Here is a 288,358-nt window from a genome sequence, read left to right on the forward strand (position 1 = left end):
AGCTACTGATGGAGTAAAAAACTGATGGAGTAAGAAAAGTGGTGTCTTTTGCTAACGTGGTTAGCTAATAGATTTACATATTGTGTCTTCCCTGTAAAACATTTTAAAAATCGGACATGTTGGCTTGATTCACAAGATGTGTACCTTTCATATGCTGTTTTGGACTTGTTAATGTGTGAAAGTTAAATATTTAAAAAAAATATCTTTTGAATTTCGCGCCCTGCACTTTGAGCTGGCTGTTGTCATAAGTGTACCGACGTCGGGCTTGCACGCCAAACAGGTTAATCCTGCGCCTTATTTCCAGAGCGGACAGTCTGGTGCATCCTAATTGCATCGACTCCTCTGAAGAATATGAAGGAAGCCCAGAGACGAATTGAAAACCCCAACGGCGTACAGAACAAGCATATGCAGCATAAGGCAGTGTAACCAACAAAGAATCGACTCCCTCAGCAGAACCCGAAACACTGGAACCAATACGGAACTCCTCCGTCCTCTCCCGACGACGTTCCCGACACCGGTTGTCAATCCAAATGGCCAGAATGATAAATTCATCCAGAGTGTAAGGTTTGTCCCGGGAAGCCAATTCATCCTTGAGAACCTTGCTGAGTCCATTCAGAAAGGCTGAGTGAAGTGCCTCTGTATTCCAAACGCTCTCAGTGGTGAGCGTCCGAAAGTCAATGGCGTAATCAGCAATGCTCCGGTTGCTGAAGCGCAATGAGTCTTTGGGCAGCATTCCTACCACTGATGAGGTGATCAAAAACCCTGTTCATCTCCTGCCTGAAGCTTTGCCAATTGAAACAAATGTCTGATTGTTGCTCCCATATGGCCGTGTCCCAGGCCAGAGGCCGTCCTGAGAGCAAGGACTTGACGTATGCCACACTGGAACGCTCAGTGGGAAACGTTGATGCCTGCAACTTGAAGACCAGCTAACATTGGAGCAGGAACCCACGACACCTCTCAGGATGCCCCTCAAAGCGCTCTGGTGTCGGAAGATGAGGCTTCCGAGGGGAGGAAGACAATGAGCTGGTAGGAGTGGAGGGTTAGGAACCACCACAGGTGTAGCAGCCGTTACTCCTGTCTGTTCTGTCTGCAGAGCGGACACAAGAGTTCTTAATTCCTCTGACAATGTCTTCAGCTGCGCCTCATGGCGACCAATCACAGTTCCATGGTGGGTGAGAGCCGACCGTAAATGGTGGAGCTCGGAGTGTCCCTCGGATGACGGAAAAATCTCTGCTGGGTCAATTGTGGCTTAGGTCTACTGTGACAATAATGCTAGTATGAACTCGGACCCAGCACAGAGAAACACAGCAGGCAGAGGTAAGGGTAAATCCAGAACATTTACTAAGGTTTTTACAGAAAAAAACAAAGCAATAGCACACGAGCACACTATTCAAAATATGAGACCCAAGCAAAGATCCCTGCCCACAGAAGAACCTAAATAGCGAGGCAACAGGTGAACCGAGAGGGCAAACAACCATAGGTGAAACCAATAATAACAATCAGGGTAACCTGGACACTAGAAACAAAGTAAGGGTGCCCTCCAGCGGTAACCTAAGGGAGCACACTCAAAAATGAAACAGAAACTGTGACATGCGTGGGTGTCTGAGCTGTGTGCTAGTCGTTTAAACAGACAGCTCGGTGCTTTCAACATGTAAATACCTCTCACAAATACAAGTAGTGATGAAGTCAATCTCTCCTCCACTTTGAGCCAGGAGAGATTGACATGCATATTATTGTTTGCTCATCCAAGAGACAGCTGTGCTGCCCTGTTCTGAGACAATTGCAATTTTTGTAATTCCCTCTTTTTGGCACCTGACCACACGACTGAACAGTAGTCCAGGTGCAACAAAACTAGAGCCTGTACGACCTGCCTTGTTGATAGTGTTGTTAAGAAGGTAGAACAGCGCTTTATTATGGACAGACTTCTCCCCATCTTAGCTACTGTTGTACCAATATGTTTTGACCATGACAGTTTACAATTCAGGGTTACTCCAAGCAGTTTAGTCACCTCAACTTGCTCATGATTAATTACAAGATTTTGTTGAGGTTTAGGGTTTAGTGAATCATGTCCCAAATACAAAGCTTTTAGTTTTTTTTATATTTAGGACCAACTTACTCCTTGCCACCCATTCTGAAACTAACTGCAGCTCTTTGTTAAGTGTTGCAGTCATTTCAGTCGCTGTAGTAGCTGGCGTGTATAGTGTTGAGTCATCCACATACAGACACACTGGCTCAAAGCCAGTGACATCTCGTTAGTAAATAAGTGGCCTAGACAGCTGCCCTGGGGAATTCCTGATTCTACCTGGATTATGTTGGAGAGTCTTCCATTAAAGAACACCGTCTGTGTTCTGTTAGACAGCTAACTCTTTATCCACAATATAGCAGGGGGTGTAAAGCCATAACACATACTTTTTTCCAGCAGCAGACTATAAACAATAATGTCAAAAGCCGCACTGATGTCTGACAAAACAGCCCCCACAATCTTTTTATCATCAATTTCTCTCAGCCAATCATCAGTCATTTGTGTAAGTGCTGTGCTTGTTGAATGTCCTTCCCTATAAGCATGCTGAAAGTCTGTTGTCAATTTGTTCACTGTAAATTAGCATTATATCTAAAAACTTTATTAAAGGTTGGTAACAGGCTGATTTGTCAGCTATTTGAGCCAGTAAAGGGGGCTTTACTTTCGTAGCGGAATCACTTTTGCTTCCCTCCAGGGCTGAGGGCACACACTTTCCAGTAGGCAAATAGGAGTGTCAATATTTTCCGCTGTTATCCTCAGTCATTTTCGATCGAAGTTGTCAGACTCCGGTGGCTTGTCGTTGTTGATAGACAACTCATTTTTTCACCGCTTCCACGCTAACTTTACAATTTTTGTCTTTTGTAATTTGGTCAGCTATACTTGGATGTGTAGTGTCATCGTTTGTTGCTGGCATGTCATGTGTAAATTTGCTAATCTTGCCAATGAAAAAATCATTAAAGCAGTTGGCAATATCAGTTGTTTTATGATGAATGAGCCATCATATTTAATGAATGAAGGTGCAACAAAGCTTTCTACAATCATTCTTTATGTAATTTACCTTTGTTTAATAGTCTAGTTTCTTATTTTTTTCATTTTAGTCACATAATTTCTTAATTTGCAGTACATTTGCCAATCGATTGTACAACCAGACTGATTTGCCATTCCTTTTGCCTCATCCCTCTATTTTTCAATTCCTCATCAATCCACGGGGATTTAACAGTTTTTAAAGTAATTTCCTTAATGACTCCAACCTAAGTGTATGCAAACATCCGACTTCAACTGTATGTGATTTCAACAGAAATTTTTTGGGTATTTTATGGGTGATTTAAATATTGACATTCATCAAGCTGCCCACTCAAGAAAATGCTTCTAACTGGAACCAGTGCCTTTAAAACCTCTTGACACTAGGGGGGCGCCATTTCGACTTTGTAAAAATTCGTTCCCAAATTAAACTGCCTCGTACTCAATTCTTGCTTGTACAATATGCATATTATTATTACTATTGGATAGAAAACACTCTCTAGTTTCTAAAACCGTTTGAATTATTTCTCTGAGTGAAACAGAACTCATTCTGCAGCACATTTCCTGTCAGGGAGTGAGATTTCAGAAATCGAGGTCCCTGTTCTGAGGTCAGTTTATAAGTCCCCATGTAAGCCATCGGGCTACATGCACTGCATACGCCTTCCTCTAGATGTCAGTAAGCGGGGAGAATTTGAATGGAGTGGATTGCGCAATCTGGGGCCCTATATAAGACCGTGGAACGGAAGTACCGTTCTTTTCAACGGGGCGCCTGGCGCAGCAGGGACATCACAATGGCCTCCTGCAAAGCTTTCGTTTTAGCAGTTCTATATCTCCGGTCATGTTTTTATTCGTTATAGTTGTTAAAGACATCATAAGGTAGTTAATTTAAACCGACTTATAGCAGTTTATATCAGTTTATTGCGATTTTCCTGGATTTCTTTGTGATGCGCTTTCACGAGTTGGACACCTCTCCAGTGGGTGGCTATCGTTAGCTGCTATTTCCACATGAGAAGAGGACATCTTTCAACCAAAAGACGATTGTTCTGGAGAAAGGACACCTTGCCCAAGATTCTGATGGAAGCTCGGCAAATAGTAAGCAATCTTTATGTTGTTAATTCGTATTTATGTTGACAAATGTCAAATAATAATTCCGCCATGAATTTCGGTGCGGTCTCGCTTTAGCGCACGCTGTATGCTGAAGTAACGTTAATTTTAAAAATGTAACACAGTGATTGCATTAAGAACTAATTTGTCTTTCATTTGCTGTCCAACTTGTATTTTTTAGTCAAGTTTATGAATAGTTTTCGATTAGAATAGGTGCCTCTCCAAGATGGCGCCGGACAGATTGCTTGAAGTTTTGGCCACTAATCACATTGTATAACCACGATTTGTGCCGCTAAATATGCACATTTTCGAACAAACTCTATATGCATTGTGTAATATGATGTTATAGGACTGTCATCTGAAGAATTCTGAGAAGGTTAGTGAAAAAATTAATATATTTTGGTGGTTTATACGTTATCGCTATTTTTGGCTTGAATCAATGCTGTTGTGATGTTTGCTATTGTGGTAAGCTAATATAACGCTATATTGTGTTTTCGCTGTAAAACACTTAGAAAATCTGAAATATTGGCTGGATTCACAAGATCTGTGTCTTTCATTTGCTGTACGCTGTGTATTTTTAAGAAATGTTTTATGATGAGTAATTAGGTAATACACGATGGTCTCTGTAGTTATTCTAGTCGCTTTGGTGAGAGTTGTGATGGTGGCTGCAATGGTAAACTATGATTTATACCTGAAATATGCACATTTTTCTAACAAAACATATGCTATACAATAAATATGTTATCAGACTGTCATCTGATGAAGTTGTTTCTTGGTTAGTGGCTATTTATATCTTTATTTGGTCTAATTTGTGATAGCTACTGATGCAGTAAAAAAATGGTGGAGTAAGAAAAGTGGTGTCTTTTGCTAACGTGGTTAGCTAATAGATTTACATATTGTGTCTTCCCTGTAAAACATTTTAAAAATCAGAAATGATGGCTGGATTCACAAGATGTGTATCTTTCATCTGGTGTCTTGGACTTGTGATTTAATGATATTTAGATGCTAGTATTTACTTGTGACGCTATGCTAGGCTATGCTAGTCAGCTTTTTTACTGACTAGGTAGCAGGCAGTTTAATTTGGGCACTCTTTTCATCCAAAATTTGTGTGTGCAAGTGTGTGTGCATGTTTGATAAATTCACACCCGTTAATAGAAGTGCCACCTTTATTATGATAAAGTGTCTAGTTTAAAGTGTTGACTTCCCTTACTTCAATAGAAGTATAGAACCTTTTGATAGAAGCTATAATCTAATGCGTACTTTAAATGTAATGATAATTATCATAGATTGTGTGAAATGAGGAGGGAATGTGATGGAACATTTTATGTTTGTGCTTTTCTAATAACCAACTTCTGTGTTCATGCAAGTGACTGAATGAACGAATCCTCACTATCAGTATCTGCAATTTGCCAGTATGCCCAGAACCTTCTTTTGAGAATGAAAGGATATCTCAGTTTCAAGGTCTCAGCTTAGAGAGAAGAAGCTTCGTGAGGTATTGGTCTGTCACATGCATGAACCAGTATTGGTCGGTCATGCATTCCCCAAACGTAAATGATGAATTAATTATGAATCATGAATAAGGTAAATCATGTCACGTGTCTGTAAGCAGTATATAAGAGATCTAACGGGACTGCCCCGATAGAGCTCCTGACAAACGTGTACTATGGTGCATCAAGTTTGTTGGATCTGCTCCAGCATGCTGATAATTAACGATTCATTTAACCTGTCTAGGATGAGTGTGCCGCTAGCGGCACTCCCCCCCCCCCCCACTGAAAAACCAGTGCCGCGAAATTCAAAAAAAATATTTTTTTAAAATATTTAACTTTCACACATTAAAGTCCAATACAGCTAATGAAAGACACAGATCTTGTGAATCCAGTCAACATGTCCGATTTTTAAAATGTTTTACAGGGAAGACACAATATGTAAAGATGTACATCTATTACCTAAAAACACATTAGCATAATCCACCATCTTTTATTTGTCCACCAACACCAGTAGCCATCACCAATTCGGCTAAACTAAGATATTTATAGCCCCTAACCAACAAAAAAACTCATTAGATGACAGTCTGATAACATATTTATGGTATGGGATAGGTTTTGTTAGAAAAAAGTGCATATTTCAGGTAGATGGCATAGGTTACAATTGCACCCACCGTCACAAATGGAATAGAAAAACTACTTAGAGCAACGTGTTTACCTACTTACTAATCATCAAACATTTCGTAAAAATACACAGCATACACGAATCGAAAGACACAGATCCTGTGAATACAGACAATATTTCAGATTTTCTAAGTGTCTTACAGCGAAAACACAATAAATCGTTATATTAGCATAGCACATACCACATAGCAGCCCAGCATTGATTCTAGCCAAAGTGAGCGATAAAAGTCAACATCGCCAAAAGATATTAATTTTTTCACTAACCTTCTCAGAATTCTTCCGATGACACTCCTGTAACATCACATTACAACATGCATATACAGTTTGATCGCAAATGTTTATATTTAGCCACCAAAATCATGGTTAGACAATGTGAAATGTAGCTCAGCTGGTCAGAAAATGTCCTTGCGCCACTTAGACAGTGATCTACTCTTATACATAAATACTCATAAACGTGACTAAAAAATATAGGGTGGACAGGGATTGATAGACAATTTAATTCTTAATACAATTGCGTTATTACATTTTTTAATTTATCCTTACTTTTCAATACAGTTTGCGCCAAGCGAAGCTACGTCAAAAAACATGGCGTCCTAAGCCACTAAAATGTTTCGACAGAAACACGATTTATCATAATAAAAATGTCCTACCTTGAGCTGTTCTTCCATCAGTATCTTGGGCAAAGGATCCTTTCTTGGGAGAAATCGTCTTTTGGTGGAAAGCTGTCCTCTTGCCATGTGGAAATGCCAACTGCGTTCGGGATGAACTGAAAAGCGTGCCCAACTATTCACATCGTTGCAAAAATAAATGTCCCAAAATCGCACTAAACGGATATAAATTGCTATAAAACGCTTTAAATTAACTACCTTATGATGTTTTTAACTCCCATAACGAGTAGAAACATGACCCGAGTAATATTACCCCCTTCACTAATGCTTGGAAAAGGTGCGGGCCGGTGTCCTCTAGGCGCATGACGCAGCTCCAAAAGAATGACTAGCTTCAGGGTTTTTTCATTTGTAGGGCCTGTGAACGCGCAATCGACCCCATTGGAATCGTCATCACGTAAAGGCATCCAGGGGAAGACGTAAGAAGTGTCCGTATAGTCATAGCAAAATCAGTGCCCTTTTAACTGACTTCAGAACAGTGGCCAACATTTCTGAAATCTGAATCCATGTCAGGGAAATTGCTGTAGAATGGGCTCTGTTCCACTTAGAGACAAAATTTCAACTCCTATAGAAACTATAGACTGTTTTCTATCCAATAATAATATGCATATTGTACGATCAAGGATTTTGTGGGAAGCCGTTTAAAAAAAGTACCCAATTAGCATAAATAGCCTAAACAGCGCCCTCATCCCCAACAGGTTAAGATTGATTTTGAATGTCCATGTGTAGAATTTTCACAACAAAGTCTTTACTGAAGACTCATCTCTTCAATAGGTCCTATGATTGAGTGTAGTCTGGCCCAGGGGTGCAAAGGTGAACGGAAATGCACCGGAGTGACAAACCACACTTACTGTCTCTGCCTGGCCGGCTCCCCTCTCACCACTGGGATTCTCTGTCACTGACCCTATTACGGGAGCTGAGTCACTGGCTTGCTCGTGCTCTCCCATGCCCTAGAAGAGGTGCATTACATCGTGCCATGCTTTTTTCGCTATACTCGACTTGAGTGGGTTGAGTCACTGATGTAATCTTCCTTGCCGGTTTTGCTCCCCCTTGGGATAGTGCAGTAGGGGCGAACTTCGTGGGCTATACTCGGCCTTGTGTCAGGGTAGTAAGTTAGTAGTCTGTTAGTATCCCTTTGGTGGTGTGGAGTCTGTGCTTTGGAAAAGTGGGTGGGGTTATATTCTGCCTGACTGGCCCTGTCCGGGGGCAACTTTGGACGGTGTCACAGTGTCCCCTGACCCCCGTCTCAGTCTCCTGTATCTACTATGCTGCAATAGTCTATGTGCCGGGGGGATAGGGTTAGTCTCTCCTATCTGGTGTAATTCTCCTGTCTTATCTGGTGTCCTCTGTGGTCTTAGGTATGCACCCTCTAATTCTCCCATCTCTCTCTATCTTCTCCCGAAGGATGTGAGCCATAGGACCATGCCGCAGGACTTCCTGGTCTGATGACTCCTTGCTGTCTCTGTCCTCAGTCCACCTGGCCGTGCTGCTGATCCAGTTTATGCTGTTCTGTCTGCGGCTATCGAACATTGACCTGTTCCACGGTCATGCTACCTGCTGTTTCGTCTCTCTGTCTCTCGCTCTCTCTCACCTGCTCTCTAGATCTGAGTGCTCGGCTATGAAAAGCCAACTGACATTAACTCCTGAGGTGCTGACCTGTTGCACCCTCTATAACTACTTATTATTTGACCCTACTGGTCATCGACGAACGTTTGAACACCTTGAACAACGATCTGGCCTTAATGGCCATGTACTCTTAGAATCTCCACCCGGCACAGCCAGAAGAGAACTGGCCACCCCTCAGAGCCTGGTTCCTCTCTAGGTTTCTTCCCAGGTTCCTGCCTTTTTAGGGAATTTTTCAAAAAAAAATTATACATCTGCATTGCTTGCTCTTTGGGGTTTTAGGCTGGGTTTCTGTATAAGCACTTTGGGACAACTGCTGATGTAACAAGTGCTTTATAATTACGTTTGATTGATTACTTTCTTAGATGAGGTTCCCCAATGAACATATTCTTAGAACATTTGTAACAATCTTGTACAGAAACATGGATCACACTTTACAGTACAGTGCCCAAATGACTGTGTTATTATTCATGCAAGTACAGTGTATTGTAATAACATAATGTTAATATACTTACAGGCCTACTTTAGGTTAGAGCTAGACTAGGGATAGTGCTACTGCTTTTGGTACATTAAAACAATGAGTTCTTACAATGTACTTACAGGAATAATTACACAGTATAAGAACACTCATGTAAAGTGTAACCAATGTGTAACTGATCTGATGATAGACAGTGTTCCCCCTCAATCGCTACAGTGATGTAGATAGATTATTTGTTGTAAATATAGCAGTGTATATGGACTATGTCTGTACTCCACTCGAAGAAAAGTGTTTTCTTCCTGGTATGAGAAGTTGTTTCGCAATGTATGGTACTGATTTTAGACCCAGTAGCAGAAGGATGACATCATGTTGGTTGGTAAGTCCCTGAATGTTGCTGAACTGGTTTTAGCCTTGTTCACCCTGCTGTTGACTGTGTGGGTGTTATACTGTGTGACAGACAATGCCTTACATTCAGAATGTATTTGCTATATTATTGGAAGTGTGATCCCTGCAATTCTAATCAGGATATATGAATATTCTCAATGTGTGTGTTTTACAACTGTACGTTGTGGCACTTATACCAGTGTAATAACGCAGTAGTAGTAATACAGTAATATACTATACACAGTAAGTAATTTGAAATTGCAAATCATTACTATTCAATCATTGTTCTATGCAGGGGTGCAACTTTCACTGGGGAGGGGGGGATATGTCCCCCCACATTCTGAAATTGCATTTTTGTCCCCCTCAGTTTTATCATTGGAATGTGATACAAGGCAAAGGTGTGCTTAAGGACCATGCAGACGATAATATTATGCCCCCCCCCCCCCCCCCCCCCCACTTCTAAAACCTAAGTTGCCCCCTCTCCCCCACTTCTAAAACCTAAGTTGCACCCCTGGTTCTATGTATCGTATCTGCAGTTACCATAGACAGTTGATTGTCATTCTAGGTACCTCAGTAGTTACAGATTACAGAGTAATACTGAGGTACATCAAGATGTGTGAAATCATTTCGGCTTAATATGACCATACAATCAAGAGCGTGGCCATCTCTGAACTGATTTGAAATAATGAATCTTTAACAGTATCAAAAAAAATTGGTGAGCTTCCATAAGAACTGCGGCAAACAATTGTTCAGAGTATTGTTAAGAAGATTATTGACCATGTTTGTGGGGAAATTGTTTTTCTCCAACAATTTTGGAGGGATGAAAACGCACCAACCCACTAATCAAGCTGAAAGGCTTAGGCTGTCTCTCACGTGTCATCAGCTGGCACTGACAGTCTGGAAATCCCAGGCCTAAGCATGATGTCAGACCATGAGACACTGACTCAATCTCAATTAGTTTTCCTGCGATTCCTTGCATCTTATCTCCTTGCCTCCTTCTGAACTGTATTGGAGGAGACGGTCCAAGGTCCCTCCTCCTGGACCTTCTTCTTCAGTTATTTTTGAATAGGAGACAAGAAGAGAGGATGCAAGGAATCAAGGAAAGAAAGATGAATTGAGGAAGAGACTCTACCTACCAAAATGTAGCGAATGAGGGGGCTTTCGTCACTTTAGGCAAAGATCAGAACCTTCTGTGGCTAGGTGCCATCGGTCTTGCACTGTAGAGTGGTCTTACATATGTTCTTAATTAGACAAAGTGATAGGTCTATGGACCTCATATCTGGGGATTGACATAGGTGTAACACGTAGTATTTGTCAAAAATCTGAAGCAAACCAAGATCACTGCACAAATGTGGCTATATAAAACCAAAATTACCCATTCATTTTAGGGGATAGATCAAGTACAGAAGCATGAGACATGAAGTTTGATTTAAGTTTTAGAAATTCACACTCACAGTATATTTGAAAATATACATTTATTCACAAAACCTTCAGTCAAATACAGGTTTTTCACACATACCTCATAAGAGTGGAAGAAATAGTTATTACATAGTAAATATGGGCAACAATGTATTTTGCGTTTGGAAAAGCATGTCGACTAAGACTAAAGAGACTTGGGCTTTTAAGGATAGCTCAGAGCTTACAGCTGTTTTCTATCCTTCTCTTCTTGTGTGGCAGAAGCTGAGAAGGTTAAGCCAAAGTGTTTACTCTGGCCGTGTCTAGACTTGACAGTTCATGCAGCTTTTCTATTCTGATCACAGAGTTCCGATCATGGAATTCCAAACACGTTATACATCTACACCTACATTTAAATGTGTCTACCATGTCCACAGTGTGTCAGGATTCCATTTTCCCACGCTATATTCAAATGCTATTATGCATTCTACAAACGGTGGAATAGGCAAAATATGATAACACAACAACAACTGACGGCAGTAGCTAACTACTGTAGCTAACTAGCCAGCTAACCTCTGTAGTTAGCCAGAAAGCTAGCAAGCAACGCTAAAGGGATTGCAAACAGGTTAGCATAACTCTAGCCAATAAAAAATAAAAATATTAGCTGGCTGGCTAGCATTTGAGGCCAGCAAACACATTCGTAACACGCTAGGAATTATTTCCGCCAACGTTATAATGAAAGGAGTGCTGTGTGGGAGGTGTGCTGATGATGTCACCCACTGTATGCACTTTCGGTAGCCTGATTGCATCCAGACTGAGGAGAAACCTGCATACAATGCATCCCTGAACACCTCCTGAAGTGGTCAGCCAGATTTTCAATGCGATCTTCGTATTCTGATAGCGGGAAGTCACATGTACAGCGCATTCGGAAAGTATTCAGACCCCTTGACTTTTTCCACATTTTTGTTACGTTACAGCCTTATTCTAAAAAGGATTCACTTTTTCACTCATCTTTCAAGTAAACTTCCGGAAGTGAATGAAGGGATGGGAATGATCGTAGACGACACCCCCCCTTCAACATGCAAACTGCAAACAGACCAAATTCATTGTCTCCTCTTTATTATCTTTGGTTGACACAACAAAAAACATGGCGACTCGCACAAACTACCCATCGTCGGATTACTTTCGTTTTATAGAAAGTATTTTACTCAATTATTTCGATCAATGGTGACCTCACCCATGATGTGATGAATTATAAATAGTAATTGTTATTAGATACCTAATATTGTGGTTTCTGTCAGCCGAGAGTTATTTATTTAAATATGACGGCTGTGTTATGTCAATCTTTCCTCAGTTAGCTCTAGGACTAATGTAGCGTAGATTTTCCAGTTTGGATGATTGTGTATGCTGTTGCTACTTTTGTGAATGTCTGAACATTACATGCAAACATAAACTGGTCACATTCAGTACATAACTTTGTAAGGACTGTATTTCTGCAAAATGTTTCTGTGAAAAAAACTGTGTGGCTAGCTCAAATATTGACTGTTGTGTCAATCGAAACTGAACGTTCTAAATAAGTGTTCTGATCACACCGGTTTGAGCATACGCTGCAGTGACAACTGTATAATGATCACACTCGTTTGTTGGTACGTGTGAAAAGGTTAAATAAAACATTTCTCAATCTACACACAATACCCCATAACGACAAAGCAAAAACTGAAATATTGCAATTACATAAGTATTCAGAACCTTTACTAAGTACTTTGTTGAAACACCTTTGGCAGCGATTACAACCTCGATTCTTCTTGGGTATGATGCTACAAGCTTGGCACACCTGTATATGGGGAGTTTCTCCCATTCTTCTCTGCAGATCCTCTCTAGCTCTGTCAGGTTGGATGGGAAGCGTCGCTGCAAAGCTATTTTCAGGTCTCTCCAGAGATGTTGGATTGGGTTCAAGTCTGGGCTCTGGTTGGGCACTCAAGGACATTCAGAGACTTGTCCCGAAGCCACTTCTGAATTGTCTTTGCTGTGTGCTTAGGGTCGTTGTCCTGTTAGAAGGTGAACCTTCACGATCATTGCAGGTAAAACAAAACAAAAAAAGGTTTGCACTGCCCTGCAAAAAGCATATCGCTATTAAAAATCTGAAAATACAAAATACATACAACATTTCATTGCCATAAGTAATATTTCATTAGTAAGGCTAACAAAAATGCAGGTTGAGTACTCGCAACAGCCCTGTAGACACATGTGGGCCTGGGTGCACCCACTGGGAAGCCAGGCCAACCCAATCAGATGTGCTTATGCTCTCTACTTCTCACTGTTACAATTGGGGCATTATTTGTATCTTACCTTCAAACATCATCAGATAGAATAAATAGCAAGCAGTGCACTGGAATGACATTCAGATTACTTGGAATGACATTCAGTCCTACAAGATGGGTGGCCAAAAATAACAAACTGAAAGTCACACCGCCAATAAGGCATATATATGACCACATTGAGGCAAGTCACTGTGCTTCTATGGCTATACATATAATTCATTTGTTCATTTAGCAGCTCATAATCCAGTGCCTTTATCACAGTCAACACAACTACAGTTGAAGTTGGATGTTGGATGTTTACATTACACACTTAGGTTGGAGTCATTAAAACTCGTTTTTCAACCACTCCACAAATGTCTTGTTAACAAACTATAGTTTTGGCAAGTCGGTTAGGACATCTACTTTGTGCATGACACAAGTCATTTTTCCAACAATTGTTTACAGACAGATTATTTCACTGTATCACAATTTCAGTGGGTCAGAAGTTTACATACACTAAGTTGACTGTGCCTTTAAACAGCTTGGAAAAATCCTGAAAATTATGTAATGGCATTAGAAGCTTCTGATCGACTAATTGACATGATTTGAGTCAATTGGAGATGTACCTGTGGATGTATTTCAAGGTCTAACTTCAAACTTAGTGCCTCTTTGCTTGACATCATGGGAAAATCTAAAGATATCAGCCAAGACCTCAGAAAGAAATTGTAGACCTCCACAAGTCTGGTTCATCCTTGGGAGCAATTTCCAAATGCCAGAAGGTACCACGTTCATCTGTACAAACAATAGTATGCAAGTATAAACACCATGGACCACGCAGCTGTCATACCGCTCAGGAAGGAGACGCGTTCTGTCTCCAAGAGATGAACGTACTTTGGTGCGAAAAGTGTTGATCAATCCCAGAACAACAGCAAAAGACCCTGGGAAGATGCTGGAGGAAACAGGTACAAAAGCATCTACATCCACAGTAAAACGAGTCCTATATCGACAACCTGAAAGGCCGCTCAGCAAGGAAGAAGCCACTGCTCTAAAACCTCCATAAAAAAGCCAGACTACGGTTTGCAACTGCACATGGGGACAAAGATTTTACTTTTTGGAGAAATGTCCTCTGGTCTGATGAAACAAAAATAGAACTGTTTGGCCATAATGACCATCGTTATGTTTGGAAGAAAAAGGGGGACGCTTGCAAGCCGAAGAACACCATCCCAACCATTAAGCACGGTGGGTGGCAGCATCATGTTGTGGAGGTGCTTTGCTGCAGGAAGGACTGGTGCACTTCACAAAATAGATGGCATCATGAGGTTGGAAAATTATGTGGATATATTGAAGCAACATCTCAAGACATCAGTCAGGAAGTTACAGCTTGGTCGCAAATGGGTCTTCAAATTGGACAATGACCCCAAGCATACTTCCAAAGTTGTGGCAAAATGGCTTAAGGACAACAAAGTCAAGGTATTGGAGTGGCCATCACAAAGCCCTGACCTCAATCTTATAGAACATTTGTGGGTAGAATTGAAAAAGTGTGTGCGATCAAGGAGGCCTACAAACCTGACTCAGTTACACCAGCTCTGTCAGGAGGAATGGGCCAAAATTCACCCAAGGTTGTGGAAGGCTACCCAAAACGTTTGACCCAAGTTAAACAATTTAAAGGCAATGCTACCAAATACTAATTGAGTGTATGTAAACTTCTGACCCACTGGGAATGTGATGAAAGAAATCATTCTCTACTATTATTCTGACATTTCACATTCTTAAAATAAAGCGGTGATCCTAACTGACCTAAAACAGGGAATTTTACTAGGATTAAATGTCAGGAATTGTGAAAAACTGAGTTTAACATGTTTGGCGTGCAAGCCCGACGTCGGTACACTTATGACAACAGCCAGCTCAAAGTGCAGGGCGCGAAATTCAAAAGATATTTTTTTTAAATATTTAACTTTCACACATTAACAAGTCCAATACAGCATATGAAAGGTACACATCTTGTGAATCAAGCCAACATGTCCGATTTTTTAAATGTTTTACAGGGAAGACACAATATGTAAATCTATTAGCTAACCACGTTAGCAAAAGACACCACTTTTCTTACTCCATCAGTTTTTTACTCCATCAGTAGCTATCACAAATTCGACCAAATAAAGATATAAATAGCCACTAACCAAGAAACAACTTCATCAGATGACAGTCTGATAACATATTTATTGTATAGCATATGTTTTGTTAGAAAAATGTGCATATTTCAGGTATAAATCATAGTTTACATTGCAGCTACAGTCAGAAATTGCACCGAAAGCAGACAGAAAAATTACAGACACCAACGCCAAATAACTAAATACTCATCATAAAACATTTCTGAAAAATACATAGTGTACAGCAATTGAAAGACAGGCATCTTGTGATTCCAGACAATATTTCCGATTTATCAAGTGTTTTACAGCGAAAACACAATATAGCGTTATATTAGCTTAGCACAATAGCAAACATAACAACAGCATTGATTCAAGGCAAAAATAGCGATAACGTAGAAACCACCAAAATATATAAATTTTTTCACTAACCTTCTCAGAATTCTTCAGATGACAGTCCTGTAACATCATATTACACAATGCATGTAGAGTTTGTTCGAAAATGTGCATATTTAGCGGCACAAATCGTGCTTATACAATGAAAATAGTGTCCAAATACTCAAGCAATCTGTCCGGCGCCATCTTGGAAAGGCCCCTATTCTTATCGAAAACTATTCATAAACTTGACTAAAAAAATACAGGTTGGACAGCAATTGAAAGACAAATTAGTTCTTAATGCAATCGCTGAATTACATTTTTAAAATTAACGTTACTGCGCAATGCAGGGTGCGATAAAGCAAGGCTACACTGCAAGTAATGGCGTCTTATGCATTTTACTTTTTCCAACAGAACAATGAATTATCAGCATAAATAGTTCTTACTTTTGGATGAACTCCCATCAGAATCTTGGGAAAGGTGTCCTTTGTCCAAAAGAATCGTTGCTAGGTTGGAGAACGTCGTCTTCAACGTTGCAATTAGCAGTAAACAATAGCCATGTGGGCCAGAGATACCCAACTTCCTACAACGTCACGAAAATAAATACCCGAAAATCGCAATATACTGACATAAACTGATATAATTTGGTTTAAAATAACAACATTACGATGTCTTTAACACCTATATCGAATAAAAACAGACCCGGATATAACTAGGAGCTAAAACAAGAGCTTCTAACATGACATGCCAAGACCCTCCCTGCGTCAGAGCGTAGAGTGGAAAGATGGGACATTTCGGTTCCAAGCAATTTATAACCTTTGGGAACTACGTAGAAACTCCATTTCAAGTCTCCCTATTCGCTGACACCCAGGGGAAGGCGTATGCAGTGCATCTCAACCAATAGAGGACAGGCAAATTAATACACAGGTCTCAGAACAGCCAGCAAAATTCTGCATTCTGACATACACATAGGAAAATTGCTCTAAGTCAAGTTCTGTTTCACCCACAGATATAATTCAAACGGTTTTAGAAACTAGAGTGTTTTCTATCCAATAGTAATAATAATATGCATATTGTACGAGCAAGAATTGAGTACGAGGCCTTTTTGAAATGGGCACCTTTTATCTGGCTACTCAATACTGCCCCTTGAGCCCAAAGAGGTTAAATGTATTTGGCTAAGGTGTATGTAAACTTCCAACTTCAACTGTATAGTTTCGCTTTAATTAGCTTTAAAATATTTCCTCTCAGCCTCAATGCAAAATGTGTGGAATAGCATGAGGTTGGGGTCCACACACATTTCTGCAGGCCCACAATAAGATTGTTATAACAATAAAACAATTATATTACACTGGTATAGGCCTGAATAGTGTGGTCTGCCTGTGCCATCATTTGCGCTCTACTTCATTCCTTAAATGACAAAACATTACAGGTTCATGTTTTTCTTTTAATTCATGACAGTTCGTCATGCAGTGTGCAACATTGTGTGTGTGCGCGTGAGAGAAAGTAAAATAGAGCGAATGAAAAAGAATGCAAACAACCAATTCACATTTTTCTCCTTCTCTAACGCCCTCCTCTTTCTCACCTTCCCTCCCTCCCTCAACCTACTGTACCTCTCCTCCTGCTTTCTCTCTCCATTCCCCCTTTCTCTGGCTGTCTTGGAGATGTGGGCGGGTCCCTGGCCAACAACGCACCCACAGTGGCAGGCAGGCATGTAGATGAGTCGGAACAGGTCACAGGAAAAAAAAATCTACATACCATCCTGGCCACTGCCTGCCTGCCTAGGAAAGTAGCAAACACAGGAGAGCACTGTGGAGCACTCACAAAATACACTCACACTCAGTCAAAATACATGAGCAAAGATATAAACAAACAAACACATTGCATACTGATACATGTACAAATAAACACGTATGCACACGTACACATGGACACAAACAATAAAAAACAAATACATGTACAAACTAACAAGTATGTGCAAACACACACACACACACAAATGGTTGAAAAATCTGTGTTTATTTCTGTTGTTCACTACTACACAAGTACAACCTAGATTATATGAGCTGAGCTAGTTTAGGCGTAATGATGACATCTATATTGTTGCAGTATTATGCACATCCAAATGGGTTACACCAAATGTTTGTGTCACCATGTCAAATTAATAGAAAATGTAGCCTATGCTAAATCAGTGCAGTGGTGTTATTTCAATAAAAATCCTTATGGTGGGCCTCCCGAGTGGCGCCACGGTCTAAGGCACTGTATCTCAGTGCTTGAGGAGTCACTACAGACCCGGGTTCGATCCCGGGCTGTGTCGCTGCCGGCTGCAACCGGGAGACCCATGAGGCGGCACACAATTGTCCCAGCGTCGTCCGGGTTAGGGGAGGGTTTGGACAGCCGGGAGGTCCTTGTCCCATCGCGCTCTAGTGACTCCTGTGGTGGGCCGGGCACATGCACACTGACATGTTCGCCAGCTGTACGGAATTTCCTCCGACAAATTGGTGCGGCTGGCTTCCGGGTTGAGCGAGCAGTGTCAAGAAGCAGTGCGGCTTCGGCAGGGTTGTCTCGGAGGACGCATGGCTCTCGATTTTCGCCTCTCCCGAGTCCATAAGTTGCAGCGGTGGCACAAGACTAACTACCAATTGGGGAGAAAAAGTAAAAAAAATCCTTATGGTGTGTGTGTGTGTGCAAGAGATTTACAAAAACTTTACAGTGTCAAATCTGTAACGGTTGTTCTCCTCCTCTTCAACCGAAAAGGAGGAGTAGTGATGGAACCAAGGCGCAGCGGGTTGTGAACACATAATTTATTTAAAGACAAGACGAAAAAACACGAACTTCACTATAACTAACAAAACAACAAACGGAGTAGACAGACCTGGACGACGAACTTACATTAAACACGAAGAACGCACGAACAGGGAAAAATAGACTACACAAAATGACGATGTACAAAACAAACCGAACAGTCCCGTATGGTGCGACAAACACTGACACAGGAGACAACCACCCACAACGAACACAGTGAAACAACCTACCTAAATATGACTCTTAATTAGAGGAACGCCAAACACCTGCCTCTAATCAAGAGCCATACCAGGCAACCCTAAACCAACATAGAAACACACAACATAGAATGCCCACCCAAACTCACGTCCTGACCAACTAACACATACAACAAACTAACAGAAATAGGTCAGGAACGTGACAAAATCAAATGGGAATGTTTTATTCATTTTCCTTTATTATTAGAAAATTAGCGTGAAGATTTAAAAAAAAATCTATTTAGTGAAGGTTATTTCCCTCCATGTATTTCTCACAAAGGTAGGCCAAGGTGCACATGTTTTCCACATGTAATCATTCCAGTGCTTTAACCAAACAAGATTGGCTAGATTCTGCTATCTTGTTTTCTATTTCCTTCCCATATGGACAGTGTTAGGAGAACTTATTTACGACCATTGCCTAGGCACACTTTACGGGAACGGGAAAATGCTTCCAGCTATGGAAATCTATGAGTGACTTCATTCAATCTTACATTTCTTATGGGCAGATGATAAATCAATATCATGTTTGCAATTGCTTTTGCTAAATGGGTGTGCATTTTTTTGTGACAAAATTCAAAGTATCATTTTCACGATTGACTATGCATAATGCCTGCCAATTTCAAAAGAAATAGCAGTGTGTTTAATATTGCATTTCCATGGTGCTATCCAGTACAACACCGACACATTTAAAAATTAAATGTCAGTAATGAGTCAGTAATGCCCAGAGCACGCATGACCTTCTACTGGCGAACAATGAACTGAAAACTCGAGAGTCATGATTCTACAAGCCTCTCGTTAACATGTCGTTCACCATAGCGGGCTTATCACGCGAACTGCAGCCCCTCAAACAATTCGTTCTCGAGTTCAGGTGTGTTGTGCAGAGGCTATACTGTATATGTTTTGGTTCTACAAAGCTGTGTTCATCGATAACATTCAATAACCAAATATTTGCATTCACTCTTGCACCATGCGATCAATTATCAGTTGTAAACATGTTTTTTCTTCTCTATGCTCATGATCTATTTCCCTGCGTGCATATGACAGACAGTTGATGGTCGGAGCATGTCTCTGGAGCCGGAAGAGCCGGAAGAGCGTGTATTAATCCTGCTGTAGGAGGTCAAACGAACAACTAAAATGAATGAGTCACTCAGAAAAACTATTCACGACTCTCGAGTTGGTAAAAAGAGTCGTTCAAAAATAATGACGCTTTCGCAAACTGCACATCACTATCAGAGAGAAATTGATGAGGCTGTACTATATACTGAATAACTCAGATCATCTTTGCTATGCTGGCAAGGGCAGCCAGTGAGCAAGAAGTTTGCGGGGGGGAGACAGATCGGGCAAGGTGCTTGCTGCAAGCTACTAGCAATGATGGCTAGTATATGTAGCTAGCTAGCTTAGACACTTTAGCTAACTAGCTAGCTGGCTATGCTGAGAGGCAAGTCAACACATTAAGAAATGAGTAGATGGAAATAACCAACTAAAATCATTCTGGTCTAACAAATTATATATATATAAGCAGTGAAGCGGTACGTGTATTCGTATTGAACCGTTCGATACAGGGTCCACGGTGCACAGTTTTGTACGCACTGCGCACTGAACAATACATTCATCATATATTATAGCTAGGAAAATATATACACAAACTCAGCAAGAAAAAGAAACGTCCCTTTTTCAGGACCCTGTCTTTCAAAGATAATTGGTAAAAATCCAAGTAACTTCACAGATTTTCATTGTAAAGGGTTTAAACACTGTTTCCCATGCTTGTTCAATGAACCTTGAACAATCGATAAACATGCACCTGTGGTACGGTCATTAAGACACTAACAGCTTACAGACGGTAGGCAATTATGGTCACAGTTATGAAAACTTAGGACACTAAAGAGACCTTTCTACTGACTCTGAAAAACACCAAAAGAAAGATGCCCAGGGTCCTTGCTCATCTGCGTGAACATGCCTTAGGCATGCTGCAAGGAGGCATGAGGACTACAGATGTGGCAAGTGCAATAGATTGCAATGTCTGTATTGTGAGACGCCTAAGACAGCGCTACAGGTAGACAGGACGGACAGCTGATTGTCCTCCCAGTGGCAGACCACGTGTAACACCTGCACAGGATCGGTACATCCGAACATCACACCTGCGAGACAGGTACAGGATGGCAACCATAACTGCCCGAGTTACACCAGGAACGCACAATCCTTCCATCAGTGCTCAGACTGTCTGCAATAGGCTGAGAGAGGTTGGACTGAGGACTTGTAGGCCTGTTGTAAGGTAGGTCCTCACCAGACATCACCGGCAACAACAACGCCTATGGGCACAAACCCATCGTCGCTGGACCAGACAGGACTGGCAAAAAGTGCTTTTCACTGAAGAGTCGCGGTTTTGTCTCACCAGGGGTGATGGTCAGATCCGCGTTTATCGTCGAAGGAATGATCGTTACACCGAGGCCTGTGCTGGAGCGGGATCGATTTGGAGGTGGATGGTCCATCATGGTCTGGGGTGGTGTGTCACAGCATCATCGGACTGAGCTTGTTGTCATTGCAGGCAATCTCAACGCTTTGCGTTACAGGGAAGACATCCTCCTCCCTCATGTGGTATCCTTCCTGCAGGCTCATCCTAACATGACCCTCCAGCATGACAATGCCACCAGCCATACTGCTCGTTCTGTGCGTGATTTCGTGCAAGACAGAAATGTCAGTGTTCTGCATGCCCAGCGAAGAGCCCGGATCTCAATCCCATTGAGCACGTCTGGGACCTGTTGGATCGGAGGGTGAGGGCTAAGGCCATTTTCCCCAGAAATGTCCTGGAACTTGCAGGTGCCTTGGTGGAAGAGTGGGGTAACATCTCACAGCAAGAACTGGCAAATCTGGTGCAGTTCATAAAGAGGAGATGCACTGCAATACTTAATGCAGCTGGTGGCCACACCAGATACTGACTGTTACTTTTGATTTTGACCATCCCTTTGTTCAGGGTCACATTATTCCATTTCTGTTAGTCACATGTCTGTGGAACTTGTTCAGTTTGGCTCAGTTGTTGAATCTTGTTATGTTCATACAAATATTTACACATGTTAAGTTAGCTGTAAATAAACGCTGTTGACAGTGAGAGGACGTTTCTTTTTTTGCCGAGTTTATATATCTCATTGTAAAAAAATATTATTGCATAAACCAATGGCATATAAATTTAGAAACGGGGTCTGTTGCTCTAACAGACAGTTGGACGTCTAGAGCTACATAGAGCTTCCTTACTGTAACGGCTCATTTCATTACGGCAGAGTGGGAGATAAAAGGCCATGTCCTTCAAACACGTCCCCTTGAGAGTAGTCACACCATTGCAAACTTGGGGGAAGAGCTACGGGAAGTAGTTGCAGTGTGGAGGTTGGGATAATGTAACGATTCCTGTGACCACTGAAAACGCTAGAAAAATTGTAAATGCAGTTGCACTAGCTGGATTGGGGCCACAGACAGGATGCTCTGCTCACGTTATTAATCTAGCGTCTCAAAAAGCAACGTCAGTGAATCCAGTCTCTCGCCTCTTAGCGAAGATCAGGAAGGTGGTATCCTGCTTTCGTAAAAGCACAACTGCTGCACATGTTTTCAAGACAAAACAGGAGATGCTGGAGCTGCCAAACCACAAACTAATCCAAGATGTCTCTACTAGATGGAATTCACGCCATGACATGGTTGAGCGATACCCTGTGTATTCTACACTGACTGATCAAGCTGTGAGGAAGAATGTCAAAGATATTGTGACTTTGTCTGAAAATGACATAAGACTAGGAGAGGAAGTTATTAAAGTGTTCAAACCTCTCAAAACAGTCACAACACTGAAATGCACTGAGAGCATTCCATCAGTTTCCATGATCCTGCCTATGAAAACAATGATCCTGAAATCAATGGTGGCATCTGATGAAGATGAACCCGCAGTAAGGGATGTCAAGACTGCTATCAGAGTTAACCTGGAGCCTAGATATGCTGACCCTGGTGTCCAATACTTCTTACACAAGAGCACCGCTTTGGACCCCCGGTTCAAGTCCCTGTTGCACCTGGATGCTGCTGCTCATCTGAGAGTCTACAATAAACTCACAGCAGAGATTGTGACCAATATACAACAGGTATTGTATTTATTTTGTTAATGTGACATTTATTATTTTATTAATTAGTGATTTAACAATTAATTATAAAGTAATAATTGTAATTGTTCTAATAGTGTCTGATATATATTTCTAACAACAAATCATATTTTTAAAGCCACTTCAGAGATAGTAATTTTCATCTTATTTACTTCTGCAGGGTCAAGCCACAGATACCACAGGAGCCAACCCTTCTCCAGAGACGGTAGATGACACGGGTTCTCCTCCAGAAAAGAAGACTGCCATGGCTGAGCTTTTTGGGGAGATGTTCATGACCCAGGAGCAGGGAACAAAGTCAAAGGTCAAGGTCATAAAGGAGGAGGTGACCTCATACAGGGAAGTGGACTGTATTCCCCTGGATGCTGGTCCACTTACATGGTGGAAGACCAAAGAGTTAATATACCCTCATGTTGCCATGTTAGCAAGGTGCTACCTGGCTGTGCCTGGGACCTCTGTCCCTAGCGAGAGGCTATTCACCACAGCAGCTGACATTGTCACAGCTAGCCGATCTGTGCTCACTGCAGATGTGGATAGACTAATCTTCTTCAAGAAAAATTTAAATCTGATTTTTTTTTTTTTTTTTTTTTTTTAACAAGTAACCAGTCCCAAGTGGTCCTATTTTGTTGCCTTAAAACCTGGAATTAAAATGTATTTTGGGGGGGGGGTTGTATCATTTGATTTACACAGCATGCCTATCACTTTGAAGATGCAAAATATTTTTTCTTGTGAAATAAGAAATAAGACAAAACTGAAAACTTGAGCATGCATAACTATTCACCCCCCCCCCCCCCCCCCCCAAAGTCAATACTTTGTAGAGCCACCTTTTGCAGCAATTACAGCTGCAAGTCTCTTGGGGTATGTCTCTATAAGCTTGGCACATCTAGCCACTGGGAATTTTGCCCATTCTTCAAGGCAAAACTGCTCCAGCTCTTTCAAGTTGGATGGGTTCCGCTGGTATAGAGCAATCTTTAAGTCGAATTCTCAATTGGATTGAGGTCTGGGCTTTGTCTAGGCCTTTCCAAGACATTTATATGTTTCCCCTTAAACCACTCGAGTGTTGCTTTAGCAGTATGCTTAGGGTCATTGTCCTGCTGGAAGGTGAACCTCCGTCCCAGTCTCAAATCTCTGGGAGACTGAAACAGGTTTCCCTCAAGAATTCCCCTGTATTTAGCCCAATCCATCATTCCTTCCATTCTGACCAGTTTCCCAGTCCCTGCCGATGAAAAACATCCCCACAGCATGATGCTGCCACCACCATGCTTCACTGCGGGGATGGTATTCTCGGGGTGTTGAGAGGTGTTCGGTTTGCGCCAGACATAGCATTTTCCTCGATGGCCAAAAAGCTACATTTTAGTCTCATTTGACCAGAGTACCTTCTTCCATATGTTTGGGGAGTCTCCCTCATACCATTTGGGGAACACCAAATTAGTTTGCTTATTTTTTTCTTTAAGCAATGGCCTTTTCTGGCCATTCTTCCGTAAAGCCCAGCTTTTGACTTTGTGGAGTGTACGACTTAAAGTGGTCCTATGGACAGATACTCCAATCTCCGCTGTGGAGCTTTGCAGCTCCTTCAGGGTTATCTTTGGTCGCTTTGTTGCCTCTCTGATTAATGCCCTCCATGCCTGGTCCGTGAGTTTTGGTGGGCGGCCCACTCCTGGCATGTTTGTTGTGGTGCCATATTCTTAATATTGTTTTTATAATGGATTTAATGGTGCTCCGCTGGATGTTCAAAGTTTCAGATATTTTTTATAACCCAACCCTGATCTGCACTTCTCCACAACTTTGTCCCTGACCTGTTAGGAAAGCTCCTTGGTCTTCATGGTGCCGCTTGCTTGGTGGTGCTCCTTGCTTAGTGGTGTTGCAGACTCTGGAGCCTTTCAGAACAGGTGTATATATACTGAGATCATGTGACACTTAGATTGCACACAGGTGGACTTCATTTAACTAATTATGTGACTTCTGAAGGTAATTGGTTGCACCAGATCTTATTTAGGGGCTTCATAGCAAAGGGGGTGAATACATATGCACGCACCATTTGTCTGTTTTTTATTTTTATAAATTTTTTAAAACAAGTTTTTTTTTTCATTTCACTTCACCAATTTGGACTATTTTGTGTATGTCCATTAAATGAAATCCAAATTGAAATCAATTTAAATTACAGGTTGTAATGCAACAAAATAGGAAAAATGCCAAGGGGGATGAATACTTTTGCAAGGCACTATAGATATGTATACACATATATATTTGTTGATACAGTGACTGTGTGTCAGAGAGTGAAAAGGACCCCTTTGGCCATTAGCCTTTGAGTTTGTTCTTGGTGGGAGAGTATTTACAAAAACTGCTGGTTGTTACATATGTCATGGCACCATAGGTTATCCCAACAAGAGATAAGAAACCCACATGCTTGCTCTGCCTCTTCAGTACTGTGGCAACATATTTTATTGAGCAGTAAAACTATTCCTTGACTCAATACTGTTAAAGCTGTAAGCCAAAGTAAGTAAGAGGGTAGCTTTGCATGAGCCTTAGCTTGTGTGAGCCACAACGGCTCATAGGAGCAGGAGCATATCTCCTCCTGTTTCTGTAATGTGAGGCAGGTTGATGTACAAGTACACCCCCTGGATAGGACGCTAGTCTATCGCAGGGCCTTACCCCCAATCTCTCTTGAGTGCCAAGCAGAGATGCATCGGGTCCCATTTTTAGTCTTTGGTATGACTCGGCCAGGGATCGAACTGTCCGACCTTCAACTCTTAGGTAGGACACTAACAAGGGCACTGAGTTGGTTACGCAAGCCATAGGTATAACTATATTGCATATTAAGTGGAAAATGAGAGGCATGCAATTAGCCATGAAAATATATTTTATTAAGGATATGCCTTATTGTACCCTTGGTGACCTGTGATAGAGACATTGTCCTACAGGTAACAGTTATTCTTGTTCTTAGAATCACTGGCGTTCAACAAACAGGTTACTATCTACACAAAGTGTTCAACTACTGTAGGTTTCCTTTATAATGGATTCCAACATATGATTGTCATAACCTCATTGAAGAGCAAGAACATCTCTGTATTGTTATTATTTTTGCAGAACATCTTCTCAAACATGTGACTAGCGGTAACAAAGTGGCACTGTCATTTTGACTGAACACTTCAAGCAGTTCAGGGACAATGGATAAGCCTGCCCTCCGGTTCCTCATCAGTACAGCTACTAATATTAGCAGTATCATTGGGGATGATATTCCTTCCCGGTTTCTATTAGCTATGGCGACAGGTCGTCAGCCAGAACCGCCTGTGAAAAAGGAGCACATATTATGCAAAATGGACAGCATGGACGGAAACCTAAAACACAGATGATCAATGTACAACTCATGATAAGTAAACTAGTCACAATTCAATTCACGTCTGTTTTTTACTGTTCACATTAACTGTGTGCTCCGGTTTAGTGCATGTTGTCGTAACCAATCACTCAATCACTCCATTTACCCAAGTGTGGTCTTATAGAGTAGTTCAATTAGGTGTTGCAGCACAAGTAGGGATGACAATGTTCACACTGTTGTCCATTAGGCAAGAAAGAGGAACACTGAACTAGATTAACCAAACGTACAAGTCCATTGCTCTTTAGTCCATTCTATGAAGGGGAGTAGCCAGTGCAGACCACTGGAAGGGGGCGGAGGATTAGGGTATCAAGACATCTTTCAGCCATGTTGGTGCCCCTTCAGCCCTTGCTTCCTATGGGAGAGCATCCTTCCCTGTCAGATGGTGGACGACTTGGTCAGCAGCATCTGGAAGACAGGAGGAAGCAGCTTCTGCTGGAGGACCTGTTGGGGTTGCCCGTACACAGAAATGACATCACAGTTTCCTGAGGGTTGGAACACAAAATAGATTAGTTGAAAGGCACACTGTCAGGTCTGGGGAAAATTAGCTAATATAGAAAAGGCTTTTCTTCCAAAAAGACCTTTTGTAGCCTTCAAATCAGACAACAGGAACTCATAATCAATTTCTGTCATAGATTATCTGCCCTCTTACAGTCTCTGTTACTGTCCCCTGTGGGATATAATAATTAAATACTGTAACGTTGACGTTTACTGGCATGCAAACGAAAGCTTGAAATACAATACACAAAATAACTCAGTGGGGGAGGATCATGGGACTACAAGATGAATAGAATTAGATTTTTATTATACTGTGTACACTACCATGTCATAGAGTAGAGTTATATTGAGGGAGTTTAATTCAACTGGACCGGGGTGCACGAGGCTATGGCTCGTGACATGGCGGAGAGCGAGGAGGAGTGCCCTACTCAACACGAACAGTAATCTGCGTCATATCGTCAACAAGACATCATGGTTCATTGTTCAGAAACATGCAACATGTATTTTCCATAAAGTATATGATAGAATTTTACTAGTTTTACTTGGGAAGGCAAATAAGGTAAATATATATATATTTTTTTTACCAAGAGCAAACAACACTCTGAATCCTAAATCATTACTCCACATTCTTGACAAACGTCACTTTGTTTTGAGCCGACTTCGCCAGGGCACCCGGCTCACACCTGGGAGCCCGATTTTCAAAACAATCACTTTCACCTGGTGCAATCTCTGCCCGCGCAGGCCAGCTTAATCGAATCCCCTCATTGTAATATCGCTGTAACCCTCAGCTACAGGAATAGGCGTATAGGTGGTTGAGAGAGTGCATGAGGGCTACATCCCAATTCTCCACCCTTGTCTTATGGTGTGCACTTGCAAACTCCTCATCATGGAAGTTTGAAAGTGCACACTTTGGTAGAAGGGAGGACAATTAGGACAAAAGTCCAACTCATTGAGTACTGGTCTGTTCACAGTGTGACACAATGTGTCTTTGGGTTGCACAATCACTGCCAAGTAATGACTTGTAAGGACTTGCAAACGGTATTTAAAAAAATTAAAAATAAATGTACCCATATTTTACCAGGTAAGCTGACTGAGAACACATTCTCATTTACAGCAACAACTTGGGGAATAGTTACAGAGGAGAGGAGAGGGGATGAATGAGCCAATTGTAAGCTGGGGATGATTAGGTGACCGTGATGGTATGAGGGCCAGATTGAGAATTTAGCCAGGACCCCGGGGTTAACACCCCTACTGTTACGATAAGTGCCATGGGATCTTTAGTGACCACAGAGAGTCAGGACACCCGTTTAACATCCCATCCGAAAGACGGCACCCTACACAGGGCAATCACTGCCCTGGGGCATTAGGATATTTTTTTTTAGACCAGAGGAAAGGGTGCCTGCTACTGGCCCTCCAACACCACTTCTAGGAGCATCTGGAGGAGCATCCAACCCTGCTTAGCTTCAGAAGCAAGACTGCAGTGGGATGCAGGGTGGTATCTACCTCTATGCTTGCAACCTCTGCCTCTGATCTAGCCAAGTAATAGTACCTAATATGGGATACTTACTTCTACAATGTCTTGTTGTGAAGGTAACTAGCTAGCTAGCTACTGTAATGTTAGCCAGTAACATTAGCCAGTAACGCCTCTTCATAGCCAATTAGGTACTAGCAAGCTAGCCTTTGATCACGACTCTGATCTATCCAAGATGGCGTAGCAGTCAGACGTCTTTGTCTTCGTCCTGTCGTGTCCCTTATATATACCTTTTTACATCTTTTTCTCAGCATATCTTTTTAAAATATTTTCCTAAACCTCAACTTCTAAATACTCTCCTGCAACCCGCCTCACCCAATGTGGCGTGGATCTGCTTTTTTCTAAAGTATTTATATTTACTTCGGATCTGGAATCCCTCAACTGGAGCTAGCCAGCTAACTACCTACCAGCTATCAGTTAGCAAACCATTGCTAGTGGTCATCAGCTAACCTTTAGCTCGGAAAGCTCTCGCCAGTTCGAACAACGAGACTCAAACTAGAGCATAACGGACCTATTTCTCTCCATATCCCCGGATTCCTACCGCAAACTCTGAACATTTTCATCTGGATCTTCGCAACTAGCTAACCGCAATCCCGGGGGACCACTCCTGGCTAGCGTTTCCAACCCGGAGCAAGCACCAATTAGCCTGAAGCTAGCCCGGCCAGGGCTCCTGTGCTACCACCGAAGCCCACTCCTGGGCTACAATATCCGGACCCCTTCTACTGCCGGTACGGGGCACGGAACCCCGCCGATCCTCTATGACTGGAATATCGACATAATCTGCCCGAGGACTCCAACAGGCCCCTCAGGCGCGATGCCCGCTGAAGGCCCATTCTGCTATCCTGCTAGCTACCCAGATCTACCTGAAACCTTACTAATTTCACCGCACGAAGAGGCAAAAACAGACTTACCCCATCGCGATGTCCCCCAAAGGCTAACTTGCTAGCCCCGGTCTGCTAACTGCTAGCTTGCCTGCCCCGGTCTGCTAACTGCTAGCTTGCCTGCCCTGGTTTGCTAACTGCTAGCTTGCCTGCCCCGGTCTGCTAACTGCTAGCCCCTGCTAACTGCTTGCTTGCTAACCCGGTCTTCACCATCTTAAATTAGCATGCCCCATTCAAAAAAACGTAGAACTAGAAATAGATATAGTCCTTGGTTCACTCCAGACCTGTCTGCCCTTGACCAGCACAAAAACATCCTGTGGCATTCTGCATTAGCATCGAATAGCCCCCGTGATATGCAACTTTTCAGGGAAGTTAGGAACAAATATACACAGGCAGTTAGGAAAGCTAAGACTAGCTTTATCAAACAGAAATTTGCATCCTGTAGCACAAACTCCAAAAAGTTCTGGGACACTGTAAAGTCCATGGAGAATAAGAGCACCTCCTCCCAGCTGCCCACTGCTCTGAGGCTAGGAAACACTGTCACCACCGATAAATCCACTATAATTGAGAATTTCAATAAGCATTTCTCTACGGCTGGCCATGCTTTCCACCTGGCTACCCGTACCCCGGTCAACTGCCCGGCACCCTCCACAGCAACCCGCCCAAGCCCCCACCATTTCTCCTTCATCCAAATCCAGATAGCTGAGGTTCTGAAAGAGCTGCAAAATCTGGACCCCTACAAATCAGCCAGTTTCAGAGCTGGTCATGGGTGCACCTCAGCCACGCTCAAGGTCCTGAACGACATCATAATCGCCATCGATAAGAGACATTACTGCGCAGCCGTATTCATCGACCTGGCCAAGGCTTTCGACTCTGTCAATCACCACATTCATATTGGCAGACTCGACAGCCTTGGTTTCTCAAATGATTACCTCACCTGGTTTACCAACTACTTCTCTGATAGAGTTCAGTGTGTCAAATCGGAGGGCCTGTTGTCCGGACCTCTGGCAGGCTCTATGGGGGTGCCACAGGGTTCAATCCTCGGGCCGACTCTCTTCTCTGTATACATCAATGATGTCGCTCTTGCTGCTGGTGATTCTCTGATACACCTCTATGCAGACGACACCATTCTGTATACTTCTGGCCCTTCTTTGGACACTGTGTTAACTAACCTCCAGACGAGCTTCAATGCCATACGCAAGTAAAACTAAATGCATGCTATTCAACCGATCACTGCCCGCACCTGCTCGCCCGTCCAGCATCACTACTCTGGACGGCTCTGACTTAGAATATGTGGACAACTACAAATACCTAGGTGTCTGGTTAGACTGTAAACTCTCCTTCCAGACTCACATTAAGCATCTCCAATCCAAAATTTAATCTAGAATCGGCTTCCTATATCGCAACAAAGCATCCTTCACTCATGCTGACAAACATACCCTCGTAAAACTGACCATCCTACTGATCCTCGACTTCAGTGACGTCATCTATAAAATAGCCTCCAACACTCTACTCAACCAACTGGATGCAGTTTATCACAGTGCCATCCGTTTTGTCACCAAAGCCCCATACACTACCCACCATTGCGACCTGTACGCTCTCGTTGGTTGGCCCCCGCTTCATACTCGTCGCCAAACCCACTGGCTACAGGTTATCTACAAGTCTCTGCTAGGTAAAGCCCCGCCTTATCTCAGCTCACTGGTCACCATAGCAGCACCCACTCGTAGCACACGCTCCAGCAGGTATATCTCACTGGTCACCCCCAAAGCCAATTCCTCCTTTGGTCGTCTTTCCTTCCAGTTCTCTGCTGCCAATGACTGGAACGAACTGCAAAAATCTCTGAAGCTGGAAACACTTGTCTCCCTCACTAGCTTTAAGCACCAGCTGTCCGAGCAGCTCACAGATTACTGCACCTGTACATAGCCCATCTATAATTTAGCCCAAACAACTACCCCTTCCCCTACTGTATTTATTTTGCTCCTTTGCACCCCATTATTTCAATTTCTACTTTGCACATTCTTCCACTGCAAATCTACCATTCCAGTGTTTTACTTGCTATATTGTATTTACCTCGCCACCATGGCCTTTTTTTGCCTTTACCTCCCTTATCTCACCTCATTTGCTCACATTGTATATAGACAAATTTTTCTACTGTATTATTGACTGGATGTTTTGTTTATTCCATGTGTAACTCTGTGTTGTTGTATGTGTCGAATTGCTATGCTTCATCTTGGCCAGGTCGCAGTTGCAAATGAGAACTTGTTCTCAACTAGCCTACCTGGTTAAATAAAGGTGAAATAAAAATAAAACAATTAAATAAATAAAAATTCTCAGTTCCATTACATTACACATTGGACAAAGGTGCTAGGCCGCAGCGCCAGACAGATTACCAGGACGTGTACTCCATGCATGCGCTGACTAACTGGCAAGTGACTTGACTGACATTTTCAACCTCTCCCTGTCTGAATCGGTAATACCTACATGTTTCAAGCAAACCAACATAGTCCCTTTGCCCAAGAACATTAAGGTAACCTGCCTAAATGACTACGGACCAGTAGCACTCACAGCTGCAGCCATAAAGTGCTTTGAAAGGCTGGTCATGGCCCATATCAACACCATTATCCCCAAAACCCTAGACCCACTCGAATTTGCATACCGCCCTAAAATACCCATACACGATGCCATCTCTATTGCACTCCACACTGCCCTTTCCCACCTGGACAAAAGGAACACCTACGTGAGAATGCTATTCATTGACGACAGCTCAGCGTTCAACACCTTAGTGCCCTCAAAGCTCATCACTAAGCTAAGGACCCTGGGACAAAACACCTCCCTCTGCTACTGGATCCTGGACATACTGACGGGCCACCCCCAGGTAGTAAGGGTAGGTAACAACTCATCCTCTATGCTGATCCTCAACACGGGGGCCCATCAGGGGTGCATGCTCAGTCCCCTCCTGTACTCCCTGTTCACTCATTACTGCATGGCAGGCATGACTCCAACACCATCATTAAGTTTGCTGATGACACAACAGTTCACAGACAACGATGAGACAGGCTATAGGGAGGAGGTCAGAGACCTGGCCATGTGGTGCCACAAGCTCTCCCTCAATGTGATCAAGACAAAGGAGATGATTGTGGAATACAGAAAAAGGAGGACCGAGCACGCCCCCATTCTCATCGACGGGGCTGTAGTGGAGCAGGTTGAGAGCTTCATGTTCCTTGGTGTCCACATCACCAACAAACTATCACGGTCCAAGCACACCAATACAGTCGTGAAGAGGGCACGACAAAACCTATTCCCCCAACGGGAGACTGAAAGGATTTGGCATGGGCCCTCAGATCCTCAAAAAGTTCTACAGCTGCACCATCGACAGCATCCTGACTGGTTGCATCACTGCTTGGTATGGCAACTGCTCGGGCTCTGACCGCAAGGCACTACAGAGGGTTGTGCGTAACGACCCAGTACATCACTGGGGCCAAGCTTCCTGCCATCCAAGACCTCTATAACAGGTGATCAGAGAAAGGCCCTAAAAACTGTCCAACTCCAGCCACCTTAGTCATAGACTGTTCTCTCTGCTACAGCACGGCAAGCGGTACCGGAGCGCCAAGTCTAGGTCCAAAAGGCTTCTCAACAGCTTCTACCCCAAGCCATAAGACTCATGAACAGCTAATCAAATGGCTACCCAGACTATTTGCATTTACTCCCCACCCCCCTCTTTTACGCTGCTGCTATTCTCTGTTTATTATCTAACTCTACCTACCTGTACATATTACCTCCATTACCTCGACTAACCGGTGCCCCTGCACATTGATTCTGTACCGGTACCCCCTGTATATAGCCTCGCTATTGTTATTTTACTGCTGCTCTTAAATTATTTGTTACTTTTATTTCTTATTTTTTACTTATCTATTTTTTACTTAACACGTAATTTTCTTAAAACTGCATTGTTGGTTAAGGGCTTGTAAGTAAGCATTGTTTTCAGCGCATGTGACAAGTACAATTTTATTTTATTTGATATTGATTTATAATTTGCCCATGTGCCTTTCCAATTGAGTTTCGGCAGCTAAATGTTTCCATACCCAGCTAGAGACATCTCCATGGAAACGAATCCATTGGCTGAGGGTGGATGGGATGTGGAGGGATATGAAGAGGTCAAGACATGCAGTTTCCTTGGAAACTGCGCACATTGCTCTGGCCTTGTGCCCGCCCTTTCTCCGACTGGCGCTCACACGGGGGTCAGGGTTTTTTAATTTGCTGAAATTCTGTCTCTAGGCTTGACACCTCCTCCGTGACAGAGTCTCAAGCTCTTAAAGGGGAAAGGAAAGGCAATTCTATCCCGTTCATTAAATTTGGGTCAAGTCAATCGATCAATAATATAAAAATGAAATATATGGCAAATAGAAATAAAACAATGGATGGTGTGGTGTTGAGTGGAGCTGAAGGGTGGGACTAAATACAGCAAATTTACTGTGTCCATAAAATGTATATAGGTTCAGACCTTTTGTGAAACAGCACAGTTAAAAATATATGGCAAATAGAAATGTAACTGGATGTTCTTCAGACATAGATGGGAGGGATTGAATGATGGGATTGAAAACAAAACAGAAAACAACTATTGTAAAATATAAATAGTTTGTATAGGCTGGAAGTAGAAGCCTAAGTGTTATTGTTAGGGCAAAATAATAAAGAAGAAATATATAAACTCAGCAAAACAACTGTCAATTTTCAGCAAACTTAACGTGTGTAAATATTTGTATGAACATAACAAGATTCAACAACTGAGACATAAACGGAACAAGTTCCACAGACAAGTGAGTAAGAGAAATGGAATAATGTGTCCCTGAAAAAAGGGGTGGTCAAAAGTAACAGTCAGTATCTGGTGTGGCCACCAGCTGCATTAAGTACTGCAGTGCATCTCCTCCTCATGGACTGCACCAGATTTGCCAGTTCTTGCTGTGAGATGTTACCCCAATCTTCCTCCAAGGCACCTGCAGGTTCCCGGACATTTCTGGGGTGAATGGCCATCACCCTCAGATCAAACAGGTTCCAGATGTGCTCAATGGGATTGAGATCCGGGCTCTTCGCTGGCCATGGCAGAACACTGACATTCCTGTCTCACAGGAAATCACGCACAGAACGAGCAGTATAGCTGGTGGCATTGTCATGCTGGAGGGTCATGTCAGGATGAGCCTGCAGGAAGGGTACCACATGAGGGAGGAGGATGTCTTCCCTGTAACGCACAGCGTTGCGATTGCCTGCAATGACAACAAACTCAGTCTGATGATGTTGTGACACACCGCCCCAGACCATATCGGACCCTCCACCTCCAAATTGATCCCGCTCCAAAGTACAGGCCTCGGTGTAACGCTTATTCCTTTGACGATAAACGCAAATCCGACCATCACCCCTGGTGAGACAAAACCGCGACTCGTCAGTGAAGAGCACTTTTTGCCAGTCTTGTCTGGTCCAGCAACGGTGGGTTTGTGCCCATAGGCAACGTTGTTGTCTGGTGATGTCTGGTGAGGACCTGCCTTACAACAGGCCTACAAGCCCTCAGTCCAACCTCTCTCAGACTATTGTGGACAGTCTGAGCACTGATGGAGGGATTGTGCGTTCCTGGTGTAACTCAGGCAGTTGTTGTTGCCATCCTGTACCTGTCCCGCAGGTGTGATGTTCGGATGTACCGATCCTGTGCAGGTGTTACACGTGGTCTGCCACTGCGAGGACGATCAGCTGTCCGTCCTGTCTCCCTGTAGCGCTGTCTTAGGCGTCTCACAGTACGGACATTGCAATTTATTGCCCTGGCCACATCTGCAGTAGGAAAATTATATTTTATATTTGAGACCCTTCAAAGTTGGCACCCTTTGCCTTGATAACAGCTTTGCACACTCTTGGCATTCTCTCAACCAGCTTCATTAAGTAGTCACCTGGAATGCATTTCAATTAACAAGGTGTGCCTTGATAAAAGTACATTTGTGGAATCACTTTCCTTAATGTGTTTAAGACAATCAGTTGTGTTGTGACAAGGTAGGAGTGGTATACAGAAGATAAACCTATTTAGTAAAAGACCAAGTAAATATTATGGAAAGAACAAGCTCAAATAATCATAGAGAAAAGACAGTCCATCATTACTTCAAGACAAGAAGATCAGTCAATCTGGAAAATTTCCAGAACTTTAAAAATGTCTTCAAGTGCAGTCGCAAAAACCATCAAGCGCTATGAGGAAACTGGCTCCCATGAGGCCCGCCACAGGAAATGAAGACCCAGAGTTACCTCTACTGCAGGGGATACGTTCATTAGAGTTACCAGCCTCAGAAATCGGCAATTAACTGCACCTCAGAACTGCACCTCAGAAGTAACAGACACATTTCAACATCAACTTTTCAGAGGAGACTGCATGAATAAGGCCTTCATGGTCAAATTGCTGCAAAGAAACCACTACTACAGGACACCGATAAGAAGAAGAGACTTGCTTGGGCCAAGAAACACAAGCAATGGACATTAGACCGGTAGAAATCTGTCCTTTGGTCTGACGCATCCAAATTTGAGATTTTTGGTTCCAACCACCGTGTCTTTGTGAGACGCAGAATATCTCTGCATGTGTGGTTCCCTTCGTGAAGCATGGAGGAGGAGGTGTGATGGTGCTTTGCTGGTTTCACTGCCAGTGATTTATTTAGAATTCAGGGCACACTTAACCAGCATGGCTACCATAGCATTCTGCAGTGATAAGCCATCCCATCTGGTTTGCGCTTAGTGGGACTATAATTTGTTTTCAACAGGACAATGACCCAATACACCTCCAGGCTGTGTAAGGGCTATTTGACCAAGAATGTGAGTGATGGAGTGCTGCATCAGATTACCTGGCCTCCACAATCACCCGACCTCAACCTAATTGAGATGGTTGGGATGAGTTGGATCACAGAGTGAAGGAAAAGCAGCCAACAAGTGCTCAGCATATGTGGGAACTCCTTCAAGACTGTTGAAAAAGGATTCCAGGTGAAGCTGGTTGAGAGGGTGGCTACTTTGCAGAATCTAAAATATATTTTGATTTGTTTTGCACTTTTTTGGTTACTACATGATTCCATATGTGTTATTTCATCGTTTTATTATACAATGTAGAAAAAAATCCTTGAATGAGTAGGTGTGTCCAAACTTTTGACTGGTACTGTATATTTTAGAAGCTGCATTTTAACTGTATTTAAAATTGTATGACAATATTTTTGGTTGACAATATGCTATTACTCAATTTCTGATATATCACATGCCATACTTTCATTTTCCTGCATAAATAAAATCAGGATTAAGCCTCTACTGCCATTCATTCCAATAGGTCATTATCAATAAAATGTCACAATACGGTGCATAGCGTTCGATTTGGCTGCTGGGGGCCAAGGAGCCCCCTGCTAAAACCATTGGCCAACTACGTGCCTTTTTCAAGTAATTGTTAAATATTTTCAAGGGATTGTTAAATAAATGTTAACTGTTTGGTTTTAACATCATCACCTCTTGAAGAGCATAGTCACAACTACACATTTCTGATTATTCCACGTTGTGTTCTATCATCAGAGTTGCTTAGCAATTAACTGCATGCTTTTCATTATCAGTAAACATTAATTGGTCATGTAATTTCAGATACGTGATGGTAGCCTATCCATTTAGTGTTTCTCCTATCCATTTGGCAAACAACATGTATTTAGCTTGCTTCATCCGAGATTAGGCTTTTGGAACGAGCTTGACATCGGCAAGTCCTCATCCTGGTAAAGTTGTCATAAAGACTACTGTCATCACCACTACAGATGGCAAGCAAATCAAACAATATTTGGATATAGCCATCCAGTTCAGGGGTAGGCAACCCTGGTCCTGCAGTGCCGCAGGCTCTTCATGTTTTCGAAGTAACCAGGTGTTTTAAATGTAGGCAATCACTGAATTGATCAATTGGCTCAGTTGGTCAGGTGTGGCGCCTAGTTGGGACAAAATCCTCCAATACCTGCAGCACTCCAGGAACAGGGTTGCCTACCCCTTATCTAGTTTATCCCCTGAAAGTTCTCTTGTTAACTAGCCATATTGAGGTGATCTGTTATTAGCTAGCCAATTTGACGTGGTCCATCGCTCAATGTAGCCTATCATGTCTGTCAGCAGAAATCATGATTAAACACTTCAAAACAGGGTTGAGAAGAGGATAATGTTAGCTACCTTCACTAGGTAGGCCTATGATGGTTGGAGAAAAAAGTACATTAAGTCTACTTACCACTATGTTTAGCCAACTGTAGCTACAAAGCTTTTACCGGTCGCTTGCCTTGCAAAGTAAACATTAGCAGCTAACAGTACATCGGCAAATGCGCTCTTCTACTGCTTGACAGGCATTTCCCACAGTGGATGGGAAATGAACCTAAACCACTAATACTTGTCAGGTATAATTAACTTTTATTTTATATCACTCAAATATCCAATTAATGGTGGCCAATATTGAAATATATCATGAGGCTACCCTAACATATCTGAAATTACATAATCATTTGATGTTTACTGATCATGAAACTTATGCTCGCTGTATAACTGATTTATAGAGCTAAATGTGCGCAATTGTTTTGAATGGAATAATCTGAAATGTGTAGTTCTGACTATGCTCTTCAAGAGGTGATGATATTATAACCAAATTGTTATAATGTGTTGTTGTTTGTGTCGCACTGCTTTGCTTTATCTTGGCCAGGTCGCAGTTGTAAATGAGAACTTGTTCTCAACTAGCTTACCTGGTTAAATAAAGGTTCAATTTAAAATACATTTAAAAAAAACATTTATTTAACAATCCCTTGAAAACGGCATGCAGTTGTCAATGGTTTTAGCAGAGATGGGGGTCTCCTTGGCCCCCAGCAGGAAAATCGAACATTCTGCACCTTATTGTGACGTTTTATTGATAACGACCTCTTAGACAGGTTTGGATTTCTCCCTGACCAATATGGCTGCCATTTTACCCCATTCTGGAACTTTGAGGGTTTATGACAGCCCCTCTAGTAATTTAGTAGGATCTCTATGTGTGCACCACTGCTCCACACAAATATTCAAGTTGGTTTCATTCCTTTAATGGTTGCTAATGTTATATGAAGTTAGCATGGGCTAAAATAAATGGAGGCATAAACCCATTTCAACCTATATAGCCTAATAAAAAAGTATCTAGTGCCCAATAAATATTCCCTATAATGAATTATAAACGACAATAAAGTTATTGTTTCTTGATCATGTTGTCTGTATTTAATCATAGGCGTCGCGGACATCGACGTCTTGCTCCCAGACAAATTAAATAACTTCTTTGCTCACTTTGAGGACAATACAGTGCCACTGACACGGCCCGCTACCACTGACACGGCTCGCTCTCCTTCTCCGTGACCAACGTGAGTAAAACATTTGCCGGTCCAGACGGCATCCCTAGCCGGGTCCTCAGAGCATGCGCAGACCAGCTGGCTGATGTGTTTACGGACATAATCAATCCCTATCCCAGTCTGCTGTCCCCACATGCTTCAAGATGGCCACAATTGTTCCTGTTCCCAAGAAAGCTACAGTAACTGAACTAAATGACTATCGCCCTGTCATCATGAAGTGCTTTGAGAGACTAGTCAAAGATCACATCACCTCCACCCTACATGATACCCTAGACCCACTCCAATTTGCTTACCACCCCAATAGGTCCACTGACGATGTAATCGCCATCAAACTGCCCTATCCCATCTGGACAAGAGGAATACCTATGTAAGAATGATGTTCATGGACTACAGCTCAGCATTTAACACCATAGTACCCTCCAAACTTGTCATTAAGCTCGAGACCCTGGGTCTCGACTCCGCCCTGTGCAACTGGGTCCTGGACTTTCTGACACGCCGCCCCCAGGTGGTGAAGGTAGGAAACAACATCTCCACCCCACTGATCCTCAACACTGGGGCCCCACAAGGGTGCATTTTTAGCCCTCTCCTGTACTCCCTGTTCACCTATGACTGCGTGGCCATGCACGCTTCCAACTCTATCATCAGGTTTACAGTGGTACGCTTTATTACCAACAATGACGAGATGGCCTACAGGGAAGACGTGAGGGCCCTCGGAGTGTGGTGTCAGGAAAATAACCTCTCACTCAACGTCAACAAAACAAAGGAGATGATCGTGGACTTCAGGAAACAGCAGAGGGAGCACCCCCCCCCCCCCCCCCCCCAACTTCTATCTCAAGGCCATCAGACTGTTAAACAGCAATCACTAACATAGAGATGGAGACATAAATGGACTTAATAAAGGTATCACTAGTCACTTTAAATAACGCCACTTTAATAATGTTTACATATCCTACATTACTCATCTCATAGGTATACTATGTATTCTACTGCATCTTGCCGATGCCGCACAGCCATTGCTCATCCATATATTTATATGTACATATTCTTATTCATTTCTTTACATTTGTGTGTATACGGTAGTTGTTGTGAATTTGTTAGATTACTTGTTAGATATTACTGCACGGTCAAAACTAGAAGCACAAGAATTTCGCTACACTTGCATTAACATCTGCTAACCAAGTGTATGTTACCAATACGATTTGATTTGAGCTCCCACCTCTCCCACATGCGTCTGACATCCCCTACTAAGGAAATTACATTTTATTTATAAAAAGTAATCTATTCATTTGGTTTTTGAACACAATCATTTGTTTACAAGCATGATAGCTATATTTATAGTCCAACATAATTACAAACACAGCATTAGTCACAGCTGGGATGTTACAGGGCATAACCTTATAAAAGCATTATCTACCAACTAGCACAAAGCATGACATATGTATAGGCCAAAAGAGCTTGTTGAAATCTTTTTCGATTCAGACATCACAAGAGGATATACATTGCGCAATATATATTTATTTATCTAGTAGGCACTTTCAATAAAACATGAGTTGATTAATATAGAGGATAGAACTTACCATACCGTTACAACACATCATCGTCATAGGCTGCAACGCATCGGCTAAAGGCTATACATCTAGCCAAAAAAACAACCAAAGAACTGTGCTATTTTGGTCAATAACGTGACCTTTGTTTGATCTATCAAAAATCAGTCACATAGATATCAGATACGAAGCAAGTCGTGAGAAAATACGCATCTTCTCAGCAAACCCCGTGAAGCGTTTTCCGTCCAAAATTACCAGAAATAACGGAGGCGAGCGGCTCTCTGAAGCAGCAACTGGCGATTTATGTTAAGTTTATTACTTTGCCTTTAAGTTCAGAAGGCATCGATCTACCAAGCACCGAAAGCTCCGCCCCTGATATTTTACCTTCAAATCACTCCTGCCACTGGACTGCCTGCGAATGTCTCGGGTAACAAAAATCACAATTTCAATTCGCACAATGCATTCATGTGACGTCTTTTAGCCTACTTGTCTGACTTAATTTGAGGGACTTTTGATGGATGAGGCATATTATATCACAATAATATTCCATGTTGCATCACTTGCAAGAGTTTGCATTTACACGCGGTATGTTGTTTCTGAGCATGTATGTCTGGAGTTGTGGTTACAAATCAAGAATGAATATGAAGCAGGAATTCTATGAGTTAGCCTAATCAATTTAAAAGCATTGAATAATATTTAATTATGAAAGCAATGGACATTATTTAGCTTAATGTTACCTCCAAACAGTTTTAACAACTTGTTGTTATATATTCAAATATAATGTAATTGCAATGTCCTGATAGGGTATTTAATAACCATTTTACTTTTGTGCATAAAAAGCACATTTGCGCATGAAAACGTTCCGTTGTTATATTGGAGTAGGCCTAATATTATGTATCTATAAAAATGTTGAAGATTACATTTGTTGCATGAGAGATGTCATGCATGAAAGGCACACCTGAAAAAAAACATGTCTGTCATTGTTGTCAATAGTCGACTGACGTGATGTGTCAAAAGACAGGAGTGCTGTTCCCGAAAGTCCACCATTGGCGCGTGACACCCTTTACCGCTGACAGATCCTTTAATTGGACCATCTACCAAAAACTGCTGTTCTTTGCTATGCACTGGAAAACTTCACCAGTCTTTGTGGTTGAAATAAATGTATATTTGAGTTTGTATTTTATATGATTGGTTAAATCAAGCCATCTGAAACATAGACACACAAACTAGAAAGACAAGTGCACCACACATACATTAACTAAATGCTTAAAAACACATACACACACACAGACTGACACACACAGGGCCAGTTCTAGCCTTTTGGGGGCCCGGAGCAAGATTCGTTTTTTGGGGGGGGCACCTCACTGCAAAACATTTTAGTAGCCCCTCTCTTGAGGTTTATTTCCAGCAATTCTACTCATTTTGCTATGGGGCGTAGAGAAAATGTTGCAGTTTTAAAGCAAGTTTTCTGCAATTCTATATATTGTGCCATGGGGCGGAGAGACATTTTTGCAGTTTTAAAGCTAATTTCCTGCCATTCTTAAATAATATATATATTTTATTATCATAAAAAAAAATTATCATATCATATCATATTATCATAAAAATTCTATTTGCCAAATATTTTTAACTGTGCTGTTTCACAAAAGTGCTGATATAAGTTCTGACATACATTTTACAGATGCAGTATATTTTATATTTGTTATCATGTTGTTATTAGTCCCACCCTTGAGCTCCATTCAACCGCTCCCATCTATCTCTTAACACCATCCATATTGGATTTCTATTTGCCATATATTTTTCAACTGTGCTGTGATGCTTGACAAAAGTACTGATCCTTTCTATTCTCATAGTTTATACAGATTGTAAATGAAAGAAAAATATTTTGCTAAAAGTATTATTATATTTTTGAACGATTGACTATGGCTTTTCAAATCACCCAGTATTGCTATCTGCAGCATTAGTTCCAGGTATATGTTGCAATTCTTCAGCGATTCCTGGACTTGTAACCAAAAACAAGCTACATATGGACAGTACCAAAATAAATGATCTCTTCGCAGGAAATTTTGCAGAGCTGGGAAGTTTGTATCAACCATAAATATCACATTCTATTGGTGGCAAGATTTACACATTTTTATTTATTTACCCCCTTTTTTCCCCCAAATTCGATCTTGTCCCATCACTGCACCTCTCCAACGGGCTCGGGAGGCGAAGGTCGAGTCATGCGTCCTCCGAAACATGACCCGCCAAAGCGCGCTTCATAACACCCGCCGCTTAACCCAGAAGCCAGTGGCACGAATATGTCGGAGGAAACACAGTTCACCTGATGACGAGGTCAGCCTGCAGGTGCCCGGCCCGCGACAAGGAGTCCCTAGAGCGCGATGAGTCAAGTAAAGCCCCCCCGGCCAGTGGTGTAAAGTACTTAAGTAAAAATACTTTAAAGTTATTTTTTGGCTATTTGTACTTTACTTTACTATTTATATTTTAGACAACTTTTCAGTGCGTTCTTAAAGAAAATAATGTACTTTTTACTCCATACATTTTCCCTGACACCCAAAGATACACCTCCAATTGACCTAAATGATGTCAATTAGTCTATCAGAAGCTTCTAAAGCCATGACATCATTTTCTGGAATTTCCCAAGCTATTTAAAGGCACAGTCAACTTACTGTATGTAAACTTCTGACCCACTGGAATTGTAATACAGTGAATTATAAGTGATATAATCTGTCTGTAAACAATTGTTGGAAAATCTACGTGTGTCATGCACAAAGTAGATGTCCTAACCGACTTGCCACAACTATAGTTTGTTAACAAGACATTTGTGGAGTGGTTGAAAAACAAGTTTTAATGACTCCAACCTAAGTGTATGTAAACCTCCGACTTCAACTGTATCTTTACTTTCACTCAAGTATGACAATTGGTTACTTTTTCCACCACTGCCACCGCTGGGACAATTATGCTCCGCCCTATTGGACTCCCGATCATAGCTGGTTGTAATACAGCCCCGGGATCGAACCTTGGTCTGCAGTGGCGCGTCGCCTCAGACTGCTGAGCCACTCGGGGGGCCCGGTTGCAAGAATTTTATATAATAATTGAAATGAAAAAATTATACGTTTTGAATCAGGCGTCGTTTTGCATATCAGCTCATAAAAACCCAAGACCCAAAACAATTTGCATACCGCCCCAACAGATCCACAGATGATGCAATCTCTATTGCACTCCACACTGCCCTTTCCCACCTGGACAAAAGGAACACCTATGTGAGAATGCTATTCATTGACTACAGCTCAGCGTTCAACACCATAGTACCCTCAAAGCTCATCACTAAGCTAAGGATCCTGGGACTAAACACCTCCCTCTGCAACTGGATCCTGGACTTCTTGACGGGCCGCCCCCAGGTGGTGAGGGTAGGTAGCAACACATCTGCCACGCTGATCCTCAACACTGGAGCCCCCCAGGGGTGCGTGCTCAGTCCCCTCCTGTACTCCCTGTTCACCCACAACTGCATGGCCAGGCACGACTCCAACACCGTCATTAAGTTTGCAAAGATACAACAGTGGTAGGCCTGATCACCAACAACGACGAGACAGCCTATAGGGAGGAGGTCAGAGACCTGGCCGGGTGGTGCCAGAATAATAACCTATCCCTCAACGTAACCAAGATAAAGGAGATGATTGTGGACTACAGGAAAAGGAGGACCGAGCACGCCCCCATTCTCATCGACGGGGCTGTAGTGGAGCAGGTTGAGAGCTTCATGTTCCTTGGTGTCCACATCAGCAACAAACTAGAATGGTCCAAACACACCAAGACAGTCGTAAAGAGGGCACGACAAAGCCTATTCCCCCTCAGGAAACTAAAAAGATTTGGCATGGGTCCTGAGATCCTCAAAAGGTTCTACAGCTGCAACATCGAGAGCATCCTGACTGGTTGCATCACTCTGGTGCGGCACTTCCTCGGCCTCCAACCGCAAGGCACTACAGAGGGTAGTGTGTACGGCCCAGTACATCACTGGGGCTAAGCTGCCTGCCATCCAGGACCTCTACACCAGGCGGTGTCAGAGGAAGGCCCAAAAATTGTCACAGACCCCAGCCACCCCAGTCATGGACTCTTCTCTCTATTTGCACTGTGTGCCTCCCCTCCCAACCCCTCTTTTACGCTGCTGCTACTCTCTGTTTATCATATATGCATAGTCACTTTAACTATACATTCATGTACATACTACCTCAGTTGGCCCGACAAACCAGTGCTCCCGCACATTGGCTAACCGGGCAATCTGAATTGTGTCCCGCCACCCGCCACCCACCACCCGCCAACCCCTCTTTTACGCTACTGCTACTCTCTGTTCATCATATATGCATGGTCACTTTAACCATATCTACATGTACGTACTACCTCAATCAGCCCGACTAACCGGTGTCTGTATGTAGCCTCGCTACTTTTATAGCCTCGCTACTGTATATAGCCTCGCTACTGTTACTTTTCACTGTCTTTTTACTGTTGTTTTTATTTCTTTACTTAGCTATTGTTCACCTAATACCTTTTTTGCACTATTGGTTAGAGCCTGTAAGTAAGCATTTCACTGTAAGGTCTACCTACACCTGTTGTATTCGGCGCACGTGACAAATACACTTTGATTTGATAAACCATGTGCCATGGAATCAGTACATCGAAAATTTCTTCACCACTATTTTGCAATCTATATGGCACAGCAGTCAATTTTTTGGTCCTTAAATGAAACTGGTAAAAAAAAATATCACCATTTTTATTAATGCAGGGCCGACAGACAAGTTCCTTACCTTTTCCCCCTTTCTCTTGCCTCTTCCTTTTTTGCGGTAATGCTGCTATTAGTTGGTTGTAATTTTGGGTAGAGCAGACGTTTCCATATATTTTTGTTAGCTGCATGTGTGGCATAACGCCACCAGTCCGATTTATGACATAATTTACAACAATTCTACCTTTTTTTTAATGTTATTGAAAATAATGTTTTTTCATCAATTAGTATATTTGAATTTAACCACAATATTCATTGTATTATGTGTTCAGTCTTTTCTGGTCGATTAAGCTGAAATTGCAACCAACTTTCTATGGCTTGTTTTAAAAAATAATGATATTTTGGGGATAATTTCGTTTTCAAATAACCGAAAGTGAGAGGTTGTAATCTGAATAAAGGGAAAAAGGCCATTTTAAACATGTGGTGAGACATTCTTACTAATTTGCTTAAGAACCAGTTTGGATTTAAATATAACTTTTGTATGACTGACACCTTTAGTGAGAGGTCTAATGCTTTACTATTTAATCATTTCTGCCATCCGAATTCATATTCATTATATAAATAGGCCCTTTTAATTTTGTCTGGCTTGCCATTCCAGGTCAAATTGAATATTTTTTTGCCCATATAATTTAAAAAACAGGTCGGTAGGTGTAGCAAGACCATAGTCAAATTGTTAAAATGGCATATGACTAAAGAGTTAATCAGGGTGATTTTCCCACAATAGACAGGTATTGTCTTTTCCATGGTAGCAGTATCTTATATATTTTTGCTAATTTTCTTTTAAAATTTATTGGAGTGTGATCATTTCTTTCTTTTGGGATATGTATACCTAGTATGTCCACATCCCCGTCAGACAATTACACAATAATGGAAAAGTTGTGTTTTCTAGTGATCCAATACGTAATATAGTACACTTATCATAATTTGGTTTTAATCCAGAGAGGTTAGAAAAAGTAACTAGATTCTCTATGAGGCTGTGGAGGAATTCAAATTGTGGATTTATAAGGAAACATGAATCATCAGCGTACAATGACACCTGGATTTCTAACCCTTTAATATTATTGTTGGATCTGATTTTAACAGTTAACATTTCGATGGCAATAATAAATAGATATGCCGATAGTGGACAACTTTGTTTTACTCCTCTTGACAGTTTAAAACTTTCTGAGAAGTAGCCATTCTTTACTATTTTACACCTAGGGTACTATACATAACTTTAATCCATTTTATAAGAGATTCTACAAAATTGAAATAATACCAGACATTTATATATAAACTCTAGTCATACTTTATCAAAGGCCTTTTCAAAGTCAGCTATGAATACCAGGCCTGGTTTCACAGACTTTTCATAGTTTTCTATTGTTTCCAGTACTTGTCTTATATTATCTACAATGTATCGTCTATGTAAAAAACCTGTCAGATTAGGATGAATAATATCTGACAATACCTTTTGAATTCTATGCGCTAACCATTTTGCTAGAATTTTTGCATAACACCACTGAAGTGTAAGAGGCCTCCAATTTTTTTTATGGACTGGATCTTTAAATGTACAACTTGGATCCTGTTTCAGTAATAATGAAATCAGACCTTGTTGAGTGTCTGATAATCTACCATTTATGTAGGAGTGGTTAAAACATGCTAATAACGGTACTCTGAGTACCTCAAAAGAGGTTTGGTATACTTCCACTGGTATGCCATCCAGCCCTGGAGTTTTCACAGACTTAAAGGCTTTAATTGCATCAATAAGTTATTCCTCTGTAATTTAGGCTCCACATGAGTCTTCCTGTACAGATGTTAATTTTACATTATTATGAGGGAAAAAATCCGAAAAATTAGTTTCGGTTAGTGGAGATGGAGGAGACTGAAACTAAAACATATGCTTAAAGTACTTTACTGCCTTTTTCAAAATATTGTTTGGTGAATCATGGGTAACTCCATCATTTGTAACAAGTTTCAGTAAATTATTTTTGGTAGCATATTTATGTTGAAGATTAAAAAACAATTTTGGTGCATTTTTCCCCATATTCCATCCAGTTCGCTTTGTTTTTATAATATATTACACTGGATCTTTCTTGAATAAGTACCTCCATTTCTTTTTGTTTTTCCTATAACTTATTCTGAGCCTCTGTGGTACAGTTTTTATTTATATCTATCTGTACTGTTAGTCCTTCAATTTCCTTTGATAATATGGACTATTTTCACCTAAATGCTTTTGTTTTAAAGATGAGTACTGAATTGCTTGGCCGCTAAAGGCACATTCAAAAGTGTCCCATACAATAAGGGGGATCTGCTGTACCTATGTTATGTCGGGAAAACTCAGTTGTAAATTATTTGATTACATTTTCAATATCCTCGCCCATGTGGAAATTCTGTAAGAGTAATATATATGCCAATTATGTGATGGTCCGACCGCATTCTGTCCCCTATCAACACTTTTTAAAAACTTTTGGTACCAGAGAGAATGACATATGAAGGTAAAAAAGACGACAAGCTTGACTGAGCCTCCGCCATTTATATCTCACTATGTCAGGATATTTAAGCCTCCATATATGCACAAGTTCCAATATATCCATGACATTTGTGATTTCCTTAACTGCTTGAGGGTGATCATTTGTAGTGTGAGACCCATAGAGGTATTTAAAACCATTTTATAATCTCCCACCATAATAATAGAGTCTTGTATTGCTTGTAGGGTTAATCAGTTATAATACTGTATATATTTTCAATGAACCGTCGATCATCATTATTTGGGCCGTATAGGTTAATGAGCCATATGTGTTTATGGTCCAATAACATATTTAAAATCATCCATCTACCTTGAGGATCTGTTTGGACAATTTGGACATTCGGATCACCCCTTTTGAATTTCTTTGCTCATGGGAGAAACACAGTGCATTTGGAATGTATTTAGACCTCTTGACTTTTTCCACATTTTGTTACGTTACAGCCTTATTCTAAAACATATATTGAATTGTTTATTTTCCTCATCAATCTACACACAATACCCCAGAATGACAAAACAAAAATCTGATTTTAGAAATGTTTGCAAATTTATTAAAAATAAGAAAATATAATATCACATTTACATAAGTATTCAGACCCTTTACACAGTACTTTGTTGAAGCACCTTCGGCAGCGATTACATCCTTGAGTATTCTTGGGTATGATGCTACAAGCTTGGCAAACCTGTATTTGGGGAGTTTCTCCCATTCTTCTCTTCAGATCCGCTCAAGCTCTGTCAGGTTGGATGGGGAGCATCACTGTACAGCTATTTTCAGGTCTCTCCAGAGATGTTCGATCGGGTTCAAGTCCGGGCTCTGGCTGAGCCACTCAAGGACATTCAGAGACTTGTCCCGAAGCCACTCCTGCGTTGTCTTCACTGTGTGCTTAGGGTTGTTGTCCTGTTGGAAGGTGAACCTTCACCCACGTCTGAGGTCCTGAGCGCTCTGGAGCAGGTTTTCATCAATGATCCCTCTGTACTTTGCTCCGTTCATTTTTCCGTTGATCCAGACTAGTCTCCCAGTCCCGCCTCCCAGATAAGCCTCGCCTTATCTCAGCTCACTGGTCACCATAGCAACATCCACCCGTAGCACGCTCTCCAGCAGGTATATTGCACTCGTTATCCCCACTGCTAACACTTCCTTTGGCCGCCTTTCCTTCCATTTCTCGGCTGCTAATGACTGGAACGAATTGCAAAAATCTCTGAAGCTGGAGTCTTGTATCTCCCTCTCTAACTTTAAGCGTCAGCTATCAGAACATCTTACCGATCATTGTACCTGTACACAGCCAATCTGTAAGTAGCACACCCAACTACCATATCCCCATATTATTACTTACCCTCTTGCTCTTTTGCACCCCAGTATCTCTACTTGCACATCATCATCTGCACATCTATCACTCCAGTATTAATGATACATTGTAATTATTTTAGCCTCTATGGTCTTTTTATTGCCTACCTCCCTACTCTTCTACATTTGCACACACTGTACATAGATTTTTCTATTTTTATTTTATTTTGTGTTATTGACTGTACGTGTAACGATTCTCGTCTGGTGAAGGAGAAGAGGACCAAAATGCAGCGTGGTAAGTGTTCGTCATATTTTTAATAAAAACTGAACACTACACAAAATAACAACGAGGAGAAAACGAAACAGTTCTGCAAGGTGAACAGACACTAAATAGAAAATAAACACCCACAACCAAAATGGGGCAAATAAGCTACCTAAGTATGATTCTCAATCAGAGACAACGATCGACAGCTGCCTCTGATTGAGAACCATACCAGGCCAAACACAGAAATATAACAACATAGACAAGAACATAGACTACCCACCCCAACTCACGCCCTGACCAACCTAACACAAAGACATAAAAAAGGAACTAAGGTCAGAACGTGACAGTACGTTTGTTTATGTGCAACACTGTGTTGTTATTTTTGTCGCACTGCTTTGCTTTATATTGGCCAGGTCGCAGTTGTAAATGAGAACTTGTTCTGAACTGGTCTACCTGGTTAAATAAAGGTGAAATAAAATAAAAAATATCATATCGTAGTGAGAATGACTGACAAAATCAATGGGGGCCCCCTGGAAGTCAGGGCCCCTGGGCACGTGCTCTGCGTGCCCTGTCGGTATTCGGACATGTTTACTACAAGTTTAGATAGCTGAAAAAAAAGAAACTGCTGATGCACAACACAATTTCAAAATGACACTTGGTGTATTCTACTATTCTTACATTCGTGTTAAGTTGAGACCCCGACTGAGTTCCCCCAAAAATGTAAAAGTGCTTATGTCGCTTATGCCTGGAACCGGCCCTGCACACACTCTTGTTATGTCACACACTTTCTATATCCACATAAACACTCTCGCTTTCCCCCAATAAACACACACTCTCACACACACCATCCCACATGCACACACCATCTCAATGTGGTCACCATTCCAGTTTGGTAGTCTGTCTTAGTAACACATGTGGTTATTGATTTCTTCCCTCCCTCCCCTCTCTCAATCAGTGGCGGTCAATTATGATGAGGGAGGACGATTTTTTTGACTCATTCATATTCCATTCACCCAGTTCAATGTAAAATCGATAGGTTTAGGCTACTACATGATACTCAACCTAGCCTATGAATGAATGTTTACAACGTAGGTCGAGAGAAACATTTGAGATGACATACAGTGACACATGGACAGACAGTGACACATTCAATACCACCTTGCACACTCTTGCCTGCATCTAGCTTATCTAGGGTGTAATCATTAGTCCAACAGTTGCAAACGAGAGTTTCTATTGTACAAATTCAGGTATTTCTATCCCTGTTTCGTTTTCTTCCGTTTAAGAAATGTTTTTTCAACAGAATCATCCGAATGAATACACCCCTGATCACGCATAAACACAGTTCACTTTCATAGTAGCCACGTTGTATTCCTTCTCGCCTCAATGCACTCTACTCCTGTCACCTTTTCCCTTCATTTGTGGAATGCACTACACCTCAGCTGTATGGTGACCAGGCGAAAACCTTTCCAAGCCAAACCATGTCATAACCGCTACACACAGCCTACATCGTTGTCCCCATATTTGCTAAAGTAACGTCCTAGTCAACATAGCTAATAGAACTAAGGTGTTAGTAAACCTACTACAATCATGCAGTAAAGTTACAGTGTATAGTCAGCAAGCAGTTACAACAGCGGTGGCAATAAATTAATAAAACCAAAAGCTTACCTTGACTTGGAAGAGTTCCAGTGTTGTGTTCGATAGTCATAGCCAGCTACTGTTGACTAACCCCATTCTGTACAATTTGCAATACCGCGGCATTCAAACGAGGCTGCAACGAAAACTAATGGGACTGTAGCAACTGTGTTGGCATCAAAATCTGGGGTGTGAACTACGTTTCTATTCAAGCATTGATTGACATGGTAATGGCACGATAGTAAAAAAAACGGACCTCTCCGACGCTGTACGTTAAATTGTGACGTGTCATGACGTAACAAGCAGCACGCATAAAGCAACTCATTCTGTGCCGTATAGCCTCTCTCCACCAGGTGTAGCGTTTCTCTCGCCGATTAAAAACAAAAAACGGACAGGGACAGGGGGAATACCTAGTCAAATGTACAACTTGAATGCATATATTTTTTTTTGCGTCATCACTGCAAGGCATCATGACTCTCAAAAGCTGCAGCAGCCGCTGTTTACTTCTGAAGATAACTTTAGCGTCGCCCTAAAAACCTGATTCAAATTCGACACAAACTTTCAAATAGGTATGTAATGACACATTACATAAACTCTTTATAGTGTTTTATTTACATTTTAGAGGTGATAAGTTGGACGGATCGGGTGAGAAAAGTTGTTTCCCCACATGGCTCATCTCCCCCTTTCCCTATCACGCAATAGGTTTCGCTTCCCCACCCGGCATTTTTAAAAAGACCCGACGGAGCTCATTGCCTTCTTGAATCATGCAGAGACGGGCATCATCAAGGGCTCGTCATTGATTTTGCTTGAAAGGGGAGAAATTGTGCTTTACAATGGTATTCATATTACAGTTGACCTGGATTCCGTTTTTGGGGGCGCTAAAATAAGGTAAATTGTACGTTACAGTGCGATGTGCAACTGTGCGTTAGCTAACATAGCATCCCTCTGTTTGAGCCGGGTGTTTGAGTAGGTTAAACAAGCCAGCTGCATTTGCTAGCTAAGTGAAACTGAAAGTGAAAAGATTTGATGAAATCACTCTTTCTTGCTTCTCCTTCATTTTTGAAGAAATTAATTTGTTCAAAAATGTTCAACAATTGTCTTTCTCTCTCTTTGAGTCAACTACTTACCACATTGTATGCACTGCAGTGCTAGCTAGCTGTTGCTTATGCTTTCAGGACTAGATTCATTATCTGATCCTTTGAATGGGTGAACAAAATATCAGTTCATGCTGCAAGAGCTCTGATAGGTCGGAGGACGTCCTCCGGACGTTCTCATAATTACTGTGTAAGTCTATGGATCGGGGTGAGAACCAAGAAGCCTCCTAGGTTTTGTATTGAAGTCAATGTACCAAGAGGACGGAAGCTAGCTGTCCCCCGGCTACACCATGGTGCCACCCTACAGAGTGCTGTTGAGGCTACTGTCGACCTTCAGTGCAAAGCAGTGTTTTAATTTATTATTTGGTTATGTGAATATATTTAGTATAGTTTTATGTAAAAATGATAACTTTTTCAATGTTTAACTTTAAAAAAAAATGAAATTCACTGAGGAGGATGGTCCTCTCCTTCCTCCTCTCAGGAGCCTCCACTGCTCTCAATACATAGCTAAGAGAAGAGAAAAGAAGCGGCCTGGCTTCCCAGGCATTGTTAAGATGCAGCGGCGCTTCTCTCTCCTTCTGAGGAGAGCCGAGCAGGCAGAACATCTGAGACAGCGCTGCAATAGCCGTGCTGCCTTAGATCTGCTATATCTGCATGATTCTCCCATCACTCCCTTCCACACCACTTCCAAGCTGAGGTGGGGAGGGAGGGAGAGTGGAGAAGAAAGGGAGGGCGTAGAGGTAGCTTGGTGAGGTGTGTGTGTGTGTGTGTGTGAGAAAGAGAGACTGCATGCAGAATTTTGCTAAAATATCCTCCATGTACAGCATAACACACCAAATAATGCATGCAGAGCAGAATTAGGCTAATACCCGCTAATTATCCAAATCCAGAAAATAACTGTTATATTATACAACCACCTAAGAGGAAGCGATTCCCAAACCTACCATACCAAAGCCATCACCTACAGAGAGATTAACCTAGAGAAAAGTCCACTAAGCAAGCTGGTCCTGTGGCTCTGTTCATAAACACAGAGCTCACAGAGCCCCAGGACAGCAACAGCATCACAATAGATCCAACCAAATCATGAGAAAACAAAAAGAGAATTACTTGACACATTGGAAAGAATTCACAAAAAAACTGAGCAAACTACAATGCTTTTTGGCCCTTTGGTACACAGTGGCAGAATACCTCAAATTAATGAAAGCCTTGACTATGTACAGACTCAGTAAGATAGCCTTGCTATTGAGAAAGGCCGCCGTAGACAGACAGGCTCTCTCTCCCTCAAGAGAAGACAGGCTATGTGCACACTGCCCACAAAATGAGGTGGAAATTGAGCTGCACTTCCTGACCTCTTGCCAAATGTATGACCATACTAGAGACACATATTTCCCCCAGATTACACAGAACCACAAAGAATTTGAAAAACAAATCCAATTTTGAAAAGCTCATATCTATTGGGCGAAATACCACAGGGTGCAATCATTCATGTTGCCACAAAAGGGCAACCAGTGACGAACAAACACCATTGTAAATTCAACCCATATGTTTATTTATTTTCCCTTAACTATTTGCACATCGTTACAACACTGTATATAGACATAATATGACATTTTAAATGTTTTATTCTTTTGGAATTTGTGTGAGTGTAATGTTTACTGTGCATTTTTTGAATTGTTTTTTTCACTTTTGTTTATTATGTATTTCACTTGCTTTGGCAATGTAAACATATTTCTGCTATGCCAATGAAGCCCTTTAAATTGACAATTGAATTCAGAGAGAGAGAGAGTAGGGGTCTGAGGTGTGAATCAGGTGGATAATTTTGAAATGATTTACAATATTAAACAGAAATATGTTTACTATGAAAGGGATGCAATAGATAAATAGCTTTGTGGTTTGACAATCAGACATACATTGGATAGTCGTGCACTACATCGCATGCATGTTATAACACATGCACTACATACAAATAACTTGTATGTACAGTATATGTCAACTGATATGCAAGAAAACATTAAATTGATAGATGTGACTGAATGTCGGCCAATAGTATAGGTCTCTCTTTTTTCTCATTATTTTGTCTGTGCAGGAGCAGTTTTTTCTAGATTCTTATTTTAAAGATGTCCTTCAGAAATATTTTTTTTACTTTAAAAAGGGAATATCCCAAATTTAAATATATCAAAGTACACACACTAAAGCGTAAAGAAAATATTTTTTCTGCAAACTTCAAACTTCAAGGGGTTGGTCTGATGGGAATCCGTGATGTCATCGGCCACGCCCTTGCTTGAGGAACAATAGAGGAGCAACATATATCAAAAGAGCAACCCCCCGGCCCCTCCACTTGTGCGATGTCATGACATACCTGAACCACCTATAGAGATGTGCCTTTTGTTAAGCAAATCAGGTGTTAAATTAGGGGGAGACTAGAGTGTCCCTTTAAATGTATGTAGTTCTGTCCTTGAGCTGTTCTTGTCTATTAATGTCCTGTATTATGTCATTTTTTAGGTTTTGTATGGACCCCGGTAAGAGTAGTTGCTGTTTTTGCAACAGCTAATGGGGATCCTAATTCTCACATTAACCAGTGGAAATGGATTTCTACTCAACACATTGGAAGCTATTGTGAGACCAATGTGTGACTAACATAACCCAATGGATAGAATACAATACGTAAATAATGACATAGCACAACAACAAAATGATATGTTATTTGTTTGTCTATTTGTCAATGTCATTTCTTGTTTTTATAGCAAAATAGTTCAATAGCAAAATAGTTCATATTTCCACTGTTTCCTGATTGTAGTGTATAGCCCTTATATACATTATGGGGCAGTTGGCTTTTAAAATGTACACACATTTTATTTACACCTGATAAGTGTATATATATTCAAATGTAATCAGAATAGTTCAGAGGTAGTTTAAGAATCAATCCATCAATCAAATGAGAAATGAATATCATGTGCATAGACAAATATTCAATATGTTCTTATTCTAAACACTAAAACTCATTTTTAAGTGCCCTAGACTTTATTTTTGTTTGGTACAGAATTCAGATCAGAAAATAATTTGACGAAGATTAATATCCTCAATATTACAGACATTTTTAAGACAGAAATAGTTTCCCCCGTGTTGTAGGCTTTTCACAAAGACACGCATGTACTATTTGACCGGGCGCTTTAGCCCAGTGAGTCTCATGAGAGCATTCCAGTTTGGTAAAGTCAGTTTGGAATTTGAATAGCACAGAAGAACCGCCTCTGTCTGATAGGGCCTGATCATCTCATATGGGTGGAGTTTGCATGTCAATCAATGGCGAACGCGGGTCCCTATTGGCGCAAGCCGTTGTGGGCAGACTCCTCGAAATATATATACTCCGGCAATGTGTGCCTAGCAAATTATTTCTTGCTCGCTTACAGAGGGAAGCGGACAGCCGTGTTCAATGTTTCACCACAGAGCTGACTTAGCCTTCGCCCCCAATAGAAATATCGTGACTTCCACTGAGAGAAAGTCGCTTTTCTGCGTCAGAGACGAGCGGGAAACGACTAGATCACCATCATGATCAACACGATGGAGTGTGCAGTGGATGCACAAAGTCTAATATCTATTTCCTTACGGAAGATCCACAACTCCAGGACGCAGAGAGGAGGCATCAAGCTGCACAAAAACCTCCTGGTGTCCTATGTGTTGAGGAACGCCAGGCAGGTCTACATGAACGAGAAGTACGCGGAGATTTACAGGATGCAGCAGTACGAAGAGGTGATGACCGTCTGCAACGAGATCCAGGAGTTAAACCCGCTGGATTTGGCCGAGGATTGTGAGGAGCAGAGGGGGGACTGCTGCGGCAACGGCGGGGTGAGCGAGCCGGCGAGTCTGTGTTGCGCTCAGCTGCCAGTGAGCCAACTAGTAGCAGTGCAGTCAGCGCATATGCAAACCCCCTCCGCCTGCTCCGCGCCTCTCTCTCTCCAAAGAGACGAGGTCTGCAAGGAGACAGAGCCCTCGTTTTACCAGAGCTGTTGTGCGGAGGCTTACCCTGTATCGAATTGCGAGTTTTCCCCGGTGAACAACTTACACTGCAACAAAACGACGGTGCTCGATTTGGACACGCACGTAGTGACTACTGTGGAGAATGGGTACCTTCACCAGGACTGCTGCGCGTCTCTCCAACAGTGCTGCCAGGGCGCACAGTACTCAGGCAAGAAACGCAAGGTTGACTTTGAATATTATATATCCGATATTGAGGAGGTACCGGATTTTACGCCGTGTAAAAGAGCGAAATTTGAGGATTGTTCCTATGCAAATTCGGAACACTTGGACACTTCGAACATTTCCAATCTGATCTCGATCTTCGGTTCGGGGTTTTCGGGGCTGGTGAGCAGACAGGCGGACTTAGAGCAAGCCTTAGCCTTGAACGGACAGTTCTGTAGCAAACAAGCCCTATCGAGTCTTGGGGCATGGACTAGAGCTATAGTAGCTTTTTGACTCCATGGTAAACTAGAATGAAACACTTTATGAAATTGTACAAAGTATAAATCAAATCGGCTTTATTTTTTTGCAGGAAAGGGTATTTAAACATTGAACCGTTTGTTTGTTGACTTTCGTTTTCACAGGGAGGGAGAGAAAGGTTGTTGCCGCATGTGATGGGCAAGCTTTAATTTTAAACCGAAAATGTCTACATAACACATTTTACATAATAGTTGTGCATTTTATCTAACGAAGTTGATTTCGTTGCCTTAAACCCAACGCCTGGTAGCTGGTACTGGTAGCTGTTGTTGCTAACATTGAAAGTGGTTGAATGTCTAGATCGCAGATTATGTTGTTGATCACTCCAGAACAGTTTTGAACACAATGTCTCGTTTTAAAGACACTACACAAGTAGTGTGACTGAATAGCAATCATATAATGTAGCCCCAGCTCAACCTAACTGGAAAAGTGTGGCCATGGATGGCTTTGCAAAATGCTTTTGTTGTGCGTCGCGGTTTCATTCGGCAAATAACTAACAGAAAGCTGTAACAGGCTATGTATACACAAGCACGGTTGTGTTGTACTTGGTTATCATGTCGCTATCTCTGGGTTGATATTTAAACCTTGTGTATAGAAACTCTTATTCTAAGCACATCAGTGGTAGGCTATGTTACATGGGAACTATGTGGTACATTCTGACCACATATACATTGACAGGTGAAGGCTCAATGGTTCAGACTTAAATTTCCCTATCAAACTCCTGGGTGCATCAACTCTGAACCAGCTTGCTGTGTCTCCATCGATCTGGTAGTTGTACCCAACGTCCCACCTCACCTCTGATCAGAACCATTAATTAGGTCACTCCAACTCCCAGAGTGCATGTGTAATCTAATAAATCCAGGTCGTTTTTGACAGTTTTGTTTGTTGAGCGCCCCCCTCCCACTTAACCTTTAACAAAAAGTTATTGATCAAGCCTTCACAGTAATTCATGACATGGCTTGGTTTTGTGAGTTTTTGTTTTATTTTCTTAAATCTTATGACCTTTTGTTCTAAAAAGGCAAACTCCTGATTTAGCCATACATCCACACATTATAAGCACTATGTGTACTGAAAGATGTTTCCAGACGTCCTCTTCATATTTTGTTTGTATTCTTGTATTTCTGTGCATATTAAATTGTATATCACCGGGTAAAACTGTTTAAGAACATATTTGTTAAATTTATAATCTTAATAAAAAATTGAAAACAATCAACTCTCCTTGATTTATTGTTTGAATGGCACATGCTGGTCAAATGTTATTTCCTCTAAGGGAGTGAGGTTGGCCTATTTGGTAACCAGTGTTACAAAAGAACTGATATGTTGCATAGGCCTACACCACATTATCTTTTCACATCATTGTAGACCAGGAAGACCTGGTTATCAACACAAAGATATCCATGAAATATATCATGTATTTTGGGCTACTACATTTAATTCCAAGAAACTCATAGTATAGCCAACACTTTTGTATAGCTAGACCTTTTTGGACTATTATTTACAGCATTACTGTTATTGATGGGGCATCCGTGTTTAAATGTAAAAAAAAGAAAAAGAAAAGTAGCCTGCTATGAGTTGTTACAACGTTACAACTTGGTTGTTACAACGTTACAACTTGGTTGTTACAACCATGTGGGGTGCAATGCTGTAAGAACAATGAAGGATATTTAATATCTAATAGAGATCGTTTTTTAAACTGGATTACTTGAGAAAAGGCAGTGGCTAATTTCTAGTCCCAAACTCACATAGGACTGTCTGTGCTTGGTTAGTTAGTGCACGCTCTAGCTGACTGGGACTCTACTGTGCGCGTGCACATTTTTTTGTCCGACATTTCCCCCAAACTTGCAGTCGTGTTATCTCTGCTATATGCCACTTGGTGGTGTTCTTCGAAATCAATGAATGAAGGTATTAGAAAGCCTTTGTAGCGGCACCTCGGGCTGACCTCGGCTTCGCTGCTTCTCCTCCCTCGCCACCCCTCCCCCCAACAGTCATCCACCCCGCTTCCCACCCCTCCTCCTGTCTCCCTCGTTTTTATTCCAACCCGAAACCTCTCGACTCCTCTCAATTTAACATACCGCAGTACGTCCAACACGTCAACGCAGCTATGGTTTAGCCTAACCTACTCTTTCAAGTCTCCGTTGCTGGCACTGTTTGCCATTAGCCTTTGGGCATATTAATTTGGTATAGGTAGGTCGTAAATAGAAAGCTTAACTAACTCTGCGCGTCGGTTGTCTTAGATTAGACTATTATTTAGCATGATTTGTCGAAACTACGACAAATAATGGAAGATCTACAATGCTTTTTATAGACTATAGGTTACAGTTAATTTAGATATTTTTGACAAACTGTTAATGGACATTTGATTGTGCTTTTTTATTATTTGGAGCATTAGGTCGCTATAGACGGGTTTCATCTCCAGAAAGCGATGATGGAAAATAATTGTATATAATAAACCTTTAAAATGAGTGTTCTTCTCCCACTGCAACAAATGAGGATTCGTTTAGTGGTGTAGAGCGAGCTCCTCCGCGTGGATTCCAAAGGAATAGCATCTATCGCATAAATAATTCTAAAGATTGGTGCTGTCAGAGAATGTGGTTTCACGTTACAATGACACAACTGGCCTTATTATTTATTTATTTTTTATTTGGATCCTCATTAGTCCAGTTGAGAGATTAAATTATTTTCCATTTTATGGTACAAGTATCAAACTTGGTACACTACTACTAGATACATTAAGGAACATTTTAAAGATTGGAGACAGTCTGGGAAGCCTGTCAGTCAACCAGGGCGGCCATTTTAATAAAATGGCTGCCATCCGGATTCCCTTCTGGAAGAAAATAGGGTAAAATCGTTCCAAACAGTATCAAAATGACTTTGTAATGTTATCTACACACTACATGAACCCCACAGATAATATAGACAATCATTTGGATAGTAAAGTACTCTTAAGACCTTAATAGGGGGCATGTTGAGATTATTTTGACCATATTCCATCAGCTACCTGAACAAATTGTGGACTTTATGATAGAGACACCAAATTTCACACACAGCGAAGGCATATTTAAATAAGTATTTTTGGCAATAGTGCGATCACAGATTTTGTCCATTAACCCTCTGGTTGCCATTTCTATGCAAAGGATGTGGATCACAGACAGGCAGGTGAAGGTTCGTCCAGTTAACTTTGTACAAACATTTTTGTGCCAGGTGAACAATAAGACACCACAACAAAAAGATAAGGCAGCTAGCTGGTAGATACGCAAATTAAACATTTAAGATGTATGTTGCAATGGCTAGCTAACATGTACAGCTGTGCTGGGATGAAGTTGAGGTAAACAAATCTTTGTCTCTTGGCAGGCCACATGATCAGGCCATTAGATCACTTGGTCAGACCAGCTGTGTGAACTTAACGCTACCCTGACAGAAGGCCGCTTTACCCGAGTGCATGGTCTAAAACCCCTCCACCCTCCCCATCCTTATTGGTGTCATCGGCGTTGATGATCACAGCACAGCAGTCGCTCCAATAGGTAGGGGTGAATATAAGGTGATGCCGACCGCTCTGCTCAGCCTCCTCGCTTTAATTAATCAGCAGCAAGCCGCACACATTTCAGGGGCCACTCTTCTGTGCAGAACCCGACAGTGGTGAGGCAAAAATTGAGAACGAATTTGCGTGGAGAATTCAGATTAGCTGCAGAGGTTGGAAAAAGGGAAAGAGTGAATTAATGTTGAATGTTTACATTTAACTATAAATTTAGGAATAACTGGCTGGACCTATCTGTATCCCTATATATCCTTGGTGTCACATGCGCAAAATACAACAGGTGTAGACCTTACCGTGAAATGCTTACTTACAAACCAACAATGCAGTTCAAGAAATAGAGTTAAGAAAATATTACTAAATAAACTAAAGTAAAAAATAACATAACAATAATGAGGCTATATACAGGGGGTACCGGTACTGAGTCAATGTGCGGGGTACAGGTTAGTCCAGGTAAGTTGTACATGTAGGTAGGGGTGAAGTAACTATGCATAGATAATAAACAATGAGTAGCAGTAGTGTAAAAACAAATGTAAATAATCTGGGTGGCCATTTTATTAATTGTTCAGCACTCTTGGGGGTAGAAGATGTTAAGGAGAACCCCACAGATAATATGTGGAGCTTAGTGGTCAACAACAATGTGCCCAAAAAGCTCATCACTAAGCTAAGGATCCTGGGACAAAACACCTCCCTCAGCAACTGGATCCTGGATTTCGTAACGGGCCGCACCCATGTGGTAAGGGTAGTTAACAACACATCTGCCACGCTGATCCTCTACTCGGAGGGCCCCTCAGGGGTGCGTGCTCTGTCCCCTCCTGTACTCCCTGTTCACCCACGACTGCGTGGCCAAGCACGACTCCAACACCATCATTAAGTTTGCTGACGACACCAACAACAATGAGACAGGCTATTGGGAGGAGGTCAGAGACCTGGCAGTGTGGTCCATTTAGACCTAGACATTGCGCTCCTGTACCGTTTGCCGCACGGTAGCAGAGAGAACAGTCAATGACTTGGGTTACAGGAGCCTTTGACAATTTTTTGGACATTCCTCTGACACCGCCTAGCATATAGGTCCTGGATGGCAGGAAGCTTGGCCCCAGTGATGTACTGGGCTGTACGACCTACTCACTGTAACGGTTGGATGCCGAGCAGTTGCCATACAAGGCTGTGATGCAACCGGCCAGGATGCTCTTGATGGTGCAGCTATAGAACTTTTTGAGGATCTGTGTTACCCATGCCAAATCTTTCAGCCTCCTGAGGGGAAAAAGGCATTGTCTTGCCCTCTTCACAACTTTCTTGGTGTGTTTGGAACATGATAGTTTGTTGGTGATGTGGACACCAAGGAACTTGAAACTCGACCCGCTCCACTACAGACCTGTTGATGTGAATGGGGGCATGTTCGGCCATCCTTTTCCTTTAATCCACGATCATCTCCTTTGTCTTGCTCACGTTGAGGGAGAGTTTGTTGTCCTGGCACCACACTGCCAGGTCTCTGACCTCCTCCCAATAGCCTGTCTCATTGTTGTTGGTGTCGTCAGCAAACTTAATGATGGTGTTGGAGTCGTGCTTGGCCACGCAGTCGTGGGTGAACAGGGAGTACAGGAGGGGACAGAGCACGCACCCCTGAGGGGCCCTCCGAGTAGAGGATCAGCGTGGCAGATGTGTTGTTAACTACCCTTACCACATGGGTGCGGCCCGTTACGAAATCCAGGATCCAGTTGCTGAGGGAGGTGTTTTGTCCCAGGATCCTTAGCTTAGTGATGAGCTTTTTGGGCACATTGTTGTTGACCACTAAGCTGTAGTCAATGAACAGCATTATCACGTAGGTGTTCCTTTTGTCCAGGTGGGAAAGGGCAGTGTGGAGTTAGCGTCATCTGTGGATCTGTTGGGGCGGTATGCGAATTGGAGTGGGTCAATGGTTTCAGGAATGATGATGTTGATGTGAGCCATGACCAACCTTTCAAAGCACTTCATGGCTACTGGCGTAAGTGTTACGGGCGGAAGTCATTTAGGCAGGTTACCTTCACTTTCTTGGGAACAGGTGGTCTGCTTGAAACATGTAGGTGTTACAGACTCAGTCAGGGAGAGGTTGAACATTTCAGTAAAGACACTTGCCAATTGATCAGTGCATGCTCTGAGTACATGTCCTGGTAATCCGTCTGGCCCCGTGGCCTTGTGAATGTTGATCTGTTTAAAGGTCTTGCTCACATTGGCTACGTAGAGCGTGAACACAGTCGTCCGGAACAGATGGTGCTCTCATGCGTGCTTCAGTATTGCTCTAACTGGAAGCGAGCATAAAAGGCTTTTAGCCCATCTGGTAGGCTCGCGTTACTGGGCAGCTCGCGGCTGTGTTTCCCTTTGTAGTCCGTAATAGTTTGCAAGCCCTGCCACATCCAACGAGCATCAGAGCCGGTGTAGTAGGATTCAATCTTAGTCCTGTACTGACGTTTTGCCTGTTTGTTGGTTCGTCTGAGGGCATAGCGGGATTTATTTTAAGCGTCCAGATTAGTGTCCCTTTCCTTGAAAGCAGCAGCACTAGACTTTAGCTCAGTGCGGATGTTGCCTGTAATCCATGGCTTCTGGTTGGGATATAGAGTTGAAGTCGGAAGTTTACATACACTTAGGTTGGAGTCATTAAAACTCGTTTTCAACCCCTCCACAAATTCCTTGTTCACAAACTATAGTTTTGGCAAGTTAGTTAAGACATCTTCTTTGTTCATTGACACAGGTACTTTTTCCATCAATTGTTTACAGACAGAATATTTCACTTATAATTCACTGTATCACAATTCCAATGGGTCAGAAGTTTACATACACTAAGTTGACTGTGCCTTTAAACAGCTTGGAAAATTCAAAAAAAATATGTCATGGCTTTAGAAGCTTCTGGTAGGCTAATTTACATCATTTGAGTCAATTGGAGGTGTACTAGTGGATGTATTTCAAGGCCTACCTTTAAACTCAGTGCCTCTTTGCTTGACATCATGGGAAAATCAAAAGAAATCAGCCAAGACCTCAGAAAAAAAATTGTAGACCTCCACAAGTCTGGTTCATCCTTGGGAGCAAATTTCCAAACGCCTGAAGGTACCATGTTCATCTGTACAAACAATAGTACGCAAGTATAAACACCATGGGACCACGCAGCCGTCATACCGCTCAGGAAGGAGACGCGTTCTGTCTCCTAGAGATGAACGTACTTTGGTGCGAAAAGTGCAAATCAATCCCAGAACAACAGCAAACGACCTTGTGAAGATGCTGGAGGAAACAGGTACAAAAGTATCTATATCCACAGAAAAACAAGTCCTATTTCGACATAACTTGAAAGGCCGCTCAGCAAGGAAGAAGCCACTGCTCCAAAACCGCCATAAAAAAGCCAGACACGGTTTGCCGCTGCTCATGGGGATGAAGATCGTACTTTTTGGAGAAATGTCCTCTGGTCTGATGAAACAATAATAGAACTGTTTGGCCATAATGACCATCGTTATGTTTGGAGGAAAAAGGGGAAGGCTTGCAAGCTGAAGAACACCATTGCAACCGTGAAGCACGGGGGTGGCAGCATCATGTTGTGGGGGTGCTTTGCTGCAGGAAGGACTGGTGCACTTCAAAAAATAGATGGCATCATAGGGATGGAAAATTATGTGGATTTATTGAAGCAACATCTCAAGACATCAGTCAGGAAGTTAAAGCCCTGTCGCAAATGGGTCTTCCAAATGGACAATGACCCCAAGCATACCTCCATAGTTATGGCAAAATGGCTTAAGGACAACAAAGTCAAGGTATTGGAGTGGCCATCACAAAGCCCTGACCTCAATCCTATAGAAAATCTGTAGGCAGAACTGAAAAAGCGTGTGCGATCAAGGAGGCCTACAAACCTGACTCAGTTACACCAGCTCTGTCAAGAGGAATGGGCCAAAATTCACCCAACTTATTGTGGGAAGGTTGTGGAAGGCTACCTGAAACGTTTCACCCAAGTTAAACAATTTAAAGGCAATGATACCGAATACTAATTGAGTGTATGTAAACTTCTGACCCACTGGGAATGTGATGAATGAAATAAAAGCTGAAATGAATCATTCTCTCTACTATTATTCTGACATTTCACATTCTTAAAATAAAGTGGTGATCCTATCTGACCTAAGAAAGGGATTTTTGCTCGGATTAAATGTCAGGAATTGTGAAAAACTGAGTTTTAATGTATTTGGCAAAGGTGTATGTATATTTCCGACTTCAACTGTATATGTATGGTCACTATCGGGACAACGTCGTTGATGCACTTATTGATGAAGCCGGTGACTGAGGTGGTATACTCCTAAATGCCATTGGATGAATCCCGGAACATAGGAGGGGCAAAATGTTGGGTTTACAAACCAAGCTCACATGCTATAAGGGATCCACAACCATACAACTAAATGTCCACCGGCACATCCAGAAGAGGACTGGCCACCTCTCACAACCTGGTTCTTCTCTAGGTTTCTTCCTAGGTTCTGGCCTTTCTAAGGAGTTTTTCCTATCCATCGTGCTTCTACACCTGCATTGCTTGCTGTATGGGGTTTTAGGCTGGGTTTCTGTACAGCACTTTGTGACATCAGCTGATATAAGAAGGGCTTTATAATTAAATTTGATTGATTGATTTTTGTAAGGTGAACCTTTACCCCCCAGTCTGAGGTCCTGAGCACGCTGGATTAGGTTTTCATCAAGGATCTCTCTGTACTTTGCTCCATTCATCTTTCTCTCGATCCTGACTAGTCTCCCAGTCCCTGCTGTTGAAAACATCCCCACAGCATGATTCTGCCACAACCATGCTTTACCATAGGGATGGTTCCAGGTTTCCTCCAGACGTGACTCTTGGCATTCATGCCAAAGAGTTCAACCTTGGTTTCATCAGACCAGAAAATCTTGTTTCTCGTGGTCTGAAACCTTTAGGTGCCTTTTGGCATACTCCAAGTGGTCTGTCATGTGCCTTTTACTGAGGAGTGGCTTCCGTCTGGCCACTCTACCATAAAGGCCTGATTGCTGGAGTGCTGAAGAGATTGTTGTCCTTCTGGAAGGTTCTCCCATCTCCACAGAGGGACTCTGGATGTCTGTCAGAGTGAACATCCGGTTCTTGGTCACCTCTCTGACCAAGACCCTTGGTTTTTGCTCTGACATGCACTGTCAACTGTGGGATCTTATAAAGACATGTGTGTGCCTTTCCAAATCATGTCCAGTCAATTGAATTTACCACAGGTGGACTCCAATCAAGTTGTAGAAATATTTTGGGCATGATCAATTGAAACAGGATGCACCTGAGCTAAATGTAGTGTCTCATGGCATAGTCTGAATACTTATGTAAATAAGGTATTTCAGTTTTTTATTATTAATACATTGGCAAAAATGTAAAAAAAAAAATGTTTTTCCTTTGTCATTATGTGCTATTATGTGTAGATTGATGTGTATTTTTTAAATCCATTTTAGAATAAGGATGCAACGTATCAACATGTGTAAAAAGCCAAGGGGTCAGAATACTTTCGAATGCACTGTAATGTGCAAAGGGAATATTCATTTCCTTTTTAATTTGTAACCCTATTGCGGTTGAATAAGTTCGTTGAGAACCATGTTGACATTTTCAAAACCAACCACCAGCTTCTAGTTCCATGAAATAATAACCGAACACCAAAATGATTAATCCCACCACAGTGTCCGATTTCAAAAAGGCTTTACGACGAAAGCACAACATATCATTATGTTAGGTCAGCACCTATTCACAGAATAACACAGCCATTTTTCAAGCCAAAAAGAGGAGTCACTGATCTGATGATCTTCATCAGATGACACTCATAGCACTTCATATTACACAATACATGTATGTTTTGTTCGATAAAGTTCATATTTATATAAAAAAATGTCAGTTTACATTGGCGCGTTATGTTCAGTAATGTTTTGCCTCCAAAACATCTGGTGATTTTGCAGAGCCACATCAATTTACAGAAATACTCATAATAAACATTGATAAAAGATACAAGTATTATACATGGAACTTTAGATAAACCTCTCCTTAATGCAACCGCTGTGTCAGATTTCCAAAAAACGTTACGGAAAAAGCACACCATGCTATAATCTGAGTACAACGCTCAGAGCCAAAACAAGCCATGAAGATATGCGCCATGTTGTGGAGTCAACAGTTGTCAGAATAGCATCATAAATATTCACTTACCTTTGATGATCTTCATCAGAATGCACTCCCAGGAATCCCAGTTCCACAATAAATGTTTGATTTGTTCCATAAAGTCCATAATTTATGTCCAAATACCTCCTTTTTGTTCGCGCGTTCAATACACAATCCAAACTCACGACGCGCGGGCAAGTCCATGCGAAAGTTCAGACGAAAAGTCATATTACAGTTCGTAGAAACATGTCAAACGAAGTATAGAATCAATCTTTAGGATGTTTTTAACATAAATCTTCAATAATGTTCCAACCGGAGAATTCCTTTGTCTTCAGAAATGCAATGGAACGCAAGCTAACTCTCTCACGTGAACGCGCCTGGTCAGCTCATGGCACTCTGCCAGACCCATGACTCAAAGAGCCCTCATTCCCCCCTCATTCACAGTAGAAGCATCAAACAAAGTTCTAAAGACTGTTGACATCTAGTGGAAGCCTTAGGAAGTGCAAAATGACCAATATCCCACTGTATCTTCGATAGGCGATGAGTTGAAAACCTACAAACCTCAGATTTCCCACTTCCTGGTTGGATTTTTTCTCAGGTTTGTGCCTGCCATATGAGTTCTGTTATACTCAGACATAATTCAAACAGTTTTAGAAACTTCAGAGTGTTTTCTATTCAAATCTACTAATAATATGCATATATTAGCAACTGGACATGAGTAGCAGGCAGTTTACTCTGGGCACCTTATTCATCCAAGCTACTCAATACTGCCCCCAGCCATAAGAAGTTAACTTATTATGATAATATTACTTACAACTTGGATAATCATACAAGCAATAATGACATTGACACATTATGCGACAAAACTGAAAACAATTGTCCAAAACATCAGTGGACACTCAAACCAAAAACAAAACAATCTTAGAATTGCTGAAGAAATTAGTGTTTCAAATCATCCAATGCAGAGAAACACATGCAAATCACATTTATATCATACCCCATACTGGCATCTTGAGTCTTTGATACAGAGAGGAGGGGGTAAGAGCTATACATCAGGCCACTCACAGCAAAGCGCAAGTGCGTGTCTATGCATGCAATGTTTATCTAAAACAAGGCTCATCTATCCCTGTAGATCAGGGTTGTGTTCATTAGGGCATGCAATGGCAAACATAAAAAATATTACACAATGGAAAATGAAAATGAACGTTTCTTATTCTTTTAAGTCCAGGTAGTTCCTCCCTCTTTGCCTGTTTTCCTCCATCTGGAGCCTAATGAACTCGACCCGATCAGCATTTTTACATTTACAGAAATAAATAGACACACTGGTAAAGGTGCACACGCTTTCAGTATTGCATTGAGTATGACTGACAGCTTTCCGTAATGTACGCACTTGCACATACACAAACAAATAGTTTCTGGATGCTTCAAACTTCAGGGGAGAGAACAAAACCAAATCGAGTCACTGATTATTGATTTGGCATCATTAGCAATTTGGCCAGGAATTTCTTATCTAAAGGCAGCTTTGGGGTTGGTGTGTGTGCTAATATTGGGGATGAATTGGGGGGGAGGGGCTGTGTGAAACATGGTGGAACATTCCTCCACAAGGATTGTTGGGAATTTGAGACTGCCAAACTTAAAGTGCTGAATGACAGGGAACTTCTCCAAGCACTAGAATGAGATGAGGAGAAAGAAAGGAGGGGGGTTACAATAATTAATAGAGATAAAAAGAAGATAAAATAAATAAGAAAAATAAACATGGGGAGATTAAAAAGAAAGAGGGAGATGGGGCATCAAGAGAGATGAGGAGAGGGAGAAATACATGAGAAATGCCTAATGAGAACAGAGAGCAAGTGGTACAGTCTGCTCTTTACTCTAGCCCGATTTTGGTTTTCCATACCAGCCAAAGCAATAGCTATGGATTGTAGGCCATTCAGAACCATTAACCATTCGATGGTTTGGTCCAGGTAAGATAACACAAGGGGAGAGTAGTGTTAGCATGAACAAGTATGGCTTTAGCGACTGGAGATACAACAGGGTTGCTAGCATTAGCCGTTATCAGCTCACCTTTCATCGCCTCCACAGCTGCCGTCCGCAGCTCAATTACCTCTGACTGTTACAATTTGGTCGTATTTACATTTGTCTAAACATTGAGTATTGTATCTGCCTTTCGTGTAGCTAGCTAGACACTTTCACACCCAACGAGACATTTATATTTATACTCTCAATGGATTGGATGTCTCAAAGGCATTGAAGTGGGACGTTTTTCAGACTACATTTGCAGTGCGTTGGATCAATTGTTGTTTTAGTTTTGATTTTTTGCAAGACTTGAGTTTCTCTTTTTACTTGCAGATCAAGCGTTGCTTCTGCGATACTTCAGTCGATAGATGTGCAAGCGCACATATCGATCCCATTAGATTAGCAATTCTGCGTAATGCAAAGCGCTATTTTTTACTTTCATGTCTATTCCCACAACGGTGAGTGATGCATGACCAAAAGACATTCAAATAATCTGCAAATTACTCTCCATTTTATTTGCACTAGCTAAGGTGCTCTCTTTAGCAGTAAATTATAACCAAGTTGGTATAGTGTACTTGATCGGTAGGCTAACCATGTGGTAGGCAAAAAACATTCATATTTCTCCTGTCAACGCTCTACTCTTTAAATGTTGGTGTGAAATTGTGCTCTTTCATTTGAAGTCTTGTGCAGATTTATAAACCAGCCAACTTCACACTCAGATCATTGGCATATGAAACTTTGATAAATAAAATGTGAGTTTTTCGAGTGTAGTCCTTTTTATGCTCAAATGCAATCCCGTTTCTACAATCGTGTGATTGCCATTGAAAACAATTATATGGATACCCCCCAGTTCCAAATTGACCACTAGCCCCGAGTTATTTTTTCGTAAATTTTTTATTTTTTATTTTTTTTAAAATGTTATCCCATTTTCTCCCCAATTTTCGTGGTATCCAATTGCTAGTAATTACTATCTTGTCTCATCGCTACAACTCCCGTACGGGCTCGGGAGAGACGAAGGTCGAAAGCCATGCGTCCTCCGAAGCACAACCCAACCAAGCCGCACTGCTTCTTAACACAGCGCGCCTCCAACCCGGAAGCCAGCCGCACCAATGTGTCGGAGGAAACACTGTGTACCTGGCCCCCTTGGTTAGCGCGCACTGCGCCCGGCCCGCCACAGGAGTCGCTGGAGCGCGATGAGACAAGGATATCCCTACCGGCCAAACCCTCCCTAACCCGGACGACGCTATGCCAATTGTGCGTCGCCCCACGGACCTCCCGGTCGCGGCCGGCTGCGACAGAGCCTGGGCGCGAACCCAGAGACTCTGGTGGCGCAGCTAGCACTGCGATGCAGTGCCCTAGACCACTGCGCCACCCGGGAGGCCCAGCCCCGAGTTATTGTTGATCTGAAACAGTTGGGTGGGTATCAGCAATATGGTGCCCTCTAACGGATGATTTACATTGCTTCTGCTTACTACTTTGTAGTACGACATTGCCAACATCTCCCCTCATTGGCGTTACTTCCGAACAGCCTGTGAAATAGCTGTCACGCCCTGACTTTAGTTATATTTGTTTTCTTTGTTTTTTGGTTAGGTCAGGGTGTGACAAGGGTGGTTTGTTTAGTTTTTGTATTGTCTAGGGGTTTTTGTTTGTCTATGGGGATTTTGTATGGTCTAGGTGTTTTTAGGTTTATGGTGGCCTGAGTTGGTTCCCAATCAGAGACAGCTGTTTCTCGTTGTCTCTGATTGGGGACCCTATTTAGGTTGCCATTTTCCATGTTGGTTTTGTGGGTAGTTGTTTTCTGTTTAGTTTGGTAACCTGACAGAACTGTTCGTTTGTCTCGTTGTTATTTTTGATCATAGTGTTCTGAGTTCAATAAAAATCATTAACACGTACCACGCTGCGCTTTGGTCCACTCCTCATCCTTCTTCCTCAGGCGAACATCGTTACAGAACCACCCACCACCAAAGGACCAAACAGCGTGGTGTAATGGACTCCTGGACATGGGAGGAAATCCTGGACGACAAGGGACCCTTGGCACAGATGGGAGAGTATCGCCGTCCTAAAGAGGAGCTGGAGGCAGCTAAGGCGGAGCGGCGACGCTACGAGGAGTTGGCTCAAGGAGTTGTGCACGAGAGGCAGCCCCAGAATTTTTTTGGGGGGGGAGGCTCACGGGGAGATTGGCGGAGTCAGGTCATAGAGCTGAGCCAACTCCTCGTGTTTGCCGTGGGGAGAGATTGACCGGGCAGACACCGTGTTATGCGGTGACGCGCAAGGTGTCCCCAGTGCGCACTCATAGCCCGGGGCGCTACATCGCAGCTCCTCGCATCGGCCGGGCTAGAGTGGGCATCGAGCCAGGAGGGATGGTGCCGGCGCAGCGCATCTGGCCGTCTCCTCGGCCTGGGTTATCCTGCACCAGCACTACGCACAGTGTCCCCGGTCCCCAGTGTGGCCTGTTCCAGCTCCCCGCACTTGCCGGGCTACAGGGGGTATCCAGCCAGGACGAGTTGTGCTAGCTCTGTGCTTGAGACCGCCAGTGCGCCTCCACGGCCCAGTGTATCTGGTGCCTCGGCCAAGGAAGAGGCCTCCTGCATGTCTCCCCAGCCTGGTGAGTCCTGTGCCTGTGCTAAGCCCTAACCCTCCTGCATGTCTCCCCAGCCTGCTGAGTCCTGTGCCTTCTCCCAGAGCCAGACCTCCTGTGTGTCTCTCCACTCCAGTAATGATCCATGGCAGGAGGCCTCCAGTGGTGATCCATGGCACGAAGCCTCCAGTAATGATCCATGGCAAGAAGCCTCCAGTGATGATCCATGGCACGAAGCCTCCAGTGATGATCCATGGCAAGAAGCCTCCAGTGGTGATCCATGGCACGAAGCCTTCAGTGATGATCCATGGCAAGAAGCCTCCAGTGATGATCCATGGCACGAAGCCTCCAGTGATGATCCATGGCAAGAAGCCTCCAGTGGTGATCCAGGGCGCTTTGGTCCACTCCTCATCCTTCTTCCTCAGACGAACATCGTTACAATAGCAAGTTGGTTGATTGTCTATCTAGCACTGTCAAAGCTTGCTAGCGAGAGTTTTCATCAGCTAATTGCTAGCACAAAGTCACAAAATGTGACACTGGTCACAAAATTTCTAGTTAACACTTCAGAAGGCACACTGTGTGCTGAAACATTGGTTTACCCATTAGATTGTTGGGAGCATATATAGTGTGTGACTTTATTTGTATACACAACATCTGACGTCACCAAGAGTCAAATCATTCAATGTCTCCTTGTGCCTCCTTCCATTGGAAATGACTTATTTCTGAAAGAAATTAGTTAGGAAGTTAGGTGGCTCAAAGTAATAAACAATGTGAATCCACAGCAATTGGCTAGGTGGGACTTTTTCCCCAAAAATTCACAAAAGATTTAGATGTGTGGAGTCAAAATTATTGGTGCACAACCTTGGGTAACAATTTATTTTACAGTATTTACCTGGTACTTACTTCAATATTAAAAGGTATTACATAACAATACACAATAAAAAAAAAATGTTTCTTTGTGGTTCATAAAACAGTATACTGGTACCCAGTATCAGAGGTATCTAAAGTAAGTATTTGTTCAATCAGCATTTGTTCAGTCTTTGTCAATTGACTTTATAAAGTCTGTAAATTAAAACACCAAAAAAACACCCACGCCAGTGTCAGGATAAACTTTTCAACAGAACATATTTTCTGGGAGTTGCATGTTTTATTGTTGAGCCCTGGCAGAGGTGAAGAGATTGCAAAAGGACTGACGAGGGAAGCTAGCAGGAGGCTATAGGCAGGGTAGGGGTAGAGAGAAACTGAGAAAAAAATAGGGCGAGAGACTCAGAACATGGAGCAGATTCCCTATGTGGGGCCGGGGGAGGGAGAGTGGAATGCGAGCCGCTGATGGCTGCTCCAGCCTGGGACAGATAGAGAGAGAGAGGGGGAGGATGGAGGAGGGGGAGAGAGTTAGCAGACAGCTTGGCCCCTCTGCTCTGGGAGGACTTGCAGGCCCGCTCTCAAAAACACAGGATGTGGGATCAGGCAGGAGAAGGGGGTGGGGCCAGCGCTGCACACACACACACACACACACACACACACACACACACACACACACACACACACACACACACACACACACACACACACACACACACACACACACACACACACAGTTCTGCACTCTCAGAGTCTCTCTCGTTTAACCCTTGACTGCCTCTCTCTGACTTGTCAATAGAATCATTAGCCATCTCTCTTCCTCACAAATTTGTACTTATAATAGCACCACAAGATAGGACATGATTCAAATCTACAGCACCAGTCAAACGTTTGGACACACCTACTCATTCCAGGGTTTTTCTATATTTTTTACAGTTTTCTACATTGTAGAATAATAGTGAAGACATCACATGTGAAATAACATGTGAAATAACACATATGGAATCATGTATTAACCAAAAGTGTTAAACAAATCAACATATATGTTATATTTGAGATTCTTCAAAGTAGCCACCCTTTTCCTTGATGACAGCTTTGCACACTCTTGGCATTCTCTCAACCAGCGTCATAAGGTAGTCACCTGGAATGCATTTCCATTAACAGGTGTGCCTTGTTAAAAGTTAACTTGTGGAATTGTTTTCCTTCTTAGTGCATTTGAGCCTATCAGTTGTGTTTTGACAAGATAAGGGTGGTATACAGAAGATAGGCCTACTTGGTAAAAGACCCAGTCCATATTATGGCAAGAACAGCTAAAATAAGCAAAGAGAAATTACAGTCCATCATTACTTTAAGACATGAATCTCAGTCAATACGGAATCAGGCCTTCGTGGTCTAATTACTGCAAAGAAACCACTACTAAAGGATACCAATAAGAAGAAGAGACTTGCTTGGGCCAAGAAACACGATCAATGGACATTAAACCGGTGAAATCTGTCCTTTGGTCTGATGAGTCCAAATGTGAGATTTTTGGTTCCAAAGGCTGTGTCTTTGTGAGACGCAGAGTAGGTGAACATATGATCTCCACATGTGAGAAGGAGGTGTGATGGTGTGGGGGTGCTTTGCTGGTGACACTGTCAGTGATTTAATTAGAATCCAACAGGACAATGACCCAAAACACACCTCTAGGCTGTGTAAGGGCTATTTGACCAAGAAGGAGAGTGATGGAGTGCTGCGTCAGATGACCTGGCCTTCACAATCACCCGACCTCAACTCATTTGAGATGATTTAGGATGAGTTAGACCGCAGAGTGAAGGAAAAGCAGCCAACCAGTGCTCAGCATATATGGTAACTCTGCAGACTGTTGGAAAAGCATTCCAGGTGAAGCTGGTTGAGAGAATTCCAAGAGTATGCAATGCTGTCATAAAGGCAAAGGGTGGCTACTTTGGAGAATCTCAAATATGAAATAGATATTTTGATTTGTTTAAAAACTTCTTATGGCTGAGATCCCGGATCGACTTGACAACAGCCAGTGAAAGTGCAGGGCGCCAAATTCAATCAACAGAAATCTCATAATTACAATTCCTCAAACATACAAGTATTTTACACCATTTTAAAGATAAACTTGTTGTAAATCCAGCCACAGTGTCCGATTTCAAAAAAGCTTTACGATGAATGCACACCAAACGATTATGTTAGTGTCAGTACCTAGTCACAGAAAAACACAGCCATTTTCCAGCCAAAGAGAGGAGTCACAAAAAGCAAAAATAGAGATAAAATTAATCACTAACCTTTGATGATCTTCATCAGATGACACTCATAGGATTTCATGTGACACAACACATGTATGTTTTGTTCGATAAAGTTCATATTTATATAAAAAAAATCTTAGTTTACATTGGCTCATTATGTTCAGTAATGTTTTGCCTCCAAAACATCCGGTGATTTTGCAGAGAGCCACATCAATTTACAGAAATACTCATAATAAACATTGATAAAAGATACAAGTATTATACATGGAACTTTAGATAAACTTCTCCTTAATGCAACCGCTGTGTCAGATTTTAAAATAACGTTACGGAAAAAGCACACCATGCTATAATCTGAGTACAGCGCTCAGAGCCCAAACAAGCCATACAGATATCCGCCATGTTGTGGAGTCAACAGAAGTCAGAAATAGTATTATAAATATTCACTTACCTTTGATGATCTTCATCAGAATACACTCCCAGGAATCCCAGTTCCACAATAAATGTTTGTTTTGTTCGATAACGTCCATAATTTATGTCCAAATACCTCCTTTTTGTTTGCGCGTTTAGTTCCAAAATCCAAATTGATGACATGCAAGTCAGACAAAAAGTCAAAAAATTCCATTACAGTTCGTAGAAACATGTCAAACGATGTATATAATCAATCTATGTTTTTTATGTTTTGAACATAAATCTTCAATAATGTTCCAACCGGAGAATTCCTTTGTCTTCAGAAATGCGATGGAACGCAGGTTGCTCTCACGTGAGCGCGCGTGACCAGCTCATGCCAGACAGCTGACTCAAAGAGCTCTCCTTCCCTCATTCTTCACAGTAGAAGCATCAAACAAAGGTTCTAAAGATGGTTGACATCTATTGGAAGCCTTAGGAAGTGCAATATGACCCCAAAGACACTGTATATTGGATAGGCAAACCTACAAACCTCAGATTTCCCACTTCCTGGTTGGATCTTTTCTCAGGTTTTTGCCTGCCATATAAGTTCTGTTATACTCACAGACATCATTCAAACAGTTTTAGAAACTTCAGCATGTTTTCTATCCAAATCTACTAATACTATTCATATCTTAGCTTCTGGGACTGAGTAGCAGGCAGTTTACTCTGGGCACCTTATTCATCCAAGCTACTCAATACTGCCCCCAGCCATAAGACGTTAACACTTTTTTGGTTACTACATGATTCCATATGTGTTATTTCATAGTTTTGATGTCATCACTATTATTCTACAATGTAGAAAAGTGTCAAAATAAAGAAAAACCCTTGAATGCGTAGATGTGTCCAAACTGTTGACTGGTACTGTATACTGACATACACAAAGTCGTATTTGAGAGAGTATTAATAAACAACATTTTATTGATCTTTTCTCATTCCTTTCTTTTCACTCGGGAGGACTACACTTCTGTTTGAATGACCTTGTCTAAACTAGGGCTGAGATGATACCAGTATCGCAATATCTTTACCATGGCAAAACGAATAACACGATGCAGATCAAACTTTTTGGTCCTTTAAAAACCTACGGTGCAATCAGAATGTATTCAGATCCCTTTCCCTTTTCCACATTTTGTTACGTTACAGCCTTATTCTAAAATGGATTTAAAAATAAGTATTTTACTCGTCAATCTCCACGCAATACCCCATAATGACAAAGCAACATTTTTTTTTGTTGAAATAGTTTATTTAGACAAGTTTTAAGACCCTTTTCAATGAAACTCAAAAATTGAGCTCAGGTGCATCCTGTTTCCATTGATCATCCTTGAGATGTTTCTACAACTTAATTTGACTCCACCTGTGGTAAATTCAATTGATTCGACATAATTTGGAAAGGCACACACCTGTCCATATAAGGTCCCACAGTTGACAACGCATGTCAGAGCAAAAACCAAGCCATGGGGTTGAAGGAATTGTCCTTAAAGCTCCAAGACTGGATTGTTTCGAGGCACAGATCTGGGGAAGGGTACCAAAAAGGTTCTGCAGGGTCCTCAAGAACACAGTGACCTCCATCATTCTTAAATGGAAGAATTTTGGAACCACCAAGACTCTTCCTAGAGCTTGCCGCCGGGCCAAACTGAGCAATCAGGGAAGAAGGGCATTGGTCAGGGAGGCGATCAAACACCTGATGGTCACTCTGACAGAGCTCCAGAGTTCCTCTGTGGAGATGGGAGAACCTTCCAGAAGGACGACCGTGTCTGCAGCACTCCATCAATCAGGCCTTTATGGTAGAGTGGCCAGACGGAAGCCACTCCTCAGTAACAGGCACTTGACAGCCCACTTGGAGTTTGCCTAAAGGCACGTAAAATACTCTCAGACCATGAGAAACAAGATTCTCTGGTCTGATGAAACCAAGATTGAATTCTTTGGCCTGAATTTTAAGCGTCACGTAGGAACTGCTTGAAACATGTTGATATTACAGACTCAGTCAGGAACAGGTTGAAAATGTCAGTGAATACACTTGCCAGTGTGTCAGCTCGTGGTCGGAGAGCGTGATCACACAGTCGTCCGGAGCAGCTGATGCTCTCATGCATGCTTCAGTGTTGCTTGCCTCGAAGCACGCATATAAGTTATTTAGCTTCCATGTTAAAATGTCATCATCATCATCATCTTACAAAGTACACCTTAAAGTGGTAGATTTAGAGTGTTTTCACTCTGTGGGTGTGTGTCCTCTTAGCTCTGCCTTGTACATTCGGATCAGGCTCTGGTTGACTTTGGAACAGTTGGGGACAGCACTGATGTCACGCCCTGACCTTAGAGAGACTTTTTATTTCTTTATTTGGTTAGGTCAGGGTGTGATTTGGGTGGGCATTCTAGTTTGTCTATTTCTTTGTTGGCCGGGTATGGTTCCCAATCAGAGGCAGCTGTCTATCGTTGTCTCTGATTGGGGATCATACTTAGGCAGCCCTTTTTCCCACCTTCAGTTGTGGGATCTTGTTTGTGTGTAGTTGCTTTCTGCACTGCATATAGCTTTACGTACATCTACCACGTGGCACCTTGGTCTTCATCTTTCAACGAGCGTAACAACTGATGTTCCACAGCTGATTGGAGTGCTCAGCATATGGGCCCATTTTCATCTGGAAAGAGAGAGAGATAAATAAAATAATAAGAGTTTAATGGAAGATATAGGCCTTAGATATTATGACCTTATGGTAGGCAGGTTAACAGTTGTCCTACTGTCTATCTCATACTTTTTGGGGTGCCAGTGAGGTGAGTGAATTACCTTGTGTGCATATCCTTATATTTGCCCTAAGAGAAGAAAGAGAGATGGGGAGAGAGAGAGAGGCCCTTGAATGAATGAAGAAATAAATAAATTAATGGATGTAGTGGTAGTGTCTGGACACTCCCTCCACAGCTCCCCCATTCATTTTCCAGCACCTTGCTGCAGCCCCCCAAACACACACACAAACTCACACTCTCTCACACACACAGGAGAGAGAGACACAGGAGATGCACACAGGAGAGAGAGACACTACACAAGACTTTCCAGCCTCGCATGAGGAGGGAAGGGAGAAGGAGAGAGGGGGAAGGAGAAAGGGATGGGGTCGAGCAAGGGTCCCTTGGGGGAAAGAGTGATTCACAACAGCATGTGGGGAAGGAAATGACTCATGTGAGCTTAGTACACTACACACAACCTCCCAGAGAGAGGCTGAGACTGTGTGTAAGAGCGTGTGTGGGTCTCTATGTGCGTGTCAAATCACATTTTATTGGTTGTATACACATATTTTGCAGATGTCATCACAGGTGCAGCGAAATGCTTATGTTGCCAGCTCCAACAGTGCAGTAATACCTAGCAATACAACACAATAAACACAAATCCCCAAGATTGAATTAATGAAAATAAGAAATATCAGAACGAGAAATGTCAGAGTCCGGAACATAAACATAAATGGGGAGGGGTGGTAGGGTTGGAGGGTAATAAAGGAAAATATATTTGAAAAAAAAAATATATATATATATGTATATACATATATATATCTATATTTGCAAAGAAATATGTGGGGGATTGGAAGTGATGCAGACAATTACATTGATGGAAGCTACAATCTATCTGCAATATTACTTAACCTTTATTTAATAGTCAAGTCAGTTAACCTGTTTGGGGTGCAGCCCGACACCGGTACACTTATGACAACATCCAGCTCAAGTGCAGGGCGCGAAATTCAAAAGATATTTTTTTAAAATATTTAACTTTCACACATTAACAAGTCCAAGACACCAGATGAAAGGTACACATCTTGTGAATCAAGCCAACATGTCCGATTTTTAAAATGTTTTACAGGGAAGACACAATATGTAAATCTATTAGCTAACCACGTTAGCAAAAGACACCACTATTCTTACTCCATCAGTTTTTTACTCCATCAGTAGCTATCACAAATTCGACCAAATAAAGATATAAATAGCCACTAACCAAGAAACAACTTCATCAGATGACAGTCTGATAACATATTTATTGTATAGCATATGTTTTGTTCGAAAAATTTGCATATTTCAGGTATAAATCATAGTTTACATTTCAGCTACAATCAGAAATTGCACCGAAAGCAGCCATAATATTTACAGACACCAACGTCAAATACCTAATTACTCATCATAAAACATTTCTGAAAAATACATAGTGTACAGCAATTGAAAGACAGGCATCTTGTGATTCCAGACAATATTTCCGATTTATTAAATGTTTTACAGCGAAAACAAAATGTAGCGTTATATTAGCGTAGCCACAATAGCCAGAAACACTTGGGCGCCCACGACCAGTTCACATGCACGACAGATATTAGAAATAGCATCATAAAATGTTTCTTACTTTTGGTGATCTTCCGTCAGAATGTTGGACAAGGTGTCCTTTGTCCAGAACAGTCGTTGTTTTGATCTGGAACGGCAAATATCCCTCTTCATTTAGCATGGGCACTTGCCAAGTGGCACGGATCACTCCAACGTCAACAAAGTCAGAGAACGGAACACGGCAAAACTCCCGAAAAAATTTCAATAATCTGATTAAACTATATTGAAAAAACATACGTTACGATGATATGGTCACATGTATCAAATAAAATCTAAGACGGAGATGTTAGTCGTCCATAACGAGAGCAAAACAGAAGGCAAATTCATGTCCTCTTTCGCGCGCTCCAGAAACAGGAAATGGACGGTCACGTCAAACAAAGAGCTTTAATTCCACCTCAGACCAAGATAAACACGACATTTTTTCTCTCACCGCCTCTTGACAACCAGGGGAAGGTGTATGAAGTGTATGTAGACTCTTACGTATCACGCCCATGTATAGGCATGAAGTTGAACAGAGCATCGATTTCTGACATTCCACTTCCTGGTCAGGAAGTGTGCTGCAGAATGACTTCTGTTTCACTCAGAGAAATAATTCAAACGGTTTTAGAAACTAGAGAGTGTTTTCTATCCAATAGTAATAATAATATGCATATTGTACGAGCAAGAATTGAGTACGAGGCCGTTTGAAATGGGCACGATTTAACTGGCTACTCAATACTGCCCCTTGCAGCCATAACAGGTTATTAAGAACAAATTCTTATTTACAATGACGGTCTACCCCAGCCAAACCTGGATGACGCTGGGCCAATTGTGCGCTGCCCTATGGAACTCCCAATGACGGCCGGATGTGATACAGCCTGGAATCGAACCAGGGACTGTAGTGACGCCTCTAGCACTTAGATGCAGTGCCTTAGACCGCTGCGCCACTCAGGTGCCCTATTAAAGCTGATCTACCTTCTGAAAATAAAATAAAGAAAGAAAAAATGTATATACTAAAAAACAAGAAAATACACCAAAGAAACACAAATCCAAACAATTTAAGGAATGAAATTAAGAAATATCAGAACGAGCAATGTCAGAGTCCAGAATATAAACATACATGTACAGTGCCTTCAGAAAGTATTCACAAATTGTAATGTCAAAGTGGAATTATGTTTTCAAATTTTTACAAATTAGCAAAAAGTGAAAAGCTGAAATGTCTTGAGTCTATAAGTATTCAAACCCTTTGTTATGGCAACCCTAAATAAAATGTGCTTAACAAGTCACATAAGTTATATGGACTCACTCTGTGTGCAATAATAGTCTTTAACATGATTTTTGAATGACTACCTCATCTCTGTACCCCACACATACAATCAGCTGTAAGGTCCATCTGTCGAGCAGGGGATTTCAAACACAGATTAAACCACAAATACCACCGAGGTTTTCCAATGCCTTGCGAAGAAGGGCACCTATTGCTAGATGGGTCAACAACAACAAAAAAGAAGACATTGAATATCTCTTAGATCATGGTGAAGTTATTAATTTCACTTTGGATGTTGTATCAATACACCCAGTCACAACAAAGACATAGGCGTCCTTCCTAACCCAGTTGCCGGAGAGGAAGGAAACCGCTCAGGGATTTCATCATGAGGTCAATGGCGATTTTAAAACAGTTACAGAGTTGAGCCTCCTGAGTGGCGCCACTAGGGCCTGGGGTTTCGATCCTGTTACCGGGAGCCCCATAGGACGACAGACATTTGGCCCAGCTCCCTCCAGGTTAGGGGAGAGTTTGGCTAAGGGGCTTTCCTTGGCTCATTGCGCTCTAGTGACTCCTTGTGGCAGGCTGGGTGCCTGCAAGCTGACCTCGGGTGTCAGTTGAATGTGTTTTCCTCTGACACATTGGGGAGGCTGGCTTCTGGGTCAAGTGAGCAGTGTGTTAAGAAGCAGCGCAGCTTGGCGGGTCATGTTTTGGATAACACGTCTCAACCGTTGACTCTCCCGAGCTCATTGGGGAGTTGCAGCGATGAGACCAAGATCGTAAAAACAAATTGCACAATAAAACACACCATTTTTTTTACGGAGTTTAACGGCAGTGATAGGTGAAAACGAAGGATGCATCAGCAACATAGTAGTTACAACACAATTATAACCTAATTTACAGAGTGAAAAGTAGAAAGCTTGTACAGAATAAAAATATTCCAAAACATGCATCCTGTTTGCAAAAAGGCACCAAAGTAATACTGCAAAAAATGTGACTAAGCAATTCACTTTTTGTCCTGAATACAAACTGTTATTTCTGGGGAAAATCCAATATAAGCCATTATTGAGTACCACTCTCCATATTTTCAAGCATAGTTGTGGCTGCATCATGTTATGGGTATGCTTGTAATCGTTAAGGACTAGAGAGTTTTTCAGTATGAAAAGAAACGGAATGGAGCTAAGCACAGGCAAAATCCTAAAGGAAATCCTGGTTCTGTCTGCTTTCCACCAGACACTGGGAGATGAATCCACCTTTCAGCAGGAAAATAACCTAAAACACAAGGCAAAATCTACGCTGGAATTGCTTACCAAGAAAACAGTGAATGTTCCTGAGTGGCCGAGTTACAGTTTAGTCTATACTGAACAAAAAACGCAACATGCAACAATTTGAAAGATTTTACTGAGTTACAGTTCATATAAAGAAATCAGTCAATTTAAATAAATTAATTAGGCCCTAATCTATGGATTGCACATGTCTGTGAAATACCTTTAAACAAAAAGGTATGGGTGTGGATCAGAAAACCAGTCAGTATCTGGTGTAACCATCATTAGCCTCATGCAGCGTGACATCTCTTTTGTATAGAGTTGATCAGGCTGTTGATTATTGCCTGTGGAATGTTGCCCCACTCCTCTTCAATGGCTGTGCGAAGTTGCTGGATGTTGGTGGGAACTGGAACACGCTGTCATACTTGTCGATCCAGATCATCCCAAACATGCTCAATGGGTGACATGTCTGGTGAGTATGCAAGCCATGGAAGAACTGGGACACTTTCAGCTTCCAGGAATTGTGTACAGATCCTTGTGACATGGGGCCGTGCATTATTATACTGAGACATAAGGTGATGGTAGCGGATGAATGGCACAACAATGGGCCTCAAGATCTCATGACGGTATCTGTGCATTCAAATAGGCATCGATAAAATGCAATAAACCGCCACAATGGGGCACTCTGTTCACAACGACACCATACACACGGTATGTGTTTGTGAGGCTGGTTGGACGTACTGCCAAATTCTCTAAAATGACCAAGGCTGCTTATGGTAGGGAAATTAACATTCAATTCTGGCAACAGCTCTGGTGGACATTCCTGTAGTCAGCATGCCAATTGCACCCTCCCTCAAAACTTGAGACATCTGTGGCATTGTGTTGTGTGACAAAACTGCACATTTTAGAGTGGCCTTTTATTGTCCCCAGCACAAGGTGCACCTGTGTAATGATCATGCTGTTTAATCAACTTCTTGATATGCCACACCTGAAATGCTCAGGGACGTAAGCAAATGTGTGCACAACATTTCAAAGAAATAAGCTTTTTGTGCGTATGAACATTTCTGGGATCTTTTATTTCAGCTAATGAAACATGGGACCAACACTTTACGTTGCATTTATATTTTTGTTTAGTGAATTTGAGAATGGTTGTTTAGCAATCCTCAACAATCAATTTGATAGAACTTTAACATTTTTGAAAAGATTCATGGGCAAATGTTGCACAATCCAGGTGTGGAAAGCTCTTAGAGACTTACCCAGAAAGACACACAGCTGTAATCACTGCCAAATGTGATTCTACAAAGTATTGACTCAGGGGTGTGAATACTTATGTCAATGAGATATTTTTATATTTAATTTTCAATAAATGTGCAAACATGTCTAAAAACATGATTTTACTGCCATCATGGGCTATTTTGTGAGAATTATATTTGAATACTTTCTGTTTGAATACTTTCTGAAAGCACAGTATATAATGGCGGGAATACACAGTATGGACAGTATATGAATATAAATCCTGTGCATGCCAGTCTCTCTTGGGTAACAGTTGACTGACTGCGTCACTCCTTCCTATTTATAAGAAACATAAATGTGTTGAAAATCCCAAAGTGTTTGCATAGTCAACTTACACACAGCTCTGACACACACATACTTACCCCATCAGACATGCCACCTGGGGTCTATTCACAGTCCCACAATCCAGAACAAATTCAAGAAAGCGTACAGTATTATATAGAGCCCTTATTGCATGGAGCTCCCTTCCATCTCATATTGTTCAAATAACCAGCAAACCTGGTTTCAAAAAACAGATAAAGCAACACTTCACGGAACAACGCCTGTCCCTTATTTGACCTAGATAGTTTGTGTGTATGCATTGATATATAGGCTAAGTGTGCCTTCTAAAAGAAAAACATATATAGTGTGGTCCTTGAGCTGTTCTTGTCTATTAATGTTCTGTGTTATGTCATGTTTCATGTTTTGTGTGGACCCCAACAAGAGTAGCTGCTGCTTTTGCAACAGCTAATGGGGATCCTAATAAAATACCAAATACCAAAATGAATAGAAAAGGTGTGTACAGCGGTATAGGATGAGCCTCGACTAGAATACAGTATATACATATAAGGAAAAACAGTAAACATTATTAAAGTGACCAGCGTGTGAGCATGGAAGAGAGAGTGCAGTGTGTGCAAGAGCATGTGAGTAATAAGAGACAAAATACGCGAGCATACAAACTGTATGTATGTGTGAAACGGTGGTTTACAGAAAGATAAAATACACAGGCATACAAATGCTAAAGAGGGAGAGAAAGAAAAGAGTGGAATGTGCTAAATGCACAAATCCATAAAAAAAGATGGTGGAGCTGTAGAACTAAAAAGGCATAAGAGACTTGCATATACACAACACATACACACTGATAAAGTAATATCTTCGGCCTCTTCACATAAGGAAAGTAAGATAGAGACAAAGAGAGACAGATAGGGAGAACGATTGGATTCAGTAAATTATTCGGTCTGAGGCAGGGCCTTCCACTTCTTCTCCCCCTCTCCCTGCAGCCCTCTTCCCCCTCCCTTTCATTTCTCCTCCCCTTGGCTCTGGGAAACTGAGTCAGAACAACCGACAGAGAAAAAAGAGAAAGAGGGACCAACACACAAAGACTGACAGCGAGACAGAGTACCGACAGAAAGATGGAGAGAAAGAGAGAGCGGGAAGGAGAGAAATAAACAGAAAGAGAGAGTACAGACAGAAAGAGAGAGCGAGAGAGGGAGGCCCCCTCAGCACAGCTGCAGCATCCTTTCTTGGCTCAGCCTGTTATTCGGGGGGGGGGGGGGGGGGGAGAACAGGACATAGCTGCAGCTCTTTCCCTACTTCCCTCCCCTCCTTTTCTTTCACAGTCTCAAAATCAAACTCCCCTCTCTCCTCCACTCCACCCCACACACCCTTGACTCTTTTGGTCAGGTTTCCTGGCTCCAAGGCACTGCATCTCAGTGCTGGAGGCGTCACTACAGACCCTGGTTCGATTCCAGGCTGTATCACAGCCGGCCGTGATTGGGAGTCCCATAGGGCGGCACACAATTGGCCCAGCGTCATCCGGGTTAGGGTTTGGCCGTGGTAGGACGTCATTGTAAATACGAATTTGTTCTTTAACTGACTTGCCTAGTTACATTTTTTTAAAATGTAAAAGCTGGATATAAGGTATTGTGTGTGTGGTTGTGTCTTGTCGGTAGCATATAGAAATCAGTCCAATATAATTAGTCCTTACCTTGCTTGCACTAACACTTGCCTTTTCAAACGAGCACTGACTTTTGCTGGTAGCTGCTTTATTGAAGAACGTTTGACTCACTATGACTGTGAGATGTGGTTGTTATACCTACCTACCTATGACTGTGAGATGTGGTTGTTATACCTAGCTACCTTAAAGCCCCCATGCAGTCTTTGTAATGAAGTACATTTCCTGCAATTCTACACATTTTTCCATGGGGCAGAGAGAAGATTGTGCAATTTTATAACTAATTTCATGCAATTCTACTCATTTTATCCATAGGGTGGAGGCAAATGTTTGCAGTTTTTAATATGACAACTGATGATCAATGGGTGGTCGGTAATTTGATCATCCTTACTACAAGTTTAGGTAACTGGCCGCTAGACTAACTTAACATTAAATAAATAAAAATAGCTGACATAGACTAATTGAGTGGCTGCTGACGCACAACAATTTCGAAATTGCACCTTGGGCATTCTATTATTCTAACTCTCAACAGTAAATTGAGTCCCCTTTTAATTTTTTTAATCGGTCCGCGGACTTACAAAAATTGGGCGCAGGCCGCCAGTTACCCATCCCTAGTCTAGAGCCGAGATGAACAGTCGTTGGTCTATTATAATCAGAACACATGAAGTGGGCTAAAAGTTCCATCCCACCTGAACAGGCTGAATTCCATGCATTTTTTTCAAACACAAAAAGGGCATTATCCTTTTCACAATTTCAGAATGTTATTTCAACCACAGTGTGTAAATATCATAAAGAAAACAAGGAAATCACGTTAACTGCACTGCCCCTTTAAGATGAATAAACTGTCAGTCGTGTGTCTGCTAAAGGACTAAAATGTAAAAACAGATCTAAATGTAAATATTCACTGAGTGTACAAAACATTGGAAACATGACATAAACTGACCAGGTGAATCCAATGATCCATTATTGATGTCACCTGTTAAATCCACTTCAAATCAGTGTAGTTGAAGGGGAGGAGACAGGTTAAAGAAGGATTTTTAAGCTTTGAGACAATTGAGACAGATTGTGATTGTGTGCCATTCAAATCAAATCAAATTGTATTGGTCACAAACACATATTTAGCGGATGTTATTGCGGGTGCAGTGAAATGCTTGTGTTCCTAGCTCCAACAGTGCAGTAATATCTAAGAATTCACAACAGTACACACAAAACTAATGTAAAAGAATGGAGTTAAAAATATATAAATATTAGGATGAGCAATGTCGGAGTGGGATTGACTAAAATACAGTAGAATTGTTAAAGGTATTTTATTCCTATATGTTCATCAACCAATTCAATTAAAACACTCTGTCCAATTCTAATAATTTATAAGATACTTATTTGCATAAAATGGACAGAAACCAGTCTCAAAATCAATCAATCAATAGCGTTTATTCTCGAGAGTACTCATCATAGTACAATTTACATCAGGTTATATAATAAAAATGACGTCATAGGTTTTAAAATGTCCTTCCTCCTCTCGGATACAATGGCCATATAGTTTACAAGCCTTCCCACATTGTCTGCCACCTGTTAAACAATCTACTACCAGCCCAAGGTCTCTCCCCTCCCTGGGTAGAGACAGAATGTCCTGTAAGGAACACAGCATTCCAGCCTGTCTGACGATAACTCCATTCGTTTCTAACAAGGAACAGACAGTCCTTGTTCTAATTCTTTATTAAAATTACACACATTATATTCAGCACTATGATTAGAATAATGTTCATACATCCATACAGTAGCATAGTAGTATTCTGTTTAGTTATAGTTTTAAGCTAAATGTATACATAATTTAGTCATTATTCATCAAAATCCCATAACAAGAATAGAATACAGGATTTACATATGAAATGAGTAAAGTATTGTGTAAACATAATTAAAGTGACTAGTGTTCCATGTCTATAGGGCAGCAGCCTCTAAGGTGCAGGGTTGAGAAACCGGGTGGTAGCCGGCTAGTGATGGCTATTTAACAGTCTGATGGCCTTAGTCTTTTAGTCTCTCGGTCCCAGCTTTGATGCACCTGTACTGACCTCGCCTTCTGGATGGTAGCGGGGTGAACAGGCCGTGGCTCTGGTGGTTGATGTCCTTGATGATATTTTTGGCCTTCCTGTGACATCGGGTGATGTGCATCTGTAAAAGTTTGTGAGGGTGTTAACGAATTTCGACAGCCTCCTGAGGTTGAAGAGACGCTGTTGCGCCTTCTTCACCACACTGTCTGTGTGGGTGGACCATTTCAGATTGTTGGTGATGTGTACGCCGAGGAACTTGAAGATTTTCACCTTGTCCACTGCGGTCCCGTCAATGTAGATAAGGTGGTGCTCTCTCAGATGTTTCCTGAAGTCCACAATCAGCTCCTTCATTTTGTTGAAGTTGAGGGAGAGGGTATTTTCCTGGAACCACTCTGCCAGGGCCCTCACCTCCTCCCTGTAGGCTGGCTCGTCATTGTTGGTATTCAGGCCTACAACTGTTGTGTTTTCTGCAAACTTGATAATTGAGTTGGAGGAATGGGTGGCCACGCAGTCATGGGAGAACAGGGAGTACAGGAGGGGGATGAGCACACACCCTTGTGGGGCCCCCGTGTTGAGGATCAGCGAAGTGGAGGTGTTATTTTCTACCTTCACCACCTGAGGGCGGCCCGTCAGGAAGTTCAGGACCCAGTTGCTCAGGGCGGTGTTCAGACCCAGGGCCCCAAGCTTAATGATGAACTTGGAGGGTACTATGGTGCTGAAAGGCTGAGCTATATTCAATGAACAGCATTCTTACATAGGTATTCCTCTTGTCCTGATGGGATAGGGCAGTGCGATGGCGATGTTATTGTCTGTGGTTCTATTGGGGCGGTATGCAAATTGGAGTGGGTTTAGGGTGTCAGGTAAGGCAGAGGTGATATGATCCTTAACTTCTTGGGGATATAGGGGGTGCTGTTTCGACTTAGCGAAAATTGGTCTCCAATTAAACTGCCTAGTACTCAATTCTTGCTCGTACAATATGCATATTATTGTTATTATTGGATAGAAAACACTCTCTAGTTTCTATAGCCGTTTGAATTATGTCTCTGAGTGGAACAGAACTCATTCTACAGCACTTTTCCTGACAGGGAGTGAGATTTCAGAAATCTTGGCCTCTGGTCCCAGGTCAGTTTTAATGTCCCTGTAAATGCTATGAGGATACAAACACTGCCCACGCCTTCCTCTAGATGTCAGTAAGAGGTGACAATTTGAATGGAGTCGATTGCGCAATCAGGGCCTGTATAAAAGAGCACAAGGCGGAAGTAGCTTTCTTTTCTTGCTGCGCCTGACGCACGATGGACGTCGGACTGGCTCTCTTTCCAAGCTTTGGTTTAGCCACTTATATATCGCCGGTCATGTTTTTACTCATTATAGGTGTTAAAAACATCATAAGGTAGTTAATTTAAACCGTTTTATAGCAATTTATATCCGTTTAGTGCGATTTTGAGGCATTTCTTTGTGATGCACTTTGAAGCGCTGGGCACGTTTCCAGTACCGGTCGAACGTTAGTGGCCATTTCGACGGGACAAGAGGACATCTTTCGACCAAAAGACGATTAGACCCGAGAAAGGATACATTGCCCAAGATTCTGATGAAAGATCAGCTCATAGTAAGAACTATTTATGATGATAAATCGTTGTTCTGTAGAAAAATGTTAAACGCATATTCCGCCATTTTCTTTGGGGTAGCTTCGCTTGGCGAACCCTGTATTGCACAGTAAGGATAATTTTAGAAATGTAATTCAGCGATTGCATTAAGAACTAATTTGTCTTTCGATTGCTGTCCACCCTATATTTTTTAGTAAAGTTTATGATTAGTTATGCATTACACTAGATCACTGTCAAAGATGGCGGCCGACGTTTTCGTCCCAGGTTGGCTACTATTCTCATTGTATAACCACGTTTTTTTGTGGCTAAATATGCACATTTTCGAACAAACTCTATATGTATGTTGTAATATGATGTTACAGGAGTGTCATCGGAAGAATTCTGAGAAGGTTAGTGAAAAAATTAATATATTTTGGCGATGATAACGTTATCGCTCTCTTTGGCTTGAATCAATGCTCGGGTAACGTTTGCACATGTGGTATGCTAATATAACGATTTATTGTGTTTTCGCTGTAAAACACTTAGAGAATCTGAAATATTGTCTGAATTCACAAGATCTGTGTCTTTCCATTACTATGCGCTGTGTATTTTTAAGAAATGTTTTATGATGAGTAAATTGGTAATACACGTTGCTCTCTGTAGTAATTCTAGTCGCTTTGGTGAGATTTGTGATGGTGGCTGCAATGGCAAACTATGATTTATACCTGAAATATGCACATTTTTCTAACAAAACCTATGCTATACAATAAATATGTTATCAGACTGGCATCTGATGAAGTTTTTCCTTTGTTAGTGGCTATTTATATCTTTATTTGGTCGAATTTGTGATAGCACCTGATGGAGTAAGAAACTGATGGAGTTAGAAAAGTGGTGTCTTTTGCTAACGTGGTTAGCTAATAGATTTACATATTTTGTCTTCCCTGTAAAACATTTTAAAAATCAGAAATGATGGCTTTATTCACAAGATCTGTATCTTTCATTTGGTGTCTTGGACTTGTGATTTAATGATATTTAGATGCTACTATTTAATTGTGACGCTATGCTAGCGATGCTAATCAGTGGGGGGTGGGTGGGGGGTGCTCCCCAAGTGGGACGCAAGCGTCCCGCAGTCCCAGAGAGGTTAACCTGATGAGGACAGAGGGCGCTGTTGTCACTTTGGGGGAAAAACGTGCCCAATTTAAACGGCCTCGTACTCAATTCTTGCTCGTACAATATGCATATTATTATTACTATTGGATAGAAAACACTCTCTAGTTTCTAAAACCGTTTGAATTATATCTGTGAGTGAAACAGAACTCATTTGGCACAAACTTCCTGACCAGGAAGTGGAAAGTCTGAAATCGAGGCTCTCTTCTAAGTCCTGCCTATAAATGGGCATGATAGCTATTAGTATACATGCACATCATACACCTTCCCCTGGATGTCAAGATGCAGTGAGAGAAGAAATGAGGTGATTATCTTGGTCTGAGATGGAATACGTCCTCTTGGAATGACGTGTCACCGATTTCATGTTTTCAGGAAGGCGTGAAGAGGACAGTGGGATTGCCTTCTGAATAGCTTTCGTTATAGGCGACTACTATCTCCGGCTTTGATTTTATTTGATACATGTGACAAAATCATCGTAAAGTATGTTTTTTCAATATAGTTTTATTAGATTTTTGAAATTTATTCGGGACGTTAGGCGTGTTGCATTGTGTGCCCTTTGTTCAGAATGGAGAGCTTCGCGCCACTTGGCCAGTGTGCTCGCTAATTCAAGAGGGAAAAACAATGTTCTAAATCCAAACAACGACTGTTCTGGACAAAGGACCCCTTGTCCAACATTCTGATGGAAGATCACCAAAAGTAAGAAACATTTTATGATGCTATTTCATATATCTGTCGAACTGTGTACTAGTAGTTTTGCGCCCAGGTTTTGGCCACTCTCTCGCTATAACATAAGCCTTATGTCGTAATGAAGATATTTTTAGAATTCTAACACTGCGATTGCATTAAGAACTAGTGGATCTATCATTTCCTATACAACATGTATTTTTTTGTAATGTTTATGAATTGCTATTTGGTCAGAATAGGTGAGAGTCTAATAGAAATATCCGCACATTCTGGGAAATAGAAGCTACGTTAGCATAATGGATAACCACTGATTTCAGCTCTAAATATGCACATTTTCGAACAAAACATAAGTGTATGTATAACCTGATGTAAGGGAACTCCCCCCTCAATTGTACAAAATAACATGGCAAGTTATTGGCACCGAGCGGACCATATACACAATGGGATTGTGTGGGAAATAACTCTATTTCTGGCGGTGTTTCAGCTAAAGTTGATGGCAAGTGCCATATTGTAAATGAGCTGTGTAACACCCCAAAAATCCTATAGTGGGCGAGTGTGTTCTATCTAAATTTTTCATAGGCTTACTGTTACTTACTGTAACCCGGATGTTTTAGCCGTGTCTGAATCCTGGCTTAGAAAGACCACCAAAAATTCAGACGTTTTCATCCCCAATTACAAGATTTTCAGACAAGATAGAACGGCCAAAGGGGGCGGTGTTGCAATCTACTGCAAAGACTGCCTGCAGAGTTCTGTTATACTATCCAGGTCTGTTCCCAAACAATTTGAACTTCTACTTTTAAAAATCCACCTCTCTAAAAACAAGTCTCTCACCGTTGCCGCCTGCTATAGACCACCCTCTGCCCCCAGCTGTGCTCTGGACACTATATGTGAACTGATTGCCCCCCATCTATCTTCAGAGCTCGTGCTGCTAGGCGACCTAAATTTGAACATGCTCAACACCCCAGCCACCCTACAATCTAAGCTTGATGCCCTCAATCTCACACAAATGATCAATGAACCTACCAGGTACCACCCCAATTCCGTAAACACGGGTACCCTCATAGATATCATCCTAACAAACTTGCCCTCCAAATACACCTCTGCTGTTTTCAACCAAGATCTCAGCGATCACTGCCTCATTGCCTGCATCCGTAATGGGTCAGCGGTCAAACGACCTCCACTCATCACTGTCAAACGCTCCCTGAAACACTTCAGCGAGCAGGCCTTTCTAATCGACCTGGCCGGGGTATCCTGGAAGGATATTGATCTCATCCCGTCAGTAGAGGATGCCTGGTCATTTTTTAAAAATGCCTTCCTCACCATCTTGAATAAGCATGCCCCATTCAAGAAATTTAGAACCAGGAACAGATATAGCCCTTGGTTCTCTCCTGACCTGACTGCCCTTAACCAACAGAAAAACATCCTATGGCGTTCTGCATTAGCATCGAACAGCCCCCGTGATATGCAACTTTTCAGGGAAGCCAGAAACCAATATACACAGGCAGTTAGAACAGCCAAGGCTAGCTTTTTCAAGCAGAAATTTGCTTCCTGCAACACAAATTCAAAAAAGTTCTGGGACACCGTAAAGTCCATGGAGAATAAGAACACCTCCTCCCAGCTTCCAACCGCTCTGAAGATAGGAAACACTGTCACCACCGACAAATCCACTATAATTGAGAATTTCAATAAGCATTTTTCTACGGCTGGCCATGCTTTCCACCTGGCTACCCCTACCCCGGACAACAGCACTGCCCTCCCCTCTGCTACTCTCCCAAGCCTTCCCCATTTCTCTTTCTCCCAAATACAGTCAGCTGATGTTCTAAATGAGCTGCTAAATCTGGACCCTTACAAATCAGCCGGGCTAGATAATCTGGACCCTTTCTTTCTAAAACTATCTGCTGAAATTGTTGCCACCCCTATTACTAGCCTCTTCAACCTCTCTTTCGTGTCGTCTGAGATCCCCAAAGATTGGAAAGCAGCTGCGGTTATCCCCCTCTTCAAAGGGGGGGACACCCTTGACCCTAACTGCTACAGACCTATATCTATCCTACCCTGCCTTTCTAAGGTCTTCGAAAGCCAAGTCAACAAACAGATTACCGACCATTTCGAATCCCACCACACCTTCTCCGCAATGCAATCTGGTTTCAGAGCTGGTCATGGGTGCACCTCAGCCACGCTCAAGGTCATAAACGATATCGTAACCGCCATCGATAGGAAACAATACTGTGCAGCCGTATTCATTGACCTGGCCAAGGCCTTTGACTCTGTCAATCACCACATCCTCATTGGCAGACTCGACAGCCTTGGTTTCTCTAATGATTGCCTCGCCTGGTTCACCAACTACTTCTCTGATCGAGTTCAGTGTGTCAAATCGGAGGGTCTGTTGTCCGGGCCTCTGGCAGTCTCTATGGGGGTGCCACAGGGTTCAATTCTTGGACCGACTCTCTTCTCTGTTTACATCAATGATGTCGCTCTTGCTGCTGGTGATTCTCTGATCCACCTCTACGCAGACGACACTATTCTGTATACTTCTGGCCCTTCTTTTGACACTGTGTTAACAACCCTCCAGGCGAGCTTCAATGCCATACAACTCTCCTTCCGTGGCCTCCAACTGCTCTTAAATACAAGTAAAACCAAATGCATGCTCTTCAACCGATCGCTGCCTGCTCCTGCCCGCCTGTCCAACATCACTACTTTGGACGGCTCTGACTTAGAATATGTGGACAACTACAAATACCTAGGTGTCTGGTTAGACTGTAAACTCTCCTTCCAGACTCACATCAAACATCTCCAATCCAAAGTCAAATCTAGAATTGGCTTCCTATTCCGCAACAAAGCATCCTTTACTCATGCTGCCAAACATACCCTTGTAAAACTGACCATCCTACCAATCCTCGACTTCGGTGATGTCATTTACAAAATAGCCTCCAAAACCCTACTCAATAAATTGGATGCAGTCTATCACAGTGCCATCCGTTTTGTCACCAAAGCCCCATATACTACCCACCACTGCGACCTGTACACTCTCGTTGGCTGGCCCTCGCTTCATACTCGTCGCCAAACCCACTGGTTCCAGGTCATCTACAAGACCCTGCTAGGTAAAGTCCCCCCTTATCTCAGCTCGCTGGTCACCATAGCAGCACCTACCTGTAGCACGCGCTCCAGCAGGTATATCTCTCTAGTCACCCCCAAAACCAATTCTTCCTTTGGACGCCTCTCCTTCCAGTTCTCTGCTGCCAATGACTGGAACGAACTACAAAAATCTCTGAAACTGGAAACACCTATCTCCCTCACTAGCTTTAAGCACCAGCTGTCAGAGCAGCTCATAGATTACTGCACCTGTACATAACCCATCTATAATTTAGCCCAAACAACTACCTCTTTACCTACTGTATTTATTTATTAATTTATTTTGCTCCTTTGCACCCCATTATTTCTGTCTCTACTTTGCACTTTCTTCCACTGCAAACCAACCATTCCAGTGTTTTTTAGTTTTTATTTTACTTGCTGTGTTGTACTCACTTCGCCTCCATGGCCTTTTATATTTTTATTTATTTATACATATATTTGTTTGCCTTCACCTCCCTTATCTCACCTCACTTGCTCACATTGTATATAGACTTATTTTTTTTTCACTGTATTATTGACTATATGTTTGTTTTACTCCATGTGTAACTATGTGTTGTTGTATGTGTCGAACTGCTTTGCTTTATCTTGGCCAGGTCGCAATTGTAAATGAGAACGTGTTCTCAATTTGCCTACCTGGTTAAATAAAGGTTAAATAAAATAAATAAAATAAAAACGCAAGTCAAGACCCAAGAGTAAAATTTTGAGATTTTGAAAGTTTTGGCAAAAACTTATCACCCCCTTAAAAAAGTGCTTTCTGGACCGTTTTTCGAAATTCTTTCGAGTTTTATGTCAATTACACATGTGTAAGAACTGTATGAAAATACTTTTGTCAAATTTTATTAACATAATTTTTTGGACATTTTTATTTGGACTTAAGGAATTTGTTTTGTGCATTTGGAATGTGATTTCATAGGAAGTCAAAAGTCAAAAGTCAAAAATGTCAAAAATTTGGAAAAAACGTATCACCCCCTTTAAAAAAGTGCTTTCTGGACCGTTTTTCGAAATTCTTTCGATTTTTATGTCAATTACACATGTGTAAGAACTGTATGAAAATACTTTTGTCAAATTTCATTAACATAATTTTTGGGACATTTTTATTTGGACTTAAGGAATTTGTTTTGTGCATTTGGAATGTGATTTCATATGAAGTCAAAAGTCAAAAGTCAAAAATGTCAAATATTTGGAAAAAATGTATCACCCCCTTTAAAAAAGTGCTTTCTGGACCGTTTTTTGAAATTCTTTCGATTTTTATGTCAATTACACATGTATAAGAACTGTATGAAAATACTTTAGTCACATTTTACTATCATCATTTTTTATAAATGTTTACTTGTACTTAAGGAATATGTTTTGTGCATTTGCAATCTGATTTAATACGAAGTCAAAAATGTGAATAAATTAGAAAAAACGTATCACCCCCCAAACCTCCATAAATCACTCAGGCCAGCACCCATTGATTTGGGGCCGTAGTATAGTGCTCCCATGGACGTCTGGATGACACCTAAAAGCATTTAAAACCGTTTTGAAAAATGACGCCTGGTAACCCAAATCATGAAACATAGAATATTTTTTGACTTTGTTTGGAAACCTCCATAAATCACTCAGGCCGTACCCCATTGACTCGAGAAGAAAAAACATAAAATATTTTCCAGAAAAAAAACATAATATTTTCTGAGTTTTTGTGAAAACCTCCATAAATCACTCAGGCCAGCCCCCATTGATTTTTGGCCGTAGAATAGTGCTCCCAGAGCGGGTATGGAGGTCCGGATGCCCCCTAAACGCAATTTCAACCATCTTGAAACATGGCACCTGGTAACCCAAAAAAAATACCAGGTGCACGAACGGTTTGGACTTGTGTGTGTGAGCTTTTCTTTGACATCTGTTTAGAGAAATGACTGATTTACAGTTCATGAAGGTTGCCTAATCACATACTTAAAGTTTTGGAAAGATCTGACTTTTTTAACCCTTTGAAACAGCACCTATGACCCCATTTTAAGGCACTTCCGGTTGTCACAGGAAGCTATAAGTAAATACCTATCCTGATCGTGGTATGCTTTTACAGAATCCTGAGTTTTAAGTCTATACGTTAAGAACTGACTGATTTACACAGGGTTGAATGCACTATAAATCACAAACTGCTGGTTGGGTATGGCAAAACACTTTTAGGGTGATTTTATCACTTCCGGTTGCTCCAGGAAGCTTAGCTTCTTGCCACTATAGGGGGTGCTGTTTCACATTAGCATAATTTCCTCTACAGATTAAACGGCTTCCTACTCAATTCTTGCTCATACAATATGCATATTATTATTATTATTGGATAGAAAACACTCTCTAGTTTCTATAGCCGTTGGAATTTTGTCTCTGAGTGAAACAGAACTCAATCTACAGCACTTTTCATTATAGGGAGTCAGATTTCAAACATCTTGGCCACTGATCTGGAGTCAGTTTAAAGGTCCGTGTAAATGCTATGGAGAAACAGACACTTCTTACGTCTTCCCCTGGGTGTCAGTGCGTGATGACGCTTTGAATGGAGTCGATTGCGCAATCAGGGACTGTATAAAACAGCAAATACCGGAAGTAGCTTCCCTTTGCTGCCTGCGCCTTGCGCGCGAAGGACATCGGACTCGCCTCCTTCCAAGTTTTAGTTTAGCCAGTAATATTTCTCCGGTCATGTTTTTACTCGTTAGAGGTGTTAAAAACATCATAAGGTAGTTAATTTAAACCGTTTTATAGCAATTTATATCCGTTTAGTGCGATTTTGAGGCATTTATTTCTGAGACACTTTGAACCGCTGGGCACGTTTCCAGTTCATGCCGAACGTTAGTGGGCATTTCCACATGGCAAGAGGACAGCTTTCGACCAAAAGACGATTAGACCCAAGAAAGGATTCTTTGCCCAAGATTCTGATGGAAGAACAGCTCACAGTAAGAACAATTTATGATGATAAATCGTGTTTCTGTCGAAAAATGTTAAACGCTTATGGCGCCATTTTGTTTTGTATAGCTTCGCTTGGCGCAACCTGTATTGAAAAGTAAGGATAATTTAAAAAATGTAAATCAGCGATTGCATTAAGAACTAATTTGTCTTTCGATTCCTGTCAACCCTGTATTTTTTAGTCAAGTATATGATTAGCTTTTGATTAAACTAGATCACTCAAAGATGGCGACCGACATTTCCAGGCTTGTTTTGCTACTATTTTCATTGTATAACCACGTTTTTTTATGGCTAAATATGCACATTTTCGAACAAACTCTATATGTATGTTGTAATATGATGTTACAGGAGTGTCATCGGAAGAATTCTGAGAAGGTTAGTGAAAAAATTAATATATTTTGGCGATGATACGATATCGCTCTCTTTGGCTTGAATTCATGCTGGGGTAACGTTTGCATATGTGGTATGCTAATATAACGATTTATTGTGTTTTCGCCGTAAAACACTTAGAAAATCTGAAATGTTGTCTGAATTCACAAGATCTGTGTCTTTCCATTGCTATGTGCTGTGTATTTTTAAGAAATGTTTTATGATGAGTAAATTGGTAATACAAGTTGCTCTCTGTAGTAATTCTAGTCGCTTTGGTGAGATTTGTGATGGTGGCTGCAATGGCAAACTATGATTTATACCTGAAATATGCACATTTTTCTAACAAAACCTATCCTATACCATAAATATGTTATCAGACTGTCATCTGATGAGGTTTTTTCTTGGTTAGTGGCTATCAATATCTTAGTTTAGCCGAATTGGTGATAGCTACTGGTGTTGAGAAAAAATGGTGGACAAAGAAAAATGGTGTCTTTTGCTAACGTGTTTAGCTAATATATTTACATATTGTGTCTTCCCTGTAAAACATTTTAAAAATCTGAAATGGTGGCTTTATTCACAAGATCTGTATCTTTCATTAGGTGTCTTGGACTTGTGATTTAATGATATTTAGATGCTACTATTTAATTGTGACGCTATGCTAGCGATGCTAATCAGTGTGGGGGGGGGGTGGGGGGTGATCCCGGATCCGGGGTTGAGGCTCGTTAGAGGTTAAAATCGACACAGGTAGACCTCATAGTGGCTTGATGGATTGTCATTGAAGACTGGTTCATAAGACATTCATAACCCACATAGGGTTTATTTAAAGAATGCACGTTACATTTGCATATGATTCAACAGTGAAAAACATCACATCATATTGCAAACATAACACACTGTTGAATCATATTGCAAACACACACTGTTATATTTGCAATATGATGTGTTGAATCATATTGCAAACATAACACACAGTGTTACATTTGTAATATGATGTGTTGAATCATATTGCAAACATAACACACAGTGTTACATTTGCAATATGATGTGTTGAATCATATTGCAAACATAACACACAGTGTTACATTTGTAATATGATGTGTTGAATCATATTGCAAACATAACACACAGTGTTACATTTGCAATATGATGTGTTGAATCATATTGCAAATGTAACGTGCATTCTTTAAATACTTTAGAAATACAAAATTGAACATCCTGATGACCTCAGGATGGCCGGGCAGTGTTAGTGGTTCCTCTCCATCGCTCGTTGCGTGGAAATTTCATCATGTCGATTTTGGTGATGGTACCCCCCCGTTGAAACATATTGCAAATGCACAAAAGTCAACTAGCAAGTCAGTGTCCATCAGTCAATTGGATATTGTCAGACACCAAACTGATACCATCTGACACTAAACTCACTTTTTCCAACTCCTTTAGAAGCCAACTATAACATATTTCAGAGCAGGCCCAAAATTCACAGCGCCTTCCATTTAAACCATAATAAAACAAATAATACGTAGTTATGTTCTAGCTGCGGGTCCAGTTCTCACATTATGTTTAGCCCTATGTGAGGCGACCTCGAATCCCAAGTTTCGGCTCGATAGGTCATTCGGTGCCCGAGCAATACCTTAATTGGTGCTGAAAATCCACTTTTTTCATTGCCTTGCTACGGGGTCCTTGAATGAGCAATCAAACAGGCTCGTTGGGGTCTGACTCTATGGGCCGAGCCGGTTTCAATGCACCTAGTCTTGAGACTCTGGGACTTTTCTAAATGTCGCCAGTTTCGTTGAGCTCAAAATGAATTGAAAACATAGCAAATACACGAGGCTGTTTATCGGTCTGAGAACTTTCTAGAGCCACATAACTCACCGTGCACAATCAACCTGAGGTCTAGAACAGGTTTCCAAAGTTTCAGAACTCTAGGTCTGACGGTTCTTTAAAAGTTGGAACAAAAGTAACTACCACAGGCACTGTCTGCATCTTAGCCCCTCAGTGTGTCCCTCCATCATTTCTGTTTGGGTGTGTGAATTTTTCTTTCAAATCTGATGGGACTAATGACTGATTTACAGTTCAGGAGGGATGCCTAATCACAAATATGAAGTTTTGGAAAGATTTGACATTTTTAACCCTTCAAAACAGCCCATTTGACACCAATTATGGCACTTCCGGTTGGCACAGGAAGCTGAAAGTAAAGACATATACTCACTGGAGTATGCTGTTACAGAATCCTGAGTTTTAAGTCTATATGTTAAAAATTGACTGATTTACATAGGGCTGAATGCACTATTTCTCTCAAATTGCAGGGTGCTTATTGCAAACACTTTTAGGGTGATTTTAACCACTTCCGGTTGCTCCAGGAAGCTTAGAATCGACACAGGTAGACCTCATGGTGGCCTAATGGACTGTCATCAAAGACAGGTTCATAAGACATTCATAACCCACATAGGCTTCAGGTTGAATTTAGGGGAGCAGTCAATGTATTCCTATGGGGCGACATGTCATTGTAAATTGTTTGATGTAAACACCAGCTTTTAACTGTGAAGGGTTAATGCCACAAGGTCAAGGTTAGGCTTGCACAGATCGGGAGGACCTTAAGAACATTCCTGAGGTGAAATTGTGCTTCTAACCTTAACGGTTCTCTCTCTGTCTCCCAAAAGCAAATAAAATTGACATGAGGTCAAAAGGTCATTCGTGTCCATTTTCTTGTAACGGTCGCTGCGCTCAGACCGAGCGAGCTACGGTCAAGCGGGGCATCTCGTTGAACTCGGCACGGCCTGGAGATAATAGTAATGCCATTGCAGGCTTTGTGTGACTTTAAGCACCGTACTTTTTCACTCCATCCCTGCTGTGTGTGTGTGTTTGAGAGCTTTTCTTTGACATCTTTTGGGAGAAATGACTGATTTACACTTCATGAGGGTTGTCTAATCACATATATGAAGTTTTGAAAAGTTCTGACGTTTTAACCCTTCAATACTGCATCTATGACACCATCTTAAGGCACTTCCGGTTGTCACAGGAAGCTATAAATAAACACATATCTTGAATGGAGTATGCTGTTACAGAATCCTGAGTTTTAAGTCTGTATGTTAAAAATTGACTGATCTACACATGTTTGAATGCAGTGATTTTCACAATTGCAGGCTATGTAAATCAAAACACTTTTAGGGTGAATTTAATCACTTCCGGTTGCTCCAGGAAGCTTAGAATCGACACAGGTAGACCTCGTGGTGGCCTGATGGACTGACATCAAAGACAGGTTCATAAGACATTCATAACCCACATAGGCTTCAGGTTGAATTTAGAGGCGCAGTCAATGTATTCCATTGGGGAGACATGTCATTGTAAAGTGTTTGATGTAAACACCTTCTTTTAACTGTTAAGGGTTAATGCCACAAGGTCAAGGTTAGGCTTGCACAGATCGGGAGGACCTTAAGAACATTCCTGAGGTCAAATTGTGCTTCTAACCTTAACGGTTCTCTCTCTGTCTCCCAAAAGCAAATAAAATTGACATTGAGGTCAAAGGGTCATTTTGCTCTGTCTTCTTGTCACTGTCGCTGCGCTCAGACCGAGTGAGCTACGGTCAAGCGGGGCATCTCGTTGAACTCGGCACGGCCTGGAGATAATAGTCATGCCATTGCAGGCTTTGTGTGTCTTTAAGCACCGTACTTTTTCACTCCATCCTTCCTTTTTGTGTGTGTGTGTGTTTGTGTGAGAGAGCTTTTCTTTGACATCTGTTGGGAAAAATGACTGATTACAGTTCATGAGGGTTGTCTAATCACACAAGTGAAGTTTTGAAAAGATCTGACCTTTATTACCCTTCAAACCTGACCCTATGCACCATTTTAAGGTACTTCCAGTCGACATAGGAAGCTGAACGTGAACACATACCCTCCTTGGGGTAGGCTCTTATTTAATATTGAGTTTTAAGTCTTTATGTTAAGAACTGACTTATTAACAGAGGGTTAAATGAGTGTGTGTTACTTCATAAAATCACATAAAATCACAGAATTCTCGCAGAGCTTCGAGACCCACTTTAAAAATGTTCGTGTGAACAAACTGCAACTGGATCTGTGAATTTTTTGAAAAAAAAATTCCTCTTCGTGAACATCACCAAATGGACAATGTACGATTTCTCTTAAATTACGATAGATAAACGGCTGGTTCTTTTTTTCCTGACACCGTATGCTTATGTACTTTGACGTGAAGCGGTCAAATTGCACCCTACTTTGCGTTTTTGACCTTTAATCCCAGAAAAATGGCCATAACTCAAAAAGCGCAGAGGCCTCGACGCCATCTTGTTCGGGGCCAACTTCCCTTTACTCCAAACCTACGCTCGCCGAGTTTCGTCTTCGAAATATTTTCCGTTTAGGAGAAAAGGCCGCGCTCGTTTGCCCCGTGTTCGTGCGCCTGCAATATGATTTATTTGCCCCCTTGTGGGAATTTTCGAGAATGCGGAGTCCAAGTCAAAAATTTGTTATTTTTATAAAACGGTGACCGAACGTCCGAGACGATTTCTTCGATGACTTCCTGAAAGAGCTCCCCCCCGCCCTCGGCCCGACGCCGTCCGCGATTTTCCGAGGCGAAGTCGGACGTCTAGTAAGGGACCGTACATTCCCAATGGGAGAATCTTCACCGATCATACGGCTCCCGTACCAGGTGTCCCTTAAGGTATGTTATAGGACTGTCATCTGAGGAAGGTTTATGAAGGTTAGTGAAAATTAATATCTTTTGCTGGTTTATTCGCTAACGCTAACGTGCCTATTGCTATCGCTAACGTGCCTTGATGAATGAATGCGGTAGTGTGGTAGTCTATTGTAGTAAGCTAATATAATGCTATATTGTGTTTTCGCTGTAAAACACTAAAAAAATCTGAAATATTGGCTGGATTCACAAGATGCTTGTCTTTCATTTGCTGTACACGATGCATTTTTCAGAAATGTTTTATGATGAGTATTTAGGTATTCCACGTTGGTCTCTATAATTACTCTGGCTGCTTCGGTGCTATTTTTGACGGTAGCTGTGATGGTAGCTGCAATGTAAAACTGATTTATACCTCAAATATGCACATTTTTCGAACAAAACATAGATTTATTGTGTAACATGTTATAAGACTGTCATCTGATGAAGTTGTTTCTTGGTTAGTTTGGTTGGTTCTTGGTTAGTTAGGTTGGCTTTGTGCATGCTACCTGTGCTGTGAAAAATGTCTGTCCTTTTTTGTATTTGGTGGTGAGCTAACATAAATATACGTGCTGTTTTCGCTGTAAAACATTTTAAAAACCGGACATGTTGGCTGGATTCACAAGATGTGTACCTTTCATTTGCTGTATTGGACTTGTTAATGTGTGAAAGTTAAATATTTCTAAAAAATATATTTTGAATTTCGCGCTCTGCCTTTTCAGTGGAATGTGGGAGGAGTTCCGCTGGCGGAACGCTAGAGTCAGACAGGTTAACTAGCCTCTCACAGAACTTCATGATGACGGAAGGTAGTGCTATGGGCGATAGTCATTTAGTTGAGGTAACTTTGCTTTCTTGGGTACAGGAACAATGGTGGGCATCTTGAAGCAAGTGGGGACAGCAGACTGGGCTAGGGAGAGATTGAATATGTCCGTGAACAGTCCAGCCAGCTGGTCTGTGCATGCTCTGAGGATGCGGCTAGGGATGCCATCTGGGCTAGCAGCCTTGCGAGGGTTAACACGTTAAAATGTCTTATTCACATTGGCCACGGAGAACAAGAGCCCACAGTCCTTGGTTGTGGGCCAATGCAGGGGCACTGTGGTATCCTCAAAGTGTGAAGGTGGTGTTTAGCTTGTCCGGGAGCAAGATGTCGGTGTCCGTTACATCTGGTTTTCCTTTTATAATCCATGATTGTCTGTAGACCCTGCCACATATGTCTCGTGTCTAAGCCGTTGAATTGCGACTCCACTTGGTCTCTGTTCTGATGTTTTGCCTGTTTGATTGCTTTACGGAGGGAATAACTGCACTGTTTGTATTCAGCCATATTCCCAGTCACCTTGCCATGGTTAAATGCGGTGATTTGCACTTTAATTTTTGCGCGAAATCTGCCATCTATCCACGGTTTCTGATTAGGGTAGGTTTTAATAGTCACAGTAGGAACAACATCCGCTATACACTTCCTGATGAACTCAGTCACCGTGTCAGTGTATACGCTGATGTTATTCTCAAAGGCTACACGGAATATATCCCAGTCCACATTGTCGTGTCTTTGGTTATGCCGGATTAAGTGATATGACATGCTATTCTATAAAATCATTTCTCTGTAATTCATATTACCTGATTGAGCTAATCATGTAAATGTAATTAACTAGAAAGTCGGGGCACCACAAAATAATATTTATAGAGCTGCTATCTTCCGAATAAACTCTTAAAGACCTAGTAATATTTTACATCAATAGCAGTCAATATTAATCATCACCTTATTTCAGTCTCATCTGAAAGTTATAAATTCTTGGTTATCTTCACGAACCCTGGCGAACAAGTTGAATCAGCAATACAAAATTGGATTTAATTATTTATTTACTAAATACCTGACTAATCATACAGAATTACATATACACAGAATGAATCATACATTGATTACAAATTATGTCATAAAGGAAAACGTCCCTAGTGGACGGAACAGATATGACAGCTGGTACACAAAGAAAGGGGGTTGGGTGAAAGAGCGGGAAGACTTGAGGAACAAAAGGAGAAGCTATGTCTCGTAAATACAGTATCATATGCATTCTAAATTACCGCCCATTTGGAAAAGGAAAATGCAATAAATATTTACTCTGAGCTGCGCTTCAATAGGTTGGTGGTAGATGGAAGGCCGTGTTGCCCAACAGAGTCCTTTTGTCCTTTGAAGAGTGCCTCTGGTGATGAACGGTATACGTTGTAGTGTCGTCGTTGGGTGGTAGACGGGATACTCTGTCTATCCTCTCCTAGCCCACGTTTACAGCGGCCGCTGCTAACTCAACGGCAAGGAGGTATAACTTCTGTAGCGAATAAGATTTCAAAGTTCATACCATTCGCAACCAAAGCTCACGCTGAGGTTGGCTTCGTTCTGTAGTTATTATCTGAATCCTTCTGACATTGGACCGTCATTCTAATGTACCCGGAACAGGAGGTTACATTTTCGTCAAGGGCTTATATAGTGGAGGGAGAGAAGGGTGTGTTTCATAGTTTATAACCCATGTCTCTTCACAGGGGTGGGCCACTGATTGAGCAGAGCTCTAATCTTATGAAAACCCAATTCTCTAATTTGGAAGATAAAATTACATTTAATCTTTTCACAAATAGTTTCATTTAAATTGCATTTAAATTGCACAACAATTCCATGTGAATCTGATAACTATAATGTGTAGACTTTCCCAGATACAGTTTATGTCGTCCTGTCATCAGTCATAATGTCTCAGATGACAACCGAACTGACATCATATTCATTAAGTACCAACGCATATTTTCAACTGGTTATATTACCGAAATATGGTTCCTTTCCCTCAACTTGTTTGATGTTCCCAGACTCTCTATGTTTAACAAAGGCTATTCAAGAGTCCCTCAGTAGAGTCAAGAGAGAGGGAAGGGAGAAAGGTATTTATGGGGGGGGGGGTCATAAACCTTACCCACAGGCCAACGTCATGACAACATGATCAAAACAATCTTGAAGCATGGATTTCGATTGGTCAGACCAGTGTTGAATAGACCTTATCGCGGGTACTTCCTGTTTGAGTTTCTGCCTATAGGAAGGTAGGAGCGAAATGGAGTCATGATCTGATTTGCCGAAAGGAGGGCGGGGGAGGGCTTTGTAGGCATCCAGGAAGTTGGAGGTAGCAGTGGTCCAGTGTTTTAGCAGCGAGAGTACTACAGTCAATGTTTTGATAGAACTTCAGTAGCGTTTTCCTCAAATTTGCTTTGTTAAAATCCACAGCTCCAATGAATGCGGCCACATGACTGTGGTTTCCAGTTTGCACAAAGTCCAGTGTAGTTCCTTGAGAGCCGTCATGGTATCGGCTTGAGGGGGAATATATACAGCTGTGATTTTAACCAAAGATAATTATCTTGGGAGATAATACGTATGGCATTGTGAGATATTCGAGGTCGGGTGAAGAAAATGAGTTTCTGTACGTTATCACAATCACACCATGAGGAGTTAATCATGAAACATACACCACCATCTTCTTTCCGGAGAGTTCTTTACTCCAATCTAAATGATGTACTGTGAACCCAGCTGGCTGTATGGACGGGGACAGTATATCCCAAAGAGCTATGATTCCGTGAAACAGAGTATGTTACAGTCCCTGATGTCTCTCTGGAAGGAGATTCTCGCCCTGAGCTCGTCCACTTTATTGTCCAGAGACTGAACATTAGCGAGTAATATACTCGGAAGCGGTGGAGGGTGTGCATGCCTCCTGAGTCGTACTAGAAGTCCACCTCAAATACCTCTTCTCCACCGGCGGCATCTTGGAGCAGCCTCTGGGATAAGAGTGTGTATGGGCAAGACAAAATATATGTTTTGTATACTCAGTGTACATAGCCAGTCCAATTCCTCTAGCTCCAAAATGAGTTATGTGAACCAAAATTTGGCTCAGTTTGGTTAATTTAGGGGCTCCTGAGTGGCACAGCGATCTAAGGCACTGCACCTCAGTGCTAGAGGCATCTCTATAGACACCCTGGTTCGATTCCAGGCTGTATCACAACCGGCCATGATTGGGAGTCCCACAGGGCGGTGTACAATTGGTCCAGCGTGGTTAGGGTTTGGCCGGGGTAGGCCATCATTGTAAATAATAATTTATTCTTAAACTTCTCTAGGGTAGGGGGCACTATTTTCACCTCCGTATGAAAAGCGTGGCCAAATTAAACTGCCTGCTACTCAAAAAAAAAAACGGAGAAAAATCCATCCAGGAAGTAGGATTTTGTTTTGTTTTGTAGTTTTCTATTCAATGCCATTACAGTATCCATTGACTTAGGACTCAAATTACAGTTCCTATGCCTTCCACTAGAGGTCAACAGTCTTTAGAAATTGTTTCAGGCTTGTATTCTGAAAAATGAGGGAGTAAGAGCAGTCTGAATGACTGGACCCTAAAGTGTCACAGAGCTTTTTCATGCGCACGACCGAGAGAGTACCTTTCTTGTTTACCTTTTATATTGACGACGTTATTGTCCGGTTGAACTTTTAGCGATTTATGTAGGCTAAAAACAACCTGAGGATTCAATATAAACATCGTTTGACATGTTTCTATGAACTTTACGGATACAATTTAGATTTTTTTATCTGCCTGTTGTGACTGAGTTTGAGCCTGTGGATTACTGAAGAAAACGCGCGAACAAAACTGAGGTTTTTGGATATAAAGAAAGACTTTATCGAACAAAACAAACATTTATTGAGTAAATGAATGTCTTCTGAGTGCAACCATATGAAGATCATCAAAGGTAAGTGATTAATTTTATCTCTATTTCTGACTTGTGTAACTCTGTAATGATTTGTCTGCTGTGCAATGTTCTACAATAATCGTAAGGTATGCTTTCGCCGTAAAGCCTTTTTGAAATCTGACACCGTGGTTGGATTCACAAGAAGTTAATCTTTAAACCTATGTATAATATTGTATGTTTTCAGAATTTTTATAATGAGTATTTCTGTTTTTGAATTTGGCGCTCTGCAATTTCACTGGATGTTGGCCAGGTGGGACGCTAGCGTACCCTAGTGAGGTTTTAACTGACTTGCCTTGTTAAATAAAGGTTAATTAAAAAAATATAATACTTTATTATAAATAAAAGAATAATAGCCTAATAATACTAATCATAATAATAACAATAAAGTCTACTACTCTGGAGTCATAAAAACAATTAAATAAATGTATGTTAAATGGCGGATAGTGAATTGGCTCTCGGAACAACTGTATGCGGGTGTCAGTTTCCGGAGAATAACCTGTCCTGATCGGGTGGGGCTCAGTATTGATGTGGCTGGCATGGGGTGGGTGCAGCTCCAGAAAACTTAGCAGGGGGCGTGGTAATGGGTTTGGTTCGGCCTGTCGGTGCGGCTGAATTTTATAGTCTTTCATCTTGGCGGTATAGAGACATTTTTGCATTTTTAAGCCAATTTGCTGCAATTCTACACATTTCTCCATGGAGCAGAGAGACATTTTTGGAGTTTTAAAGCTAATTTCCTGCGGCTAAATGCTGTGTTATTTTGTTTAAACATAACAAAATCAATACTGCTAAATAATATATATATTTTTGACTGTCTAGCCCTAATTTATATGAACAGGGAGACGTGAAATGTTAAATGATATACAAAGTTTAAAATCAGGCTTCTCTGCGGCCTTCTCTGCTTTTTGCATAATCAATCATTAACGTTCAGTGAGTGTGTGTGTGCTGTTGTTGCTTATCGTAGACCTACTTACACAAAGTCTGCATGAATTCAAAGCGCTGCATTCGACGGGTTCCCGTTCCATTGCAAACAGCAAGTAGGCCTAGATCAGAGCAAAAAAAGATGGCTATAGCCTACCCTCCCCAAGAATCCCTCGAACATATCACAACTGGTGAGAGGATATGCCAAGAAAGATGAAGGTAAATTAGCTGAGATGCAAAAATATAAAATATGCACGTGTGACATATCAACTCTCTGGCTTCATTCATACATTAGACCAGTCATCACAACGCTAGCAACCTGCCATATTTACTCAACATAAAAACCCCAATAGAAAGCAGGGTCATTTGACCCCCAACATTTTCTGAGCAAAATGTATATGCTTTTATATTTATTTATTTACTGTCGAAACACCAGCCAATCAGCACCAACTGATTTTAATTTTGAAAATCTGTTCCAAAGTACAGTGCAATCAGAAAGTATTCAGACCCCCTGACTTTTTCCACATTTTGTTACGTTACAGGCTTATTCTGAAATTGATTGAATAAAATTTTTTCCCTCATCAATCTCCACACAATACCCCATAACGACAAAGCAAAAACAGATTTTTAGAAATATTTGTAAATTTATACAAAACAAGAAACAGAAATACCTTATGCTATGAGACTCGAAATTGAGTTCAGGTGCATCCTGTTTCCATTGATCATCCTTGAGATGTTTCTACAACTTGATTGGAGTCCACCTGTGGTAAATTCAATTGATTGGACATGATGTATAAAGGCACACACCTATCTATATAAGGTCCCACAGTTGACAGTGCAGATCAGAGCAAAAACCAAGCCACGAGGTCGAAGAAATTGTCCGTAGAGCTCCGAGACAGGATTGTTTTGAGGCACAGATCTGGGGAAGGGTTGCCAAAAAATATCTGCAGCATTGAAGGTCCCCAGGAACACAGGGACTTCCATCATTCTTAAATGGAAGAATTTTGGAACCACCAAGATTCTTCCTAGAGTTGGCCACCTGGCAAAACTGAGCAATCGGGGAAAAGGGCCTTGGTCAGGGAGGTGACCAAGAACCCGATGGTCACTCTGACAGAGCTCCAGAGTTCCTCTGTGGAGATGGGAGAACCTTCCAGAAGGACAACCATCTCTGCAGCACTCCACCAATCAGGCCTTTATGGTAGAGTGGCCAGATGGAAGCCACTCCTCAGTAAAAGGCACATGACAGCCCACTTGGAGTTTGCCAAAAGGCACCTAAAGGACCCTAATCCCTATGGTGAAGCATGGTGTTGGCATCATCATGCTGTGGGGATGTTTTTCAGCGGCAGGGACTGGGAGACTAGTCAGGATCGAGGGAAAGATGAACAGAGCAAAGTATAGAGAGATCCTTGATGAAAACCTGCACCAGAGTGCTCAGGACCTCAAACTGGGGCGAAGGTTCACCTTCCAACAGGACAACGACACTAAGCACACAGCCAAGACAACGCAGGAGTAGCTTCGGGACAAGTCTCTGAATGTCCTTGAGTGGCCCAGCCAGAGCCCGGACTTGAACCTGATCGAACATCTCTGGAGAAACCTGAATATAGCTGTGCAGCGACGCTCCCCATCCAGCCTGATAGAGCTGGGGAGGATCTGCAGAGAAGAATGAGAGAAACTCTCCAAATACAGGTGTGCCAAGCTTGTAGCGTCATACCCAAGAATACTCGAGGCTGTAATCGCTGCTAAAGGGGCTTCAACCAAGTACTGTGGAAAGGGTCTGAATACTTATGTAAATGTGTTATTTTAGAGGGCGGGTGCAAAAAAAAAAAAAAAACTGTTTTTGCAGGTAGGGTAGGGTGTTGTGTGTAGATTTGAGGTAAAAATATATTGAATCCATTTTAGAATAAGGTTATAATGGAAAAAATGTGGAAAAAGTCAAGGGGTCTGAATACTTTCCGAATGCACTGTATTTCCATGTATAACATATGATCGTATACAAAATGTAAGCAAGGTTTTAAAATATTTGACTAAAACATAATCATTTATCTTTTTGGGCTTCTTGAGGTCATTTTGCAGTATACAAATTATTTGTCATTATGTTCCATCCCCCTGAACACCCACTCAAGACAAAAATCTAGTTGATGATTCCTGCCTTAGGCTTTTTGCATGGCTTCTATACATTGATTTTCTTAGGCTACTGTAATTGCAGGCCACACGCGACCGTTCGACGCAGTTACGGTAGACAATGTCCAATCTCAACCTCCATCTTACATTCAAATCTCTGACAGAGGCTCAAATATAAACTGTTGCTAACCACAAAACGGCTAATACACAGTGTCCACAACATTGTTTCACGATACTACGCTAACAAAAGTGGGGGTATGGCAGTGTTTTCCACTAGCGCCGGCTCTAAGGCCGATTACAGACACATTTTCAGCCGAGTACTTTTTCCACTTAAATTAACTAGGCTACTTTTCAATTCGCTAGTCAGAAAAAAAGTCTTCTCCCGCTAGAATGAACGATATGCATCTTCTAGCAATCTATTGATAGGATAGGAGCCTGTCAGGCACAAAGTGACCGATGACAGGGAAACACTGCTGGTTTGACAGTCTACTGGTTGTCCCGCCTCTCGGTACCTGGGTGTTTGCGGTCAAATTTCAGTTACACTGAGGGAGGGAGCATGAATTTGCACATCCCATACATATAATGTGGTAACGATGAGTCAAAATCCACTTCAAAAATCCATTGTTTTCTGGCACATTCATTTATTTTCTATCGGGTGCAGGGTCCGACATTAACGATGGCTCGCGGTCAGTAAAAACCTGTCAGTTGGGCCAGTGGATCTCGTTAGTCACTGGCCCGGTAGCCATTTTTCATTCCAGTTCAACATTTACCTGCTTTGTCGCAGTCAACCACTGAAAACCGCTAAAGACTACACTCGTATTTCATGCTATTTGTTTTTGAGCAATATGATTGGCCGTTCATTTAAGTACCACACGCTCCCGCAAGTCATAACTTCTTGAGCACCCGAGCAGTATATGAGTTGATGCCTTCGCACAGCACACGCAAGTTGTCCAGAGCAAAAGGAAGTGCCCATCAATCTACTCGCTGAGCTTATTTATTTTAGGGAAAGTGATTTGCAAAAGTAATATTTCAATAGTGAACAGACTAGCAATATGTTGGCTACTGTTGATAGTCTACAAAAAGACACCTAGAGTTCATCTTGGCTAGCCGACTGTAGCCATGTTGATATCTATTTTGGAATGCCTGTCTTAAATCTTGAAAATCTCTGACAATGACATTAATACAATGCAATTCTAAAGAATAGAGTAATGTCTTGCTTTGCTAAATTATATTACACAGATGTTGAATACATATTATAATAACCAAATGTAGCCTATTAATAGCTAAATATATAGAGAAAGCATGCCAACATATGACCCCAATGCATTTAAGAACTACACAATGTCCGGGCCAGTAGAACATCTGTTCAGACCAGTAGATTTTTGGCCAACTGGCCCAAGCGGGCTGATGAACAGCGAGCTTGACTAGATTTATAAAAGGTGTTGAACTGACTGAATAAAGTTGATATCACATATCCTTGCCATTCATAAATCATTCAACATAATTACATGTCCATGGTATCGCATCCGGACAAGTAAACTAAAGATCTCATTTTTATTTTTTCCGATATGAAATACATCAGGACTTGCCAGACAGTGACGTATTAAAGTGAGTCACTCGTCAGTTTCCTACCAAATTGCATCGTCAAGAGCTGTTCATTTGGCTCCCTAATATGCATACTGGTAGGCTTTTTAGCGATTATGTGCAGATACAATTATGAAAACATTCCAAGAAGATGGTAAATCCACCTCACTGCAGGAACAATAGGTAAGCAAGTGGACAGACTGCCTCACTTTGGTTCAAAATATGATAAAAGGAAACAGATTGAATTGTTTTAAAAGCTAATCATATTTATATGGCATCATTAAAGATATTGATATATGTCTACTGATTTAATCAAAGTGTTGACAATGTAGTAATTGCTGCTTTCTGTGGAGTAAAGCCCATGTTTAACACCTGCTTCATTCTTCAATCCTACCTGTATTGCAAAAAGCTGAGAAAATGCCTCTAAAAAGGAGAAGCCTGTGGAAGACTCTTACGGGATTCTTTTAAGTCCCAGTGCAGTCAAAATTACGTTTTTCTGTGTTTTATATCATATTGTACAACAGCTGATGAAACTAACACTGTAAAAGTGTGAACACGTGATCAGTGTCATGTCCTGATAGTTGCTAGTTGAAAATACATTCCAGCATTAGAATCTACCAGAGGCTACCAAAATAGAGCTTGTTCGGCAAAAAATGTTTTAAGCCGGGGGGACCTCCCTAGCCCGGGGGAGCCGGTCTAGCTACTTTTTCTATTCGGCTGGCTACTCCATGGGCTTGTGGAAAACACTGGCATGGTGGGCTACTGGACAGATTTGCGGGTAATTGCTCAACTGCGCTGTCCATTGTGCTGATTCTGCGCTAGCCTAGGCCTGTTTGTTTAGCGGAGAATCTGATGTTCTATTTGACAGTCACCACAATAAGTGGCTTAGGATGAAGTAAAAATAGCCACAACCTCCCAAAATTCCCCGATAGTCAGGTGCAAGTGGAGAGAAAAGCGCCAACAAGCTGCCTGACATTTTTCAGTCAAGGTACTCTAAAACTAATGTAACTTTCACTAGAAATCAGAATATTTTACCAGTCGGCCAACAGTGCTTCTTAGGCCTAGGCTACCTTAAAACAACACTACATCAACAAAATAGTATGGTGACAGAACTTTTGTCACGTTCCTGACCTGTTTTCCCTTGTTTTGTATTTATTTAGTATGGTCAGGGCGTGAGTTGGGTGGGTTGTCTATGTGTTGTTTTCTATGTTGGGGTTTTGTGTGTTCGGCCTGGTATGATTCTCAATCAGAAGCAGCTGTCAATCGTTGTCCCTGATAGAGAATCATACTTTGGCAGCCGGGGTTTCAGGTGTGTTTTGTGGGTGTTTGTTCCTTGTTAGTGTTTCGCCACACGGGACTGTAACGGTAGTTTCATTTTGTTATTTTGTATCGCATATGGTTTTCGTGTTATTAAATTACCATGGAAACTAACCACTCTGCATATTGGTCCGATCCTTCTCGCCTCTCCTCGTCCGATGAGGAGGACGACATAGACTATCGTTACAACTTTGAGTTGATTAAATTGCAAAAAAAGGAAACATTATATTGATGTGTATATTTCTCCATTTACAGTGGCATCATTTTCGCTGGTATTATATGCTTTTAAACAAGCACTTCCGGTTTGAACGGAAATACGGGGATACCCAGTAATTTACTGCAATTGTCTCCGGAAAGGAAATTGGTAGATTCTCTAGAACATAATAAACCCTAGTGTGTGTGTATCATTATTACCTGTTCCGTAGTCTATCCTCGTGCAGTTGCCCACCGCCTCCTTCAAATACACAGCTATCTCTGGAGCTGCAGCAGCCTTGTTTTCTGGAAAGACTGCTGCAACCAGGGCCTCTGCTTCCTTCACACACACACTACATATAGCAGATACTCAGAGCAACTTACAATCACCGTATTTAATGAAAGAAGGCAAAACAACCACATACCACAACAAAATCTTCACCACACACACAATTTAAATTCTTCATATTTTATTAAAACACCTGTGGATAGGATGAACCCTGTGTGTGTGTGTGTTTATGACTGTGTGTATTATTTCTATGCTGAAGAGCTAGATATAAGGGAAACCCCCTGTCTCAATGTACATTATCCAAGGAACCTGCATGCTTCCCACTTATGCAAAAAGCAATGAAGACGAAGGTAGTCTTTATTTTATTTTATTTCTCTGTGTGTGCATGGGTGTGTGTGCGTGCACTTACCTGGTCGAGCTTGGCGTGCCAGGCACTGTAGGCCTTGTCGCCCGGGCGAGAGAGCTGGTCTTTAGGAGGGGTCTCATCTATCCAGCGGCCAGAGTCTCCAACAGAGCCAGAAGCTTCTCTATGGTCTAAAATGAGAACATAAACACATAACACCTCAAAAACAAACCTAAAAACAAACCCTCCAACTGTTTTTCTTTGGGTATGTTTATTCTTCTTAGCACTTGTGCAATTTTGCCAAGAAGGATGGGCAATTATTATTGAGGTGACATGCAAAGTTAGTGGAGAACTATCCAAAAAGACTTAAAGCTGTAATTGCTGCCTAAGGTGCTTTCACCATGTATTGACACCAGTCTTGGGCAGGAAATCTGAAAAGAACACAAAGGGTGTGAACTCTGTAGCGAATGGTTGTTTGCTCACCAACAACAGCCAAAGGCATTATGGCATAATATGACCCCATTCTCCCCATTTCTCCCTCTGTCAACCTGACGATGGAAAGAACACAATTATGAGACCCTTTATAGAGGGGGGCATTGGCCATCTTCACACTGACTGATAGACAGCTTCGCTATGGCTGCAGCTGCCCTTCCCCCTTCACCTCCCAAACAACTCAATAACTGACGAGAAGGCGACACAATAGTAATGTGCGTGTTTTTCCCCTTCGCTCATTTGTTCAGCATCAGAATGAATCCCACGTAATCAGTGTATGCCTTCACACACACACACAGACACAGAGAGAAAAAGAGAGAGACAATGGCAAGTCAGTACTCTGGAGGACCTGAGAGATTGCAAATGTACCCTTTGTTTACTCGGGTTGGGATAATAAAGACGTATCTACATGAACATGAACTGAGGCATGCTGATTACCTGGGTTGTGTTCTTTAGGGTATGCAACGGAAGACATGTGAAAACATTTTGCAATGGAAAACTAAAAAGAGTGTCTTACTGGACAAGGCTAGGGAGTCTCTGTAGTGGGTGTCTCCAAGACCCTAGCAATAGGCCTAAACCCTAGGGGCTATAGGGGTTAAGAATTTAGCCTATAAACGCATCATAGGTGTGGAGTACCTGATCTCCGTTTTGGGCACCATGAAGTTCTGATTGACAGGGATATGTGGTGTATCATCTTCGTGGAGGAGCCTGAAGAGTAGAAGTTGAGACGAGTCAAGTCTTGTCAAGGCATGTCAGCTGTGTCCCAATAGCTAGAGTTCCCTTTCCTTTAACCACGGGGTCAGATTACCATATCTGTCACATTCCTGACCTTATTTCCTTTAGTCTTTGTTAAGTTGTTCAGGACGTGAGCTGGGTGGGCATTCTATGTTTTGTGTTTCTATGTTGGGTTTGTTGTTTGGCCTAATATGGTTCTCAATCAGAGGCAGGTGTTTGTCATTGTCTCTGATTGGGAACCATATTAAGGAAGCCTGTTTGCACTGTTGGTTTGTGGGTGATTGTTTTCTGTCTTTGTGTTCTGCACCAGATAGGACTGTTTTCGGTTTTCACATTTTATTGTTTTGTAGCTTGTAGTGTTCACGTTATTATTCTTTATTAAACATGTTGAACACTAGCCGCGCTGCGTTTTGACCCTCTCCTTCATCCCAGGAAGAAAACCGTTACAATATCCCCACTCCTAACTTCAACCGTTGCGGGGTTTTCAAACGATCTGATCCTGTATCGGCTGAGCCAACTTTTGCTCCTACTTATAATGCTGCACTATGTTAGACTCGTGATTCCGAGAAAGATAATTATTAAATGCTGTCCGTGTCAGCCTAGAAAAAAAGAAAGGAAATAATCATTGTGTCTGCATGATCCCTCTAAAATACAGTACCAGTCCACAGTTTGGACACACATACTCATTACTTAGGTTTTTCTTCATTTTTACTGTTTTCTACATTGTAGAATAATAGTAAAGACATCAAAACGATGAAATAACACATATGGAATCATGTAGTAACCCAAAAAGTGTTAAATCAAAATATAATTTATATTTGAGATTCTTCAAAGTAGCCACCCTTTGCCTTGAGAGCTTTGCACACTCTTGGCATTCTCTCAACCAGCTTCATGACTACCTGATGACCAGCTGATCCGATGACCTGGAATGCATTTCAGTTAACAGGTATGGCTTGTTAAAAGTTAACTTGTGGCATTTCTTTCCTTCTTTGTGCATTTGAGACAATCAGATTTGTTGTGACAAGGTAGGGGTGGTGTACAGAAGATAGCTCTATTTGGTAGGCGGTATTTGCTCGCCTGAGGTAGAGAATCTCATGATAAGCTGTAGACCACACTATTTACAAAGAGAGTTCTCATATACATTATTCGTAGCTGTCTATTTACCATCACAAACTGATGCTGGCACTAAGACCGCACTCAACAAGCCGTATAAGGCCATAAGCAAACAAGAAAACGCTCATCCAGAAGCAGCGCTCCTTTAATGCAGGGAAACTTAAATCCGTTTTACCTCATTACTACGAGCATGTTAAATGCGCAACCAGAGGAAAAAAAACTTGAGACCACCTTTACTCCACAAACAGAAAGCTCTCCCTTGCCCTCCATTTGGCAAATCTGACCATAATTCTATCCTCCTAAATCCTGCTTACGAGCAAAAACTAAAGCAGGAAGCACAAGTGACTCGCTCAATACAGCAGTGGTCAGATGATGCAGATGCTAAGCTACAGGACTGTTTTGCTAGCAGGGACTGGAATATGTTCCGGGATTCTTCCGATGACATTGTGTACTGATGTACACCACATCAGTCACTGGCCTCATTAATAATTGCATCGAGTATGTCATCCCCACAGTGACCGTACCTACATACCCCAACCAGAAGCCATGGATTACAGGCAAAATCCGCACTGAGCTAAAAGGTAGAGCTGTCACTTTCAAGGAGATGGACTCTAACCCGGACGCTTATAAGAAATCCCGCTATGCCCTCCAACGAACACACAAATAGGCAAAGCATCAATACAGGACTAAGATTGAATCATACTACACCGTCTCCGACTCTCGTCGGATGTGGTAGGGCTTGCAAACTAGTACAGAGTACAAAGGGAAGCACAGCCGCGAGCTGCCCAGTGACACAAGCCGTACTTATACTTATATGCTCGCTTCGAGGCAAGCAACACTGAAAAATGCATGAGAGCATAATTTGTTCCAGACGACTGTGTGATCACGCTCTCTGTAGCCGATGTGAGTAAGACCTTTAAACAGGTCAACATTCACAAGACCGCAGGTCCAGACGGATTACCAGGACGTGTACTCTGAGGATGCGCTGACCAACTGGCAAGTGTCTTCACTGACATTTTCAACCTGTCCCTGACTGAGTCGGTAACACCAACATGTTTCAAGCACACCACCATAGTCCCTGTGCCCAAGAACATTAAGGTAACCTGCCAAAATGACTACTGACACGTAGCACTCACGTCTGTAGCCATGAAGTGCTTTAAAAGGCTGGTCACGGCTCACATCAACACCATTATCTCAGAAACCCTAGACCCACTCGAATTTGCATACCACCCCAACAGATCCACAGATGATGCAATCTCTATTGCACTCCACACTGCCCTTTCACACCTGGACAAAAGGAACACCTACGTGAGAATGCTATTCATTGACTACAGCTCAGCGTTCAACACCATAGTGCCCTCAAAGCTCATCACTAATCTAAAGACCCTGGGACTAAACACCTCCCTCTGCAACTGGACTTCCTGACGGGCCGTCCCTAGGTGGTAAGGGTAGATAACACATCTGCCACACTGATCCTCAACACGGGGGCTCCTCAGGGGTGAGTGCTCAGTCCCTTCCTGTACTCCCTGTTCACCGATGACTGCATGGCCAGGAAAGACTCCAACACCATCATTAAGTTCGCTGACAACACAACAGTGGTAGGCCTGATCACCGACAACGATGAGACAGCCTATAGGGAGGAGGTCAGAGACCTGGCCGTGTGGTGCCAGGATATCAACCTTTCCCTCCACGTGATCAAGATAAAGGAGATGATTGTTACTACAGGAAAAGGAGGACCGAGCACGCCCCCATTCTCATCGATGGGGCTGTAGTGGAGCAGATTGAGAGCTTCAAGTTCCTTAGTGTCCACATCACCAACAAGCTATAATGGTCCAAACAGCAAAACAGTCGTGAAGAGGGCATGACACAGCCTATTCCCCCTCAGGAGACTGAACAAATTTGGCATGGGTCCTCAGATCCAAAGTTCTACAGCTGCAACATCGAGAGCATCCTGACTGGTTGCATCACTGCCTGGTACGGCAACTGCTCGGCCTCCGCCTGCAAGGCACTACAAAGGGTAGTGCATATGGCCCAGTACATCCCCGGGGCCAAGCTTCCTGCCATCCAAGAACTCCTGCCACTGGGGCCCTAAAACAAATCAAAGACTCCAGCCACCCTAGTTATAGACTGTTCTCTCTGCTACCGCAAGGCAAGTGGTACTGGAGTGCCAAGTTAATCAAATAGCTACCCGGACTATTTTCATTCCCCTCCCCCCCCTCTTTTACGCTGCTACTACTCTCTGTTTATTATCTATGCATAGTTACTTTACCTCTACCTACAGGTACATATTACCTCAATTACCTCGACTAACCTGTGTCCCAAACATTGACTCTGTACCGGTACCCAATGTATATAGACTTTCTATTGTTTTTTTATTTCTGCTCTTTCACTTTTTTTTTTTTTTTAATGTTTTACTTATCTATTTTTTACTTAACACTTATTTTTCTTAAAACTGCATTGTTGGTTAAGGGCTTTTAACTTCTTATGGCTGAAGGGGCACTATTGAGTAGCTTGGATGAAAGGTGCCCAGAGGTGCCCAGAGTAAACGGCCTGCTCCTCAGTCTCAGTTGCTAATATATGCATATTATTAGTATTGGATAGAAAACACTATGAAGTTTCTAAAACTGTTTGAATGATGTCTGTGAGTATAACATAACTCATATGGCAGGCACAAATCTGAGAAGAAATCCAAACAGGAAGTGAGAAATCTGAGGTTGGTATATTTTCAACCCATTCCCTATTGAAATCCCATTGGGATATGAATGAAGATTCACTTCTTAGGGCTTTCACTAGATGTCAACCATCTATAGAAACTTGAATGAGGCTTATATTGTGCTGTGGGACTGAATAAGAGTGGAATTAGTCAGACTACTGGCAGTCATCCATTTCCCGGTCAAGCGCATACCACATGATATCTTCCTGCGTTCCGTTCCTCCTCAAGACACAAAGGAATTCTCCGGTTGGAACTTTATTGAAGATTTTTGATAAAAACATCCTAATGATTGATTCTGTACTTAGTTTGAAATGTTTCTTCGACTTGTAATATAACTTTTTGAAGTTTTTGTCCGAAGATATGGTCAACCAGCACCAGCGTTTGGATAAGTGTACCAAACGCGCTAACAAAAGTAGCTAATTGGACATAAATAACGGACATTATCGAACAAATCAAGCATTTATTGTGGACCTGGGATTCCTGGGAGTGCATTCTGATGAATATCATCAAAGGTAAGGGAATATTTATCATGTCATTTCTGGTTTCTGTTGACTCCAACATGGCGGCTAATTTGACTATTGTTCTGAGCGCCGTCTCAGATTATTGCATGGTTTGCTTTTTCCGTAAAGTTTTTTTGAAATCTGACACAGCGGTTGCATTAAAGAGAGGTATATCTATAATTCCATGTGTATAACTTGTATTATCATCTACATTTATGATGACTATTTCTGTTGAATTGTGGCTATGCAAAATCACTGGATGCTTTTGGAACTAGTGAACGTAACACACCAATGTAAACTCTGATTTTTTGATATAAATATGAACTTTATCAAACAAAACATACATGTATTGTGTAACATGAAGTCCTATGAGTGTCGCTGATGAAGATCATCAAAGGTTAGTAATTCATTTTATCTGTATTTGTGCTTTTTGTGACTCCTATCTTTGGCTGGAAAAATGGCTGTGTTTTGTCTGTGGCTTGGTGGTGACCTAACATAATCGTTTGTGGTGCTTTCGCTGAAAATCCTATTTGAAATCGGACACTTTGGTGGGATTAACAACAAGATTACCTTTAAAATGGTATAAAATACATGTATTTATGATTATGAGATTTCTGTTTGAATTTGGCGCCCTGCACTTTCACTGGCTGTTGTCATATCGATCCCGTTAGCGGGATCTCAGCCATAAGAAGTTTAAGTAAGCATTTCACTGTAAGGTCTACACCTGTTGTATTCAGCGCATGTGACAAATAAAATTAGATTTGATTTCTCAAACCCCCAGCCTGATCTACTTGGACTGCTTCGCAAACATTCCCGGATGTTTCACGATGTTGCGTCTCTGGGTTTAGAAACTCTGTAGTGAGGTTTTGATAACATCACCTTTCAACTTTCTTCTTCTTCGGCAGACTGGACGCTATCTTGCTTATTGCTGCCCTTCGCTGGTTAGAGTGAGAATTAGACTTTTATATATCTACTATAATATCCAAAAGGATGAGGCGAAGGGTTTACTCTGCCCAAAATCTGTCCACGTTAAGCAGATCATTAATTACTAAATAAAATCAAAACACCGGTCTCAACGTCAACAGTGAAGAGGCAACTCCGGGATGCTAGACTTCTTGGCAGAGTTTCAAAGAAAAAGCCATATCTCAGACTGGCCAATAAAAAGAAAAGATTAAGATGGGCAAAAGAACACAGACACTGGACAGAGGAACTCTGCCTAGAAGGCCAGCATCCCGGAGTCGCCTCTTCACTGTTGATGTTGAGACGGGTGTTTTGCGGGTACTCTTTAATGAGGCTGCCAGTTGAGGACTTGTGAGGCGTGTGCACAGGGGCCTCCCACTCCTTTTTCTGTTCTGGTTAGAGCCAGTTTGCACTGTTCTGTGAAAGGAGTAGTACACAGCGTTGTGTGAGGTCTTCAGTTTCTTGACAATTTCTCGCATGGACTAACCTTCATTTCTCAGAACAAGAATAGACTGATGAGTTTCAGAAGAAAGTTCTTTGTTTCTGGCCATTTTGAGCTTGTAATCGAACCCACAAATGCTGATGCTCCAGATACTCAACTAGTCTAAATAAAGCCAGTTGGATTGCATCTTTAATCAGAACAACAGTTTTCAGCTGTGCTAACATAATTGAAAAAGGGTTTTCTAATGATCAATTAGCCTTTTAAAATGATAAACTTGGATTAGCTAACACAACATGCCATTGGAAAACAGGAGTGATGGTTGCTGATAATGGGCCTCTCTACGCCTACGTAGATTTTCCATAAAAAATCTGCCATTTCCAGCTACAATAGTCATTTACAACATTAACAATGTCTATGCTGTATTTCTGAAAAATTTGCTCTTCTTTCAAAAACAAGGACATTTCTACGTGACCCCAAACTTTTGAACGGTAGTGTATATCACACACACAATGTATATTAAACACACTACACATAGACCCTGTATGTATTTTGACCTTCTTGAAGTAGTCTGTTGTCAATTGTTCCTGGCTTTTCCTATTTCCCATGTTTCCAGTTTATAATTGCAGAGGACGGGTCATGTGGTCTTAAGTAAGAGCACGGCCACCGCCGAAGGCCCGCCCATGTCATTGATTTACCACGTCGTCAAGTACATGTAAGGACACCACTGTTGGGTCATCTCATTAATTTACACAACACTGTCTCTTCAATCACTCGCTCATCCCTGTCGTGCCGGCTGTGCATAGAGCAGCAACAAAGGAACTCAACTTGTAAAATTATTTATTGACGTCATTGGAAGATTTGTGGAAAATGTTGATCTACTCTGCCGTGTTTCGGTAGAATTAACCCCTAATGTGTACAATGGCGTTTGAAACCCATGCCCTGATGATTTCCTGCCATGTTCCTAACAGGAAGACGTCTGAGATGGTGCGTACCCCAATGGTCCCCCTGCCCATGCCCCAGAAACTACGCTAACTTCACGCCCGAGATCAAGAAATGATGTCAATTAGCCTATCAGAAGCTTCTAAAGCCATGACATAATTTTTTGGAATTTTCCAAGCTGTTTAAAAGCACAGTCAACTGAGTGTATTTGAAGTTCTGACCCACTGGAATTGTGATACAGTGAATTATAAGTGAGATAATCTGTCTGTAAACAATTGTTGGAAAAATTACTTGTGTCATGCACAAAGTAGATGTCCTAACCGACTTGCCAAAACTATAGTTTGTTAACAAGAAATATATGGAGTGGTTGAAAAACTAGTTTTAATGACTCCAACCTAAGTGTATGTAAACCTCTGACTTCAACTGTATGTTCGAGTTTTATTTCTATGTTAGAGCTACATGCTACACACTGTACAGTGTATGTAGTATCTTAATTTGAACTACTTTGCTATAGCAGGAAAATTATCCTGCAGCAACTGGAAATGTGAATTATGTGGATTATAATGAATTGCATTTTTTTTATTAGGGTTGATACATATTTTTCGTCAGGTAAAATCTCATTTGAAACTTCAAAGTGGAAATTACAAACTTCAGAAGCCGTTTTAAACCTCAAATACACTACAAGGTTTACATTTCCTGCATTGCAGGAAAGTTATCCTGCAACAGGTTGATCAATTGAAAACCTACATCTGTAGCAGTGGTGGTCATCTGCATTGGTCAAGGAGAGCTACAGGGTGTTCCAGGCTTTTGTTCCAGCCAGTGCTAATACACTTGAATCAACTAGTCTTATTTTCAAGACCTTGATTAAATATTATACAGGCCTATGTACAAATTTATGAAAAATAGTTTTGATGTAATCAATTATGAGTTCATATATTTGTATAGGCCTACCGTCTAATACTCTACATTTTGTCATCTACCCTCCAGAATGGTGCATGACCTGGATGTCAAAGTCATTGTCTACTCCCACTTTGGCAAGAACGTCCCTAAGACTCACAAGATGAGCCCCGATGCCTTCATCCAGATGGGACTACAGCTGGCCTACCACAGGTGAGTATACACACCATGCTAATTACATTTGAGTGCTTATTATTTCAACGACTGCAAAGAGCTCTGTCATGCCTGCATTATTTTACAATGACCAGTTGAGGGCACCAGATAGCAAAATATTCTCCAACCTACCTCCATTCCAACCGTAGACTGTACCAGGCCTGGAATTTCGTGATTTTAGGGGTAAGGCCATTTGGCCTTCAACAGGTGCCCAATCTGCCAGGGCACCAAAATAGCCAATTAAATTCATTAGAAAAAGAAAAAAAAAACACTAGCTATGCTGTTCTGTTAAGAAAAACACACACTACCAGTCAAAAGTTTTAGAACACCTACTCATTCAAGGGTTTTTCTTTATTTTTACTATTTTCTACATTGTAGAATAATGGTGAAGACATCAACACTATGAAAAAACACATATGGAATCATGTAGTAACCAATAAAGCGTTAAACAAATCAAAATATATTTTATATTTGAGATTATTCAAATAGCCACCCTTTGCCTTGATGACAGCTTTGCACACTCTTGGCATTCTCTCAACAAGCTTCATGAGGTAGTCACCTGGAATGCATTTCAATTAACAGGTGTACCTTAAGAGATGGCTGAGTTATTGATGAATCAGGAAAACAGATTTTACGTGTCCATTAATTAAATCCTTTGTAAATCCAATACAAAAAGACTTATCACAATGGCCACCTGTTGGCTCTGGTGGGCATTTCGCTACAGTGCATTTGGAAAGTATTCAGACCCCTTGACTTTTCCCACAATTTTTTTGTTACAGCCTTATTCTAAAATGTATTAAATCATTTTTTCCTCTCATCAATCCACACACAATATCCCATAATGACCAAGCAAATGTATATATATTGTTATTTATATATATCACATTTAAATACAGTTGAAATCAGAAGCTTACACACTTAGGTTGGAGTCATTAAAACTCGTTTGTCAACCACTTCACAAATTTCTTGTTAACAAACTATAGTTTTGGCAAGTCGGTTAGGACATCTACTTTGTGCATGACACAAGTAATTTTTCCAACAATTGTTTACAGATAGATTATTTCACTTACAATTCACTGTATCACAATTCCAGTGGGTCAGAAGTTCACATACACTAAGTTGCCTGTGCCTTTAAACAGCTTGGAAAATTCCATAAAATTATGTCATGGCTTTAGAGGCTTCTGACAGGCTAATTGACATCATTTGAGTAAATTGGAGGTGTAGCTGTGGATGTATTTCAAGGCCTACCTTCAAACTCAGTGACTCTTTGCTTGACATCATGGGAAAATCAAAAGAAATCAGCCAAGAACTCAGAAAAATTATTGTAGACCTCCACAAGTCTAGTTCATCCTTGGGAGCAATTTCCAAATGTCTAAAGGTACCACGTTCATCTGTACAAACAATAGTCCGCAAGTATAAACACCATGGGACCACGCAGCCGTCATACAGCTCAGGAAGGAGACGCGTTCTGTTTCCTAGTAATGAATGTACTTTGGTGCGAAAAGTGCAAATCAATCCCAGAACAACAGCAAAGGACCTTGTGAAAATGCTGGAGGAAACAGGTACAAAAGTATTTATATCCACAGTAAAACGAGTCCTATATCGACATAACCTGAAAGGCCGCTCAGCAAGGAAGAAGCCACTGCTCCAAAACCGCCATAAAAAAGCCAGACTACGGTTTGCAACTGCACATGGGGGCAGAGATCGTACTTTTTGGGGATATGTCCTCTGGTCTGATGAAACAAAAATAGAACTGTTTGGCCATAATGACCATTGTTATGTTTGGAGGAAAAAGGGGGGTGGCTTGCAAGCCAAAGAACACCACCCCAACCGTGAAGCACGGGGGTGGCAGCATCATGTTGTGGTGGTGCTTTGCTGCAGGAGGGACTGGTGCACTTCTCAAAATAGATGGCATCATGAGGTAGGAAAAATATGTGGATATTGAAGCAACATCTCAAGACATCAGTCAGGAAGTTAAAGCTTGGTCGCAAATGGGTCTTCCAAATGAACAATGACCCAAAGCATACTTCCAAAGTTGTGGCAAAATGGCTTAAGGACAACAAAATTTGATGGCAGAACTGAAAAAGTGTGTGCGAGCAACGAGGCCTACAATCCTGCCTCAGTTACACCAACTCTGTCAGGAGGAATGGGCCAAAATTCACCCAACTTATTGTGGGAAGGTTGTGGAAGGCTACCCGAAACGTTTGACCCAAGTTAAACAATTTAAAGGCAATGCTACCAAATACTAATTGAGTGTATGTAAACTTCTGACCCACTGGGAATGTGATGAAAGAAATAAAAGCTGAAATAAATCATTCTCTTGTCACGCCCTGACCTTAGAGATCCTTTTTATGTCTCTATTTTGGTTGGTCAGGGCGTGAGTTTGGGTGGGCATTCTATGTTGTCATTGTTTTGTATTTCTTGTGTTTGGCCTGGTATGGTTCCCAATCAGAGGCAGCTGTCTATCTTTGTCTCTGATTGAGAACCATACTTAGGTAGCCTGTTCCCACCTGTGTTTGTGGGTAGTTGTTTTCTGTTTTGTGTGTATTACCTTGCAGAACTGTTCGTTTGTCGTTTTGTTGGTTTTTGTATTAGTGTTCAGCTTTTCCATTAAAATGAAGAACACGTATCACGCTGCACCTTGGTCTTCTCCTTCTCCCGACGACAATCGTTACATCTCTCTACTATTATTCTGACATTTCACATTCTTAAAATAAAGTGGAGATCCTAACTGACCTAAAACAGGGAATTCTTACTAGGATTAAATGTCAGGAATTGTGAAAAACGGAGTTCAAATTATTTGGCTAAGCTGCGTGGAATATTCCGACTTCAACTGTAAGTATTCAGACCCTTTACTCAGTACTTTGTTGAAGAATCTTGGGCGGTGATTACAGCCTCGAGTCTTGTTGGATATGATGCTACAAGCTTCGCACACCTGTATTTGGGGAGTTTCTCCCATTCTTCTCTGCAGATCCTCTCACCTCTGTCAGGTTGGATGGGGAGCATCGCTGTACAGCTATTTTCAGGTCTCTCCAGAGATGTTTGATCGGGTTCAAGTCTGGGCTCTGGCTGGGCCACTCAAGGACATTCAGAAACTTGTCCCGAAGCTACACCCGCATTGTCTTGGCTGTGTGCTTAGGGTCAAAGGTGAACCTTCACCCCCCAGTCTGAGGTCCTGAGTTCTTGGGAGCAGGTTTTCATCAAGGATCTCTCTGTACTTTGCTCCAATCATCTTTCCCACCATCCCGATTAGTCTCTGAGTCCCTGCCGCTGAAAAACATCCCTGCAGCATGATGCTACCACAAAAATGCTTTACCATAGGGATGGTGCCAGGTTTCCTCCAGATGTGACGCTTGGCATTCATTCCAATGCGCTCAATCTTGGTTTTATCAGACCAGACAATCTTGTGTTCTCAGGGTCTGAGAGTCCATTAGGTGTCTTTTGGCAAACTCCAAGCGGGCTGTCAAGTACCTTTTACTGAGGAGTGGCTCTGTCTGGCCACTCTACCGTAAAGGCCTAATTGGTGGAATGCTGCAGAGATGGTTGTCCTTCTGGAAGGTTCTCCCACCTCCACTGAGGAACTCTAGGGGTCTCTCAGAGTGACCATCGGGTTCTTGGTCACAATCCTGACCATGGCCTTTCTCCCGTGATTGTTCAGTTTGGCCAGGCAGCCAGCTCTAGGAAGAGTCTTGGTGGTACCAAACCTTTTCTACAGACAATCCCTTCGACTTCATGGCTTGGTTTTTGCTCTGATATGCGATGTCAACTGTGGAACCTTATATAGACAGGTGTGTGCCTTTCCAAATCGTGTCCAATCAATTGAATTTACCACAGGTGGACTCCAATCAATTTGTAGATGTAAAGGGGTGCGTAACTGGTGGCAGTGAAGTCAGACGCAGGAGAGCAGAACTAGGTAATAGCCGGAGCAGTTTAATTTCAAAACCAACGGCATAAAGAAATAATCAACATGGGTACAAAACCCGACGCGCACCAGTAAACATGTGCACAAGCACTTACAACAAACAATTCCACACAAAGACATGGGGGAACAGAGGGTTAAATACACAACACTTAATGAGGGAAAAGAGAACCAGGTGTGTAGGAAAACAAGACAAAACAAATGGAAAATGAAAAGTGGATCGACGATGGCTAGAAGACCGGTGACGCCGACCGCTGAACGCCGCCCGAACAAGGAGAGGAACCGACTTTGGTGGAAGTCGTGACAGTAGAAACATCTCAAGGATGATCAATGTAAACAGGATGCACCTGTGCTCAATTTCGAGTCTCATAGCAAATGGGTCTAAATACTTATGTAAATTAGATATTTCAGTTTTTTTTTTGTGTATTTGCAAAAAATTCAAAAAAACTGTTCGCTTTGTCATTATGGGATATTCTGTGTAGATTCATGAGGGGAAACATATTTTATCCATTTTAGAGTATGGCTGTAACATAACAAAATGTGAAAAAGGTCAAGGGTTAAAAAAAACGAAAAACGAAACGTGAAGCTCAAAGAAGTGCTCGCAGGCAACTATACCTCGACAAGATCCCACAATGCAGAATGGGGAAATGGCTGCCTAAATATGACCCCCAATCAGAGACAATGATAAACATAGATAATTAAATCACCTAGATAACCCACCCTAGTCACTGTCACGCCCCAACCAACCTAGAGAATAAACAGCTCTCTATGGTCAGGGCGTGACAAATGGAGCCATGTACAGCATCATACACTGCTAGGATTATTATATAATGGTGGGCCTCCACAGTAAACCATGGAAGGAAATTATCAAAAATTGCAGTTTATGATGTCTGTGGCATAGATAGCCATAAAGTTGTCTGCTACTGTCTTCTTGCCCCTAGTTGTGAAAGTGGATACAGTGTGACACTGTGTAAATTCACAGAACACGGGAAGGGCATTTGATTTGTCTGGACCCTGGGACTTCATGGGGAGATTTCATGGGCAGGTATGTACCTCAAGTGCCTGCTGGTCCCAAATGCCACCCACCACTCCTCAACCTAAATTTCAGAAGATAACATTTTCATTTTTGAGAACTTCACAATTCTCTTATGATTGCACTAATATACCATCAATCAAGCCCATTTTGCATCACATCAAAATCAAGGAATACACATTGTATTATATAGCGCTTTTCACAACAATGACTGTTACAGAGGGTTTTACAAACCCGGTCTCGACCCCCAAAGAGCAAGCAGCAGCTACAATGACTTCAGAAAGTATTCACATCCTTTGACTTTTTCCACATTTTGTTGTGTTACAGCCTGCATTTAAATCGTGTTACTGGCCTACACACCCCACAATGTCAAAGTGGAATTATGTTTTTTGAAATGTTTACAAATGAATTAAAAATATGAAAGCTGAAATGTCTTGAGTCAATAAGTATTCAACCCCTTTGTAATGGTAAGCCTAAATAATTTCAGGAGTAAACATTTGCAAAACAAATCATAATAAGTTGCATGGACTCACTCTGTGTGCAATAATAGTGTTTAACATGATTTTTAAATGACTACCTCAACTCTGATGAATGACTACCCTGAGGCCAAAGCTGACTTTAAAAAAATCTTTACAGAGTTTAATGGCTGTGATAGGAGAAAACGGAGGATGGATCAACAACATTGTAGTTACAATATTAACCTACATGACAGAGTGAAAAGAAGGAAGCAGGTACAGAATCAAACTTTTACAAAACATGCATTCTGTTTGCAATAAGGCACTAAAGTAAAACTGCAAAAAATATGACAAAGAAAGGAACTTTATGTTCTGAATAGAAAACTTAAGGTTTTGGGCAAATCCAATAAAACACAACACTGAGTACCACTCGTCATATTTTCAAGCATGGTGGTGGCTGTATCATGTTATCAGTGTGCTTGTCATCGGCAGGGACTACGGAGCTTTTAAAGATAAAAAGAAACGGAATGGAGCTAAGCACAGGCAAAATCCTAGAGGAAAACCTTTTTCATTCTGCTTTCCAACAGATACTGGGAGACAAATTCACCTTTAAGCAGGACAATAACCTACAGTAAAACACAAGGCCAAATATAAACTGGAGTTGCTTACCAAAACAACATGGAATTCCTGAGTGGCCTAGTTACAGTTTTCACTTAAATTGGCTTGAAAATTTATGGCAAGACTAGAAAATGGCTGTCTAGCAAAGATCAACTTGTGGGTTAACTGCCTTGTTCAGGGGCAGAACGACAGATTTTTACCTTGTCAGCTCAGGGATTCGATCTTGCAACCTTTCGGTTACTAGTACAACGCTCTAACCGCTAGGTTACCTGCCGCCCCATTGCTCATCTCATTTGTATATACTGTATTTTATACTATCTATTGCATCTTAGCCTATGCCGCTCTGACGTTGCTCATCCATATATTTATATTTATATATTCTTATTCCATTCCTTTACTTAGATTTGTGTGTATTAGGTATTTGTTGTGGAATTGTTAGATTTTGCTGCACTGTCGGAACTAGAAGCAAAAGTTTTTCGCTACACTCCCAATAACATCTGCTAACCATGTGTATGTGACCAATAAAATTTGATTTGACTTGGTGGTGCACATGTGACCTATAGTCTATTTTAGAGAAATGTCATCATCGAATATTGTAAGAGTTTTCATTGTCTGCTTATGCCCCCTTTATTTATCCTACGGTTCTGACTTGGTGTCTGTAAGAACGGCCCATGCTCTGAATTCTGTCGCTGTACATTTAAAAAGTGCTGAACAAATAGTAATAATGACTACGTCTGTCCTAGCTCTTGATCAAAATTACCGATTTCCTCTTCATCCCCTTATGCCATAGTTCGTACATCTCAATTGTCAGTTTGGGTCTAAGGTGTCTCTCCCTTTGAAGAGGGGGAGGACCACGGCAGCTTTCCAATCTTTGGGGGATCTCAGACGATACGAAAGAGAGGTTGAACAGGCTAGTAATAGGGGTTGCAACAATTTCGGGCAGATCATTTTAGAAAGAGGTCCAGATTGTCTAGCCCAGCTGATTTGAAAGGATCCAGATTTTGCAGCTCTTTCAGAACATCAGCTGTTTGGATTTGGGTGAAGGAGAAGTGGGGGGAGGTTTGGGCAAGTTGTTGCAGGGGGTGCTGAGGTGTTGGCCGGGGTAGAGGTAGCCAGGTGGAAAGCATGGCCAGCCGTGGAAAAATGCTTCTTGAAATTATCGATTATCGTAGATTTTTCAGTGGTGACAGTGTTTCCTAGCCTCAGTGCAGTGGGCAGCTGGGAGGAGGTGCTCTTATTCTCCATGGACTTTACAGTTTCCCAAAACTTTTTGAAATTAGTGCTACAGGAAGCTAATTTCTGTTTGAAATAGCTAGCCTTAGCTTTCCTAACTGACTGAGTATATTGGTTCCTGACTTCCCTGAAGAGTTGCATATCGCGGGGGCTATTCGATGCTAATGCAGAACACCACAGGATGTTTTTGTGCTGGTGTAGGGCAGGCAAGTCTGGGTTGAACCAAGGGCTATATCTGTTCTACATTAGTTCTACATTTTTTGAATGGGGCACGCTTATTTAAGATGGAGAGGAAAGCACTTTTGAAGACCAACCAGGCATCCTCTATTGACGGGATGAGGTCAATATCCTTCCAGGATACCCGGGCCAGGTTGGTTAGAAAGGCCTGCTCGCTGGGGCGTTTGACAGTGATGAGGGGTGGTCCTTTGACCACGGACCCATTACGCACACAGGCAATGAGGCAGTGATCGCTGAGATCCTGGTTGAAGACAGCAGAGGTGTATTTAGAGGGCAAATTGGTCAGGATGATATCTAAGAGGTTGCCCATGTTTATGGATTTAGGGTTGTACCTGGTAGGTTCCTTGATAGTTTCTGTGAGATTGAGGGTATCTAGCTTAGATTGTAGGACGGCCGGGGTGTTAAGCATGTCCCAGTTTAGGTCACCTAACAGTATGAACTCTGAAGATAAATGGGGGGCGATCATTTCTCATATGGTGTCCAGGGCACAGCTGGGGGCTGAAGGGTGGTCTATAACAAGCGGCAACGGTAAGAGACTTGTTTCTGGAAAAGTGGATTTTTAAAAGTAGAAGCTCGAATTGTTTGGGCAAAAACCTGGAAAGTATGACAGAACTCTGCAGGCTATCTCTGCAGTAGATTGCAACTCCACTCCTTTGGCAGTTCTATCTTGTTGGAAAATGTTATAGTTAGGTATGGAAATTTCAGGATTTTTGGTGGCCTTCCTAAGCCAGGATTCAGACACGGCTAGGACATCTGGGTTGGCGGAGTGTGCTAAAGCAGTGAATAAAACAAACTTAGGGAGGAGGCTTCTAATGTTAACATGCATGAAACCAATGTTTTCACGGTTATAGAAGTCAACAAATGAGAGCCTGGGGAATGGGAGTGATGCTGGGGGTTGCAGGTTCTGGGTTAACCTCTTCATCACCAGAGAAACAGAGGAGGGGTAGGATAAGGGTACAGCTAAAGGCTAAAAGAACTGGTCGTCTAGTGCGTTCAGAACAGAGAGTAAAGGGGGCAGGTTTCTGGGCACGGAAGGATAGATTCAAGGAATAATGTACAGACAAAGGTATGGTAGGATGTGAGTACAGTGGAGGTAAGCCTAGGCATTGAGGGACGATGAGAGAGGTTTTGTCTCTAGAAGCACCATTTAAGCCAGGTGCGGTCACCGCATGTATGGGGCCTGGAACAACAGGGCTAGCTAAGGCATATTGAGCAGGGCTGGAGGCTCTACAATGAAATAAGGCAAAAATGACTAACCAAAACAGCAATAGACAAGGCATATTATATACATTGTATATAGACTTATTTTCTACTGTATTATTGAGTGTATGTTTGTTTTACTCCATGTGTAACTCTGTGTTGTTATATGTGTCGAACTGCCTTGCTTTATCTTTGCCAGGTCGCAGTTGTAAATGAGAACTTGTTCTCAACTTGCCTACCTAGTTAAATAAAGGTGAAAAAAAATATATAGATACATATATATTGACATTAGGGAGAGGCATGTGTAGAAGGGTAATCTAGGGAAAGGGGTCAAGATGTTACATAAACAAACAAGCACACATCTCAAAATCCCTCTTCACATAAACAGTAGCTCGCATTCTCTGGAAATACCACCATCATCACCAGAAATGACCGGTCTAGGACCAAGGGCGTTTGGGTTTTTTTTAGAAGGGAGGAAGGAGATACTTCTAATTCCCAGTTCCAGACAAAGAGGAGAGTGGTCAGAAATCCCCTCACAGGCTCTAAAAAAATGCCACCATCCAGAGTGCGAATAACAAGGGGCCCAGGGGGGTATCAGACCGTCTGAATGATACACGAGTCCACCCTAAATGATGCTGGAAGGATTTTTGGAGTGGACGAACATGCGCAGGTAACCTACATTTTGAAGTGATTTGTTAGACAATAAGCAATAAGCCAACCCCACAGAACCCGTGGGCTCCCCCGCCTTGGGGGCTGTGTGGTACGCCATTGGTGACATCTGATACAGGAGGGCTTACTGATGCGCTGGATGGAGCCTGTTGACTTTCTCCACTGTCTGTCTGAACTGAAGGGAAGTGAATAGATTTGGCAGAAATGGACAGGAAAAGAGAGGAGAGGAGTAGATGAGAGGAAAGGTAGGTCTAGCTAGAGGATTGCCGTTGAGTGAAAAATGATCAGAATATGAAAGGAGCCTACTGTATAGGGGCATCAGTAGAGGAGATGAGACAGCAGGACGAGAAGTAGTTGACTGTTCTTTGTCTTTTCGGGGAAGGAGGGCGGTAGATATGTGAAAAGAGAGGGGAGGAGTGGACAGAAGTTGAGGAAGCACCACTGCCAGGAAACCCTATCGATGAACCCTGTTTTCCTGTTCCTAATTGGCTCTTTTATTTATGCATCTGGGTTGGAAAGTGAGGTAGCAACAGTACACCTTTCCTCAGCCTACACAACAGAGGTCTATAGAAACAGGATAGAAAAAGTCAACCATATGTCATATGTCCTAACCTCACTTTGCAACTGATTCAAACAGAGACCTTTGAAAAGACTTTGAATGTCACCTTTTATTCAAGCCTTGTGACACAACTACAACTTTTCAACCGACATGGTCTTCATCAGGATACCTTGTCAATGACTTTCCAGACATCTCAGTACCACAGAGCAGTCCTAGAAAGTCTGCAGAAAGTGGACATAGACTACCCAGATGGAGTAAATTGCCAATTGAAACGGGGTCGGGATTAGACCCAAGTAGAGTAGATAAAGATTACAAATCAGGATGATCTCCAGGAAGATCCACATTAGATTCAGGATTGTGGCAAACCAACCTGTACATTGCTCAGACTCAACAACTAAGGGTCTTTTCTTCATGCGTAAAGTTGAAGGAGGCAGCACAGTGACATTTTAATTTACATAATATATTAGCAACAGAGGGTTCGGGAGGGTTCAGCGCTTGGCAACGGACATTTACTGTAAATATTCCAATTAAATATCCCAGTATAGCCTCTACCGAGCATGCTTCAATTATGCAAGCGACTTTTCATCTTAACCATATTACACATTTGTAAAATGGAACCAAACCACATTACGCTCTTGAATAATGCAGCAATTCACAAGCATGTGCAGACAATAAAGGGTTTATTTTCTCGTCTGTAGTCTGTAGTCTACACACATTACATTTTAGCTTCAAGACAAAAGTACAGACCTGCTAACAGCACGTCTTCATCAAGTAACGTTAGCCTATCAAAAATTAACGATTAGGCCTACTACCACTCATACGAATTTACAAGTAAGGGAGAACCGGGATGAAAGTAACACGTTTCGGTTTTTTCCTAATTACTCAGAGATCGATAGAGCTAGACACACCATGTTTTATGAGAATCAACTTATATATGTCCTCTACCATTCATTAGCAACTGTAGTTCCATTCCTAAGGTAGATGAGTTATATAGGCAGACAGCAGAACTACACCAACCTGCTGGCGGGGCGGTGACTAACACGGCCTTGGGACAAAGTAACAGCTGGCGAGAAGTGCTCAATATCTATCTGTCTTATTTTGATGTTTCTGGTTTGTAATGCTCATTGCTTTCAACAAATGTACTATCAGCCATAATTTCATATTTGGTCGATTTGAATAATTAATGCTATAGGTTCGAAATTTATGAAAATTAACCATGGGTCAACATCGCAATATTTTGTTTTACAGTATTAATCGGACAAAAATGGATCAGATAGATATTTTAACCATCATTTTCTCATCGCACTTGAATGGGAATGTAGCAGGAGATGTTTTTCACAATTTTCGATGACTATTCATGCTTAGCCATACCACTCAGGTACGCTCCTCGTGTCTTACATTTACATTTACATTTAAGTCATTTAGCAGACGCTCTTATCCAGAGCGACTTACAAATTGGCGGAATACACATCTTTATTCTCACAAACGGCAAACTCATCATGTTTATCACATTTCTATGACTTGACATAAGGTAATGGACCCCAGAATCATAAAGATATATGTGTTTAACCACTAACCTGTCGATCAAAGCTTATGTGAAAAACTGATCCATCAAGTCAGTTGATTAAGGCATAATTCTAATGATGCCATATATAATTTTCAAACATTCAGTCACTTTTTTGCTAACATTATAAAAGCAATCTGAACTCATCAGTTTACGTGTTACTTTTATCCTACCCCTCTCTCCTGTAACTTCTCCCTGGCTAACACTAGTTGGCATGATACTTGAAACCTATGCTGTCATTTAATTCACTAGATGGATTAACAAAATGACATATGTTTGGAACCTTAAACAACTAAACACTGTGAGTTTTGGTGGGCGGCCCTCTCTTGGCAGGTTTGTTGTGGTGCCATATTCTTTCCATTTTTTAATAATGGATTTAATGGTGCTCCGTGGGATGTTCAAAGTTTCAGATATTTTTATAACCCAACCCTGATCTGTACTTCTCCACAACTTTGTCGCTGACCTGTTTGAAGAGCTCCTTGATCTTCATGGTGCCGCTTGCTTGGTGATGCCCCTTGCTTAGTGGTGTTGCAGACTCTGGGGCATTTCAGAACAGGTGTATATACAGTTGAAGTCGGAAGTTTACATACACTTAGGTTGGAGTCATTAAAACTCATTTTTCAACCACTCCACAAATGTCTTGTTAACGAACTATAGTTTTGGCAAGCTGGTTAGGACATCTACTTTCTGCATGACACAAGTCATTTTTCCAACAATTGTTTACAGACATATTATTTCACTTATAATTCACTGTTTCACAATTCCAGTGGGTCAGAAGTTTACATACACTAAGTTGACTATGCCTTTAAACAGCTTGGGAAATTCTAGAAAATTATGTCATGGCTTTAGAAGCTTCTGATAGGCTAATTGACATAATTTGAGTCAATTGGAGGTGTACCTGTGGATGTATTTCAATGCCTACCTTCAAACTCAGTGACTCTTTGCTTGACATCATGGGAAAATCAAAAGAAATCAGCCAAGACCTCAGAAAAAAATGGAGACCTCCACAAGTTTGGTTCATCCTTGTGACCAATTTCCAAATGCCTTAAGGTACCACATTCATCTGTACAAACAATAGTACGAAAGTATAAACACCATGAGACCACGCAGCCATCATACCGCTCGTAGAGATGAACGTACTTTGGTGCAAAAAGTGCAAGTCAATAGCAGAACAACAGTAAAGGACCTTGTGAAGATGCTGGAGGAAACAGGTGCAAAAGTATCTATATCCACAGTAAAACGAGTCCTAAATCGACATAACCTGAATGGCCGCTCCGCAAGGAAGAAGCCACAGCTCGATAACCACCATAACAAAGCCAGACTACGGTATGCAACTGCACATGGGGACAAAGATCGTACTTTTTGGAGAAATGTCCTCTGGTCTGATGAAACAAAACTAGAACTGTTTGACGATAATGACCATCGTCATGTTTGGAGGAAAAAGGGGGAGGCTTGCAAGCCAAAGAACACCATCCCAACCATGAAGCACCGGGGTGGGAGCATCATGTTGTGGGGGTGCTTTGCTGCAGGAGGGACTGGTGGACTTTACAAAATAGATGGCATCACGAGGTAGGGAAATTATGAGCATATATTGAAGCAACATCTCAAGACATTAGTCAGGAAGTTAAAGCTTGGTCGCAAATGCGTCTTCCAAATGGACAATGACATCAAGCATACTTCCAAAGTTGTTCCAAAATGGCTTAAGGACAACAAAGTCAAGGTATTGGAGAGGTCATCACAAAGCCCTGACCTCAATCCTATAGAAAATGTGTGTGCAGAACGGAAAAAGCGTGTGTGAGCAAGGAGGCCTACAATCCTGACTCAGTTACACCAGCTCTGTCAGGAGGAATGGGCCAAAATGCATCCAACTTATTATGGGAAGCTTGTGGAAGGCTACCTGAAACGTTTGAACCAAGTTAAACAATTGAGTGTATGTAAACTTCTAACCCACTGGGAATGTGATGAAAGAAATAAAAGCTGAAATAAATAATTCTCTCTACTATTATTCTGACATTTCACATTCTTAAAATAAAGTGGTGATCCTAACTGACCGACTAAATGTCAGGAATTGTGAAGAACTGAGTTTAAATGTTTTTGGCTAAGGTGTATGTAAACTTCCGACTTAAACTGTATACTCAGATCATGTGACACTTAGTTAAATAAAGTCCACCTGTGTGTAATCTATGTAACTTCTGAAGGTATTGGTTGCACCAGATCTTATTTAGGGGCTTCATAGCAAAGGGGGTGAATACATATGCACGCACCACTTTAAAAAATTAAAAAAATTTAATCAAGTATTTTTTTTTGTTTCACTTCACCAATTTGGACTATTTTGTGTATGCCCATTACATGAAATCCAAATAAAAATCAATTTACATTACAGGTTGTAATGCAACAAAATAGGAAAAATGCCAAGAGGGGTGAATACTTTTGCAAGGCACTGTAAAAGTTGTCTCCCCCACTTCTAAAACCAAAGATGCACCCATCTTTTATACATTCCTTATTGCTCATCTTTATCAAGGGTGCCAGTATTATGGATCTTACTGTACCTCCCCTAACAGTGGCTGCTATTCTGTCCCTGTGTCCAGAGTGACTGGCCAGGTCACCAGAGATAAAAGGCATAGCTGGGTTGGATACAATACAATACTTGCTTTATTGGTCCATTTGCAGGGATATTCTTGCTTTTTTGCAGTCACAGTACCCAACCTGACACACAACACACACATCACAGGCTGGGAGCAGCACAGGGACTGCAACAGAGCAGCTCCCCTGGAGCACTGGAACAAATGTGACAAATGTATTTGTCACATGCGTCAAATACAACAGCTGTAGACCTTACCAGAGTCTACACCTTAGGTGTCTACACCTTAGGGGTAAAGTGCCTTGCTCAAGGGCACCAGAGAAGAGGGAAAGTCGTGACACCACAAGAGGGGAATGACTTGTCGATGACTTGCCCTCCTTAAGAGGTTGGAACGGGAGAGAAGGGGCTGTGTGTGTGAGTGAGTGAGTGTGTGTTTGGTCAGTGGATTTAGAGCAGAGAAACTTGAATGAGAAGGTGCTGTGTATCAGAGAGAGAGAAAGAGAAAAAGCATGCATGTGGATTTGGGCAAAAAGGCTGGAATGGGGAGGGGAACTGTGTGTGTGTGTGTTTGTTTGCTTGTTTGTTTGTTTGTTTGTTTTGGGTGAGGGTGTATGATGTTGTAAGACCCGAAACACCCTATGACCCTAGGTTACATCACTGATGATGTGTCCAAGAGCATCAAGAGGTGGTTATTGATTATTGCTAGATAGACATTTTCAAGTCTTGCCATAGATATTCAAGCAGATTTATGTCAAAACTGTAACTAGGTCACTCAGGAACATTCAATGTCGTCTTGGAAAGAAACTTGTGTATATTTGTTCTTGTGTTTTAGGTAACTGTCCTTCTGAAAGGTGAACTAATCTCCCAGTGTCTGTTGGAAAGCAGAATGAACCATGTTTTCCTCTAGGATATTGCCTGTGCTTAGCTCTGTTCAGTTTATTTGTATCCTAAAAAACCTCTCTAGTTCTTGCCAATAACAAGCATACCTATAACATGATGCAGCCACTACCATGCTTGAAAATATTAAGAGTGGTACTCAGTGATGTGTTGTGTTGGATTCGCCCCAAACATAATGCTTTGGATTCAGGACATGAATTTAATTTCTTTGACACATTTTTTGCAGTTTTACCTTTTTGCCTTATTGCATGTTTAGGAATATATTTTGTACAGGCTTCCTTCTTTTCATTATGTTATTAATGTTAGTATTATGGAGTAACTACAATGTTGTTGATCCATCCTTAGTAATCTCCTATCACAACCATTAAACTCTGTAATTGTTTTAAAATCTCCAATGGCCTCATGGTGAAATCCCTGAGTGGTTTCTTTCCTCTCTGGCAACTGAGTTAGTAGTAGTGACTGGGTGTATTGATACACCATCCAAAGTGTAATTAATAACTGCAACGGGATATTCAATGTCTTCTTTTTACCCATCTACCAATAGGTGCAATTCTTTGCAAACCATCGGTTTGAATCTGTGCTTGAAATGCACTGCTCGACTGAGATAATTGTGTGGGGTACAGAATTGGGGTAGTCATTTGAAAATCCATGCAACTTATTATGTGACTTGTTAAGCACATTTTTAATCCACTTTGATATTATGGGTTATTGTGTGCATATCAGTGACACAAAATCTAAATTTAACCTTAATTTCAAGCTGTAACACAACAAAATGTGAAAATAGTAAAGGAGTGTGAATACTTTCTGAAGGCACTGTATACAGTATGTGTGTGTGTCAACATACGTGTGTGTGTGTGTGTGTGTGTGTGTGTGTGTGTGTGTGTGTGTGTGTGTGTGTGTGTGTGTGTGTGTGTGTGTGTGTGTGTGTGGTGTGTGTGTGAGAAAAGTAATCTGAGCAGGTAATCTGAGCAGGTATCCTGCTATCAGTAGTTTAGAGGACCAATGGTATTGGCTGGGAGCGATTAAGACCAAGAAAGGCTATCAAGGTCAGTTCTGACCTGCCTCTAAGGAGTGAAAGAGAGTTGCATGGAAAACATTTGTAAAATTTGAAAAAGGGTGTGAGTCAGGGTTGTCCCCTCAGTGTGTCAGTTCGGTAGAATTTCTTTCAGCATTTTAGAAAATCATTTCATTCAGAATAGCCTATGTCACGGTATAGCTCTACTGCTCTCTGGGACCATTTCTGGTTCACTACAGGCCAAACTGAGGGGGCTGCACTTACATACAATATTACTACAGATTTACAGTCTATACTCCAAACAAATGTTGTGTTCCTAACCATGTAGTGAGCCATATACTTATTGTCAGAGATAAGAGTTTGCCTTAAATAACAGGTACATGATAAGATGTTAATATGATGAGCATAGAGAAATAGGTACATGGGGCATGGATGCACAGGATATGGGGTAACATTTACTGTCCATCTCAGGGTCTTCACTTCTGGTTCTCGAGAGCCCTGATTGAACCGATCAACTAATCATCGAGATTTGAATTATCTGAACCACTGTTATAGTACTGGGCTGGAAGGAAAGCCTGCACACACTGAGCCGCTCCAGGACTAGGAAAGAAGAACACTGTTATATCTAATCACAATCTTCCATTATACAGCTGTAATTACTCCATATTTAGTGTGACTATCATCATTATCATAATTAGTGCTTGAGCATAATGCAGGAAAAAAGTACCACAGAATCTAAATTGTTTTGGTTCTAAACTTTTGAAGTAAAAACAAATGACAAATGTAGTTAGTTTCACTCATGGGTATAGAGGTGTGTAATGTTGAGTGCAATGAAGTCCAACTTCTGGGACCCTTTTTTTACTTTTCACCTCAACAGGAGACTATGACTAAGTCTACTGACTTAGTTAATAACCTCTTAGTGAATAGGGGGCGCTGTTTTCACTTTGGGAAAAAATCGTGCCCAAATTAAACGGCCTCGTACTCTGTTCTAGATCATACGATATGCATATTATTATTACTATTGGATAGAAAACACTCTGATGTTTCTAAAACTGTTTGAATTATATCTGTGAGTAAAACAGAACTAATTTGGCAGCAAACTTCCAAACAGGAAGTGAAAATTCTGAAAATGGGGCTCTGTGTCAGGCCTTGCCTATTCAATTGCCTTATATTTATGGATCTGTATGCACTTCATACGCCTTCCACTAGATGTCAACAGGCAGTAGAATGTTGAATGGGGTGTCTAGCTTGATGTGAGACCGAATGAGAGCTTTTGGAGTGACAGGTCCGCCCTATTGGCAGTATTTAGCCGCGCACCAGGGAACCCCACATTGTCTTCTGAAATGCGTTAGGTATACACGACGAAATGCTCCGTCTTGGAATTTATTGGATACATATGAGAAAAAGATCATAAAGATGGATTTTCAACTGAGTTTGATCAGTTTATTCGACGTTTATTGTGAATTTTGGAATTTTTCGTTCCATGCGCCAAGAGTTGATGGACATGTGCCCTCCACAATGCTAGCCAAAGTTGCTAATTCGACAGAAGAAATTGACATTCTAAAACAAAACAACGATTTATTGTGGAACTAGGACTCCTTGCACTACATTCTGATGGAAGATCATCAAAAGTAAGATAATATTTATGATGTTATTTCGTATTTTTGTGGAATATGTTGGCTCCAACATGGCGGAGAATTGCTGGGCGCTGTCTCAGAATATTGCATGCTGTACTTTGTACTAAAGTTATTTTTTAAAATCTAACACAGCGGTTGCATCAACCTGTTTGGGCTGCAAGGGGCAGTATTGATTAGCCAGATAAAAGGTGCCCATTTCAAACGGCCTCGTACTCAATTCTTGCTCGTACAATATGCATATTATTATTACTATTGGATAGAAAACACTCTCTAGTTTCTAAAACCGTTTGAATTATTTCTCTGAGTGAAACAGAAGTCATTCTGCAGCACACTTCCTGACCAGGAAGTGGAAAGTCTGAAACCGAGGCTCTCTTCTACTTCCTGCCTATAAATGGTCATGAGATCTATTAGTATACATGCACGTCATACACCTTCCTCTGGATGTCAAGAGGCTTTGAGAGAAGAAATGAGGTGATTATCTTGGTCTGAGATGGAACATATCATCTTGGAATGACGTGTCCCCCATTTTCGGTACTCTGAAGAGCGCGACGTGGACAGTGGGATTGCCTTCTCTTTAGCTGCCGTAATAGGCGACTACTTTCTCCGGCTTTGATTTTATTTGATACATGTCACCATATCATTGTAAAGTATGTTTTTTCAATATAGTTTCATCAGATTATTGAAAATTTTTCGGGAGTTTTGCCGTGTTCCGTTCTCTTCTGTTTGTTGACATGGAGAGATTCGCGCCCCTTGGCTAGTGTGCATGCTAATTGAAGAGGGAAAGTTGCCGTTCTAAATCCAAACAACGACTGTTTTGGACAAAGGACACCTTGTCCAACATTCTGACGGAAGATCACCAAAAGTAAGAAACATTTTATGATGCTATTTCATATATCTGTCGTGCATGTGAACTGGTCGTCGGCGCCCAAGTGTTTCTGGCTATTGTGGCTACGCTAATCTAACGCTACATTTTGTTTTCGCTGTAAAACACTTAATAAATCGGAAATATTGTCTGGAATCACAAGATGCCTGTCTTTCATTTGCTGTACACTATGTATTTTTCAGAAATGTTTTATGATGAGTAATTAGGTATTTGACGTTGGTGTCTGTAAATATTATGGCTGCTTTCGGTGCAATTTCATATTGTAGCTGCAATGTAAACTATGATTTATACCTGAAATATGCACATTTTTCGAACAAAACATATGCTATACAATAAATATGTTATCAGACTGTCATCTGATGAAGTTGTTTCTTGGTTAGTGGCTATTTATATCTTTATTTGGTCGAATTTGTGATAGCTACTGATGGAGTAAAAAACTGGTGGAGTAAAAAAAGTGGTGTCTTTTGCTAACGTGGTTAGCTAATAGATTTACATATTGTGTCTTCCCTGTAAAACATTTAAAAAATCGGACATGTTGGCTGGATTCACAAGATGTGTACCTTTCATATGCTGTATTGGACTTGTTAATGTGTGAAAGTTAAATATAAAAAAATATATATATTTGAATTTCGCGCCCTGCACTTGAGCTGGCTGTTGTCATAAGTGTACCGGCGTCGGGCTGCAGCCATAAGAAGTTAAGAACCAGTGTATCTTTCATTTGCTGTACAACATGTATTTTTTAGTAAAGTTTATGATGAGTTTTTTGGTTAGATTACGTGACTGTCCAAAATTTCTCCGGACAATTTGGTGCATTATGGCGCCGTATTCACAATGTAAAACCAGGATTTGTAGCTATAAATATGCACATTTTCGAACAAAACATAAATATATTGTATAACATGATGTTATAAGACTGTCATCTGATGAAGTTGTTCAAAGGTTAGTGATTCATTTTATCTCTATTTGTGGGTTTTGTGAAAGCTATGTTAGCGGTGAATAAATGGCGTTGTGTGTTTGGCTATTGTGGTGAGCTAACATAAAAATATATTGTGTTTTCGCTGTAAAACACTTTAAAAAATCAGAAATATTGGCTGGATTCACAAGATGTTTATCTTTCATTTGCTGTACAACATGTATTTTTCATAAATGTTTTATGATGAGTATTTATGTATTTCACGTTGCTCTCTGTAATTATTCTGTGTAAGGACTGGGTGTCGGAGTGCGAAGTCAAGCGCAGGAAGACAGAGGATTCAATGATAACGTTCATTTAATGAACCACGGAAAAACAACGGCCACCCCACTTGACACTGGGTGCTCACAATAAACTGCCCCAGACACGGGGAACGATAACAGTTCAGAAATGTACTCCAACATACACAAACACGTAACGTCAGACTAACAAACACCGAGCTTACAACAAACAATTCCGCACAAAGAAACGGGCGGGCCGGCTGACTGATAAAGCCAAACTAATTAAGAACAAACACAAAACAGGTGTAACCAATGAACACATAAGGAGGGGGAGAAAAGGATCAGTGGCAGCTAATAGGCCGGTGACGACGACCGCCGAGCGCCACCCGAACGGGAAGGAGAGCCTGCCTCGGTCGGAGTCGTGACATTCTGGCTGTTTTGGTGCCATTTGTGACTATGGCTGCAATGTAAAACTACGATTTATACCTATAAATATGCACATTTTCGAACAAAACATAAATGTATTGTATAACATGATGTCATAACTGTCATCTGATGAAGTTGTTCAAAGGTTAGTGATGAATTTTATCTCTATTTGTGGGTTTTGTGAAAGCTATCTTTGCGGTGAAAAAATGGCGCTTGGTCTCAAATAGGTTTTGCCATGCAGGAGGCTAAAACCTGCCAGAAGCTGAAGTGTAATCCTCTGGGTTCCTACAAATACACAGAAAGCCCCATGCAGGAAAGGCTCAAAGGGAGACAAAATTAGATGCAACAACCTGCCTTCTGGCGAGCCAGCAAAGTGTTCCTCCATGAGGGGTCCTCCATCTTTCTTAACCCACTACAGCCCCAACCCCCACCACTGTTGCTACCACCCCATCCCAGCATCCATTACGCTGACAGGAGAGTTGGAGGAGGAGGTTGTCAGGAGAGGTCGCTGGCCCTCCCGAAGGCCCCTGCATAACTTTTGGTACTGCCATGGCAACCCCAATCTGCTGGACACTTTTTGGGGGAGTTTTGGTGGAAGTCATGTGTTTACCAGTCACTTTCCCAGACTCGGGGGTAGAGTGCACACACACATGCACGCGCAAGAATGGAATTCCTAAATGCTTTCCGGTATCCAAGGGTTGCCGGTGGCAGGTGTGTGAATGTGTATGAAAGAGTGTGTGTGTGGCTGCTCTAGACAGTAGAATGAATGAAAAACACAATAGCCTGTAAAGACCCCAGGAAGCACCCTGTGGCTTCTCTTTGAGTCTCGTTAGAACCTTTTGGACGCTGCTTGCTTATCGCTGAGCTATTTACTTTTGTAGATGTCTTTACGCTACAGATCTAGCCGGAAGCTCTGCCTGTTGTGACAGAGCGTTCAGCTTGGTGATAAGCTGATCAAGGGATTTCTCTTGGCCTGAAAATAACACTGACTGATTAGATGGTCTCACAATAGGAGACTTTATCATGGACTTTATCATGAGGTTCCATTGTCAAATTAGGTTTGTATTTCATATAATGTACTACGGATAACCAAGTCCCAAGCCTAGCCCCCATGTTATGGTGTCTAAATTCTGGATTCCCATACTGCTAGGTTGGGGGACAGAACCACGCTGATAACTTGCAATAATCGCAGGCCTTAACAAGGAGTTGTAACAAAGACATCCTCCCCAAATCAGAGACAGAAAACTCTTTCCAAAGTGAATATATCACCACCCTGAATTTTTTCCAAACAGCCTGTAGTTGTCACGTCAGTCCATCCCAAATAAGTTCAGGTGCATCCTGTTTCCATTGATCATCCTTGAGACCTTTCTACAAATTGATTGGAGTCCACCTGTGGTAAACTCAAGTGATTGGACATGATTTGGAAAGGCCCACACCTGTCTATATAAGGTCCCACATTTGACAGTGCATGTCAGAGCAAAAACCACGCCATGAGGTCAAAGGAATTGTCCGTAGAGCTCCGAGACATGATTGTGTCGAGGCACAAATCTGGGAAGGGTACAAAAAAAATCTGCAGCATTGAAGGTCCCCAAGAACACAGTGGCCTCCATCATCCTTAAATGGAAGAATTTTGGAATGACCATGACTCTTCCTAGAGCTGGCCGCCTGGCCAAACTAAGCAATCGGGGGAGAAGGGCCTTGGTCAGGGAGGTGACAAAGAACCTGATGGTCACTCTGACAGAGCTCTAAAGTTCCTCTGTGGAGATGGAAGAACCTTTCAGAAGGACAACCATCTCTGCAGCTCTCCACCAATCAGGCCATTATGGTAGAGTGGCCAAGCCGGAGCCAGAAGGCACCTAAAGGAATCTCAGACCACGAGAAACAAAATTCTCTGGTCTGATAAAACCAAGATTGAACTCTTTGGCCTGAAATTCAAGTGTACCATCTGGAGAAAATCTGGCACCATCCCTACAGTGAAGCATGGTGGTGGCAGCATCATGCTGTGGTGATGTTTTTCAGCGGCAAGGACTGGGAGTCTATTCAGGATTGAGGCAAAGATAAGCTTTGCTGCACAGCTATTCCAGCCAGAGCCCGGACTTGAACCCAAACGAACATGTCTGGAAAGACCTGAAAATAGCTGTGCAGCAACGCTCCCCATCCAAATTGACAGAGCTTGAGAGGATCTTCAGAGAAAAATGGGAAAAATTCCCCAAATACAGGTGTGCCAAGTTTGTTGTGTTATACCTAAGATTACTTGATGCTGTAATCACTGCCAATTGTGCTTCAACAAAGTACTGAGTAAAGGGTCTGAATACTTATGTAAATCTGATATTTAAGTTTTTTTATTATTATAATTTACCAAAATTAAAAACCTGTTTTTGCTTTGTCATTATGGGGTATTGTGTGTAGATTGATGAGGGAAAAAAACGATTTAATACATTTTAGAATAAGGCTGTAATGTAACAAAATGTGGAAAAAGTCAAGCGGTCTGAATACTTTCCAAAGGCACTATATACAGTGGGGAGAACAAGTATTTGAAACACTGCCGATTTTGCAGGTTTTCCTACTTACAAAGCATGTAGAGGTCTGTAATTTTTATCATAGGTACACTTCAACTGTGAGAGACGGAATCTAAAACAAAAATCCAGAAAATCACATTATATGATTTTTAAGTAATTAATTTGCATTTTATTGCATGACATAAGGATGCTTCTGTGTGTCGCTCTGAATAGCTGTCTGTTGGATGACTGGTATGGTGTAGTTGTTGAGCAGCTTCACTGCACATATATTGTATGTTTCGGATATTCAATAGAAAAAATATATTTTTTAAACTGACAGGCACTACCTAACTGCCTTTATTTTTAACCTGAAAAACTGCAAGAACCTCTTCCCCCTTCTCTGCTTAATCACGAGTGTCACCCTTGCACTGTGGGTGTTCCCTGAACGCCTTTGTGTCAGAGGGGGGTGCTGAAGGGGTCAGAGGTGTGAGCCGGCGATAGCCTTCATCGCAGAAGGCCACAGTGATCACACACACTCCAAATGAGTGGACCTGTGGTCACGGCAGAGTACAGGACCTGTATTCATAAAGTGTCTCAGAGTAGGAGTGCTGATCTAGGGTTAGGTCATTCTTGTCTCTTATTCATTATGATCTAAAAGAAAGGCAAAACTGATCCTAGATCAGCACTCCTGCTCTGAGATGCCCAGTGCTCTCTTTGACTGTTAACCCTCATCAGGTGACAGTGGCAGGTCCAGGGGTGTTAAGAGCTTATGTCCAAGGCCATTTGTCAGACGCAGCTATAAAAAGAATGACGCTCGAAACCGTTTCCAACCGTGCTCCCAGCCAAACGTTGTTGGGTTGGTCTACCTACTGTATAACTCTGTCCCAAAGGGAAACCTGGCTAACTTCTAGCCAACATCACTAACGTTGTGTGCGAGACAAGGTAAATATGTTAGCTCATGCTCCACACCACCAGTGTCTGCAACATTCCTCCCTCTCTCATTTCGGAACAGAACACTGATCAAAGTGTGGGGCATGTATGTGAGGCCGGAGTTGGGATGGTGGGTTGGCCGGTGGAGGTGGAGGATTGGGATCTGTTCAATTTGTGGAATGTGGACTGATTTCACACTGGGCTCACACGATTGGCTGGTGCAGGGAGATAGATGGACAGAAAATACCCCCTCCCAAAGCATCCTGTTCCATTCGGTTCCATGTACATACAGAGGGCCCCAAAAGCCCCAGCCAGGAGAGGGGTCTGGCTGGAGAGGGGTCGAGCACAATACATTCAGTGTTGCAGATTTTCTATCCCCGTTGTCTGTGGAAAACAACCAATTCAAACTTAACTGCCAGTTGAGTTTTGATAGTGATTGTGATCATGGATGTATCCCTATGTGATAATTGCATGATTTGTGAAAAAGCCTTGCCAGTCAATGACAATGTGCATCATAAAAACTGCATTGTGTAAATTAACGTAATGTACTGTAGTAAACATGGATTAGAATATGTGGGATTCGATTTTTTTTGTCAGAGCTCTCTGACACTTCCTGAGAAGAAATGTTAGTGTTGGAGTGTTAAATGAGAGGAAGAGGTGGTAATGGATCAAGTTGCCAAGCTAACGACCTGGAGAAGCACGCTAAACTGTAGTTATCCATCCCCATATATCTCACCTGTGGACTGGACACTTGATAGCCTGCAGACCATGCATCTGATATGCGTCTTATCTGCTCTACCCATCAAGGGTTCATGGCTGGAATTCAGTCCAGACACCTCTCCGGAGCGTTGCATAAGAATTACTTAACAAACAAGGCGAAGGTTAGCTAGATGGAACTTTTTTCCTCTCTCAGTTGAGAGTCCTGACTCTATGCGCTACAAAGGAACATCTTTTGTGATTTTGTTGTGTTTTTTGTTTGATTTGTTGCAATCTGGGGGTGGTCCTCATTCCCTTTGGAACTGACAGAAGAGATTATCTGAGTCACCCCAGATGCCCGTTAATTAACTGTCTGTCAATAAGCTCTAAACTATCTGTGTAAAACAAATCCAATGAAAATGGGCTTGTTGTGTATGTGATATTTCAGTTTTAAGTTATATATTTGTAAAAATGTGTAAATATCTGTCTTTGCTTTGTCGTTATGGGGTATTGTGTGTAGAGGTAAAACATTGAATCCATTGTAGAACAAGGCTGTACTATACATGCTATACTTTCTGAAATGCACAATGCGGATTGAATCGAGCAGAATGTGTGTAGTACTGAGCATAGCGATGCACTTCCTGTGCTGGGATAAAGGGCACGGATCACCATAGAAATAGAATCACTAGAACAGATGTCCCAATTCAAGTCTGTGATGTGATCTGTGATGTGTGGACCGCCAGTGTCACAATCGTCTTCTGGTGAAAGAGTGGACCAAGGCGCAGTGTGATACGAATACATCTTCCTTTTTATTGAGAGAAGATGAACACGAAACGAAACACTTTTACAAACTAACAAAAAACGACCGTGAAGCTACAAAACGAAAGTGCAGACACAAGTTACTAACGTTTAGACATAGACAATTACCCACAACCTGCCTAATGCCTATGGCTGCCTTAAATGTGGCTCCCAATCAGAGACAACGATAGACAGCTGTCTCTGATTGAGAACCACTCAGGCAACCATAGACATACCTAAACACCTACACTGAACACAACCCCATCAACTCTACCAAAACCCCCTAGACAATACAAACACCCTTGACTAGACAAAAACACACAAACATCCCCCATGTCACACCCTGACCTAACTAAAATAATAAAGAAAACAAAGATAACTAAGGCCAGGGCGTGACAGCCAGACATATTGAACGTACCCATAGGGCTAAGAGCGTTGTCATCAAGGCGAAGGGTGGCTATTTTGAAGAATCTAAAGTGTAAAATATATTTTGATTTGTTTAACACTTTTTTGGTTACTACTGTACATGATTTCAAAAGGTGTTATTTCATAGTTTTGATGTCTTCACTATTATTCTACAATATAGAAAAATAGTAAAAATAAAGAAAAACCCTTGAATGAGTTGGAGTGTCCAAACTTTTGCCTGGTTCTGTATATATAACAATAATATTTATTGTTATTGCCAATGTTTTTGTATCAAAACCAAATGACTTACAATCTGGACCAAAGCTGGTTGTGATTCGCATTAAGAGTGGCACTCAATATACAACATTGTGCCATCACAGTGCTAGCACAGAAGTGTACTGGCGTCACCCCATATCATGATGTCATAACAATATCATAACAGACCATCACACCAACTTATCCCTCCAAACATGTAAACGGCTCTCAAATGTGACATATGACAAATAAAAGTTGTAATGACTTGTTATGGCATCTCAACTGTATTTGGGTATTATTATACTGTATTTTTATTTTTTTATTTATCCGTTATTTTACCAGGTAAGTTGACTGAGAACACGTTCTCATTTGCAGCAACGACCTGGGGAATAGTTACAGGGGAGAGGAGGGGGATGAATGAGCCAATTGTAAACTGGGGATTATTAGGTGACCGTGATGGTTGAGGGCCAAATTGGGAATTTAGCCAGGACACCGGGGTTAACACCCCTACTCTTACGATAAGTGCCATGGGATCTTTAATGACCTCAGAGAGTCAGGACACCCGTTTAACGTCCCATCCGAAAGACGGCACCCTACACAGAGCAGTGTCCCCAATCACTGCCCTGGGGCATTGGGATCTTTGTTTAGACCAGAGGAAAGAGTGCCTCCTACTGGCTCTCCAACACCACTTCCAGCAGCATCTGGTCTCCCATCCAGGGCCTGACCAGGACCAACCCTGCTTAGCTTCAGAAGCAAGCCAGCAGTGGTATGCAGGGTGGTATGCTGCTGGCTTGTATAATGTTTCAATCAAGCATTGCTGCCATCCAGAACTGTCCATAATATTGCACAACAATAACCTATCTCCTATTCTTCTCCTCAGGGATATTCTTCACGGCAACCAGCAGCAAGTGCTTGTTTGGGCCCTGCCAGAATGGTTTCACCTGTGTGGACACCATGGATAACTACGCGTACCTCTGCTCTCCTCGCGACGAGGTCCGCTACATGGGCAAAGACTGCGACAAACTGTATGATGTATGCTTTTTCGCTGCCTGCTCAGACTGCACTAGCACCCCTGGCATGTCCAAATACCACTGTGTCTGCCCCAAAGGATTCACCGGGGACAACTGCACTGAGGAAGTGGACGAGTGCCATAGCAACCCTTGCTTTGAGCCCCATACAAAGTGCATCAACCAGGTCAACGGCTACTTCTGCCGATGTCCGCCCAGCTATGGAGGAGAGGACTGCCAAGAGCAAGTGACCGACTGCATTGACGAGCCGTGTCTGAACAATGGGACTTGGATTCGAGTGCCACTATGCGCTGGGGTTCGAAGGGGATCCTTGTGAAGAGGACGTGGACGAGTGTGCATCGCACCCTTGCCAGAATGGGTCAATCTGCATGGATGGCAGAAACGGTGCTGAAATAGTTGACCACGTCATTCAGTGATATTTATTCCCCTAGTAATTCGTGATGGATCCATAACGAAATAAACATCTGCATTACAATTATAATGCAGGGTTAATACAAATGTAAATGTTTGTAGGGGTTGATGCATTTTTTTGTTGCGGCAAATCTGGTTTTAGAGTACTTAAAACAATGCATTTGGTATTTGGTGGACTCTGTAAGATGGACTCACTGATGGTTGAAGATGATGAGCGATCGGCAAAGACAATCAACGTCGCTCTAATCACAGTCAGAAGACAGTTGAAGAAACTTTAGTAGACTTATGGAAAGGCTCGTTAAGACATATATATATATAATTATTATTATAATTTTTTAAATTCCAGAACATGAACCATTAATATAATGTTTACATACCCTACATTACTCATCTCATATGTATATACTGTAGTCTATAGCATCTACTGCATCTTGCCATCTTTATGTAATACATGTATCACTAGCCACTTTAAACTATGCCACGTTTATGTTTACATACCCTACATTACTCATCTCATATGTATATACTATACTCGATACCATCTACTGCATCTTGCCTTTGCCGTTCTGTACCATCACTCATTCATATATCTTTATGTACATATTCTTTATCCCTTTACACTTGTGTGTATAAGGTAGTAGTTGTGGAATTGTTAGGTTAGATTGCTCGTTGGTTACTACTGCATTGTCGGAACTAGAAGCACAAGCATTTCGCTACACTCGCATTAACATCTGCTAACCAGGTGTATGTGAAAAATAAAATTTGATTTGATTTGATGTATGTCCTCTTGTTTTGAATCTCATTGATTTCTTTATCAAGACAAGGCTCCATGCAGGTCTCAGACCAGCGTGAAACGGTGCTGAAATAGTTGACCACAGGTCATTCAGTGATATTTATACCCATAGTAATTTGTTATGGATCCACGAAATAAACATATGATGGTTGAAGATGATGAGCGATCTGTAAAGGCAATCAACATCGCTCTAATCACAGACAGAAGACAGTTGAAGAAACTTGTGTGGACCGGCCGGGAGTAGGCCTAGGCTAATAAGTGACTGCGAGTGAAGAGCAAAATGATCCTAACATTTCCAAATAAAAATCATTCAGTGATATTTATTCCGTATTGTCCTGCTGATAGTTGAAATAAACATCTGCATTTTGAAAGAGTATTTTTATCATTATTTTATTAATGAAAGCATAAATACTGTACAGTATATGCTTGATCTGACATAGACTATCCTTTTTAAAGGTTGAAGAGTCTATTGTCCTGCTAATATCCCATCCTAGAAACGTTGTTTGCAGAATTCACAGCCTGCTACTCTTGTTTTCTCTCCTTGTTTTTAGAGAGAGAGAAACCAAAAGCCCACCGCCCGGCCGGCCAAACCCTCCACTAACCCGGACAATGCTGGGCCAATTGTGCGTCGCCTCATGGGTCTCCCAGTCACCAGAATCTGTAGCAAAGCACTTTGCACTGTGATGCAGTGTCTTAGACTGCTGCGCCACTCGGGAGGCCCCATCCACAAAGTTTTTAATCCTGATCAATTGCCTTGCACAAAGTATCAAAATACTAAAATACTACTTAAACAGGACTCTAAAATAATTTAATTTAAATGTTAATTGTATTTTATAATCACAGAAACAATGAGAAAATATGAATTAAAAAAAATAATAAAAAAATGTTAATTATATAAAACAGCCCTTGTAATCATCTGCCAGAGAGTAGCCACAATCGACCTGAGTAATACATTTGGGCCAGATAACTCACACCGGAATCGGTCCAAGCCCCAAGTAATAAATTTGGGCCAGATAACTCACACCGGAATCAGCCCGAGCCCGTTCATCATCAACAGATATGCTGGACCCTATGTCAGAGAGGTATATTTGGGACCACATCATGTCTATTGTCCTGCAAATAGCCCTTGTGAAAACGTGTTTTCAAAAGAACTCCAGGGCCGACAGAGAAGTTCCTTACTTTTCCCCGTTCCACTTGCCTCTTCCATTTATTACCATAATAATTCATTATGGTTTGCATTGGAAATGAGGGCATAAACTGGGTCAAGATGCCAGCAGAGTAAGTAGACCTTTATCTAGTAAAATAAAGGTTAAATAAAAATAAATAAATAAGACCTACAACATTTTTAACAGCACAGTACTCAACACTAATGAGACTCATGTCGCCTACTGTAGACCTACAGTATATCTAAAAATATTTTCAAAATCTACATGTAGGTCTCCTGATTTAAACCCAATCGAACTTGTTGCAAGTAAAATGTAGTTGAAATAATCATCTGCATGTCTGCCTGGCATGGATTGTTACTCCATCTCGTTTTTCGCCCTCTTCAACTCAGCCAGTGACTCTCTGCCAGTGACGTGACTCTCCGCCAATAATTACATTTAGCGGATTGGAGGATTCTAAATTAAGGGGCATTTTTCGCTAGAGCAAATCTGATCTGTGACAATATCTAATGGGCTTTTATATAATTATAATGCAGGGTTAATAATAATAATAATAATCGCTTTGTTTAAAAGAATAACGATATTTTGGAGATTATTTCGTTACAAATAACCAAAAGTGAGCGATTGTAATCTGAATAAAGGGAAAAAGGCCATTCTTGAACATGGGGGGAGACATTCTTACTAATTTGTAAAGAAAGACAGTTTGTTATTTATAATTATTTATTTCTGTTTTTAGAGGGAGATAAACCAAAAACCCACCGTGCCTATTTTTTGGAAAATCGTCAGTCCACATGTCAAGTGAAATTCCCCCATTGTATTTACCCAAGTTCTCTCTCAACTCCAGGACCACCGACTGTTTTTGTTGTTGTTGCCTGATGCAGGACTCTAGTGCCAGAGAAAAGAAACTCTCAGACTGAAAACTTCTCCATTAATTGCCACAGTTCAGACTACCGATCGATCAGCGTTCTAACTCCCCCTTGTGATAGTGTGGTGCAATGACAGAATGCCACCATCTTCCACAAACGGTCACAACATAAACTCATAACTTTTGAAGGAAGAACCACTGTACTTCATTCACTATGCCATACTTTGTTCACATTAAAGGTGCACTAAGCAAGATGACATCATCATACACAGCGGGACAATTTCATATTAATCAATGTGGGCGTGCCAAAAAGAATGGTGCAAATTGTGCAGAGCTAATGAGTTTTGGCAGAGTTGAATGATTATGTTGATATTGTCCTGTTGTTGAAGATGTCATCTTACTAACTGTACCTTACTAACTGTACCATCTTACTAAGTGTAAGTTTGGTTTAAGTGTAAGCCTTAGCTTCAGTTTGGCTCCTGTGGATAGGTCTCCCGCTGTGTGAGAGAAAACACTCCACCTCTTGTATACTTATTTTCCTACACTCCTTTATTTTCTCAGCAGGCCTGGTCTGTCTAGGGGCTTCATCCTTATCTCTAATGGGTTGGGAAAGGTCAGCAGTAATGCATTCCTTTGTCAGCATAGCAGTGCCGATGGAGATTTTCAAGGAATGGGTTAAAATGATGAACTAGGCATCTTTATATTATCAACTGTGCTATCTAGAGGCATCCAAAAGCAGACTCCATGCTACTGCCTATTTCTAGTCAGAGAAACAAACACCAGATAGAGTACAAATTGGCTACTCTTGTATTTACTGTCCACTATACTTTCTTTCAGTATTATCCTAAGACCAGAGATTAGTTATTGACAAACAGATACAGTGGTGAAGTGCTGGGATTTAAATGCTTTCAAGTCTGTCGAAGATAGAGCACACCTCTTGCACAGTTGTCACATTTTGTTGCCTTAAAATGTAATCTAAAAAGGGATTACAATAAAACAAATCCTACAGATCTATGAAGCCTGCTACACAAGTGAAGGAAAAAGTATAGAACATTTTCTAAATAAATAAAAATGTAAAACCAAGATGTCTTGATTGCGTATGTCTTAATACTTGACAGAATTAATACTTGACAGAATATTATCCAAAATGATTTATAGCTGTAATTGCTGCCAAAGGTACTTCCACCAAACTCTGCACTACCCTTAGGTCAACATATGTCCATTGTATTTGTCAAAATTGCTGAAGCTCAGTAAATGTGGTTGGGAATATTTGATAGACAGCAATATTCAAACATTGTCGCTGACTTTCTAGCAGATTTAAGTCAGGACTGAGACTGAACCGCTCAGGAACACTTAACACCTCTTGGAAAGCCATTCTGGTGTGTCTTTGGCATTGAAATGTGTTTAATAGTCCCACTGAAAAATAAACCTACTATTCAGATGACGGAGGCAGGTTTTCCTCTAACTTTTTACCTGGGCTTTGCTCCTTTCATATTTATTTTGATCCTGACAAACTCCCCAGTTCCTGCCACATTACTTGAAAATACAGAGGGTTTTATCTGTTTATCTGAAGATCTGTAGGGGGATAAAAATCTAACTTAAAGTTAAATATAAATAGGGATTTAGCAAGCAAAATGTGACAGCTGTGCAAAGGGGGTATGAAGACTTTCACTAGGCACTGTATGTCCCTTCCTAATATAATCTGATGTACAGTTCCTCACTCACTCCTACTCTGAGGTGCTTTGTTTCTCATTCATCATCACACATTCTCCCACTCTTTCTATAACTCATACTCTCCTTTTTAGACGAGTGCGATTCCAACCATTGTCGCAATGAAGCCACATGCCATGACCTCATTGGTCTTTACTCCTGCAAGTGTCTGCCTGGGTTTGAGGGAACAGACTGCGAGGTGGACATTGACAAGTGTGTCAGCGAGTCCTGCCTAAATGGAGCCATCTGCCACGACAAGGTGGCCAGGTAACTGCACAAAGGCTTTTAGAATTGTCACACCAGACAGACACAACTCTTGTCTTTAAATATACAAGATGGCGTCGAAGAACATGTCTGACTTTTTACATTCTCCTAACCAATTGTGCAATTATCGATTTTTAGCGTTTTGTGTAACTTATTTTTTAACTTATTGTGTACATAATGTTGCTGCCACCGTCTCTTATGACCGAAAATAACTTCTGGACATCAGAAAAGCGATTACTCACCGCGGACTGTCATTTTGTGAATAACAGCTGGTGCGCGATGTCTAATATTAAAGAAGTCTCGAGGTATTGCTCGCCTGAGGTAGAGTACCTCATGATAAACTGTAGACCACACTATCTACGAAGAGAGTTCTCATCTGCATTATTCGTAGCCGTCTATTTACCACCACAAAGTGAGGCTGGCACTAAGACCGCTCTCAACCAACTCTATAAGGCCATAAGCAAAGAAGAAAATGCTCATCCAGAAGTGGCGCTCTTTGTGGCCGGGGACTTTATTGCAGGCAAACTTAAATCAGTTTTACAAAACTTTTACCAGCATGTCACATGTGCAACCAGGGGGGAAAAAAAATCCTAGACCACCTTTAATCCACACACAGAAATGCATACAAAGCTCTCACCCGCCCTCCATTTAGCAAATCTGACCACAATTATATCCTCCTGGTTCCTGCTAACAAGCAAAAACTAAAGCAGGAAGTACCAGTGACTCCCTCAATACGGAAGTGGTCAGGTGACGCGGATGCTAAACTACAGGACTGTTTTGCTAGCACAGACTGGAATATGTTCCGGGATTCATCCAATGGCATTGAGGAATACACCATTTCAGTCATTTCAGTCATCATCAATAAGTGCATCGATGACGTCGTCCCCACAGTGACTGTACCTAGATTTCCCAATCAGAAGCCATGGATTACAGGCAACATCCACATCGAGCTAAAGGCTAGAGCTGCCGCTTTGAAGGAGTGGGAGACTTATCCGGACACTTATAAGAAATTCCGCTATGCCCTCAGACGAACAATCAAACAAGCAAACCGTTAATACAGGATGAAGATTGAAACCTACTACACAGACTCTGACACACGTCGGATGTGGCAGGGCTTAAACTATTACGGACTAAGGGAAACCCAGATGCGAGCTGCCCAGTGACGTGAGCCTACCAGACGAGCTAAATGCCTTTCATGCTCGCTTCAAGGCAAGCAACACTGAAGCATGCACGAGAGCACCAGCTGTTCTGGATAACTGTGTGATAACACTCTCGGTAGCCGATGTGAACAAAACCTTTAAACAGGTCAACATTCACAAAGCCGCTGGGCCAGACGGATTACCAGGACGTGTACTCAAACCAACTGTCAAGTGTCTTCACTGACATTTTCAACCTCTCCCTGACCGAGTCTGTAATACCTACATGTTTCAAGCAGACCACTTTAGTCCCTGTGCCCAAGGAAGCGAAGGTAACCTGCCTAAACGATTGCCGCCCCGTGGCACTCACGTTGGTAGCCATGAAGTGCTTTGATGTGCATGGCTCTCATCAAGAGCATCCTCCCGGACACCCTAGACCCACTCCAACTCGCAAACCGCCCCAACAGATCCACAGATGACGCAATCTCAATTGCACTTCACACCACCCTTTCTCACCTGGACAAAAGGAACACCTATGTGAGAATGCTGTTCATCGACTACAGCTCAGCGTTCAACACCATAGTGCGCACAAAGCTCATCACTAAGCTAAGGACACTTGGACTAAACATCTCCCTCTGCAACTGGATCCTGGACTTCCTGAAGGCCCGCTCCCAGGTGATACGTGTAGGCAACAATACGTCTGCCATGCTGATCCTCGACACTGGGGTCCCTTAGGGGTGTGTACTTAGTAACCTCCTGTATTCCCTGTTCACCCACAACTGCGTGGCCAAACACGACTCCAGCAGCATTAAGTTTGCTGACAACACAACAGTGGTAGGCCTGATCACCGACAACTATGAGACGGCCTATAGGCAGGAGGCCAGAGAACTGGCAGTGTGGTGCCAGGACAACAACCTCTCCCTCAATGTGAGCAAGACAAAGGAGCTGATCGTGGACTACAGGAAAAGGCGGGCCGAACAGGCCCCCGTTAAAATCGACGGGGCTGAAATGGAGCGGGTCGAGAGTTTCAAGTTCCTTGGTGTCCACATCACCAACGAACTATCATGGTCCAAACATACCAAGACAGTCGTGAAGAGGGCACGACAAAACCTTTTCCCCCTCAGGAGACTGAAATTGATTTCGCATGGGCCTCCAGATCCTCAAAAGGTTCTACAGCTGCACCATCGAGAGCATCCTGACCGGTTGCATCACTGCCTGGTATGGCAACTGCTCGGTATCTGACCGTAAGGCGCTATAGAGGGTAGTGCGAATAGCCCAGTACATCACTGGGGTCAATTTTCCTTCCATCCAGGACCTATATAATAGGCGGTGTCAGAGGAAAGCCCATAAAATTGATTCCAGTCATCCAAGTTTTAGGCTGTTTTCTCTGCTACCGCACGGCAAGCGGTACCGGAGCGCCAAGTCTAGGGCCAAAATGCTCCTCAACAGCTTCTACCCTCAAGCCATAAGACTGCTGAACAATTCATAAAAATCCCCACTGGATAATTTACATTGACACCCCACCTCTTGTACGCTGCTTCTACTCTGTGTTTGTTTGTTACCTATGCATAGTCACTTCACCCCCACCTACATGTACAGATTACCTCAACTAGCCTGTACCCCTGCACACTGACTCGGTACCGGTGCCCCCTGTATATAGCCTCGTTATTGTTATTCTTATTGTGTTACTTTTTATTTTAGCCTACTTGGTAAATATTTGAACTGCACTGTTGGTTAAGGGCTTGTAAGTAAGCATTTCACGGTAAAGTCTTCACTTATTGTATTCGGCGCATGTGGCAAATAAAGTTTGATTTGATTTGATAAATGACTTTAGGACCTGACTGCTGTTTTGGTGTGCTAAAACCACTCACACTGAGACAGGGTGTTCTCAATCATCCATCTGTTAACAAGTAGGCCTAAAATTGTTGTCATGCATTTGATTGCTTCTCTGAATTTTGAATACATTTCTCCAGTCCGGAGTCTGTACATTCTTAAATAAACCACTACACTGGGATGTATTGGGGCGTCAGGTAGCCTAGTGGTTAGAGCAATGGGCCGAGCTGAATAGGTAAAAATATGTTGTTCTGCCCGTGAGCAAGGCAGTTAACCCACTGTTCCCCAGGTGCCGAAGACATGGATGTCGATTAAGGTAGCCCCCCGTACCTCTCTGATTCAGATGGTTCGGTTAAATGCGGAAGACACATTTCAGTTGAAGGCATTCAGTTGTACAACTGACTATGTATCCCCCTTTCGCTATTGCATTCATTTGTATTTAGCGTATACGCTTTGTTGAATGTCAATGTAGCGATTGCAACTGCCCCAGAGTGACCCAGACTTCCTTTCCTGCAGCTATGAGTGCGACTGCGGGGACACAGGCTTCATGGGAGACCACTGTGAGGAGGACATCCCTGAGTGTGTGTCTGACCCGTGTCAGCACGGCGCCACCTGCCTGGAGGGAGTCAAAGAGTACACCTGCCTCTCCTGGCCGGGTATGTGCAACTTACCATTACCCACCACATTTGCAAAAATATTGGGGTCAAAAATGGTTAAAAAAAATAGAAAGAAAAAAAAGTGTTAATTTGAGGACAATATGTACAGTTGTAAATGTTGTCAGATGATGGGAGAGTAAAGGAGGGTGGCATTATAATGGTTTTATAGCAACAAGTACTGTGCAGTTTGTTTAGGCTTTGAGTGAACAGTATTACATTGTACTTACATTTTATTGGGTCTCCTATGTTACAAAGGGGTGAACTGTGAGATTGACATTGAGTGTGCTGAGCAGCCATGTGAGAATGACAGTGAGTGTATCGAGGTTTCCAACATATCCCACTGGGAGATGGACTGGGAGTTCAGCCTCGCTGATGCTGCCGGATGCCTGTGCCAGTGTCAGCATGGCTTCACAGGTGCAAATTTAACTTCATGATCTATTACACCGTTTGTTACCTTTTTAATTGTTTTTGCCATTTCTCACGGAGCAAGAATAATGTTGTTTGTGTTGTTTTTTTGTCCCTTGTCAGGAGAGAACTGTTCTGTGAACATTGATGAGTGAGTCTGAGCCCTGCCAGAATGGAGGCTCTTGTGCGGACCAGGTGAATGACTACACCTGTTTATGTCCAGAAGGATTTATGGGTAAGGTCTTCAACAAACTCTGTAATCTCTATATTCTTCTGTATGTCATTACAGTATGACAGTATCATCGCTTTTTACTGTTTTCATGGCTGGCATCTTAAATCAGACCCACAGACTGATTTGTAGATTCCCTTCTAGGTAGATCGATCTTCAAAAGTCTAAAAGAGTGCATTGCATTTGCAGGGGAAATTTGCAAAATCAACATTGATGAGTGCTAGAGCCAGCCGTGTTTGAACGATACCTGGTGCGTGCTATATCTGTCACTGCCCCGAGGCTGAGCCGCCCTGGGGTGGCCTCCACTGCAACATCCAACTCCTGGGCTGTGTGGAACATGAGTGCCAGAACAGCGCCAACTGCCTTCTCAGTGGACGCTAAGCTGGAGGTGGCCTTCTCTGGGCTGGTCAGCAACGGGGACTGGCTTGACACAGACGTGTATGTAAACGAAAAGGAAGGTCTGGTTCTGAACCTGAAAGGTCTGGGATGTGACAGTGAAGGGTGCACGGTGGAAGATGGTGGTTCCGATGGGCCACATTTCGCTCCCTCAGAGGCGTTTGGTCACGTCTACGCGGGGGGTGCCCCTGAAGAGTTGCTGGAGCACACAGCGAGCGGCCACGGGTTCGCCAGGTGTATGGAGGACCTGCTGATCGACTTCAAGGCCATCTTGCCTGAGAACCTTCCAAAGGAGCAGGCTCACGAGATTGAGCTGGGCTGTAGCAAGACAGAGTGGTGCGAACCCATCCCCTGCACAGGTCACGGCCACTGTGTGGACCTTATGGATTAGCCACCGCTGCGACTGCTACCGGAAACAGACAGATATAGGGAAGGAAATAACACAAGCAATTGGTTCCACGTGAGTCCAATGAGCGCGGATGCGTGTGACGGGGAAAGGCAGGTGTGTGTACTGAAGGTGGCTTGAGAGCGTAATGTTGGGGACTCTGGCGCCCCCGAGCGCCAGAGGGAGGAAGAGCCATGGTCACAGCTTCTCCGATGGTAAGCAACATTTACCTTGCACCAAAAGTAAATGTATTCTGAGGAAGACTTCATTCATTTAGAAATGTCCATCCAGACCGTTTTCTAATCAAATCAAACTTTTTTTGTCACATGCGCCGAAAACGACAAGTGTAGACCTTACCGTGAAATGCTTACTTACTAGCCCTTAACCAACAGTGCAGTTCAAGAAGAGTAAAGAAAATATTTACCAAATCAAATCACCTTCATAAACTAAAGTAAAACATTATAAAATCTAACACAATAAAATAACAATAACGAGGCTATATACAGGGGGTACCGGTACCGGGTCAGTGTGTGGGGGTACAGGTTAGTTGAGGTAATTTGTACATGTAGGTGGGGTAAAGTGACTATGCATAGATAATAAACAGCGAGAAGCAGCAGTGTACAAAACAAATGGAGGGGGGTGTGTCAATGTAAATAGTCCGGTTACCATATGATTAATTGTTCAGTCTTATGGCTTGGGGGTAGAAGCTGTTAAGGAGCCTTTTGGTCCTAGACTTGATGCTCCGGTACAGCTTGCCGTGCGGTAGCAGAGAAAATAGTCTATAACTTGGGTGACTGGAATCTCTGACAATTTTATGGGTTTTCCTCTGACACCGCCTAGTCTATAGATCCTGGATGGCAGGAAGCTTGGCCACAGTGATGTACTGGGCCGTACACACTACCCTCTGTAACGCCTTATGGCCAGATGCCGAGCAGTTGCCATACCAGGCGGTAATGCAACCGATCAGGATGCTCTCGATGGTGCAGCTTTAGAACTTTTAGGGGATCTGGGGACACATGCCAAATATTTTCAGTCTTCACGACTGTCTTAGTGTGTTTGGACCATGATAATTCATTGGTTCAACTCTCGACCCGCTCCACTCAGCCGCCTCGATGTTAATGGGGGCCTGTTCGGCCCGCCTTTTCCTGTAGTACACAATCAGCTCCTTTGTCTTGCTCACATTGAGGGAGAGGTTGTTGTCCTGGCACCACACTGCCAGTTCTCTGACCTCCTCCTTATAGGCCGTCTCATCGTTGTCGGTGATCACTGTTGTGTCGCCAGCGAACTTAATGATGGTGTTGGAGTCGTGTTCGGCAACTTAGTAGTGGGTGAACAAGGAGTACAGGAGGGGACTAAGTACATACCCCTTGAGGGGCCCCAGTGTTGAGGATCAGTGTGGCTGTCATGCCTGCTCCCGCTCTTCGTCCCTCTGGTGCTCGAGGGCGCCAGACTCCCCAAAATTACGCACTCAAGCCACCTTCAGTACACACACCTGCCTTTCCCTGTCACACGCATCAGCGCTCATTGGACTCACGTGGACTCAATTGCTTGTGTTATTTCCTTCCCTATATCTGTCTGTTTCCTAGCTCTGTTCCCTGCTTCGGGATTGTTTGTCATATGTCCTTGTTTATCCATGTGCTGGCGCTGTTGTGTTCTATGTCTGTTCCTGAATAAATGTTTGACTCCCCGTACCTGCTTCTCATCCCTGGTGTCAGGTCCTTGCAGTGGCAGACGTGTTGTTGCCTACCCTTGCTACCTGGGGGCGGCCTGTCAGGAAGTCCAGGATCCAGTTGCAGAGGGAGGTGTTTAGTCCCAGGGTCCTTAGCTTAGTCATGAGCTTCGTGGGCACTATGGTGTGTGGTGTCAGGAAAATAACCTCACACTCAACGTCAACAAAACAAAGGAGATGATTGTGGACTTCAGGAAACAGCAGAGGGAGCACCCTCCTATCCACATCGACGGGAAAGTAGTGGAGAGGGTAGTACGTTTTAAATTCCTCGGTGTACACATCACGGACAAACTGAATTGGTCCACCCACACAGACAGCGTTGTGAAGAAGGCGCAGCAGCGCCTCTTCAACCTCAGGAGGCTGAAGAAATTTGGCTTGTCACCAAAAGCACTCACAAACTTCTACAGATGCACAATCGAGAGCATCCTGTCGGGCTGTATCACCGCCTGGTACGGCAACTGCTCCGCCCACAACCGTAAGGCTCTCCAGAGGGTAGTGAGGTCTGCACAACGCATCACCGGGGGAAAACTACCTGCCCTCCAGGACACCTATACCACCCGATGACACAGGAAGGCCATAAAGATCATCAAGGACAACAACCACCCGAGCCACTGCCTGTTCACCCCGCTATCATCCAGAAGGCGAGGTCAGTACAGGTGCATCAAAGCAGGGACCGAGAGACTGAAAAACAGCTTCTATCTCAAGGCCATCAGACTGTTAAACAGCCACCACATTTAGTGGCCGCTGCCAACATACTGACTCAACTCCAGCCACTTTAATAATGGGAATTGATGGAAATGTATGTAAAAATGTATCACTAGCCACTTTAAAAACCTCTTGCCACTAGGGGGGTGCCATTTCGACATAGCACAAATTCGTAGCCAAATTAAACTGCCTCGTACTCAATTCTTGCTCGTACAATATGCATATTATTATTACTATTGGATAGAAAACACTCTCTAGTGTCTAAAACCGTTTGAATTATGTCTGTAAGTGAAACAGAACTCGACTTAGAGCAATTCTCCTATGAGGTTTTGAAATTGGTGAAATCTGCTTGCTGTTCCCAGATCTGTAGATAACCCTGACTGTCTTCTATTGGTTGAGATGCACTGCATACGCCTTCCCCTGGTTGTTAGCGAATAGGGAGAGTTGAAATGGAGTCTCTACGTAGTTCAGAAAGTTGATAAATTGATTGGAATCGAGGTGTCCACCCTTTTGGACCTTCGCGCTGACGCAGAGAGGGTCTTGGAATGTCTTTTTAGAAGCTCTGGTTTTAGAAACTAGATATATCCGGCTCTGTTTTTATTCGATATAGGCTTTAAAGACATCATAATCTTGTTATTTTAAACCGATTTATATCAGTTTATGTCAGTATATTGCGATTTTCGGGCATTTCATTTTCTGGCGTTGTAGGGAGTTGGGTATCTCTCTCTCGAATGCCATTCTGTACTGCTAATTGCAATGTCGAAGGAAACATTCTCCAACCCAGCAATGATTCTTTTGGCCAACGGACACCTTTCCCAAGATTCTGATGGGAGTTCAGCTAATAGTAAGTACTATTTATGCTGATAAATCGTTGTTCTGTTGAAAAAGTAAAATGTATAAGACGCCATTATTTTCCGTGTAGCGTTGCGCTATCGCACCCTGTATTGTACCCAGTATTGCGCAGTAAGGTTAATTTTAAAAATGTAATTCAGCGATTGCATTAAGAACTAATTTGTCTTTCAATTGCTGTCCACCCTGTATTTTTTTGTCAAGTTTATGATTATTTATTGATTAGACTAGGTGACTCTCCAAGATGGCGACCGTCATTTTTCTGGGCAGCTTGGCAACTTTTCTCATTGTATAAGCACGATATGTGCCGCTAAATATGCACATTTTCGAAAAAACTCTATATGCATTGTGTAATATGATGTTACAGGACTGTCATCTGAAGAATTCTGAGAAGGTTAGTGAAAATTAATATTTTTGGTGGTGAATACGTTATCGCTATGTTTGGCTGGAATCAATGCTGTTGTTTGGTTTGCTACTGTGCTAAGCTAATATAACGCTATATTGTGTTTTCGCTGTAAAACACTTAGAAAATCTGAAATATTGTCTGGATTCACAAGATCTGTGTCTTTCAATTGCTGTACGCTGTGTATTTTTAAGAAATGTTTTATGATGAGTAATTAGGTAATACACGTTGCTCTCTAGTTATTCTAGTCGAGTTGTGATGGTGGCTGCAATGGTAAACTATGATTTATACCTGAAATATGCACATTTTTCTAACAAAACCTATGCTATACAATAAATGTGTTATCAGACTGTCGTCTGATGAGGTTGTTTCTTGGTTAGTGGCTATTTATATCTTTATTTGGTCGAATTTGTGATAGCTACTGATGGAGTCAAAAACTGGTGGAGTAAAAAAAAAAGTGTCTTTTGCTAACGTGGTTAGCTAATAGATTTACATATTGTGTCTTCCCTGTAAAACATTTTAAAAATCAGAAATGATGGCTTGATTACCAAGATGTGTATCTTTCATCTGGTGTCTTGGACTTGTGATTTAATGATATTTAGATGCTACTATTTACTTGTGACGCTATGCTAGCTATGCTAGTCAGCTTTTTTACTGGTGGGGGTGGTGGGGGGTGCTCCCGGACCCGGGTTTCTGAGGAAGTAGAGGTTAAACAATGCCACTTAATATAATGTTTACATACCCTACATTACTCATCTCATATGTATATGTATATACTGTACTCTATATCATCTACTGCATCTTGCCATCTTTATGTAATACCTGTATCACTAGCCACTTTAAACTATGACACTTTATGTTTATATACCCTACATTACTCATCTCATATGTATATACTGTACTCTATACCATCTACTGCATCTTGCCTATGTCGTTCTGTACCATCACTCATTCATATATCTTTATGTACATATTCTTTATCCCTTTATACTTGTGTGTATAAGGTAGTAGTTGTGGAATTGTTAGGTTAGATTACTCGTTGGTTATTACTGCATTGTCGGAACTAGAAGCACAAGCATTTCGCTACACTCGCATTAACATCTGCTAACCATGTGTATGTGACAAATAAAATTTGATTTGAATCCATTTTTGGATTAACAATTGCTGTTGCATGTAAATAAGTTTGTATGCATGCTTAGGGTTTTATAGTGATATTTCTTTGTTTCTTTTGTTGCTATGATCACCGCCGGCTTTCGCATAGACTGTGGGCTGTCGCTTTGTGTGTGACTAGGGTGACAAGTAGTGTACTAGGGGAGTACTCTGCGATATTCTGCTGGCTGTCGGAAAAGCGCTTTAGGGTTTCTTCACACTTGCTTTCTTGCAAAAACCTTTTTATTTATTTTTGTGTATATCTGTCTTTGCATGAATGAGACAATTCCCACACACACAAAATGCATACTAGATAGGTTTAATAGTATATTATATATATAGTGAGTTTTTTTGTTGTCTAATGTCTAACCCGTCTGTTAACCCTCAGGTGTGACCAACGCTACCGTCGAGATCAACCCAGTGCAGCTCAGTGCAGAGGGTTCCCTGGGCTTGCCGCTGACCCAAGTGTACCTGGAGCGTCGCACCCACTCGGAGAAGGCTGTGCTGTTCTGAACCTCCCATGGGCCCAAGCTCCTGCTGGTGGGAATGCTGGACTCCTCGATCCGCGTTAAGATCCATGGGAGGCTGGAGGTGCTGACCTTGGAGGTGCTGACCTTGGAGGTGCTGACCTTCTCTGACGTGCGCCATGTGGCCGATGGCCGTCGGCACAGCTTGCACATATCCATGGCCGACCCGGACAGCGAGGCTTCCCACTGGGTCATCACCGTGGATGGCGTCACCGACGCCAGCAGCACCCCTGAGGAGGCGGGTGCCCTGCACTTCCTCAACGAGGTAGGGGCAGAGGTTGCTATCGCCGAGAGCTTCTCGGGCTGCCTGGGCGCCATGCGAGTCGGTGGGGTCTATCTACTATTCGTGGATGCCCAGCCCGCCCGCTTCCACAGAGCAGGCGACAAGGATATCCAAACGTATTGTACGAGTGCTGATGTATGCCATTCGGACCCCTGCCGGAACGGAGCTTCGTGCAAGGATCTCTTTAACAAGTTTGACTGCGTATACAAGCCGGGTTGGGAGGGAGAGCAGTGCGAGGTGGACACAGATGAGTGCGTGTCCGGGCCCTGCGTCTACTGCATCTGCACTGATGAGTTGGCAGGTTTCAAGTGCGCATGTGACCCGGGGTTCGGGGGTGATACCTGCGAGGAGGACCTGAATGAGTGCGAGGAACACAGCTGTGAAAACGGGGGAACCTGTGTGGATGGGGTGAACAACTATATCTGTGAGTGCACAGATGACTTTTCCGGCCCACTCTGCCAGTGAGTAGCCTCTCTCTTTATGCCAAACAATTAGTGTCACAGTAAGTGGTCAGGGACCATTGTCATGTGGAATAATAGATTCTCAGGACATTTGTATCTAGCTAGCACATATTTAGGTTTTATACCAAGTTTTATATTGAGTTGCTTAACCTATCATATCAAATACAGCATACCTAATGGAAGTGACAAACAGATATTATAAATATAAGTTGCATGAATAGATATTTTTTGATGAACAGGAACCCTTCACTCGAACACCTATTGTGGACATTGGGTCGTTTTCAAGGCTTTGAGTCACCATTGTGAAGAGGGTGTAATTCTGTACATTACCCACAGGTGTACCTACCCGCCATTGATGTGCGAAGAGGATGTTCAGTGTGAAAATGGAATCTGCCATGACGGGCTGTGGGGGGGGGGCAAATGTTTCTGTGTGCCCGGTTTCGCAGGGGAGAGGTAAAGTTCTCGAAGCTCCTCTCAATAGAGTGCAACATTTTTTTTATATGCACAAAATAACACAGCTGTTCACAAATCAGCCATTACAGTGTACCCCAGTTTGGGGAACACTGCTTGGTATGGTACCGTAGGGATGGATACCAGAATATATATATAATTATTGGCACCTTTGATAAAGATTAGCAAAAAAGACTATAAAATAAATAATACAAATACTGAGCTATATTGTATGCTCAAAATAATGGGGAAATCATATTATTTTATACTAATACAATTGCTTAGAGAAAGACATAAAAAACATTTTTTTAATTCTTCCCAATTTAATGGGATCCAATTGGTAGTTACAGTCTTGTCTCATCGCTGCAGCTCCCGTACGGACTCGGGAGAGGCGAAGGTCGAGAGCCGTGCGTCCTCCGAAACCCAACCAAGCCGCACTGCTTCTTGACACAATGCCCACTTAACCCAGAAGCCAGCCGCACCAATGTGTCGGAGAAAACGTTGTACACCTGGCGACCTTGTCAGTGTGCACTGCGCCCGGCCCGCCACAGGAGTTGCTAGTGCTCGATGGGACAAGGACATCCCTGCCGGCCAAACCCTCCCCTAACCCAGACGACGCTGGGCCAATTGTGTGCCGCCCCATGGGTCTCCCAGTCGCGGCCGGCTGCGACAGAGCCTGGACTCGGACCCAGAATATCTAGTGGCACAGCTAGCATAAAAAAATCAAAAAAGATAGGGGTTAAAATTATTGGCACCCTTTCCTTGTGAGGATAACAACACTGACACTTTTTCTAAAATGTTTTATGAGGTTGGAGAACACATTGGGAGGGATCCTAGACCATTCCTCCATACAGAATCTTTCCAGATCAGAATAAAATAATTTCCCAACAATATACAAAAGGTATTTGAATAATTTATTTTATACAGTAATTTACGCTCATTTTTATCAAGGGTGTCAATCATTTCAGACCCCACTGTATATCATGCTTGTTCTGTCTAGACTTTAAAATGTCCTCATTGTGTTTTCCTCCTCAGGCGTGAAACGGAGATAAATGAGTGTGAGTCTAACCCCTGTCGGAATGGTGGATCCTGTATCGATCAACTCAATAGGTTCTGGTGTGTGTGCCTACCTGGCTATAGCGGCCCATTCTGCCATACAAAAGTAAGAACTATTGACTTCTTCATTCTTCTCCTCCTCTTCCAAGTAATTTTGCATTTATCGTCTATGTATACACCAAAAAAAATTTATTTAATTATTAGTAAACATTTCTAAGTATTATTGTCTTTCCAATACATTTATAGTTATTCATACAAATCTATGGATTTATATTGGTTTATTCATGAAGACTAATATGACATGTAATATATATTTTTAGCATTACAGTAATTTTAGAATTAGTCACTCATCACTGACATTTCTCCCTTGGTTCCTTGCTTGTTTCCTCCTTGCAGAAACAGCTCCAGAAAGAGCGGGTGCCGTGGCTGGTGATAGCCATCCCCCTGGTGTGCCTTGGTGCTCTGCTGGCAGTCATCGCCTCACCTTGATGGTGTTCACAGCCCGCAAGAAGCCCCAGTCGGAGAGAGCCTACAGCCCCAGCGCTCAGGAGGTGGCCGGGGCGCGCCTGGAAATGGACAGCATGCTTAAGGTCCCCACCGAGGAGCGACTCATCTGATCAGTCTAGATCTGATCCAAGAACTGTGCTCGGGACATGTGGCTAGGCTGCGTCACACAAAAAGCTGCAAAAGCTCATCTGAGAGCACAGCACTGCTGGCAGGTGCGCAAGACTCACTGAGACAATAGACTCTATAGTCGGTCTAGCTCGCTGGAGGGAGATACAGGGGGAGACGACATGAGCTGCTGCCCCCTGCTGGATGGATATGTTACTGGCCCAGTGGTGCCGTGTTTTTGTGTTTTGTTTGCCCTAATCTTATGTGTGAGTAGTTTGGAGGATCTTGGGGAGGGAGTAGAGGTTGGAGTAGTGGGGGTGGGCAGTGCGGGGTGGTTGGTAAAGAATTGAGTTGGATGTCTGAAGGAGCATCCCGGTTGGTGGTGGGGGCGTTCCAAAGTCATTGAACGACTGGGCGGGAAGTCAAAGGTCCAAGGACAACCTTTGGTCTCCGATAGACTGAGAGGAGGCTCCAGTGTAACACCGGCATATGCCATTCGATCGAGCGTTGAAGATGGACTGGATGGACTTTTCTTTTTTTAAGAAATACATGAACAGTGGGCAGCCACTACCCCCACCAATACTACAGCCTTGCACTTTTTGGTTCATGTTTTGATAAACATTTTTACTCTAGGTAGGGCAACAATCTGAATGCAAACATCAAATCTCAGCAAGACCAATTGAAGAATAACAGGCATGAGTTCCATCAAATCTCTAGGGAAAAGCAATGTGATACAAGTATGAACTATAAACAGAAAATACTACTGTACATATTTCTTTGTTCTTTTAACTACTGAGGAAAAGGTAAACATTTGTATTTCATTGATCACACATGAATGTTAATTGATATGACTAGTTATTTGCTGGGTTGTTCGAAATCTGCATTAGTTTACACTGTTTTGGCATTCCAGCCTCAATGACGCTGGCCGTTTCAAATATTGATACTGTTCATAGAAGGTTTCGCATAAAAAGCATTCAAAATATCCAACAAAGACAGCACCGGAGAGGATTCTACACAAACATAACCTTTGGTTAATTGAGATAAGTCAATTAACCAAGTACTATAATGAAGCAAATGCATTATCATTGGTAGGAGTGCAGCGTACAGGGGTGACCATTCAAATGGGGCGGAGAAGAGAACGTTTTCGGGGAAGCCAGTGATGGAGTCGTCATGCTGCAGCTCGTCGCCTGAGGAGTCCTCGGACAGAAAGACTGTGTAGTGACGTGGGACGGACACAACTGGGGGAGGTAGATAAGTAGAGAGAGAGAGAGAAATAGAATGACAGAGAGAAAAGGAAGGAGAGGAGGAGAGATCCCATATCACACACAGATCAGAGAGAGAGGAGGGGGAGAAGGAAAGTCAGACACATCGGAAGAAAGTTGTAGCTGGATCATTTTCAGATGATTTTGTCTGATATTTGATCTTTAAAAAATCATCATTGTTAATTTATGTATGTACGACTGATATATATGGAGTAGAATAGTATACTGATCAAACAATTACTTTGTTTTTCATTGAGGTGAGAGATGATTGAATAAGAGGAAAGGAGAGATTGTTTCAGAAAGGCCACGCTCAGTCTTAGCTGGTGACAAATTTTTCTTCATTGATAAATACTGAACAATACAACAACTTATTTGCAGTCTGGAGCTCTACTTAGGCCACAAGAGGGCATCAAACATCTGTAGATTTAGCAAAATCCCTCCAGCTCTATATTGTCCTTGTCGTCGTTCAGCCACAACTCGGTGAAACATAGGATATTACAGGTCTTAATGTCCAGTTGGTAGGATAATCGTAATCTTAGGTCATCCATTTAATTTTGCAATGATTGCATGTTAGCAAGGAGAATGGAAGGCATTGGGAGTTTACTCGCTCGCCTACGGATTCTCAAAAGACAGCCTGATATGCGTCCTCTTTTCTTCACAAATGACGTGGATCTGGGTCTGTTCCCGAGAGAGCAGTATATCTTTCTCGTCAGACTCATTAAAGGAAAAAGCTTCTTCCAGTCCGTGGTGAGTAATGCCAGTTATGATGTTCAGAAGTTATTTTCGGTCATAATAGACGGTAGCAGCAACATTATGTACAAAATACGTAAAAAAATAAGTTACAAACAACGCAAAAAAACTAACAAAATAGCACAATTGATTACGGGCATGTAAAACGTCAGCCATCCTCTTCGGCACCATTTACGGAGAGAATACCTACACTGTTTGTATTTGGCCATTTTCCCAGTCACCTTGCCATGGTTAAATGCGATGGTTCGCGCTTTCAGTTTTGTGCGAATGCTTCCATATATCCTTGGTTTCTAGTTTGGGTAGGTTTTAATAGTCACAGTGGGTACAACATCTCCTATACACTTCCCGATAAACTCAGTCACCGTAGCAGCATATGCGTTGATATTATTCTCGGAGGCTACCCGGAACATATCCCAGTCCGTGTGATCAAAACAATCTTGAAGAATGGATTCTGATTGGTCAGACCAGCGTTAAATAGTCCTTAGCACGGGTACTTCCTGTTTGAGCTTCTGCCCCTAGGATGGGAGGAGCAAAATGGAGTCGTGATCAGATTTACCGAAAGGAGGGTGGGGGAGGGCCTTGTAGGGATCCCGGAAGTTGGAGTAGCAGTGGTCAAGTGTTTTAGCAGTGCGAATTCTACAGTCAATGTGTTGATAACATTTTGGCATTCTTGTCCTCAAATTTGCTTTGTTAAAAGCCCCAGCTACGATAAATGCGGCCTCAGGATATGTGGTTTCCAGTTTGCATAAATTCCAGTGAAGTTTTTTTGAGGGCCATCATGGTATTAGCTTGAGGGGGGATATACATGACTGTGACTATAACCAAAAATAATTATCTTGGGAGGCAATATGGTCGGCTTTTGATTGTGAGGTATTCTAGGTCGGGTGAACAAATGGACTTGAGTTCCTGTATGTTATCACAATCACACCATGAGTTGTTAATCATGAAACATACACCCCCACCCTTCTTCTTCCAGGAGAGTTATCTATTCCTGTCTGTGCGATGTATTTTACAATTGCTGATGTCTTTCTGGAAAGAAATCCTTGCCCTGAGCTTGTCAACTTTAATATCCAGATACTGAACATTAATATAAGCGAGTAATATACTTCAAAGCGGTGGATGGTGTGCGCGCCTCCTAGTACCTCTCCGAGTACCTCTCCTTCGCCAGCGTTGTTTTGGTTCAGCCTCTGGAATCAGTTCAATTGCCCTGGGGGGTACGAACAAAGGATCTGATTCGGGAAAGTCATTTTCCTGGTTGTAATGCTGGTAGTGCTGGTGAGTTACCGCCACTCTGATATCCAATAGTTCTTCCCGGCTGTATGTAATAACACAAAACATTTTCTGGGCTAATAATGTAAGACATAACACAATAAAAAACGAAATACTGCAAAGTTTCCTAAGAGCATCTTTCGCCAAAAGGTATCCAAGTTATCTATGAAAGTTATGCCAAAAGAGTTACAGTAGTCTTTTAGCCAGATGTGTACTGCCAGTAGCCTGCTGAATCTTTTGCAGCCGTGGCCCAGCGATGGTACAGCGCCTGAATTAATCGGTTGCTTTTTAGAGTCTTTCAGAGCTAGAATCAGTTTGTCGGTCCTGTTCCATTTTCCACAGGCGGAGGAGACTTCCCCGGTGAGAGGTCCCTGTGAAACACTGGTCAGTCAGTCAAAGAGTGGTGACATGGCTGTGATACTCTTAGCATATAGGAACGACGTCCAGCCTGAGGTGTAGAGAAGGAGAAGGTAGGCGGCCGTGGTTTCACCAGCAAATTGTGCAACACCGAGATTTGCTTGCTTAGGGTAGACAGCTCGGTCCTATAGTTCTCCGCAAATCGGCAGTTGTTGCATTGAAAATCTGGTCGTCCAGTGTCCCGGAAAAGAGCAAGCATAGTAAACACAACTCCTACAACGCAGGAAGCAGTCATCTCTTCCTCATGAGAAGAGGCAGTCCCAAATCGAGAAAATCCAAACAGCTATCTTAGTTAGCTTGGTGGCTACCAGCTTAGCTAGCAGCTCATAGCAAGCTAGCCAACGTTAGAGGCTTTGTCAAGCAGGCTTCAAACTGTCAGTTTGTGGGATTTCTGGGACACGAAATAGTGGTGCTACCTGATAAAAGCTAATGTATTTACAGAATCCGTGCAAAAACAAGTGCAGTATTTATACTCAAACTTAGTCAAAAACAACAAACCGAGTAGCCGAGTGTTTCCAGCATTCAGCTGCACACTCTGATGAGCAAGATATAGGCCTATCCACCGCTGATATTGCATTATAGGACATAAAAATGTGAATATGTTTGGAGCAGCGCATCTTTGGTATCCGGACAAGAGGCGCTCTTTGGAAATGGGAATTGATACAAGCAAAATGGAGTATGCAGGCCTATGTGAATTTTGAATAACGCCAAAGCATGGCAGCAAAAGCCTCACGAGGAGACCATTTAGAAACATTTTATGGATAGGTTACATGGCTAATGCATGGCCAGGATAATAAAGACACCCAACGCAATGCTGTTGAAACAGCTTTCGTTATAGTAGGTTAAGGGTTGCCTACTGGGGGCTAAGTTTTTAATCAAATAAAAAGGAAAACAAGCATTTGTTACAGGAAAATAACAAATGTTTTATAAATACTATGGTCACTGGCATCATCTCATCTCTCATTCCACGATGGACATGTAGGGGTTTTTACGCACATCCAAAGTATTAACAGGAGCTGGCTAAAATAATATACAATACATAGATATAAAGGGGCTCGGCTCACTGATTTGCTGCTTCTTAATTTGATCTTATAATAAAGATTTATTTCAAAGCGATCCCACGAGCTAAACCCTTTAAATCAGATCAACAGGTGTAGACTTTACAGTGAAATGCTTACTTACAAGCCCTTATCCAACAATGTTTTAAGAAGTTAAGAATACCAAAAGTGCTATGTAAAAAAATAGATAAGTAAAAAATTGTCTTGGCTACTTGGCAAATGCATTGGGCAGGACAAAAAAACAGCCTTCATTATGGAGAGGGGAGGCTATGCTTGGTTTCTAATCAGATTAAACAAAATCGGAAATTGTTCCATGTGCATATGGGCACTGTGCGTGATGGTTGGATAGACTGCCCTTTCGCTGTCAAAATTCATGCCATAACCAACAGTGTTACATCTACGACCTTCTTTTGGTGAGTCTTAAATCATCCTATTTGCTCTGAATGAAATGTTCACTTTTGCGCTAGTTTTTAACCCTTTACACTCATGGGAATTGGCCTATATGGATAGGGCTACATTGTCACGTTCCTGACCGGTTTTCTGTTATTTTGTATGTGTTTGACGGTCAGGGCGTGAGTTTGGGTGGGTAGTCTATGTTATGTGTTTCTATGTTTGTTAAAGGGTGACCTGATATGGTTCTCAATTAGAGGCAGGTGGTTTTCATTTCCTCTGATTGAGAGCCATATTAAGGTAGGTGTTTTCACATTGTTTGTTGTGGGTGGTTGTCTCCTGTGTCTGTGTATGTTGCGCCACACGGGACTGTTTCGGTTTGTTTGTTCGTTCGTTTGTTTTGTGTAGTCTGTTTTTCCTGTTCGTGCGTTCTTCGTTACATGTAAGTTCTTACGTTCAGGTCAGTCTACATTCGTTTTGTTATTTTGTTTAGTATCAAGTATAGTTCGTTTTTTGTCTTGTTTAAATAAATCATGTCAAACTACCACGCTGCATATTGGTCATCTGATCCGTCTCGCCTCTCCTCGTCCGAGGAGGAGGAAGAGCTAGAGAATCGTTACATACATTTGAATGTTTCTTATGAACATGAAACATGAAAAGCATATGCATAAGCATGGTAGCAATTGAAATGGAACAGAAAATTATTAGACCAAATTTTAGGAGGCAAAAGTTCACCTCTCCAAAGTGTATACAGTTCCTAAGTCATTTTAATGGACTTTTATGACTCAGAAGAGTCGCTCTGGATAAAACCCTGCATTCCCGCCATCACACAATTACTGTTGTTGTTAACGCAATCCAAAAACAGGTCAGGTGGGCATCATCTGAAAGCTTGTTCTATTGCCAACATGACTAACTAAGTTATAAAATATGATCATACAGTGTTAGATATTCACAAGGCAATTCAAAGAAACAGATTGTAATTTTGGTCTGCGTGGAAAGGAGTGCATTCAGGTGCGTGTTCCACTGCAAATGTTCTTCACGATAGACAAACATAGGCTCATTCCGTTCAGAACAAACCAGGGTATGACGCCATGTCATCTTGTAACTGTACATCAAACATAGTGATCATAAACGTTGATACTGTATATGAATTTGTTTTATGATATGGAAATGTGAAGTTCACATTTGGACAGGTGTTTGGCTTGCTTGCATGACATCAAAGTGGTATTTATTATAATCCTCAACGTCTCATCTTTCAAAATACATTGAGTCCTCTTAATTTACAGCATTTCCCTCACTCAGACAACAAAACATTTGAAAACGTTGCCTAAATTAGCGGGAGGGGTGGGGCAATTTCTTGCTCAGTGCAGTGCTCAAGTTCAGTATGTCTGTCAGTCAAAACCCATACAGTGCTGTAAAACGCAGAGCCTGAGCTCTTAGGTAATTTATCAATGCCCAAATCTGCTATTTTCATCCCGTATACGGGTACGAGTGTAAAGGGCTATGGACACACCTCAATATTGCCACCTCTCCCACCTCAATGCAAGCGAGCTGATGTTAAGACAGTAAATTGGCAAACCCGGTGCCAGGGGTGAAAAATGACAAGAGCCCTAGTTTTTACATGACGAAATTGCCAACCAACATTTCACACTTGCGCCGCCTTAGCACCAGTCAAAAATAAAGCCCAGAGTCTGCCTGAGTATGTAGAGTCTATGGGTCTTCGATCAAGCACGGACCACAGCAACAAAACCTTTCTCATCATATACTGTACATATGATACAACCAAATATAAGCATTCCCACATCTTTTCAATAACACACGAACATTGTTGCAGCACCACTAATCTAGTGGCCAAGCACAGCCTTAAATCTCAATGAATATTTGATTGACCCTTTCTCCCTGTTACATCACAAACATACCGGTATACTAGATTAACGGAAACACAGAAAACCCCGAGATTAAATTAGTGAGAGTAAGGAATACAAATTACTGTCAAACTTGCAGAATTGGCTAACTCAGAATGGTTAGTTTCATGCTACGCTACTCCTCAGGAGACTGTGGTAATGGTTAACTCAAAGTAATTTTCTTCATGCTACACTACTCCTCAGGAGCGCTGATGAGTACCAACATAAATACTGGACTTCCAGTGATATCATGGAGTCAAAAGTTTGGACAGACCTACTCATTCAAGGGTATTTCTTTATTTGTACTCTTTTCTACACTGTAGAATAGTAGTGAAGACATCAAAACTATGAAATAACACATATGGAATCATGAAGTAACCAAAAAAGAGTTAAACAAATCAAAATATATTTTATATTTGAGATTCTTCAAAGTAGCCACATTTTGCCTTGATGACAGCTTTGCACACTCTTGGCATTCTCTAAACAAGCATCACCTAGGAATGCTTTTCCAACATTCTTGACGGAGTTCCCACATATGCTGAGCACGTGTTGGGTGCTTTTCCTTCACTCTGCCATCAAACTCATCCCAAACCATCTCAAATCGGATTGACGTTGGGTGATTGTGGAGGCCATGTCATCTGATGCAGCACTCCACCACTCTCCTTCTTGGTCAAATAGCCCTTACACAGCCTGGAGGTGTGTTGGGTCATTGTCCTGTTGAAAAACAAATGATAGTCCCACTAAGCGCAAACCAGATGGGATGGCGTACGAATGCAGAATGCCGTGGTAGACATGCTGGTTAAGTGTGCCTTGATTTCTAAATAAATCACAGACAGTGTCACCAGCAAAGAACCCCCACACCATCACACCTCCTCCTTCATGCCTCACGGTGGGAACTACACATGCGGATATCATTTGTTCACCTACTCTGCGTCTCACAAAGACACGGCGGTAGTAACCAAACATTTTAAATTTGGACTCACCAGACCAAATGACAGATTTCCACCGGTCTAATGTCCGTAGTTCGTGTTTCTTGGCCCAAGCAAGTCTCTTATTATTGGGGGTTTCATTGCATCAATTCGACCATGAAGGCCTGATTCATGCAGTGTGCTGCAATTTCTGAGGCTGGTCACTTTAATGAACTTATACTCTGCAGCAGAAGTAACTCTGGGTCTTCCTTTCCTGTGGCGGTCCTCATGAGAGCTAGTTTCATCATAGTGCTTGATGGTTTTTGCGACTGCACTCGAAGAAACTTTCAAAGTTCTTGACATTTTCGGGATTGACTGAGCATCATGTCTTAAAGTAGTGATAGACTGTTGTTTCTCCTTGCTTGTTTGAGCTGTTCTTCCCATAATATGGACTTGGTCTTTTACCAAATAAGGCTATCTTCTGTATACCACCCCTACCTTGTCACAACACAACAGATTGTCTCAAACACATTAAGAAGGAAAGAAATTCCACAAATTGACAAGGGACACCTTTTAATTGAAATGCATTCCAGGTGTCTAACTCATGAAGCTTGTTGAGAGAATGCCAAGAGTGTGCAAAGCTGTCATCAACGCAAAATGTGGCTACTTTGAAGAATCTCAAATATAAAATATATTTTGATTTGTTTAACACTTTTTTGGTTACTACATGATTCCATATGTGTTATTTCATAGTTTTGATGTCTTCACTATTACTCTACAATGTAGAAAATAGTCAAAACAAAGAAAAACCCCGGAATGAGTAGGTGTGTCCAAACTTTTGACTGGTATTGTATATATTTTAGATTACTGCAGGGGTTTGAGCAAAAGCCTGCACACCCAGTATATATCCAGGAATGGAGTCGGGGAACCCTGTCCTAATACAAACTAAAACAGTGTGTTATAATTGGAGAGCTCTAGTATAGGAGTTGGTGAGACTGTAGCTTAAGTTGAACTCAGTGATGATGATGATTAGTGTTTTCAGTGTGTGTATTATGTAGCTAGGTGGTCTTACTGTTCAGGGCTGCTCTCCAGGCCCACGTTGCTGCGAGGTCTCTTGGCCACCAGTAGCCTGGATGGACGGGCCTGTGGGAATATCCAAAAGAAATATCACAAACACGTAAAAAATCTAACAACCTATTCTCATCCAGCCTGAGGCAAGCACAAAAACCTTGTGCACATATGTTAGTCCATATGCACGTTCATATGCATAAACATTGGCCCGTATGTCAATATCAGTTGGGAGACAGATAAAAAGTCATTCACACACAGAATATAGTGATCTAACACCAAAGACATTCCACAAAAACGTAGTAAACCGTAAACACTAAAACTTTGATGGGGGAGGACGTGTCATGACATGACACAACCCTACAGCTACCACCTGAGACCAGTTGGGGTCAGCGGAGTTCATGGGCTTGAGTGAGGGGCCAGAGGTAGAAGGTAATCTGATATTTCTAGCTGCCCATACCCAGGGGGGTCAAACTCAGTGGGAGGAGGTAGGTAGGGGGAGAATTACAGGGGTAATTAAAGGGAGGTAGGTGTGTGGCCATCAGCTGGCCCTATTAAGAGTCTGGGGAACAATAGCAAGGAAGAGAGTGAGGAGAGGAAAAGGGGAGGACAGGAAGGGAGGGCAGTGAGAAGTGAAAGGCTTGTTTAATTAATCCTGAGCATGGGGAGTCATGGAGGGGAGTTGGTGTGTGTGTGTGTGTTCGTGTGTGTGTGTGTGTGTGTGTGTGTGTGTATATGTATCAGGGGGAGCTAGCTTGTTCGTCATTGCACCACAAATGATGTCCCCTTTTCTTAAAGGTCCTTAGAACTAGGAGTGAACACTCCATTGTGGAGTGAATACACACCACCACAACTGATTGGTTAATATGATGTGCTTCACTGTGGAAGCTCTAAGACTTACATTTTGGCGTATTAAACAACATACTGAATGTGTCTTTCTAATCAATACCTCACATCCCTCCTATATAGAAGCATGTAGGGGCTCCTGAGTGGCGCAGCGGTCTAAAGCACTGCATCTCAGTGCTAGAGGCGTCACTACAGACCCTGTATCACAACCGCCCGTGATTGGGAGTCCCATAGGGCGGTGCATAATTGGCCCAGCGTCGTCCGGGTTAGGGTTTGGCCGGGGTAGGCCGTCAATGTATATAAGAGACAATAACCATTTTTTCTAAACTGACTTGCCTAGTTAAATAAAAGGTTAAAACAAATATACACTGCTCAAAAAAATAAAGGGAACACTTAAACAACACAATGTAACTCCAAGTCAATCACACTTCTGTGAAATCAAACTGTCCACTTAGGAAGCAACACTGATTGACAATAAATTTCACATGCTGTTGTGCAAATGGAATAGACAAAAGGTGGAAATTAAAGGCAATTAGCAAGACACCCCCAATAAAGGAGTGGTTCTGCAGGTGGTGACCACAGACCACTTCTCAGTTCCTATGCTTCCTGGCTGATGTTTTGGTCACTTTTGAATGCTGGTGGTGCTCTCACTCTAGTGGTAGCATGAGACGGAGTCTACAACCCACACAAGTGGCTCACGTAGTGCAGCTCATCCAGGATGGCACATCAATGCGAGCTGTGGCAAGAAGGTTTGCTGTGTCTGTCAGCGTAGTGTCCAGAGCATGGAGGCGCTACCAGGAGACAGGCCAGTACATCAGGAGACGTGGAGGAGGCCGTAGGAGGGCAACAACCCAGCAGCAGGACCGCTACCTCCGCCTTTGTGCAAGGAGGTGCACTGCCAGAGCCCTGCAAAATGACCTCCAGCAGGCCACAAATGTCTAAGTCTGAATTTGTCGTGCAAGGTGACCTAAACTGGGACATGCTTAAACCACCTGACCAAGTTCTAAAGCAATGCGACTCCCCAAATATTTCTCCGATTATTACCAAACACCCAGAAAAGACTACTCTCCTAGATGTTATCCTCACAAATAATCCTGTTAGGTACCAGTCTGGTGTTTTCTGTAATGACCTTAGTGATCACTGTTTTACAGCCTGTCACGGTTTTCTAAAGTTGAACCCAGAAGCAGACCAGGACAAGGAGAGTAAGACGAAGGTGAGTATTTATTTACAAGTTTGAATGTAGTGATAGAAAAATCCAGGTGACGGAGCGGGCAGCGGAGGTGAGTTGATGGGATTGAATAGGCAGATCCAATGAAGTAACTGAAGTCACCGACGACCAGGTAGGGATGAGATGAGTGTTCCGGGTGAATGACTGTAGACAGAAAAAACGGAGGTGAGTTCAAGGCAAGCAAAACGTACAAAACAACAAAACAAACTCTATCAAACTGGAGGCTGATACACTGGCACAACATACTGTTCATGGCTAACGATCCGGCAGGGAATGGATGTCAGGTCAGTGCTTATGAAGTGGAGGGGTGATGATCAGGACCAGGTGTGCAGATAGCGAATTGGAAACAGGTGCGGTAAATCAGAGATCTCCCAACCAGCTACGTCGCCCGGCAACCAGACAGGGTGCGTTCCAGGACACCGGAAAAAACACTCCAGGACAGAACACAGGCAAAAACAGACTCAGGAAGCGGGATTCGTGACACAGCCTGTGTTCGTAATGGCTCCTCAGTGAAACGACGTGTCCTGATTTGTCAAAGACGCTTGCTAAAAAATTTTAATGAGCAAGCCTTCCTTCATGACCTGGCCTCTGTAAATTGGTATAGAATCAGCTTGATCCCCCCCCTGTCGAAGACGCTTGGACCTTCTTTTGGGATATTTTCAGTGGTATTATTAACAAACAACCCCCATAAAGAAAATTAGAATTAAAAACAGGTTCAACCCCTGGTTTGACCGTGATCTTGGAGAGTTACTCCACCTAAAGAATTGCATTTGACGTAAGGCTCGGCACACGCATAATCAGGCAAATGAGAAATACGTGCACTCAGGCTATCCGGAAGGCCAAAGTAAGTTACTTTAAGGAGCAATTCCTCTCTGTGGGTCTAACCCCAAGAAGTTCTGGAAAACGGTTAAAGACCTGGAGAATAAACCCTCCTCCTCACATCTGCCCATGTCCCTTAATGTTGATGATGTGGTTGTTAATGACAAGAAGGACATGGCTAAGCTCTTTAATCACCACTTCATTAAGTCAGGATTCCTATTTGACTCAGCCATGCCTCCTTGCCCGTCCAACATTTCCTCATCTCCCACCCCTTCTAATGCGACTAGCCCTGATGCTCATCCCTCTTTTTCCCCTGTCCCGCTACAAAGTTTCTCCCTGCAGGCTGTCACTGAGTCCAAGGTGCTAAAGGAGCTCCTTAACTTCTTATGGCTGGGGGCAGTATTGAGTAGCTTGGATGAATAAGGTGCACAGAGTAAACTGCCTGCTACTCAGGCCCAGAAGCTAAGATATGCATATTATTAGTAGATTTGGATAGAAAACACTCTGAAGTTTCTAAAACTGTTTGAATGATGTCTGTGAGTATAACAGAACTTATATGGCAGGTAAAAACCTGAGAAAAAATCCAACCAGGAAGTGGGAAATCTGAGGTTTGTAGGTTTGCCTATCCAATATAGTGTCTATGGGGTCATATTGCACGTCCTACGGCTTCCACTAGATGTCAACAGTCTTTAGGACCTTGTTTCAGGCTTCTACTGTGAAGGATGAGGGAATGAGAGCTGTTTCAACCAGGTGTCTGGCAGAGTGCCATGAGCTCACTCAGGCGCGCCCCCGTAAGAGGTAGCTGCGTTCCTTTTCGTTTCTAAAGACAAAGGAATTCTCCGGTTGAAACATTATTGAAGATGTATGTTAAAAACATCCTAAAGATTGATTCTATACATCGTTTGACATGTTTCTACAAACTGTAATGGAATTGTTTTACTTTTCGTCTGGCCTGCGCGTCATGAATTTGGATTTTTTAACTAAACGCGCAAACAAAAATGAGGTGTTTGGACATAAATTGTGGACTTTATCGAACAAAATAAACATTTATTGTGGAACTGGGATTCCTGGGAGTGCATTCTGATGAAGATCATCAAAGGTAAGTTAATATTTATAATGCTATTTCTGACTTCTGTTGACTCCACAACATGGCGGGTACCTGTATGGCTTGTTTTGTGTCTGAGCGCCGTACTCAGATTATTGCATGGTGTGCTTTTTCCATAAAGTTTTTTTTAAATCTGACACAGTGGTTTCATTAAGGAGAAGTTTATCTAAAGTTCCATGTATAACACTTGTATCTTTTATCAAAATTGATGTGGCTCTCTGCAAAATCACTGGATGTTTTGGAGGCAAAACATTACTGAACATAATGCGCCAATGTACACTAAGATTTGAATTCCTATGAGTGTCATCTGATGAAGATCATCAAAGGTTAGTGATTCAATTTATCTCTATTTCTGCTTTTTGTGACTCCTCTCTTTGACTGGAAAAATGTCTGTGTTTTTCTGTGACTAGGTACAGACCTAACATAATCCGATGGTGTGCTTTCATCGTAAAGCCTTTTTGAAATCGGACACTGTGGTGGGATTAACAACAAGTTTATCTTTAAAATGGTGTAAAATACTTGTATGTTTGAGGAATTTTAATTATGAGATTTCTGTTGATTGAATTTGGCGCCCTGCACTTTCACTGGCTGTTGTCAAGTCGGCCCCGTTAAGTTAAACTTGACCCCAAAAAAACATCTGGGTCAGATGGTTTAGACCCTTTCTTCTTTAAGGTTGCTGCCCCTATCAACACCAAGCCGATCTCTGACCTTTTTAACCTGTCTCTCCTCTCTGGGGAGGTTCCCATTGCTTGGAAGGCAGCAACGGTGCGTCCTTTATTTAATGGGAGATGAAGCTGATCCTAACTGTTATAGGCCTATTTCTATTTTGCCCTGTTTATCAAAAGTGTTGGAAAAACTTGTCAATAATCAACTGACTGGCTTTCTTGATGTCTATAGCATTCTCTGATTTCCGCTCAGGTTGTGGATGTGTCACTGCAACCTTAAAGGTCCTCAATGATGTCACCATTGCCCTTGATTCTAAGCAATGTTATGCTGCTATTTTTACTGTCTTGGCCAAAGCTTTTGACACGGTAGACCATTCCATTCTAGTGGGTCAGCTAAGGAGTATTGGTGTCTCTGAGGGGTCTTTGGCCTGGTTTGCTAACTACCTCTCTCAAAGAGTGCAGTGTATAAAGTCAGAAAATCTGCTGTCTCAGCCACTGCCTGTCCCCAAGGGAGTACCCCAAGGCTCGATCCTAGGCCCCACACTCTTCTAAATTTACATCAAAAACATAGCTCAGGCAGTAGGAACGTCTCTAATTTATTTATATGCAGATAATACAGTCTTATACTCAGCTGGCCCCTCCCCGGATTGTGTGTTAAACACTCTACAACAAAGCTTTCTTAGTGGCCAGCAAGCTTTCTCTACCCTTAACCTTGTTCTGAACACCTCCAAAACAAAGGTCATGTGGTCTCCCCACAGGTGTTATTACTATCTCTGGGGGTTTAGAGCTTGAGGTAGTCACCTCATACAAGTACTTGAGAGTATGGTTAGACAGTACACTGTCCTTCTCTCAGTACATATCAAAGCTGCAGGCTAAAGTTAAATCTAGACTTGGTTTCCTCTATCGTAATCGCTCCTCTTTTACCCCAGGTGCCAAACTAACCCTGATTCAGATGACCCATGCTAAATTACAGAGACATAATTTATAGATCGGCAGGTAAAGGTGCTCTTGAGCGGCTAGATGTGCCTTACCATTCTGCCATCAGATTTGCCGCCAACGCTCCTTATAGGACACATACAGTTGAAGTCGGAAGATTACATACAAAAATATTGGAAAAATATATTGCTCATTTGAATAAAAAAAACGTCCTGCCGGACATTATTCATCACAGTCAGACGGGATTCTTAAAAGGAAGATATAGTGGAGACATTAGACAACTACTAGAAATCATTGAGAACTATGAGACTTATAGGGAAACCAGATTTATAGCAGATTTTGAGCAAGCCTTCGATACAGTCTAGAATCTGTTTATAAGTGCCATATTGTCTTTTACTTTGGAGAATCTCTCATAAGATGGTTAAAAGTGATGTACACCAATCCTTTATGTAAAATAATAAATAACGGTTACTTCTCTGAGGACTTTGTATTGTCAAGGCATTAAAATTAGGTTGCCCTCTGTCACCATACTTGTTTATTATGGCCATTGAACTATTAGCTATAAAAATCTGATCTAATGATAATGTTGAGAGTAGAGGTCGCCCGATTAATCGGAATGGCCGATTAATTAGGACCGATTTCAAGTTTTCATAACAATCGGGAATCGGTATTTTTGGACACCGATTTGGCCGCGGATATAATTTTTTTTTTTTACACCTTTATTTAACTAGGCAAGTCGGTTAAGAACACATTCTTATTTTCAATGACGGCCTAGGAACGGTGGGTTAACTGCCTTGTTCAGGGGCAGAACGACAGATTTTTACCTTGTCAACTCAGGGATTCGATCTAGCAACCTTTCGTTAACTGGCCCAACACTCTAACCACTAGGCTACTTGCCGGGGAGGAGGAGGAGACGGATTGTTAAGCCTTGAGACCATTGAGACATGGATTGCGTTTGTATGCCATTCAGAGAATGACAAAAGATTTAAGTGCCTTTGAACTGGGTATGGTAGTAGGTGCCAGGCATACCAGTTTGTGTCAAGAACTGCAACGCTGCTGAGTGCTCTTGATGTTTTGTACATTTAGTGTATATCTCTCAATAGTTTACCATTTAGAGATTTTAAAAAAAGCATCATAAGCACAATTTAACCAGGCATCCATAGAGTATTTGCAGCATGCTGAACGTTTGACGTGCCTACTATTTATATACAAGTCATTAAACCAGGATAGTAATGAATCTTTCAGTAGTTCATAAAAGTTTGATACATCTCTATTGGAATGCCATTGAGGCCAGGGGTTTTCTTCGTCTGAAAGGAATCGATTGCCGACCATAGTTTGTCCTGTGTAATTAGGCCTTCAGAAGATTTTATTTTGTGCCGCAGATATAATGAACAACAATATAAACGCCAAATGTAAAGTGTTGGTCCCATGTTTCATGAGCATTAAATAAAATATTCCAGAAATGTTCCATATGCCAAAAAAGCTTATTTCTCTCAAATGTTATGCACACATTTGTTTATATCCTTGTTAGTGAGCATTTCTCCTCTGCCAAGATTATCCATCCACCTGACAGGTGTGGAATATCAAGAAGCTGATTAAACAGCATGATCATTACACAGGTGCACCTTGTGCTTGGGATAATAGAAGGCAACTCTAAAATGTGCAGTTTTGTCACACAACACAATGCCATAGATTTCTCAAGTTTTGAGGGAGCGTGCAATTGGCATGCTGAATGCAGTAATGTCCACTAGAGCTGTTACCATAAGCCGCCTCCAACGTTGTTTTAAATAATTTGGCAGTACATCCAACCGGCCTCACAACTGCAGACCACGTGTATGGCAATTTATTTGTCTTTATTATTTTAACTCTATTTAACTAGGCAAGTCAGTAAAGAACAAATTCTTATTTTCAATGACGGCCTAGGAACAGTGGGTCAACTGCCTTGTTCAGGGGCAGAACGACAGATTTGGACTTTGTCAGCTCGGGGATTCGATCATGCAACCTTCCGGTTACTAGTCCAATGCTCTAACCACTAGGCTATCTGCCACCCCGGCGTTGTGTGGACGAGCTGTTTTCTGATGTCAACATTGTGAACAGCATGCCCCATAGTGGCGGTGGCATTATGGTATGGGCAGGCATAAGCTATGGACAACGAACACAATTGCATTTTATCAATGGCAATTTGAATGCACAGAGATAACGTGAAGAGATACTGCCGCGGTCACCTCATGTTTCAGAATGATAATGTGTCATGACGTTGGCCTGAGGGGGGAGGTTTATGATCCCCATAAATACCTTTCCCCTTTTTCCTCTCTCTACTCTATTGATGTGACTATTGAAAATCCCTTTGTTAACATTGAGAGAGAGTCTGGTGATATCAAAAGATGGGAAACGGAACCATATTTCAGTAATCCAACCAGTTGAAAATATGTATTGGGACTTAATGAATATGATGTCAGTTCAGTTGGCGTCTGAGACATGATTACTGATGATAGGACGACATAAACTGTATCTTGGAAAGTCTACACATTCTAGTCAGATTCACATGGAATTGTTGTGCAATTGAAATGTTTAAATATGAAACTATTTGTGAAAAGATTAAATGTAATTTAGCTTCTTAATGAGAGAACGGTTTGTCATAGAGTAAACTCTGTCAACTCAGCGGCCCCGCCCATGTGAACAGACAGTGGTTGGAAACTATGAAACACGGCCCTCTCTCCCAATCCTATATAAGCCCCTTGACGAAAATGTAACTTTCTGTTCCGAGAACGTTAGGGCGACGGTCCTACGTTAAAAAGGCTCAGATAATAATAACCTGTTCCAAGGACGTGTGGACTGGCAGTCCCCACGTTGAAAGGACAAAGACCACCTACAGAACTAAGCCAAAATCAGCAAGAACCTAACGAAATTAGCATCGTATTTCAATGTGAAGGTGACGACTTACACGCCGGAATGATGAATTTCGACTATACCAGCCAGAATATAGCATGAGCATATAGCATGGCAGCTTGGTATGAACTTTGAACTCTTATTCACTAAAGAAGTGATACCTCCAAGCCGTCGCGTTAGCGCAGCAACTGTAGACTTGGGCTAGGAGAGGACGGACAGAGTATCTATCCTACCACAAGACGACGGTACTACCAAGTAACCATTCTACCATCAGACATTCTTCAAAGAACAACCCGGCCTCCCATCTACGACCAACTGATCGAAGCGCAGCTCAGAGTAAATATTTATTGCATTTTCCTTTTCCAAATGGGCGGTAATTTAGAATGCATAAGATACTGTATTTACAATAGCATAGCGTCTCCCTTTGTTCCTCAGTCTTCCCGCTCTTTCACTCAAACCCCCCCCCCACCCACTTTTCTTTGTGTAACCAGCCGCTATATCGGCTCCGTTCACCAGGTCCATCAATGTATAATTCATTCTGTGTATATGTAATTCTGTGTAATTAGTTAGGTATTTAGTAAATAAAAAAATAAACCACATTTTGTACTGCTGATTCAACTTGTTAGCCAGGGTTCGTGAAGATAACCAAGAATTTACAACTTTTAGATGAGACTAAATAAAGTGACAATTAAATATTGACGGCTATTGAGGTAAAAGATTACTAGGTCTTTAAGAGTTTATTCAGAGGATAACAGCTCTATAAACATTATTTCATGGTGCCCTGACTTTGTAGTTAATTATTTACCTGATTAGCTTAATCGGGTAATATTAATTACAGAGAATTTTTTTATAGAATAGCATGTCATATCACTTAATACGGCATAGACAAAGACACGACAAATGCATGTCACAAGGATCTGTACACAATTCTTGGAAGCTGAAAATGTCTCAGTTCTTCCATGGACTGCATCCTCACCAGACATGTCACCCATTGAGCATGTTTGGGATGCTCTGGATCGATGTGTACGACAGCATGTCCCAGTTCCCACCAAAATCCAGCAACTTTGCACAGCCATTGAAGAGGAGTGGGAGCACATTCCACAGGCCACAATCAACAGCCTGATCAACTCTATGCAAAGGAGATGTGTCATGCCGCATGAGGCAAATGGGGGTCACACCAGATACTGACAGGTCTTTTTTAAGGTATCTGTGACCAACAGATGCATATCTGTATTCCCAAGTCATGTGAAATAGATCATTACACAGGTGAATGTATTCCAAATGACTCATTTCCCTAATATGAACTGTAATTCAGTTAAATTCTTGAAATTGTTACATGTTGCATGTATATTTTTGTTCAGTATAGTTTAACATGATTTTGGGGGAGATAAATATCACAAAACTCATCGTCAAGTGAGGTTGGAGGAACCTTTGTTAAAATATTTTACTTCCTCTTTCAAAATCTCCTTTGGTGAGAAAAGGATTTCTCCTCAGTTTGTAAAACTATATATTTGGTTGCGTTTCTATATTGAAGGTTTAGGAAAAACTTTGCTCTTATCCATCCATTCTTTCATAAATAAGTTCCTCAAACTTATTTTGTTTTGCGTGTAGATTATTCAGTGCTTCTGTAGTACATTCAACTCCATTGGCGTGTAATATTACATTTTCTATTTCTGTTTTCTAAGTCTGTTCTCTGTAGACCAATACCTTTTTTTGTGTTTGGGATGAAAATGTAATTGAATGGCCTCTAAACGCACATTAAAAGGCATCCCATACGATAAGTGGGTCCGCTGAACATGTATTGTGCAAGAAAAAGTCTTACGAATTCCATCGTTTTGGTTAATAAAGTAGTGTCAGTCAATAAACCCTGGTTAAATGTCCAATATCCCCGTCCAGCAGCTATGAGGTTTAGTAACTGTTAAAAAAGCTGTGTGCCAGTGGTTGGTGGACACGGCAAACCCACCACACGCAGTAACGCAGGTGCGTGCACACACTCAAAGGAGGTAATACACACACACGCTCACACAGAAGAAAGACTCAGGATAATGAATGCGTGTGGATTAGTCTCGCCAGTCACAGTAATGTTAAGACAAAGGTCACCCTGTATGTCTAAGAGAACAGTCTGAAAGATGGGACATATCCACAGCGCATAGTTAGACAGTATGCCAGTCATTGAGCTTGCACACACACACACACACACACACACACACGCACACGCACACGCACACGCGCACGCACACATGCACACACACGCATTCCTTACCACAAACTTCAGGTGCCAAGGCCAGAGATGAGAGGTAGAGGGGGAGGTATTCACGGGCTGCGCGTTGCCGCGCTGGAGCCTGGGAGGATGGGGTCGAGGGGGAGGGGCTCGGAGGGGCTGCACCAGAGACACACAAGGGTCACACACACATAGCAATGGAAGGAAATGATGATGTACACACACACAAAGATGCACACACATAGACACCACAACATCAACTGCACACCATATGCACACAAACGAGCCTCCACAATATCTTCCTTCATGACAACAGTTGTAGCTAGGCCTTCCTCTTACAAAGTATCAGGTAATTGACACTGTATCCCCATTGCCAATCACAACGTCTTTCCAGAACGTTGTCCTGATGTGTATGCATGTGTGTGTGTGTGTGTGTGTGTGTGTGTGTGTGTGTGTGTGTGTGTGTGTGTGTGTGTGTGTGTGTGTGTGTGTGTGTGTGTGTGTGTGTGTGTGTGTGTGTGTGTGTGTGTGTGTGTGTGTGTGTGTGTGTAAGAGAGAGAGAGGACGTGTGTGTGTCCTAATTATTCAGCGTTCTAATGAGAGGAATGAGAGATGGATGGATGGATGGTGCTGGGAGCAACACCTGAAAGACATTGTCTCACTTCTCTCTCCCATCTCTCTTCTCTCTCTCTACCTCTCCCATTTCTCTTCTCTACCACCTTTCTCTCTCTCTCCCTGTACCACCCCCCCCGCCCCCCACCCCCATCTCTCACACCCTCTCTTGGGGTGTCTTAAACAAGTATTTTTTTTCTCTCTCCTTTTCTATAGCTTTAATAGTACTCTATGTTTTGGAGGTCGACTGTATAGCATTACACTTTATTTCAACCCAGCTTTGGGTTGCTAGACACTAATTAGTGGAGTGGTGTAACTGAGAACCAATGTTATTATTATTACTTTTAGAAATGTCCATGTGATTTCATACTAGGTAAACTGAACAAAGACATGTGCAAGGCAGAGACGAACAGCAGGAACAAAGGAAGGGAAGGAACAATGACGGATAAGAGCATAGTGGAGACAAAGCGTGTGAAACAACATGACAAATGACAAGCAATGAGTGCAACAGAAGAGATGGAATGACAATGACAGAGTGATAGTGACAGTGAGGGAATGATAGAGGGAATGATAGAACAGACAGCACAGTAGCATAAGGAGGACACCCCCCCCATCACATCCTCAGAGACCTCAGAAACTCATCCCCCCCTTCCTTCCCTCCCTACCGTCCCTCTCGGGCCACCTGTCCAACGTGCGCTGTGATGGGCGGCCGTTCATCCCAGGTGCGGACACTGTCCTTCCTGCCGGCGGAGGGGGGGCGACCCGGCCGTAGTGTCTTCCTCCCCGGTACCCGCTCCTGTGCCACCTGTGTCTGCTGTCGAGGAGTAGCCATTCTCTGTCAGCTCCTGGAGAGGGGAAGAAGAAGACGGAGGAGGTTGGCATGGCCAGAGGGGGTAGTGGTGGTGATGGTCTCTGTGGAGGGAAAGGGGGAGGTCGAGGGAGGAGGCCCTACAGGGCTATAGTGGAGGGGGGATCAGTGCCAGGGGGGCATAGGTGAGGGGTATGGGGGAAGTGGACGGCCAAAGGAGGGTAAAAATAGGACAAATAAAGTGCCAAAGAGGATTTAAGGAACAGAAGAGGGCCAGATATGGAAAAAGAGTTTGAGTGAGTGAGTGAGCGAGCGAGTGAGCGAGCGTGAAAAGAGAGTGAGTGAGTGCACTGGAGTGAGCATTAAAAGGAGGAAAAAAAGAGTGAGAGATTTGAAGGAGCAGAATTGCGGCAGGAGTAAAGAGGGTCAGGTTGAGAGGTCAACAGAGGGTTCGTTTGAAAGGTGAACACACAGTGGAGGGAAGAGTGAGTGACAGCCTGGTGTGGGAGAGGAAAAACCATCAGTGAGTGAATCATTTCGCCCATTGAGTGGCAGCGTGTGTCTGTGTGTTTGCTCGCTTGTCTGCTTGTGCATGTGTGTGTGTGACAGTTGTGTTCTGTAAAGTTATTATTCAGCCTGTGATTTGGGTGAAAGACAAATTATAATTTTATTTAGATCAAATTTAACAAAGCCCAAACACTGAACACCACGCACCTTTTGTTTTAGCCGGCTCTTGACCTCCTTTATCCCCATCCTGGCATGATCTTTAGCCTTTTGAGGAAAAACACAGAAGGGTTTACTAAACAGATTTTGTTTCTGTCGAGTCATCTTGTAGAGTCTACCTTTAAAGTGGCATCAATATGAGACTAAGTGAACAGTAGGGAAATATTTTGGGATTGTCATGGTGTAATAGTCATGATAGGAGGACACTTACAAAACTTGTAGACCGTTTTCATGGAAGGGTTAGCCTTGGTCCTCACTGTGTTGAAGATAGCTCATCCCCCTTTCTGTTGGAGACAAAACCATTGTTAGCGGCACGGTTGTACCCCAACAACAGTGGTAGCCCAGAGAGCACAACCAAAAATAAGTTGTTTCAATATCTTGTGCTCATAGGGAGACAGGTTGATAAAAATCCAACAAGTTTGAACTATTAGCATGAATGTGCTAAAAAAAAAAAATGTATAATTTGAACAGCATGAAAGATCGGTTCAAAATGCAGCACTTGTCTTTGAAGACCTACATTGACAGTGAATAGCCACTGGTGGTAGTTCTTGTCGCTGCCTGTGGAGTTATCACAGAGGTGAGGTCAAAGTGAAAGGCACAGGAGGCTCATGAGGGGAGAACGGCTCAAAATAATGTCCGCAAATGGAATCGCATCAAACACATGGAATTTGATACATTACACTTATTCCGCTCATAGCCATTGCCACGAGCCTGTTCTCCCCAATTAAGGTGCCACCAGCCTCCTGTAGTGAAAGGTCAATGCCTTAACACAGTGGGCATTCTATATAGGTTAGTCATGGGACATGGGTTAGCATTAGGGCCATTGACACCCCCCACTGCAATAACTGGTTTGTGGTCAGTAGGCTTGAAAAACGTGTCATTTCAAAACGGAGAACGTCAATCAGCATTCTGGCTGGGCCAGTTTCAAGACGCTGTTTCAAGACGTCGCCTACCTCAGTTTCAAGACGCTGACTACAGTTTCTTGCCTATTGAACGCGGCCGAGGTTTGTGGTAAGCGTGCATGGTGGCACACCAAACGTCTGCCATTCCCCAAAGATGAAGTAAAGTGCTTTGAGACCAAGAGAAATGACCTAGTAGAAATGTTTTATATGGTTGTAATTCAATGTGTGCTGAACACACCTGCATACTCTCCCATGTTGATCTCAACCTCGAATATATCCCTGAAGCGCTCACCGGCATTGAGAAGGTCCAAGCGGCCATCGATGAACTACAGAGAGGGAGAAAGGTTTATCCCAGTTATACATAGAAGGTTTCTTTCATTGATTAATGTAGGCAAATGTGATGTACTTATTCTATTGCATCGCACGTATTCTGTGTGTGTATGTGTACCTGTTATCGTGCATGTATGTGTGTGTGTACCTGTTTGAAGAGCTGCAGCTGGATGGCGTTCTGCAGGAACTGTCTCATGGCACAGGAGCGGTGGGTCACGAAGACCTCCTCACTGAACGTGATTGGCTCTCCCTGAAGGTAAACAAAACATGGAACAATCAGAAGGAAGTAGATCTGGTGGCATCCTGGATATGGTTTGCCAATCTATGTATTTTTACAATGACCATTACTAAAGTGTGTGTTTGACATATCAAGAGATATCTTGCTCAAATATTATAATTGTTTTACCTTTATTAAAATTAGACTAGGCAAGTCAGTTAAGAACAAATTCTTATTTACAATGCTGGGCCAACTGTGCGCCGCCATATGGGACACCCAATCATGGCCGGTTGTAATTTAGCCTGGAATCGAACCAGGGTCTGTAGTGCTGCCCCTAGCACTGAGACGCAGTGCCTTAGACCGCTGCGCCACTCGGGAGCCCAAATTATTGAGCACACACAAGAAAGGTGTATAGGTACTTTGTAGAAAAGTATGCAATTATTATATAAACATAAAATAGCCAGAGTTTTAGGTAAAAACACCATAAAACACTATAAACACTATAAAATAAGATATACAGAACAAGGACAGGTAAACAGAAAGAGGAAGACAGATGTCACCCCCCACATCCATCCTGCCATCAACCCCAACTTTTGATCATATAAGATGAATTGGAAACAAAACTACAGTAAATGCAATATAGTGTCCTTATTTAGTGGTAGAGCCTGAAAACCTATTTTCACCTCTAGATGGCAGTGCTGTGTAGGTCAACATACAGCAGGAGAGGACCTAGACCAGTGGTTCTCAAACATTTTGGGGCCGGGACCCCTTTTGTGATAGCAAATTCACCAGGGACCCCCTCATAATCAGAACACATAAAAATAGCACACAAGGAGTTTTACCATGACTTCGACAGCGCATGGCTGGACAAACCTATTCTCGGGCCCTGGGAAGGAAGATTTCAAAGGCCCTCCTCTCAAAATGTTGAATTTTTCAAGTAAATTTCCTGCAATTCTACATATTTTGCCATGGGTCAGAAAAATGTTCTGTTGTTGCATCTTTGAAGCTTATATTCTGCAATTCTAAACATTTTGCCTTGAGGCAGAGAGAAGACCTTTCAATTTAAAAAGGTAATTGTCCAGTGTTTTCAGATTTCTATCAAATATTACAAATAATTAAATCACAATATGCATACAATTGTTTTCCTTCCAAAACATTTTTAATTAAGTACTTTAATGGCCAGCTCATCCTCCTCAGGAGAATGACATCCTCCTCAATGAGGAAACAGCACGCATTTTTCTAAAGGTATGTTTAAGACACATGTTTTTTTTTTAAAGTCCTGCACAGTAATCCTATTTCCCAAGAAAAAATTAACTTTGAATGACCAATAATGTGACCGACCGGCTCGTTTCGGTCTGATGTATCAACATTTGACATTGTGTTTTTTACATTGGATAAAAGTAGAGACTCAGAGCTAGAAAATGGTATATCATACACTACAGCTGAGGACAAATGGGAAAGTAATTCTGCTTTGAAAGTTGATAAACTTGTAACCTCACTTTTGAGAAATGGCCCTTGAATCTTTTGGTACCTACTGGAGGGCCCCTCTTTGTCTACACGCATTCAGCATCATTCACACTCTTTAACCTTTAGCCCCACCCATCTCTTTAAGGATTCACATGTGAGGCTATGTACTAAAACAACTAAGATTTCAAGACTAAAGGCTGGCTTATACTACGAGTGTGTCCGTAAATTTAATCTGAGCGTTGTTAGATTGGACATTCGTAAATTCAGAGCGTTTTGCTCTCGGGGGCGTACAGAGTGCACACTGGACACTCTGGCCGAAAAGTAGGGTTGATCCGAGCATTCTGACCCAACAGCAGTCAAGCACCCAAGCTAACTAGCTAACGTTGGCTAGATTGCTAGCTACTTCCAGACAAAAATTAGAGAACAGCTCACTCTGACCATTTTACTCGCCCTAGCAGAGCTGGCTAGGCAGGTTTTATGTTATCCAGAGCATTGGTGACTGCAACTGTGCTGCTGGCAACAATTTAAATACGCTTTTTTGAAAACGTTTACTAGCACCGGCCATATTCAACGGGTGTTGAGCGTTCGTCAATTCGTCAGTTATTCTACACTCTCGCACACTCAGGCGAGCGTGCTCTCAAATCGGAGTAGGTAGCCAGAGCGAATTTACCAGCTACGTCTATCGACAGTTGTCGCCGTGCTAAACATCATAAACATTCTATTGAAATAGTTACTTGCATAGCGGAGTCTTTTGTTTAGACAGCTCGCTAGCTAAACAATTAACCATAATCCCAAATCATAACGTTACTACCCTGCATGAATCTGCAGGTATCTAACCAACCAGGTTCAATGTTAGCTAGCTAACATCAGGCTATAACTAGCCATGACAAAATTAGAAACGTGTAATATCTGAAAATGTAGCTAGCTAGACTCTCTTACCCGTATACATGGATGGACGCTTCTCCCTCTTTGTCATGGATGCCATGGTTGCCCTTAGTTTGAAGATGAAATCCGGAGACAGGTGTTTTATACAACAGCCATCTTTCTGTGTGTTGTCTTTTCGACTCCATCTGCATATTTGCAATCAAACGCCAGAATTTCTCCATCTCCTTAGCTATCATACTCTAATTCCACTGATTTCAAAACTCGGTCCACCAGAAAGTGGAGAGCAACTCATATGCAGTTCTACTACGTGATATCTTTGAGAAAAAAACACAGAAGCGTGCTACATGGCAGACCAATCCGAACGAATCTCTTGGCATGTCCAGCCCACTCATTACCTCAGCCGATCATGGCTAGCGGGAAGGTTGCACCCTTTTTCTGTGGCTAAACCAACTAGTCTCAAAATGTAAAACTGTTATTCGTATTTACATACAAGTTTGTTATTAAGGCATATGAAAGTTCACATGTTCCAGAAGGCATTTCTGCCCAAAAAATGTTATGTTCAAACAGCTCTCCTGTGAAGTCGTGACTTGCGACATACACCTAGTTTCCTGAATCAGGTCACATATGCGCAGTAGTGTAAAGTACTTAAGTGAAAATACATTAAAAGTACAGCTTCAGTACTATTTATGTTTTTGACAACTTTTACTTTTACTCCACTACATTCCTAAAGAAAATACTGTACTTTTTACTCCATCCATTTTTCCTGACACCCAAAAGTACTCATTACATTTCAAATGCCTAATAGCAGGACAGGAAAATTCACACACTGAATTCCAATTCACACACTTATCAAGAGAACATCCCAACTGTTTCTAATCTGGCGGACTCACTAAACACAAATGCTTCCTTTGTAAATTATGTCTTGTTGGAGTGTGCCCCTGGCTATCAATACATTTTAATAAAAATGTATACTTTTGGAGTCTGGTTTGCTAAATATAAGGAATTTTAAATGATTTATACATTCACTTTTGATACTTAAGAATATTTTAGCAATTACATCTATTTTTGATACTTAAGTATATTTGAAACCAAATACTTTTACTTTTACTCAAGTAGTATTTTACTGGGTGACTTTCCCTTTTCCTTGTGGTGTTGGCCGTGTCTTACTCTTTAAAATACATTACAGAAATTCTTGATATTTGACAATGTAACTGAATTCATTTGAAGAAGATGCCAAGGTATAACAGGGTGGACAACTATAACGGGACAGAACATAAATTAAACCCTGAAACCTGAATACTGAACACTGAATAGATATCTACATAGTAATACATGTAGTAACAACATTGGAACTGCTATTTAGTTACATATTCATTGAGAAAACAACAATACAAAAATACATTGCAGGTACAAAATCATTGGAATTAGCATTAAAACACATTCCTGTCCCTCTCCTCCTCTCCCCCTCCCTCGCTCCCCCCTTTCACCCCAAATGCTCTTCCATATACTTCCAGGTGGATTCTTCCCTCTGCGAAGAGCATTTATTGACAGCCAGTGGCTCTGGCATCAGACAAATTATCTGTCCATCAAAGTACCAACAAATATCTTCTTTGGACAGAAGAATTTGTTGATGCCATTCCGGTGCATGCACTTCACCTTAATGTTATGTTAGCATATGATATGATCGCATATGATAAGATATAAAGAGTAACAAAAACCTTCTACATTTCAATACTCAATCAACTACTGTACAAGATAAATGGATGTACTGTATGTGTGTATGGGGAGGAAGGAAGGTTACCTCTGCTCTTGCCTTAACATCACTCTCAGTAATGAAGAACATCTCCACAGAGGAGTTAAGACCCTTTAGGACATTGTACAGGGCCTGGGATATCATTTCCATGGTGCACTGCTCTATCTGCAGATCTCTTGAGAGCATCTCCAATACCATCTGGTGCCCCTTGCCGTGGCTGGCCTCAAATAAATTCCAGTTGACCTCTTGAAAGCCTTGTTTGTGTGGTTCTGTGGCAAGTAGGTAGAAGTTCCCTTTTTGCTTGTATTGTGTAGCCGGCTTGTCACTAAAGAAATTAAGCTGGCTGACTTCAGGGTACTTCTGCTTATAAATAGCAAGAACCGGATCAAGGTGGGCCCAAATGGCGGGTGGATCATGTCTCTGTGATGGTGAAACGGAGCAAAAAGCAATTGGTGGTTGGTCTGCAGCACTCCAGTGTGGAGAGTGGCTTGCTAGTGAGATCCTCCAAAATGCACGGACTGGATCTGTTGACTGTATTTGCATGAATAGTTTTCGCTGAAGTCAATGTGCAGCAAGCACTCATTGTTCTTCAGACTCTCCCTAAGCTCGCTATAGGCCCTGTATTGCCACTTGATATTAAAGATGTGTTGCCTAAAACTTAGCGGGCCTATCTTGAAACTGACTGACCAGTTCAGTTTCTGTTATTGTGACCTCCCTCTTCACGGTTATCATGGAGCACTTCTCTTCATCTTTTTGGATCTTCTCCCAGGTCCATTGTGTCAGAGGAACTTCTACATTCCGGGGAGGTTTTAGAGTTGGATGAGTGGTGAGGAAGCAATCTTTACATTCACCATAAGCACATAGCTTCGATTTCGGGTTACACATACTTGAGTCGACCATGTCCTCAAGGTTTTTGGTGGACAAAAGCCCAAGGCTGTGAAGAGAATTTGCCATGAACTGTAAATTCTCATGGGTTTTGCACTGACAAGTTTCACTATCAGTGTCATTGGGCGTAACAACCCAAAATGGTCTGAGGTGGCAGAAGGAGGTGTAGGACAACTGACCTAGTTCCTCAGGCAGGAATTTCCTGTACAGATTTTTTTCATTGAGTCAGTCAGAAGCCTCTTCTGCATTTTGTTCTTTAGTCGTGTCATGGTTTGTTTGCGTCCGGTCGTTATACTACTTACATCATCACTGAGAAAGAAATCCTTCACTTTCCTTTTTATTTCTGTTTCTGTTCTGCTTCCCTTCCTCATCAAAAAAAGAGCAAAGGTCCCCTTCCAACTTTGCTCTCATTATTTGAAAAGCCCAACACCGTCTTCTGAAGTTTATACTTCTTCAGTATATTCACAGGGGTCAATGTCGCAATGATTTGCTTGTTCTTCTGATTCCTTGCATTTCTGTATTTTGTTTTGATATCTTTAATGAGAGATGTGTGAAAGAGAAGAGCCCTCTTAATAGGTGGTCACATTCTGACGTCTCAGCAATGCTTTGACTGTTGAATGAGGCGATACAGATGCCTGTTCTCCCCTAATCCTTGCATACCTCTTCCTGTATTTTTTTTTTTTTCCCCTCTCCTTTGCCACTTTTGATTTTAAATGCTCTCTCTCTTTTTGGAGTCTTCTGTGTGTTTTTTTCTAATGCGTTCCCCTAGCTGGTGTTGCCTAAAACACATTAAATGCATGGTTAGGATTCTAGGGGTAGAGTCAGAGATAAAGTTAAGGATAAGGGTTAGTAGATCGGGATTGGGGTTATGGGTTATGGTTCGGGATTACGGTTAGAGTTAGTAGAAAGTTCAGCAACTAATAATCTTAAATGCCTTGTCTTAAGCATATTCTAACCTTGAAGGCCCAGGCTGATTTTCAGGAGTTGAGGGGGGTGTTTGGGACTGCAGCATCTCACCAGCCTTGGCCCTGGCTCTGAGCATCCTTTTTGAATCTCTCCATTTCTTCCTTTCTGCACACTACACTCTGTCACTGAGTTCAGATATTGCCTTCTTCTTCCCTGTCTCTTTATCTTTCATCCATTTCTCCCTCTCTTTCTCTAGATACTCTCTCCTTCTTTCTGGGTCAGCATTACGTCGTTCTCTGTATTGCCGCCGTCTTTCAGCTGCACTAAGAGGAGGTGCCATTCCTTCAGAAAGACCTGATTCAATTGATATTTATTTATTCTTTAAATACTATACATGCTATATATCCTGTAATTATGTAATACAATTTATGAACAAAAACACATATTTTGCAACACATTACTGCAAGATATCCATTTGTCCATCCTGTTGAGTGCATGTCCACACTGCTACGTGTACATGGATAACAGGGTGGACAATAACAGGGTGGACATTTTGAGCTAAAATTAGCAACTATGCTCCAAGTGATCGTGATGAAGCTAGGATAATTAATGTCTGCCAATTGAAAAGGAATTTGCATTGTTTGACAAATATATTTTGAAATTATGAAATTCGATTAACGTCTTTTGTATTTTTGCTTAACAGGGTGGACATGTTATGCTTTCCCACATCACATCACCAACATATCATGATGAAAATGGAATAGTATGAAATATAGATACTCACTAGGCTAACCACAGTTGTTTTCCCGCCAAGGAAGTGACATAATTTCGTGTTTGTGATGTCATTGTAGAAAATATATATTTTCGTAAAGTGCCAGTAACCACAATGTAACAGGGAGGACAATGACTTTGAGGATGTACAGAAAATATTCTTATAAAAGATGCAGCATTTAACATAAAAATACTATACATAAGATAACATTTAATGAAGAAAATTTGAAAATGTGTAAATATTTTTTTTTATGTATAATTTCAATCCTAATTGTTCTCGTTGAAGTTGGTCGAGCAGCACCTGGGACATTGAAAAATTGCCTCCTTCCACTGAAATAAAATAGTCTAAAAGGTATAAAATGTACTTTGAAGTCTATGTCAGTATGCTTCTATTATCATGAAGACATACACACATAAGGATCCTTGTATATTTTTTATATACAATTTTGAATGATTTATCATGAGGACAAAAAATAACACTTTTAGTGATATTGACCCACAAACAAACCTGTTTCATATTGAAGCTCCACCAGGAAGTAAAATTAGAAAATATTTGACTGCACATCGTCCAGTTGTTGCATGTGATTTGTACTATAGCTATATATGGTGGTTTTTAGCTGCTCATTTTCTTTTACAACATAGTTTTTTTGGGAGGGGGGGTTGGCCAATAGGGGGGGGGGGGGGAGAGAGAGAGAGAGAGAGAGAGAGAGAGAGAGAGAGAGAGAGAGAGAGAGAGAGAGAGAGAGAGAGACACAGAATGGACCACAGCACATAAAGAAAGGTCTGTGACACATCATTACACACAACACACACAGGAAAGTCTTTGGAATCCCTAGTGTCTCCTAGGCAGACGGGTCCTTGGTTCAGAGAGAGTGCAGGTTAGGGGTTTAGAGTTTAGGGGTGAGGGTTAGCCACAGGGCAGTGACAGCTTGGAGGTGGAAGGAAGGCACCGGCTTCCCCATACGTAGTGCGGGGGTACAAGCTGTGCCATTGTTAGGACGTGTGTCCCTTCTCTGTCTCCCCTGGTGGGGGGACTGCTACCCCACGTAAGGGGACTATCCTGTGGGGCTTCTCCCTCCCTTTACACTGGGGGTCACAGGGATCTGCATCACTAATGCTATTATCCAGTGACAGAAGCGTGCATGTGCACAAGCATGTGGGCAGACACACACACAGACACACTCACACATACATACAGTACACACACACGTCACTCTTCTCTCTGTGTGAGTGTGTGTCTCTCTCTCCCTCTGTCTTTCTTTCTCAAGCGTCACTGTAACCATTCTATAGCACAGCTACAAAGACAAACTTTCTATTTCACTGTCTCTCACATTCTCACTCTCACTCCTAACTGTAAACCTTCCCCTCTTCCCACTCTCTCTTGCTCTCCCTCAGTATGGCTCACCAGGTTCAATCTGCAGTGCGTTCCTGTAGCTGCCGAAGAGAGCGGCCTGTGTTTCGAGAAAGGCTCGAGCCATGCCGTCTCCTGTCCTTGTGGAAACCTTCTTTAGGCAGTTCTTTAAGGAGAACACCTGGGGAAAACAAACATTAACAAACAGTTACACCTTACTATTGTTTATGATGTCTACATAAGGACCGTGTGATTGAGTGATAAGCAACGTGTAACATTTTCACCTACATAGTCATAGGTGCATTTACAGGTAATATTTCAATCCATCCATACCCCAATCCCTTCTCTTTGGCTCCCTCCATCAATCTCTTTCACCCAACCTTAATACCTTCTCCCATCATCCATCCATCCCTTTCACTGTCTTTATCTATCCCTCTCTCCATTCACCCATCCATTCCTTTCCCAATACACCTTCTCCTTTCATACCAACATCTCAACCCTCTTTCCTCCCTTCATTCCCCCTTTCCCCCAGAGATAGTCTCATCCCCTCTAGTAGCATCTAGACCCCGCTATTTTAAAATCAGCCCCTCTGTTCCCCAGGCCCCCCTCTCTCCCTTCTCCCTCTCTTGCATCCATACGCACAGCGCCGCTGAAAAAAACGGCCCTGCAAGTCAACAACAGCGTTATTCTACATGAATACACTCCATGAGACGGCCGTTTAGGCTAGTGCTCTAGCCGGGAGCGAGTGCGGAGGGGCTGAAGTAATCCTTTCTCTTTCCATCTTCTCTCTCTCTCTCTCTTCCCCTGTCGCTTCTCTCCTGTAGCAAGCTCCCCCAGTTATTAAAGACGCTTGGTTACCTTGTTAGTAAAAGTTTTGCCTCCCTCAAAAACCCCAAAAACTTGCGACTGGAAAAAGAACCGTAGGAAAGAGTACAGCTTTTTAGTAGCATTCGGCATGACCTGGGTTTGTTCTCTACCACGGCGGAGGCAAGACCGATAAGACACGCAAATGAATTGTTGTTGTCATTTCCTCCCTCATTTGTTTGCATGAGTACTTTTATTTGGAGGAAATGGAAAAGAGTGGCTTTGAAATGTCAACATGTAAGCTCAATGTACAGTGTCTATTTTGTATGGAGCAGTACTGTGTATTTAAAACAAAAATTCCCCTCTGGGACATTAAAGTATATCCTATCCTAATGTGAATTCTCAAGTTAATCTTTAAGTCATACCACAGATTCTCAATTGGATTGAGGTCTGGGCTTTGACTAGGCCATTCCAAGACATTTAAATGTTTCCCCTTAAACCACTCGAGTGTTGCTTTAGCAGTATGCTTAGGGTCATTGTCCTGCTGGAATGTTAACTCCCAGTCTCAAATTTCTGGAAGACTGAAACAGGTTTCCCTCAAGAATTTCACTGTATTTAGCGTCATCAATTTTTTATAATGGATTTAATGGTGCTCTGTGGGATGTTCAAAAATGCTGATATTGTTTTATAACCCAACCCTGATCTGTATTTCTTCACAACTTTGTCCCTGATCTGGTTGGAGAGCTCCTTGGTCTTCATGGTGTCACTTGCTTGGTGGTGCCGCTTGCTTAGTGGTGTATATATACTGAGACCATGTGTCAGATCATGTGACACTTAGATTGCACACAGGTGGACTTTATTTAACAAATTATGTAACTTCTGGAGGTAATTGGTTGCACCAGATCTTCATAGCAAAGGGGGTGAATACAAATAAACACACCACTTTTCCGTTGTATTTATTTTTTAAGTTTTTGAAACAAGTCATTTTTTTCATTACACTTCCCCAATTTGGACTATTCTGTGTATGTCCATTACACGAAATCCAAATAAAAATCCATTTAAATTACAGGTTGTAATGCAACAAAATAGGAAAAATGCCAAGGGGGATGAATACTTTTGCAAGGCACTGTACTTGTCCTCTTGCTTAGTTGTGCACCGGGGCCTCCCACTCCACGTTCTATTCTGAGGCCAGTTTGAGCTGCTCTGTGAAGGGAGTAGTACACAGCGTTGTACCAGATCTTAAGTTTCTTGGAAATTTCTCTTATGGAATAGCCTTCATTTCTCAGATCAAGAATAGACTGACAAGTTTAAGAAGAAAGTTATTTGTTTCTGGCCATTTTGAGCCTGTTATCGAACCCACAAATGCTGATGCTCCAGATACTCAACTAGTCCAAAGAAGGACAGTTTTATTGCTTCTTTAATCAGGGCAACAGTTGTCAGCTGTGCTAACGTAAATGCAAAAGGGTTTTCTAATGATCAATTAGCCTTTTAAAATGATAATCTTGGATTAGCTAACACAATGTGCCATTGGAACACAGGAGTGATGGTTGCTGTTACTGGGCCTCTGTATGCCCAATATGTAGATATTCCCTAAAAAGTCTGCCGTTTCTAGCTACAATAGTCATTTACAACATTAACAATGTCTACAATGTATTTCTGATCAATTTCATATTATTTTAATGGACAAAAAAATTTGCTTTTCTTTTAAAAACAAGTACATTTCTAAGTGACCCCAAACTTTTGAACGGTAGGGTATAAATATACATACAGAACTAGTCAAAAGTTTGGACACACCCACTCATTCAAAGGTTTTTCTTTATTTGTACTATTTTCTACATTGAAGAATAAAAATGAAGACATAAAAACTATGAAATAACACATATGGATGGAATCATGTAGTAACCAAAAAAGTGTTCATCAAGATATATTTTAGATTCTTCAAAGTAGCCATCCTTTGCCTTGATGACAGCTTTGCACACTCTTGGCATTCTCTCAACCAGCTTCACCTGGAGTGCTTTTGCAAAAGTCTTGAAGGAGTTCCCACATATGTTGGCAACTTGTTGGCTGCTTTTCCTTCACTCAGCAGTCCAACTAATTCCAGGTCAGGGGATTTTGGAAGCCAGGTCATCTGATGCAGCACGCCATCACTCTCCTTCTTGGTCAAATATCCCTTACACAGCCTGGAGGTGTGTTGGGTAATTGTCCTGTTGAAAAACAAATGATAGTCCCACTAAGCGCAAACCAGATTACGATAGTTTATCACTGCAGAATGCTGTGGTAGACATGCTGGTTAAGTGTGCCTTGAATTCTAAATAAATCCCAGACAGTGTCACCAGTCTAATGTCCATTGCTCGTGTTTCTTGGCCCAAGCAAGTAGTGGTTTCTTTACAGCAATTTGACCATGAAGGCCTGATAGACACAGTCTCCTCTGAACAGTTGATGTTGAGATGTGTCTGTTACTTGAACTCTGTGAAGCATTTGTGACTCACCACCTGGATGCGGTCTTATGTAGCAGCATTTGAATTTCTGTGTTTTACATTGGATAAAAGTAGAGACTCAAAGCTATAAAATTGTATATCATACACTGCATTTGAGGAAACAATGAGAAAGTAATTCTGCTTTGAAAGTTGATAAAGTTGTAAACTCACTTTTGAGAAAACTGTCTTTCAATGTTTTGGTACTACTATTGGAGAGCCCTTCTTTGTCTACACCCATTCAGCATTGTGCACACCTTCTTAAACCTTAGCCCCACCCATCTCTTTAAGGGTTGATCCGAGTGTTCTGTACTAACTTGCCAACAACTTCCAGACACCGAGAGAGAGAACAGCTTACTGAAAATGACTCGCCCTAGCAGAGCTGGTTAGGCTGTTATGTTATACTGACTGCAACTGTGTTGTCAGATTGTCTGCTGGGAAATTCAGAGCGTTTTGCGTTCAGAGCGCACACTGGACGCTTTGGCCAATAAGTAGGGTTGATCCGAAAGTTCTGACCTCACAACGACAGTCAAGCACCCAAGCTAACTAGCTAACATCGGCTAGCTTCTTCCAGACACATAATGAGAGAACACCCCACTCTGAAAATTTTACTTGCCCTAGCAGAGCTGGTTAGGCTTTTTTTCAGAGCGTTGGTGACTGTAACTATGCTGTTGGCAACATTTGAACTATGCTTTGTTGCCGACGTTCACTGACACCGGACATATTCAACGGGTGTTGAGCATTCAAAATGCATCAGTTATTCTGCGCTCTGGCACACTAAGACAAGTCTTTTGTTAAGAAAAGTAGCTAGATAGCTAGCTAGGTAAACAATGTATCCCACCGTATGACGTAATGTTAGTTAGCGAGCCAGCCAGCTAATGTTAGCTAACTAGATAACAGTAAATTTGAACTTGAAATGAAAATACTTTCTTTGAAAATTAGAAATGCGTAATATCTGAAAATGTAGCTAGTTAGACTATATTACCCCTGGTCTGAAATCGGAGTAGATAGACAAACTAGCTGATAAATTAACTTTGGCTATCAACAGTTGCAGTGACATTCTGTTGAAATGGATACTTGCATAGTGGATTTTGTTAAGACATGTAGCTAGCTAGCTAGCTAAACAATGGACCATAATCACAACTTGTGTAAGTTCACACACGTCACATAACATTAGGTAACGAGCTAGCCAGCTAACGTTAGCTAGTTAAACAAAAATGAACAGTGCCAACAATGCCACAGTGCTGGGAGCTAGTGTAACGGATGTGAAATGGCTAGCTAGTTAGCGGTGGTGCGCGCTAATAGCGTTTCAATCGGTTACGTCACTCGCTTTGAGACCTTGAAGTAGTGGTTCCCCTTGCTCTGCAAGGGCCGCAGCTTTTGTGGAGCGATGGGTAACGATGCTTCGCGGGTGACTGTTGTTGATGTGTGCAGAGGGTCCCTGGTTCGCGCCCAGATCGGGGCGAGGGGACGGACGTAAAGTTAAACTGTTACACTAAGCAACCATGTTCAATTTTAGCTAGCTAACATTAGACTCTAACTAGAACAGCAAATGACTCTGGGAAACGAATAATAACATCAGCTAGGGAGCCAGCCATCTAACGTTAGCTAGCTAGCTAACAGTACACTTTAACTTGAAATGAAATCACTTTCTGTCAAAATTAGAAAACATGTAATATCAGAAAATATAGCTAGCTATCTTACCTGTATACATCATTGTACATGGACACGTCTCCCTGTCAGGAATGTTATGCCACGGCTGCCCTTAGTTTGAAGATGTAATCCGGGGAGACAGGTGTTTCCTCCATCTCTTCAGCTATCATAATATAATTCCACTGATTTCAAAACTTGATCCTACAGAAAGTGGAGATACTTATGCAGCTCCACTACACAATACATAAAAAAAGCTGTGTTCAACAGGATTACCAACACAGAAAGACAAGCTTCTATGGCAGACCAATCCAAACTCCTCTTTCGGCATGTCCAGCCCACTCATTATCTCAGCCAATCATGGCTAGTGGGAAGGTAGCAATCTTTTTCTCTGGTTAACCAACAAGGCTTGTAATATAACAATTTTATTCGTATTTACTGATGGCATACAAGTTTGTTATTAAGGCACATGAAAGTTCACATGTTCAAGAAGGCATTTCCGCCAAAAAAACGCAGTTTCATCAAAGAAAATTGTTTACGTTCAAACAGCTCTCCCGTGAAGTCGTGACTTGCGACATATGCCTAGTTTCCTGAATCGGGTCACATTTACTTGGAATGAAATCTGAGGTGCAGTTAACTTATCCTCTTTAGCAGAGGTAACTCTGGGTCTTCCTTTCCTGTGGCGGTCCTCATGAGAGCCAGTTTCATCATAGCACTTGATGGCTTTTGCGACTGCACTTGAAGAAACGTTCAAAGTTCTTGAAATGTTCCGTATTGACTGACCTTCATGTCTTAAAGTAACGATGGACTGTCCTTTCTCTGCTTATTTGAGCTGTTCTTGCCATAATATGGACTCTTTTACCAAATAGGGCTATCTTCTGTTTACCACCCCTACCTTGTCACGACACAATTGATTGGCTCAAACGCATTAAGAAGGAAAGAAATTCCAGAAATGTAACTATCAACAAGGCACACTTGTTAATTGAAATGGTTGAGAGAATGCCAAGAGTGTGCAAAGCTGTCATCAAGGCAAAGGGTGGCAACTAGAGGTCGACCGATCGGAATTAATGGCCGAATAATCGGGGCCGATTTCAAGTTTTCATAACAATCGGAAATCGGTATTTTTGGGCAACGATTTGCCGTTTTTTTATTTTTTTTATTTTTTTTATTTACACCTTTATTTAATCTTTATTTAACTAGGCAAGTCAGTTAAGAACACATTCTTATTTTCAATGACGGCCTAGGAACGTTCTGCCTCGTTTAGGGGCAGAACGACAGATTTTTAACCTTGTCAGCTCGGGGGATCCAATCTTGCATTGATTACATTGCACTCCACGAGGAGCCTGCCTGTTAGCGAATGCAGTAAGCTAAGGTAAGTTGCTAGCTAGCATTAAACTTATCTTATAAAAAACAATCAATCAATGACTGTCATTGCTCCAATGTGTACTTAACCATAAACATCAATGCCTTTCTTAAAATCAATACACAAGTATATATTTTTAAACCTGCATATTTAGCTAAAAGAAATCCAGGTTAGCAGGCAATATTAACCAGGTGAAATTGTGTCATTTCTCTTGCGTTCATTGCACGCAGAGTCAGGGTATATGCAACAGTTTGGGCCGCCTGGCTCTTTGCGAACTAATTTGCCAGAATTTTACGTAATTATGACAACATTGAAGGTTGTGCAATGTAACAGGAATATTTAGACTCATGGATGCCACCCGTTAGATAAAATACGGAACGGAATAAACGTTTTGTTTTCGAGGTGGTAGTTTCCGGATTAGTCAAAGGTATATGGTTTAGAGAGAAATAGTCGACGCGTTATAATTCCTGTAATAACTTGCGGCTGAACTTGAAAGGGGTTCCTTCGTTATTTTACCGTTCATGTCTTCCATAGAGAATGTCTTGATCTACTTCAAATAAGGTCTGTGTTTCGTGCAGGCTTAAACCGCCTCGACGTTTTGATACCCGTGTAAATCTCACTAGGTTAAGGTAACGTTTGTCAACATATTTTCATAAATCCACTCTACAAATGTTTTTATCTTCGCTTATATTTAGCCAATATTGATCAGAGTTACCTTGTCCTATGGATATCTACACAGTTATAAAATTGGCACGGTGATGTAAGCCTACACGAAACACAGACCTTATTTTAAGTGAATCTAAAAATATCCTATGGAATAAATGAAGGAACCGCTTTTCAGATTTTGCTAGGTGTCATGGAAATTATGACTCACACTTTGGTTGTCAATTCTTACCATGCCCATTATTAAAATAGGATTTCCTGCATATAGAAATTAAAGTTTTTGTTTTAAACATTCATCACAGGTAACTTCAAACAGCTGAGAGTATTTGTCTCCTAAGCAGACTCTTCAGTATCATTGTCACTTCAGAGCTGTGTGCGTGTGTATACATTTACATTTACATTTAAGTCATTTAGCAGACGCTCTTATCCAGAGCGACTTACAAATTGGTGCATTCACCTTATGATATCCAGTGGAACAGCCACTTTACAATAGTGCATCTAAATCTTTTAGGGGGGGGGGGGGGGGGGGGTTAGAAGGATTACTTTATCCTATCCTAGGTATTCCTTAAAGAGGTGGGGTTTCAGGTGTCTCCGGAAGGTGGTGATTGACTCCGCTGACCTGGCGTCGTGAGGGAGTTTGTTCCACCATTGGGGTGCCAGAGCAGCGAACAGTTTTGACTGGGCTGAGCGGGAACTGTACTTCCTCAGAGGTAGGGAGGCGAGCAGGCCAGAGGTGGATGAACGCAGTGCCCTTGTTTGGGTGTAGGGCCTGATCAGAGCCTGAAGGTACGGAGGTGCCGTTCCCCTCACAGCTCCGTAGGCAAGCACCATGGTCTTGTAGCGGATGCGAGCTTCAACTGGAAGCCAGTGGAGAGAGCGGAGGAGCGGGGTGACGTGAGAGAACTTGGGAAGGTTGAACACCAGACGGGCTGCGGCGTTCTGGATGAGTTGTAGGGGTTTAATGGCACAGGCAGGGAGCCCAGCCAACAGCGAGTTGCAGTAATCCAGACGGGAGATGACAAGTGCCTGGATTAGGACCTGCGCCGCTTCCTGTGTGAGGCAGGGTCGTACTCTGCGAATGTTGTAGAGCATGAACCTACAGGAACGGGCCACCGCCTTGATGTTAGTTGAGAACGACAGGGTGTTGTCCAGGATCACGCCAAGGTTCTTAGCGCTCTGGGAGGAGGACACAATGGACTTGTCAACCGTGATGGCGAGATCATGGAACGGGCAGTCCTTCCCCGGGAGGAAGAGCAGCTCCGTCTTGCCGAGGTTCAGCTTGAGGTGGTGATCCGTCATCCACACTGATATGTCTGCCAGACATGCAGAGATGCGATTCGCCACCTGGTTATCAGAAGGGGGAAAGGAGAAGATTAATTGTGTGTCGTCTGCATAGCAATGATAGGAGAGACCATGTGAGGTTATGACTGAGCAAAGTGACTTGGTGTATAGCGAGAATAGGAGAGGGCCTAGAACAGAGCCCTGGGGGACACCAGTGGTGAGAGCACGTGGTGAGGAGACAGATTCTCGCCACGCCACCTGGTAGGAGCGACCTGTCAGGTAGGACGCAATCCAAGCGTGGGCCGCGCCGGAGATGCCCAACTCGGAGAGGGTGGAGAGGAGGATCTGATGGTTCAGTATCAAAGTATCAAAGGCAGCCGATAGGTCTAGAAGGATGAGAGCAGAGGAGAGAGAGTTAGCTTTAGCAGTGCGGAGCGCCTCCGTGACACAGAGAAGAGCAGTCTCAGTTGAATGACTAGTCTTGAAACCTGACTGATTTGGATCAAGAAGGTAATTCTGAGAGAGATAGCAGGAGAGCTGGCCAAGGACGGCACGTTCAAGAGTTTTGGAGAGAAAAGAAAGAAGGGATACTGGTCTGTAGTTGTTGACATCGGAGGGATCGAGTGTAGGTTTTTTCAGAAGGGGTGCAACTCTCGCTCTCTTGAAGACGGAAGGGACGTAGCCAGCGGTCAAGGATGAGTTGATGAGCGAGGTGAGGTAAGGGAGAAGGTCTCCGGAAATGGTCTGGAGAAGAGAGGAGGGGATAGGGTCAAGCGGGCAGGTTGTTGGGCGGCCGGCCGTCACAAGACGCGAGATTTCATCTGGGGAGAGAGGGGAGAAAGAGGTCAAAGCACAGGGTAGGGCAGTGTGAGCAGAACCAGCGGTGTCGTTTGACTTAGCAAACGAGGATCGGATGTCGTCAAGCTTCTTTTCAAAATGGTTGACGAAGTCATCCGCAGAGAGGGAGGAGGGGGGGGGGGAGGGGGAGGAGGATTCAGGAGGGAGGAGAAGGTGGCAAAGAGCTTCCTAGGGTTAGAGGCAGATGCTTGGAATTTAGAGTGGTAGAAAGTGGCTTTAGCAGCAGAGACAGAAGAGGAAAATGTAGAGAGGAGGGAGTGAAAGGATGCCAGGTCCGCAGGGAGGCGAGTTCTCCTCCATTTCCGCTCGGCTGCCCGGAGCCCTGTTCTGTGAGCTCGCAATGAGTCGTCGAGCCACGGAGCAGGAGGGGAGGACCGAGCCAGCCTGGAGGATAGGGGACATAGAGAGTCAAAGGATGCAGAAAGGGAGGAGAGGAGGGTTGAGGAGGCAGAATCAGGAGATAGGTTGGAGAAGGTTTGAGCAGAGGGAAGAGATGATAGGATGGAAGAGGAGAGAGTAGCGGGGGAGAGAGAGCGAAGGTTGGGACGGCGCGATACCATCCGAGTAGGGGCAGAGTGGGAAGTGTTGGATGAGAGCGAGAGGGAAAAGGATACAAGGTAGTGGTCGGAGACTTGGAGGGGAGTTGCAATGAGATTAGTGGAAGAACAGCATCTAGTAAAGATGAGGTCAAGCGTATTGCCTGCCTTGTGAGTAGGGGGGGAAGGTGAGAGGGTGAGGTCAAAAGAGGAGAGGAGTGGAAAGAGGGAGGCAGAGAGGAATGAGTCAAAGGTAGACGTGGGGAGATTAAAGTCACCCAGAACTGTGAGAGGTGAGCCATCCTCAGGGAAGGAACTTATCAAGGCGTCAAGCTCATTGATGAACTCTCCAAGGGAACCTGGAGGGCGATAAATGATAAGGATGTTAAGCTTGAAAGGGCTGGTAACTGTGACAGCATGGAATTCAAAGGAGGCGATAGACAGATGGGTCAGGGGAGAAAGAGAGAATGTCCACTTGGGAGAGATGAGGATCCCAGTGCCACCACCCCGCTGACCAGAAGCTCTCGGGGTGTGCGAGAACACGTGGGCAGACGAGGAGAGAGCAGTAGGAGTAGCAGTGTTATCTGTGGTAATCCATGTTTCCGTCAGTGCCAAGAAGTCGAGGGACTGGAGGGAAGCATAGGCTGAGATGAACTCTGCCTTGTTGGCCGCAGATCGGCAGTTCCAGAGGCTGCCGGAGACCTGGAACTCCACGTGGGTCGTGCGCGCTGGGACCACCAGGTTAGGGTGGCAGCGGCCACGCGGTGTGAAGCGTTTGTATGGTCTGTGCAGAGAGGAGAGATCAGGGATAGACAGACACATAGTTGACAGGCTACAGAAGAGGCTACGCTAATGCAAAGGAGATTGGAATGACAAGTGGACTACACGTCTCGAATGTTCAGAAAGTTAAGCTTACGTTGCAAAAATCTTATTGACTAAAATGATTAAAATGATGCAGTACTGCTGGCTGGTGAAGTAGGCTAGCTAGCAGTGGCTGCGTTGTTGACTTTGTTTGAAAGTGTTGCTGGCTAGGTAGCCTCGATAACTGGCTAGGTAACCTCGATAACTGGCTAGATAATTACTCTAAACTACACAATTATCTTAGATACAAGGACAGCAAAGACAACTATGTAGCTAGCTAACACTACACTAATCAAATCGTTCCGTTGTACTGTTTCGGTAGAAGTTGGCTAGCTGGCCAGCTAGCAGTGTTGACAACGTTAGGACGGCGAAAATAGCTGGCTAGCTGACTTTGTTTGAAAGTGGAGCTGGCTAGGTAACCTCGATAACTGGCTAGATAATTACTCTAAACTACACAATTATCTTAGATACAAAGACAGCAAAGACAACTATGTAGCTAGCTAACACTACACTAATCAAATCAAATCGTTCCGTTGTAATGATTCGGTAGAGGTTGACTAGCTGGCTAGCTAGCAGTGTTGACAACGTTAGAAGATTCGATAATTCGATAATAATCTAAACTACACAATTATCTTTGATACGAAGACGGCTATCTAGCTAGCTAAGAAAAAATGCTAAGATCAAACAAATCAAGCCGTTGTACTGTAATGAAATGAAATGAAATGTAATACTACCTGTGGAGCGAAGCGAAATGTATGATGTATTATATTAAGTTAAAATAAAAGTGTTCATTATTCTTTCAGTATTGTTGCAATTGTCATTATTACAAAAATGTGTGTGTGTGTATGATATATATATTAAAAACATTTTTTTTTAAATCGTCCGATTTAATCGGTATCGGCTTTTTTTGTCCTCCAATAATCGGTATCGGTATCGGCATTGAAAAATCATAATCGGTCGACCTCTAGTGGCTACTTTGAAGAATCTCAAATATAAAATAAATTTTGATTTGTTTAACGCTTTTGTGGTTAGTACATGATTCCATATGTGTTATTTCATAGTTTTGATGTCTTCACTATTATTCTACAATGTAGAAAATAGTAAAAATAAAGAAAAACCCTTGAATGAGTAGGTGTGTCCAAACCTTTGACTGGTACTGTATATATATAATATATTTTTGCTTATAATATACTGTATTTGGCCTGCAGGGGATAGTGCAGGGGACATTTTAGAGGGCCCGATCTTGGCGGTGTAGATATTTTTGCATTTTAAAATAAATTTCTGCAATTCTACACACATTTTTCCACGGAGCTGAGAGCCATTTTTGCTGTTGTAAAGCTAATTTCCTGCAATTATATTAATTGTGCCATGGATAATGGTGTGTTCATTTTCTCAAACATAATAACAAAATCAATACTGCTAAATTAAATGTTTTTGGAATTGTCAATTGACTGTCTAGCTTTTATTTTAGTGATTGTTAGTTGTTAAAGATTATATTATTGAAAGACATAAAGGTCCATTATCTTTTCTATATACTTTATATCTGGTTTCAGTCATTTAATTTTACACTGAAAGAGTTTTTCAATCCCAGAAAATATTTTAGAATAATTTTTTCTCTTTTTTTTTTTTTACACAGTTTGGACTTCGGTTACCCGAAAAAACGCTTAGGCTGCCCCAAAAATTCCTGCAATCAAATTCAATTTGGAAAGAACCACTCTTCAAGACCATCCTGTTCTGGAACTGTAGAGCTGGATAAGTGGGTATGTATGTGTATGTGGGTGTCTGCAGGCATGTGCACAGATATGTCTCTACTTTTGCAGATTACACACCCCTTCCAGTCTCCAGTGTCCTTTTGGGTAGTGGCATAATTTACCCATAAAATATTATGTTGTATAGATTTTTTGTCATTGAACCCACTTCCCGCAAGTCTGACATGTCAAGTTTGCCACACCTTTTCCTTCCGTTGGTTGCGCCTTTTTATCTGCCCAAAACAGAGCTCACGCGCGCCCAGTATCCAAGCATGCATGGCTTGAGAGATGTGGTAACCGGTCGAGTATGTGTAGTGAGCTACCTAGTTTAAATATCAACAGTACTGCCACAGCAGCATAACACTTGATTAACACTTGATACAACTTGATTTAGCCTACATTCTCATCAATAGTCTGGTTGGCTGATACATGCAGCAGGGAGAGGCAGAAAGACATAGAGAAGAGTCACTGCTTCAATGACCCTCCAACCCAACTCCATCCCTTCTTCAGTCGGGAGTTGCACATGTGTCAGGGCAGCAGCAACACAGCTGCATATAGCTAACCACCATATACTAAAATATCCACACAAGCCACTAGCCAGCCAGCCATCATGAGTTAGAAGATTATGAACATTATATTACGAAGTTGTTATTCTGAAAGGATGATTGAAGATAAATCTCAATCAGTAAAATAAACTGAGCTTGCTAACTAGCAGGTTTACATCAAGCATCATGTAAATGGAGGAGGAGGCACTATAACTACACTGAACAAAAATATAAATGCAACATGCAACAATTTCAAAGATTATACTGAGTTACAGTTCATAGAAGGACATCAATGCATAAGGCTCTAATCTATGGACTTCACATGACTAGGAATACAGATATGTATCTATTGGTCACAGACACCTTAAAAAAAGGTAGGGGTATGGATCAGAAAACCAGTCAGTACGTGGTGTGACCAACATTTGCCTCGTGCAGTGCGACACATCTCCTTCACATAGAGTTGATCAGGCTATTGATTGTGGCCCGTGGAATGTTGTCCCACTCCCCTTCAATGGCTGTGCGAAGTAGCTGGATATTGTCGGGAACTGGAACACGCTGTCGTACACGTCGACATGGGGCTGTGCATTATCATGCTTAAACATGGCGGCGGATGAATGGCAAAACAATGGGCCTCAGGATCTCGTCACATTCAAATTGCAATCGATAAAACGCAATTGTGTTCGTTGTCCGTAGCTTATGCCTGCCCATACCATAACCCCACCGCCACATGGAGCACTATGTTCACAACGTTTGCATAAGAAAACTGCTCGCCCATGCTGTCTGCCATCTGCACGGTACGTTTGAAACGGAGATTCATCTGTGAAGAGCACACTTCTCCAGTGTGCCAGTGGCCATCAAAGTTGAGCCTTTGCCCACTGAAGTCGGTTACAATGCCAAACTGCAGATATGTCAAGATCCTGGTGAGGACGACGAGCACGCAGGTAGCTTTCCTGAGATGGTTTCTGACAGATAGTGCAGAAATCCTTCAGTTCTGCAAACCCACAGTTTCATCAGCTGTCCGGGTGGGCTGGTCTCAGACGATCCCGCGGGTGAAGAAGCCGGATGTGGAGGTCCTGGGCTGGCATGGTTATACGTGGTCTGCGATTGTGAGGCCGGTTGGACATACTGCCAAATTCTCTAAAATGATGTTAGAGGCGGCTTATGGTAGAGAAATGAACATTCAATTCTCATGGCAAAATCTCTGGTGGACATTCCTGCAGTCAACATGTCAATTGTACGCTCCCTCAAAACTTGAGACATCTATGGCATTATGTTGTGTGACAAAACTGTACATTTTAGAGTGGCCTTTTATTGTCCCCAGCACAAGGTGCACCTGTGTAATGATCATACTGTTTAATCAGCTTCTTGACATGCCATACCTGTCAGGTGGTTGGATTATCTTGGCAAAGGAGAAATGCTAACTAAAAGGGATGTAAACAAATTTGTGCACCAAATTTTAGAGAAATAACCTTTTTATGCATATGGAACATTTCTGGGATCTTTTATTTCAGCTCATTTAACAACACTTGACTTGTTGCATTTATACTTTTGTTCAGTGTAGCTTTCTTAAACGAGTGTTGAGTGTTTTGTGTCAGAAATAAATAGCCCTATGCAACAACAACAAAACACTTTGAGATATGAAAGTCTGTGCACGGGCCTGCGTGTCTGTGTATGCATGCGCACGTCTATGTCGTGAGTGTGTCTCACCACGTCGTTAGGCAGGCTTTGGAGCTCGTCGAAAGGTGTTTCCGTGGTGTTGTTGTCTACGTTGAGGACTACCACATCATCCAGGGCCATCCCCCTCACCTTCTGCAGGGAGAGAGACACACAGAGAGAAGGTTTGACACTTGCACACTCATATTCACAGACACACACAGTCAAACAGACACGAACACACACACACACACACACACACACACACACACACACACACACACACACACACACACACACACACACACACACACACACACACACACACACACACACAGTCAAACAGACATGCATACACAAACATACTTATGAGTTGAGTTTATAAACCTGTCTGTGGTTAGGAACTTACCTCCAATAGGCTGGAATATACTTCCAGAAGGACAACCATCTCTGCAGCACTCCACCAAACAGGCCTTTATGGTAGAGTGGCCAAACGGAAGCCACTCCTCAGTAAATGATAGCCCGCTTGGAGTTTGCCAAAAGGCACCTGTTCTGATGAAACCAAGATTGAACTATTTGGCCTGAATGCCAAGTTTCACGTCTGGGGGAAACCTGGCACCATCCCTAAGGTGAAGCATGGTGGTGGCAGCATCATGCTGTGGGGATGTTTTTCAACGGTAGGGACTGGGGGACTTGTCAGGATCGAGGGAAAGATGAACGGAGCAAAGTACAGAAAGAACCTGCTTTTCAGAGCACTCAGGACCTCAGATTGGGATGAAGGTTCACCTTCCAACAGGACAATGACCCTAAGCACACAGCCAAGACAACGCAGGAGTGGTTTCAGGACGAGTCTCTGAATTTCCTTGAGTGGCCCAGCCAGAGCCCGGACTTGAACCCGATAGAACATCTCTGGAGAAACTTGAAAATAGCTGTGCAGCGACACTCCCCATCCAACCTGACCGAGCTTGAGAGGATCTGCAGAGATGAATGGGAGAAACTCCCCAAATACAGGTGTGCCAAGCTGGTAGCGTCATACCCAAAAGACTGGAAGCTGTAATCGCTGCCAAAGGTGATTCAACAAAGTACTGAGTAAAGAGTCTGAATACTTATGTAAATGTGATATTTCTGGTTTTTATTTTTTATAAAAATAAAAGTTATAAAAATAACTGTTTTTGCTTTGTCATCATGGGATATTGTGTGTAGGTTGACGAGGGGGAAAAAACACTTTAAACAATTTTAGAATAAGACTGCAACGTAACGAAATGTGAAAAAGGTTAAGGGTTCTGAATACTTTCCGAAAGTCACTGTATGTACACTACTGGTCAAAAGTTTTAGAACACCTGCTCATTCAAGGGTTTTTCTTTATTTGTACTATGTTCTACATTGTAGAATAATAGTGAAGACATCAAAACTATGAAATAACACATATGGAATAATGTACTAACCAAAAACATGTTAAACAAATCAAAATGTATTTTAGATTCTTCAAAGTAGCTACCCTGTGCCTTGATGACAACATTGCACACTCTTGGCATTCTCTCAACCAGCTTCAAGAGGTAGTCACCTGGAATGCAATTTCAATTAACAGGTGTGCCTTGTTTAAAGTTCATTTGTGGAATTTCTTTCCTTCTTAATGTGTTTGAGCCAATCAGCTGTGTTGTGACAAGGTAGTGGGGGTATACAGAAGATAGCCCTATTTGGTAAAAGACCAAGTCCATATTATGGCAAGAACAACTCAAATAAGCAAAGAGAAAGGACAGTCCATCATTACTTTAAGACATGAGGGTCAGTCAATACGGAACATTTCAAGAACTTTAAAAGTGTCTTCAAGTGCAGTCACAAAAACCATCAAGCGCTATGATGAAACTGGCTCTCATGAGGACCGCCATAGGAATGGAAAATCTAGAGTTACCTCTGCTGCAGAGGATAAGTTCATTAGAGTTAACTGCACATCAGATTGCAGCCCAAATAAATGCTTCACAGAATTCAAGTAATGGACACATCTCAACATCAACTGTTCAGAGGAGACTGTGTGAATCAGGCCTTCATGGTTGAATTGCTGCAAAGAAACTACTACTAAAGGACACCAATAATAAGAAGAGACTTGCTTGGGCCAAGAAACACGAGCTATGGACATTAGACCGGTGGACATTTGTCCTTTGGTCTGGAGTCCACATTTTTGGTTCTAGCCGCCGTGCCTTTGTGAGACGCGGTGTGGGTGAATGGATGATCTCCGCATGAGTATTTCCCACCGTAAAGCATGGAGGAGGAGGTGTTTTGGTGTGGGGGTGCCTTGCTGGTCATACTGTCAGTGATTTATTTAGAATTCAAGGCACAATTAACCAGCATGTCTACCACAGCATTCTGCAGCGATTCTCCATCCCATCTGGTTGGCGCTTAGTGGGACTATCATTTGTTTTCCACAGGACAATGGCCCAAAACACACCTTCAGGCTGTGTAAGGGATATTTGACCAAGAAGGAGAATGATGGTGCTGCATCAGATGACCTGGCCTCCACAATTCCCTGACCTCAACCCAATTGAGATGGTTAGGGATGAGTTGGACTGCAGAGTGAAGGAAAAGCAGCTAACAAGTGTTTCTGTGAAAAAACAGTGTGGCCAGCTCAAACACGGACTGTTGCATCAATCGAAACTGAACGTTCTAAATAAGCGTTTTAATCACACTTGTTTGAGCGTACGCTGCAGGGACCACTGTAGAATGATCACACCCATTTGTTGGTACGTGTGAAAAGATTAAAAGGTGTGTTGGTGCTAGTAAAGAAGCCTGCTGCTATGGAAATCAAGCCAGCATGTTTCTCCACTGAAACAATGAAAACTCCTGTAGCTTCTACAGTATGTGACCCATCTGAAACAGAGCTATGTTTCACACCTTCAGTTAACTGTACACCATGGGTGGAGGGGTGGGGGAGATTATTCCTGTTGACTGAGAAAGGTCCAATTACTCGGGTTCAACATTATACATACACACGCATGGACAAATACAAACACACGCACAAACGTACAAACACACAAACCTTCAGCCTTTGAACCAGAATAAGGAACCAGATACACTGCAAAACATTTTTTTTAAGTGACACTGTCAAACTATTGTGATATACTCAAAATTATTGTAAACAGGGTCATATTGTACTATCCACCCCTATTTCAGATGCTTTATGCATCCACATATGTCTTTTATGCTACTGTGTCAAATAAAACTTTAAAGGCGGCAATCTGCAGTTCAAACAACAACAAAGCATTACCCCGCTACTGTCTTGATAAACAGTTACGGTATGGGGCAGGAGAAATGTAAACACTCTCAAATTCATAGACAGAGCTAAATCAAAGTTATAAACAGAGCATTGGATGCAAGGTACAGTTCTCATCAGGCGTGAACATTTGAGGCTGGTCTTAGCCAAAGCCCAGGCCCAGTCCGACATTACCGAAATGCAATGATTTTCCTTTCACATTGTAATTTAAATCAAATCTATTTTTATTTGTCACATGCATCGTAAACAATAGGTGTAGACTAACAGTGAAATGCTTACTTATGGGCACTTCCCAGCAATGCAAAGAAACATTTTTGTTGTTGAAAAAAAAGTAAAATAAATTGATGAGCAGGGGTACGAGGCAATTGAGGTACATACACTACATATACAAAAGTATGTGGACAGTCCTTCAAATTAGTGGATTCGGCTATTTCAGCCACACTCGTTCCTGACAGGTATATAAAATTGAGGCAGTTTGGAACTTGGTAGTGAGTGTTGCAGCCATGAAATCTCCATAGACAAACATTGGCAGTAGAACGGCCTTACTTAAGAGCTCAGTGACTTTCAAAGTGGCAACCGTCATAGGATGCCAACTTTCCAACAAGTCAGTTCGTCAAATTTATGCTCTGCTAGAACTGCCCTGGTCAACTGTAAGTGCTGTTATTATGAAGTGGAAACGTCTAGGTGCAACAACGGTTCAGCCACAAAGTGGTAGGCCACACATCTCACAGAACGTGATCGCCGTGTGCTGAAGCGCGTAGTAGGTAAAAATCGTCTTTCCTCGTTTGCAACACCCACTACCAAGTTCCAAACTGCCTCTGGAAGCAACGTTAGCACAATAACTGTCCGTCTGGAGCTTCATGAAATGGGTTTCCATGGCCGAGCAGCAGCACACAAGCCTAAGATCACCATGCGCAAAATGCCAAGCGTAGGCTGGATTGTTGTAAAGCTCGCCGCTATTGGACTCTGGAGCAGTGGAAAAGCGTTCTCTAGAGTAATGAATCACGCTTCACCAAATCAAATCAAATGTTATTTGTCACATGTGCCGAATACAACAGGTGTAGACCTTACAGTGAAATGCTTACTTACAAGCCCTTAACCAACAATGCAGTTTTAAGAAAAACAAGTGTTAAGTAAAAACTAGATAAGTAAAAACGCTACAGCATTCAAGATGATTCTGTGCTTCCAACTTTGTGGCAACAGTTTTGGGAATGCCCTTTCCTGTGTCAACATGACAATGCCCCCGTGCACATAGCAAAGTCCATACAGATATGGTTTGTCGAGATCATTGTGGAAGAACTTGACTGGCCTAAAAAAGTCCTGACCTCAACCCAATTGAACATCTTTGGGATGAATTGGAACGCAGACTGCAAGCCATGCCTAATCGCCCGACCTCACTAATGTTCTTGTGTCTGAATGGAAGCAAGTCCCTGCAGAAATGTTTCAACATCTAGTGGAAAGCCTTCGCAGAAGAGTGGATGCTGTTATAGCAGCAAAGGAGGAACCAGCTCCACATTAATGCCAATGATTTTGAAATGAGATGTTCGACGAGCAGGTATCCACATACTTTTGCTCATGTAGTGTATGCCCATTTAGCAGTCATGTGTCCATACATTTATTGTGAATGGGTGGTCCCAGGATTCAAACGCAATATCCTGGTGTTGCAAGTGTCATGCTCTATCAACTGAGCTACAGAGGACCATTGTGGTTACTCACCAGCAGTAGTCTATAAGGTGCTGAGGCAGGACGGGAATGTAAACGGGTTGCCAATACATGGGGTACATCATGGCCGCCGACCCATGAACACACGCCGTTAACTGTGAGGGAGAGAGTAAAAAACAGGACAATCACCCACAACACCACACAGAACATAATAAGGCATATAAACAATTTTTCACAGTTTAATTTTGAAACATACACTATAGCCATATTCCTGAAATGTTAACAATATTCTCATATGTATCAAGTTGAGAGGTATAGAGCATCTTGCACCTGAGGTTATAATGTATTTTTTCTCCGATAAGAAAATACAAGAAATAGTGACTCTGTCAATATAATGTACACTACCGTTCAAAATGTTGAGGTGACTTAGAAATGTCCTTGTTTTTTAAAGAAAATAACATATTTTGTCCATTAAAATAACATCAACTTGATCAGAAATACAGTGTAGACATTGTTAATGTTGTAAATTACTATTGTAGCTGGAAACGGCAGATGTTTTATGGATTATCTACATAGGCGTACAGAGGCCCATTATCAGCAACCATCACTCCTGTGTTCCAATGGCACGTTATGTTAGCTAATCCAAGGTTATCATTTTGAAAGGCTAATTGATCATTAGAAAACACTTTTGCAATTATGTTAGCACAGCTGAAAACTGTTGTTCTGATTAAAGAAGCAATAAAACTGGCCTTATTTAGACTTGTTGAGCATCTGGAGCGTCAGCATTTGTGGGTTCGATTACAGGCTCAAAATGGCCAGAAACAAAGACCTTTCTTCTGAAACTCGTCAGTCTACTCTTGTTCTGAGAAATGAAGGCTATTCCATGTGAAAAATTTCCAAGAAACTGACGATCTAGTACAACGCTGCGTACTACTCCCTTCACAGGACAGAGCAAACTGGCTCTAACCAGAATAAAAAGAGGAGTGGGAGGCCCCGGTGCACCACTGATCAAGAGGACAAGTACATTAGAGTGTCTAGTTTGAGAAACAGACACCTCACAAGTCCTCAACTGTCAAATTCATTAAATAGTACCAGCAAAACACCAGTCTCAACGTCAACAGTGAAGAGGCGACTCCGGGATGCTGGCCTTCTAGGCATATTCATAAGATGGTAATGATTATTCCGAAAGTGTAATAGTTCTCTCTGCTCTTGCCTCTATGATGCATTCGCTCACACCTGAGAAATCTTCTGATGGATGATCAACTGTAAAACTACATAAGGACCACATGAAAGACCATGTGTGTACAGCATGCCTGTGTCTGTTTGCATGTGTGGTTGGTTTTACAAGATCAGGCGAAGTGTGTTGTAGCGTGGGTAGCTTTTTATTATTGAAGCATTCATACGAGATGGCACACTAAAACACTCTATTAATTAACTTCTTGTCCACCCAAAATGACAGTAACCATCTACTCCGGAAACCAAAGCCGACAGTCACAGTCACGAGCACGCATGCACACACGGGTTGAAGTCCAAGAGGAAATTGGCCATTACTCATGGCATCAAAGCTACCCCAGAAATGAAAAAAATGACACCACCGGAAATTAGACCAGCAACTTCATTTACAGTAAGAAGAGAAAAATATATATAAATTCCCTACTCCTTTTCCCCTTGACAGTTCCTATCACTGACGCTTAATACGAGCGTGACAAATCCCGCTCCCTTTTGTGTGTCAGGTAGGAGGAATGTAGTGCCAGCCAGCCAGCCTACGGGACTGATCAAATTCAGATGGCGCCGTCAAACGCTGACAGATGTGTCAATAAATAGTGACGTGGCGCTGCCCGAACAAACGACAGAACAGCCTTTCTCCAGAATTACAGTGTTTGTCTCAGACATGTGACATGGGTGGTTTTCTATATTAAGAGCTGTCAAAAAGGCATGTGATCATAAATCATGCTCCTTTCTCTCACCCCCCATAGACAATCAAACTGGCCAGATTCTGAAAATGTTGCTCTGATGTAAGACAGGGGAAGGGAAACGTTATGACAACTCGTCATAGGGAATGGGGGGTGGGGAGAAAGGGACCTTGAGGAATGCTCTTCCACAGCCATGTCAGGTAAAGATTTTTCACTTAGATTAATCATATATCTTTTTATAGGGGAGGTGGAAGACATGTGTGGTTTCTCTGTTTTGCTAAAACATTAGAGGAACCTTCTGCTTTTCTCCCATGGCTCTGGTCAAAAGTAGTGCACTATACAGAGTGCACTACATAGGTATGTCCCTTATTTCCATTCCTCAATAACCACTGATATGGAAAAGGAATAGTATGTTCTCCCCATATTCTTCAAATAACATGGCCACATTTTGATGGAAGGCAAAGTTAGTTTTATACCACACATTCTAACATGTCACCATCTTTGCTACTACATGTTCAGGTGTAGTATCTAAAGAATAGCATTTTCCCATTGGGATTGTGAGCTCTATTGAGCATCCAAACTAGAGTATGTGTAAAAAACAGCACTTAGACTGGGCTTCAGTAATCAGACATTAGTAACTTTAAGGGCGCCGAGAGGGTGGGAGGGGCTTAATTGTGTAGCGTGGATATCACATAATGGAAGACTTAGGAATGCCTCAGGACTCCATGTTAGGACCGTTACGAGAACCATAATGGAAGACTTTGCTTCGTATGGTACAGTACAACAAAGGAGGGCTCCTTTAACGTATGTGTAAGGAGATATTTTTAACAGATAACAAGTTCTTTACACTGTCCTCTCTAGAAAAAGGTGTGAAGAGGGTTACCGGTGGAGGTGAGAAAGAAAAAAGGAACAGAAAATGTAAAGGGTGTAAAAAGATTCTGCAGCTGCAGGGGAACACACCCAGCTTCCTCACACACATCAACAATATCTTAACACATTTCTGCTGGATAAAAATAAATAAATAAATAATTACAGTTGGGTGTGCAACCATTTATGCAACAGTACAGAGCCAATCCTGTAAAAAAAAAAGGACACTTTCATTAATAAGCGGATATGCATGGGGAGATAGAGAGAGATGAGGAGTGAGAAAGGAGGAAGAGGAGGGGGAGGGAATGAAGAGTCTACAGTACTTACAGTGCTTAGTTTGCTACAGCAGATGAGGATTCGAACGCTCATAACGCATACTAGCGTACCGATGGAGCATGTCGTTGACATCTACAGCTACAAAATATGCTGTTAGGTTTCTCTGCAAAAAAAAAAGGCGAAAAAAAACTACAAAAACAAAACAAGGTAGAGGTTAGTCGTGAAGGCAAGGGAGGACCAATGACTGTGCATGAATAGTACAAGGCATCAACATCAATTAAATAGCTTTTATTGGTATAACATAAGTATAACAGGTGAAGATTGTAACAGGAAGACACAAACTTTTCATTGCGATCATCAGAGTGTAATACAACGAAATACAATAGTGTAAAAAACACACATTTATGCTCTTTATATCTGGGGATGCTTGAAACAAATATGTAGGCATTCCACCAGAGGTTTAAGTGAAAAAAGCTGAGGCAGAAGGCAGGGGTGTGTGTATGTGTGAGCCTATATGTCTGTCATTCTCCAATCCTCCGCTACCATTACTTCTGAAGACTACAGCCTCCTCCTCCGACATCTCCCCCTGCTTACTGGGGTTCAAAGGTTGCCTGACGACTCATACTGCACACAATTTAATTATGTTGCTCTATCTATCGCTACATACATTCAGCTTGAGACTGCCGTCATCAAAGTGAGGGGCGTTGTACAAAATGAGTCATCAGTGATTGGATTGTCTCTAACCAAGCAGAGTATCAAAGCCAATTACAATTTCTGAAACACCCACGTGTGTTCAGGCTCTGGCTTAATCAATTGCTTTATTGGACCAATCAGAACGGTTTGAATGTGTTCGCATTTGAGAAGTCAGCGGGGAGGTGATTATATGCAGACTTATCGTAGAGAAGAAACATTAGTGTGGGTGTGGAGTTTTTACAGAGTCATGTGGATGGGTAACCAGGCAAGTTCAAAGGCACTGCACTGACGGCTCCCTTCTTGTCTCTGTCACGTCTCCATCACGCCGTGGATATCAAAAGTAGAGAGACAAGCTAACATGTAAGCTCTCCCTTTACCTCGTTCTGCCTGTCCCACTAAAAGCCCACCAGAGATGGGGAGAAGGGTAGCTGGGGAGTGCCTCACAGCCTTAGAGGTCTAGCGAGGGCTTTCTGATTTGCCCCAACGGCAAACTAACTATCCAAGGATGCCAGGGGCATTCGGGGAAATCAAATGAGTTATTGAAGAGTGGAGTAACATTGGTGTGGTTTGTTCTGGTTTTGATCTACAATGATAACTCCTTGGGGGTAAATCTGGGAGTTGTCTCACATCAAATCAGATGAGATTGAGTAATGTATTTTGGTATATCGTCAACTATCTCAAATGGATATTGTCAGTGGTGCCGATTGTGCTGTGAATGTACACCAGAAACTGCAGGGTGCAGGCCGAAGATACTCACACTTTCAGGTATGCTGGGAAGTTCCCTTGTGTCAGGCACAGTGAAGTAAGAATGCTAAGAGGGACAAAGAAATATGGCGGGTCAAAGGTCAAATTGAAGAGATGAAGGTATTTTAAGCCATCACAGTTCATGACAAAAGACATACGCTAATAGGATTAACACATCTGTTCAGTCTGGCATTCCCCTCAGTTTAGCCCCACCCTTACTCAGCCCTATCCAAAGTTAAGTAGCTTTTATTCATTCTATTGTCTTATTCTTGTTTTATACCCTTTGTTTTTTTTTTAAGGCAATTCAAGTCCCATGTATTATTATTATTATTATTATTAATAATACTGTATAGACATTCCATACACTGAAAAAGCTAGCATACTGCCTTTTTCATTTTCCTGTTTCAATATATGTTCTTCTGTTTGATGCCTAATGAACAATACGCCGTTCTCAACAATGGTAACAGCTCAGGGAAGATGACAGACAGGGAAGAGAGGGTGAGGTGGTGCCTTGAGACTCAATGTATGATAATAAACCCAGCTCCTTTTTCTGGAAGTAGGGGAAGAGTTGAGAGTGAAGGTGATGCACTCATTACTTCCTCTATATCCCTCCCCTTGGAGGCGGTCTGTTTTTTGGGGTGTAACTCTGACTCGCTCCATCTCCAGTGAAACGCTTGAAGTACGGGTCTTGACACGGAGCCCTGAGGCATTCCTCAAAATCTTTTAAAAGGAACGGCCTGCGTTGTACCTTATCGTGCAGCACAGCTGAGGGATAAGCCTTTGAGGGTCGGGGCAATGGTGCACCTCTCTCCCACTCCGCAGGGGTGGCAGCCTTGGTGCGCCCCCCATTGAACCCGCAACTGACCCGAAAACAGTCGGCAAGAACAGCAGCCTATCTCGAAGCATCCTCTATGAAGGATAAGGCTGTACCTCGCTGACCCAAGTGCTATGGCCATGAGATGGGATTCATTGATGTATTCTGCTAAATCCAACAAACATACTGTAGGCATATGTATTGTGTGTTAAAATTAGATCTCTAATGGGGGTTTCACATAACAGGTGCAAGAAGGGCATTGCACCAAGGGAGCCATTGTTTTTTAAGCAGCGCTTCTGGGACATCACCACAGCACTCAAAGTTCAAATAACTTGAACTTTCAACCACTGCCCACCAAGTCTGACGCTACGGCTTTTGGCATCTTGATGTATCAAGGGCCCTGAAGTGTTGGAACCAGTTCAGGGAACAGAACCGAAAAATAATCAAATCAAATGTTATTGCTCAAATGCACCAAATACAACAGGTGTAGACTTTACAGTGAAATGCTTACGAGCCCATTCTCAACAGTCAGAGTTAAAAAGATAAATAATTGCTAAATAAAACAAGGAAATGGTAACACAATACAACAATAATGAGGAGTACCAGTACCGAGTCAATGAGCAGGGGTGAGAGGTAGTTGAGGTAATTGAGGTAATACAGTATTTGCATTTGGTCAGACTTGTTGATCCGGTACTGTTTGCCGTGTAGTAGCAGAGATAACAGTCTATGAATTCGGTGGCTGGAGTCTTTTGCAATTTTTAGGGCCTTCCTCTGACACCGCCTGGTATAGAGGTCCTGGATGACAGGGAGTTTGGCCCAAGTGATGTACTGGACCGTACGCACGACCCTCTGTAGCGCCTTGCGGTCGGATGCCAAGCAGTTGCTTTACCAAGCGGTGATGCAGCCAGTCAAGATGCTCTCAATGGTGCAGCTGTATAACTTTTTGAGGATCTGAAGGTCCATGCCAAATCTTTTCAGCCTTCTGAGGGGGAATGGGCGTCGTCGTGCCCTCTTCACCACTGTGTTGGTGTGTTTGGAACCTGATACACTGGTTCCTCCTTTAAAAGTTATGAGTTTACGCTGCCGGGACATAGAGGTAATTTGTGGTTTAGTACGTTACCCTGCGTCACCACTTCATTGCTCCAGACCAGCGCAAGGGGGAGTTAGAGCACTAATTATGCTTTTGGGTCCTACTGTGTCTCTAACTGACAATGAATGGGCGACATAAACCTAAATAGAAACTGATAATTGTGCCAACTTCAGTATTACTTACTAAAACTGTTGTTACACTGTCTTTATTATTGGCGCTGTTTTCACTTTGGGGGAAAACCGTGCCCAATTTAAACGGCCTCGTACTCAATTCTTGCTCGTACAATATGCATATTATTATTACTACTGGATAGAAAACACTCTCTAGTTTCTAAAACCGTTTGAATTATATCTGTGAGTAAAACAGAACTCCTTTTGCAGCAAACTTCCTGACAGGAAGTGGAAAATCTGAAATCGATGCACTGTTCTAGGGGCTGCCTATTAAAGTCCTTGATATTTATTAGTTTAGATGCACTTCATACGTCTTCCACTAGATGTCGACAAGCAGTGAGAGAAGAAATTGAGTGTGTAACTTGATCTGGGCACGAATCATAGCTCTTGGCATGACGTGTTACCAGTTTCCTGTTTTCTGGAGAGCGCGAGGAGGGACCTGGATTTGCCTTCTGATAAGCTGTCGTTATGGACGACTAATATCTCCGGGTTTGATTTTATTTGATACATGTGACAATATCATCGTAAAGTATGTTTTTTCAATATACACTGCTCAAAAAAATAAAGGGAACACTTAAACAACACAATGTAACTCCAAGTCAATCACACTTCTGTGAAATCAAACTGTCCACTTAGGAAGCAACACTGATTGACAATAAATTTCACATGCTGTTGTGCAAATGGAATAGACAAAAGGTGGAAATTATAGGCAATTAGCAAGACACCCCCAATAAAAGAGTGATTCTGCAGGTGGTGACCACACACCACTTCTCAGTTCCTATGCTTCCTGGCTGATGTTTTGGTCACTTTTGAATGCTGGCGGTGCTCTCACTCTAGTGGTAGCATGAGACGGATTCTACAACCCACACAAGTGGCTCAGGTAGTGCAGCTCATCCAGGATGGCACATCAATGCGAGCTGTGGCAAGAAGGTTTGCTGTGTCTGTCAGCGTAGTGTCCAGAGCATGGAGGCGCTACCAGGAGACAGGCCAGTACATCAGGAGACGTGGAGGAGGCCGTAGGAGGGCAACAACCCAGCAGCAGGACCGCTACCTCCGCCTTTGTGCAAGGAGTAGCACTGCCAGAGCCCTGCAAAATGACCTCCAGCAGGCCACAAATGTGCATGTGTCAGCATATGGTCTCACAAGGGCTCTGAGGATCTCATCTCGGTACCTAATGGCAGTCAGGCTACCTCTGGCGAGCACATGGAGGGCTGTGCGGCCCCACAAAGAAATGCCACCCCACACCATGACTGACCCACGCCAAACCGGTCATGCTGGAGGATGTTGCAGGCAGCAGAACGTTCTCCACGGCGTCTCCAGACTCTGTCACGTCTGTCACATGTGCTCATGTGCTCAGTGTGAACCTGCTTTTATCTGTGAAGAGCACAGGGCGCCAGTGGCGAATTTGCCAATCTTGGTGTTCTCTGGCAAATGCCAAACGTCCTGCACGGTGTTGGGCTGTAAGCACAACCCCCACCTGTGGATGTCGGGCCCTCAAACCACCCTCATGGAGTCTGTTTCTGACCGTTTGAGCAGACACATGCACATTTGTGGCCTGCTGGAGGTCAGAAAAAGTGTCAGAAAAATATCCGGACGTTGTGGGAAAAAGATGCTACGTTAGCACAACGTTAGCACAATGTATAACCACTGATTTCAGCTCTAAATATGCACATTTTCGAACAAAACATAAGTGTATGTATAACCTGATGTTATAGGACTGTCATCTGATGAAGCTTATCAAGGTTAGTCAAAAATTATATATCTTGCTGGTTTATTCGCTATCGCTAACGTGCCTATTGCTATCGCTAACGTGCCTTGATGAATGAAAGCGGTAGTGTGGTAGGCTATTGTAGTAAGCTAATATAATGCTATATTGTGTTTTCGCTGTAAAACACTTAAAAAAATCGGAAATATTGGCTGGATTCACAAGATGTTTGTCTTTAATTTGCTGTACATGTAATGGCAGTCTAAGTCGTCCTCCTCCTCAGACGAGGAGAGGCGAGAAGGATCAGAGGACCAATGTGCAGCGTGGTAATTAGACATAATGAATTTAATAAAACAAAACACTATACAAACTGACAAAACACACTAACCGTCACAGTCCCGTGTAGCACCAACACTGACACAGGAACAATCACCCACAAACAAACAGTGAGAACAGCCTACCTCAATATAGTTCTCAATCAGAGGAAACGTCAAACACCTGCCTCTAATTGAGAACCATATCAGGCAACACATTTAACCCAACATAGAAACAGACAAACTAGACACACAACATAGAATTCCCACCCAGCTCACGTCCTGACCAACACTAAACAAGTAAAACACATACAAACTCTGGTCAGGACGTTACAGTACCCCCCCCCCCCCCCGAGGTGCGGACTCCGAACGCACCCCTAAAACTCAAGGGGGGGTCTGGGTGGGCATCTGTCCGCGGTGGCGGCTCCGGCGGTGGACGAGGACACCACTCCACCACTGTCTTTGTCCCCCTCCTTAGCGTCCTTTGAGTGGCGACCCTCGCCCACGACCTTGGCCTAAGAATCCTCCCCAAGGCCCCCACATGATTTAGGAGGTAGCTCAGGACAGAGAGGTAGCTCAGGACAGAGGGGCAACTCAGGACAAATGGCAGCTCCGGACTGAATGGCAGCTCCGGACTGAGTGGCAGCTCCGGACTGGAGGGCAGCTCATGACTGGAGGGAAGCTCATGACTGGAGGGAAGCTCATGACTGGAGGGCAGCTCATGACTGGAGGGCAGCTCATGACTGGAGGGCAGCTCATGACTGGAGGGCAGCTCATGACTGGAGGGCAGCTCATGACTGGAGGGCAGCTCATGACTGGAGGGCAGCTCATGACTGGAGGGCAGCTCATGACTGGAGGGCGGCTCATGACTGGCTGGCGGCTCCTGACTGGCTGGCGGCTCTGGCAGCTCCTGACTGGCTGGCGGCTCTGGCAGCTCCTGACTGGCTGGCGGCTCTGGCAGCTCCTGACTGGCTGGCGGCTCTGGCAGCTCCTGACTGGCTGGCGGCTCTGGCAGCTCCTGACTGGCTGGCGGCTCTGGCAGCTCCTGACTGGCTGGCGGCTCTGGCAGCTCCTGACTGGCTGGCGGCTATGGTAGCTCCTGGCTGGCTGGCGGCTCTGGCAGCTCCTGACTGACTGGCGGCTCTGGCAGCTCCTGACTGACTGGCGGCTCTGGCAGCTCCTGACTGGCTGGCGGCTCTGGAAGCTCCTGACTGGCTGGCGGCTCTGGAAGCTCCTGACTGGCTGGCGGCTCTGGCAGCTCCTGACTGGCTGGCGGCTCTGGCAGCTCCTGACTGACGGACGGCTCTAGCGGCTCCTGACTGGCGGACGGCTCTAATGGCTCGGGACAGACGGGCGGCTCTGAAGGCTCGTGGCAGACGGATGGCTCAGATGGCGCTGGGCAGACGGATGGCTCAGATGGCGCTGGGCAGACGGATGGCTCAGATGGCGCTGGGCAGACGGATGGCTCAGACGGCGCTGGGCAGACGGATGGCTCAGACGGCGCTGGGCAGGCAGGCAGGTCAGACGGCGCTGGGCAGGCAGGCAGCTCTGCTGGGCAGACGAGCAGTACAGGCAGCTCAGACGGCGCTGGGTAGACGAGCAGTACAGGCGGCGTTGAGCAGACGAGCAGTGCAGGCAGTTCAGACGGCGCTGGGCAGGCAGGCAGCTCAGACGGCGCTGGACAGACGAGCAGTGCAGGCGGCGTTGGGCAGACGGCCGACTCTGACCTGCTGAGGCGCACAAGTAGGCCTGGTGCGTGGTGCCGGAACTAGTTGTACCGGACTGGAGACACGCACCTCAAGGCTAGTGCGGGGAGCAGGAACAGGGCACACTGGACTCTCAAAGTGCACTATAGGCCTGGTGCGTGGTACCGGCACTGGTGGTACCGGGCTGAGGGCACGCACCTCAGGGCGAGTGCGGAGAGAAGGAACAGTGCGTACAGGGCTCTGGAGACGCACAGGAGGCTTGGTGCGTGGTGCCGGAACTGGTGGTACCGGGCTGGAGACACGCACCATAGGTTTAGTGCGTGGAGGAGGAACAGGGCTCTGGAGACGCACAGGAAGCCTGGTGCGTGGTGTTGGCACTGGTGGTACTGGGCTGGGGCGGGAAGGTAGCGCCGGATATACCGGACCGTGAAGGTGTACTGGCTCCCTTGAGCACTGAGCCTGCCCAACCTTACCTGGTTGCATGCTCCCCGTAGCCCGTCCAGTGCGGGGAGGTGGAATAACCCGCACTGGCCTGTGTTGGCGAACCGGGGACACCATGCGTAAGGCTGGTGCCATGTACACCGGCCCGAGGAGACGTACTGGAGGCCATATATGTAGAGCCGGCTTCATGGCACTTGGCTCAATGCTCAATCTAGCCCGCCCAGTGCGGGGAGGTGGAATAACCCGCACCGGGCTATGCACCCGTACAGGAGACACCGTGCGCTCTTCTGCATAACACGGTGTCTGCCCGTACTCCCGCTCTCCACGGTAAGCATGGGAAGTGGGCGCAGGTTTCCTACCTACCTTCGCCACACTACCCTTTAGCCCCCCCCCAATAAATTTTTGGGGTTTCTTCACGGGCTTCCAGCCACGCTTCCGTGCTGCCTCCTCATACCACCGCTCCTGGGCTTTAGCTGCCTCCATCTCTTCCCGAGAGCAGCGATATTCTCCAACCTTAGCCCAGGTTCCTTCTCCGTTCAATATTTGCTCCCATGACCATTCCTCCTGGTACCGCTGCTGCTGTCGCTGCTGCCCGTTGCCACGCTGCTTGATCCTTGTTTGGTGGGTGATCCTGTAACGGCAGTCTAAGTCGTCCTCCTCCTCAGACGAGGAGAGGCGAGAAGGATCAGAGGACCAATGTGCAGCGTGGTAATTAGACATAATGAATTTAATAAAACAAAACAAGACACTATACAAACTGACAAAACACACTAACCGTCACAGTCCCGTGTAGCACCAACACTGACACAGGAACAATCACCCACAAACAAACAGTGAGAACAGCATACCTTAATATGGTTCTCAATCAGAGGAAACGTCAAACACCTGCCTCTAATTGAGAACCATATCAGGCAACACATTTAACCCAACATAGAAACAGACAAACTAGACACACAACATAAAATTCCCACCCAGCTCACGTCCTGACCAACACTAAACAAGCAAAACACATACAAACTCTGGTCAGGACGTTACAGTACACCATCGATTTTTCAGAAATGTTTTATGATGAGTATTTAGGTATTTGACGTTGGTGTCTGTAATTATTCTGTCTGCTTTCGGTGCAATTTCTGATTGTAGCTGCAATGTAAACTATGATTTATACCTGAAATATGCACATTTTTCGAACAAAACATAGATTTATTGAATAACATGTTATAAGACTGTCATCTGATGAAGTTGTTTGTTGGTTAGTTTGGTTGGTTCTTGGTTAGTTAGGTTGGCTTTGTGCATGCTACCTGTGCTGTGAAAAATGTCTGTCCTTTTTTGTATTTGGTGGTGAGCTAACATAAATATATGTGGTGTTTTCGCTGTAAAACATTTTAAAAATCGGACATGTTGACTGGATTCACAAGATGTGTATCTTTCATTTGCTGTATTGGACTTGTTAATGTGTGAAAGTTAAATATTTCTAAAAAATATCTTTTGAATTTCGCGCTCTGTCTTTTCAGTGGAATGTGGGAGGAGTTCCGCTGGCGGAACGCCAGAGCCAGACAGGTTAAATTTCTTAGGATTATTTTGCTCTCTCACTGTAGTACTGTAGGCCACCCCGACCGGTCATGTTATATAGCGCCTAAGTGGCGCAACAGTCTAAGACACTGCATAGCAGTGCAAGCTGTGTTGCTACAGATAATGGTTCTATACCCGTGGCAGGCTTGATTGGGATACCCATGAGATGATTGTAGGTTTTAGTTTTTTCTCCCTCTAAAAACAGAAATAATTCTAAATAACAAACTGGCTTTATTTACAAATTAGTAACATTATCTCACTCCATGTTCAAGAATGGCCTTTTTCTCGCTCATTTTACGTTATTTGAAAACAAAATCATCTCTTAAAATATTGTTATTTTTTAAACAAAGCGATTATTATTATTCATTTAGAATTATATAAAAGCCCATTGGATATTCTCACAGATATATTATTAACCCTGTTATTAGCAGGACAATATATATTGGCCATGGCTCCCGAGTGGCGCACAATGGCGCACAACTGACTTGCAGTTCTCCAGCTGTATTCACTGAAAGCGCGCAAGGTTCAAGGCACGAGGGCAGGGGGCACCTAGCGCATTGGGAAGGGAGGAGGGGGAAGGGGGGTGAGGGGGCTGACTGGCAACACTTTAACTTCTACTTGCACACAATCCCGGATCCGGGAGCACCCCCATCAGTAAAAAAGCTGACTAGCATAGCCTAGCATAGCGTCACAAGTAACTACTAGCATCTAAATATCATTAAATCACAAGTCCAAGACACCAGATGAAAGATACACATCTTGTGAATCCAGCCATCATTTCTGATTTTTAAAATGTTTTACAGGGAAGACACAATATGTAAATCTATTAGCTAACCACGATAGCAGAAGACAACTTTTTTTTTCACAATTTTTTTCCTGCATAGGTAGCTATCACAATTTCGACCAAATAAAGATATAAATAGCCACTAACCAAGAAACAACTTCATCAGATGACAGTCTGATAACATATTTATTGTATAGCATATGTTTTGTTAGAAAAATGTGCATATTTCAGGTATAAATCATAGTTTACCTTTGCAGCCACCATCACAACTCTCACCAAAGCAACTAGAATAACTACAGAGACCAACGTGAATTACCTAAATACTCATCATAAAACATTTATGAAAAATACACAGCGTACAGCAAATGAAAGACAAAGATCTTGTGAATCCAGCCAATATTTCAGATTTTTTAAGTGTTTTACAGCGAAAACACAATATAGCATTATATTAGCTTACTACAATAGCCAACCACACAACAGCATTGATTCAGGCCAACAATAGCGATAACGAATAAACCAGCAAAAGATATTAAAAACTTCTTGCCACTATAGGGGGTGCTGTTTTCGCATTAGCATAATTTCCTCTACAGATTAAACTGCCTCTTATTCAATTATTGCTCTTACTATATGCATATAATTAATACCATTGGATAGAAAACAATCTATAGTTTCTAAAACCGTTTCAATTTTGTCTCTGAGTTAAACAGAAGTCATTTGACAGCACTTTCCCTGACCAAGAAGAAGAATGCAAGATGTGTATGCTCGCTTCAACGCTCTGCCTATATATGGTCACGCCACCTATGACCCGAAACACACTTCATTCGTCTTCCTCTGGGTGTCAAGAGGACGTCAGAGGAGAAATTTTTTGTTTACCTTGTACTGACGTGAAATAAGACCTATTTCTTTGGCGTGACCGACAACTTCCGGTTCTCTGACTCGCGCTATTTGGAGGTGCGATTGTCTACTGTTTTGCTGCCGTTACGGATGAAAACTATCTCCGTCTCGAAGTTTGTTTGATACATGTGACCATATCATCTTAATGTATGTTTTTTCAATATAGTTTAATCAGATTATTTGAATTTTTTCGGGAGTTTTGCCGTGTTCCGTTCTGTGACTTTTTTTACTTTGGCCAGTCGACCAGTACATATGCTAAATGAAGAGGGAAAGTTGCCATTATGAATGGATTGAACGACTCATCAGGACTAAGGACACATTGATCAACATTCTGATGAAAGATCAGCAATAGTAAGACCCAATTTACGATGTTATTTCATATATCTGTCGTGCATGTGAACTGGTCGCGGGCGCCCAGCTGGTTCTGGCTGGCGTGGCTATGCTAATTTAGCGCTACATTTTGTTTTTGCTATAAAACATTTAATAAATCTGAAATATTGTTTGGATTCACCAGATGTTGGGCTTTCAATATCTGTACGCTGTGTATTTTTCTGAAATGTTTTAAGATAAGTAATTAGTTATATGACGTTGGTCTCTGTAATTGTTCTGGCTGCGTCAGCACTATTTCAGATTGCAGCTGCAATGTAGAACTGTGATTTATACCTGAAAAATGCACATTTTTCAAAAAAAAACTATGCTATACCATAAATATGTTATCAGACTGTCATCTTATGAAGTTGTTTCTTGGTTAGTGGCTATATATATTTTTATTTAGTCGAATTAGTGATAGCTACTGACGCAGGAAAAAACTGTTGGAGTAAAAAAATTGTGTCTTATGCTAACGTGGTTAGCTAATAGATTTACATATTGTGTCTTCCCTGTAAAACATTTTAAAAATCTGAAATGGTGGCTTTATTCACAAGATCTGTATCTTTCATCTGGTGTCTTGGACTTGTGATTTAATGATATTTAGATGCTACAATTTACTTGTGACGCTATGCTAGCTATGCTACTCAGTGGGGGGGGAGTGGGGGGTGATCTCGGATCCGGGTTGGTGACTCGTTAAAGGTTAATTTTTTCACTAACCTTCTCAAACTTCTTCAGATGACAGTCCTATAACATCATATTACACAATACATATAGAGTTTGTTCGAAAATTTGCATATTTAGCGGCACAAATCGTGGTTATACAATGAGAATAGTAGCCAAGCTGCCAACAATATGTCGGGAGAAATCTTGGGAGAGGCACCTAATCTAATCAGTAACTAATCCTAAACTTGACTAAAAAATACAGGTTGGACAGCAAATGAAAGATACATTAGTTCTTTTAATGCAATCGCTCTGTTAGATTTTTAAAATTAACGTTACTACGACATACAGCATGCGTTAAAGCGAGACCGCACCGAAATTAATGGCGGAATATGAGTTTTACATTTTTCAACAGAACAACGAATTAACATCATAAATAGTTCTTACTTTTTGATGAGCTCCCATCAGAATCTTGGGCAAGTTGTCCTTTTTCCAAAAGAATCGTCGCTCGGCTGTAGATTGTCGCCTTCAACGTTGGAATTGGCAGTAAACATTAGCCATGTGGGCCAGACGTGTCCAACTCCCTAGAACGCAGCACAAATAAATACCTGAAAATCGCAATATACTGATATAAACTGATATAACTCGGTTTAAAATAACAACATTATGATGTCTTTAACACCTATATCGAATAAAATCAGAGCCGGATATATCTAAGGGCTATAACGGGAGCTTTCTAGAACGCCATCCTGAGGTCTGTCTTGCGTCATGGCGAAGGGAAAAAAGAGAGTACACCACGTTGCCAGCCCATTTATAAGGCCTCAGATCTGCCTAGCAACTCCATTTCAATTCTCACTATTTGCTGACATCCAGGGGAAGGCGTATGCCGTGCATCTCAACCAATAGAATACATGCAAATTAATAAACCGACCTCAGAACAGCTTGCAGATTTCAGATTTCTCACTTCCTCATAGGAAAATTGCTCCAACTCGAGTTTTGTTTTACTCACAGATATAATTCAAACGGTTTTAGAAACTAGAGAGTGTTTTCTATCCAATAGTAATAATATGCATATTGTACGAGCAAGAATTGAGTACGAGGCAGTTTAATTTGGGAACGAAATTATTACAAAGTGCAAACAGCACCCCCTATTGAGAAAAGGTTTAAGGGGCATTGCACTGACTGATGGTGCTGACTAGTGAAACATTCCCGCTGTTCTGTTCTTAGTGCCAGTCTGCAGGTTCAAACTAAAACAATGTAACTAATAATGGCATCTTTATGCTTTCATTAATAAAATAAGCTGAGCCTTGACTAGAATACAGTATATAAATATGAAGTGGGTAAAACAGTATGTAACATTATTAAAGAGGAAAATTGGAATATATCCCAAACAGCTTGATCAAAATAATCTTGAAGCATAGATTCTGATTGGTCAGACCAATGTTGAACAGTCCTCATCACGGGGTACTTCCTGTTTAAGTTTCTACCTATAGGAAAGAATGAGCAGAATGGATGTGTGGTCTGATTTGCCGAAGGGAGGGCCTTGTAGCCGTCCCGGAAGGGGGAGTAGCAATGGTCCACATTCTTGATGAGCAACTAGCGCAGGTGATGTGTTGACAAAACTTTGGTAATGTTTTCCTCAAATTTGCTTAATTAAAGTCCCCAGCTACAATAAATGCAGCCTCAGGATATGCGGTTTCCAGTGTCCAGTGTAGTTCCTTGAGACCCGTCACAGTGTCTGCTTGTGGGGGAATATACACATCCGTGACGATGACCAAAGATAATTCTCTCGGGAGGTAATGCAGGCGGTATTTCATAGTGAGGTATTCCAGATTCGGAGAACAAAAGGAGTTGAGTTCCTATACATTACCACAATCACACCGTGAATAGTTAATCATAAAACATCCACATCCACCTTTCATTTTCCTGGAGAGTACTTTATTCATGTCCACGCGATGTACGGACAACACCATTGGCTGTATGGACAGAGACAGTACATCTGGAGAGAACCATGGTTCCGTGAATCAGAGTATGTCCAGGGACTGAACATTAACGAGTAATATACTCGTAAGCGGTGGGTGGCATGCATGCCTCCTGAGTCGGACTAAAAGCCCACTCCGTATTCCTCTTCTCCATCGGCGGCATCTAGGAGTAGCCACTGGGATGAGTGGAAATTCCTCTGTGGGTACGGACAAAATTCAGAAAAGTTTAATTTCTGGTCGAAATGCTGGTTAGTGACCGCCGATCTAATATCCCAAAGTTATTTGCAGCTGTAGGTAATAATGCAAAAAAGATTCTGAGCAAATAATGTAAGAAATAAAAAAAAATACTGAAAACTTAGCTAAGAGCTGGGAACTGGGCAACCATGTATGTCGGTGGCATCTTGTCCACACTGACCTGGCCTTTGATTGTGTAGTCAGCGAGGATATTTAGCAACTTGTAGAACACCTCAAACCAAGGCAGATAGCTGTAAGAAAAGAAACACATAGTTGAGAATTTCAGTTAAACAATATGCACTGCTGTGTCTAATGCATTATGAATGAATGTATAATGCATTCCATCACCATTCCATCCACACACATCCTTACATTGGTTATCTTGTACATTACCCTGTTACCAATATGTCCAGGGCACCCGTAAATGTTTTTGTACCCCATCCCATGGAAAGGAATGTAAATAATAGGGGAAGTAGCTGTCATCAAGACAGTTATATCTGAGAGCGAGAGAGAAGGGGGGACTGGACACAGTGAGCAGTGGTTCCTCTACATGGGTTGGTTCTCACTCACCAAGTCATTTATCTGACAGCAGCTGTGCTTGTGTGTGTGTGGCCAGCAATGAGCATTCAGGGGGTATTCTTTAGGAGGTGCGCTCGTCAAGAATACAGAACAGAAGCCGTGCTCTCTCTCTTCTCCTCTGGCCCTGAGGGTGACCAGGTGAAAGAGGGAGAGAAGAGAAAGAGGGGAAAGAGATAAGAGAGGTACAGGGGCTAGAGAGGGGTAAGTGCAAGAGGTAAAGGGAAGAGAGGGGAGAAGGGCGAGAGAGAAGAGGGTGAAAGGGGAGGGAGGTAGCCAAAGGTGAATGAAAAAGCAGAGGAGTGCATGAGGAAGGCAAATGACAAAAATGTGGGGAAAAACAAGAGACAAACATAAAAAGATGGGAGAGTGGGTATTGAGCGAGACAAAGAGGAGGATAAATATGTCTGATAGGACCCAGCAACCATCTCTTTCCCTCTATTTCTCTCTCTCTCTGCCACACGTCTTGGTCCTGCGAGCAAAGTCGTTGAAGTCCTCAGCGCTATTTATAATATCTTGACAAGACACACACCAGCGGCTGACGCTTGTTGCTTCGCTGAATGAGACCAGGATGGGTTTGGAGGCGTGCTGAAATGCCACAGTTCCCTCATTACGGAGACAGGTTTAACGGGCGAGCCGCTGGCAAGGCTAATTTGCCTGGGCCCATTTTTATTTACATTCGGAGACTGTCGAGGTGGCTGATTGCGGGGATACACCACCTCGTCGCATTTAATTGCGACTGCCAGTCAGCCTTGAATGTGCCCGCCAAGAGGGGTTCTCTTGCTCATTACCGTAGCGGACATTGGCACTAGCTTCACCAACCCACCCTTCCCCATCACCACCCATTCCCCTCGCTTGAGATCCCACGGCTGACACCAACTGTCTCCTTGACGAGCCTTTCCTATGACCGTTCCACGCTTAACCACTTTGTGCTTAATCCTCCTTCGGCCTTCATCCAGGTATTATTCAAGGATCATATGCCTCTATTCAAATTCTATGCAAAAAGAAAGTGTGGCTTCGGTTTTTATCGATACCGAAAACAATGGGGAATAAATTAGTTTTGCCCATCTATCGATGCAAATTCTCACATCTAAAGTTTCCGGTTGGTTCAAAACCAGACACTCTTGCACTTTCTATGCTCTGCCAGTATTGATATACTTTCATACCTGTCTTGGCACAGATTACCAGTAATGTGTTGACTTGACCACTAAAATCTAGATAAACCCTGGAGAACATTAAGTGCATCCCTGGTATCAGGGGTTAATGGCATGAAAGCAACCAATCAGAAAAGCCTCTAAATGAATTAGACCAAGCAGATTGTCGGTTCACCCACATAAAAAAAAACGAATAGCAAATCTGAGATAGCAATAAGACCTTATCAGCTACACTATTACCATAAACAAAAACAGGCTGGGTTTACTGGAAAATGCACTTGGGAATGAACCAGCAAAAAAAAAACTAAATGACCCTGCAGGTGTCTATTGCATTCCTATGTAGGTATAACCAAACGGGTATCAAAGGTGTGTGACTCAACACTAGATGCCCTTCGAGCTAAAGCCTAGGCATTAGCTCTGGGGGGGGGATCAGAGCTCAAGCCGAAAAGTCGGAACTCAAAGTATCCCCAGCTACACTTTTCCTGTTGTGTTCTTTCCCTCACTCCCTTCCGCTGTCCCTCCCTCCCTCCCTCCCAGGGAGGCCCGGCTGGGCCTAGGCGATCCTGTTACAACACTGACAGCGTTCTCGATTGACGCTGTCTATCCCAGGGGGGTGAGAGAGGACTGGCGAGGGGGGACTAAGAGATGAGGCTGCTGCTGGGCGACCTGCTTCAGATTGAGCACACCTTGACTGTGTCACTCAGCGGTAGCGAGAAGCCACCATGCACCTCGGGGAGCGGCGTGGGCAGGGAGGTGTGTGTGTATGGTGGTTGTGAGGATGTGTGTGAGGGTGTGTGTGTGTACATCTCTGTCCATGCGCATTTCTTGGTGTCTAGGGAAAAGGCCTGGCTCAAACTTCTCATGGCAAGCTGAAGCCACATAGAATACGAATCAGTTTTTCCCCAGGGACTTTAACTCTGGTTATAGACCAGCTTCTGAATCTGTTTATAGCAGTGTGGGAGAAGTGTTCTTTTTTTTCATGTACAAAGCTGCAAGGTGCTCTGGTTGGGTCTATGTAAAAAAAAAAAAAAAATGATACGCTAAAATATGCAATGCATTTTTTTTAACGCGAGAAAAAGAGGAGGATTTTAGTATGGAGGGTACGAGGTTAGTATGTGACCTGCATGCGCAACGGCAGCCGATTCTGTTCTGGGTGCAGAGTCTATGTACCAGGAGCCGCTCGCGGGTCCTTTAGTATTCTGCATTTCATTAGCCTAGATGAACGCTAAACATCCTCGACTCTGCAAGGGGGATCAGTGTTGAGAGCTAGGATTATTCCAAGCTGCGCATCCCACGAACTTGTCCTCTCCCTTTCTTCCCCTCCACAGCTACTGCCTCCTAATGAGGCCTGGCCTCATTTCTCATGAATGTAGTGGAGAACATCAACAATGGCCCATGATAGAAAAGGGCTATGATAGGTATGGCCAATGATAGCTGGAAAACAAAGAGTATTTCAATATAATTAGTTGATTTGAGTAGGGACAGACGCAGTAACATTGACATTGCAATTTACAACAGTAAGATGCATTGCACCAGAACATGTTAGCTTGTGCAAAAATAATGAAATAACACATTTACATAAATATTCAGAACCTTTACTCAGTACTTTGTTAAAGGCACCTTTGGCAGCAATTAAAGCCTAGAGTCTTCTTGGGTATGACGCTACAAGCCTGGCACACCTATATTTGGGGAGTTTCTCCCATTCTTCTCTGCAGATTCTCTCAAGATCTGTCGGGTTGGATGGGGAGCGTCGCTGCACAGCTGTTTTCAGATCTTTCCAGAGAAGTTTGATCGGGTTCAAGTTCGGGCTCTGGCTGGGCCACTCAAGGACATTCAGAGACTTGTCCCAAAGTCACTCCTGCGTTGTCTTGGCTGTGTGCTGTTGGTTACAGATTGCTTTAAAAAAAAGTAGGGGCGTGGATCAGAAAACCAGTCAGTATTTAGTGTGCCTCATGCAGCACAACACATCTCCTGGAATGTTGTCTCACTTCTCTTCAATGGCTGTGAGAAGTTGCTGGATGGATACTGGCGGGAACTGGAACATGCTGGCGTGAACGTCGACCCAGAGCTTCCCAATCATTCTCAATGGGTGACATGTCTGGTGAGTGTGCATGCCACGGAATAACTGTTTTTCTTTTCTTCAGATTCCAGGAATTGGGTACAGATCCTTGCGACATGGGGCCGTGCATTATCATGCTGAAACAGGAGGTGATGGCGGCGAATGAATGGCACAACAATGGGCCTCAGGATCTCGTCACGGTATTTCTGTGCATTGAAATTGCCATTGATAAAATGCAATTGTGTTCATTGCTCGTAGCTTATGCCTGCCCATACCATAACCCCACCGTCACCATGGGGCACTCTGTTCACAACGTTGACATCAGCAAACCACTCGCCCACACGACGCCATACATGCTGCTGTCTGCCATCTGCCCGGTACAATTGAAACTGGGATTTATCCATGAAGAGCACACTTCTCCAGCATGCCATTGGCCATCGAAAGTGAGCATTTGCCCACTGAAGTCGGTTATGACGCCGAACTGCAGTCAGGTCAAGGCCCGGGAGTTGTTGACAAGCACGCAGATGAGCTTGCATGAGACGGGTTCTGACAGTTTGTACAGAAAATCTTTGGTTGTGCAAACCCACAGTTTCATCAGCTATTCGGGTGGCTCGTCTCAGACGATCCTGCAGGTGAAGAAGCCGGGTGTGGAGGTCCTGGGATGGCGTTGTTACACTTGGTCTGCAGTTGTGAGTCTGGTTGGACATACTGCCAAATTCTCTAAAATGACGTCCCCCGCACAAGGTGCACCTGTGTAATGATCATGCTGTTTAATCAGCTTCTTAATATGCCACACCTGTCAGGTGGATGGATTATCTTGGCAAGGGAGAAATTCGCACTAACAGGGATGTAAACAAATTTGTGCAAAAAAATAAAGAGAAATAAGCTTTTTGTGCGTAGGGAACATTTCTGGGATCTTTGATTTCAGCTCATGAAACATGGAACCAACACTTTACATGTTGCATTTATATTTTTGTTCAGTATACATACACATACATACATTTATTTCCATACATGCACACATACAAAACAAACAAACAAAAATCTGCCATTATGTGTGTTCAGAAACCCTGTTAAGAGGTCTATAACTGATCACGTTTGCCGCAATTTAAGCCAGGCTTTTACTGTAAACAGAAAAGGTTAACTGGGCAAGTGCTGTCCTTGTCACGTTCCTGACCTGTTTTCCTTTGTTTTGTATTTATTTTAGTTGGTCAGGGCGTGAGTTGGGTGGGTTGTCTATGGTTGATTTTCTATGTTGGGATTTTGTGTTCGGCCTGGTATGATTCTCAATCAGAGACAGCTGTCAATCGTTGTCCCTGATTGAGAATCATACTTAGGCAGCCAGGGTTTCACTTGTGTTTGGTGGGTGTTTGTTCCTGTGGAGGTTTTGTTGCCACACAGGACAGTTTCGGTTTTGTCACGTTGGTTGTTTTTTTGTATTTTGAAGTGTTTTGTTGACTTTCATTAAAAGAATGAACACTAACCACTCTGCGTTTTGGTCCACACCTTCTGTCAGCGAGGACAGCCGTAACAGTCCTGTACATCGTAACTCTACAGTTACCAATATTCAATGTACAGCATGAGTTATCAAGCCATTCTACACATCAGTAGGGACATCAAACGTTCAGCCTGCTGCAGAGGATGCTCTAGTCTTGAGTGCCTGGTTAAATTGTGCTTAGGGGCATTTTTTAAACTTTCTCCATGGTTAATGTAGAAAGAAATAGATGTAATTGTTGTAAAAATGTGTGAGTGTGCTACATTTACTATCATCACATATTACAATATTGAATTACTTTAACATATTTAATTATGTTATATTACACACATTTCCCTATGGTGGACAGAACGTGTTACTACATTACACAGACTAACGTTTTCACCACACAACAATTACATCCTTTTTAGCTCAGATTGGTGATGTTAGTATTACAGTTTATAGTCATCACAATATCACAAAATCAATTGCTTAAAACAGATCCATATCTTGGTTTAGTACCAGTGTTTTTGTGATAAGCACCTCCGATAATGAATGGATTTGAGGGTTAAGCTGTAATTCAAAAGAAAGCCAACCCCTGTCGCTATTTAGAAACTGATGTGAAGTGGTGATTCGTTGAAATTATCCAGTCAAAAAAAGTGTTGTTTCCTTTTCTGTATTGGCCATCTACTGAAATAATTTTCTCACAGAGATATAAATTGATAAATGGCTCCGACAGGTTGTTATCTATCGACAGAATCAATCATGTAGTATACCCAAGTTCAATGAAGTGTGAGTGTTAGGAGAGCGTCAACGGTACATGTCGCCGCGGTTATTGTCCCAGTTCCATTGATTTCAATACAATATCGATGTGTGATTATTTTGCGCAAACTATTGATTACAGTAGAACAAGCTAATCAATTCCAGTCTCAAGTGACTGCTTGGTAAATATTAGTGTGTGTGCAGTTTAGAAGGTACTCATTTAGCAAATACGAGTAACTTTTACGTATTGGTCTTCAAAATACCACAAATTATTTCAGCATATTGATTATGAATTTGGACATCTAAAACCTGTGTTTTGACACAGCCATAAATCAAAAAGCCATGACAACAATAAGCACCAATAGTATCATTTCAATGTATGTTTTAGGAACATAAAAATTGAACTTATAACATAATTTTTCTACAGAATTCTACATTATTATGTAAAACCTACTGAATGAGCCCAAAAACATGCAATGATTTATTGATTTCCATGATATTAGTGAAATCGTGAAAATATGTTTGTCATGGCTAACATCAGTAAACGCAAGACATGTTTTTTCTGCCGCAAAAACTACAGCGTTGTCAGCATTGATCTGAATACTAGCATCCTGGACATACATCAGTATAAACATATGGACCTAGAACCAATCCTTGTGGGATGCCAATTCTGCTTTTCTAGGTTACAGACCTGATGTTATTGATCACTACACTTTGTTCCCTGTTCTTGAGATATGATTCAAACTATCTTAGTGCTTTGTTAGAACATTTTTACCTAGACATTTTGAGACCAAGATGCTGTGATTAACAGTGTCAGAAGTGTTGCTTAAATCTTGAAAAATAACGGCAAGCAAATTGCCTTGGTTCAATGAACGTTTAAAACAATCTATCAGAAAATAGTTTGCTGTTTCTATTGAGTGTTTACATTTAAAGACAAATTGCTGTGAATACAGGAATTGATTCTCCTCCAAGTAGGCCATTAATTGCTCTGCAACAACTTTCTCCAATACTTGTGATAGAACTGGAAGAATGGTAATCGGACTATAGTTACATGCCTGGTCGACTTCATCCGATTTAAAAATGGGCGTTACCAGTGCCCCCTCTGGAAACTGTGTAGTTCTTATTGACAGATTTATGAGGTGGGTGAGAGGTTTGACCAGCATGTCACTGTATTTCTTACAAAATACTGTCTAGGCCTCCCGAGTGGCGCAGCGGTCTAAGGCACTGCATTGCAGTGTAGATGAATCACTAAAGGCGGGGGTTCGATCTCAAGCTGTGTCACAGCCGGCCGTGACCGGGAGTCCCATATGGTGACACACAATTAGCCTAGCGTCATCCGGGTTAGGGGAGGGTTTTGAGATTTCATTGACTCATTGCACTATAGCGACTTCTTGTGGCGGGCTTAGCACCTGCAAGCTGACTTCAGTCGTCAGTTGAACGGTGTTTCGTCCGACACATTTAAAAAAAAAAATAAGGGGTGGATCAGCTTAATATTGCGTAAAGATTGTTGCTTTCATCAATGTAATTGTCTGCATCATTTTCAATCCCCCATATATTTTGGGGGGATAAATATATATATCCATATACATACACACATATATACATACAAATACCTATATAGATATACATACTTTTTTTAGAACATACCTTTATTATTCCCTGCAAACCCTACCACCCTTCCCCCAATTTGAGTAAACTAATAAACAATAACACTTAGGCTTCTACCTTCAGTTTATACATCTTACACACATTTTACAGACACAATCTATTTTACAATAGTTATATTTTGTTTGTTTTTAGTCCTTCTTCTATTTCTGATGTCCATCCAGTTTGATTTCTATTTGTAACTGTGCTATTTCACAAAATTTCTGAACCTATATACATTTTACAGAGCCGGTATGTTTTACATTGGATATCTTGTTATTAGCCTCAGCTCCATCAACCCCTCCCATCTGTCTCTCAACACCATACATTTTGGATTTCTATTTGCCATATATTTTTCAACTGTGCTGTGATGCTTCACAAAACTACTGAACCTTTCTATTCTCATAGCTTCTACAGATAGTAAATTAAAACTAATTTTTTGGGCTAAAATAATTATTATATTATTGATTGATTGACTATCGCCGATAGTGGACAACCTTGTTTTACTCCTCTAGATAGTTTAAAACTTTATGAGATGTTGCCATTATTTACTATTTTACACCTAGGGTTACTATACATAACTTTAACCCATTTTATAAGAGATTACCCAAAATTGAAATTTTGTAGGCATTTAATTATAAACACTTGGCGTACTGTATCAAAAGCTTTTTCAAAATTAGCAATGAAAACCAGGCCTGGTATGCCCGATATTTCATAGTATTATATTGTATCAAATACTTGTCTTATATTATCTCCAATGTATCGTCCATGTAAAAAACCTGTCTGATTAGGATGAATAATATCTGACAATATTTAATTCTATGCGCCAAGCATTTTGCTAGGATTTTTGCATTACAACACTGAAGTGTAAGAGGTCTCCAATTTTTTTAATGGACTGGATTTTTATATGTACCACTTGGGTCCTGTTTCAGTAATAATGATATCAGACCTTCTTGTTGCGTGTCTGATAATCTACCATTTATATAGGAGTGGTTAAAACATGCTAACAATGGTCCTCTGAGTATATCAAAAAAAGTGTTGTATATGTCCACTGGTATGCCATCCAGCCCTGGAGTTTTCCCAGCCTTAAAGGCATTAATTGCATCAAGAAGTTCCTCCTCTATAATTTGGCCTTCACATGAGTCTTCCTGTACAGATGTTAATTATACATTATTATTAGGAAAAAAATCCATACAATTAGCTTCAGTTAGTGGAGATGGAGGAGACTGAAACGAAAACATATTCTTAAAGTACTTTCCTTCCTCTTTCAAAATATCTTTAGGTGAATCATACGTGACTCCATCATTTGTAACAAGTTTCCAAAATGTTTTGGTAGCATTTCTATATTGAAGCTTGAAAAAGAATTTGGTGAATTTTCCCCCATATTCCATCCAGTTCGCTTTATTTTTATAATACAGTATATTACACTGGATCTTTCTTGAATAAGTTCATCCATTTATTTTTGTTTTTCCTCTAACTTATTCTGTGCCTCTATGGTACAGTTTCTAATGCTATCTATCTGTACTGTTAGTCCTTCTATTTCCTTTGTTAATATGGACTCCTTTGATCTAAATTGATTTTGTTTTACAGATGACTACTGAATTGCATGGCCTCTAAAGGCACATTTAAAAGTGTCCCATACAATAAGGGGATCTGCTGTACCTATGTGTTATGTCTGAAAATGTCAGTTACAAATTATTCTGTCCTAGTTCTAAACAATTTATCATCTGGTAGGCTTTGATTAAATTTCCAATATCCTCTCCCATGTGGAAATTCTGTAAGAGTAATATATATGCCAATTATGTGATGATCCAACCGCATTCTGTCCCCTATCAACACTTTTTAAACTTTTGGTGCCAGGGAGAATGGCACAAGAAAGTAGTCAAGATGACTAGCTTGATTAAGCCTCTGCCATGTATATCTCACGAGGTCAGGGTATTTAAGTCTCCATATATCCACTACTTCCAATATATCCATGACATTCATGATTTCCTTAAGTGCCTGAGGGTGATAGTTTGTAGTGTGATTTCCTTTCCGGTCCATAGAGGTATTTAAGACCGTATTAAAATCTCCCACCATAATAATAGAGTCTAGTGTTGCTTGTAGAGTTGATACATTCTTATATATATATTTTCAAAGAAGCTTGGATCATCATTATTTGGACAGTATAGGTTAATAAGCCATATATGTTTATTGTCCAAAAACATATTTAAAAGAATCCATCTAACTTGATGATCTGTTTGGACAATTTGCACATTTGGATCAAAATTACTGTTAATTAAAACCATCACCCCTTTTGAATTCCTTTGCCCATGGGAGAAATATATTTCACCCCCCCCCCAGTCCCTTTTCCACAAAACTTCATCTAAAATTGTTGAATGAATTTCCTGTAAACAATAGATATTATATTCCTTCTCTTTTAGCCAGGTAAATACTGATCGTCTTTTCTTATTATCTGCTAAGCCATTACAATTATAACTGGCAATACTTATTTCACCACTTACCATAATGAGACACAACTTTCAATTCTATTTATCAAAATATATGTTTGTAAACGTACCATTAAAAACTAACATGATGATTGAGAGTCTATATAGCTGTACCATGATATTTGCATTGCTACTAAGTTAACCTCCAATTGGTCCCCACTATTCCACCCGCTAAAAGCCCTCCTCATCCCAATGCCCGGGCAGACCACCCCTGACCCCCCATATCCCATAGCCCTGAAAAGACTGGGATCCATCCTTCGAATAGAGCACACAGTGCCATTTACAGAACAGAAGTAAATCAACCACCAAATGCATTTCCATCGCCCTCACCTCGATTTGTATTATGTATCTAGCCATCAATATATATACACTACTCAAAAAAATAAAGGGAACACTTAAACAACACAATGTAACTCCAAGTCAATCACACTTCTGTGAAATCAAACTGTCCACTTAGGAAGCAACACTGATTGACAATACATTTCACATGCTGTTGTGCAAATGGAATAGACAACAGGTGGAAATTATAGGCAATTAGCAAGACACCCCCAATAAAGGAGTGGTTCTGCAGGTGGTGACCACAGACCACTTCTCAGTTCCTATGCTTCCTGGCTGATGTTTTGGTCACTTTTGAAAGCTGGCGGTGCTTTCACTCTAGTGGTAGCATGAGACGGAGTCTACAACCCACACAAGTGGCTCAGGTAGTGCAGCTCATCCAGGATGGCACATCAATGCGAGCTGTGGCAAGAAGGTTTGCTGTGTCTGTCAGCGTAGTGTCCAGAGCATGGAGGCGCTACCAGGAGACAGGCCAGTACATCAGGAGACGTGGAGGAGGCCGTAGGAGGGCAACAACCCAGCAGCAGGACCGCTACCTCCGCCTTTGTGCAAGGAGGATCAGGAGGAGCACTGCCAGAGCCCTGCAAAATGACCTCCAGCAGGCCACAAATGTGCATGTGTCTGCTCAAACGGTCAGAAACAGACTCCATGAGGGTGGTATGAGGGCCCGACGTCCACAGGTGGGGGTTGTGCTTACAGCCCAACACCGTGCAGGACGTTTGGCATTTGCCAGAGAACACCAAGATTGGCAAATTCGCCACTGGCGCCCTGTGCTCTTCACAGATGAAAGCAGGTTCACACTGAGCACGTGACAGACGTGACAGAGTCTGGAGACGCGGTGGAGAACGTTCTGCTGCCTGCAACATCCTCCAGCATGACCGGTTTGGCGGTGGGTCAGTCATGGTGTGGGGTGGCATTTCTTTGGGGGGCCGCACAGCCCTCCATGTGCTCGCCAGAGGTAGCCTGACTGCCATTAGGTACCGAGATGAGATCCTCAGACCCCTTGTGAGACCATATGCTGGTGCGGTTGGCCCTGGGTTCCTCCTAATGCAAGACAATGCTAGACCTCATGTGGCTGGAGTGTGTCAGCAGTTCCTGCAAGAGGAAGGCATTGATGCTATGGACTGGCCCGTCCGTTCCCCAGACCTGTATCCAAATGAGCACATCTGGGACATCATGTCTCGCTCCATCCACCAAAGCCACGTTGCACCACAGACTGTCCAGGAGTTTGCGGATGCTTTAGTCAAGGTCTGGGAGGAGATCCCTCAGGAGACCATCCGCCACCTCATCAGGAGCATGCCCAGGCGTTGTAGGGAGGTCATACAGGCACGTGGAGGCCACACACACTACTGAGCCTCATTTTGACTTGTTTTAAGGACATTACATCAAAGTTGGATCAGCCTGTAGTGTGGTTTTCCACTTTAATTTTGAGTGTGACTCCAAATCCAGACCTCCATGGGTTGATAAATTAGATTTCCAATGATAATTTTTGTGTGATTTTGTTGTCAGCACATTCAACTATGTAAAGAAAAAAGTATTTAATAAGAATATTTCATTCATTCAGATCTAGGATGTGTTATTTTAGTGTTCCCTTTATTTTTTTGAGCAGTGTATATATATAAAAAATGTAATCCTGTTTCTTATTTCGCATAATTAGCTATTCATATTTGTAGTAATGTAGGCAATTTATGCAAAAGATTTTACCTCTCACCATTACCAAAATTACATTATTGCAAGCAAGTATTATATTAGCAAACAATTATTGTGAATCATCCTATATTGTCCCTAACATCTTTAACTCCTTCGCAACAGTTGTGGGATACGCACATACACCCACACACTCATACACACTCAACCCTTTCCCCCCACAGAACCATAGGCTCACATTCTCAATAGTTGCACCATCCCACAGCCCAACTCAAGAAAGGTCTTGATTTATGAATGCATATACAGTTGCAGCTGTATGAGAAGGCCTGCAAGACTGTGCAAAAAAAATAGGCAGAAATGGAGAGATTTTATTAACCTAGATGATGGAGGTCAGATATACCCCCTTCCCCTGAAACACCCACAACATGGTCCCCCTGTATTGACCATATTCCCAAGCATCTCCATAAAGTCAGACTTTTCATTTTGTGCCACCAGGGCCACAAGAATATACCCCCTCTCTGAATGTCCGAGTGTGACCCCCTCCCCATGGGTTACTGCAGCTAGTGTTGCCAGCACTGCCACTGCCAGGGTGGGGGCACCCCACCGGAATCCCCACCGGCTAGGTACAAGGTCGTCAAGGTTCTCATTAGCAGCTTTGAGAATTTCCTTGTATAGTATGCTCTCCCTTTAGGGGGCTTTGGCTTTGCAGGACCAACCCTGCCAAGCAGGCTCAGAATCTTGAGGGGGCAGTGCTGCTCTAGGTCTCTGACCGCATTTTGGCTGCATACAGGCCGCTTACAGCAGGCCCATAAAACAGTTAGGGACTTCTTAGTATCTGGTGGGTGTCTAGGGTATAGGGTTGTGGACCGTTCCATCAATATAGGATCATAAATAAATAAATCGTCCGACACATTGGTGCGGCTGGCTTCTGGGCTAAGCGAGCAGCTGATAAGAAGCAGCGCGGCTTGGCGGGTCATGTTTTGGAGGACACATGACTTGACCTTTGCCTCTCCCGAGCCCGTTGGGGAGTTGCAGCGATGAGACAAGATCATAACTACAAATTGGATATTACGAAATTGGGGAGAAAACAGAGGTAAAATGTTAAAAAAATTAAATAAATTAAAAGACTATCTTTTGAATAGGTGGTTTTGAAGTTTAATTATTTTGAAGATTTCTGCATGACCTACAATAAGACTTTTCTGTAATTTCAACAGTAAATCACTCTAGAATGCACAGTAAAATACCATAAATGTGTTTAACAGCATTAATGCTGTCGAATGCACTGCATTATGGGTAAAATGCAAAAAAATACTGCTATTAACTAATTGGAAACCTCCTGCATTTCTTTACAGTAATAGCTTATGCCTACTGTAGATTCAAATTATACGTTTCAGGCACCAACCTCATACTGTCGGGCGAGACACATGAAGCTCAGACTATTTTAGAAAATATCTTATTGAAGTGGAATAATACTTTCAGCAGCTGCTGGGTAGGTACTTTGACATGTTTATTAGTATCTTTATTGCTAGCCAATGTTGAATTGTACGTTGCATATTTTCTTAGCTAACCTAGCTAGCTAACTCAAGTTGGCAAGCCATTCCGGTCTGCTTTCTAGCAGTTTAAAAGATATGACCAATATATTACCGATATGACCAATACATTTTGTTTATCTTCGGATTGACGGGCCACATTTGACAAATACCGTACCAGTAAAGCATGTCGTGGGCCGTACTCGCGAGCCACTAAATCCGATGCGAATGACCAGCGCACGGATGTTGTATCGCGCTGCCTGCCGACCTAATAGCTGTAGCCTATCACAGTATTACCGGCGGTAGATTGTGACGTGACAAAAATGTTTCCCTCCTATGATTAGATTTCAAGTAGGATGGCAGCCTACAAAATAAATAACACATATTGGTTTCCATCTAGATGTCACCGTAATATAGTCTACTAGTCAATGGAGAGAGCATGAACGGCAACAACACTGATTCGGTTCACTCGGCTCTCAGCTGCGCGACGTCTATATCATCCTTTTGCTGGCCAGGAGTGTCCGTATATCCTCTCCCTCCTGTTAAATGTAAAAAAGTATTGTTCCATATAATGTTACAGTATTAGTAAACCTGTTCACTTTATCAGTAGTATGCAAACATTTGGTGGTACAGAAAGAAAGGAAAATATGGCCTAATAACTTTTTTTTCTCTGAATAAGCTTTGTTGTACAATTAAAAGGTCAAATACACTGCATTTAAAACGGTAAGAAATAATATAATGAATTAGCCCACGTGCTAGTGAGTAGCCAGCTAGTATTTATATTTCAAGTTTAGCCAACTTGGAACTAGGTATAATTTCACAAGCTTTGAATTCAGCTAACACGGCAAAACAGTTTAATTGTTTTGAACACAACCTGCTGTCCGTCTCCACCTGTTTGAACAGCATGCTAGCCTGTCCACCTTGTTCAGATGTTGAAATCAAGTGGTCAACCTTATTTCTCAGAATGACAATGAGTTGTCAATTACTTATATAACTGTTTAATGCTTATTGCACTTTATAAAACACAATCATCCAAACAGCTAGTATAAAAATCTTTATTTTACTAAAATGCTGCTAACGATACGTGGTACCATAATGCGTATGCGACAAACTGAGCATTCATTTTCCAGCATGAATGCTCATCGTGAAACATCCATTTTAGTAGTGTCTGCTCTGCTCTGGAGTTGAAACAAACAGGGTATGGTTCGAAAGGTTACCTTCTCCTCTATTACAGTAAAATAATGTCTCCATGTGTTTCGGTGTCCATATGACCCATTCTGTTGGACCAAACCGCGAGTTGACACCGTTTGTCAGAGAGGAAGAAGTCATCTCTCATCTTTGTTGTTGTGAGTGGTAGAGAGAGGGGCTTGGGAGAAAGAGGCGAAGCGAGAGGTTTCACTCTCTGCAAAATTTGTCCAAAATAAACCCAATGCGTTTCTATGTGCTTATTTTGAACGTAAGCTTGTCGCCAGCCTTCCCAATTTTGGAACAATGACTCCCATTGTTAGGGCGGAGACATGAGCATCTCCTCATTATATACACATCTCTGGTGTAATTGGGAAGGAGCCCAGCATAGAAAGAGCGAACGAGACGAGATCACAAACACCATGATATCAAGCGAACGTCAATGTTCATAAAATGAAAGATACAAAAAAACTTGATTCTGTAATGCGGGCATTTGGAATATAGCGCAAAAACATATATTTGAATTAATCAAATGAATTCTATATATTCCCCAGCCCTAGTTTGAAGTATCTGACAGTTGCATTTGTATTTGTTAAATTATGACTCAACTGATTTTATAAACTATATTGGATATACAGTGGCTTGCGAAAGTATTCAGCCCCCTTGGCATTTTTCCTATTTTGTTGCCTTACAACCTGGAATTAAAATAGATTTTTGGGGGGTATGTATCATTTGATTTACACAACATGCCTACCACTTTGAGGATGCAAAATATTTTTATTGTGAAACAAACAAACTGAAAACTTGAGCGTGCATAACTATTCACCCTCCCAAAGTCAATACTTTGTAGAGCCACCTTTTGCAGAAATTACAGCTGCAAGTCTCTTGGGGTATGTCTCTATAAGCTTGTCACATCTAACCACTGGGATTTTTGCCCATTCTTCAAGCGAAAACTGCTCCAGCTCCTTCAAGTTGGATGGGTTCCGCTGGTGTACAGCAATCTTTAAGTCATACCACAGATTCTCAATTGGATTGAGGTCTGGGATTTGACTAGGCCATTCCAATACATTTAAATGTTTCCCCTTAAACCACTCGAGTGTTGCTTTAGCAGTATGCTTAGGGTCATTGTCCTGCTGGAAGGTGAACCTCCGTCCCAGTCTCAAATCTCTGGAAGACTGAAAGAATTCAAGAATTTCCCTGTATTTAGCACCATCCACCATTCCTTCAATTCTGACCAGTTTCCCAGTCCCTGTAGATGAAAAACATGGGATGGTGTTCTTGGGGTGATGAGAGGTGTTGGGTTTGCGCCAGACATAGCGTTTTCCTTGATGGCCAAAAAGCTAAATTTTAGTCTCATCTGACCAGAGTACCTTCTTCCATATGTTTGGGGAGTCTCCCACATGCCTTTTGGCGAACACCAAACGTGTTTGCTTATTTTTTTCTTTTAGCAATGTCTTTATTCTGGCCACTCTTCTGTAAAACAAGGCTCTGTGGAGTGTACGGCTTAAAGTGGTCCTATGGACAGATACTCCAATCTCTGCTGTGGAGCTTTGCAGCTCCTTCAGGGTATTCTTAGGTCTCTTTGTTGCCTCTCTAATTAATGCCCTCCTTGCCTGGTCTGTGAGTTTTGGTGGGCGGCCCTCTCTTGGCAGGTTTATTATGGTGCCATATTATTTAAAAATTTTAATAATGGATTTAATGGTGCCCGTGGGATGTTCAAAGTTTCTGATATTTTTTATAACCCATCCCTGATCTGTACTTCTCCACAACTTTGTCCCTGACCTGTTTGGAAAGTTCCTTGGTCTTCATGGTGCCGCTTGCTTGGTGGTGCCCCTTGCTTAGTGGTGTTGCAGACTCTGGGGCCATTCAGAACAGGTGTATATATACTGAGATCATGTGACAGATCATGTGACACTTAGATTGCACACAAGTGGACTTTATTTAACTAATTATATAACTTCTGAAGGTAAATGGTTGCACCAGATCTTATTTAGGGGCTTCATAACAAATGGAATACATATGCACGTACTACTTTTCCGTTTTTTATTTTGTCTTTTTTTTTTTTTAAACATGTTAGTTTTATTTCACTTCACCAATTTGGACTATTTTGTGTATGTCCATTGCATGAAATCCAAATAAAAATATATTTCAATTACATGTTGTAATGCAACAAAATAGGAAAAACGCCAACGGGGATGAATACTTTTACAAGGCGCTATATGCTGTAGGTACTGAGGAGGACTGAGGATTGTTACGAAGCCTCTTAAGGAACACCTGATGCTGCGCTGACTTCTCTTTCCTGGATGCTCTCCTGCCCAAACTGTCCTGTTGTGGGTTTCACCACCTCTGTACCCCCTTAGCCCAAATAGAGTTGCCCGTGATCATGGTTCTAGGATTGTTCCCAATCCCAATTTTAACTCCATCTCCCTCTTTGTCTCTCTCTCCCCCACACTCCACACAAACAGGCCCACAATCGTTTTTAGATTATTGGTGTAATGATGCTCTTATTTGGTTGCATGTGTTAACTGTTGTTACTTCTATTGTCAATTATGATGTTAATGTTGTTACCAATTTTAATGTATTTTATGTACAAATGTATGGTTTTTCTTCATTTAGATTTCAGGGAGAATTTCACTATACATTTACAGCTTTGCCAACTTAATACTGTAATTTGCTTTACAGTAGAGATGCTATGATATACTGTATTTCACAATACTATTTTCCTCACTGTAAAACATTACAGTATCCCTGGAAACTTACAGCAGGTATGTGTAATGTGTTTTTACAGCAAGGAAAATAGTACTGTAAAATATATTACAGCATCTCTGCTGTAACGCAAAATTGCAGTATTAAACTGGCAACTCTGATTTTACAGTGTACTTCACTAATCTTGAAGATACTGACCCTGATCTCTCTTTCGACGAACATATTAAGAATATTTCAAGGACATATTTTTTCTATCTTCGTAACATTGCAAAAATCTGGCTTACTGGTGCTCTTCCATGCCATCCCTAGTGTCAATTGAGTGGGTTGAGTCACAGACTTGATCTTCCTGTCCGGTTGTGCGCCTCCTCGGGCTCGTGCGGTGGAGGAGATTTTCGTGGGTTATACTTAGCCTTCTCAGGGTAGTAACTTGGTGGTCTGTTGATATTCCTCTAGTGGTGTGGGGGCTGTGCTTTGGCAAAGTGGGTGGGGTTATATCCTGCCTGGTTGGCCCTGTCCGGGGGTATCGTCGGACGGAGCCACAGTGACCCCCGACCCAGTCTCCAGTATCTATGCTGCAATAGTCAGTAGGGTCAGTCTGTTATATCTGGTGTAATTCTCCTGTCTTCTCTGGTGTCCTATGTGAATTTAAGTACACTCCCTCTAATTCTCTCTCCCTCCCCTCCCGGAGGACCTGAGCCCAAGGCTCATGCCTCAGAACTACCTGGCCTGAAGATACTGGCTGTCGCCAGTCCAAATGGTCGTGCTGCTGCTCCAGTTTCAACTGTTCTGCCTGCGGCTAGGGAACCCTGACTTCTTCACCAGAATTGCTACCTTGTCCCGGACCTGCTGTTCTCAACTCTCTCTCTTTCTCTACCGCACCTGCTGTCTCGACTTCTGAATGGTGAACTGATATTTACTCCTGAGGTACTGACCTGTTGCACCCACAATAACCACTGTGATTACTATTTGACCCTGCTGGTCTTCTATGAACGTTTGAACATCTTGAAGAACGATGGCAATGTACTCTTAAATGGCCATGTACTCTTTTAATCTCCACCCAGCACAGCCAGAAGAGGACTGGCCACCCCTCAGAGCCTGGTTCCTCTCTAGGCTTCTTACTAGGTTCTGGCCTTTCTAGGGAGTTTTTCCTAGCCACAGTGCTTCTACATCTGCATTGCTTGCTGTTTGGGGTTTTAGGCTGGGTTTCTGTATAGCACTTTGTGACATATGCTGATGTAAAAACGGCATTATAAATACGTTTGATTGATTGACCCCATCATTTTCTACAGTACTTACACTGATCTCTGAGTGATTAAAATCCCTGGACAGGTCCTCAACAGATTGAATAAATAAATTGAACTCATGTGCAATTTGGCTGTTATCAGTGATAGATTGCCCCCCACCTTTAACTCACTCACTCTACTCTTAACTTTATTCTGCGGTTTTGTGAAGCTTCCATTTCGTGGCACTATTAACCTTAGCATCTCAAATCAAATCTTATTGGTCACATACACATGGTAGCAGATGTTAATGCGAGTGTAACGAAATGCTTGTGCTTCTAGTTACGACAGTGCAGTAATATCTAACAAGTAATCTAACAATTCCACAACAACTACCTAACATATACAAATCTAAAGGGATGGAATAAGAATATGTACATATAAAAATATGGATGACTAATGACCTATCCATAGTGATCCATTTTATAAATTCCATTTATTAAAGTGGCCAATGATTTAGAGTCTGTATGTAGGCAGCAGCCTCTCTGTGTTAGTGACGGCTGTTTAAAAGTCTGATGGCCTTGAGATAGAAGCTGTTTTTCAGGCTCTCGGTCCCAGCTTTGATGCACCGGTACTGACCTCACCTTCTGGATGATAGCGGGGTGAACAGGCAGTGGCTCGGGTGGTTGTTGTCCTTGGTGATCATTTTGGCCTTCCTGTGACATCGGCTGCTGTAGGTGTCCTGGAGGGCAGGTAGTTTGCACCCGGTGATGCGTTGTACAGACCGCACCCATGTGCAATATTTCTCTTTGGCAGCCTTAAGATCCTTAACCACACTATTTCTCAGTGCTTTATATCTTTGCAAATCAACACAATTCTGTCTTTCTACAAACATCTTCAAAACATGACTTCTTTGTTTCATTAGTTACCTTATGGAGTCACCTAACCAGGGCAGTTGTGCTTTTAAATGAGTACTTTTACCCCATTTTCTGATAATTATTGACAATCTGTCCTATAGAGGTCATCATTTCATTACAACATGAATTGATATGTTCATTTGATAGTACATTATCCCAATTGACAGTCTTAAATTTCCTCTCAAACTGTGGCAAATCTTTATTTGGCAAGTAACTCTATTTACTCGAGCAGAATAACCAGGAAGATGTTTCTTTGATATTTTACATGCAATTAAGGTAATATTGTGAACAGATAGTCCTCTCACTAGATTATATGTTTTTGTAATTCAATCCTCTCTGATTGTGAATACCAGATCTATCTTTGACTGGCTGTTCCTGGTTATTCTGGTGTGCCATTGAACCATTTGTCAAAAATGAGTTGTCATGACTGCTTTAAGCTTATTTTCCCTGGTTTGAAGTCACCAAAAACCAGCCATTCGGACTTGGATTTAAAAGATTTAAGTACTTCTTTTAATTTGACATTATATTGTACATCCCATGCAGGGGATTATAAACAACTAAAATGAATACATTTATTTGTGAAGACATCAAAACTATGAAATAACTCATGAAGTAAGCTAAAAAAAAGTGTTAAACAAATATATTTTATATTTGAGATTATTCAAAGTAGCCACCCTTTGCCTTGATGACAGCTCTCACACTCTTGGCTTTCTCTCAACCAGCTTCACCTGGAATGCTTTTCCAACAGTCCTGAAGGAGTTCCCACATATGGTGAGCACTTGTTGGCTGCTTTTCCTTCACTCTGCAGTCCAACTCATCCCAAACCATCTCAATTGGGTTGAGGTCGGGTGATTGTGGAGGCCAGGTCATCTGATGCAGCACTCCATCACTATTCTTCTTGGTTAAATAGCCCTGGCCTCCACAATCACCCGACCTCAACTCAATTGAGATGGTTTGGGATATGTGGGAACTCCTTCAAGACTGTTGGAAAAGCATTCCAGGTGAAGCTGGTTGAGAGAATGCCAAGAGTGTGCAAAGCTGTCATCAAGGCAAAGGTGGCTACTTTGAAGAATCTCAAATATAAAATATATTCTGATTTGTTTAACACTTTGTTGCTTTCTAAATGATTCCATATGTGTTATTTCATAGTTTATGTCTTCACTACTATTCTACAATGTAGAAAACAGTAAAAATAAAGAAAAACCCTTGAATGAGTAGGTGTGTCCAAACTTTTGACTGATACTGTATATCAAAATGTTAGCAACAGTAATAAGGAAAAAAATGGAGGGACGGATTCTAGATTTGAATCTTAAGGGTGCAAATTCCTCTCAAGGATGAAACGTTCCACTAAATAAAGGAACAGCCATGTCATCAGATTGGTCGAGTATCCAATTAGCATATCAATAGACAGTAAATAAATGAAAGTAATGTTTTCCTCCTATCGATGGCACTGAGGTGGTACGGGTGTAATGTGATGTATAAGATTGTATAACATGGATCTGGAGCCATTTTATCTGCCTTTAACAGAGCAAACTTTGCCAAATAATCGCATAGAAATATCAATCATTATTTCAATAATGACACAGTGTGGCTGATGAAAAGACTAAGAGAGTCAATTTAATAAAAACACTCACTTGCTTTTTAGATAGTGAATTTCAACACTACTAAGCCACAGTAGACCAAATTGCATTCGCCACAGACAAAACACTCCCTGTGGTGCAATACAGTGCTTTTGTTGATAGTATACAGGATGGGTTAGGGTTAGGGTTAGATGGAGACTGCAGAGACAACCCCAGACCTGACTGACCTATCGATGAAATAATAATACAATGCACCAGGTGGAAAAACCCCAAAAATCTATTTAGATGAAAATCCATTTAGATTTTTTTTCTATCATTTGATTAGTTGTGATTAGCTTCCTTTTTCTGGGAAAGGTATGTTTTTTAGTTGCCGTCCAGATTTCAAGACACATCTGTTTTGCTAAGCTTAATTGGCCAGGGTGTTAATGAATGCCATGCATGGGAATCAAAGGTAAAGTGTTATTGGACGTTAATTGACTGACTTGAACAGGAACATATGTTCCTCGTTTGTTAGTCGGAGACGGTTTTGTCTAGGGAATTGTGATGTGTGTGTGGCAAAGGATTAACGGAAAAAGTGTATCACACATACCCAGAAAGCGTATAGACATGGGAGTCCTTCATAAGATCACGGAGTCATCTTGGGGGATTGTGGTGCTGGGGGGAGAAGATTTTTACGACAGCTCGTAGTCAATGGAAAGACGGAGAAGGATGCTATGCATTAATTCAGTGATATTTTATGTCCAGGGATAATAAATCATTTTGAATGGGAACTCCAGAGACTTGAGAAGTCAAGGAAGACATGGAGGCAAAAAATGAAGGAAAGAGTCAAGGCCAAAGAAAGGGAGCAGTTACCTGCATCTCTGTCATTGTCTCGGAGCCCTCGGTATATACAGTTTGTTCATGGCCTTCTTATAATAACCACACAATGTCATAGGGCCATTGACCAGTGGGAAGAGAAACTGTGGAAGACATTTTTACAGTTTCCCTTATGTCCGCATACAATTTAAAGTGCAATGGCACCAACACGGTACCATGTGGTATGCCAGGTGTATAAGATGTATTTTCTTATGCACACTCACACACGACATAACAGCCCTCCACTGTCCCGCATCCGCGTCAGACACCACTCCCGAGCCCCTTAAAAAAACTGTTGGCAGAGAGACTGGGCCTTGTTAAAACTTTACGAGCCTGACACCCTCGTGCCATAGGCTGGCTGTGGCAGCACTCCTGCTCCACGACAATTTATCACGTACCGCCAGTGCCTGTTTTGTGTGTAACCAAACACTTCCTCTATTTCCTCGCCGTCGGCCCCTCAGAACTTTTGGCGAAGCCTTGTTTCGTGGGGTCAGGGGTTAAACAAAGGCAGAGGAGTGAGTCGAAAGGCTCAGGTAAAACAGCTGGACGAAGTAGCGGGCCCCCAAGGACCGCAGCAGGGTCTTAAGCCAGGGGGCTTTTTAAAGGTGTCTGGGAGCGGAGGAGACTGGGGCCGATAAGAGAGGTTGTAAAAGGAATGGACGGGGAGTGTGAAACATACAAATTAAATTCAGTGGGATGATCTCAGTGCTACTACGGCTGTCGGCTCCGTTTACATAGCAACGTATATCACATACAAGCTGACCTGGCTAAATGTTGAAGGTTTTATTTGGTGTCAAGTGCCTGGCTACTGGAACTAGACATGTTTCCGATCTGACAAGTGCTTTCATAAAGCCAAGTCCTCAGAGTTAAGTAGATTGTCAGCTGTAGTGATTACATCTCCTTGCAAAGTGATGGTACATGACCTGGTATAGTAGCAAAATTAAATTCCTATATCATACAATTCTACCACAGTAGGGATTTACGATGGACCATTTTAGAAGGATGTTAATTCAATAAGGGAGGATTTCCTGGCATTGGGCTTTGCTTGACATTTGGGCAACTGTTAAATGTATATAACTCATTAGCTAACCACAACTGCCAGTTTGGCAAGCTATACATGACCAGTCATGAGATGAGAGGCTTCCCAGGAATTGCCTGGTTAAACATAGACATATTTGTCAAGAAAAGATAAGTAGCATTCACAGTTGGCCTAAGCTCCAGGGGTAACACACTATTTGATAGTTTCAGACATACGTTAAATTAGCAACACTGCCTTGGTAATCGACTGGCGATCTAACATCCCCTTCTCCAATCTCTGACAAAATAGGAAGGTTTTGCTTCAGAGTCAAGACGTGGGGGTGAGGAGGTTGGGAGTCGTGGAAGTAGGTGAGGGGGGGGGGGGGGGGGCGTCAAGCAAGACATAAATGCATCAACAAGCATTTTAATTGGCTGGGAGTGAATGACTTCTGTGTGTTTCCCTGAATGGCCCTTCCGCTCTACTCGGTCTTTAATGTTCCTCCTCCCACCCTGTAAAAAGGCCCAGGCAAGGGAAGTGATTACGCCAGGTCTGCTGCTGTCAGACACACAAACAGACAAAAATGCACAAGCATGGTCACAAGGGGATCAGTGATATGGTTCTCCATCAATACACCAGGCCTCTAGACATCCGTGTCCTACCCTAAACCTAGCATTCAACAGAGTGTGTGTGTGTGTGTGTGTCTGGGTAGGAGTGTGTGCTTGGCAAAAGTGCTGTATCCCTTGTACAGTGAAAAACAGCCCTTAGGGCAGGCCCTGGAAGTGTACTGCTGCTGCTGCAGCCATATACTACCAATCTCAACCCCATCAATGGGAGGTTCCCGGCCTGTATAGTGATCAGTTTGTGCTCTCAAGTGGATTTACAAACTCCACACACAGTGTGTCCAGCCAAGGACATAACGCACCAAATCAGTTCACCTTAATCGTCAAACACCATTTTCCCATCTCCTTCAGTCTCTCTTAACCCATTGAGAAGTAAACTAATCGAATCCCCCAATTCATTTCTTCATATCGTTGCACACGTATGGTGGCGGTGGGGGTGGAGGTGCATGTTTGCCGCTGTGTGTGATAGCCACAGCCTTTACTGTGTTGAAGAAGACCAAGGGGGTTGTAATGGTTGCGGTTTTTGTGTCGGAGGCGGGTCAGAGGTCTAGCATCGGCTCTAATTCCCCCAGCTCAAGTAAATAGGATCCCCAGAGAAAGAGCCACACGCTGGGGCACTCTATAGTCCGGAGCCCCCGTCCTTGGGGGATTGTCTCTAGGCAACCGGAGAATTGGATTGTTACTTTTTTCCTGAATTGTTTTTCCAGGTATTTCTATATTTTTTGTTGGGGTTTTGTATTGGGTTCTTAGTTGTGCGTGACCTCTTAATGCTAGGTGTCAGAAATACGTAAAATTATATGAAACGTCTATAAAATGTTGTGGATTTAAACGTTTTTGTTTGATGACAACTCCGCAGAAGAATTAGCTCCACAAACTGGTCTACATATTGTGCACACGGGGCGATGTGAGAGTTATTTAAGATACTCTTCAAAGAGGTAGGAGGGCAGGAAATTTGCTATCCTGACTTTAGGGGTAAGCTTGTTCCACCATTGGGGTGCCAGGAAAGAGAAGAGCTTTGATTGGGCTGAGTTGGAGCTGCCCTCCTATAGGGGTGGGAGGGCCAAGAGTCCAGATGTGGCAGAACGGAATGCTCGGGTTGGGATGTAGGGTTTGAGCATAGGCTGAAGGTAAGGAGGTGCAGTTCCTCTTGCTGCTCCAGGGTCTTGAAGATGATGTGAGCTTCGACTGGAAGGCAGTGAAATATGAGGAGGAGCGCAGTGACGTGATACCTTAGGAAGGTTGAACACCAGGCAGGCTGTGGAATTCTGGAAAAGTTGCAGGGGTTTGATGGCACAAGCGGAGAGCCCAGCCCACAGAGATTTGCAGTAGTCTAAACAGGAGATAACAAGTGCCTGGATTAGGACCAGCGCAGCTTCCTGTGTGAGGAAAGGTCATACTCTACAGATGTTGTAGAACATGAACCTGCAGGAGCGAGTCAATGCTTTGATGTTTGCAGTGGACGACAGGTGTTGTCCAGGGTCACACCAAGGTTCTTTGCACTCCTGGAGGGGGACATCGTAGAGTTATCAACTGTGATGGAGAGGTCTTGGAGTGGGCAGGCCTTCCCCGGGAGGAAGAGCAGCTCCGTTTTGTCGAGGTTGAGCTTGAGGTGGTGGGCCGACATCCACGCTGAGATGTCTGCCAGCCACACAGAGATGTGTGTTGCCACCTGGGTGTCAGAAGGGGGAAGGAGAAGAACAGTTGAGTGTCATCCAATGATAGGAGACCATGTGAGGATATGACAGAGCAGAGTGACTTGGTGTGAAGAGAAAAGAGGAGTGTGAAGAGAAAAGTGAGAGAACTGACTGGTTAGGGTCAAGAAGATCGTTCGGAGGGAAATAACAAGTAAGTTGGTCAGAGACAGCACGTTCAATTGTTTTGGAAGGAAAAGAAAGGGATACCCGTCTGTAGTTTTTGTAGTTTCTTGAGGAGGGGAGCTAATCTGGCCATCTTGAAGTCAGAGGGGACGCAGGCAATGGTCAAGGATAACTTGGTGAGGGAAGTGAGGAATTGGAAAAGGTCTCCAGAGATGGTCTGGAGAAGGGAGAGCGGGGGGGTTGTTGAGTGGGAAGGTTGTTAGGGGGCCAGACATCACTAGTCACAGGATTTCATCTGGAGAGAGAGGGGAGAATAAGGTCAAGGTGAAGTGGGACCAGTGGACACAGTAGGCTGAGTAAAAGAGAAGCGGATGTCATCGTTTTTTTCAAAGTGGTTGACAAAGTCATCCGCAGTGAGGGTGGAGGGAAGGGTAGGAGGTGGAGGATTAAGGAGGGAGGAGAAAGTGGAGAAGAGTTTCCAGGGTTGGAGGCGGAAGCTTGAGATGTAGAATGATAGAAAGAGGCTTTACGAGCGGATACAGAGGAAGAAAAGGTAAAGAGGAGAAAGTGGATGGAAGATACTGTAGGTCCTCCGGAAGTTTAGATTTCCCTCCATTTCCGCTCAGCCCCAATTTCCGCTCAGACCGCAGCCCTGTTTTGCATGCAGAGAGTCACTCAGCCACAGAGCAGGAGGGGAAGGTCAGGGCAGCTGGGAGGAAGGGGGACAGTGAGAGTTAAAGGATGCAGGACGGGAAGAGAGTCGGGTCAAAACGGCAGATTCAGGAGAGAGGAGGGAGAAGGATTTAGCAGAAGGAAGTGAGGATAGTATAGAAGAGGAGAGAGTAGGGGGAGAGGGGGATAGAAGAGGAGAGAGTAGGGGGAGAGAGAGAGAGAAGATTGCATTAGCGCATGACCACCTGGGTAGGGGCTGAGTGGGTAGGGTTGGAGGAGAGATGGAGTGAAAAGGAAACAAAGTTCTGATCAGAGACATGACGGGGGATTGCAGTGAGATTAGTAGGCGAACAGCCTCTAGTGAAGATGAGGTCAAGCGTATTGCCTGCCTTGTGAGTGGGAGGTGATGGGGAAAGGGTGAAGTCAAAAGAGGAAAAGAGTGGAAAGAAAGAGGTGGAAAGAAATGAATTGAAGTCCAACGTCGGGAAGTTAAAGTCGCCCAGTACGATGAGTGGTGAGCCATCAACAGGAAATTAGCTTATCAAGGTGTTAAATTCATTAAGGAACTCTCTAAGGGCACCTGGTGGCATTATTCATCTCATATGTATATACTGTATTCTATACTATTCTTCGGTATCTTAGTCACTTAATGTTTACATATCTGGCATTACTCATCTCATATGTATATACGGTATTCTATACTATCTTAGTCCGTTCCGCTCTGACAACGCTCGTCCATATGTTTATAGTCTTAATTCATACCTACTTAGATTTGTGTGTATTGGGTATATGTTGTGTAATTTGTTGAATATTACTGCACTGTCGAAGCTAGAAGCACAAACATTTCGCTACACCTGCAATAGCATCTGCTAATTACGTGTATGTGACCAATACAATTTGATTTGGTGGGCGATAGAGGACAACAAAGAGAAAAATGAGTAGCCCTGTGCCACCACCGCGACAACAAGATGCTCTCGGACTATGAGAGAACACACAGTCAAATAACGAGAGAGCAGCTGGAGTAGCAGTCTCCATCAGCGCCAAAAAGTGTAGGGACAACATGGGTTGAGATGAAATTGCCTTATTGACCGCAGATCAGCAGTTCCAAACACTTCCGTAGACTAAGATTTCCACATGCGCGTAGTCTACACTAAATTAAAAGGGTTGGGGCCAGGGGGTGGGGTGTGTCTGTAAAACCTACAGGGAAGAGGGGCGAACTGCGATGGGAAACAAAGCCACAAAAGAGGGTCAGCAGAACGTCTTTGTTTCGGCAACAGTCTTCATTATGGTGACAACACCACCGCTTGACAATATTGCCGCATACAGCTGCCGCAGAAAAAACATAGGAGACTGAAGTACGAGCACTAAATGCCTAACGTAATTGAAAGACACACCTCTCAGCACTGACTGCTGAGGTGAACAAAACACACCTTACAATACAATTCGCCCCAGCACTGGGGGACAAGTAAGGCTCCTTAAATAGTCAGGGAAGACAGGTAAGGCCACTCCCTCTTAAAAACCCAACAGTTACCAAGGGCTATTACACAAATCGGCCTGAAACTTATCCAAGTCCACAACGAGTCACAAGTACTGAGCAATCAGACAGTTCAAACAGCAATGATTAACTAGGCTACTAGGTAAAAGACAGCACTTAAATTCAAGTGCATTAGCAAGACAATACCAACAGCTTGAACTTGCTGTTCTTGTAAGAGTTGATCCCCTTCCAAACTATAGATGTCTTTGCCCTGCTCCCAAAAGCAAAGTTCCTCAGCTGCTCACTCCAGTAAGCTGGGGAAGCAGAGCAGGCAGTGCCCCCCCCATTTCCCCCTAAGATCCAGAAAGTATAGCTCAATGGAGTGTTCTCCATAACAAAGCAGTCATCTTCGCCATGCAAAGGAAAAAAAATGCCCCTCAGAATCCTAAAAAGGGCTTAGGGAGTTTCCCAATGAGCCCTGGAAACCTGTTCTCCTGTAGAACGGTCGAGCGGACATGGTTTGGGTTCCCCTACCTTGTTGAACAGAGTAGCAGAGGAGCGGGGGGGGGGGGAAAAGTGCCTCTCCTCCATTTTCTCATGTCTATTCTCTGAGCTGAGGCACAGAGAATATAGTTTTGCATACTCTCACCCGCAAAGGCTGCGTCCTAGGTTGTCCGGTCCTTCCTACCTTCCTTAGGAGAATTAGAGGTGTGGATCCTTGCTGTGGCGTAAAACTGCTTCCCTACAGATTTGGCCTGGTTCAGGGGCCTAGCCTGAGTTTTGGCCGACTGCTGCGTCACTGGGGACCTCAGTACTCAAAGGCCAGCTTGTTGCCCCCTTCCGGTTGTTAGGCTGTGGCGTGATGCAGGAACCAACGGGCTGCCAAGGGGGCTTCTGATTCATGGCGGCGACCCCCAAAAAGCTTGAATACTCCATTGAAAAAGCCCCAGTGGATAAAAAGTCTAGGATAAAAACTGATACTGAACATAATTGATGATAGAATCGATGTGATTCGTTGCGATACACTAACATGTGTTACATATACATACACATTCATTCCATTCTACATTTTTATCTGATGGATCTGTCCGAGCCGTGTCTGTGCGGCTGTGTGTGTGTGTGTGTGTGTGGGGGGGTGTAAATGATGTATGTCTATGGTGTATGTACTATGTATCCTGAATAGAGTGCAGCTGCGCCTCGATCCAGTCAGTGAGGGAGGTCACTGTCACCTCCGCTGGGCAATCCTCGCATGTAAGGAACTTTCTCAGGATCCGTACAACATATTTCAGGAGTGGAGCACCAAAGGGTCTCCCGTCGCGATGTTTTGCAGAAGAGATGTCGTTCCTGTAAACATACATAGACCTTGATGAAAAGGTAGTGTGTGTCAACTAGGCAAATGAGAAAGCCAAAACAAAATCATACAAAGCAAGACCACACTAAGGTCCAAGGGCGCGGCGTAGGCAGTCAGTGTGTTGGTATGGGACACAGGCTCGGTTCCACCTTGCTATTGCAAGGTCTAGAAATAGAAGTTCAGAATTAATTTACAGCATTTGTGTATCTTTTTTATAATGTAACGGAAAGTTTTATTTAACTTTTTTTTAAGGAGGGGTGCATTTAGCGGTAGGGGTTGTGAATATTTGTTCCTGGGTCTTTAATTTTGTCTTCTCTCTTCTTGTGCCTTATCCAAAACTAATTCTGGTCAAAATGCTGTAAATACTTTGATGTGCAAATCAAGTCTTTCAATTTAAATGGCTTAAAATATTAGAAACAAGTTGTGCCTCTCCTGCTATTTAATCTCTCCTCAGACTAATATTATTCTGTTTGTCCTGTGGGTACATTTGCCACTGTTCCACCCCTTGTGTGTTGCGCTGTCATGGCGTTGATGCCTTCCACATTATTAAAATAAAGTGGTGATCCTGACTAACCTAAGACAGGGAATTTTTACTAGGATTAAATGTCAGGAATTGTGATAAACTGAGTTTAAATGTATTTGGCTAAGGTGTATGTAAACTTCCGATTTCAACTGTACATACAGTCCCAGTCAAAAGTTTGGACACACCTACTCATTCAATGGCTTTTATTTATTTTTACAATATTCTACATTGTAAAAAAAATAGTGAAGACATCAAAACTATGAAATAACTCATATGGAATCATGAAGTAAGCAAAAAAGTGATAAACAAATGTATTTTATATTTGAGATTATTCAAAGTAGCCACCCTTTGCCTGGATGACAGCTTTGCACACTCTTGGCATTCTCTCAGCCAGCTTCATAAGGAATGCTTTTCCAACAGTCTTGAAGGAGTTCCAACATATGCTGAGCACTTGTTGGCTGCTTTTCCTTCACTCTGTGGTCCAACTCATCTCAAACCATATCAATTGGGTTGAGGTCGGGTGATTGTGAAGGTCAGGTCATCTGATGCAGCACTTCATCACTCTCCTTCTTGGTCAAATAGCCCTTACACAGCCTGGAGGTGTGTTGGGTCATTGTCCAGTTGAAAAACAAATGATAGTCCCACTAAGTGCAAACCAGATGGGATGGCGTATGAATGCAGAATGCTGTGGTAGCCATGCTGGTTAAGTGTGCCTTAAATTCTAAATAAAACACTGACAGTGTCACCAGCAAAGCACCCCCACACCACCTCCTCCATGCTTCACGGTTGGAACCACACATGCGGAGATCATCCGTTCACCTACTCTGCGTCTCACAAAGACACGGCGGTTGGAACCAAAAATCTCAAATTTGGACTCGTCAGACCAAAAGACAGATATCCAAAGGTCTAATGTCCATTACTCGTGTTTCTTGGCCCAAAAAAGTTACTTCTTATTATTGATTTCTTTAGTAGTGGATTATTTGCAGCAAATTGACCATGAAGGCCTGATTCATGCAGTCTCCTCTGAACAGTTGATGTTGAGATGTGTCTGTTACTTGAACTCTGTGAAGCATTTATTAGGCATGAAATCTCAGGTGCAGATAACTCTAATGAACTTATCCTCTGCAGCAGAGGTAACTCTGGGTCTTCCTTTCCTGTGGCGGTCCTCATGAGAGCCAGTTTCATCACAGCACTTGGGTTTTTGCGACTGCACTTGAATAACCTTTCAAAGTTATTGGATTTTTCCGGATTGACTAACCTTTATGTCTTAGGCCGCATGTGCTGCACCAGAACCAAATCAAATTGAATTTTATTGGTCACATACACATGATTAGCAGATGTTATTGCGAGTGTAGCGAAATGCTTGTGCCTCTAGAACCGACAGTAGAGAAGTATCTAACAGGTAATATCTAACAATTCCACAACAAAACATAATACACACAATCTATTAAAGGGATGGGATAAGAATGTATAAGTATAAAATATATGGATGAGCAGTGACAGAGCGGCTAAGATGCAATAGATAGTAAAGAATAGATAGTGAAGGATACAGTATACATAATATGCATATGAGATGAGTAATGCAAGATATGTAAACATTCTTAAAGTGGCATTATTAAAGTGACTAGTGTTCCATTTATTAAAGTGGCCAATGATATCAAATCCGTAAGGTAGGTAGCCGCCTCTCTGTGCTAGTGGTGTCTGTTAAACAATCTGATGGCCTTGAGATCGAAAGCTGTTTTTCAATCTTTCTGTTTGTTCGGTGACAAACCAAACATTTTTCAGCCTCCTGTGGTTGAAGAGGTGCTGTTGCGCCTTCTTCGTCACACTGTCTGTGTGGCTGGACTATTTCAGATGGTCAGTGATATGAACAGAGGAACTTAAAACTTTCCACCTTCTCCACTGCTGTCCCTTCGATGTGGATAGGGGGGTGCTCCCTCTGCTGTTTCCTGAAGTCCACGATCATCTCTTATGTTTTGCTGACATTGAGTGAGAGGTTATTTTCCTGACACCACACTCCGAGGGCCCTCACTTCCTCCCTGTAGGCTGTCTCGTCGTTGTTGCTAATCATGGCTACCACTGTTGTGTTGTCTGCAAACTTGATGATTGAGTTGGAGGTGTGCATGGCCACTCAGTCATGGGTGATTAGGGAGTGCAGGAGGGGGCTGAGCAGGCACCCTTGTGGAGCCCCAGTGTTGAGGATCAGCGAAGTGGAGATGTTGCTTCCTTTCTTCAACACCTGGGGGCAGCCCGTCAGGAAGTCCAGGACCCAATTGCTCAGGGCAGGGTTGAGACCCAGGGCCTCAAGCTTGATGATGAGCTTGGAGGGTACTATGGTGTTGAATGCTGAGCTATAGTCAATGAACAGCATTCTTAGATAGGTATTCCTCTTGTCCAGATGGGATACGGCAGTGTACAGTGCGACGGCATCGTCTGTGGACTTATTGGGGTGGTAAGCAAATTCAAGTGGGTCTAGGGTGACAGGTAAGGTGGAGGTGATATGATCCTTGACTAGTCTCTCAAAGCACTTCATGATGACAGAAGTGAGTGCTACGGGGAGATAGTCATTTAGTTCAGTTACCTTTGCATTCTTGGGTACAGGAACAATGGTGGCCATCTTGAAGCACGTGGGGACAGCAGACTGGAATAGGGAGAGAATGAATATGTCCGTAAAGACATCAGCCAGCTGGTCTGCACATGCTCTGAGGAAGCGGTTAGGGATTCCGTTTATGCCGGAAACATTGCGAGGGTTAACACGTTTAAATGTCTTACTCAAGTCGGCCACGGAGAAGGAGAGCCCACAGTCCTTGGTAGCAGGCCGTGTCGGTGGCACTGTATTATCCTCAAAGCGGGCAAAGAAGGTGTTTAGGTTGTCTGGAAGCAAGATGTCGGTGTCCACAACGTGGCTTGTTTTTCTTTTGTAGTCCGTGATTGTCTGTAGACCCTGCCACATACGTGTTGTGTCTTAGCCGTTGAATTGTGACTCCACTTTGTCTCGATACTGACATTTAGCTTTTTTGATTGCCTTGCGGAAGGGGATGACTACTCTTTTTGTATTCTGCCATATTCCTAATCGCTTTGCCATGGTTAAATGTGGTGGTAGGCGCTTTCAGTTTTGTGTGAATGCTGCCACGGTTTCTGGTTAGGGTAGGTTTTAACAGTCACAGTGGGTACAACATCTCCTATACACTTACTCAAATCAGCGTTTCTGCCGATACGAAGGGAGGAGCAAAATGGAGTCATGGTCAGATTTGCCGAAAGGAGGGCGGGGGAGGGCCTTGTTGAGTGTTTTGCCAGCACGAGTGCAACAGTCGATATGCTGATAGAATTTAGGCAGCCTTTTCCTCAAATTTTCTTTGTTAAAATCCCCTTCTACAATAAATGCAGCCTCAAGATATATGGTTTCTAGTTTGCATAAAATCCAGTTAAGTTCCTTGAGGGCCGTCGTGGTATCGGCTTGAGGGGGATATACATGGCTGTGACAATAGCCAAAGAGAATTCGCTTGGGAGATAATGCATTTGAATGTGAGGAATTCTAGGTCAGGTGAACAAAAGGACTTGAGTACCTGTATGTTGTTACAATTACACCATGAGTCGTTAATCATGAAACATACACCCCTGCCCTTCTTCTTCCCAAAGATATGTTCATTCCTGTCGGCACACTGAGAATCCAGGTGGCTGTACCGACTCCGACAGTATATCCCGAGAGAGCCATGTTTCCGTGAAACAGAGTATGTTACAATCCCTGATGTCTCTCTGGAAAGCAACCCTTGCCCTGATTTCGGCAACTTTGTTATCTAGAGACTGGACATTAGCGAGTAATGTACTCGGAAGCGGTGGGTGGTGTGCGTGCCTCCGAAGTCTGACTAGAAGACCGCTCTGACACCCTCTTCTTCGGCGGCGTTGTTTTAGGTCTGCCTCTGGGGAATCAGTTCAAATGCCCTGGGTGGTGCGGACAAAGGATCCGCTTTGGGAAAGTCGTATTCCTGGTCGTAGTGCTGGTAAGTTGACGCCTACCAATAGGTAGGCAGGTACCCTAGTGGTTAGAGATTTGTGCCAGTAACCGAAAGGTTGCTCATTCGAATTCCCGAGCAGACAAGGTAAAAATCTGTTGTTCTGCCCGAGCAAGGCAGTTAACCCACTGTTTACCTGGTGCCGAAGATGTGGATGTCAATTATAGCAGCCCCTCGCACCTCTCTGATTCAGAGGGGTTGGGTTAAATGCAGAAGACACATTTCAGTTGAATGTATTCAGTTGTACAACTGACTAGGTATCCCCCTTTCCCAATAGTTCTTCCCGGCTGTATGTAATAACACTTAAGATTTTCTGGGCTAACAACGTAAGAAATAATACATAAAAAAAACAAAATCCTTCAAACTTTCATAAGGACTTGAAGAGAGGCAGCCATCTCTGTCGGCGGCATTTCTATTTACTGCATGTTCTCGTCTGCTTTATCATGGTTTGAACGATGTGCATAATTCCGGTCCATATAATACAATATAATGCAATACAGTAATACTTTTCACACTCAAAAAGATTTGCCTACTGGAGCTCGTTTAATGTATTCACCCAAGAAAGCATTTAGCTTCCCATAACAAAGGGGTTGAATAAATATTGACTCAAGACATTTCAGCTATTCATTTTTAATCCATTTGTAAAAATGTCAAAAAACATAATTTCCCTTTGACATTGTGTGGTATTTTGTGTAGGCCAGTGACAAAAGATCAAAATGTAATACATTTTAAATTAAGGCTGTAAATGTGGAAAAAGTCAATGGATGTGAATGCTTTCTGAAGGGGCTGTAGAAGCCTAGCGGGCAGCCTCTCTCTCCCGCGTGACGAGGTCGGAATAATGGCAGTGTGTGTCGTGCTCTCGTGTCACCAAAGGCTGGGTCTGTGTGTGTGTGTGTGTGTGTGTGTGTGTGTGTGTGTGTGTGTGTGTGTGTGTGTGTGTGTGTGTGTGTGTGTGTGTGTGTGTGTGTGTGTGTGTGTGTGTGTGTGTGTTTGGAGATGATAGCCAAGCCCCCCCAGTCATTGGCAGTATAAACAATGTTTCTCAACATGAGCGAGTGTCGAGAGAGACAGACACAGGAGGAAATGTCAAACTGCTTCACACACACCGCTTTCATCCCCCTCGCTGCCTCCCTGTTTTCTGGAGTGAGCACAGTCAATGTGTGTGGTTTATTATACCTCCTGTAGATGGCGATAGCACTCAGGGACTACACTAGCATAGAGAAGTGTTCACTTTGTAATGATGCTGGTTATAGAATAGTGTGTGGAGACTCCACACTCCACTGGCTTCCAGTAGAAGCTTGGATCCACTACAAGAGCATGGTACTTGCCTACGGAGCAGCAAGAGGAACTGCCCCTCCCTACCTTCAGGGTATGCTCAAACCCTACACCCCAAGACCTCTGGTCTCGTGGCCCTCCCACCCCTACAGGGTGGCAGCTCCTGATCCTGTTTCGCTGTCCTGGCACGACAATAGTGGAACCAGCTTTACCCTGAAACTAGGACAGCAGAGTCCTTCCCATCTTCCGAAAACATCTGAAACTATACCTCTTCAAAGAGTATTTTAAAAATCCCACAGCACCAGCCCATTGCACCCCCTCCTCACACCGCCCCCATGAAAATAATAATAAAATAAAAAGGTTTTGTGAACTAACACTCGCACTTAACTTTTTCCCCCCTTACTAGCACTGACTGCTGATAGCTACTTTATTGAGGACAAATGTACTTGATATGACTGAGATATGTGGTTGTCCCACCTAGCTATTATAAATGAATGTAAGTCGCTCTGAATAAGCGCGTCTGCTAAATGACTAAAATGTAAATGGAGCCTCTGTACATGTGTAAAATGTGAGAACTTTTGAGTTTGAAAGTAATCTAACCACCTCTCTTGCTGTAACTGTCAAGCTTGCATAATAGGGCAAGTTACTGTGTAGCTGTTGAGTTAAGTCACGTGAGCCATCAGACTTAGAAATTCTCTTGATGAACTATAGTAATTTTATACAAACTTCCATAGGTGTATAGGCTACTTTGTTTTGTCATCAAAATACATCATGCATCTTAATTTGTTGCATCATTGTTGTACTGTTTTCAATAGGTCACCAGAAGATGCAGACAGATCCCAGAACAGCCTGTTTGCATGGGGGACCATCCTGGCCTATACCCAGTCTTCCATCTATTCATTGCAGAACGCAATGATTATCTACAGGGCAGACTATAGGCCTCTGCATCTCAGAGGCCAACACAATACACCATTCTTCATAAATTCTCCTCAGTGATTTACATAACATAATAAACAGATCGTAAACAAGGTTATAATGAAAGTCAAAATCATGGCATGTAAGTATATTTCAAATTATTGTTTTACATGTGCTCAAGCTCTGGAAGGCTGTGAGAGGAAAACAGATCATGGTGAAAGTAAGATGGTGTAAGCTAAACCTAATCGGATAGGAGGTACAGTGCAGCAACAGAGTAGTCATCGATGGGCTGCAGGGTTCTGAACCATTATAGAGGGAGCTTGTGTTGATGCCAGAGAAGAAGAGTGTTACAGTAGTCTACTTGTGAGGAGATGAATGCATGAATGAGGGTTTTAGTCCCAAGCCCGGAGATGGAGGACATCTGGAGATGTTGTGGAGGTGGAAGAATTAGGTTTTGACAGTCTGTTGGATGTGGTGGTCGAAGGAGAGAGTGAAATCCAGGATGATGCCATGGTTGCATGCGTGGGGGGGGGGGGGGGGGGGGAGAGACAATGGTCAGTGTGGATTTGGTGCCTTGTCTGCAGAAAGAAATGGACAGACAAACAAAATATGAGATGCAATACATCTAAATCAGTCATATCCATACCGTAATTTGCTAAACACCGTTTACATATTCACTGCCCTCTTACACAATACCTTTTGACTTATAGAATGTGGTGACATAAAAATAGTTATTCAGTAAATTGGATATCATAAGGTGAATGCACCAACTTGTAAGTCGCTCTGGATAAGAGCGTCTGCTAAATGACTTAAATGTTAAATGTAATTACAAAGATTTGGCAGTCCAAGAGAGTTGGACTGCCAAAATATTAAATATTGATAAGTTGGTTAATTACATAAATAATGAACTAATTACATAAATAATGAACTATAAATAAATAACTAACTAAGTGACTGCAACGGTAAATCATCAGGTTATCAAAGAAGCATTGATGATGCTGCTGCTGCTAAAACATATCTAACGTTAGCTAGCTAGCCAGCTATGCTGCTAGCGAATGAATGTTTGTCTAAATTACACACTAAATTACACAGTGACCTGGAAATATGATGACATTGCTAAAATAGGCAAATAAATTGTAGGAAATAACTATGCCATCATTATTATGTCATCACATTTACTTTAGAGAGATGTTACCATTAGCTAGCCAAGTTCATCCAAAATAGCTAGCAATGCTAACATTAGCTAGCTAAAATGTAATGCAGTGCCCTCAATCTCAACTAGCTAGTCAATCTGGCAACATCACAATGATGACAAAACGTTTTCCTATTAATTATATGCCTCCTGTCATTGTGATTCCAAACCACACTTTTGACAATCTTCATCAGCGCCAATCGCGAGAAGAACTTTCAGTTGGGCAGTCTTCTGAAGAACGTTCAAAACGAAATGTGTAACCCATGAATAGCATGTCCTTTACTTTTAATAATAGAAGAATAACTATCTAGACACTTAGTTCTTCAATGGTTGCTGTCGCTGCCGGGTACAAGATGGATGGGATGGAGGATCAAGTTGCTGGCAAATCAACGTGTGTGTATAGCCTGATTTGCAATGCAGTCAAAACGCAAAGTTAACTTTTCTCACCAAATCAGGTTGTTTGGATGGAAAAAAGTGCAAAGAAACATTTGCTGCCTTGCAGCCAGTGATGGCACAATTTCTCTTGCTTTTGCTCATTTCTTTCAAGTAGGAAGTAAATCCAGAAATACTAATATAACAGATGAACAATCATTGGTCTATAATAATCCGACTGCCGTGTGACGTTATGCGACGGGCCAAAAACGCCACCCACCTGATCACACTGATATTCCAGGCATTTTTTTCAAACAGCTCTTACACAAAAAGGGTGTAATCCTAATTTTAAAGTGGGGGAACAGGAGAAAGCCTAGCCACCAGCTAGAGTGTGTGTGTGTGATGAGGGGGGGGGGGGGGGTCTTGGACCTTAAACTCTCCAAAAACCGGTTGTGCGGCATTACAAACGACAAGAGGGGAGTGTGTGCGTAAGTGTGTGTGTGTGCTTTAGAACAAACGTACCTGTCCACACTGAAGGGGAAGCAGAACTTGGGGACTGTCTGAAGATTTTCCTGTGGAGGAAGGGAGGGATCCTTTATACATCTAAAGGGGCCTATACTTTAATTCTAAGTAATAACTGTGCCACACCATATAACGGCATGGGCCGGAGAAACGAGAGACAGGTGAAGGCAGAGGGGAGAGAGGGAGGAGAAGGAATGTATCTATTGAGGTGTAAATGGGGAGAAAGAGAAGGAGAGACAGAGGAAGAGGTGGAGATAGAGACATTGATAGGGAGTGGGTCAATCAATGACGATCGCACCGGCGATAAAAGAAAGTAAGGGGGGGGAAGAAAAATGTGTGTGTGACTGAGTAGTGTTAACGGGGTGGGGAGAGAGAGAGGAGCTGCCCCAACATATGGGCAACAGTGAAATGGGAGCGAGCGGCGGGATCCAAGGGGACCAGCGGGGAACAGGTTTAGTGGGGTGGGTGGGGGATACTGGAAAGCCTGGGGGGGGGGGGGATCAGCAAGGCGCAAAGGGCGAGAGCGGATAGAAGACTGGCAGGCAAGGGCTTTGCCTTGCCTTCATCTCTCTCCGCTGCGACCCTCCAACACAAACTAAGGGGAAACTAACAAAGACAGACGGGGGGGGGGGGGGGGAGAATGAGAGAGTGAAGCAAAAAAAGAAAAAGAAGAGAGAAATTGAGATGGAGTAACAGAGATATGTGAAAAAAAGAGGGGAAAGGAAGATAAGGTGGAATGGTAGAGGGAGTCATGAGTGGAGAAAAAAAAGAAAGTGAGAGAGACAGAAACATAGTGGCCAGGAGAGCTCAGATGAGGAACTAGCAACAACAATGTTGCTAGCAGGTAGCCTAGTGGTCAGAGCGTTAGGCCAGTAAACGAAAGGTTGGTGGATCAAATCCCCGAGCTGACAAGGAAAAATCTGTCGTTCTGTCCCTGAACAAGGTAGTTATGTGGAACCCACTGTTCCTAGGCCGTCATTGTAAATAAGAATTTGTTCTTAACTAACTAAAGGTTCAATAAAAAACAACAGCTCAGGCCAACACTCTACTAGCTGGAGCCTATGTTTGTGGAAGGTATAGGAGAGAGTCATGCCCAGCCACGGAGCTCCCTGATGGGTTACCACAGACATGTTGAGGCCCTGGCGGAACCAGCAGGAGGGACACACCAGAGAGCATCAAGCCTGCAGTCCCCTAGGATATCAACCCTAACGTGGACTCAGCCAATGACTAGTCGCCATGGCAGCAGATGGGGTGACTAGGTGGCACTTGGTGGGTGAGGCACTGGGTCTCCGGCTTTGGTGGTTCAGTAGTGGTAAAAAAAACACTATCTCAAAACACGGAGTGAGATCACAAAAAGGACAGGAGGGATTACTGTTCACTTCACAGGAGTGAATATAGTTCAAGAGAGGCCACTGGTGCTCTTTTATTTAACTAGGCAAGTCAGTTAAGAACAAATTCTTATTTACACTGGCCAAACCCGGACGATGCAGGGCCAACTATGCGTCGCCCTATGGGACTTCCAATCACGGCCGGTGGTGATACAGCCTGGATTCGAACCAGGGTGTATGTGACGCCTCGAGCACTGAGATGCAGTGCCTTAAACCGCTGCGCCACTCTAGAGTCCAACTTAATTGTTGTCATGACAGACAAAAATTACACACACCTTATGAGGAAGTCAATTCTGGCACACACAAACCTTGGTGGATTAGTAAATTAAACTGACCTTTGACTCGTATTCACTCTACAATCATTAGCCAGTCCAGAAGCAATGGCATAAACTGACCAGTCTCAGAGTAGGGTAGATCAGCACTCCACCTATATATATATATATATATACACACAGTACCAGTCAAACGTTTGGACACACCTACTCATTCCAGGGATTTCAATTATTTTACTTTATTCTACATTGTATAATAATAGTGAAGACATCAAAACTATGAAATAACGCACATGCAATCATGTAGTAATAAAAAAAGTGTTCAACAAATCAAAATGTATTTTATATTCAAAGTAGCCACCCTTTGCCTTGATGACAGCTTTGCACACTCTTGGCATTCTCTCAACCAGCTTTACCTGGAATGCTTTTCCAACATATTCTGAGCACTTTTTCTTTCACTCTGTGGTCCAACTCTTCCCAAACCCTCTCAATTGGATTGAGGTCAGGTGATTGTGGAGGCCAGGTCATCTGATGCAGCACTCCATCAATCTCCTTCTTGGTCAAATAGCCCTTACACAGCCTGGAGGTGTATTGGGTTATTGTCCTGTTGAAAAACAAATTATATTCCCACTAAGCACAAACCAGATGGGATGGTGTATCTCTGCAGAATGCTGTGGTATCATGCTGGTTGAATGTGCCTTGAATTCTAAATAAATCACCAACAGTGTCACCAGCAAAGCACCCCTACACCATCACAACTCCTCTTCCATGGAAATTATATTTTAAAAAATATTGTGCAAAATGGAATGTATAATTCTCCTACCATCATTAGAAAAATCTTCCAAAAACAGACCTATTCCGGAGGCTCAGGAGGGAGGGATCGCAACCCTACACCCTGTAAATTGGAGACCATAGGATCCAATCACAGAATGATGACCCATTCACTCAGGACCTTTCAGACTAGCACAATTGAATTACTCTTTGCTTTGTTAACAATGCAGAAAGATATAAAAAATATATATATAATCTGTGGCACAACGTAACACAAGGTAATCTGTATTGTGTGACTGAGTACTTTTTTATAGGTGTTTTTTTAACCCATTGACATACGCCACAAATTATAAGCCTCCAGACTTTCTAGCCTAAGTGAGGAGTGTATGATGTTCTGTTCTCATCTTTATGTCAATTGATTTAGGCTCTTCTGACTCTTGGACCTATCCCTTCCGTTCCCCCCGAAGCCTGGCTTACACAAGGCCCCCAACAGAAACACAATACAGAGAACTCCAGGGGCTTTACCCTGTCAATACTGTTTCCAACTAACAGGAGGGGAGAGGGGGCTTCATTTGGGGTGTGCACCCGCACCCAGTCTCCCAACTCCCTACTTCAATATATCCATCAAATAATCACTCCTCCTATCCATTGCGATGGGGAGGCTACGATCACTGGTTCTCACAAGAGAATGGGATTGGGTGACAAAATAGTTAATTTCCCACAAAGCCCCATGAACTTGGGGAGAGCTTGCCTATGGCATGAAACATTGTTTTTGTTGCTGTTGTTGACAGTTAAAAGTTATAAATTGTGTTTATTTGTGATGTGACAGGGAGGGGAGTCAGCATGGGTATATGGAATGATGAATTGGCACTGTGGGGCCGTTTTAGTGAGCCGTGTACTCCACTCACTCTATGGTTGTGTTACACAGACACACACAAACCTGGCACACACACACACACAAAACAGAGATAGGCATACACACTCACACACACAAGCATGTCAGTAAAAACTATACACACATACAAATACAGTACGTATATTAAATGAAGACACATCCTTACATTACATAGCCTAATAATACAACAAGAAATAGCAGGCAAATTACAACGACAAAAGGCTGCTAAAATACAAACTTTTTTACTTACCCTTTACACTCGTACTCGCATAAAGGTTGAAAATGGACGATTTCTAATAAACGTCTAAATTGGAACGCAGTTGCTGTACAGTAAAATGCTATACATGACGTCCGAGCTCTGGCTCTGCGCTTCACACCGCTGTATGGATTTTGACTGACAGCCGTTTTGAACGTGGGCACGTCGCGGGCCAAAAAATTGCCCTTGTCCCTCCCGCTAATTGGGCTACTTTTGCAACAAACAAAAAAATGCCTGAGTTAGGGAAATGCGGTAAATTAAGAGGACAATATGTACAGTACACCGAACAAATAAAAAATCTAAATGCAACATGTAACGACCAACCAGCTGATAAAACTGTGGGTTTGCACAACCGAAGAATTTTGGCATTGTGAAAGCCTAACACTGTAATATCTTATTTTCTAACTTAGCTAAACAAATGGACAGTTTTTGGATTGCGTAAACAACAGTAATTGTGTAAGGGTGGGGATGCAGGGTTGTGTTCTACACAAAACAAGTGTGCTGGCTCTAGTTCCTCAACAGCACAGCTAGGGGAGCTCAAAAAATTACCTTATAGTTGAAGACTCTTCTTTGAGTCATAAAAGTGCATTCCAATTACTTAGGAACTGTACACACTTTGGAGAGATGCGCGGCCACTTGGAGACACCAGTCAGTCCTCTCAGTCACTCCCTTTTTGTCATATGTTGCACCTACTCCACATTTTCCAGGAATATTCTTATCATGTTACTGAATGTATCCAGAGTATTTGCAGATGTGGTTATCAACAAATGCGGCGAAAAGTACAGTAAATGTAAAAATCACATAAAACCAACAGTGTAACGCTTCGATTCAGTCCTGTGTCAGGTGAACTGTTGTGTCTTCACCGTTGGTCTAATCATTTTCCCCATAATCTCAAAACTGTTCACTTTCAATTGCTACCATAGTCATGCTTTTTATATTTCTACTGTAACAAACATTTCAATTTAGCCCTAACCATACAGGCCAATTCCCACAGGTGTAAAGGGTTAAACAACTTGAAGTATCGGAATATATATTAAATATGACTTCACACACAAACGAGAGGTAAACTTATAAAATTATAATACTACTGAGAATTTAGGGTCCATTTAGAAGTGGTGTCTGATAAATAATAATGATAATAAGAATAATTTAGGGGGTGCTAATATTTATCCTGTTACACAAAGGTGTATAATGGAAATGTTCTTTTTTTTTAAGATAACAGATTTCAGTTCAATAAAATAACAATAATAATGAATCATAAAATAATCCTAAACAATTATAATAGTCACAAGACTACGTGGTAGTATTAATGTACATACCTTTGAAGTCGGAAGTTTACATACACCTTAGACAAATACATTTAAACTCACTTTCACAATTCCTGACATTTAATCCTAGTAAAAATTCCCAGTTTTAGGTCAGTTAGGATCACCACTTCATTGTAAGAATGGAAAATGTCAGAATTATAGTAGAGAGAATGATTTATTTCAGCTTTTATTTCTTTCATCACATTCCCAGTGGGTCAGAAGTTTACATAGACTCAATTAGTATTTGGTAGCATTGCCTTTAAATTGTTTAACTTCGGTCAAACATTTCGGGTAGCCTTCCACAAGCTTCCCACAGTAAGTTGGGTGAAGTTTGGCCAATTTCTCCTGACAGAGCTGGTGTAACTGAGTCAGGTTTGGAGGCCTTCTTGCTCGCACACGGTTTTCAGTTCTGCCCAAAAATGTTCTATAGGGTTGAGGTCAGGGCTTTGTGATGGCCACTCCAATACCTTGACTTTGTTGTCCTTAAGCCCTTTTGCCACAACCTTGGACGTATGCTTAGGGTCATTGTCCATTTGGAAGACCCATTTGCGACCAAACTTCCTGACTGATGTCTTGAGATGTTGCTTCAAAATATTCACATAATTTTCCTTCCTCATGAAGCCATCTATTTTGTGAAGTGCACCAGTCCCTCCTGCAGCAAAGCACACCCACAACATGATGCTGCCACCCCTGTGCATCACGGTTGGATTGGTGTTATTCGGCTTGCAAGTCTCCCCCTTTTTCCTCCAAACATAACAATGGTCATTATGGCCAAACAGTTATGTCTTTGTTTCATCAGACCAGAGGACATTTCTCCAAAAAGTACGATCTTTGTTCCCATGTGCAGTTGCAAACCGTAGTCTGGCTTTTTTATGGCGGTTTTGGAGCAGTGGCTTCTTCCTTGCTGAGCGGCCTTTCAGGTTATGTCGATATCAGACTCGTTTTACTGTGGATATAGATACTTTTGTACCTGTTTCCTCCAGCATCTTCACAAGGTCCTTTGCTGTTGTTCTGGGCTTGACTTGCACTTTTCGCACCAAAGTATGTTCATCTCTAGGACACAGAACGTGTCTCCTTCCTGAACGGTATGACGGCTGTGTGGTCCCATGGTGTTTATACTTGCATACTATTGTTTGTCCAGATGAACGTGGTACCTTCAGGCATTTGGAAATTGCTCCCAAGGATGAACCAGACTTGTGGAGGTCTACAATTTGTTTTCTGAGGTCTTGGCTGATTTATTTGGATTTTCCCATGATATCAAGCAAAGAGACACTGAGTTTGAAGGTAGGCCTTGAAATACATCCACTGGTACACATCCAATTGACTCAAATGATGTCAATTAGCCTATCAGAAGCTTCTAAAGTCATGACATAATTTTCTGGAATTTTCCAAGCTGTTTAAAGGCACAGTCAACTTAGTGTATGTAAACTTCTGACCCACTGTAATTGTGATACAGTGAATTATATGTGAAATAATCTGTCTGTAAACAATTGTTGGAAAAATTACTTGTGTCATGGACAAAGATGATGTCCTAACCGACTAGCCAAAACTATAGTTTAACAAGAAATGTGTGGAGTGGTTGAAAAACGAGTTGTAATGACTCAAACCTAAGTGTATGTAAACTTCTGACTTCAACTGTAGTGTAATGCATAATATAATCATAATATAATAGTCAGTAAAATAATTACAATATGCAGTAGTATTAATAGAAGCAGTAGCCAGGCACTTGCATATGAAAGCACCTATTAGAATATGCCACTCAGAAGGATGCAGAGAGACTTATTTTACAGAAATGATCAGGTTGTTAGTTTTAACAAGTGCATGTGTCGTAAAGTGGCCGAGGAGCAATAATCGTTCATCATTATTTAGGCACAGGGACAGCTTAGCCATTCCACAGGAATAGGAAACAGATTTTGAGATGGGGGGATGCGTGTTCGTGTGTGCGTGCATGTTCGGTCCCCGAGTGCAAGGTGTTGTGCAATTTGCCTTACTGCGTAACCCCCCCCCCCACTAAATCCCTGTGGACTACGCCTTAGTTTTAATTGCTGTAACTTCCCTCACCCCTCACCCCTCTGCTTCTCTTGCCCAACCTCAAAAGTAGATGGATGAGTAGTGGTGTGTGTGTGTGCGTGAGTGTGTTTGGTTGGCGGAGCTGAGCTCTGTGGTACCCTGCCTCTTCCATCCTACCTGGCTGAGATTCGCCACCCCTGGGGCCTCCCCTTAGACTCCAAACTGGACCCCCCCGAGCTTCAACCCTCTTTTTTTCATTCAGTACGTCAAACCCATCTGACACACTGCCCAGGCCCTAATACAGTTCTCACAGCGCTTATTCTCCAGACCCTGCCTGCTAACATCAATGGGGCCAGGGGGGTTGCAGGTAGGAGGAGAGTGGAGCAATGGTAGCTCACAGGGGCTTGGTGGACTAACCTCCAGCCTCGCTGGGCCCAGTTTGGCCACAGATAATTGGGCCCAGGAACGGTTCCCTGACCAGATGGGTACATTCTCACACATATAAGGCATATAAGGGGCACACAAACACATGCATGCACGCACACACCCACAATGTTCACACCCACGCACTCAACCACACACTTAGAAATCAGAATGGGGGCCAGATGCCGGAGGGATAAAGGGAGGACGGGGGTCAGTGTGTAGTATGCCAATCAACAGGAGTGTTTCATCTCCATGTGTGTCTATTTCCTTCAGCACTGCACAGCACACCTCCTAACCCCTAACTGACCCAGTGTAAAACCTCAATAGCAACTAAATGTGACCACCACATAAAAAAAGAAAACACATCCATATGAAATGTTGATCTGGTTGTTGTGCTAAATATTTGCTAAGGGAAAAAGTGATTTTAGCAAATGTATATAATTGCAAATCACAGTAATAAAAGTAAAAAAATATATAAAAGGGGGATTAATGTCTTCACTCCCGGTAATTAGTAGTGTAGCCTGCCCCCCGCTTTCAAAACCTCTCCACATAGTCCCACCACCCCCACACCCCTCTCTCTCTCATTAAAAGCATTTCTCACTCATTAAAGCATTTCAATGGGTGTCCAACATCCGCCGTCGAGTGATGAAATGCTTTAATAAAAGGCGGCCATATTGCTACTTCATTACAAGGAGTGCGGTGCTTTGCCGAGGCCCCTCATTAGATGTAATAACACAGGCAGCACTCTCATTTGTCTCAATGAGACTCCTTTTACACAGTTATGGATTTTAAATTACTGCCAGAGCAGCCACTCGGGCCCTATTGGCCGGTAGGGGAAAAGCAAAAGATGAGAAATGGATGAAAAAGGGATGGGGGTGGGAAACAGAAATCACAAGGGGAACGTAGGCTCAAGTAAGTTACTGCCAGAGAAGCCACCTGGGCCCTACTGGCCGGCAGAGGACAAGTCAGTGCCTTTAGAAGATAGCGATAGGCCAATGGCAGTGACCTCTGGAGCATTACACGTCAAAAGGAAACGTCGGCTCGAGTAAGTCGCTCTGGATAAGAGCATCTGCTAAATGACTCAAAATGTAAATGTAAAAACTTCAGAAAGCAGCGTGGCTATTTATGTTGTAATTGTTCAGGTTTTATTGCAAATGGGCCCTGAAGGGAACTAGGATTTCTGAATGCAATAATGCTCAAGTCCTGAATACTTTACTCATTCAATTCTCCCATAACTTTCTCAGTCGCTTTCAGAGATACAAACTAGATTAAATTAAAGCTACCCAGCTAGATAAAAGATGAGCTGTGTTGAGGGTGTAGAGTGCAGGGGGAACGCGGGGTGCCTGTCCTTAAGGGTTGAATTTCAAGTAAGTCTTCCTTCGCACACATGACCATGGAGTTAATATATGGACACATTTTATCAAAAATAAATACAAGGGTTAATGTTTTGCAAATCCAGAGGGGTGAAAGAACCAGCAATTATGGAGCGTGTCTTTTCTCTCATTTATTCTCTGTTTTGAATCGATCCATCCTGACCGAAGCAAGAAGAAAAAGAGCGAGGGAGGGCAATGTGTGGCTACCTCCACATGGCAAATCCTCACGGGGAGGTTAGGGACAGAAGTACAGCGGAACCCAGCAAGGTGAATGGAAAGGGTGGCAGATTCAAACAAAACGTGTCAATAGTTAGCTTATGTATCTTTAAGATAGCTACACAACATGTCAACATATCAGTAGGTCATCATCTACTTGGGAGGAACATGAACCACTACAGCGTTCACGGGCTGGTTTCCTGAATCTCCTGAATGCCTAGCCTTGACTTGATCTGGATCCAAGAAACCGACCCCTTGGTATTTTATTAGGATCCCCATTAGCTTTTGCGAAAGCAGCAGCTACTCTTCCTAGGGTCCACAGAAAACATGAAACATGACATAATACAGAACAATAATAAGAACAGCTCAAGGACATGACTATGTACAGTGCATTCCGAAAGCATTCAGACCACTTACTTGACTTTTTCCACATTTTGTTACGTTACAGCTTTATTCTAAAATGGATTAAAAAATAACAATTCCTCAGCAATCTACACACAATATCCCATAATGACAAAGCGAAAACAGGCTTTTAGAAATGTATTAAACTCAAAAAACAAATACCTTATTTAAATAAGTATTCAGACCCTTTGCTATGAGACTTGAAATTGAGCTCAGGTCTATCCTATTTCCAATGATCATCCTTGAGATGTTTCTATAACTTGGAGTTCACCTGTGGTAAATTCAACTGATTGGACATGATTTAGAAAGGCACACACCTGTCTATATAAGGTCCCAAAGTTGACAGTGTATAAATGAATAAAAACCAAGCTTTGAGGTTGAAGGAATTGTCTGATGGTCACTCTGACAGAGCTCTGGAGTTCCTCTGTGAAGATGGGAGAACCTTCCAGAAGGACAACATCTCTGCAGCACTCCACCAATCAGGCCTTTATGGTAGAGTGGCCAGACAGAAGCCACTCCTCAGTAAAAGGCACGACAGCCTGCTTGAAGGCACATAAAGACTCTCAAACCATGAGAAACAAGATTCTCTGGTCTGAAGAAACCAAGATTGAACTCTGGCCTAAACGCCAAGTGTCACATCTGGAGGAAACCTGACATCATGCCAATGGCAAAGCATGGTGGTGGCAGCATCAAGCTGTGGGGATATTTTTCAGTGGAATGACTGGGAGACTAGTCAGGATCGAGGCAAAGACGAACAGAGCAAAGTACAGACAGATCCTTGATGAAAACCTGCTCCAGAGCGTGCAGGACCTCAGACTGGGGTGAAGGTTCACCTTCCAACAGGACAACGACCCTAAGCACACAGCCAAGACAACACAGGAGTGGCTTCAGGACAAGTCTCTGAATATCCTTGAGTGGCCAGCCAGAGCCCAGACTTGAATCCGATCAAACATCTCTGGAGAGACCTGAAAATAGCTGTGCCGCAACACTCCCCATCCAACCTGACAGAGCTTGAAAGGATCTGCAGAGAGGAATGGGAGAAACTCCCCAAAAACTGCTTGTAGCGTCATACCCAAGAAGGCTCTAGGCTGTAATCGCTGCCAAAGGAGCTTCAACAAAGTACTGAGTAAAGGGTCTGAATACTTACGTAAATGTGATATTTTGCATTTGATTTTTTAAATAAATTTGCAGACATTTCTAAAAACCTGTTTTTGATTTGTCATTATGGGGTATTGTGGGTAGATTGATGGGGAAAAAACTATTTAATCAATTTTAGAATAAGGCTGTAATGAAACAAAAGGTGGAATAAGTCAAGGGGTCTGAATACTTTTCCGAATGCACTGTACATTTAAAAACGGCACACATAGCCTGAATATCAATACATACAGTACTAGGGAAGTTCCCAATGAGTTGACTGGTCGATTATTTGGTCGATAGGCTGTTGGAGATATTTTTTGTTGTTGTAGCAAATATATATACTAAGGTGACACAAATAGGGACTTTGGAAAATTGCAGTTGGCTCAGAACATGGCTGGCCCTTAAAGACATCATAAGGTAGTTAATTTAAACCGACTTATAGCAATTTATATCAGTTTATTGCGATTTTCTGGCATTTCTTTGTGACGCGCTTTCAAGAGTTGGACACCTTTCCGGCACATGCCGAACGTTAGCGGCTATTTCGACAGGACAAGAGGACAGCTTTCAACCAAAAGATTGTTCTGGACAAAGGACACCTTTCCCAAGATTCTGATGAGAGTTCATCGAAAAGTAAGAACTATTTATGCTGATAATTCATTGTTCTGTTGAAAAATGTCAAATGCATAAGACGCCATTTCTTGCAGTGTAGCCTTGCGTTATCGCACCCTGTATTGCGCAGTAACGTTAATTTTAAAAATGTAATTCAGCGATTGCATTAAGAACTAATTTGTCTTTCAATTGCTGTCCAACCTGTATTTTTTTAGTCAAGTTTATGAATAGTTTTCGATAAGAATAGGTGTCTTTCCAAGATGGCGCCGGACAGATTGCTTGAGTATTTGGACACTATTTTCATTGTATAAGCACGATTTGTGCCGCTAAATATGCACATTTTCGAACAAACTCTATATGCATTGTGTAATATGATGTTACAGGACTGTCATCTGAAGAATTCTGAGAAGGTTAGTGAAAATTTATATATTTTGGTGGTGAATACGTTATCGCTATGTTTGGCTGGAATCAATGCTGTTGTGTGGTTTGCTACTGTGCTAAGCTAATATAACGCTATATTGTGTTTTCGCTGTAAAACACTTAGAAAATCTGAAATATTGTCTGAATTCACAAGATCTGTGTCTTTCAATTGCTGTACGCTGTGTATTTTTAAGAAACGTTTTATGATGAGTAATTAGGTAATACACGTTGCTCTCTGTAGTTATTCTAGTCGAGTTGTGATGGTGGCTGCAATGGTAAACTATGATTTATACCTGAAATATGCACATTTTTCTAACAAAACATATGCTATACAATAAATATGTTATCAGACTGTCATCTGATGAATTTGTTTCTTGGTTAGTGGCTATTTATATCTTTATTTGGTCGAATTTGTGATAGCTACTGATGGAGTAAAAAACTGGTGGAGTAAAAAAAATGGTGTCTTTTGCTAACGGATTATAGATTTAATAGATTTACATATTGTGTCTTCCCTGTAAAACATTTTAAAAATCAGAAATGATGTCTGGATTCACAAGATGTGTATCTTTCATCTGGTGTCTTGGACTTGTGATTTAATTATATTTAGATGCTAGTATTTACTTGTGACGCTATGCTAGGCTATGCTAGTCAGCTTTTTTACTGGTGGGGGTGCTCCCGGATCCGGGTTTGGGAGGAACTAGAAGTTAAAAGTACACAGAGAGCAGCCTCCCGGGTGGCGCAGTGGTCTAAGGCACTGCATCGCAGTGCTAGCTGTGCCACGAGAGACTCTGGGTTCGAGCCCAGGCTCTGTCGCAGCCGGCCGCGACCGGGAGGTCCATGGGGCTACGCACAATTGGCCTAGCGTCGTCCGGGTTAGGGAGGGTTTGGCCGGTAGGGATATCCTTGTCTCATCGCACACTAGCAACTCCTGTGGTGAGCCGGGCGCAGTGCACGCTGACCAGGTCACTAGGTGTACGGTGTTTCCTCCGACACATTCCACCTCCAAATCGATCCCACTCCAGAGTACAGGCCTCAGTGTAACGCTCATTCCTTTGACGATAAACGTGAATCCGACCTTCACCCCTGGTGAGACAAAACCGTGACTCGTCAATGAAGAGCACATTTTGCCAGTCCTGTCTGGTCCAGCAATTGTGGGATTGTGCCCATAGGCAATGTTGTTGCCGGTGATGTCTGGTGAGGACCTGCCTTAATACAGGCCTACAAGCCCTCAGTCCAGCCTCTCTCAGCCTATTTTGGACAGTCTGAGTACTGATGGAGGGATTGTGCGTTCCTGGTGTAACTCCGCAGTTGTTGCCATCCTGTACCTGTCCCGCAGGTGTGATGTTCGGACGTACCGATCCTGTGCAGGTGTTGTTACACGTGGTCTGCCACTGCGAGGACGATCAGCTGTCTGTCCTGTCTCCCTGTAGTGCTGTCTGTCTTAGGCATCTCACAGTACGGACATTGCAATTTATTGCCCTGGCCACATCTGTAGTCCTCATGCCTCCTTGCAGCATGCCTAAGGCACGTTCACGCAGATGAGCAGGGACCCTGGGCATCTTTCTTTTGGTGTTTTTCAGAGTCAGTAGAAAGGCCTCTTTAGTGTCATAAGTTTTCATAACTGTGACCTTAATTGCCTACCGTCTGTAAGCTGTTAGTGTCTTAACGACTGTTCCACAGGTGCATGTTCATTAATTGTTTATGGTTCATTGAACAAGCATGGGAAAGTTATTTGGATTTTTACGAATTATCCTTGAAAGACAGGGTCCTGAAAAAGGGACGTTTCTTTTTTTGCTGAGTTTATATGGAAAAATACACTTAGAAAAATTTCTACCCATCGAATGGTTGAAAGAACAGACAACTTCCGGTCGACCAAGATTTTAAAGAGTCAGGGACAGCCCTAACACAAACACAAAATACACTACATGACCAAAAGTATGTGGACACCTGATCGTTGAACATCTCATTCCAAAATCATGGGCATTCGTTTGGAGATGATCCCCCTTTTGCTGCTTTAACAGCCTCCACTCTTCTGGCAAGGCTTTCTTCCATTCAGCCACAAGAGCATTAGTGAGGTCATGCACTGATGTTTGGCGATTTGGCCTTGGCTCGCAGTCGACGTTCCAATTCATCCCAAAGGTGTTCGATGGGGTTGAGGTCAGGGCTCTGTACAAGCCAGTGAAGTTCTTGCACACCGATCTTAACAACCCATTTCTGTATGGACCTCGCTTTGTGCACGAGGGGCATTGTCAATCTGAAACAGGAAAGAGTCTTCCCCAAACTGTTGCCACAAAGTTGAAAGCACAGAATCATGTGGAACGTCATTGTATGCTGCAGCATTAAGATTTCACTTCACTGGAACTAAGAGGCCTAGCCCAAACCTTGAAAAACAGACAGCCCCAGACCATTATTCCTCTTCCACCAAACTTTACAGTTGCCACTATGTATTCGGGCAGGTAGCGTTCTCCTGGCATCCGTGTGATTCATCACTCCAGAGAACGCATTTCCACTGCTCCAGAGTCCAATGGTGGCGAGCTTTACACCACTCCAGCCGACGCTTGGCATTGCGTATGGTGATCTTAGGCTTGTGTGTGGTTGCTCGGCCATTGAAATCCATTTCATGAAGCTCTCGATGAACAGTTCCTGTGCTGACGTTGCTTCCAGAGGCAGGTTGGAACTCGGTAGTGAGTGTTACAAATGAGGACAGATGATTTTTACGAACTACGCACTTCAACACTCGGCGATCCCATTCTGTGACCTTGTGTTGCCTACCACTTTGCGGCTGAGCCGTTCTTGCTCCTAGACGTTTCCACTTCACAATAAAAGCACTTAATTAAGGTTGATGGGGTAGCTCTAGCGGGGCAGAAATTTGACGAACTGACTTGTTGGAAAGGTAGCATCCTATGACGGTGCCAGGTTGAAAGCCACAGAGCTCTTCAGTAAGGCCATTCTACTGCCAATGTTTGTCTATGGAGATTACATGGCTGTGTGCACAATTTTATACACCTGTCAGCAACGGCTGTGGCTGAAATAGCCAAATCCACTCATTTGAAGGGGTGTCCACATACGTTTGTATATATAGTGTATCTAGATCAAATAGGGGAAAGGCGTTGTGCCGTGACGTGTTGCTTTATGTGTTTTTTGAAACCAGGTTTGCTGTTCATTTGAGCTATATGAAATGGAAGGGAGTTCCATGTAACAATGGATCTATATAATACTGTACGCGTTCTTGAATTTGTTCTGGATTTCTGGACTGTGAAAAAAACACTAGTGGGATGTCTTGTGGGGGAAGTGTGTGTGTCAGAGCTGTGTGTAAGTTGACGATGCAACAATTTGGAATTTCCAACACATGAATGTTTCTTATAAAAAGAAGAAGTGATGCAGTCAGTCTTCTCAACTCTTAGCTAAAAGAGACTGGCATGCATAGTATTTATATCAGCCCTCTGATTACAATGATGAGCAAGACGTGACGCTCTGTTCTGGGCCAGCTGCAGCTTAACTAGGTCTTTCTTTGCAGCACTTGACCACATGACTGGACAATAATCAAGATAAGGAAAAACTAGAGCCTGCAGGACTTGCTTTTTGGAGTGCGGTGTCAAAAAAGCAGAGCATCTCTTTATTAAGGAAAGACCTCTCACCATTTTTACACCCATTGAATCTATATGTTTGGACCACGGACAGTTTACAATCTAAGGTAATGGCAAGTAATTTAGCGTCTGATAACCTAAAGTTAAAGACAAGTAAGGCTTGTATCAATAATACACTCTGTACTGGCGACCCAGAGTTGAGCCACAGACATATTTAATTACTCTGTCATATTTTATTATTCCGTGTCAGGAGGGGTAAAGTCATTTTTGGGGGGGGCAAATCTCCACAAGACCTCGTAGTAGGGCCCTGATGTATATTTCTGCCTCTTGGAAGTCAGGATGGTGTTCATTAGGCACAAAACGTTAGAAAGCAGACGGACAAATGGAGGGAGTACCTGGACTGCTTCAATACGAACCTCTCATTTTCCATAAGAAATATTTTTTTTGTAATCCTTTTTCTCCCCAATTCCGTGGTATCTAATTGGTAGTTACAGTCTTGTCTCATCGCTGTTACTCCCGTACGGACTCGGGAGAGGCGAAGGTCGAGAGCCGTGCGTTCTCTGAAACACAACCCAACCAAGCCGCATTGCTTCTTGACACAATGCCCGCTTACCCAGAAGCCAGCCGCACCAATGTGTCGGAGGAAACACCGTACACCTGCCGACCGTGTGAGCGTGCATGCGCCTGCACAGGAGTCGCAAGAGCGTGATGGGACAAGGACATCTCTGCCGGCCAAACCCTCCCCTAACCCGGATGACGCTGGGCCAAATGTGCGCCGCCCAATGGGTCTCCCGGTCGCGGCCGGCAGCGACAGAGCCTGGACTCGAATCAGGATTTCTAGTGGCACAGCTAGCACTGCGATGCAGTACCTTAGACCACTGCGCCACTCGGGAGGCCACAAAGTGATTTTAAATGTTTCCTGTTGCATTCCCTAATGAACACTACCCAGGCAAATACATTGGGAAACAACCACTTGCCCCTCCTGCTCTCTCTCTCTGTCCCTCCCTCCATCGCTCCCCTCCATCCCGCCCTCCCTCTTCTCCTGCTCCAGATGCTTAACTGTTGCTTTCACCTATGCGGTAGCTGACACCATATGTGCAGCCAGGTGTCCCAAGGACCTGACGCCAAGCCACTCCAATGTGAGCCACAAATTAAGAAA

At 42.4% G+C, this 288,358-nt stretch overlaps 1 protein-coding gene and 2 pseudogenes across 1 annotated transcript; 2 read left to right on the top strand and 1 right to left on the bottom strand.

The window, feature by feature from the left end:
• Positions 1-55,010: 55,010 nt before the first annotated feature.
• LOC120021424 (immediate early response gene 5-like protein) lies at positions 55,011-57,294 on the top strand. The gene has a single exon (XM_038965189.1). The coding sequence runs from the start codon at positions 55,151-55,153 to the stop codon at positions 56,072-56,074; it is 924 nt and encodes a 307-aa protein (XP_038821117.1). The 5' UTR covers positions 55,011-55,150; the 3' UTR covers positions 56,075-57,294.
• A 63,687-nt stretch (positions 57,295-120,981) lies between these two features.
• LOC120021837 lies at positions 120,982-166,305 on the top strand (annotated as a pseudogene).
• A 131-nt stretch (positions 166,306-166,436) lies between these two features.
• On the bottom strand, positions 166,437-234,814 carry LOC120021839 (annotated as a pseudogene).
• Between the last annotated feature and the right edge of the window lie 53,544 nt (positions 234,815-288,358).

Source organism: Salvelinus namaycush, chromosome 26 (assembly GCF_016432855.1).
Source record: "Salvelinus namaycush isolate Seneca chromosome 26, SaNama_1.0, whole genome shotgun sequence".
Lineage (NCBI taxonomy): Eukaryota > Metazoa > Chordata > Actinopteri > Salmoniformes > Salmonidae > Salvelinus > Salvelinus namaycush.

Coding starts and splice junctions, on each gene's coding strand:
- LOC120021424 (XM_038965189.1), top strand. CDS start 55,151: ATGATCAACACGATGGAGTGTGCAGTGGATGCACAAAGTCTAATATCT.